Source organism: Neoarius graeffei, chromosome 21 (genome assembly GCF_027579695.1).
Source record: "Neoarius graeffei isolate fNeoGra1 chromosome 21, fNeoGra1.pri, whole genome shotgun sequence".
NCBI lineage: Eukaryota > Metazoa > Chordata > Actinopteri > Siluriformes > Ariidae > Neoarius > Neoarius graeffei.
The window spans coordinates 55,826,382-56,063,881 of record NC_083589.1 but is presented as its reverse complement, the minus strand read 5'-3'; the positions used below and the strand labels follow the sequence as shown (position 1 = coordinate 56,063,881).

Below are 237,500 nucleotides of genomic sequence, written 5' to 3'. Positions count from 1 at the left end.
AGCCCCGGGGCCGGCGAGGGCCTTTCTGTGCGGAGTTTGCATGTTCTCCCCGTGTCCGCGTGGGTTTCCTCCGGGTGCTCCGGTTTCCCCCACAGTCCAAAGACATGCAGGTTAGGTTAACTGGTGACTCTAAATTGAGCGTAGGTGTGAATGTGAGTGTGAATGGTTGTCTGTGTCTATGTGTCAGCCCTGTGATGACCTGGTGACTTGTCCAGGGTGTACCCCGCCTTTCGCCCGTAGTCAGCTGGGATAGGCTCCAGCTTGCCTGCGACCCTGTAGAAGGATAAAGCGGCTACAGATAATGAGATGAGATGAGTTGTGATTGGTTTCAAATTGCTGTGGTATAAGAGGAGTCAAACGCTTCGGGGTGTACCGCTATAGCAAAATAATCATCAGCTATATCCGAATGGATCCCCACACACCACCGTCACATCACTCGTCAAGTTTTGTATAATGGAGTTTGAGGTGTGGTGCCAAGCTGACTGCATTTCCTCAGGGGATTGATTCTTCTGTAAGTTTTTGCTGTACAGAAAGTGACAGAGTTTTTTTTAAATGACATGATTTCTTTGGAGTTTATATGTCTACACCAACTGAGCTTTTTTTTTTTCCTTCCACACGAGTCATGTGACTGGGTGTTTTGTTAAACTAAAAGGGTTTTTGTGTGTACATGTGTTTGCCAGTGCTGTGACCTGGGCTACCACTCCAGCCTGAGCCGTGCACTGCGCACATACCTGTCGGCCGAGTACAGTCTAGAGACATCTCGTCATGAGGGTCTGGACATCCTGGAGGGGGCAGTGGAGGGTCTGGACCCCCGAAGTGACCGCCAGCGCTTTATGGAGACTCACCCCACTGCATTCACACCACCTGCACGCTTCATCTTCCAGTCTCACATGGGGGACCAGGTCAGGCGCCACCTAGTGCTCATCAGATGTAACACACACACCACCTTTTTTTTTTTTTTTTTTTTTTTAACTGCAGCCTGGTCATTTATAGAGATAAATAAAACACCAGAATGAAAGTGTGCTTAGAATAGAGGATGTAGTGTATAGTGGATTACAGATAAACCAGTAACTCTCTGAGTGTGTGTGTGTGATGGCAGGTGAGTCAGATCACGGCAATGCCGCAGGTGCAGGCTGAACTACTTCTCCGCTATCAGCAGCTCCAGTCTCGTCTTTCCACACTAAAGATTGAGAATGAGGAGGTGAGAAACACACATTATATATGAACAAACACCTTAACAGCTGTACCTCCACCGAGAACGAAGAATTAAATGAGTTTTACTCACTCACACACACACTCACATTCTCTCTCTCTCTCTCTCACTCACACACGCACACACACACACGTGCGCGCATGCATGCACACACACACACACACACACACACACACACACACATATATATATATATATATATATATATATATATATATATATATATATATATATATATATATATATATATATAGAGAGAGAGAGAGAGAGAGAGAGTGTGTGTGTATACACACAAACAACAAACATGTTCAGGCTATAAAATTAAGGCAGTTTAGGCTGATATAAAATGCAAATAAAAATCTCTGCATCTTCTACTCCTCCCTACCAGCTGCCACCTCTCTCACTCGTGTTCTCTCTCTGCGTCTATGTATCTAACACACACACACACACACCCGCATGCCTTTCTCTTTTTCTCGCTGTTGGAGAGGAGGGTTGTTTATTACCGGTTGCTGGCAGACCAGCTGTTTCCTGCAGCCCTCGCCGTGTAAAAGGGCAGAGCCAAAGTGCTGATGGAGGCTTAATTCGTGCAATAAGGTTCTTCAGCAAATACTCTCTCTCTCTCTCTCTCTCTCTCTCTCTCTTCAAATACAGTCCCATCTGGAGTCCCCACACAATATAAATCAATTCTCAGGAACTCTGTAATTGTAATCATGATAGTTTATACGGTAACGTTCTCTAGATGTTACAGAGAATGGTGTGAAAAACAAAAAACATCCAGCGAGCAGCAGTTCTGTGGCTTTCCATGAACACCTCATCTCATCTCATCTCATTATCTCTAGCCGCTTTATCCTTCTACAGGGTCGCAGGCAAGCTGGAGCCTATCCCAGCTGACTACGGGCGAAAGGCGGGGTACACCCTGGACAAGTCGCCAGGTCATCACAGGGCTGACACATAGACACAGACAACCATTCACACTCACATTCACACCTACGGTCAATTTAGAGTCACCAGTTAACCTAACCTGCATGTCTTTGGACTGTGGGGGAAACCGGAGCACCCGGAGGAAACCCACGCGGACACGGGGAGAACATGCAAACTCCGCACAGAAAGGCCCTCGCCGGCCATGGGGCTCGAACCCAGGACCTTCTTGCTGTGAGGCGACAGCGCTAACCACTACACCACCGTGCCGCCCTCCATGAACACCATTTAATGAAAAAAACTTTGGAAGTTATTTATTTATTTTTAAGAAAAAATTCTGAGCTTGTGTCAGAAGTTATAATTCCTGTTTCATCGCATTTCATTTTCATCAGTGGGTTGCAGTCATACCACACTGAAATGTAATCAGTCTCCGGTTACATTCGGGGGCGTGGCTATAATTGTGGAAATGGAGAAGGTCCTGGAGATGTAATATTCCAGGAGGTTTTGGCATCCATATAAAGGAACACTCTTTCTAGTTCCTGATTTGGTTTCGACAGCTTTGATTATTGACTCGTTAATCATCAGCGTTTTTAAGAATTGCATGTCAATAAGGATAGAATACTTCCTTACAGCTCATGGTAAGGACCTAGGAATGATCAAATTCCTTCATGGGAAGATGTGATACTTATTTATTTACTTATTTACTTACCTACCCACCCCCTCCCCCAAATGTAGTATGGCATTTTATGGCATCAGGAATTTGTTACCTCTTATGAATTTCTTCATAACTTTGGATTGATTCCACGTGTCTCGTCCTGTACAGGTGAAGAAAACCTCAGAGGCCACCTTGAGCACCATCCAGGACATGCTGAACATGGAGGATTATGACGTGTCTGAGAGTTTCCAGCACAGCCGCTCCACCGAGTCAGTCAAGTCCAGCGTGTCCGACACCTACCTCAGCAAACCCAGCCTGGCCAAGAGACGAGCCAACCAGCAGGAGACGGAGCTCTTCTACTTCACTGTATGAGTTTCTGTCATCGTCCTCACACACGCACAGCTCAGACAATGGACTAAGATCTTCATTGTGTGTGTGTGTCTAAAATGACGTTTATTACTGACCGTGGCACTGAGATCATGACGCTTGGCTTCATGGTGTCCAGATAAAGCAGTAGATCACAAGTGCATCCAGTGTCGTGGTTTCTGCCCACTAGTAGTTTTATTTACTCAGTAATGGACTGGTGTGTGCTGACCTGGAGTAATTAGATCATTAATTATCAGCCTAATCACATTAAGATTGACTGTGTGTTACAGAAACTGCGGGAATATCTGGAAGGCAGTAACCTCATCTCCAAACTGCAGGCCAAGCACGATCTACTGAAGAGGAGCATCGCGGAGGGTGAATTCATCAGTATTCACCATCTTCCTTTATCCACATCCATGCATGCGTTTCATGGCCATTCCACATCCCACCCCCCATTTTAAATATCTGTCTATCCATCGGAGTGTAATACGAGTGATCTTGTGCAACCACACTGGTGGAAAATGTGAAAGAGAATGCACAAACTGCATTACTGTTCATTAGTGACTTGAAGAAAACGTTCTACACAGAAAAGCAAAAGCCCGATTGTATTGCTTTTCTGTCGCTTGGCTCTTTTAATGAAAAACAGTCAGCAGGAGTGTTTTTTAAATGAATTAAATGTGATTATTTCCAGAAAGGATACTTCATCTGCATAAAAAGGATGCCATTAAAACTGAACCAAAAAAAATAAATATCAAAAAAGGTAATACAGGAGTGTACACTACATCTAATAAAGTAGGATGCAAAATATTAAAAATGGAAAATGTTTTAGGGGGAGGAAAAAACAAAACGCAACAAAAAACCTTGAACTGCTTCAAGGCATCCGAGACGCATACAGTCAAATACAATTCTAAAAAAAAAAAAATATTGGCACCCACCATGAAATGGAGCATGGTTTACTTTTTACTCCAAGATCACTTCATATATTAGAAATTGTACTGAGTAGAAATACCACAAACACTTTGCTTCAAAATTTATTGGCACCCCCACAGTTAATCTGGTGTCTCCACTGCAGAGAATAAGAGTTCTGACTTTCTTCATTGCAAGGTCAAACAGCAGTGGAGACATTCGTAGAGGATTTTGGTCTGTTCGTCCATGCCAAATATTTCAAGCTGCTTTATATTCTACTGTTTGTTCACACATGTAGGTCCTTGTCAGTTTAGACCACGGGTTTTTATCAGATTTTAAATCCAGAGACTGATCCGGTTGCTGCTAAACTTTTTATTCCGTGTCCCTCCAGCATAATTACCTCACCCATGACGGAGTAAGCGGGGCGAGGTATTGTAATCAGTTTGTGCGTGTGTCTGTCTGTTAACAATCTAGCGTCTAGACGGTTGCACCGATTGACTTCAAATTTTCAGTGTAGGTGAGCAGTGGTCTGTAGATTACCTGACTTAAATTTTGGGGGTAATCAGGTCAAGGTGAAGGTCAAGGTCACCAGAAAGGTCAACCTTTCGGTCAAAACATCTTTTCCATTAAAACTCAAAAACGGTTGCCGATAGACAAATGTTTACTATTATGAGCATATAGGAACTCCCATATGGCCTTTCATTCGGCACCATGATCTTTGACCTTGAGTGGCCTTGAAAGGTCAAACTCAAGGTCACGGATTTTCAGAGAAAATTGTAACTTGAAAACAGTTCATGGTAGACAGATATTTATCAATTTATAGGAAGTGTCATGTGGGCTTTCATTTGGCACTATGACCTTGGACCTTGAAAGGTCATACTGAAGGTCATGGGTTTTCAAAGGGCTGTAACCTGACAGCTGATGATTTGAGAAATATTACCATTATCAACATGTATGTATAAAATAAGTGCTACCAGGTGAGGTTTGTTTTGCCTGGCAACACTTGTTTATACAACCCCGATTCCAAAAAAGTTGGGACAAAGTACAAATTGTAAATAAAAACAGAATGCAATAATTTACAAATCTCAAAAACTGATATTGTATTCACAATAGAACATAGACAACATATCAAATGTCGAAAGTGAGACATTTTGAAATTTCATGCCAAATATTGGCTCATTTGAAATTTCATGACAGCAACACATCTCAAAAAAGTTGGGACAGGGGCAATAAGAGGCTGGAAAAGTTAAAGGTACAAAAAAGGAACAGCTGGAGGACCAAATTGCAACTCATTAGGTCAATTGGCAATAGGTCATTAACATGACTGGGCATAAAAAGGGCATCTTGGAGTGGCAGCGGCTCTCAGAAGTAAAGATGGGAAGAGGATCACCAATCCCCCTAATTCTGCGCCGACAAATAGTGGAGCAATATCAGAAAGGAGTTCGACAGTGTAAAATTGCAAAGAGTTTGAACATATCATCATGTACAGTGCATAATATCATCAAAAGATTCAGAGAATCTGGAAGAATCTCTGTGCGTAAGGGTCAAGGCCGGAAAACCATACTGGGTGCCCGTGATCTTCGGTCCCTTAGACGGCACTGCATCACATACAGGCATGCTTCTGTATTGGAAATCACAAAATGGGCTCAGGAATATTTCCGGAGAACATTATCTGTGAACACAATTCACCGTGCCATCCGCCGTTGCCAGCTAAAACTCTATAGTTCAAAGAAGAAGCCGTATCTAAACATGATCCAGAAGCGCAGACGTCTTCTCTGGGCCAAGGCTCATTTAAAATGGACTGTGGCAAAGTGGAAAACTGTTCTGTGGTCAGACGAATCAAAATTTGAAGTTCTTTATGGAAATCAGGGACGCCGTGTCATTCGGACTAAAGAGGAGAAGGACGACCCAAGTTGTTATCAGCGCTCAGTTCAGAAGCCTGCATCTCTGATGGTATGGGGCTGCATTAGTGCGTGTGGCATGGGCAGCTTACACATCTGGAAAGACACCATCAATGCTGAAAGGTATATCCAGGTTCTAGAGCAACATGTGCTCCCATCCAGATGACGTCTCTTTCAGGGAAGACCTTGCATTTTCCAACATGACAATGCCAAACCACATACTGCATCAATTACAGCATCATGGCTGCGTAGAAGAAGGGTCCGGGTACTGAACTGGCCAGCCTGCAGTCCAGGTCTTTCACCCATAGAAAACATTTGGCGCATCATAAAACGGAAGATACGACAAAAAAGACCTAAGACAGTTGAGCAACTAGAATCCTACATTAGACAAGAATGGGTTAACATTCCTATCCCTAAACTTGAGCAACTTGTCTCCTCAGTCCCCAGACGTTTACAGACTGTTGTAAAGAGAAAAGGGGATGTCTCACAGTGGGAAACATGGCCTTGTCCCAACTTTTTTGAGATGTGTTGTTGTCATGAAATTTAAAATCACCTCATTTTTCTCTTTAAATGATACATTTTCTCAGTTTAAACATTTGATATGTCATCTATGTTCTATTCTGAATAAAATATGGAATTTTGAAGCTTCCACATCATTGCATTCCGTTTTTATTTACAATTTGTACTTTGTCCCAACTTTTTTGGAATCGGGGTTGTATTAATTTAAATGTATGTTTCGGGTCATTATTATCATTATTGTTCTTTTTAATCCAGCTACATCCAAGTATTAACCTCCTAACAGAGGCAACCTGGTCATTAACTTATTCATTAACCTCATATTTGGTCAACAAGTGAGTTTCTGAAAGACTTTTTTTTTTTTTCCCCCAGTTGTTTGCATTTATTTTACAATATTTTATATATATATATATATATATATATATATATATATATAATTTTTTTTTTTTTTTTTGCGAAGGTAGTATTATTTTAAAGTTCTTTTTCACAACACACCATTACTACACTACATCACTATAATTACAAGACATCACTGTGTGATTCATGACCGCCAAAATGGCTCCTTTAAGGAAATTAAGTCACATCTCTCCGCCCTCCCCTCCTTTTTTTTTTTTTTTTTAAGGTGGCATATTATTCCCCTTTTTCACAAGTTGACACTGTTCCCTGAGATCTTAATGAAACATCCGTGACCTGCTTTGGTCAAAATACTACAAGGATAAAACACCACAGTTCCTTCTCACCCTGTCTAAACAGCCCTGTTCAAAACGGCTCATTTGAGTCCCTGTACCTTTTAAATGTTAATGAGCCACTGCTCACACCGCCCCCTCTTCTGCCGCCCAATCAGGTAGCGCTTTTTTCTTCATGAATATTTATTTAGAAAGACGGTTCTCAAACCATGAGCGGAGAGACTCAGATGAGGGGCGGGATAATTCTAATGACGTAGAAAGTTGAGCCAAATCTGAACGGCTTGTTGAAGGACGCGTTTTCTGAAATAGGAGCCCAAAAGAAAAAAAATGACTCCGGTGTTTTATTTCAGTTTGTGGACTAGTAGGCACTCCAGATACACAAGTTTATGTACACAAGCACTGAAAAAGCGAGTTTTTCATAATATGTCCCCGTAAATGATGATTTAAAAAAAAAAAAAGACTGGAAATGAGGAACAGAGGAAGTTGGGGGTCACAGGTGATGGGCCTTGCACATTATGTCTGATACAACAATAATGTTTTATCCTTGATGAGCAGAAATTTTAATGCACATGCTTAGGATATTCTCAGAATACAACGCACACAAGATGTACATAATTTGGAGGTGTAAATATAGATATGCCGTATATAACAGTCTTTATTGTACATGTAGATAATACATAACGGTCTTTTCCCCTCACAGGCTACAGAGCCGACATCATGACCACCAGGTAAGAATTCGACCTCTTTCTCTCGTCCTGTCATTACACTGAGCTGAACACATGACACTACCGGGGTACGGGGTGTTTTTTTTAAACAGTAGATATTTCAGCTAAGTATTGCCAGTTGAGTTTTGATTTTAATTATTTTTTTAATATTGGAATTGTTTTCAAATATTTACATGGGACTTTGTCGAACTAATCTAAACCTGATGCATTCGTTTGTATCATTATTGGTTGGGTGATTTGTTTGCTTCACTATGTTTGACGTTCTCAGGAAAAATGTTTTTACAGAACATCTGATCTTCCATATATCCTGTAGTTTATGAAATTGTACAATGTCTATACAATTTCAATGAATTTCACACATGAGCATCTATTACATGTGTCTTGTCCTGTACATTTTGGGAAATTCCTCTGTAATATCCTTCTAATTATTATAGGAATGAACATGTAGACACCTTATATGTACATCATAATGGCATTTAAATTGACTAGAGATAGATATACAGCACCAGTCACAAGTTTGGACACACCTTCTAACTTGATGGTTTTTCCTTATTTTTATTAATTAAGTCACGTCATGTCTTAAAGTAATGGTGGATGTCGTTTCCCTTTACTTAGTTAGCGGTTCTTGACATAATATGGATTACTACAGTTGTGGACTAGAGCTATTTATTTATTTCGTACTTTTATTATTTACGGTTTGCTCTCAAAGGCATTAAGAAGGCAAGAAACTCGTCCACTAATTAATTTTTGACGAGGCACAGCTGTTAATTGAAAAGCGTTCCAGGTGACGACCTCATGAAGCTGGTTAAGATGATGCCAATAGTGTGTAAAGCGTCATCAAGGTAAACGCTGGATACGCTGAAGAATCTAAAATATTAAACATAGGTGGTTTTTTGAACACTTTTTGTTTATCACAATAATTCCATATATGTTCCATGTGGGGGCGGCACAGTGGTGTAGTGGTTAGCGCTGTTGCCTCACAGCAAGAAGGTCCTGGGTTCGAGCCCAGCGGCTGGCGAGGGCCTTTCTGTGTGGAGTTTGCATGTTCTCCCCGTGTCCGCGTGGGTTTCCTCCGGGTGCTCCGGTTTCCCCCACAGTCCAAAGACATGCAGGTTAGGTTAACTGGTGACTCTAAATTGAGCGTAGGTGTGAATGTGAGTGTGAATGGTTGTCTGTGTCTATGTGTCAGCCCTGTGATGACCTGGCAACTTGTCCAGGGTGTACCCTGCCTCTCACCCATAGTCAGCTGGGATAGGATCCATCTTGCCCACGACCCTGTAGAACAGGATAAGTGGCTACAGATAATGGATGGATGGATGTTCCATGTGTTATTTCATAGTTCTGATGTCTTCAGTATTGTTCTACAATGTAGAAAATGGTCAAAATACAGAAAAACCTATGTATGAGCAACTTTTGACGTGTGTGTACACATATACTGTGAGTTGGCCTAGTGGTCCGCCTCTCAACCAGGAGATCGCGAATTCTACTCGCAGTCGGGTCATACCAAAGACCATCATAAAAATGGTACATACTACCATCTGGCAAGGCACGCTGCAATACAGATGTGAATGGGGAGTCAAAATCTCGCGGTTACCAGAGGACTAGCCAACCCTCCACCACCACCCCCCATGTAACCCTAGCTGTATAGGCGAGAGGCTGAGGGCTATCGAAACTGAGATCGGTACCTCACCCATACGCCTTAGAGTTGGTTAGTACTGGGACAGGAAACTGCCTGGGAAGACCAGATTCTGGCGTGAGAGGGACTTTGACTTGAGATATAATATTTAAAAAAAAAAATTTATTCCATGAAATCGAGTTGTATACGAGCTGATAGCCGGCGAGGCACATAGCACTGAGTAGGCTCTGAGCCATGTACAGTATGACGAGATTGAGTAGAATAACTGTTTTATTCTATCCACATTCACTGGATTTTGAGAAAGAGAGCCTTTTTATTTCTTGAAAATTTGATAAATAAAAACTTTATCCAAAACGTCAGACAAAATAATTTCTGCTTAGAATGTAAACAAACCGGCGAAATGACAGGAGCAGTTTGTGAAAATGCAATAATGCAGGGATGCAAACGGCGCGCCTTTTGGCGGATGCCGCCTTTTTCACGGCTGAATCACGCAGATCCTTTTTTTTTTTTTTTTTTTAGGGGGGGGCGTTGGAGTGTCTGATTATAATTTCAAAGTAAATTCTGTATTAAAATTACTAAATAAGCAAATGCCGTTACAGTCCATGAAACATAGGAAGTATAAGTATGAAAAGAAAACAGTAAATCAGAAAGCTGCACAAACGTGCACAGCTTTCTGATTTACTGTTTTCTTCTCATACTTATACTTCCTATGTTTCATGGACTGTAACGGCATTTGCTTATATACAGAATTTACTTTGATGAAATTATAATCAGACACTCCAACCCCCCCCCCCCCCCCCCAAAAAAAAAAAAACCGGATCGGCGCGATTCAGCCGTGAAAAAGGCGGCATCCGCCAAAAGGCGCGCCGTTTGCATCCCTGATAATAATTCTAGAAAAAAAAATTTTTAAAAGATACCTTCTCACCATCAAATGCTTTTATTCCATATCTTGTTACTGCTTTTTTTTAATTTTTTTTTTATTTTTGGGGCTTTGTTTTCGAGTAGTTTTTACTTCATCCTCAGATGGTTCAGCAACATGCACTGCCATTTTGTTTTTCTTTACTCACGGTATATGAGCTGATACCCTAGTAGTAGAGTAGTCAGAGCACGTGATTGCTCATATCCAGTTAATGTGGATAGAATGGATGAATAAACTATATATATAGATGATGATGATATTATCCAAAAATCTGAAACTCGTTTCTCCCTGTAGTGTCTTGCCTTAAGTACTGCTGTTGTCTTGATTTTGCTGAACAGCATGGAAAAGAATGAAGGCCTTTTTTTGTGTGTGCTGATTTTATTCTCTCCCTCTCTCCCTTGTAGCCGTCGTCGAAACTCTCACAGCAGGCACCAGGTAGCGTCTCTGCCTCCATCTTTGTCTGAGTGTTGTGCTTTACTTCCCCTTCACCTATCACCTTCTGTTAACGCTGAATGTTGGATGTTTTGTTTGTGCTCAGGATTCTGCCAAGGCCATTCCACTGATTGTAGAGAGCTGCATCCGCTACATTAACCTCTACGGTGAAGTGTGGTTATGAATTAGTAACGCACAGCTGATGCATAATTGCATGTCCACACACACACACACACACACACACACACACACAGAGAGAGAGAGAGCCTGAAGTGTGTCCTTGTGATTTGCCTGTGTAGGTTTGCAGCACCAGGGTATTTTCAGAGTGTCTGGCTCTCAGGTGGAGGTCAATGACATCAAGAACTCATTTGAGAGAGGTTTGTAGACTTTCATGATTTGTACACACACTCTCTCTCACACTCGCATGCATCACATGCTGACAAAGCGCACTGTTTTTAGGCTCCATTTTATGAATCCAGAACAGAAGGTATACACGGCCAGCATCTGTTAAGCTTTTGTGGAATTGTTCACTCAAACAGGAAGTTCGCTCAAACCGCAGTGAGCTTTATTTCCTCGAACACACAGATCTGCTTTTCGACAGCATCCCGTCTTAATCTCCAATGCGTATAATTACAAATTCCCATCACCGCGCCTGTTTTTTTAGGAAACGACCCGCTGACGGATGAGGAGAACAACCACGACATCAACTCGGTGGCCGGCGTGTTGAAGATGTACTTCCGCAACCTGGACAACTCGCTCTTCCCCAAAGAGAAGTTCAATGACCTCATCGCTTGCGTTCGTACGTACATCTCCTCCTGTGTGTGTGTGTGTGTGTGTGTGTGTGTGTGTGTGTGTGTGTGTGTGTGCAGGAAGGAAAAGAGAGGTGTATGAGAGGCAGAGAAAAGAAGAAAAGAAAAGCAATCAGGATATGGCATGGTGATACATTCTTTCGTTTCCTAGGGAGTGATGACAGATGGTGTGTGTGTGTGTGTGTGTTGGATGATACACTCTCAGGGAAAAAAAAAAAAAAACTTTTCCTAAAGGCTTCTATGGATGGTTAGGGATTCTTAGTGTTCGAAGGAGGCTCAGTTAGTGGTAGCGTTTAACACAGAACTTTTCATTCTCAACAATTTCGAAAATTAATAGCTCTACAAAACAGAGTTGATTTTTCACAGCGTGCGTCCGTGGTATTTTGCACACACTTCCTGCAGGCGGAGTAATTTCCAGCTAGTTTAAGTGATTTATTGTTTCAGATCAACACTAATTAGTGGCAGAATTCCAGCGTTCTGAAAATGAAGTGTGTTAAATCGTGGATGTTGGAAGGCTCGTTACATTGGAGATGCTGGAATTTTGAGCAGCTTTACTTTACATATGGAGTGTGTCATGACGTCACAGCCAAATGACGGATTGTCAAATTAGTTTCCTTTTAACAGGAAATGCGTGTTGATTACATTGATGTACACCAGAGCACGGTTCAGTTCTTTAATCAGAAGGCGTTGATTAATTTTCCCTAACAGCATGGCTCTGACAGGACGGGCGTTCCGGCTTGAACATGAACGACAAGTTTATATTAATGTGCTCCTTCTAGTTGTAATACAGTATCACTTCTGTACTAACAGCTCCACATAATCTAAGCCTAATAATAAACTGATGAAAGGTTTTTTTTTGTTTTTTGTTTTTTAAACAAAGAAAAGCAAAGGAGTCTGGCGTGTCAGCGCGTCGTATAAAAGTCAGGAAGTTTCCAAATACAAGAGTTATTGATGACATTAAAGCAGCTAGAAGAGATAAAGAGATGGCACCCATCCAATCATCAACGGTGGATCAGATATCGGAGAAAAAAAAAAAGAACTATCCAGTTCATTTTGATTCAAAAAGGACTTTTATTTTAGAATTGGGAATGTTGACATAAAAAAAAAGACATGATAGTATTTTTAGAAGTGATGTTTTGTTTGTTTGTTTTTAATACAGTATTTCTGCTTTATACTTTTATGGATTCTACTTCCCATGTAAGTGATTTTTGTGTGAAAGAACTCAAACCTATGAGTTTTTTCAAGTTGCATTTTTAGCTGTGTACAACCCCAATTCCAAAAAAGTTGGGACAAAGAACAAATTGTAAATAAAAACGGAATGCAATAATTTACAAATCTCAAAAACTGATATTGTATTCACAATAGAACATAGACAACATATCAAATGTCGAAAGTGAGACATTTTGAAATTTCACGCCAAATATTGGCTCATTTTAGAATTTCATGACAGCAACACATCTCAAAAAAGTTGGGACAGGGCAATAAGAGGCTGGAAAAGTTAAAGGTACAAAAAAGGAACAGCTTGAGGACCAAATTGCAACTCATTAGGTCAATTGGCAATAGGTCATTAACATGACTGGGTATAAAAAGAGCATCTCGGAGTGGCAGTGGCTCTCAGAAGTAAAGATGGGAAGAGGATCACCAATCCCCCTAATTCTGCACCGACAAATAGTGGAGCAATATCACAAAGGAGTTCGACAGTGTAAAATTGCAAAGAGTTTGAACATATCATCATCTACAGTGCATAATATCATCAAAAGATTCAGAGAATCTGGAAGAATCTCTGTGCGTAAGGGTCAAGGCCGGAAAACCATACTGGGTGCCCGTGATCTTCGGGCCCTTAGACGGCACTGCATCACATACAGGCATGCTTCTGTATTGGAAATCACAAAATGGGCTCAGGAATATTTCCAGAGAACATTATCTGTGAACACAATTCACCGTGCCATCCGTCGTTGCCAGCTAAAACTCTATAGTTCAAAGAAGAAGCCGCATCTAAATATGATCCAGAAGCGCAGACGTCTTCTCTGGGCCAAGGCTCATTTAAAATGGACTGTGGCAAAGTGGGAAACTGTTCTGTGGTCAGACGAATCAAAATTTGAAGTTCTTTATGGAAATCAGGGACGCCGTGTCATTCGGACTAAAGAGGAGAAGGACGACCCAAGTTGTTATCAGCGCTCAGTTCAGAAGCCTGCATCTCTGATGGTATGGGGTTGCATTAGTGCGTGTGGCATGGGCAGCTTACACATCTGGAAAGACACCATCAATGCTGAAAGGTATATCCAGGTTCTAGAGCAACATATGCTCCCATCCAGACGACGTCTCTTTCAGGGAAGACCTTGCATTTTCCAACATGACAATGCCAAACCACATACTGCATCAATTACAGCATCATAGCTGCGTAGAAGAAGGGTCCGGGTACTGAACTGGCCAGCCTGCAGTCCAGATCTTTCACCCATAGAAAACATTTGGCGCATCATAAAACGGAAGATACGACAAAAAAGACCTAAGACAGTTGAGCAACTAGAATCCTACATTAGACAAGAATGGGTTAACATTCCTATCCCTAAACTTGAGCAACTTGTCTCCTCAGTCCCCAGACGTTTACAGACTGTTGTAAAGAGAAAAGGGGATGTCTCACAGTGGTAAACATGGCCTTGTCCCAACTTTTTTGAGATGTGTTGTTGTCATGAAATTTAAAATCACCTAATTTTTCTCTTTAAATGATACATTTTCTCAGTTTAAACATTTGATATGTCATCTATGTTCTATTCTGAATAAAATATGGAATTTTCAAACTTGCATATCATTGCATTCCATTTTTATTTACAATTTGTACTTTGTCCCAACTTTTTTGGAATTGGGGTTATATATTTTTTCCTTTTTTTTAATAAAGTGAAATTAAACTTTTTAAAGACTAATAGTATGTTTTGTTTTTTTAAAAATATTGGATAAGTATCGATATCAGCCGATAATCAGCATGTCAGGATCAGTATCGGAAAAGAAAAAAGCGGTGCCGTGCCATTTCTAGTAGCTTTATACAGTTCTCACACCAGAGACTCTGTTTTTTTTCTCTCTATTAAAATGAATGAGACAAAACAAAAGCAGATTGCCATTTTATCAAGAAATCAGAAGAATTAAGTATCGCAGATGTTCTGTAACATTTAAATGTAACTATAAACAGTTAAAAGAAAAAAACTTGATGTGTCATTCTCATCTCATTATCTCTAGCCGCTTTATCCTGTTCTACAGGGTCGCAGGCGAGCTGGAGCCTATCCCAGCTGACTACGGGCGAAAGGCGGGGTACACCCTGGACAAGTCGCCAGGTCATCACAGGGCTGACACATAGACACAGACAACCATTCACACTCACATTCACACCTACGCTCAATTTAGAGTCACCAGTTAACCTAACCTGCATGTCTTTGGACTGTGGGGGAAACCGGAGCACCCGGAGGAAACCCACGCGGACACGGGGAGAACATGCAAACTCCACACAGAAAGGCCCTCGCCGGCCCCGGGGCTCGAACCCGGACCTTCTTGCTGTGAGGCGACAGCGCTAACCACTACACCACCGTGCCACCAACTACTGATATATTATAATTTTTTTTTTTTTTAATTGCTTGTAGCTAAGGAATTCTGAAAGTTGATGGTTCTTTAGGACCTTAACACCCCCACTTCTGTGTCTTTCCAATAAAGTGGTCAAACCACAGATGTTTAACTCCAGATGTTTCATTTAAATTAAGTCCTGTATATAGTGAATAGGGATTTTATTCGAGCTAAATATTTTGTGTATAAATGTAAATGCAAAATATTATCGAGGTCAAATAAATTTTAAAAAATAAATAAAATCAAGATGTTTTATATGCCCATTTTTTGTGTTATGTTCACAAAGGTGTTTTGTTCAAATTCAATCTCCAGGCACGGAGAATCTGTACGAGCGAGCGCTGTCTATCCGAAAGCTCCTAATGACATCACCACGACCCACGCTTGTGATCATGAGATATCTTTTTGCATTCCTCAATCAGTGAGTACACACACGCACACACGTGTATATACCTTTTTATATATACTTCCAAAAATGTGCATACATGTTCACGGGCATCATCATTCCCATCCTCGTCACAATGGCTGGAGAAAACGTCTCCTGAGTGGAGAGCTGCAGCTAAACTAAGTGACTGCGTTTACACCGGAAATTAAATCCACTCTGCTCTGTGCCAAGAGAGACTAAAAGAAAAGGGGAGCGAGAAGAGCGGAGCAGTGTGAGAGAGATGGGGAGGAGGGGTGCGTGTGTGTGAAAGGATGGGAAGAGGTGAAAAGAGAAAAGGTGTGATGTGCCGTTCTGTGATTTCACCACCAGTCTGCCGTTCTGTCTTAGAAACAGCAGGTCTGGAGAAACGAAGCCAGTAATAAGCCAAACTAATGACACCACGGTTATGAATATTTTATGTGATATTGGAGACTTGGAAAGTTTTATTAAAAAGCAAAGAGCGCCACTTAATTACAGACTTCCAAGCATTCTCCCGGTTACTTCGTTATACTTTTTTAGTTTCTCTGTGATCAGATAAGTAAGCGCTTTCTTTTTCTCTTTCTGTCCTTCAGTCTCTCACAGTACAGTGACGAGAACATGATGGACCCCGGGAACCTGGCCATCTGCTTTGGGCCGACGCTGATGCCCACTCCGGATCTGCTGGACCAGGTCTCCTGCCAGGCACACGTCAACGAGATCATCAAGACCATCATCATCCACCACGAGGCCATCTTCCCCGACACCAAAGAGCTGGAAGGGCCTGTCTACGAGAAGTGCATGAGCAGCACAGAGTACTGGTGAGAATTTGAAAATAAATTTTTTTCAGTATTGCTGACTTACTTGAGTATTTACGCAGAGAAAGTTATTCTTGTTCAGATTTGGGTTATGCACTTGTTTAAAGGGGAACTGAAGTCATTTTTAAACTTGCTTTATATTTTAATTAACGTGTTATTCAATTACATTTTCAGTTTTAGTAACCTTATACCGTGACTCGTATTGGGAACTAATTGCAATTAAATATTATACTTATCGGCCTGTTCGGTTTATAGCCGTGTTGAATTTAGTTCGTTTGGTCCACGGCAGGCGTCGCTTATCCGCGCGATCTTCACGAGACTTGTGCGAGACTTCGAAACGTGAAGTGTCAGCCAGGTGTCAGTGCCGCCATTTTGAAAACTGTTTTCCAAACGAAGTATTGCACAAAAACGAGTTTAAATGACGATTACTGCCTTTCCTGATTGCTGTCAAAACAAACAAAACTTCTGGCTTGATTGCATCAGCATTCGAAAGAGCGCGTCTTTTGACAACGTTGGCAGATGTTGCCCTGTGTCTGAAATCGCTCCCTACTCACTATATAGGGCACTGTATAGCAGGGACGCCATTTTTTTAGTGCTGTCCGAAACCATAATGAGGATTATTTACACCCTATATATGTAGTGCACTCAAAGTATCCCACAATGCATCACAAAAAGTAGTGTACAACCGATGGTCACTGACCAAAGCAATATATCCCATCATGCATCGTGGTCGCACTGAAAGAAATCAAATTAAAAGGCAGCGGCAAAGAAGAAAGTACAGTAGACCCCCGCCTATTCGCGGTTCAGTATTCGCGGATTCACATATTCGCGGGATTTTATACAGAACATGTCTCCTATACATTCGCGGAAATCTCAGCGATTCGCGGTCATTTGCGGTGAACATATCGAACGTTTACGTACTCCGAACGTTTACGCACTGCTACATTCTCGGAGCCGAATGCTCGCTCGCTATTGGCTGAAGTTTGAATGGCGGGCTGCTGCTCATTGGCTGATACGAATGAGCGCATTGTACGGTACAGTCTCGCGGTTCCCGTAGTTCAGACTTGTTCACGTGTTGTGCGTTCTTGGTATTTTTGAATAATTTTTACACCCTACAACGGCTCCTAAACGCTCTGCATCTTCTAAGGCTCCTGCCAAGGAACCTAAGCGCCAGAAGAAGGTAATGACGCTGCAGGAGAAGGTAGGACTTCTCGATATGCTAAAGGAAGGGAAGAGTTAAGCATTTGTGAGCAGTTTTATGGGGGGTTTACAAGTATTCGCGATTTTGGCTTATTCGCGGCCATGTCCGGTCCCTAACCCCCGCGAATACTGAGGGCTTACTGTATTCAGCCTTGATTTTAAAAAAATTGAAAGATGCAGGTACTTTGTATTGATTAATGTGAGAAATGCGCTCAGTATAATATGGATTTATCACAAAAATACATGTGTGTATTTATTATTTTGAAAACCCACCAGCCAACTGATCTGGCATGTTTTAATTGTTCGACAGCAATGACGTAAATACCAGCGCGACGGGCTAGTGTCCGAAAGCGTTTTTTTTTATTTTACCAGTGAGCTCACTATGTAGTTCTCCATATAGTAATTCCCTATATAGGGAGTAGTGAACGAGTGAGTGATTTCAGACATGGTTGATCACTTTGATTTCCGCTGTACGTTTTACTTCCGTCCTACGATGTCTCGCACAGGTCTCAACGAATCTCATTTACGGCCATTGCTTTGACATATGGACTGATGTATTACAGAGCATATTTCAAACACTCAGAACTTGCTATAGACCCTTTTCAGTCACGTGACCTTCGTAAACGCGACCACCATTTTGGACATGTAGCGGACTTCGGCTCGAATTGGTTTGAATGCGAGGAAGGCGACAAACGGAGAACATACAAGAAAAAGGAGTGAGATGCAGAAAACACCTTCGCTATCCAGCGATGTAGGGCATTTACAGGGCGAGCAGAGGGAGAAATAACAACAGTAACGACACATTAGCAACGCCGTACAGAAATAACGGTTTATGGCACAGACCCTTTCGGTTCTCGCTCATCTAGCTGCTACAATGACTGCTTAGACTGCAACAATAATACCTAACACACATTTAAGTATCCGTCGTAAAGACGTGAAACTCATCGAGTGACGAGTGTGTTCATTGATAAGCTAACACAATCTAAAAGTAGACATACCATCACACTGCCCTGGCGCTGTGTACAGTTTCCCTTCTATGGTTTGTGCACTCGCTAGTTGCCATTACTTTCTCCAACCGTTATTACAGATTACAGGGAACGGCCTGGATTTAAGAGACAAATACATGCTCCTCTTGTTTTGAACACTTATTTATAGGCAGTGCTTAATTTGTAAAGTGGGAGGTCCCGGAGCGCAGAGGATGAGCGGCTCCGGTGCGGAAAAAAGGGGGCGGGGCGCTGCGCTTCGGGGCATGTTTTGTAATAACACTGCAAATTAAGTTCATCTGCAGATATTTTGTGGATGTCGTTTCATGAGAGAAATCACCAACAAGGCAGATATCAAAATCAGACATTAACACTAAATAAACTTGCATTTTTTTATTTAATTATTATTATTATTTTTTTTTGTTACATAGTCAAAAGAGGTGTCGGATCACCGGATCCAGTGTAAATAGCTGCCGGAGCCAACGCCCGAGGTTCCGGAGCGCGCTCCGGCTTGCTCCCCCTCAAATTAAGCGCTGTTTGTAGGACACTGCCTCTGATCTGTCCTACAGTCTACCAACAGCAAAGGAACACAACGCTAGCTAATGTCGTTAGCTAATAGCTACTACAGAAGAACAAAGAGGTTACAATGGGTTATTTTAACCTATTTGGTTACACACTCGCCGCCACAGAATGTTAACAGCAATGTAATGCCTTTTCTGGCTAATTTTATTCGTCTTACCTCCAACAAAGTGGTCACTACACAAGCGCTGGTATGCCGAGGGCTGCCAATCTGTTAATTTTTTTTAATGGCCGCTATCCATCTTCTCCGTCGGGATCCGATAAAATGATAACCCTTGCCTTGTTTGTTGATGGTTACTACATCCAGGTGCACAACAATATAGTGGCATGATGGAAGTCTTGCTGAAAATAAACACTTTTTTTGCTGCCGTTCCTCAATGCTGGCTGTGGTAAACTACTGGTAGTACATGTCCAAAATGGCGGCTGCGTTTGTCGTGACGTCACGTGAAAAGGGTCTATAGCAGTGACACAATAGCGATCAAAAATGCATTTCTATATTTAATAAAATGAGAAATAGAATTTTGATGATAAAATTTGCCTTCAGTTCTCATTTAAGCTGATCTGGTTGCACCATTCAGGTTATACAAATGACCTCCATATAGGTCACACTTCCGATGTTGGGAGATTTTTCTTTTGGAGAAACGTCAGAGATGGGATTTTTCAGGAGCGTCTGGACCACCGGGTTTAACCACAAGTCTTTGCCTTTAAGCCTGAAAAATCAGGGATAGAAATATGGCCTGAAAAGGGAAGTGTTTTCTTTCCTGTCAAATGGGAAGCCATAGCCTAATGGTTAGAGAAGCAGCTTTGGGACCGAAAGGTTGCTGGTTTGATTCCCTGGACCAGCAGGACTGGCTGAAGTACCCTTGAGTAAGGCACCTAATCCCCAACTGCTCCCCAGGCTGCTCTGAGTGTGTTGTACATCGCTCTGGATAAAAGCGTCTGCTAAATGCCAGTCATGTAAAATGTAATATGATGGAACTTAAAAGCAAGAGACATTTTAAATGACAAAGGAAGACATATAAAAAAGATGAATGGTATGCATTGGGTAGGGGTCAAGTATATTGCCGATGTAGTTTCCTAATTTTAATGATCACCTCACTAATCACTGCATATTTGATTTAATTTAACAGTAACCCGGCCACCTTCACATTCTATTAAATCAAGGCATAAGCCGTTTTACAATGCTTTTAATTCACTTGAAATAACTCCAGTGCTTTTATTGTGTTTTATTAACATCACTTTATTGCATTATATCTTTTGATTAAATAGTAGTGAGAATTGGGCGGCACAGTGGTGTAGTGGTTAGCGCTGTCGCCTCACAGCAAGAAGGTTCTGGGTTCGAGCCCAGCGGCCGACAGGGGCCTTTCTGTGCGGAGTTTGCATGTTCTCCCCGTGTCCGCGTGGGTTTCCTCCGGGTGCTCCGGTTTCCCCGACAGTCCAAAGACATGCAGGTTAGGCTACTTGGTGGCTCTAAATTGACCGTAGGTGTGAATGTGAGCGTGAATGGTTGTTTGTCTCTGTGTATCAGCCCTGCAATGATCTGGAGACTTGTCCAGGGTGTACCCCGCCTCTCGCCCATAGTCAGCTGGGATGGGCTCCAGCTTGCCCACGACCTTGCACAGGATAAGTGGTTACGGATAATGGATGGATGGATGGATGGATAGTGAGATATTCATGTATTTAAAGCATAAAACAGCATTCCATCATTTCTTTAGTGCGTTTCCAGCCCGAAATATAAATTTCAGCATGATAGCATGATGTGGTTGCATCAAACTGTCATAGTGGAATTGGACTTGGTGTCTATAGTGTTTTCACACTCAAAACCATATATGTAACTCTATACATAACGTCTATTAATACTGTATAACAGTACTACTTCTAACTACTGAAGATCGAGACAAGTGTACCATCTGTCATTTCAACTCGGGGAGGCATTAAAAAAAAAGGATTTAAAAATGAAGAAACTATCATGAGCACTAGGATTGAACATCATGTGAATTTTGCAAATTTGTGTTTTGAACAACAGACAACACTCAAGTCAAACATATTATACCACTTTTCCACAAGTCGACACAGTTCCCTGAGGTCTTAATGAAATGTCCGTGATGTGCTTTGGTCAAAATACTACAAGGATAAAACACCACAGCTCCCTTTTCACCCTGTCTAAACAGCCCCGTGCAAAACGGCCGATTTGAGTGCCTGTTCCTTTAAATGGGTCACTGCGCACCCCACCCCCTCTTTTGCCAGCCAATCATGTTAGTCCTGAGATCGAGATGCTGACCTCTTCTGCTCCTTGGGCCTGTCTGGTCCATCCTGGTGCCCTATGTCTGGTTGGAGTCTCATCATGTCGCTCCTGTGGAGGACGGCCCCATGTGGACAGTTGAGTCACACTTTGAGGACACGCTGGACACTTACAGTAATGCTTTAATGGCTGGGGACAGCAGTTGACTTGCTAACTTTAGGACTGCAGTTGTCATGGACAGTTTTGCACTCAAGTTTCCATCAATGAAGAGTTATCAACGAAACTGACTTCATGTTAAAACTGTTAATGTTATAATCATGTTGTCTGTTGTTGCCCGGATGGGTTCCCTTTTAGGTCTGGTTCCTCTCGAGGTTTCTTCCTCATGTTGTCTGGGGGAATTTTTCCTTGCCACCATTGCCACGGGCTTGCTCATTAGGGATAGATTAAGAATAAAATTAGCTCATGTCTTAAGTCATTCAAATTCTGTAAAGCTGCTTTGGGACAATGTCTATTGTTAAAAGCACTATACAAACAAACGTGACTTGACAATCAGGTAGCACTTTCTTTATGACTATTCCTTCACAAAGGCAGTTCTCAAGCCATGAGTGGAGATATTCAGATGAGGGGCGGGATAATTCTAATGAGCTCTGCTTGTGACATAGAAAGGGGAGCCAAATCTGGACGGCTTGTTGAAGCACATGTTTTCTGAAATAGGAGCCCAAAAGAAACTGGCTGGGTTGACTTATTTCAAAGTTTTTGGACTATAGGCACTCCAGATACACAAATGTATGTATACAAGCAGGGCCGTCGACAGGGGGGGACAACCGGGTATTTTGTCCCGGGCCCAGGCATGAGGGGGCCCAGAACTGGTCCCTCATGAAGATGCCATTAATCATTCTGTTTCATTTCAAAATGTGTTGATTTGGGGGAGAAAAATGTGCTATATTTGCATTCAATGAATGATTTCTGGTTCTTTTGCCTTTATTGTCTTCGAAAATAGATTCAAGAACCCACGTACCACCCCTAATGCAGAAATGGTTTGGTCTTTGATTAAGGCGCCAAATAACACGGCACTATAGAGATCTTGCAGTCACGTGACCGGAAAGTACACAACCGCCATCTTGTCGGTCAAAAACACCGCTGAATACTGCTGCACTCGTGTACAGAATGGATCAATTTCAACCGACGGACTACACGGCTCATTTTTCTAATGAACAGAGAACTAGATATATGTCTAAAATAAACAATCTACAGATTTGTGACCCTTATGGCTTTCCGGACGGAGTTTTCACGACCGGATTTTGAACTGCCAGCGGAATACCCGGACGTGTATAATTACCTCATCAACTTTCCCTCGCTGTTCAGTGGTGAAGCACTGCATGCTTATAAACCTCTGCACAGTTATCTTTACAGAAATTCAGGATTTGTCAGCGACTCAGATGTGGCATCTTGTAAACAAAATAATCCTCATTGGACGGGTAAGTCACTTAAGTATTGAGTATAGCACTGACCAGCCGATTATAGAATAGAATAAGGTAATTCCAAATCGTCCGTGTTGTTTACATGGATCTGGCGTTGGAGAGGTAGAGGCTTGGCAGTGGAGATTTGAGTGGCTGTTTGTATGTGTATATGTATGTGGCAATCATATCCAAATGTTTTAGGCACGCTTGCTGAGCTGCGCTGAGCTGGACTCCGGTTAGCTGAAAGCCCGTGGAACGCTGCCTCTTGTTAATTAAACCTTATTTTGTTGGAAATCATCCCGTGTAGATACGACGGCATGTGAAATTGCCAGCTAGATAGAGTTTAATGTAACGAATGGGCTATAAATGGGGTGTTTTGAGGTTAGTCTGTTGCAAAACATTAAACTTTCGCTTAGACTGGATACTCTTCAAACAATTCCCTTGCTCAAGTGAAAAATGATAGGCCTGTATGAAAGCGCAATTAATGAAAGTAGCCCAACAAGCCCTAAATGAATAAAACAACCTCTGTTTTATTGTTGTTGCTTACACGTTAAGATTTTGAAATCTTCTCGGTCCAGTTCTATATCCAGGGAACGTTGTAATCCTTTTGGTTTATCTGTAATAAACGTGTCCGCCCCCAGGTCAGATAGGCTAATGTTACATGGTTGGGAGGGTGTCAATTTTTTTTGTAACATTCTAAATCGAGTACGGAAAGGACGTTTATGAAAAACGACAAAAAATACACTGAAAAACTCACTGTACACATCACTAGTGGTGATGCTTCTATGTTCAGATTTTGGGAAAGCCATAACTCCGTTCTCATTGAGGCCCAGTTCCATCCCGTCATTTTGGTTTATCAACTACCTGCGCTCAAACATGTCACAGGAGAGGCTCAATGGGCTGGCTATGCTCTCTATAGAGCGCGAACTTGCAAAGAAGCTGGACTTCAATGACCTTATTGACGACTTTGCCACAGCAAAAGTCCGGCGCATTGCATTTCGCACCTGAATAGTTGCAGACTAAGGAAATGTTCAAACTGTAAATATGTTGAAATAAAATGGTTGACTGTTATAATGGGCTTGGAATACCTGTTATTAAAGGGTTGGAGTGAATGGAGACTGTGAAAAGAGGGGTTGGGTGTGGGTGGTTGCTGTGTGGCGATGTGCGCGCGTATGTGTGTGGGGGGGGCACTCAGATTATTTGGGGGGGGCCCACTCAGATTATTTTGTCCCGGGCCCAGCCAAAGCTGTCAACGGCCCTGTATACAAGCACTGGGAAAAGTCCCCTTGAACCCTCTGGGCTCGAGAGCTTTGCCGGCGAAGCTTGGCAGGTTTAGAATTGGCTTATGTATTTAGATAAATATCTTTGAGTTTTTATCATGCAAGCACGATAAGCATATTGACAAACTTTTATACCTTACACTTCCCTATATGCCCACTGCCAAATAATATATATATATATATATATATATATATATATATATATATATATATATATATAATTTTATTTATTTTTTTTTTTTTTAAACTACCTAAATTTAGATGAAAAATAAAACTTGTCATGTTACTTAATCACGCTGGAGTCGGAGTGCTGAGTGCCCACTTAGACATTGATGAAAGACTGTTCACATGGTAATGGCATGATCACTTTCACTCTTTTGGTTTCAATTAGTTTCTCTTTTGCGGTGGGTTTTCACTCTTCTCATTGAATGGAATGGCATTTTTTACCCTTTTTATTGAATACCCCTCCCACTGCCAACCCTTTACCCCAAAACAATAAGATAAACATACATTTTTGATGGCCAGTTAATTATCCAAATCAATGGAGCAGATTTAAGATTTTGTGCTTGATCCATTCCTAAGACTGAACAGAATCACATCAAGTGATCAGAACGGTTTGTCACAATGGGTAAGGTCATGTTTTTTTTCCACACATTCCGACACAGTTCTAAAACTGCTTTTTACAACATCACTAATCTGCTATTTTTTGAAAGTACAATCATGACACACGTACTACATAGATGTTATTGTAGCTGAACTTGTGCTGAATAGGAAAAAAGTTATATGACTTTTTGAAAATACTGCTTAGATTTGTTGAAATCATACATGTCAACCTTTGGTCAATCAAACCTGTATAACCAACCTCAAATCCGTATTTCCCTTATAAAATCCTTATAAGATGCAAATTAAAATAATTTACCTAAAATTTGAATGATAATTAACAATGATATATCCCAGTTACTTTTTATTCAATATTAATAACAATAAACCTTCAGAATGAATACAAAGCTCCAATGTTTGACAAAAACACAAAGTGTCACTCTAATGTTCTGAATTGTACTCCATGACAGCTTTTTTAGCAGTCCGCACCAATACCTCACTAGGCTGCATGTCACAGCAAGTGTCTGTGCTGATCTTGCCGGAGTGCCCGTTCAGAATCTTTTCAGTCGCTCAGGTGGAAATACGCTTTTCAAACAAAATGTTACTTCCCGGTTGGCGGGATTCTCGCAGTGCGGTGTGCGCATGATCAAAAGTGGAACGAAGTCTCGCTACCACAAGATAACGCGCGATTTCATAAGACTCTTTACTGGCTGTCTGTGCTTTCTGTGGTGTACAGTACGTTTGTAAATGTTATGCGCTCTTTTATCATCGTGGGAATTGATTATAGCTCTAAATAAATATTGAAGTTTTTTTAAAGGTCCCATGGCATGGTGGTTTGTTGATGCTTTAAACGGGCTCGTGGAGGTTTCCGGATGTTATATCCGCAGCCTTTCTCGAAATGAACCCTCGGCACGTAGATATAGCCTCCTGGGAGAAAGCCCCATTTCAGCCCTTTTCCCAGTGCGTCGTTTTGCTAATGAGAAGCATGGAGGCGGGGAAGGGTAGAGGGTGGGGGCGGGTCTTATCATTAATATTCATGACATGTAAACGTGTTACCTCTGATTGGCTAACAGCACTGTGACGCTACCTCCAGTGGGTCAGAACAAGCGGATGTGGGTGTCTTACTATGGCGAGAGAGAAGGAACAAACCGCGAAGGGAAAAATACCGCACGCTGATGTCATTAAGGTGCGACGCGAGGAAATAAAATAAATTCAACAAATGTTTGGGATTTTACTGAACAAACAAGCAAATAAAATGAATGAGTGACTTAAAAAAAAGAATGTGGGTGTCTTTGTAAAAACTGTTTTGATTGGCTATTATAACAGAGCATGCTGCATGCTTTTTGGTTTTGTAGCGCAGAGTACCTGGCTAACTGCAGGAAGCGGTTAGCTGCACAGCTAATGTAGCCATTGCAAGGCTAACGTGGCACCGATTTTAAAGCATGGCAAAACGACTTAACAGTTATACACTTACTTGTTCGGTGTTTGTTGCTGATGTGGCAGGGATGCTTGGTACGGACCCAGGCTTCAGTGACAGTTGATGTGCAAAACCTGCCCTGTACTGTCCCAAGTTGTGGAAACATTCCTCAGGAAAATGCTTCCAACAAACATACACCGTCTTAGGTAGACTCGACGGCGTATTATTGAAGTAAATAAAATTAAGCCACTGCGTCTTCAGGGGCTCTCCCGTCGGCAGTAAAAACAGACTCTTTTCTGTGTTGTCACATCCATGTACAGCGCAATTTCCATGTTTCGCTCGCTTAGGTGATGCCATGTTGTTGTGTCCTCTATGGTCTCCTCACTACAACTGAGCGGGCAATTCATACAGTGGGTGGGAATCCAGAGGGGGGGCGTGGGGATCATCTCCCTTGCTGACATAGTAAAGGGAAGAGTTTATCGACGCGCCATTCTCAAATGTTGGGCATAGTTTGGTTTACACATTATGAAATTTCTAGCCACTGGGGTGACTTAAGAAGGTCAGAGGAACTCATTTTAACATTAAAAAAACTCAGAAAGTGAAAATTTCATGCCATGGGACCTTTAAAGAATCCGTATAACTTTATTTGTACGCCCGTATACTACGTTTATTGAATCAAATCCGTATAAAATACGGACATTCCGTATAGGTTGACATGTATGTGAAATTGACGACGAAATCGGAGCATGCCAAAATTATTAGTACCAGAAAATACCCTCAGGGTTAAAGTTGTGGGAGGTTGTTACAATGCAGTTAGACAAGACAAGATTGTCGTAAATATTAACATTTTCCTAAGACGTCTTTGAAAAATTACTAAAAACTAATGCTGTAATCCATACTGTGCTGTTTGCTTGACAGGGTTAAATGAATTTCTGATTTCTGAGCTACCTTAACTTTCCTTGAATTTCGACACTAGCATGTGTTCACACTTAAATTTTTATATATATATGGGACATTCCACCGAATGGGTGCCATTTGCTTGTTGTACCACTCCCAAATTAAACTTAATTTGTTATATCTTTTCAACACTGATTATAATAACACACATATTTAACTATTCAAAATGTGTATTGGTCAACCTCAGGCTACGTTATTTTATTTTTTTTTTTTACAAGGTTTGGAAGTCAAAGATGGCTGCATACTCTATATGAGTAACAGAACTGAAAGTAACAGGACTGAGTTTTTAGCCTAGGATTAGCTAATACATGGAATTAAGCCACATGGCGTCATCGCTAATAGCATGACCACACTTAGCACATTCTAGTGATTTACCAAAAATCTGCATTTTTAAAATAAACAAATATCTAAGAAATAATTTAAGTAACAGGACAGTATGTTGACCTTGACCTCATCAGTCAAAGTTAAAAAAAAAATCATCAAAAATACAGAAAAGTAAATGAGAGAACTAACTTTTGGTCTTCCCATGGCCTTCGGAAGACACAACTGATGTAACTTCCTGTTGAGCATGTGATTTATGGAATGTTCCAAATTTGTCAGATGGTGTAATATATTTGGGTAACAGGACTGAGTGAAAACCCAGGGACACGACTAAAATGTGTATTTTAACTAAGATATTGTGGATTTCTTATGAAAAAATATTTAAACCATGGATAGGATATGGAGTCACACAGTGCAAAAGAAATACTGTTTCTGAAAGATTTTAATTATAATATTTCATCTCATTTCATTATCTCTAGCTGCTTTATCCTGTTCTACAGGGTTGCAGGCAAGCTGGAGCCTATCCCAGCTGACTACGGGCGAAAGGCGGGGTACGCCCTGGACAAGTCGCCAGCTCATCACAGGGCTGACACATAGACACAGACAACCATTCACACTCACATTCACACCTACGGTCAATTTAGAGTCACCAGTTAACCTAACCTGCATGTCTTTGGACTGTGGGGGAAACCGGAGCACCCGGAGGAAACCCACGCGGACACGGGGAGAACATGCAAACTCCACACAGAAAGGCCCCGGTCAGTCACTGGGCTCAAACCCAGAACCTTCTTGCTGTGAGGCGACAGTGCTAACCACTACACCACCGTGCTGCCCAATTCATTTAATAATATTTCATAGTTAAGTATAAAGTTAGAGTGCGGGGACAGGTAACACATGCTATTTTTCAGTGTTTTTAGGTAGTTTTTATTAATCCTTACAATTATATATCTTAAATTTGAAATCAGATCAATGTGCAGGACATTCTGCGTAATAAGGAAATGTATTTTAAAGTACATTTTTATGTGCATTTATACATATAATTTTCTAGGGACAGAAATGGCACCAATTCGGTGGAATGGCTCATATTTTATTTATTTTTTGATTGATATAAAGGCATCCCACATTTTCTGTCTGAAAATCCTGTCTGTATGTTTTTTCTTTTTTTCACCACCCAGGAGATATGAATATTTGCAAACGGGGCCAATTTATATTAATATTCATTAGTTGGCTCGCATTAGTTCACTCTGGTAAATTAGCGAGCTAATGATCTATTCAGCAAAGGGAACATATTTGAATTGAGTGTTTTGTAACATATTGCAGTAAAAGAAAATTGAAACGGAGTTCTACCAATTCATTATTTCATGTCCTGAAACCCTGAGATGAATCGAATCAAATCGTTGTGGTGAGCTGCATTTATCACACCGTCCTCAGAGAAAATTCCCTTCCAGCTTGATCACTGTTTAATTCCTAGTGTGAACTGCATGTGGTCCTTATAACCACGATACAAATATTACCTCCTTCATATCTGGTGCTAAAAGTCATGTCTGATTTTCTAGGTTTTGCTAGTTACGGCATGATGACGCTCTGATTCTTTGCCATAAATATAGTATAATAGTGTTGCGCGTACAGTGTTTATTGATTCAACATGACTATATTCACAACTTCAAAAGCCTTTTTTTTTTTTTTTTTCTTACAGCAGAGCATTTCCAAGTTACGACACAATGTTGGTGTTTTTCAGTATGGAAGAATCCATAGAATGTGCTAGCCCATATGGAAAAATACGGAAGCCAAGAGAGGCGAATCTTTTTTTATTCACCTTGTTATCCCGAGATAACGACATAATTAATTCAGGATGTCGAGAAAACAACACAACTAATTCGAGATCTCGAGAAAACAAAACAATTATTCAGTGATCTCGAGAAAACATGACAATTATTCCGTGATCTCGAAAAAACAAAACAATTATTTCATGATCTCGAGAAAACAGCTGAGATTTCTAGCAGAGCTGCGCCCCCTGTGGGTCAGACAACGAAGACTTAGAAATCAGCGGACATGTAACAGAGCAGAAATGGCTTTTTACGATGCCTTGAGAGAGAGGGGGGCCAGTCTTCTGCGGAGGTGCCGCGGACTAATTTTGAAATTATCCCTTATTAAAAGACTTAATGCAGTCTCTCCCTGTGTCAACCCCTGATCAAAATATTGCCTTATTAGGTGATCGATTATTCCAGACATTCTAATGACCAAAGTTGCGTCTATACAGAATGAGAAATAGCCCCAAAGTCAGCATATCACAAGTCTCTTGGCGCACCTGAATGAACCATTTCTCAGCTGTTTTCTCGAGATCACAGAATAATTGTTTTGTTTTCTCGAGATCTCAAATTAGTTGTGTTGTTTTCTCGAGATCCTGAATTAATTATGTCGTTATCTCGGAATAACGGTTTTGTTTTCTCGAGATCTCGAATGAGTTGTGTTGTTTTCTTGAGATCGTGAATTAATTATGTCGTTATCTCGGGATAACAAGGTGAATAAAAAAAAAAGGATTATATGAAGGGCCTCTCTCGGCTTCCATAGGAAAAGATGTAGATAAATCTTATAAAATGTGTATGTCCTTTGTCTGAAACTTGTATGTAAAGCATACAACAGTGAAACCAGATATAAGATCCTTAGTAAATTTGAACAAAATGAAACTTGTATGATTTGCGTATTTATCAGAACAATATATGACAGTAATGCAAAAGTGGCCACTTTCAGAAGTAAATCATATTCCTAATATGATGCACAATACATGAAACATAAACTGAAGGTGATGGAAAGTTTTATATATTTTTTTTAATAAGTTTCTTCTATTTCTTTTCCATATGGGAGTGTTGTTGGCATGCTTAGGTTTGTAAATGCTAAGCTAAGCATTTAATTTATACTGTATATATATTTTTTTACAAAGTCTGTTCTTTAAATAACCAACATATCTGAGGGAAATGTTAATATTCCTGACAATTCTGTCTAGTTTTTTATCGTCAGTGTGCCTTTACAATGTCTGTATTAATATACTTAGCCTGAGACATTTGCTAGTTGATGCTAAGTGTCCTGTTTGCTAACAGCCATTAGAGGTAGCGTGTTTCCATCATTTTAACTGGCTAAATGTTGAGCATGTCGTGTTCACAAGTTCTGTTTGGGTATTTATGGTAGTTGATATGACATTGTACATCACACACACACACACACACACACACACACACACACTCTCTGTTGGCATATGTTCTGCATGCAGTATGGGTTGTTATTGCAATTACTTTGTGTAACTTGGAGTAATTTTCATTAATAATACTGTATTTTGAAGTAATGTACAACCTGCAGTTTGTCCTTGTGTTTTATAGAAAAATTCGGTGAGTTGCAATCCTTTAAAAATTAAAATAAAATTAAAAAAACCTTTCCTTGCTCATAGACATTATCTGTGGATGTGTACTTAGGGTTCAGAATCTTAATGGAGTTTTAGTTTTCTGCCTAAATACTTTGTTATAACACAGTTACATCATACAACCATTTTGTTGAAAGTAAAACTATGGAGGTTTTTGGTTCTGCAGTTGGAGTTACAGTCCTGTGTAAAAGTCTTAGGCACCTGTAAAGAAATGCTGTAGACCAAAAATGGATTAAAAATGAAGTGAAATGAAATGTTTCAACATTAAAAAAAATACTACAAACAGTAATCGGTAAGCCATAATAAACTAGAAAAGCACTCGGAGAGTGCAGACCTCCGCCAAGAATCCTTTAAAAAAATCCGGGATCCAGAAGGTGATCTGGATCACCGCCAAAATTTAATGGATTGTTACTTGTGCCCAGTCACACCTCTGGAAAAAATTTCCAAGCAATCCGTTCATTACTTTTTCCGTAATGTTGCTAACAGACAAACCAACCAACAAACAAACAAACCAACGCTACCGAAAACATAACCTCCCTGGCGGAGGTAATAATAATAACTAGAATGCATTTCCGGAGAAAATGCGAAAGTGTGCTTGCTCAGGTGCACCGCCATGGCGACCCGGCAAGAGAGGCGACCACACGCCCACACGACAAGTTTTGTGTCAACACGCAAAAGTTTGGCCGAGACACGAGGCGGATTCTCATACGGAGATGACAGGCTGGCAAGGTTCTTTACAGGGACATCCCAGAGCATCACTAACATGAAAATGTAGATGTGACTCTAAATCCGTAAAGAGATATGACCCAAAACACGTGTTTGCTTATTGTGGCGCCCCCTAGTGGCCAAATGACGCCAAATTTGATGAGGGTGTATGAACTGGTGCCGAAAGTCATCTCAACAAATATGGTCTTGATACGTCAAAGCGTTTCTGAGATATGAGCCAAAATACGTTTTTGCTAATTGTGACGCCCTCGAGTGGCCAAATGACACCATATTTGATGAGGGTAGTTTGGATGGCGTCCAAAGTCATGCCACTAAATATGGTCTTGATATGTCAAAGCGTTTCCGTGATATGAGCTCACTTCCTGTTTGGTGGCTTCGCCATCAATTTTGATTGGCTGCCATGGGTGAACGCTTTGACATATGAGAGCGAAACGAACATCATTCATTAGGCATGGACTGGAAATCATGTGTGCCAAGTTTCGTAATGATCGGACAAAACATGCGGCCAGGGTCACTCTACTGTACCTTCACTTTGGACAAAATTCAAAATGGCGGAAAATCTAATTAAGCAGAGAATGACATCATGGGGTCCGTTGGAATCGTCTAGCTCCAAGGATTCCAACAGCACCAGACTTATGAAAATTGGACGTACGGATCAAAAGTTACGTGCATGAACGATCAGTTAGTGGCGATAGAGCGTGAGACCTACCAACAGGAAACTTGATAAAATCAATCAGGGTCCACTCCTCTATCAGTGTACCAAGTTGCATGACTTTAGACCTTACAGTTTGGCCTACAGAAGGAAAAGATCTGTTTTTTTGCGTCGCGCGTCCATTCATTTCAATGGGGAAAAAGTTAATCCTTTAAAAAAATCCGGGATCCAGAAGGTGATCCGGATCACCGCCAAAATTTAATGGATTGTTACTTGTGCCTGGTCACACCTCTGGAAAAATTTTCAGAGCAATCCGTTCATTACTTTTTCCGTAATGTTGCTAACAGACAAACCAACAAACAAACAAACCAACGCTACCGAAAACATAACCTCCTTGGCGGAGGTAATAAAACAAAGTCAGTATTTGGTGTGAGACGACCCCTTGCTTTAAAAAAATATATAAAATAAAATAAAAATAGTAGTCTGAGGTCCAGTGAGTGCAGTTTTATGAGGAAATGAGCTGTAGGTTTTACTGAGCATCTTCCAGAACCAGCCACAGTTCTTCTGGACACTTTGACTGTCACACTCGCTTCTTCATTTTGCACCAAAATCCAGTAGCCTTCATTATGCTTTCTTATTTTAATCTGGAAAGTGCTCTCTTGTGGAATATGCTGCTCAGATACAAATCTCCCCCCCCCCCAACATTTTAATTTTGTTCTGGAAAACGAACATTTGGAACTCTGAAATGTTTTTGTAATGTTTTGACTCGATAACATAGAAGCCATAAAATAGAAATCTATAACAAAGTTTGTATGAAAAAAACATAGGGTGCCTAAGGCCCTGTCCACACGGCAACGGATTCAGGTGACTCCGATACAATTGCTTATCGTTTAGGCCTGGCGTCCACACGGCGCCGGCGTTTTGGGTGCCCAAAACGCAATCTTTTTGAGAACGGGTTCCAGAGTGGAAAGATCTGGCAACGTTGCCGTTGTGAAGTCGTCTGGATGAGTAAAACGGATTTGTTTACGATGACGTCACAACCACATGACTGAATGCTTCACGCCGGGTAGAAGTGTAACGAATATCACCAGGATAAAGCCTTACAGAGCACTAGTGAGAGTGAAACACGAGCTTGGATATTTATTATTATTATTATTATTATTATTATTATTATTATGCTCAGTGTTAGTTCACAGTAGTAATGCAAGAAGCAGAATAGTGACAGTAATAGTGAAGCAAAAACATGCAATTGTACAAACACTGCAGCTCTACAGCAAAATATTCATTTATAAAATGGTCTGATTCTTAACACCAGTAGTGCCAATGATCTCATTGCGATGCGATGCGAGTTGTCAAGAAATCCTATAACTTGGTTCATGAAACGCGCTTACAAAATATTTTCACTGTGAATATTTATTGTGTAATGCCTGGTGCAAAGTGAGAGAGAGAGAGAATAGCCCTTAGGGCAGAGTCAATCCCGCCAGCAAAAATAAGGGGAAAAAAGGAGCGATCTCACCTCTTCAGATGATGGTTTAAGTCCTACAGTACATTCCTCAAAAAAGGGCGTAGAAAAGCAAATTAATCCATCAACGTGTATCATTCAATTTATTCCGGACAATTAAAGACGCCGCCTTCCGCGTACGTCATCCTCGTCGCCATTTTGGAAAGGTCAAAGCGGAGAATAAAGATTAGCTGCGTTTAACTGTACCAACAGGTTTACCGTCCAAAGGAGATCACATGGGATTACCTTTCACAGGTGAGAAACAGCAAATTAATCCATCAACGTGTAGTATTCAATTTATTCCGGACCATTAAAGACGCCGCCTTCCGCGTACGTCATCCTCGCCGCCATATTGGAAAGGTCAAAGCGGAGAATAAAGATTAGCTGCGTTTAACTGTACCAACAGGTTTACCGTCCAAACGAGATCACATGGGATTACCTTTCACAGGTGAGACTGGAAAAATACTTTTCATTGTATTTGGTCATTATAATGTAATTTTACGAACAGATTTTCCTGACTTTGTGGCTAATATGAAGTCTCGCGCATAATAGTTTATGCGCATGCGTCCTTACTTCTATTCCCATACGAAAAAGAACAGTAAAGAACTTATAAGAGTTTACCACTGTCTTAGTAGTAAATCCTTATAAATATAAGGATAAATCCTTATAAGGATTTATAAATAAATATATATGCCATGTATGATTTACTCCTGAAAGTGGCCCATTTTGCATTTTCCTCATACAAATTTTTTATGAAAATCTAGTATGTATGAAGTGAACATTGTGCATGGTTTTTACAGATAATGTGTATGATGAATTACACTGTCTTTGTATGCTTCATGTAATGTTTGTAGTTTTAAATTATATTTTACAGTTTAAAATGTACATGCCTTTTATATGTAAATCCACGTGTTGGATTTACATATAAAAGGCATGTACATTTTAAACTGTAAAATATAATTTAAAACTACAAACATTACATGAAGCATACAAAGACAGTGTAATTCATCATACACATTATCTGTAAAAACCATGCACAATGTTCACTTCATACATACTAGATTTTCATAAAAAATTTGTATGAGGAAAATGCAAAATGGGCCACTTTCAGGAGTAAATCATACATGGCATATATATTTATTTATATTTATAAGGATTTACTACTAAGACAGTGGTAAACTCTTAAGTTCTTTACTGTTCTTTTTCGTATGGGTTGTTCTGGTGTGTCCGAAGGGACCGTCTTACAGCGCCCCTAGAGGTGTGGCATGTGTATTGCATCGTTTTCAGCAAGCGTTGCGTTGCCATATGGACCTGATTTCTACTGATCGTTGCCCATTTGGAGGCGATATTTTTTTTAAATAACATCACGTTGCCGTTGTCGTGTGGATGTGGCCTAAGACTTGTGCACAGTACTGAATATTTTTTATAAATATTGTAGGTTGTGCTACAAACCTTGTGACTGTTTTAGCATCAGTGCTACCGGTTTTAAAATCGTAAACCACAGCTGTGAAATTTAAGTAAATGTTTTGCCTTCTGAAAAGTCTTTTGTCTATTTTTCTTTCTCTTCCAGTGAGAGTCCATACAGTGAGCCAGGAGTGTTTGAGGAAGGAGAACAAGATGGCGGCACTGAAACGCAGACCAGTGAAGAGGGTAAATCTCTCTGATAGTCCTATTAGTGTTGGAACAGAGGAGACGGGGGGTGTTTAGGTTCCCGCTATTATGTCCTATATCTGCGTTACAGTTGTGGAAGAAAAACTTCTATAAAATTCCAACCCAGAATACCTAAGCCTTTTTTTTTTTTTTTAAATGAAGCCCGGTGATTTGGTCTGATATTTGTGCCATGACGTGAAACGCTGTGTTGTAAACTGAGTTATATTTTCTTTTTGTTTTTTTCTAGATGGGGAAAACACACAATGTTTTTTATTGTTGCTATACTTCTACAACCTCGATTCCAAAAAAGTTGGGACAAAGTACAAATTGTAAATAAAAACGGAATGCAATGATGTGGAAGTTTCAAAATTCCATATTTTATTCAGAATAGAACATAGATGACATATCAAATGTTTAAACTGAGAAAATGTATCATTTAAAGAGAAAAATTAGATTTTAAATTTCATGACAACACACCTCAAAAAAGTTGGGACAAGGCCATGTTTCCCACTGTGAGACATCCCCTTTTCTCTTTACAACAGTCTGTAAACGTCTGGGGACTGAGGAGACAAGTTGCTCAAGTTTAGGGATAGGAATGTTAACCCATTCTTGTCTAATGTAGGATTCTAGTTGCTCAACTGTCTTAGGTCTTTTTTGTCATATCTTCCGTTTTATGATGCGCCAAATGTTTTCTATGGGTGAAAGATCCGGACTGCAGGCTGGCCAGTTCAGTACCCGGACCCTTCTTCTACGCAGCCATGATGCTGTAATTGATGCAGTATGTGGTTTGGTATTGTCATGTTGGAAAATGCAAGGTCTTCCCTGAAAGAGACGTCGTCTGGATGGGAGCATATGTTGCTCTAGAACCTGGATATACCTTTCAGCATTGGTGTCTTTCCAGATGTGTAAGCTGCCATGCCACACGCACTAATGCAACCCCATACCATCAGAGATGCAGGCTTCTGAACTGAGCACTGATAACTTGGGTCGTCCTTCTCCTCTTTAGTCCGAATGACACGGCGTCCCTGATTTCCATAAAGAACTTCAAATTTTGATTCATCTGACCACAGAACAGTTTTCCACTTTGCCACAGTCCATTTTAAATGAGCCTTGGCCCAGAGAAGACGTCTGCGCTTCTGGATCATGTTTAGATACGGCTTCTTCTTTGAACTAGAGTTTTAGCTGGCAACGGCGGATGGCACGGTGAATTGTGTTCACAGATAATGTTCTCTGGAAATATTCCTGAGCCCATTTTGTGATTTACAATACAGAAGCATGCCTGTATGTGATGCAGTGCTGTCTAAGGGCCCGAAGATCACGGGCACCCAGTATGGTTTTCCGGCCTTGACCCTTACGCACAGAGATTCTTCCAGATTCTCTGAATCTTTTGATGATATTATGCACTGTAGATGATGATATGTTCAAACTCTTTGCAGTTTTACACTGTCGAACTCCTTTCTGATATTGCTCCACTATTTGTCGGTGCAGAATTAGGGGGATTGGTGATCCTCTTCCCATCTTTACTTCTGAGAGCCGCTGCCACTCCAAGATGCTCTTTTTATACCCAGTCATGTTAATGACCTATTGCCAATTGACCTAATGAGTTGCAATTTGGTCCTCCAGCTGTTCCTTTTTTGTACCTTTAACTTTTCCAGCCTCTTATTGCCCCTGTCCCAACTTTTTTGAGATGTCTTGCTGTCATCAAATTTCAAATGAGCCAATATTTGGCATGAAATTTCAAAATGTCTCACTTTTGACATTTGATATGTTGTCTATGTTCTATTGTGAATACAATATCCGTTTTTGAGATTTGTAAATTATTGCATTCTGTTTTTATTAACAATTTGTACTTTGTGCCAACTTTTTTGGAATCGGGGTTGTATTGAAAAGTATCGAGCTGTCTCTTGGCAAACTTGCTCCATACTTTGTTGATAGGTTCTAAACTAAGTCTGTTTACTTTCTCTGTGCATCTTGCAGAGAGTGAGCCGGTGGAGGCCGTAGCGAAGTTTGACTATGTAGGGCGCTCAGGCCGTGAGCTGACCTTTAAGAAGGGAGCATCTCTGCTACTCTTCCAAAGGGCTTCTGAGGACTGGTGGGAGGGACGGTGTAACGGCACTGATGGACTCATACCACACCAGTATATCACACTGCAGGAGTGAGTGCAGAGCTGAACACGCACACATTACAGAAGGATTACACAACACATCTGCTGATGGTACTACGTATAGCAGGGTACAAAAGTCTGAGTCTAATATCTGTTTTGTTTTTTTCATTAGTTATGATGTCCTCGTAGTTCCCTGAGCAAGATTTCAATGTTATTTTTCAGTAGTGTCAACCATAATATCTGACAAATCAGTCATAAAAGACATGGAGTGTAAATCCCAGGTAATTCAGGATCATAAATAGGCATGCAACGATACAAATTTATGACTATTCAAATCCATGAAATAGAAAATGACTCGTGATTATTACCGGGCTGTGTAATCTTTGTTTTTCCTAGCTGCAGTTGCGTTGTTTAAACAGCAGAGGGTGCAATAATATATAATAGCAGGCATGCATGTGACTTCACTCTAGATGGAAGTAACACAGCTCTAATGCTGCCAAAACACACAAGTAGATCTATAATGGGAAAGAGCTGCTGTGTGATTGACTTTCCATGTAAATTTAACAAGAAATCAGAGCTCTTTGTACAGACTGCTGAAAACTAAAGAAAAGGGAAGCAGAAAGGAAAAATGAAGGTAGTAGAAATGTTCATAAATGTTTATTAAAAAAAGGCAGATGTCTTAACTTTTTTTCTTCATTTTTTAATAAAAGGAATGTTTTAGTTAACCTTTAGAAATGTAGGTAAAATAATTATTGTTGGTTATTAAGAAAATGAAAAATTTTTTATTTAACAAAATTAATAAGTTGATAAAAATAGGAAAATAAATGTTGTGCTTTTTCAGTAATATAATTTTCTTCATTTATTTATTTATTTTTTTAAATATTGTGCGAAAATCTAATCATGAAGCCAGTATCGTGAATCGAAATGAATAGTGAATTGGGTGGAGCGTTACATGCAGAGTCATAAACTACACCATTCTGATTGGGTCAGTATTCTATCCTGGGCTTAAGAGTTTTAATAGTGTGTTATAGCATGTGTGTATTGATTGGACTCATCAATCAATGTACTATTCACAAAACCAGTTTTATATAAAAATTTACACAAATACAGTAGCCATGTCTGAATTTAACCCCTACTTCCATATAGTGCATGTTTTGTAGTCTGAATTTCAATTAGATAAACATTTTTCTTGGGTAGCTGATGATGCATAGCTATTGCGTACCCACTCCTTAAAAAATTTCATCTAAAATTTGATTCGTACAGGATATTCTGATCATAAAATGTCCCAAGTTGAACCCTTCCAGGAATTATTCAACGAAACCTTGAGAGCTTTAAAGTGATACTGCACCATAAATCCAGTGGAGAACCAACGTGTGCGGCTTCCTGTACCACAGAGCACAGCGATTTCCTTTAGCTCGAAGTTTACTTGATAACACCTCCGAGGCCATCGTTGTAAACCAGATGTCAGTGGATTTATAGTTTTGGTTCATACACCAAGCATAAGAGAGTGAGTGAGAGAAAATATTTCACACAGTTGTTGATTTGTTTCAATCTACAGTGTTTGGTCGACTCGGATTATTAGACCCAGCTGTATAGTTACTGCAGTGCTCATCATTAATTATTGGTATTTAGTTTAAGTATGCAGGTGTTTGTAGAAAATCGCGCGTTGTTTGGTCGAGAGATTCGGACTATTTCTCGATAATCACCTCGAGTGACTCTGCAAAATGGTGGCCAATCGCTTAATCACTGGAAGTGAGGAAGAATTACAAATTATGAAAGAAAATGCTGTTTCTAAAAGCACTAAAGATGCTATGAAGTTTGGTTAAAGGTAAGGTGGAATTGTGATTTATTTTATCGATTTCAGAACAAAGTATTTTATGTGAGTCGGCATCGATAAATGACACAAGTCTGCGCCGCGCCTTTATTACATTTGCATGCCACTTTAAGTTTGAAATAAATTTTTTTTTAACATTAATTTTTTAAAATGATCACCTGTGCATTGATGATGAAACAGTTTATCCACCTCCGGCTCGGTGAATAATAACCTCGACTTCGTCTGGGGTATTATTTAAATAATATTGGCTGGCTTTTTTTTTCATGGTGTATCGGATATATTCCATTCAGTGAGCATGATATTGAACGAGTCGAAGACAAGTAGCTGAATGGAATATATCTGATGGACTACGAAAAAAAGCCAGCCAATATTATTATTATTATTATTATTATTATACATACACTCTTCATATCAGCATTCTTGAACGCCAACGCTAGCTTACCCACGAGTTGGCATTGTCAGTGCAGCAGTACAGTCACCTTCCAGCTGGTGTAGCGTTCGTCAGTAGTGTTAGCGCATGCTAATAAAGCAGTCAAGCCAGTGCTATCGAGAGCAAGTAGCACAGACTAACAACCAAGAAACTAAGATTTCTGTCTCCAGACTCTTCTTACATGCTGCACGCTCACCACAGTATTTTTCACTCAGACTTAAGTATTCATTTCTCTGTGTAATTTACCGAGTTACTTTTAAAATCAATATCGACAGCTACACACAGCGGCGCGACCTGACAGCCAAAATTCTCTCAAAATCTTCCATATTTAATGAAGCAAATCTGGTAGCCATGTTTGTTTTACAAATTGTCACAGTCGCTCACTAGCACGGAAGTTTTACATCTCCAATGCGTCTCTTTTCCAGTTTTTCGATGTCCGTTGGTATGTTTTTCCTCTTGTAAATATGCATGAAGAATACCTAATGAAGTTTTGGTAGCCTTTCGGGTGTTCAACACGTCTTTCTCTTTCCCGGTGAGCACAGAAATGATTGTCCACATGCGCAGCAGAAAACGTTCTCGTTGGATATTCACATCAGCTCCAACATGTGATGTCATGTTGTTTTGACAACCATGCAATATCGTAAACCATATTCAACGCTCATTCTCCATTGGGTAGAGTGACGTACAGTGGTGCTTGAAAGTTTGTGAACCCTTTAGAATTTTCTATATTTCTGCATAAATATGACCTAAAACATCATCAGATTTTCACACAAGTCCTAAAAGTAGGTAAAGAGAACCCAGTTAAACAAATAAGACAAATATATTATACTTGGTCATTTATTTATTGAGGAAAATGATCCAATATTACATATCTGTGAGTGGCAAAAGTATGTGAACCTCTAGGATCAGCAGTTAATTTGAAGGTGAAATTAGAGTCAGGTGATTTCAATCGATGGGATGACAATCAGGTGTGAGTGGGCACCCTGTTTTATTTAAAGAACAGGGATCTATCAAAGTCTGATCTTCACAACACATGTTTCTGGAAGTGTATAATAGTACGAACAAAGGAGATTTCTGAGGACCTCAGAAACAGCATTGTTGATGCTCATCAGGCTGGAAAAGGTTACAAAACAATCTCTAAAGAGTTTGGACTCCACCAATCCACAGTCAGACAGATTGTGTACAAATGCAGGAAATTTAAGACCATTGTTACCCTCCCCAGGAGTGGTCAACCAACAAAGATCACTCCAAGAGCAAGGCGTGTAATAGTCGGCGAGGTCACAAAGGACCTCAGGGTAACTTCTAAGCAACTGAAGGCCTCTCTCACGTTGGTTAATATTAATGTTCATGAGTCCACCATCAGGAGAACACTGAACAACAATGGTGTGCATGGCAGGCTTGCAAGGAGAAAGCCACTGCTCTCCAAAAAGAACATTGCTGCTCATCTGCAGTTTGCTAAATATCACGTGGACAAGCCAGACAGCTATTGGAAAAATGTTTTGTGAAGGATGAGACCAAAATAGAACATTTTGGTTGAAATGAGAAGCCTCATGTTTGGAGAAAGGAAAACACTGCATTCCAGCATAAGAACCTTATCCCATCTGTGAAACATGGTGGTGGTAGTATCATGGTTTGGGCCTGTTTTGTTGCATCTGGGCCAGGATGGCTTGCCATCATTGATGGAACAATGAATTCTGAATTATACCAGTGAATTCTAAAGGAAAATGTCAGGACATCTGTCCATGAACTGAATCTCAAGAGAAGGTGGGTCATGCAGCAAGACAACGACCCTAAGCACACAAGTCGTTCTACCAAAGAATGGTTAAAGAAGAATAAAGTTAATGTTTTGGAATGGCCAAGTCAAAGTCCTGACCTTAATCCAATCGAAATGTTGTGGAAGGACCTGAAGCGAGCAGTTCATGTGAGGAAACCCACCAACATCCCAGATTTGAAGCTGTTCTGTACGGAGGAACGGGCTAAAATTCCTCCAAGCCAGTGTGCAGGACTGATCAACAGTTACCGCAAACGTTTAGTTGCAGTTATTGCTGCACAAGGGGGTCACACCAGATACTGAAAGCAAAGGTTCACATACTTTTGCCACTCACAGATATGTAATATTGGATCATTTTCCTCAATAAATAAATGACCAAGTATAATATTTTTGTCTCATTTGTTTAACTGGCTTCTCTTTATCTACTTTTAGGACTTGTGTGAAAATCTGATGATGTTTTAGGTCATATTTATGCAGAAATATCGAAAATTCTAAAGGGTTCACAAACTTTCAAGCACCACTGTAATACATGTAGCATAAGCAATAGGCTAACAATATTGCATGCTATCAAACCAAATGAATGAAACCCGCTAGAAGGGAATAGAACACGTGTTTTTTATTTTTTTTTTTTTCATCGAAAATGTGTCCTGTATGTATAATAATTCCTGATATTCACTTCACCTTCAGCGAATAATTGTTAAATATGATTTTCTTTCGGTCCCACTGATTTTAGGGGTTATTTCAGGGCCGACTGTGTTAATGATGGATAAGCTAAGCTAACAGCATCGTTGTGGTTTCAGTGAGGAGGCCATGTCAGACACGCTGAGTCAGAAAGCAGACAGTGAACACAGCAGCACTCCGACAGATGAAGTAAACTCCAGGAGATCCCTGACCTCCCCAACTGAACCCAGAATTCCAGAAACCTTCATCAGCCGGTGAGCGCACACGCTTACTCATTTCTCAATTCACAACAGAAATGGAAGAGAAACCCTCATGTTCTTCAAAGACACATACTCACCCTCGGAGACTTTTTTTTTTTTTTATTTTCCTTCATCAGAGTGCAGCTGTGAGGAATATGAGGTCTTGTACTGAGGAAATTCCATTCCACTTGACTAGAACCGAGGCCTGAGTCACACGTTTCACACTGTTAGACACTTTGACAGCGAAACTTTCCCACAAAACCGAATTACTGACCCCCACAGAGCAAATTCGTCTCATTCTTTATTAACTCATTCATCACCCTTATTATTATCTCTACATCCAGTCACAGGAAGAGGACTGAGGCCCTCCTGCGCCGTGCCCCTGGTCATTGCCATGGCAACGGTCTGGAGCGCAGCTCGCCGCCGGTTACCGTGACCGTGACGGGCCACTTCAGCCCACGGGAGCTGCTGCGTGGACACAGCGGACACCAGGACAGCCCCGAAACGACGCGCCGCCGTGCAGGACACAACAGCAGCAACTCGTCCAACACCACCACCAACGGCACTCTGAGCTCCAGCATCAACCGTCACGAGTCTCTGCGTAGAGACAGGGAGCGGGAGAGTCCACCCATCCGCCAGTCCCCATCCGCACTGCACTGCAGTGTCCCTGAACAGCGTACACGCACACTCAACACACACACCATGGCACAGGTCAGTGATGCAGTGTTCAACCAAAATACACACAACACTATTCTGTATAATATTTATATTATAATCAAAGGCGGGTGGCACGGTGGTGTAGTGGTTAGCGCTGTCGCCTCACAGCAAGAAGGTCCGGGTTCGAGCCCCGTGGCCGGCGAGGGCCTTTCTGTGCGGAGTTTGCATGTTCTCCCCGTGTCCGCGTGGGTTTCCTCCGGGTGCTCCGGTTTCCCCCACAGTTTCCCCCAAAGACATGCAGGTTAGGTTAACTGGTGACTCTAAATTGAGCGTAGGTGTGAATGTGAGTGTGAATGGCTGTCTGTGTCTATGTGTCAGCCCTGTGATGACCTGGCGACTTGTCCAGGGTGTACCCCGCCTTTCGCCCGTAGTCAGCTGGGATAGGCTCCAGCTTGCCTGCGACCCTGAAGGACAGGATAAAACGGCTACAGATAATGAGATGAGACGAGATGAGATCTATTGCATTACATACTCTGATCATGCTCTGGGAGCGTGATCAGCTCTAAAGCTGATTGGATCTTCTCTAATCGCTGGCTCATACGCACGTCTGCTACGCACGTAATGAGCATGATGAGATGAACATGTTTCGGTGCAGAATGTTCTAAGTCGTTAGTCCTTGAAGAGGCGACACTCGGTGAAAAGGAAAATTACAAAACTGTATGACACTAAAATTTACTCTACAGTCTCTGATGCCACTTCCTGATATATGGGGGAGGACACGTAGCCTTATATGGTATCATCAGGGCATTAGTTATGCTAATTTCCAGCTATCATGACCACGTGCTGAATTACATACAGGTAACATCCATCATGTTTACGCACGGTTATCTCAAGTTAAGGGCGTTTCCTGAATCTGACATGGCACACTTGAATGAGCCCACTGTACAGAAAAGCTAAGAGGAATTTAAGATAAGAATCCAAAAAAAAAAGACTGTGTGAAAGTTTTATCCAGAGTGCTGTGGGGTGTTTTTAAAGCCTCGGTCACAACCGGCCGGCCATGCTCCTACGGCCGGTCTACGTGCAAAAAAACGCAAGAAACGCACGGAGGGCGCGCGTGTGACGTGCTGATTTTCGAGCCGTAGACTGGCTGCAGAGGTTCTTTGTCATGTCAAACTCTACGGGCGCTTACGTTTTTTTCAGGTTGCAAGACTAACTTGCGGCCAACGCGCGTCTTTCTCCACGAACAACAAAAAAAAAAAAACGCAGCGATTTGGGAAACGCCAAAAATCGCACGGCCAAAAAATCGTACGTCCGGTTGTGACCTAGGCTTAAGGGGGGGGAAAATACAAAATGTTCTTGTATGAGGCCCAATGAATCTAAAGTTTTACTGATATATATATATTTTTTTATTTTTCCCCCCGATATTCTCCAAACTTTACTCATGGCCAGTTCCCACCCACCACACAGCTCTCCCTGTCACATGACCGCTACTAACCAGGGAGGGCGAAGGTTATTGTGCATCTTTTCAAACTGCTGCTCATGCTGTTCAGCAGGGACGTAACACAACGCACCCGGAGGAAAGCGCGATCCACCGTCGAGCTCCTAGACGATCATGATTGGCTACCGTTGCTGTAATTGACAGGGCAGTGTGTGTATGCCACGTGTACCTACTAGAGCTGTAACGATACACCCAACTCACGATTCGATTCATATCGTGATTTTTGACCCACGATTCGATACGCCCACGATTTTTTTTAAAATGTTTTTTTAAAGTAGTAAATTTGACTTAACATTTACTTACTTACATTAACTATTTAATAACAAATAATTCAGACCACTGCAGAGAATGAGTAATATGTATGCAAAAATGAACAAATGTATATCCAAAGATTGTTTTATTTCTCAAAATAATACTGTTGAGCCGGAAGCTCTGTTTTTTTTCGGTTCTGAAAGTCATTTTTCCAAATCGTGTAAATCCGTTAAGATTTTTTTTGGGGGGGGGTGGCTCTCTCACTGTCTCACTCTCATAGGGCCAATGATTTTCTGTGATCGCGGAAAACAGATGGAAATTACGGAATTTTTATGGTGAAACGTTGCTCGCGTGTCAAAATGTAACTGCCGCAGAAGGCTTCCGCCCAAGCAGACATGCCTTCAGTGTTGCCAGATATTGCTAACGTTTTCCACCCCAAAATATGTTCAAAACCAGCCAAAAAGCACCTAAACCCGCCCAATCTGGCAACACTGCATGCCTTTCCGGTCAAGTGATTGTGATTGGCTCGTGGCACACCTAGCCAGCCAATGAGCTGCTTGTTTACAGATTCGCTCCCCGCGTCGCAACCAGAATGGCGACCGCTTAAAAGAAATGAATGCTCTGCCAGTGGCGAGTGTGGACGTTGCATGACTCGCAGAAGATTGTCGCAGGTCGGCGAAAAAACGACTTACTAATAGATATTTTAAAAAAATGTAATTTAAATAAAAAGTAAAGTATTCATAAATTGAAGTTTGGAAGCGCCTCTGTTTTTGGGCTGAGGAGAAGTTTGAAAGGGTGTACCGCGATTCTGCCTTCTTGTATCGCGATACGGATCGTAGCTCTGCGTATCGCGATTTCGATTTCGATACGCAGCCCTAGTACCTACGGTACCTGAGAGCACAGGCCAGTTTTGCTCTCTTGAGTTCCCGGTTCATTGGGATTCAACCTCATGATCTCTGGATGAGAAATTGCCTTCCTTTTTTTTTTGCTTCTTAAGAAAGTAAGAAATTCCAGCTTCCCTGGTTCATGTGGTATGAACACATCATGTAACATTTTCGCTAATGTTGCTCTGTCTGTCGCAGTGTTCATTTCCGACTAATGGATTCTTTTTAATAAATTAAAGTTAACTTGCGATTTTTAAAGCAACTTGGCAGATCTAATGTCCACAGATGGGTTTTCTTGCTTCCCAATGTTTCATAAATTCTATGATCATTCAAAAAAGTCCTGAATGTACCTTGCAAATTATAGACATTGACTATCATTAATATCAGTAGGTGATGTTACTCATCATTTCTGTTAAATGTAATAAAATCTTCTCTTTATAGCCACATCAATTCAAAGCATGAAGCTTTCTTGGGACATTTTTTTGGCACTTTTCATTTCAATTTGGCAAAAACGCTAACGGACGGAAACCTTCAGCGTGAATGTGCAGTTACTCTTGAAACAGATGAGAAGACGTTCATATAAACATTAAAGCTGTGATTTAAATTACAGTCAGCACGAGTGTCAGAGCTGCAGTGATAGAAAATTAATGACCAGTCTTTCTTCTGACCAGTCATTCTTGTAACTCAGCACTTCTCGTTTATATAGTTTTTTTTCTTTGAAAATGTGGAAAAATAGTAACCTAGACAGTAGTCTGTAATGAATGTGATGATGAAATCTTTGCTTTAAGCTCAAAATATCACTCAGTGCACCACTTGGGCATTTTATACAGTGGTGCTTGAAAGTTTGTGAACCCTTTAGAATTTTCTATATTTCTGAATAAATATGACTTAAAACATCATCAGATTTTCACCCAAGTCCTAAAAGTAGATAAAGAGAACCCAGTTAAACAAATGAGACAAAAATATTATACTTGGTCATTTATCTACTGCGGAAAATAATCCAATATTACATATCTCTGAGTGGCAAAAGTATGTGAACCTCTCGGATTAGCAGTTAATTTGAAGGTGAAATTAGAGTCAGGTGTTTTCAATCAATTGGGATGGCAATCAGGTGTGAGTGGGCACCCTGTTTTATTTAAAGAACAGGGATCTATCAAAGTCTGATCTTCACAACACACGTTTGTGGAAATGTATCATGGCACGAACAAAGGAGGTTTCTGAGGACCTCAGAAAAAGCGTTGTTGATGCTCATCAGGCTGGAAAAGGTTACAAAACCATCTCTAAAGTGTTTGGACTCCACCAATCCACAGTCAGACAGATTGTGTACAAATGGAGGAAATTCAGGACCATTGTTACCCTCCCCAGGAGTGGTCGACCAACAACAATCACTCCAAAAGCAAGGCGTGTAATAGTCGGCGAGGTCACAAAGGACCCCAGGGTAACTTCTAAGCAACTGAAGGCCTCTCTCACATTGGCTAATGTTAATGTTCATGAGTCCACCATCAGGAGAACACTGAACAACAGTGGTCTGCATGGCAGAGTTGCAAGGATAAAGCCACTGCTCTCCAAAAAGACCATTGCTGCTTGTCTGTAGTTTGCTAAAGATCATGTGGACAAGCCAGAAGGCTATTGGAAAAATGTTCTGTGGATGGATGAGACCAAAATAGAATTTTGGTTTAAATGAGAAGCGTTATGTTTGCAGAAAGGAAACCACTGCATTACAGCATAAGAACCTTATCCCAGCTGTGAAACATGGTGGTGGAAGTATCATGGTTTGGGCCTGTTTTGCTGCATCTGGGCCAGGACAGCTTGCCATCATTGATGGAACAATGAATTCTGAATTATACCAGTGAATTCTAAAGGAAAATGTCAGGACATCTGTCCATGAACTGAATCTCAAGAGAAGGTGGGTCATGCAGCAAGACAATGACCCTAAGCACACAAGTCATTCTACCAAAGAATGGTTAAAGAAGAATAAAGTTAATGTTTTGGAATGGCCAAGTCAAAGTCCTGACCTTAATCCAATCCAAATGTTGTGGAAGGACCTGAAGCGAGCAGTTCATGTGAGGAACCCCACCAACATCCCAGAGTTGAAGCTGTTCTGTATGGAGGAATGGGCTAAAATTCCTCCAAGCCGGTGTGCAGGACTGATCAACAGTTACCGCAAACGTTTAGTTGCAGTTATTGCTGCACAAGGGGCTCACACCAGATACTGAAAGCAAAGGTTCACATACTTTTGCCACTCACAGATATGTAATATTGGGTCATTTTCCTCAATAAATAAATGACCAAGTATAATATTTTTGTCTCATTTGTTTAACTGGGTTCTCTTTATCTACTTTTCAGACTTGTGTGAAAATCTGATGATATTTTAGGTCATATTTATGCAGAAATATAGAAAATTCTAAAGGGTTCACAAACTTTCAAGCACCACTGTACATTTAATGGTGCTGCTTTAGCCATGAAGGGTGCCAGAACTTTTGTGTTCTTTTACGTGCAGGATATTGAGGAGACCATGAGCCTGGCCTTGAATGAGCTGCGTGAGCTGGAGCGACAGAGCGGGAAGCCGGACCTGGTGCTTGACACTCTGGACCAGATGAAGAGCAGCCCCTCCATTCCGTCAGGCTCCACCCCCTCCACCTTGTCCAGCCCATCAGATTCACCAAGCCCACTGAGTCCCCACAATCCCCTGCCACCTTTACCTGGCCCTTCGTCTCGCCGCTGCCCCGAGCCACTTCCCTCACCCCGCATGGGCGTGACGCTCCGCCCCCCGGCCCTGCGCCCTAAACCTGCCATCCTGCCAAAAACCAGCGCTCAGCCCCCTCAACAGCCCCCGACTCCACCCCAGAACTTCCCTAATGACAAATCGGGCACCATGTGAGCCTAGAACGGGTCCAACCTGAGGAAAAACAGGGTCGGCAATAAGCCTGAGGACTGAATTACGCTTACGAAGGGTCAGACAGGGTGATTGTGTTAATATTGAATAGCTTCCACGCAAGAAGAGTCAACTAGAGTTAGTCTACAATATTATAATCATTTACCGTGTCGTCAGGGTGGTGTGCGTGCGTGAGTGCATATTCTCTTTAAAAAAAAAAAAATGACTAGGACGTAACCTGTGTCTGTGTGCGTAGATACTTTTATAAGGAACACATTCAGAGATGGCAGAGAGAGAGATGGAGAGCGAGATTGCAGATGTTTTTTGGGAGTCTGGCTTTGGGAAGCATCATGTTGTGTTTTTTTTTTTTTTTTTTTTTTTTTTTTTGAGTCAGTGCAATGCATTATCAGTGCTTTGATTTGCTACGCCTTATGAAGAGTAATTCCTGCCAAAAAGAGGCCATCCTTACAATTTGATGCTGCTTTCTTTGTTTATATTTAAGTTATTTACTTGAGTTGAAGGAAGTGACACAGGTGCATCATATGGGACAAGGATTATATCGCATGTAAGGTGTTGATCGTGAATGTAGCGCCTTGCTTTCAAAAGACGTCCAGGTGATTTAAAGAAGACTGAATGTATTAAAGGAGCAGTAAGCAAAATGTTCTGTTGAAATATATAATATATTATAATAAATAAAATATATTATGATATTTTGTTTGTAAATGTAAATATTGTCATGTCAATCAGAGGGACAGGAATCCGACAAGATGATGAACCGAAACCGAAGAGTTGCTTATTGCTCCTTTAACTGAATATTCCACTTTTTTTTTTTTCCTTCACTCTGATACCACATGAAGCCTTGATCACCACAAAACCTTCCTGTTCATCGTGGAAACACAACCCGATTGGATGCCGCGGGAGGGGCGGAGACCAGGCGTACTGAGGGCGCTTGTATCTTTTAATGAGCTTTAATAAGATTCTGTTGTGGAGTCGCTTGGGACTGGTGAAGGAAAGGATGAGGAAGGTGTTAAGAAGCCGGCGTGGTGCGCCTGAGCATGTCAGGCCACGCCCTGTCTTTGGTTGCCGTGGTAACACTTCCATTCTGGCACCGCTGCCGATAGACGCAGACCAACACTCTTGGGGGGGAAAAAATGGTTCTTTGCTTCTTAAAGGGGTTCTCTCTAGGAGGGGAACATGAAGGGTTCCACAGAGGGACAAAACCGAGAACTCTTAAGGGTTCGAGATTTAACCTTCTTTCCTAAGAGTGTAGTAATCACCATTCTGATTTTCAGCCTGTACTTCCAGGTGTGTGTGTGTGTGAGAGAGAGAGAGAGGTGTATAGGTATTGATCCAAATGTATAGATATGCTTAAAAATGAGGAGTTGCATCAGCAGAGAGGTCATGTGACTACCAAACAGCCATGTTTTCACTTTTTTATGCACAAATAATTATTCTGATAATTCTCACTTTTTCCTGATTGTTTTTTGATGTTTTTTCTTTTTCTACCTGCAATATTTTATACTTATTTATTGATTCTTTAAGTGGGTGGTTTTTTTATTTTTGTTGTTGTTGTATTTTTCTTTTTCTTAAAAAAAAAAAGAACCTTGTTTCTACTGGTGCTCTCTCGCGTGACGGCGTGTGTGCGTACAGAGACACACATTTTATGTCCCTCAAACCCACACACACATGCACGCCGTGTGTTCACGCGAAAGTGCCTTTCAGGACGTGTGTGTGTGTAGAGGAGGAGCCTGTTCTGCTACAGATGTCGTCGTGTGCCTGTCTTTCTCTGAAGCGTCGTTCCAAGAATGAAATGTTAAGAATAGAGCTCTTTCCAAACATGTAACCACTTTTGAATGAATCTTTAGTATGTACATTTAACCCATTGTGACGTTGCACTTTCATGTATAGGACTGTATTTGGCATGTAGCATTATATCATGTTGCAGTGCATTTTAACAAGGTGTCAAAAACTGAATGTCTTCGAAATAAAGTAAGTTCATACGCCTCATTCTAGTGTTTGGTATCTTTGTTCTGATGTAAATGTACACTACCGTTCAAAAGTTTGGGGTCACTTTGAAATGTCCTTATTTTTGAAAGAAAAGCACTGTTCTTTTCAATGAAGATCACTTTAAACTAATCAGAAATCCACTCTATACATTGCTAATGTGGTAAATGACTATTCTAGCTGCAAATGTCTGGTTTTTGGTGCAATATCTCCATAGGTGTATAGAGGCCCATTTCCAGCAACTCTCACTCCAGTGTTCTAATGGTACAATGTGTTTGCTCATTGCCTCAGAAGGCTAATGGATGATCAGAAAACCCTTGTACAATCATGTTAGCACAGCTGAAAACAGTTGAGCTCTTTAGGTGGGGTTTACATTAGACCGTATCAGCAGATTAACGTTTTTAAAACGATTCGCGTGCACACAGCAACGCCAATACACGGATACACTAATCACATGACTAAGACGGCACGCAAGTTGAAATGTGTAATGTGTAAATTTCTCCTCAGTGGCTCGGCTCCGCAGGCATCCTGCGCTCCAAATCACTCTGCCCTGAACAGCAAGTGCCCTCTGGAGGGTGCGCACTCCGGCCCTGCGCAACTCACAGAGCGCGCGAGTGAAGCGCACGAGCAGTGATTCGGGACTGAGCCGCTGTGTGTGAGATCCCAGTGCATATCGGGCATGCGCAAGTCACTCACCACTTGCAAGTGGAAGGAGGGCAAGCCTAAAGACAATCATAACTACACAATGGGCAGTATTTGCATCAGTATTTTCATACTTTTATACTCTTTTTAATGAAAGGTGATACAAGGCGGAAGTCCGCGCCGTTTTTCAGCAGTCGCATCACATGACCAACGCCAGCGAATCAGGAAGGTGGATGTCACAGTGACGTTGTCCAATGGCGACGTCGGCTAGAGCTCAGCACTGCGTATCCGCAATGTTTACGCAGCACCGGACCAGACACGAACTGGGTTGAATACGTGGGCCCTGGCGGATTCCCGTTTCCTGGCGTTTTAATGTGAACGGACAGTGCATCCGCGAAGAAAACGAGACAGATACGGTCTAATGTAAACTTGGCCATAGAGAAGCTATAAAACGGACCTTCCTTTGAGCAGATTGAGTTTCTGGAGCATCACATTTGTGGGGTCGATTAAATGCTCAAAATGGCCAGAAAAATGTCTTGACTATATTTTCTATTCATTTTACAACTTATGGTGGTAAATAAAAGTGTGACTTTTCATGGAAAACACAAAATTGTCTGGGTGACCCCAAACTTTTGAACGGTAGTGTACATGCATATATGCTTTAAGTCCTTTGAGCGCCTGCAATAGAGGAAAAAGTACAGAACAATTATACTGTTAAAGTATGACTTAAGAGTCGGACATAGCTGGTCAAAACTGTACTTGAATCACCGTGTCCACATTTAGATGTATGCCAGGATTTAAAAGTAAAAATTGTTTTGAACTGGAATTCAAAGTTGGCTCGTGGTATCATTTCCAACGTTGGCTCATGTTTGGGATATTCATAACTATTCATACAACTCGATTCGTCTGAAAAGATACGAGGTTAAAGCTCAAGTTTAATTTTGCTGAATGAACAGCAACTGAGGCCAATAGATAATAAAAATTATTGGTTGTTGTACGGATTGCATGGGCATACATCTGAATTTTTAATAATCGCAAATAGTCAATTAATAGAACCTGGTAGTTTGGAAAAGGAAAAAAAAAAATCTTGATTTGTAATGATTGCACTTGTCAGGTCAAAAAAAAGTAAGGAGGAATGGAGTAAGCATACAAGTTTTTGTCTGAAGTTATACTCGTAACGAATACAGTACAATTCCTTGCAATGGTACTTGAGTATAGAAACAATGTACTATTGCTTAAGTACTTTCCAAAGTAGCAAACTGACATTGAGATGTCCTCTTTTCAATTGATTAGCCCAATGTAATTTTGTCTGTTTAGCCACCAGGGCAGCCATCTTTAAATCCCCCTAGTGAACATTAGATCATGTGTCGTTTCACTGGGTCAATGTTGGCTGCCAATGTTGGACCACCAGTTCTAACGAACTATAAGCCTCCTTTTAAATCCACTTTGTCAACACTGGCAGGGTTGTTGGGGGGAAAAAAAAGTGACAATGTTGGCTGAACATTAGCATAATAGGAAGGGGCCAACATAACCACACAAAATAGACATTAGGTCAATGTCAGCTTGTTACTGTACCTGGCTTCCACGTGATGGATCAATCAGCATCAGACCAATACATTAGCTTACAGTGCTACATCTGTACTGGATTGGACTTTTCCATCTGTTGTGTTTCCGTATCCGTGCTCTGAACATGACCTCAAAAACTACGAGCAGTTACGCCCTATCAGTGCAGTGCAACTTTCTCTTTTAATTACATTACATTAATGGCATTTAGGGGCAGCATGGTGGTGTAGTGGTGAGCACTGCTGCCTCACAGCAAGAAGGCTCTAGGTTTGTGGCCAGTGGGGGCCTTTCTGTGTGGAGTTTGCAGCATGTTCTCCCCGTGTTGACTTGGGACGAAGAATGTCATTTAGTTGGGGGTCGCGCCTGGAGGACGCTCTGGACTCTTGCAATGGTGCATTTGTGGCTGGGGACTGCAGTTGTCATGGGCAGTTTTGCGCTCGGGTTTCCGTTGGTGGGGGGTTTATAGCATCAACGAAGCTGACTTTATGTTAGGACTGTTAATGTTATAGTCGTCATGTCTGTTGTTGCCCAAATGAGGATGGGTTCCCTTTGAGTCTGGTTCCTCTCGAGGTTTCTTCCTCATGTCATCTGAGGGAGTTTTTCCTTGCCCCTGTCGCCACAGGCTTGCTCACTGGGGATAGATTAGGGATAAAATTAGCTCATATTTTAAGTCGTTCAAATTCTGTAAAGCTGCTTTGCGACAATGTTTATTGTTAAAAGCGCTATAGAAATAAACTTGACTTGAATTTAGCAGATGCTCTTATCCAGAGCGACATACAACATACCCAGAGCAGCCTGGGGAGCAGTTGGGGGTTAGGTGCCTTGCTCAGCCATTCCTGCTGGTCCAGGGGAATCAAACCATTGACCTTTTGGTCTCAAACCAATAGGCCATGGCTTCCCCTCTCTCCTATCTGACCAAAGATGTTCTTGTGGTGTTTCCTGACTGCCTAAAAGCTTTTTTTTTTTTTTTCCTCTCTGAGTAAACCAAGATTTTTGTTTTTGTCTTGGCAAAGAGAAGCATGTCGAAGAGCTATATTAATCACACAGACAACACCAAACATAACAAAGGCAGGAAGATCTCATTTACTGTCAGGATCAGATCAGTAATTGGGATATACAGAGCTTTGAGATTGATGTTTAGCATAAATAGGCAGAAAGTGGATTGGAACATCAAAGCAAATACTTTATTATAAAGTCTATCAATTCGGCCGCCATTTTGACAATCCTGAGGCAGTTATTTTCAGTCAGACTCCTCGTCTTATCTGCTTGAACGAGGAGAAACGGCTCAACAGAATGCCGTTTAAAACTTATTTGAAATGACTATTAAATCTGGAAGAAAAAAAAATTAAACATTTTGTTTTTAAAAAGTATTTTTCAGGGTTTCCCTGCTACTGCGCGTTTCTTTCCAACAAACAGAACCTAGTGTGTTGGTCGGTGTGAGATTCTGATAGGCCAGTTGTTTTACACTAGCGTCTTTACGGACAAGATGATTGGTTCTTTTTATTAAGGAGGCGGGACTTGTTGAGTATTACACGTGGACAGAGTGTCTTGTTTGTTTGTCTCTCCACTTCCATCCTCCCTGATCACAGCCATCTGCTCCAACACACCTGTTTACACTTCTTACCTAATTGCCGAGTCCTCAGAGCATGCAAAACACAAATATTTTAAGTGGCAGAGGCACACTAATAATAATATCTCATGTTCTTATCTTTATTTTTAACTCGTGTATTAGGAGTCAGAGTCATTTTGAATGCAAATACAAAGCTCAGTTTCAATGTATTGGGTTGAATACAGTGGGGCAAAAAACAGTGGCGGTTCTAGACCAAAATTACTAGGGGGGCCTAGGTGGGGCCAGTGTTTTTTCAGGGGGGCACATATGGGCAAAACATGGCAATATTTAAGCATTCAAAATGTTTTGTTTATTTAAAACCAAAACAAAATACATTGAGCATAAATACAATGAGATAAACATTGTCTCAATAGCCTAAACATAAAATAAATTGTGCTCAATAAATCTTAAAACCATGTTTCTCTTTTTTGTAAAATAAGATTTCTATTTTTGCATACAATGAACCTTTTCTTCAGACGTGGCTGCACTGGAGTGTCGTCCAAGCACTTGCTGATATCTGGAGAAAGATGAATACAGTAAATATGAGCGTGCTACTGAGAACAACATTTATTTATCATTATTCATTTATTAATTTATTATTATATCTATTATTTTTATTTTATATTTATTAATTATTATTCAGACTTCACACTTTCAGGGTAGGCTATATGAATTGTAGGCCAACACTGCTCACACACACGCATTTGTTCATCACAAACCTGATGGTGCTGTACTTGATATGCATGGTGAATCTGGTTGTCCCAATGACTCGTTGGGTTGTCCCTCATTCTGTCCCTCAATCTGATCCTGAATGTCTTCATCCTCACTCTCAGATTGCCTTTCGGATGCCTCACTTTCCACCTCTCCAACCATCACCTCTGGCTCTCTCTCCACCTCTGGCTCTCTCTCCTCTTTCATAATCTTCATCTTCCTTACTCTATGTTGCTTTTTGCCAACAGGGGCAAAAAAGGACAATGTCCTTCTTGCTCCTTTTCATGATGACAGCCTACAGTAGGCCTATACTAAAAAGTAAACGGAGAGGAATGTAGCCTCTACATATCACAAGGCCATTTGAGTTTTACAAGAAGGTTAAACACTGTCGGTTATTTTACCCATTTCCCAAAAATATTAAGTTAGGCTACTTATTGCTGTGCAACGCACTTTTAAGAAAGCGCAATAAAACGGATTTATTATTGTAGTGAACAACAACAGTAAAACACGGATATGTGCAAACACTGACGTTACAAAGTTGAATAATTTTCCTTCCCTTTGCTTCTTTGCAGTAGCCTAGTCCTTGCAGGGCTGCAGCTGTTAACTCTCACGTCCGAAGTTTACAATTCGCACTGCTGCTGGTCTTTCTGCTGCAGGTAACAGTGTGCGTGTAGCGCTTTAAGGAGTCCGTGTAGAACACTCCGTCATGTCAGTTCCGATCTTCGAGCCAGCACACGTCGAAATTAATAAAGCTTATTATCTGTTCAGCACAGGGGCCACAACAGGGGCCAGGAGCAATTTTACAGGGGCACTGGCCCCCCCGGCCCCTGTTTAAAACCGCCTATGGCAAAAAAGTATTTAGTCAGTCACCAATTGTGCAAGTTCTCCCACTTAAAAAGATGAGAGAGGCCTGTAATTTTCATCATAGGTATACCTCAACTATGAGAAAAAAAAATGGGGGGAAAGAATCCAGGAAATCACATTGTAGGATTTTTAAAGAATTTATTTGCAAATTATGGTGGAAAATAAGTATTTGGTCAATAACAAAAGTTCATCTCAATACTTTGTTATATACCCTTTGTTGGCAATGACAGACGTCAAACGTTTTCTGTAAGTCTTCACAAGGTTTTCACACACTGTTGCTGGTATTTTGGCCCATTCCTCCATGCAGATCTCCTCTAGAGCAGTGATGTTTTGGGGCTGTCGCTGGGCAACACGGACTTTCAACTCCGTCCAAAGATTTTCTATGGGGTTGAGATCTGGAGACTGGCTAGGCCACTCCAGGACCTTGAAATGCTTCTTACGAAGCCACTCCTTTGTTGCCCGGGCGGTGTGTTTGGGATCATTGTCATGCTGAAAGACCCAGCCACGTTTCATCTTCAATGCCCTTGCTGATAGAAGGAGGTTTTCACTCAAATTCTCACGATACATGGCCCCATTCATTCTTTCCTTTACACGGATCAGTCGTCCTGGTCCCTTTGCAGAAAAACAGCCCCAAAGCATGATGTTTCCACCCCCATGCTTCACAGTAGGTATGGTGTTCTTTGGATGCAACTCAGCATTCTTTCTCCTCCAAACACGACAAGTTGAGTTTTTACCAAAAAGTTCTATTTTGGTTTCATCTGACCATATGACATTCTCCCAATCCTCTTCTGGATCATCCAAATGCTCTCTAGCAAACTTCAGACGGGCCTGGACATGTACTGGCTTAAGCAGGGGGGCACGTCTGGCACTGCAGGATTTGAGTCCCTGGCGGCGTAGTGTGTTACTGATGGTAGCCTTTGTTACTTTGGTCCCAGCTCTCTGCAGGTCATTCACTAGGTCCCCCCGTGTGGTTCTGGGATTTTTGCTCACCGTTCTTGTGATCATTTTGACCCCACACGGTGAGATCTTGCGTGGAGCCCCAGATCGAGGGAGATTATCAGTGGTCTTGTATGTCTTCCATTTTCTAATAATTGCTCCCACAGTTGATTTCTTCACACCAAGCTGCTTACCTATTGCAGATTCAGTCTTCCCAGCCTGGTGCAGGTCTACAATTTTGTTTCTGGTGTCCTTTGACAGCTCTTTGGTCTTGGCCATAGTGGAATTTGGAGTGTGACTGTTTGAGGTTGTGGACAGGTGTCTTTTATACTGATAACGAGTTCAAACAGGTGCCATTAATACAGGTAACGAGTGGAGGACAGAGGAGCCTCTTAAAGAAGTTGTTACAGGTCTGTGAGAGCCAGAAATCTTGCTTGTTTGTAGGTGACCAAATACTTATTTTACCGAGGAATTTACCAATTAATTCATTAAAAATCCTACAATGTGATTTCCTGGATTCTTTCCCCCCATTCTGTCTCTCATAGTTGAAGTGTACCTATGATGAAAATTACAGGCCTCTCTCATCTTTTAAAGTGGGAGAACTTGCACAATTGGTGGCTGACTAAATACTTTTTTGCCCCATTGTATGTATCATACTTGTACCTTCTGAAACTGAATCAAATCAATCATCAATTTCAGAATAAAAAAGAATTCAGTCTCACCGTGGGTTAGTGGTTAGCACTGTCGTCTCAAATAAAGGTTTCTTCTTCTTTAATTCACTTTTTGTTTTAAAATTCGCTTTCAATATAACATCCAGGTCACTTGCCTACAAAAGAAATTGCAGGCGCGCGCAACACAAAATCTCTCAACTCTCACCTCAGCCCCTCCCACGCACTGCAGCATATTCAGGTTCAGATTTTTTATTGCACTTTTGCAAACCATGAAGTTCAACTTCACTTCAAAATTCCATTTCAGATGGTATGATTTGAGAGCTGTAGTCCACAACTGTCAAACCCAAGACAAGTAGTCCAAAGCCAGGACTAGCTGAGCTCGAGTTAAGACCAAATCTTAAGATGGTTGAGGCCAAGTCAAGTCAACTTTATTGTCAAATATGCTATACATGCTCGACATACAGCACAGATGAAATATCAGTCCTCTCTGACCCACGGTGCAAACTGGCAATGCAATAAATAAAAACAGAATAATTGAAAAAAAAACAATATAAACAGTATAACACTCAAGCTTGAGTCAGATTAAATCAAGTCAAGATTGAGTCCAGATTAAATCAAGACTGAGTCAAGACCGTAAATGAAAACCATCAAATCTTTTTTTGAGGCCAGGACTTCAACGAGTTGGCTTCGATTTTTCATTGCGCAAGGCTGTTTTCTGGAGCAGGGAATTAACAGCACAAACATTATTTTAAAAACTCAAGTCCAAGGCTATATTTAGTGAGACCAATTCATGATTGAGACGAGTCCAAATCAATACGCAAAACAGCTCAAGACCAGACTCCATCGGATGCTTTAAGGGTTCATTCAGAACAAAATGAGATTGCACCTTTGATCCAGGCTCACTGGTTATTTTACCAGGTAAAAACACACCATACACTGTAATGCCACTTTTCCACTACCAACGCGGCTGAGTTCAGCTGAGTGGGGCTGTTGGAGTTGCATTTCGACTACAACCGCGCTGAACCGTGCTGGCTGGAAGTGGGTGGACACATTGGGTGGAGTTAGCGAAAGTGGGTGGACGTCAGGTGATGCCGTTCGGCGGCGCAAACAGTGACATCAGTGATCTTTTAAGCAGTAGTCTCACGACCCGGAGAGTAAACAATAAACATGGAGGACATGGAGTCGTTAGTGTTGCTGGTCTTGGTGCTGTGGCTTGTTGTCACCTACAACGCCAACAGATACTGGCAAGAGCGTATAGATGAGGCGAGGCGCATAAGGCTTCAGAAATTCTCGTAATTCGTAATTGTCCTTCTTCCGGTTTTACGGTGTTTACAGATCCCAGCGTGCTCGCGGGGCGTGTGTGGGCATGTGAGGACACTCCTCCTCACCAATCAGTGCACAGGGGAGTGTCTGCTCACGCCCCCAGCCTCACTCGGCTCGGTTTGGCTCGCTTCAGCCCCACTCCAAAACCGTGCGAGTTTTGGGGGCTGAGCAGGGCTGAAGCGAGCTGAGTCGTACTGTTCTTAGATAGTCGAAACGCGAGCCGTGTCGGACTGAAGTGAGCTGAAAAAGGGTAGTGGAAAAGGGCCATAAGTCACTTACAGTGCTGAACGTAAATGAGTGCACCCCCTTTGAAAAGTAACATTTTAAACAATCTCTCAATGAACACAATTTCCAAAATGTTGACAAGTTTAATATAACATCTATTTACCTTATAACGTGAAAGTAAGGTTAATAATAGAACTTAGATTACACATTTTTCAGTTTTACTCAAATTAGGGTGGTGCAAAAATGAGTGCACCCCACAACAAAAACTACTACATCTAGTACTTTGTATGGCCTCCATGATTTTTAATGACAGCACCAAGTCTTCTAGGCATGGAATGAACAAGTTGGCGACATTTTGCAACATCGATCTTTTTCCATTCTTCAACAATGACCTCTTTTAGTGACTGGATGCTGGATGGAGAGTGATGCTCAACTTGTCTCTTCAGAATTCCCCAAAGAAAATAATTTCTTTCCACCACAAAGGTGAAGGCTACAAGAAGATCAGCAAAGCTTTACTTATCAGTCAGAATACTGTAGCAAAAGTGGTACAAAAATTTAAGAAAGATGGAACTGCAACCATCTCACAGAGACGTCCAGGTCGTCTACGGAAGTTAACACCTCGACAGGAGCGTCTTCTGATGAGAAGGGTTGAAGAAAATCGGCATGCAAGTTCACTGCAGTTATCTAAAGAAGTAGAAAGCCAAACTGGGGTGACTATTTCCCGTGACACAATATGGCGTACACTGCAGAGGAATGGCATGCATGGATGTCGTCCACGAAAGAAGCCTCTCCTAAAGCCCAGGCACAAAAAAGCCCGCCTAGAGTTTGCCAGGGCCCATGGTGACAAAGATGAAGACTACTGGGACTCTATACTCTGGAGTGATGAGACCAAGATAAATGTTTTTGGAACTGATGGCTTCAAAACTGCATGGCGTCGCAAAGGTGAGGAATACAAAGAAAAATGCCTGGTGCCTACAGTGAAACATGGTGGTGGCAGTGTCCTTATGTGGGGCTGCATGAGTGCTGCTGGTGTCGGGGAGCTGCATTTCATTGATGGCATCATGAATTCACAGACGTATTGCTCGATACTGAAAGAGAAGATGCTAGCATCACTCCGTGCCCTTGGTCGTCGTGCACTTTTCCAACATGACTAAACACACATCTAAGGTCGCTGTTGGGTTTCTGAAGAAGAACAGGGTGAAAATGATTCAGTGGCCAAGTCCGTCTCCTGATCTGAACCCAATCGAACACCTATGGGGAATTCTGAAGAGACAAGTTGAGCATCACTCTCCATCCAGCATCCAGTCACTAAAAGAGGTCGTTGTTGAAGAATGGAAAAAGATTGATGTAAAATGTCGCCAACTTGTTCATTCCATGCCTAGAAGACTTGGTGCTGTCATTAAAAATCATGGAGGCCATACAAAGTACTAGATGTAGTAGTTTGTGTTGTGGGGTGTACTCATTTTTGCACCACCCTAATTTGAGTAAAACTGAAAAAATGTGTAATCTAAGTTATATTATTAACCTTACTTTCACGTTATAAGTTAAACAGATGTTATATTAAACTTTGTCTCGTCAACATTTTGGAAATTGTGTTCATTGAGAGATTGTTTAAAATGTTACTTTTCAAAGGGGGTGCACTCATTTACGCTCAGCACTGTGTATGTATAATTAGAGTGTAGCTGTTAAGAGCTCCTAGAGCTCATTGGACCAACCCAAGCCAAGAAGCCTTTGTCAATACATTTCTGAGTGGATAGTATCTCCATCCTTGACTCTTGTATGCTGCATAAATGGGAATAAAAAATAAAAAAAAAAATTTTTTTTGAGAGTTCAAATCGACCGCAAAATTGGCATTCGAGCTGCCCCAGTGAGCCAGCCAGCCCCGGGTGCGTGACGTCACAGCGGTAACCGGTTTTAAGGCCGAGGCCTTTGACAGTTATAGACTAAAGCCAGACTCAGCAGGCGAGAGTGGTTGCAATGGCCTCTTCATTCAGATTTATTGGAGATTCTTCAGATTCCTCAGACAGTAATACATCTGACTGTGATAGTCCTGAAATTAGTGTGTGTGTACATGCTACTGCTATACACATAGAACCGTATCAGTTCGAACCATCGGAAAGTGAATCTGATAGTAACACGTCAGCCACAGAGGCTCCCACCTTACGAAATAAAACCAGAGAACAAAGCCGTCTAGAGAACTGGATGGAACTGAACTGACAGTCTCATGTGACTCATTAAAACAGGATGGGTGTTATAACTTATGCAACATCCATGTACATGCATGCATTTTCACTGAAAAAACTTAAAAGGCTAATTAAATAATCAGATGAACTGAGACAATCACATTCTGAAGCAAATTAAATAATCTTATACCGCTAACTTAAACACAAGTTACGTGTATTCATCTAAATGCAGGTAAACGAGTGGTGTGATGTAACCAAATGAGAGTCGCATCTTACCTGTGTTCTCGCTTCTTGAAGGCCGATCTTGTAGCCGATTGTTTTGAAACAATCTGACTTTCAGTTCTCCGTTCATTTACTTCTTCCACGTAAGGGCGAGATATTGCTGCTGAGGCAAGCATATCCAGTGGAGAAATCAGACAGCTGGTCCACTCATTCTCCATTTTCTCCATACCGAGTACTCCGCCATTACTGCTCGGCTCACACTCCGGAAGAACTGGTGCAACTGAACTTACTTTCCTTTTCTTGTTTTCTTTTCCTTTAAATTGTTGGTGCTGCACCCTCTTTCAATATGGGCTTATAGCCAACGCTCCTCAACAGATCAGAGGTTTCGTCCGAGTCCTCAGTAAAACGTGCCCATGAATTTCTCGCAAAATGCGTCCAAATCTTTGCAGTTTGAGCATTCTTGGGCCGTGAATGCAACATAAATCCACCTTCCGTCGTGTTACTGCACCATCCAGCAACACATCTACATGGCATGGTGATAAATTAGCTCAAAATGGAGGATCGGAGTCGCAGTCAGCTGTGTGTTTTAGTATAGCGGAAATGGTGACGAGACTGATAGACTTCCTGCGCTGACATCACAGATGTCAAGGTCATTCACTCAGACCGCTACCTATATGAATCATTTTACTTGTAAAAATCACTATATTCTCATTATCTCTAGCCGCTTTATCCTGTTCTACAGGGTCGCAGGCAAGCTGGAGCCTATCCCAGCTGACTACGGGCGAAAGGCGGGGTACACCCTGGACAAGTCGCCAGGTCATCACAGGGCTGACACATAGACACAGACAACCATTCACACTCACATTTACACCTACGCTCAATTTAGAGTCACCAGTTAACCTAACCTGCATGTCTTTGGACTGTGGGGGAAACCGGAGCACCCGGAGGAAACCCACGCGGACACGGGGAGAACATGCAAACTCCACACAGAAAGGCCCTCGTCGGCCACGGGGCTCGAACCCGGACCTTCTTGCTGTGAGGCGACAGCGCTAACCACTACACCACCGTGCCGCCCCTAGATTTATTGTTAACACTTAAAACTATTCCTATACCATTCTTGAGATCTCAAGGCATTTATAAACAAAAAGTGAGGCAGGCCATGGTTCTGCAGATCTCCTTTAAGCACACAGTGAAATTTAACCTCTGCATTTAACCCATCTGAAGCAGAGAGCACACAGATATACCCAGAGCAGTGGGCAGCTGTGCTACAGCGCCCAGTTGTGGGTTAGGTGCCTTGTTCAAGGGCACTTCAGCCCAAGGCTGCCCCATGTAAACCTAACCACGTCTTTGGGGGAAACCGGAGCATCCAGAGGAAACCCACACAGACACAGAGAACATGCAAATTCCACACAAAGCCCCCCACCCCCCCATCAGTTGCTGGGTTCGAACCCAGAACCTTCTTGCTGTGAGGCGACAGTGCTAACCACTACACCACCGAGCTGACCATGATTGTAAACAAGAGGTTTAGTTTTCATTAGAAAAGGCTTTAGAAAGAGACAAATAACAGCAGGACAGTTTAACATTCCAGTTTATTCACACATCAAGTGTCGATTCATATACGGTAGATGAGAGGAGGAAAAAAAAAAAAGGCACAAGGAGTTCACAAGTTCTTTAATTCCTGTAAAATGTTATTTCACATTATTTAAAGCCACAAATCAAGAATAACAGCAACTTCAATTTGTTTTATGTTCCACAAAAAACAGCTGCTTACCCAAAACATTAAGGTGCAGTCAGAAATTAGCTAAAGCTGGGACGTTCTGAAGCTCAAACTTCAAACCAATAAAGCCAGTAATGCGTTTGTTCACTCCAAAGTCATTCTCTCAGCTCGAACAACTTCCTGAACTGACCAGTAGAAACTTTTCTTTGTGCCGACTGGTTGGATGGTGGTGGTCCACATCATTCCTCCCCCCACTTTCCAAAGAATAGCATTTTTGTTCCAAGCAGATTTTTTTTTTTTAATTTAAGCTGCAGGAATGTGAGGCGAACTTCACCAAAAAGACGTCCAAAAGTATTCAGACTTAATCGTTAACGGCGCCTTTAAAGCTATCGTTCATTTACGAGCACATGAACAGTGAAATCCTCCCAGTGCTTTATAAACTCGTAATGAATAAAAGTGATTGTAAATCAATGTCGCAAAGAGATTAAAGTTATCCAAATTTTATTTTTGTAAATGGTCAAAAAAAATTAAATTAACCAGCTCTTAAAAATGTTATTCATTGCATATTAAAAAAAAATAAGGTGAACTGTAATTGTTTCATAGCAGCAGGAGTGGAAAAAAAATAAATTACTAAAAATATATACATTAAAAAAAAAAAAACCTGTGGTCTGATTGGTCACAAGATCAAAAGAAAACTGGCTACTGGACCTCTGGTGTTTCTTCAAGATTAAAATGATAATACTAAAAGTTTCAGCAGCACAATGATTCATAGAAATTGTTTAATCAGATAGATGAGATGTTCTAACTTAAAGCCGTGGTTAATGAACGTTAGATATGAAGTAGGTCACATGATCACGTTCAGCCTTTGGAGCCTGGCTTGAGTGTGCTGAAGGGTTTGGAGTTCCTCAGCGAGCCAGAAATCTCGTGCAGAAAGCCCACGATGTGCGAATCCTTCTCTGCTTTCTTGCCATCGAAGATCACAACAAGCGTGAAGTGAGGCTCTGGTCTCGTCATGAAGTACGTACTCTGGACCTTGTCGTCGTAAAAGTACGTCACCTTGTCGAGTGTGTTGAGCTCGTTGGCACGGTCGCTCATGATCATGATGACGTTGGGCCAGTGGTTTAACGGCCGCTCGCCACCTGGAACCGAGACCACAGCAGGGAACTGGTCCACGCCTTTGGGAGCCTCTCGATACGAATGTGGATGGTGGTACCCGTGGCCCTGGAAGCTCTCCATGCCACGGTTATCAAACACCAGTGAAACGTTGGTGGCGTCATGCTTTCGCACGAAGGCTGAGATCTTTCCAAAGTAATCAGGCGAGGTGCGAGCGGTCAGCGCCTTCATCTCAGAGGGCGGGGCTTGCCGACTCAGCGCTTCATGAAAATAGAAGCTGAACTTGGACAAAAGCGCCCCCTGGAGACGCTGCAACCATGAATACAAGTGCGGCGGCTGCACGGCCTTCTGGGACTGGCCGCCGAACAGGTGCTTGCGGGTCTCGCGCTGGCGCTCAAACACATGAGCCCACGTCTGCAGTTTGGCGTGAGCTCCGTGCAAGTTGAGCAGCGAAGGCAGGAAGTGCCACTCTGAGATCTGAGCCTGGCAGCGCAGCAGCTGCGCCAAAACGTCCACCTCCACCTGGAACCCACTCTCCAGACGACTCAGGATGGGATGATGGAACCTGCAGCAAAGAGAAACAAAATGGTCGTCACGGAACACACAAAATGGATGGATGGATGGATAGAAAGCGTTGAGAACAGAATAACTGGAATCAGATGGAACAAATGCGAGACGCGTCAACGTGTGTGTACGTTCGAGACATTATACCAGTACGCTTCTCCAGGCTCATTAGTGTTCAAGACCAGAGTCGTGAATATGGCACCGCTGCTTTTAGCTCATTACATCACCTCTGTATTCAGAGCCAGCATGCGAATGCTTCACCCCTGACTGAACATTAATTACGCATCTTAGCAGGCAGCAAGAGCGTGAGAGAGAATGAAGGAGTGAGAGACAAAGTGAAGAGGAAAGCGAGAGAAACTAAAATAAATAAAATGGGGGTCGATAAAAGCAAGAGTATGCAGACAGACAGCGGAAGGGTTTCGAGTTTTTAATCAAATCAATCAGAGTCTGACTGATATCAGTTGGGTAATAAAATCAGAATTATAATTTGGATTTAAAAAAAAAAAAAAAGACATGCTGATAAAACACCAACAGCACCTGTGCACATGCTGCACGGCGGTCTGGAGGAGAAATTTCAGCGGTTTGAACCAACCACTTGGAACAACAAATATTTGGCTGCTCGTTGAGAAAGGAACGAGTTTTCACAGACCTTCATTTGCAGCTCTGGTCTGATCAGTGAAAGGATGTGAACACATGGCTTGCTACAAACGCTGAGGTGGACAGTAGCAGTTAAGTGTTCAACCAACCAGCACACGATATATAAAGATATTCTCATCCTGATACTCCAGTTTGTCAAGCAGCACTTCTTTATTACTGTAATGCATTTTTTTTCCTTTTAGTGGTAAACATTTCTCTGGACATGTATATTCAAATCCAACAGTCTGTGTGATCTGTTACTTAAGCCATTCGGTAGTCATTTTTAAGGAGATACATCTATACAGTATATACACACAGTACACCGGTCAGAAAAGTTTGTACACCCCTACTCGTTCATATGTTTTTCTGCATTTTGTATTTTCTACATTGTAGAACAATACCGAAGACATCAAAACTATAAAATAACATCTGGAACACACATACATGTTTTTACCTATTATTTTTACCATAATGTATGTATATTGATTCTTTTAATATGCATCTGGCCCATGGACAACAGACGTAAAATAGCCATTTTGGCCAATTCTGGCACATTTACATTTTATGTTTATTAATGTGTACTGTCCATGTCAAATAAACTTCATTTAAAAAAAAAAAAAAAAAAAAAAAAATTTACCAGCTGGGAGGTCCGTATGGTGAAATACCGTGACCGAGTTCTTGAAAGTACTGAGCGAGGCCCTCTGGGCCGAGGTCAGTATTCAAGGCCGAGGTCACGGTATTTCACCATACGGACCGACCTTAAGCTGGCAAATAATATATTTATTTTTTTCTTTACCAAATTCTAACAGAAAACGAGAGCGCCCGAAAGGGAAAACCGAGCCGAGCCACCATTTTGAATCCTCATTCATGGCTGTAATGCAAATGGCTTCCTCCTCGGTATACAAGTGCACTTCCATGGCAGGAAAAAAAAAAAAAAAAACTACATTTTGCCGCCTATGTAGTCCCCTATTTATACAAATAGGAGTCATTCAGGATTCAGCCATGTTTTTGCTCGGCGTTAGCAATAGTTAGAGGTTTTTAGCTTTCTCCTGAAATGTTTTATTTTATTTCTTCTTCCTCAGGGTAGTAAAACTTGCTTTCGCTGTGAACACTGTCGTTATCGCTATCCATGCTGTAAAATTAATGCTATTATACTGAGAAATGCTGGCAAAAATTTACAAGATTTTTGATACTTATAAATCTTATTTAAAAAAAAAAAAAAAGGTTGACAAAAAAAAAAAAATGCTACCAATGTTTTTTGTTGTGAACAAACGAGTCACCAGAGGTCCGTAACCGGGGTCTGTATTGTAGGATACAGACCCACTCGCCAGCCAATCAGAGCGCAGGATTTGATGGAAACTGAACCACGAAAAAAAATAAGCAATTATTGGATGAGGTTGAAGAAAGTATCGTGATGTGTTAGTGGCGGGGAAGCAATTAAATTATTTGCCGATACCGAAGGCAGAGACACTTAAATATATTTTAAAATAAACAAACAAACAAACAAACAAACAAAAACAAACCCATCCACCCCCACCATGATATGTTCCACAATACAGGGTGTTTCAAAAAAAAAAAAAAAGTATATCATTTCACAATCTAATAACTTTGCCAATTCTTGTTCAACTGACCTCAAATTTTAACAGCATGTGTGGAAACAGGTCAAAATTTTCATCTTTAAATATTTGTTTTTATCTTTTTAGGTATAGAAATGCCATTCACTGGAGAAGAAAAGGCGTTGTGTGTGTGTTAGAGTTAAGCTCCAACACAGTCGAACAAGACTGCAGCGTGCATTTCTGAGAGAGAGAATTCTCTAAACATGCACCAACTGCGATGCAGATTTGGACACGGCGCAGACAGTTCAGAGAGGAAGGCCGTCTCTCTCTGTGTGAGCGCGCGCGTCGTGTCTCAGGCAGCGCACATATTGAAAATTTGTGAAATCGTTCATGGAATCCACATACCTTTGAATTTCTCATTCAAATTTTGAGGAATAAATCTTATATTGCTCAACATTAAGCCTGTTCAGGTTCATTTGCCGAGACTCTAGTTTCTGGGATATTTACATCTCAAATAACATTACTTTTTTAAAAACACCCTGTTAATTAAATAAAGTGTTTATTTTTCAAGTTTTAAGTGTGATCAATGCTTAATGTTTAATGCTTTATAGCGTCTTTAAACTTGATAGATTTTTGCTATTTTTTTTCGTTTCCGGTTGAGAGTACGTCGTGCGCATTTTGGCTGCCGCTTCTCACCGGAGCTTTTTTTTTGTTTTATTTTATTTATTTATTTTTTCCTGTGTGTTTGAGTGTTTTGTCCGCCGGTGGTGGTGTAGCTCCAGACCCAGTTTTGGGCGTCGGTTCCCTCCAGGCCTTGGTTCGCTGTGGGTGATGCCTGTGCTCCCAGCTGTGGACTGCAGTGAGCTCGCTGAAACCCCTTTAAAGACCTGGATCTTAGTTAAACAAGACGGAGAAGTGATCACGGCGCATTGTAACTGTACGGCTGGGGAAGAATTTTGTCGAGACCTTCCTGCATATGGACTTTGTGAGGAGTAAACAAAGAAACAGCTGGGGACTTTAGCGCTTCGTGACTTTAAAAAAAAAAAGTACCATAAAATAGCAGCACATTGCAAGAAAAGTACTTTGAAAACACTAAGGACAGAGCTGAGAGGGGAATCTAAACCTTTCACCAAGTGATCACTGCAAAACTCGAGCATGCTTCGACTCGGCTCCCTTCGATTTCAGTGAGAGGTTCAAAAGCCACCTTTCTCGACGTCTTTTTGTGAAATCCTGTGTTCGTTCACCCTTTTTTATTAGTTCACGGGGAACCCTGAAGAAACTTTTATCAGTTTTACAATTTGATCGATTCGAACAACCTAAAACAACACAAGCGTAAGGCATTTTTCATGCGAGCAATGCAGCTTCTCCGTACAAACCAGGGGCGATTTCTCAGAGACAACAAGGGAAGCCGAGCTTCCCCTAAAATTCTCTCCCCAAACTGCGGCGTCTACGACGTTGAATTCTCATTAAAACAATAACTTGCATAACATAAATACAATCTTGGGCATATATTATGTTCATAACTATCCTGTAACTTATTTGAGTGATGTCTGACGAACTTGCAGTTCGCTACGAGAATCACCTTTGCTGCCAGGCTGTAACCTTTCTTATTTCAATGGGCTCTATGGACTGGCAGCAGCGTTGCCAGATTGGGCGGTTTTAAGTGCATTTTGGCAGGTTTTGAACATATTTTGGGATGGAAAACGTCAGCAGTATCTGGCAACACTGACTCGCAGCCGGGTATCCGTTGCAGTCTACGAGACGGCTCTGAACAGCCAATTTCGACTAGTTGTTATTGGTTAAAAAATCAACAAAATCGTCACTTCCAGGGAAGCCGGGCTTCTCTGGGACTAATGAGACAGTGGGAGGGACAAGAAGCCAGGCTGATAAAGGATTATTGGAAGTAGTGTTTGAAAGACATGAGGAGGGCGGTACTTCAGCGAGGAACACAGAAGTATGATCAGTCAGTCCCCAGCGGATGTCGAGAAAGTGTAGTCGTGTGCCAAAGTGCTGTCCGAATTTCTTTTCATATAAACGGTTCTTCTCATTGATGTCTCTGTACATTACTCTGTAAATAAATGTAAATATTACTCGTTGTGCTCCGTTAACTTTCATCCATTCTATCAGTTTGATCATTCGTGAATTCACTCGTTTATTTCATTTGTAGTTCAATCTGGTTGTAGGCTAGCTTGAGCCTTATTGGGATCTGCAGTGCTAGCTGCTAACAGAAATTGGTGAAGTCTCTGGAAAGCACAACCAGCTGGTATGACAGGGTCACAGACCATTTTCTGGAAAAGGAGCGGAGGGCAGAATTTGTGTATAAATAGTGTTCATGTTCATGAATCTGAAGTGTGTATTGTTCAGTAATGTTAAGAGAATGGTGGGCTCTGTGTTATAGGTTATACCTGGGTATAATCTTCAAGGTTCTGTGTGTTGCATAGCCTACCTGGTTATGAATTTCCAGACTGTGTTGCAGAAGATGTTCAAGGATGTGTTGCACAGCTGGGTGTTGTGTTAAAGACTCTGTGTTGCATATCAGGGTATGATGTTCAAGGCTCTTCATTGAATAGCCAGTGATTTTTGGATGTTTGATATTTTTGATTAAGGATATGAGGCACTAGCCTGGCAAGCCAGACTATAACATGAAATGTACAAGCAAAAATACTTTCTGCCACTAGGTAGGGTTGTCTAGTTCACTGTGCTAATGGGGCACACCTTTCTATGCTTTGATATCCGGCCTACAGGTTTTACGATGAATGCGTAAAATGGGCTTCCCCTGTTTTAAGAACCAGCAGCCGCCACTGGTACAAACGCTTTGTCAACTGAGCTTTAGTAGACCACCAGCTAAAGTTCTGAATAACGAATGAGGTTTTTTTTCAGCAGGGTCTTGACTATAAAATTTTTCACGTTCTATTCGCTAGTATTGATATGAATTAGCATGCGTACGTTCCGACTCAACGTGGAAGATATTTTTATAATCTGTCACTGGGACGTTTCTTTATTTCCTCTTTGCAGTGAGTAAGTAAGATGGTCCAGTCTCTCCATCCTTCAAGGTCAGGGTCATCTAACCAGGCTTTAATCTCATTCTGACCCAGACGCTGATGAGCACAGGGCCTGTCCAGGAGCACTCGCTGAATGATTAATTGATCAGATAACGGTGTAGAGATCCGCTCCCCCCTCCCTCTCTCTATTACTTACAACCTGGCATTGTTCCTCTCCATCTCTCTCCACAGCTGCATCTCTTTCCCAGAGTGCAGAGTTCACCTTGAGCAGAGATCTCATTGGCATCCTTCACACACACAGTTACTCCTTCCTCGTGAACAATCCTGTTAGGCTGATGGAATATTTGTGCATTTTTAGTCTTTGCATTTAAATTTAGGTTTTATAAATATTAAAAAAAGCAAGCAATCTGTCAAATTCTGGTCAAATAACAGACCAAATACTGGGGGGGATACAATTAACTAACATACAGTAGCTTTGTCTCCAAGTTTTCTAGACAGTACAAATTAATTCTAATCATTTAGATCTCATTAAAGAAGAACTGAAGTCATTTTTAAACTGGCTTTATTTCTTAATTAACGTGTGATTCAATTACGTTTTCGGTTTTAGTAACCTTATATCGTGACCCGTATTGGCAACTAATCGCAATTAAATATTATACTTATCGGTCTGTTCGGTTTTTAGCCGTGTTGAATTTAGTTCGTTTGGTCCACGGCGGGCGTCGCTTATCCGCGCGACCTTCATGCGACTTCGAAACATGAAGGGTCAGCGCCGCCATTTTGAAAACTGTTTTCCAAACAAAGTATTGCACAAAAACGAGTTTAAATGACGATTACTGCCGACTTTTTTCAAACTTCCCTGATTGCTATCAAACAAACAAAACTTCCGGCTTGATTACATCAGCATTCCAAAAGAGGGCGCGCGCGCGTCTTTTGACGACGTTGGCAGATGTCGGTCACTTTGATTTCCGCTGTACGTTTTACTTCCTTCCGACGATGTGTCGAACAGGTCTCAACGCATCTCGTTTACGGCCGTCGCTTTGACATATGGACTGATATTACAGAGCATATTTCAAACACTCAGAACTTGCTACAGCAGCGACAAAATAGCGATCAAAAATGCATTCCGATATTTAATAAAATGAGAAATAGAATTTTGATTTAAAAAATTTTTGCCTTCAGTTCTCCTTCAAGTCAGGAATAAATCATTCAGGGACGGTCTGTTATAGGAAAGTAATCAATCAATCAATGACATGGTGGTGTGATGCAGCCGGACATAAGCGGCATAACTTCCCATACTGAAGTTAATTTATTTTGCACCTCTGGTGACATTTCATTCGCCTTATACCACAGCGACTTACCAACCAACCCAATTGTTAATTTAACAAATTTTTTGCATTTTATTCAGTTTATAATTAGCTTTAAATGTTGTAGAACATCCACGAGTTTGCATGTTCTCCCCTGTGCCTGTGTGGGTTTCCTCTGGTTTCTTCCACAGTCGAAGGACATGCAGGTTAGGCTAACTGGTGGCTCTAAAAATTGTCCATAGGTGTGAATGGTTGAGAGGAGAAAATCTCTATAATAATCCAGTAGAAGGCAACGGGAAACCACGACTGTACAGGGAGTGCAGAATTATTAGGCAAGTTGTATTTTTGAGGATTAGTTTTATTATTGAAAAACAACTATGTTCTTGATGAACCCAAAAGACTCATAAATATCAAAACTGAGTATTTTTGGAAGTTGGAGTAGGGCTTTCTTAGTTTTAGCTATCTTAGGAGGATATCTGTGTGTGCAGGTGACTATAACTGTGCATAATTATTAGGCAACTTAACAAAAAACAAACATATACCCATTTCACTCATTTATTTTCACCAGGGAAACCAATATAACAACTCAACATTCACTAATATACATTGCTGGCATTCAAAAAAAAACCAAAAACAAATCAGTGACTAATATAGCCGCCTTTCTTTACAAGGACACTCAAAAGCCTGCCATCCATGGATTCGGTCAGTGTTTTGATCTGTTTGCGATCTACATTGCATGCAGCAGCAACCACAGCCTCCCAGACACTGTTCAGAGATGTGTACTGTTTCCCCTCCTTGTAGATCTCACATTTGATGAGGGACCACAGGTTTTCTATGGGGTTCAGATCAGGTGAACAAGGAGGCCACGTCATTAATCTTTCTTCCTTTAGACCCTTTCTGGCCAGCCATGCTGTGGAGTACTTGGATGCGTGTGATGGAGCATTGTCCTGCATGAAAATCATGTTTTTCTTGAAGGATGCTGACTTCTTCCTGTACCACTGCTTGAAGGTGTCTTCCAAAAACTGACAATAGGACTGGGAGTTGAGCTTGACGCCATCCTCAACCCGAAAAGGTCCCACAAGCTCATCTTTGATGATACCAGCCCATACCAGTACCCCACCTCCACCTTGCTGGCGTCTGAGTCGGACTGGAGCTCTCTGCCCTTTGCTGATCCAGCCACGAGCCCATCCATCTGGCCCATCAAGACTCACTCTCATTTCATCTGTCCATAAGACCTTAGAAAAATCAGTCTTGTGATACTTCTTGGCCCAGTCTTGACGTTTCATCTTGTGTGTCTTGTTCAGTGGTGGTCGTTTTTCAGCCTTTGTTACCTTGGCCGTGTCCCTGAGTATTGCACACCTTGTGCTTTTTGACACTCCAGTGATGTTGCAGCTCTGAAATATGACAAAACTGGTTGCGAGTGGCATCTTGGCAGCTTCATGCTTGACTTTCCTCAGTTCACGGGCAGTTAGTTTGCGCCTTTTTTTTTTTCAACGCGCTTCTTGCGACCCTGTTGACTATTTTGAATGAAGCGCTTGATTGTTCGATTGTTCGAATTTTAAGAGTGCTCCATCCCTTTGCAATACATGTCACTATTTTTGACTTTTCTGAGTCCGTCAAATCCCTCTTCTGACCCATTTTGCCAAAGGAAAGGAAGTTGCCTAATAATTTTGCACACCTGATATAGGGTGTTGATGTCATTAGACCACACCCCTTTTCATTACAGAGATGCACATCACCTGGTATGCTTAATTGGTAGGAGGCTTTCAAGCCTATGCAGCTTGGAGTAGGCCAACATGCATAGAGAGGGTAATGTGGTCAACATACTCATTTGCCTAATAATTCTGCACTCCCTGTAATGTTCCCTGGAGACTTTGATGGCTGAAGCGGTCAGAGCGGCCACGTCACTGTAGTGATGCGCCAAAAAGGATGGATGGATGGAGAATGTCCGTGAATCAAGTTAGTTCCAGTCATCTCTCCAAGTTCATCATTTCTCCCATGGCACGAAACTGTTGAAGTCGATACCGACACTGGAGACTCCTTCCATAAAAAGGTTACATCTCTCTCTCTCTCTCTCTCTCTCTCTCTCTCTCTCTAGCAATGATCTTTTTAACAAAGGAGAAAAGTATCACTTTTTAAAAAGCCATTTTGTATGATGTGACATCCGCTATACGAGAGTCTTTGTATGCTGTTGCTATGGAAACAACATATTAGAAGAAATGCACCAATATAAACCTGTGATATGAAAAATCAACCAATTTCAATACATGAGGAAATGAGGATAACGGAAGTTAAAGCCAAATGTGACATTTCTGTTAGAGGTCGACCGATATGGGTTTTTCTAAAGCCGATGCCGATATTTAGACGTCAGAGTCAGCCGATGGCCGATATGAGCTGCCGATTTTTTTGGGCCGATATGCTTTCGTATTGTCCTTAATTGGCATGCTAAAATATCATACTAGTAAGAGGACGCACAACACTTATAAACTTAACACGATTTATTGAAAATTTCAGAATTAACAAATTAATGACTTAAACATATTAAAATGAATAATCAATAGACTAACAGAGTGCAAGAAGACTTCCATGATGTGACAACTTCAGATAGTTACTTCAAAACGGCAAAATACATGTTCAAGTTATACAGTTTCACTGTGGAACTTCCACGCCTTGAACTTTCACACGTTTCCGTTTCAACAATATAAAACTCCGTCTCCCAGCATGCTGTGCAGGAAACCGGAAATAGGAACTGCAGAGGTCTAGCATCGGTCTCTGGTTCACAATCAAATCAAACATGTATACATCGCGAAAACGAATGGACATGGGATGGCAATGTTATAATACGTTCACAGGTTAGTTTTGTGTCCTCTTTTTGTTAACTTTTCACTTAGATTGTCCGTTACTACAGTTTAGATCGGAACATAGCGGTCACCAGCGTTAAGGGGGCTTACATAGTCGACGCATTCCCGACGCACTCGCGGCCACAAGGCTACGCATCGCAACGTTTCGTTTCGAGAGGAATTCTACAACTCCGATGCAGTTGAAATGCTATTCGTTTTTCCTTTTGCTAAATGAAGCAACACATCACAGATTACAACTATCATGAGAGCAAATATACGACTTTAGGACATTGAAATGTAAGAATTGAAGCCTTACCTGTAGGCTCTCTCTGCTGACTCCTGAAACGTTTGTTGGCTTGGGTCTTTTAGCATGCCGCGTTCTACGTAGCTGTCGTGCCTGACTTTAAATCGGTGCGACCAAATAAGAAAATCGGCCGATGCTGATTCATTAAAAAATGGCAAAAATCGGCTGATTAAATCGGCCGGCCGATAGATCGGTCGACCTCTAATTTCTGTATATTTAAAAAGTACAGATTTTTCATAATCAATAGCTAGCATCTGTACTACCATAACTAGCTAGATAAGCAAACCTCTAGACAGACGAAACACTGCGCACAGCAAGTTCCTGGGAGTGACCGCTTATGAAAACACTGCGGCTACACAGACATCGTGTCCTTTTAGTGCGAGTAATGAGGAATTCATCAGTGCACTATTAAACACGTGACTCGGATACTCGAACTGCGCTCAGTGTGTCGAACCACAGCGTCACACTCCCGCTTTCAGAAGAAACCATTCAAGACTAACTTATTAAGGACAGAATCCTGCTTCAGTCTGCGTAATGCCACGCCATGATGTTCGAGTTACTCAAAACCTCTGTCAAGCCATAACATTACCTGTACTTTTTTTTTTTTAAACAGAGGATTTGGCAAAATACCATTAGAGGATGGCCAAGCGTAACCTGCAGCAAAAAACTTTCCACAAATAAAACCTGCTGAGCGGAGACAGTCTCGGAGCGAGAGCCGTGTGCTTTAACAATCACACCATTTTAAACACAGTGCAGCTTTTTTGCTGCTTGTAGACTGACCGCACTTATGCCATTATTACATCAGGACCGTCTGGACACGGCTTTTTTTTCTGACGTTTGTTCCACCGTGTTAAAATCGTGACTGACTGTGGCAACTTCAGCTTGACATAACACTGGTTCATGTGCACGTACACACACCGCTTGAGTGGTGAATACGTATAAGGGTCCGTCTCAGAAACTGCTCTCCCATTTGGGACATTATGGTCAAAAAATAAATTTTCTAATTTTACTTTTTTTTTTTTGCATTTCCCTAACACTCAATGTTTCTTTTGTCATGTTTAATAAGAATAAAGATAGTATCTTGCTTTATCTGGCCTCCACTGTGGAAAATCTTTTTGATTACAATTCAAATGCTTTTGTAAAATTGATTTCCATATAAAATAACTACAGCATGAAGAATTAAAGCTCCTCCTTCACAGACGAGTGAAAATATTGAATAAATTTCCTCTTTTTGATTGCTTGGGTTAAAAATGCCAAGTTATGATGACTGAATTGATTATTCACTTAAATATGAATAATATGATACATTTTGGGTATTTGATATGGCGAAATAGGACACAATGGAAAAATCAAGAACACACCGGAAAGATGAGAATAACGGCGGTGGTAAAAGAACAGCGACTGTACCGGCTGAAGGTCGCGCGGGTCTCTGCTGCGGCATGCGAGCAACGGGACATCACTACCGCGCCGGACGGAGCGCGAGGCGGGGGCGGGGCAAAGTGACTGGCCGTAGATTCTATCAAAAGTTCGATCTAAATTGACCATGGCTGCAAAATATTGGCCAAAAATACGCAAACACTACGAAATATGAAAAAAAACATTCTATTGCCTTATACTGCAAGACTAAAACAAAATAAAAACTGTCAAAACTCACCTTTTCAGCGATAACGTCCGAACAGATCACCCGCGTAACAGAAAGACCGCAAATGGAAGCACGATCAACTTCTAACTGTTGGAGTGGAAAATTCCATTCTACACATGCAAATTGTTAATGTGTGTCCTTCCCCGCACACAAATAACACGCTACGGTAAAAAATAGACCACAACTCATTTTATAGCTCAGAAACTCATACAAGACCAGCTACCATTGTAACATTCTGTAAGAAACATATTCTATACCTAACGTTCAGCTTTCGTTTTAAAAAACAAAATTGCAGATTTATAACTACAACCCCGATTCCAAAAAAAGTTGGGACAAAGTACAAATTGTAAATAAAAACAGAATGCAATGATGTGGAAGTTTCAAAATTCCATATTTTATTCAGAATAGAACATAGATGACATATCAAATGTTTAAACTGAGAAAATTTATCATTTAAAGAGAAAAATTAGGTGATTTTAAATTTCAGGACAACAACACATCTCAAAAAAGTTGGGACAAGGCCATGTTTACCACTGTGAGACATCCCCTTTTCTCTTTACAACAGTCTGTAAACGTCTGGGGACTGAGGAGACAAGTTGCTCAAGTTTAGGGATAGGAATGTTAACCCATTCTTGTCTAATGTAGGATTCTAGTTGCTCAACTGTCTTAGGTCTTTTTTTGTCGTATCTTCCGTTTTATGATGCGCCAAATGTTTTCTATGGGTGAAAGATCTGGACTGCAGGCTGGCCAGTTCAGTACCCGGACCCTTCTTCTACGCAGCCATGATGCTGTAATTGATGCAGTATGTGGTTTGGCATTGTCGTGTTGGAAAATGCAAGGTCTTCCCTGAAAGAGACGTCGTCTGGATGGGAGCATATGTTGCTCTAGAACCTGGATAGACCTTTCAGCATTGATGGTGTCTTTCCAGATGTGTAAGCTGGCCATGCCACATGCACTAATGCAACCCTATACCATCAGAGATGCAGGCTTCTGAACTGAGCGCTGATAACTTGGGTCGTCCTTCTCCTCTTTAGTCTGAATGACACGGCGTCCCTGATTTCCATAAAGAACTTCAAATTTTGATTCGTCTGACCACAGAACAGTTTTCCACTTTGCCACAGTCCATTTTAAATGAGCCTTGGCCCAGAGAAGACGTCTGCGCTTCTGGATCATGTTTAGATACGGCTTCTTCTTTGAACTACAGAGTTTTAGCTGGCAACGGCGGATGGCACGGTGAATTGTGTTCACAGATAATGTTCTCTGGAAATATTCCTGAGCCCATTTTGTGATTTCCAATACAGAAGCATGCCTGTATGTGATGCAGTGCCGTCTAAGGGCCCGAAGATCACGGGCACCCAGTATGGTTTTCCGGCCTTGACCCTTACGCACAGAGCTTCTTCCAGATTCTCTGAATCTTTTGATGATATTATGCACTGTACATGATGATATGTTCAAACTCTTTGCAATTTTACACTGTCGAACTCCTTTCTGATATTGCTCCACTATTTGTCGGCGCAGAATTAGGGGGATTGGTGATCCTCTTCCCATCTTTACTTCTGAGAGCCGCTGCCACTCCAAGATGCTCTTTTTATACCCAGTCATGTTAATGACCTATTGCCAATTGACCTAATGAGTTGCAGTTTGGTCCTCCAGCTGTTCCTTTTTTGTATCTTTAACTTTTCCAGCCTCTTATTGCCCCTGTCCCAACTTTTTTGAGATGTGTTGCTGTCATGAAATTTCAAAATGTCTCACTTTTGACATTTGATATGTTGTCTATGTTCTATTGTGAATACAATATCAGTTTGAGATTTGCAAGTTATTGCATTCCGTTTTTATTTACAATTTGTACTTTGTCCCAACTTTTTTGGAATCGGGGTTGTAAATTTTTATATGGCGTAGTGATTTTAAGATCCTACTTTTGGTGAGGTAGTGACCGTGACCCTTGCCTGGGCCCGCCCATCCTAAGCGTGACGCAACACGAGGGCCTGTTCCGAGCTTAGTCTGGCCAGGCAGGCTATCTACAGCATTTCCAAGCTCCCGAAAAATCGGGAACCAATCAACTTTGAGCATCTCCAACGGCCCTGGGTAGAGGCGTGTTCAAGGCAGTGACGTAGTAGAACTGCGACCGGAAGCCATAGATTGTTTACAGAATCTATGCCGGAAACGCTTCATTCACATCACGAACATGGAGCAGCGGCAAGCCTTTAACACAGCGGTAGATGCTGTATTGAAAGCATTCAACGGGAAGTTCTCCTTGAAAACGGAGCAAAGAGCAGCCCTGGAGGTATTTATTGAAAGGAAGGACGTTTTCGCCTTGCTCCCGACCGGCTTGGGTAAGAGTTTAATCTACCAGTTAGCCCCGTCGCATCACATGTGTCAGAGGAAAGAGTGATGTGATTGGTTTAAGCTTCGTCACAGCCTTTTCTGGCTTCGACCAGTAGCAAACTGAGGCATTTCAGGGAGGCGGGTCAACCACGGGCTCTGGGAAACGGTTTGGCTTAATAGCTTGGCCAGACCAACTGCTCGGAGAGCTTTGAAGTCGCGTTAGCCAGGCTACCTTGACCCTGAGGCTCTCTGTTTAGATAAAAAAAAAAAAACGATCGTATTGGTTTTGGGTATGTGGAAAATGGAGTTACAACGGTGATCAAATATTTTGCATGACGTTTTATTCCGGTTATGATTATTCTGTGAGCGCACCAATCCTTAGGTGTATAAAGTTACAACTTAAAATACAATTAGTGATAACTGTAGACTTTTCAGTGGACTACAACCTTTTTAAGGGAATGCGACGTAGTCAACCATTTATCATGTCCCAGATCAAGCCGCCATTTTTCCACAAATTTGCAGAATTTTGGCCAAATTCTGAATAGAATATTCACAAAGATTGTTTTATCTGTATTATTTCTTTCATCATTTTATTTAAAATTAAAACCAACATCACCATTCAAAACCGTATAGTTTATTGACTGAGTATATTTAGTGGGGGACCCCCACAGCACCCAGTTTCTGAGACAGACCCATAATCAGTGAAGCTTCGTGGAGGAGTCCATGAAGTCCAGGTTTATTTCTCTACTTCACAAGTCGATCGTACAGCCGTAGGTAATGACGTTATTATCCTGCGTTCTTGGTGCCTTGAAAGTGGCAATTTGCAAGTAATGACGATTTCCCGTCTCGGGACACTCAACGTAGTTGTTGGTTGGGAATTAACAGGGAAGAAGTGGTGACTATACCACTGATAAAACTAATCACGGTTTTGAGGAGGTGATCATTAGTGTTCTCACTAACAGTCAGCTAGTTTGTTGCAAATAGGGAAACGCCGTTATTACAACTTGCGTATTAGCACTTCTGAGGCGCCACGAAAGCAGCATCCAGGAATGGAGCTACACTGCAGATACAAATTAAACTGAAGATGATTTTGTGCAGCCATTTTGGAGCTGAGGTTTGGAGGCTATTTATTTACTTTATCATATCGCTGTTTGTTATTTCCATTTTGGGCAAAACGTTGAAGCTTGATTTTAGACGTTACAGCCAATGATCAATCTTGCATGGGGGACCATTTTCATAGACTACGTAGTACAGTGATGTGGTTTGGGACTCGTATTACATTAGGGCAGAGTTTCCAGGGTTCCAAAATTGTTTACCTCTTCACGTCAAAAGAAGGAGAAAAGTTTTGCTTGTCTTGACATGGTGAATTATTAACATGAGGGAATACTTGTAATTCGCAACTAAAAAGACTGCAGCTACACTGGCAGCTTGAACAGGCTTTCTAGTGCGATTGTGTTGCGCAGAACGGTGTCAGTCCTGCGCGCCTTAGCACATGCACCTGAAGGTGCGCCTTGGGCGCGCGTGTGCGCCGTTAACAAAGAACACCCGTCTTTAAATCAGTGAACTATGTTTGGGCTATTTAAGGACTGCGCCCATGCAAGGACGATGCGAAGTATTACGCTGCGTCTAGGAACGTGAAAAATCCGAAAAATAAATTTCTCCATTTGGAAAACTGGAGATTTAAGAGTTTTGTCAAATATCCGGATTTCCGGGTAAATCCGGAAGACTTTCATCCCTGCACGTTCTAATATCTAATTAGAGCTTATTATTCGACTCTGAATTTATCAAAATCGGAGAAATGGCAATCAAATACCTCAAAATAAATAACGGTGGCGAATCATTTCATTTCATTCCAACATTTCACTATTTTTCTTTTGTATGGCTCACATTAACCATCACAAATGTGGTAAAATATTTTGGGGGAATTTTACGACAGTGTTGAAATCACTTACGGTTTGTTTTCATTCACAATGTGATTCCGCCCCCCCATCATATCCAACTTGTTTCCCTTCAGTTTCATTTCTTTAAATTAAATTTATACTTCAGGTTTTATTGGATGGATTAATCAAGATTTAACTTTATTTCCTGCAGAAGCTTTGAATTTGGTCGAGTCTAACTCTTAAAACTGCAGATCAGGTAATAGGTTAGAACACACACACACACACACACACACCAGGGCTTTGGATGGTTTCTCTTTACTGTTACAGCAGGGTTTCCCATACATAGACCACTGTGTGGCGCAGCGCCACACAATGGATTCCTAGTGCCACACAATCAGACTCATGATTTTGAAAAAAAAAATAATTCCGTTGTGTATCGTTCCATTCATTCATAGTGCTCTTTCTTCTCGTTCACACGCGTGCGCACCCAGAGAGAGAGAGGGGCGTGTCCACAGGCCTGCCGGTGCGCATATACCCGGACTGCAGGTAGGCCTGTTAGGCTAATTAAAAAATAACGCAGCCTTCCCGATTCGCCTTCCGACCCCTTATTTTAAAAGGTAGCCTACGTCGTGCTGGTGATGAGCTTTATCACAGCCTTCTTGGCTTACAGGAAACGGACATCCCTGAGTCAGGCTATAAACCAATTTTGATGCATACAGTAGCAGCTTGATGCGAGGAACCGGCCTTATTGCATTATCCCGTTTATCCCGCTTCAGCAATGACTTCCCTTACGATAGGGCACTGGAGTTTTTTTTTTTCAGGAAGCCACGCAGAATTAAATGTTCTGATAGGGCATGCAGGCTTTGCACCAATTAGGGTAATGCTTTTTCATTATTGTTAGTTGCCTTGGTGTTACCTTAAGTGGTTTCTTACATCTAATTATGATATATTTTATTATTATTTTGTTGTTACATTATATTATTTATTTCATTTTAGTATTGGTTGAGGTAAGTGTTGAGTTCAATATTTAAAATAAAAACCTCCAGCTTGTTTTTTGCAATTTATTCCTTGAATGTCAACTAAAGAATGATTGAAAGATTGCCACCAAAAAGGCAAAAAACTAAGGTAAAAACCAGAGATGCACCGATTGGCCGGCTGCCGATCGGAATCAGCCGATTTTCACATGATCGGCCATGACCGGCGACCAGCTGGTCAAAATTAAAATATGCTGATTTTCTGCCGATCAAAACTTGTGCATCACAGAGATGAAAGTGGAAATACTCATAATTCACAACTAAAAAGACTGCAGCTACACTGGCAGCTTGAACATGCTTTCTAGTGCGATTGTGTTGCGCAGAACAGTGTCACTCCTGCGCGCCTAACGAGCTCCGGCGCGCGCGCCGTTAACAAAAACATTCACTATTTGGCTATCCAATTATAGTGAATTTTTTTGTGCCAGATATTGGATGTGAAAAGAAGAAAATATGTTTGTGGTTGTGTGAATTTCCCATTACAGGAATTAATACGTTAGCTTATTACCAAACATCTAGTTAGATTTGTACAAAGAGAGAGAAAAATGTCTTTGTTTTACAACCTTGGATGCACTTGATTCCATTGGAAATTACTCTACAAATACACATTTGACAAAGATGATAGAATGGCTATGGTACAAGTATGACTGGAAATTATTTTTGTATTTTGATACTGAATGAAGAAATGGGTTGTTCTATAAGGCAGAAGTTTTCAGATCTAAATAGGCTTATGAAAGTGTGTTCCATAGCAGTAGGCAAATAATATATGGGGGGGGGGTTGTTTTTGTGCCAGATATTGGATGGGAAAAGAAAAAAATGTGTGTGTGAATTTCCTATTTCAGGAATTAATATGTTAATACCAAACGTGAAGAAAGATTTTACAAAGAACAATGTCTTTTTGTTTGTTTTCAACCTTTGAAGTGTTGAAAATTTATTACTGAAAATCTGGCAGAATGTTCTATTAAAGAAAAGATAAAAAGAAAATAGTCTTTGTGTGTGCTGTGAAGTGGTTTGAAAAAATGAAATTGGCCAAAATCGGTATCGGCAGGTCACACTCCATGGGAAATCGGAATCGGCCCAAAAAATTGCAATCGGTGCATCTCTAGTAAAAACTAAACTTTAACTTCAATTTTGGTGAGTAATTTTCATAAATTTAAAGACAGGTTTTCCACCAACATCAAGCCCAGCAAACTAACGGCCTGCCCTGTAATGTAAAGTTGGGTCGAGGAATGAAACCAGGAAGGATTCTGGTAAAAATTGTTTTAGCGGTCTTCTCTTAAAGAACTTTAAAGAATTTAGATTGAACTGAATAATTTCAAATGCTTCTTGTAGCTTTAAAATAGTCCCAGCAGGTGACTCTGAAGAAAAATACTGTGTGTTTGAACACCGCCCGCTGTAAACACTTTGCATACACCCCAATGACCGACTCCACCGACTGCCACCGCGCATGATTCCCTCATCGGCACAGTGGAGCACCACAAATTGCTACCTGGTCTGTGGGAAACGCTGGTTACAGTTTTACTGAAAAGTTATAAAATCATTAAAGCATGATGATCATAATCCCCTGCTTTTTGATCAACTTTGTTAAAAACACTTTCCTTTCATTGAAATAGTAAAAACATAGGAATAAAAAGGTTACGGTCAGGACGAGTGAAAAATCTTACTGGTGGATTAAAAAGTTAATGTCGAGCCCTGACTGCATTTTACTGAATCCTCCTAAGGCCACACCAATTTAATTAGTTGGTTCTCGGATTTTTTCAGGAAAAATATGAAGCGAGCGGGCGAAATAAAAAAAAAATTGCTCTGATGGTAAAATTAGTGGTGGAAATAGACCAAACAATACAGGCAAACCAGTAAACAGATTTTCAACACAGCTGTCAAAGATTTTACGCTTCTGTTCGCTGAATATCCTAACAATCACAAACACAGGCTTTGCAGGACTCCCCTCCACAGGCATGTTTCTTCCACAAGTCTTTATCGAAAGTGAAAAGGGGCGATTTGATTGGTTTTCGACGTCACGTGACCTCACGTCACCTTTTCTGTTGGCGGCAGTCTGATTTTTTTTTCTTTCATTTTGCGTTTTCTTAAAGCGGCGATTCCGAGAACCAACTAATTGAATTGGTGTGGCCTAAGAGAAAGTTTATTGAATGACTCCTGATTAATTTTATGAGGGTGTTCATATTGAGATAGAGTTAAACATAAATTACTGTGAGTGAGCCAAATTGCTCTTGGTGGCTAAAAGTGCCTTCATCTTGAAAACACCTTACAGATATGACGCAAGGAAGAGGATGAGCATCGAGTGTAAATTAAAACAAGCAGCTCCAAAAGTGAGAAACGTTCTTGAAGTGCAGCAAGGAATATTAAATATTTGGATTCATGTGCATGAGCAGTGACGGGGCCAAACCCCTTTCCTAAATGTGTTTAACGCAGCTTTCTAATGAAAGTATGATGCCAGCTTCATTAAGATACATGTTTTGGAAGCAAAACTTGAAAATCGTGATATACAAGAGTGCTCCGAGAGCACAATATCCCCTGCTGGCAACTCGGCCATAACTCTGGTAAAATGCAACTGAATTGAACAAAATTACAATATGCGTATTACCGACATACAACAAAGAATCCTGCCAAGTTTCGTGAAATTCCTCCAAAAATTCTGAGAGGAGTTAAATTTCAGAAGGTGAGTACCCTTCCCGGGACGGACATCGCCACGACATAATCCCGCTTCGGGCCTTTTGTCCCGCAGGAGAAAAAAAAAATTTTAAAAATGAGTGAAGTTGATTTCAGAAAGCAAGCACACCTTGATGAAATTGCCCAAGTTAACAAATCAAGGGCATAACTTGCCTAAATTAAACGAAATTTCAATCTGCGTATAACTGTCATATAACAAAGCCTTTCGCCAAGTTTGGTGAAATTCCTCCACAAATTGTGAGCGGAGTTGATTTCAGAAGAACGTTCACCCTCATGAAATTGTCAAAGTACAAGTTATTTAATGAAGGGTCAAAACTCGGGGAAAATTTTCACAAACGAAATTAAATCGCAATCTGCGTATTACCGTCATATAACAAGGCCTTTTGCCAAGCTTCGAGAAATTCGTCCAAAAATTGTGAGAGGAGTTGATGTCAGAAGGCGAGCACACCTTCATGAAATTGTCAAAGTACAAGACTGTTAATCAAGCGCTGTAACTCTGGTAAAACGTGACCCAATTGAACAAAATCTGCGTAGTACCAACATGTAACAAAGAATCCTGTCAAGTTTGGTGAAATTCCTCCAAAAATAGTGAGAGGAGTTGATTTCAGAAGGAAAACACTCATGAAATTGTCAAAGTATAATTTTGTTAATCAAGGGCTGTAACTCGGGTAAAATGTGACCCAATTTAACAAAATTACAATATGCGTATTACCGACATACAACAAAGAATCCTGCCAAGTTTCGTGAAATTCCTCCAAAAATTCTGAGAGGAGTTAATTTCAGAAGGTGAGTACCCTTCCCAGGACTAGGGTATTAGGCAGAAAAAGAAATTTACCAGTCAAAAATAATATTTTATATAATCCTGATAAGCGCCGCAGGTGCGAAGACGAGCGCCGCAGGCACGAAGTCCCTCTAGGGGGGTCTGGGGGCATGCCCCCCCAGAAAATTTTTGAAATTTAGACTTCATTTCCTGCATTCTAGGACATTTTCAGGGTGAAATGGCGTGTAATTTTTGATCAGAAATATTGCATATTTTTACTTTGTATTTTTTTCAGTTTCACTCCTGAATGTATCAGATGTATGTATGGTGTTTGATTTGGTAACAAAAGTGAAAAGAAAAACAACAATGAATTGTATATAATCTTTTGATCTAGTTACAGTATTTAATAAAAAAAAAAACCCAACAGTATTCTATTTTACCATACCCCAATGAAACCCCCTTGTTAATCAATGTATCACACATACCTTTTCTGTCTTTTTGTGGAAAAACGAATCAGTTTTTGTCACATTCAATTTGGGGCGTTTGTTGGGATTCATCTTGATCCAGAAGAGTGAGTCAGCAAAAAAAAATGCGGTTCTCCCGCCAAGAAAGAGGAAACTACAACGCAGGGTGTTTGGCAATTTTCGACCAATCAGAATTCGCGATTTATTCAGTCCGCATGTTACAAGATTCAGTGCGGGCCAAAATGGCGGAAACGATGAAATATTCTGATTTTTCATTTCAAGTTTTCAGTATTTTTCGTATTAAACTGTGTTTCTTACGATTTGTAAATGATGGCGGAACCACACACGGACTGGCCATCGGGAGTAGCGGGAGTTTTCCCAGTGGGCCGGTGGTTCAGTGTGGGCCAGCGGAGAAAAAAAAAAAAAAAAACAGTTGCGCGCTGGCCTTTAATATGATAAGCAATGTTAACAGTTTCTTTAACAAACTGTTAACATTGCTTATCATATTAAAGGCCAGCGCGCAACTGTAATAAGCAATGTTAACAGTTTGTTAAAGAAACTGTTAACATTGCTTATCATATTAAAGGCCAGCGCGCAACTGTTTTTTTTTTTTTTTTTTTTCTCCGCCGGCCCACACTGAACCACCAGCCCACCGGGAAAACTCCCGCTACTCCCGATGGCCAGTCCGTGTGTGGACGGAACATAACTGGATTTATCGGATGACATGTGGGAGTATTCATGTGCGAAAATTTTCGGCATTATCGTCCGTTTCAGTATCCGTCTGTGTGTATACTTGCCCGTTGAAATCGGCAATTGCCCGTCAAATTTACGGGTGGACGGGTCTCTGCCTAATACCTTACCCAGGACGGACATCGCCACGACATAATCCCGTTTGTGTCCTTTTGTCCAGCAGGAGAGAAAAATTGTGAGTGAAGTTGATTTCAGAAAGCAAGCACACCTTGATGAAATTGCCAAAGTTAACAATCGAGGGCATAACTCGCCCAAATTAAACGAATTTTCAATCTGCGTATAACTGTCATATAACAAAGCCTTTCGCCAAGTTTGGTGAAATTCCTCCACAAATTGTGAGCGGAGTTGATTTCAGAAGAACGTTCACCCTCATGAAATTGTCAAAGTACAAGTTATTTAATCAAGGGTCAAAACTCGGGGAAAATTTTCACAAACGAAATTAAATCGCAATCTGCGTATTACCATCATATAACGAGGCCTTTTGCCAAGCTTCGAGAAATTCGTCCAAAAATTGTGAGAGGAGTTGATGTCAGAAGGCGAGCGCACCTTCATGAAATTGTCAAAGTACAAGACTGTTAATCAAGCGCTGTAACTCTGGTAAAACGTGACCGAACTGAACAAAATCTGCGTAATACCAACATGTAACAAAGAATCCTGTCAAGTTTGGTGAAATTCCTCCAAAAATAGTGAGGAGTTGATTTCAGAAGGAAAACACACTCATGAAATTGTCAAAGTATAATTTTGTTAATCAAGGGCTGTAACTCGGGTAAAATGTGACCCAATTTAACAAAATCGCAATATGCGTATTACCGACATATAACAAAAGAATCCTGCCAAGTTTCGTGACATCCCTCCAAAAATTGTGAGAGGAGTTGATTTCAGAAGGTGAGCGCCCATCCCGGGACGGACAGATGGACATCGCAACGACGACATAATCCCCCTTCGGGCCTTTCAGCCAGCGGGGGATTAAAAACCAGAGAAGGAAAAGTTTGCGAAGATTAAAACAGTAGCAGGAGCTGTAAATGAGTAAAAACATTCAGCAAGCAAAAGAAAGACTCCCTTATCCTGCTGAGCATCTCTTAGTATAATTAAGGCACATAAGTGAAGTAGAAAGGGGTTCAGCTGAGACAAAAAGTTTGGAAATTCCTGGATCGTCATGTATGGAGGAATTAAATACATATTTTTTAAATTTAAATAAAAGATTTGGTTGGTTTTATTAGTGCAGCTGATGGACTGCACAAAAACACCAAGTGTAAATCAAAGCTGATCTGTTCAGAGGCCTAGCCATTAAAAGACATTTGTGGATTAAACAATTGGAACGATCAGGAAAGAGTTTGCGAGTCCCACCAGATACGGTACCCTGCGTCTGCACCTTTTCGCTCACCTGGAGCTGTATTTGTGCAGGATGCTCTCCAGCGTGCTCACCAGCTCCTCAGAGTTGACCGTTTTCTGGCTCCCGAGGCAGTGCATCTTCTCGTAGAGGTCCGCGAGCTCCATCCTGGCCTGCGTGAAGTGGCACAGCTGCTCGGATAAATGCGACAGCAGCTCCTCCAGGTATGGCGTGGAACCGGTCGGCGCCGGGCGTCCCATGGACACCACCTTCTTCAGCTCGTTCTGCAGGGACGTGTAAATGGTCCTGATGGAATCCTTCCTGCTGAAGAACGACTGACCTCCTGGAAAAAACACAACACAGTACAGTACACTGCAGGGGGCAGACACCACGTGTGCGTGTGTTCAAGACTCATCAATTCAACCAACGCCATCCAGGTCAAACCTACAGCAGCAATTTACTCGATAGGAGAACGGTTCTGCTCGGTGGCTCTCCGGCTCCATCTGCTGTACAAAACGGAAATAAGAACCTGAAGTGCTTTGAGGAGAACTGGACTGAACGCAGGGAGTTATGAGTTATAAGCTGTACAGAAGGGCTCGTCTAAATTTCCACTGAGCTCTATAGTAAGATTAAAGAAATCTAAAGCGACCTCGGTCAGATTTTATACGATTAGTCTGTGCGAATATTTTCCTGCCTCTAAACAGCCTCCTGTTATTTTTATTACGTCATGGTAGAATTGCAGACAGGACAACAAGCACAGGATAATAACCCCCCCCCCACTGCCTCCCCTCAGAGCTGCTTGACACATGCTTATTAGGGTGCATCAGTTGCCCCCTAAAAATGAAAAAGTTCCTCTGATCATGATGCATTTTTGTTTTTATTTTTCTTTTGGTAAGAAAACACACTGGGTGAAATATTTTGACAAAATTCAAAAGTTTAATGGTGGCACCAGGAGCTCAAAGTTAGGGAAAAAGCTGCTATTTTATGACTTTTATGACAAAATTTCGATCACTTTTCATGAAACATTATGGCACCTTAAAGAGTATACCAAAATATCTTAGATACTCAGTGCGTTTACATGCACATAGAGAAAATCGAATTTCTGCCGTAGCTCGACTGAAATCGAAGTTCTAAATGCCATGGAAACACCTTAGCTCGGCTGAAATCAAACCGAACTGGATTTCTCGTAATCGAGCTACGCGACCTAGATTATGCGATTGAAGCCGAGCTACTTAGTGCATGTAAACCCTATCGAGCTACGTAGTCGAGCTACTTACTTCAGCACTGACCCTTCCGGAAGTGACGAGACCACAAGCGGGAAACACGACAGCCTCGGTCGGCATGACAACAGTAGTAGAAACATGCACTTCTGGAGCAATGAGGAGATAGAGTTCATGCTCATTCAGCTTAAGGAGTTGAAAATTATTTATTTATATATATAAAAAAAAAAAATCTCCTTCTCACCCCCGGCGGGGGGGTGGTATCCATGTCATCCTCAAGCTCGGGTCCTCTACCAGAGGCCTGGGAGTTTGAGGGTTCTGCGCAGTATCTTCGATGTTCCTAGGACTGCGCTCTTCTGGACTGAGGCTTCAGATGTTGTTCCTGGGATTTGCTGGAGCCACTCTCCCAGTTTGGGGGTTACTGCCCCAAGTGCCCCCACTACCACGGGGACCACACAACCCTTGACCTTCCACATCCGTTCCAGCTGCTCTTTCAACCCTTGATACTTCTCAAGTTTCTCATGTTCCTTCTTCCTGATGTTGGCGTCAGCTGGGATCGCCACATCTATCACCATCGATTATCGATGGACGAGGACAGAAAAAAAAAAAATTTTTTATATATATATATATATATATATATATATATATATATATATATATATATATATATATATATATATATATAAAGCCACCTGTGGCTCGGGTGCACAATGTACCTCACACAACAGCTCGATTTCCTTGTGTGCATGTAGGATTGGATTTCTCTGGCACCCCTGCTGGGACCCTCAGCTCGATTACCGACAGCAGCTCGATTTGGATGTGCATGTAAACGCACTGACTGTAGACAGTACAACCCCAATTCCAAAAAAGTTGGGACAAAGTACAAATTGTAAATAAAAATGGAATGCAATAATTTACAAATCTCAAAAACTGATATTGTATTCACAATAGAACATAGACAACATATCAAATGTCGAAAGTGAGACATTTTGAAATTTCATGACTGTCACGACCCTGTCTCATTTAGGAGCCCCTTAGCTCCGCCCTGTTCCCTGTCTCCTTATTATGTGTTTAATCAGCAGGTGATTGGGGTGCAGGTGCGGAGAGTTGGCTTAACAAGGGGCCTGGCCTTTTAAAAAGATCAGCTGGCCAGGAGGAGAGTGGCTTCCTCCTTCCAGGCATTTTTGGGGTTTTGGTTTGTTGTTTGGACATATCCTTAGTACATTATATTTTTATTTTTTTCATACTACTGATTTTTATCTATTACTTAAATAAATTTCTATATCAAATTATATTACTACGTGTGGTCTCCCTTTATGTTGCACTTGTTTGAGCCAGCAGGTGTAACATATGGGGGCTCGTCCGGTTTTGGAACTGATTTTGGGTAAACTAGCGCATTAAATTGGTGGGTGACTCGCGTAGTATTTTTGTATATTTTGATACATTTTCGTTTGGGTTGTTGGTTAATTGTTTCTGTTTGTTGGGGGAGAAGGAAGTCTCATCGTTCTAGTACCAAGTATTTTGGTTGAGGCAATTGCCCCTTGATTGCTGAGGTAACGCAGGTGGATTAGATTCACCGGAGTAACGTGCAAACCTTGCGGTAGGAGTTGAGCGCCTAACGCTGTTTGTTTTTTTTGTTTGTTATTTTAGTTTTTTGTGTTTGGGAGTCGAACGCGGGGGGGGTTCTTCGGAACTCAATCGTATGGGGGCTCCTGAAGACTAGGTTAGTTTTAATTAGGGATTTCTGTTGAGTTAGGTGCGGGGCTACTCCTGTGCGTTTTAACTTTCAGCAATTGTGGGACATGCGCCTCAAGGAAATGGTTGATATGCATGTAAAGGGCATTTGGTAAATAGTATTGGGCAGCTACTTTTGGCCTAGTAATTTGGGCAGCTATTTTTGGTTTTGGCATTTGGTAAGTAGGCTAGTAATTTGGTTAGGTGCGTGGTAAGTAGTTTGGCATTTGGTAAATTTGGTCAGGACAGTTTGGCAACTTTTGGATCGGCTGTGAGTGTTATTTGGTCATTTTTGTATTGACATTTGGTAAGTTGTGTCATGGATAGTGTGAGCGCATTTGTGGATTCTCCGTCGGAGGAGGCATTAAATGGTTTGACGAAGGCTCAACTTTGGGAGGTAGCTGCACATTTTGAGTTTGTGACAGATTTACCCAAGACTTTAAGAAAGGATGACTTGAGACTGGCTGTAAAAGACAAATTGGTAAAATTGGAGATGTTAGATTTTTCCAAAATGATACCTTTTAGTGTACCAGTATTGGGTGCATCTGTAGTTCCATCTACAACACTTAACTTTTGAGCAGCAGAAGGAACTAATTAAGTTTCAATTAGAGAGAGATCGACTGGCTGCTGATGTCCGTGATAAAGACCGGCAGCTGGAATATGAAAAGTTATGTAGGGGTGTGGACGCGAATAGCGCTGGAAATACCGGCGATTCTAAGGAATGTAATGTAGCAAATATGGTTAAACTTCTGCCTAAATTCAACGATAGAGATCTTGAAACTTTTTTCGCATTGTTTGAAAATCTGGCTGTTGATCGAAGGTGGAGTGACTCGGAGCGCACTTTGTTGTTGCAAAGTGTGCTCACGGGAAAAGCCCAGGATGCTTTTGTTGCGTTGAGTGCTGATGAGAGAAAGAAGTATGCATCGGTTAAAGGGGCCGTATTGAAAGCTTACGAGCTGGTCCCCGAGGCCTATCGTCAGAAGTTTAGACATTGGAGAAAAGGTGACAGGCAGCTGTATACAGAGTTCGTTAGGGAGCTCACTACTTTTTTCAATCGTTGGTGTACAGCTGAAGGTGTCCATATATTCGAGACTCTGTGTGATTTAGTTTTGCTTGAGCAATTTAAAAACACCATTCCTGATCGTATTGTAACTTATATTATGGAGCGGAAAGTTAAAACTGCCGCTGAAGCTGCGGTGTTGGCAGACGAGTTTGTTTTGATCCACAAGGGTAAGTTTGTTAATGATAATGGTGTGTCTTTTGGTAGTCGTGGCCCTCGTTATCATCGTTTTTCTGTTTTTAGGCAGTCTGCATATCCCAGCGTTACTGGGGATGACCAGTGTCGTTATTGTAACGAGCGCGGTCATTGGAAGAAAGAATGTCCTCTTTTGCAGGGAAAGGGTAGGGGTAGAATTGCTCCAGCTAAATCTGTGGGTGCTGCATCCTCTAAACCTGTGTGCGCCGTTTCCTCCAGGGGCGTGGGGACGCCACTGGAGGATGCGAGCGTTAGTAAGCTTGAAGAGGTGTTGACTAGTTCTGTGTGCAGTGTGTCAGCTGATGTGAGCGTTGACAGGTTGGTGATGGAGACAGAGTATAATGGTGGCTATGAGCCATTTATTACAACTGGGTTTGTGTCTGTAGTGGGCAGCCAGCAGAAAGTGCCAGTAAAAATATTGCGTGACACTGGGGCTTCTGAGTCCTTTATAAAACAGGATGTGTTGCCAGTTAATGAACAGTCTGATACACACCGTTGCGTTCTGATTCGGGGGATAGGAATGCATACATTTTCTGTACCCTTACATAAATTTAATTTGGAATCTGATTTAATAAATGGGGAGGTTACGATGGCTGTTCGGCCCGAGTTACCGGTAGAAGCGGTGGATATTATACTGGGAAACAACCTGGCCGGTGGGCGGGTGTGGGCTGAGTCAGCGCTGCCACCTGTTGTAAGTGTAGCGCCATTGCCTGTGGTATCGGACGAATGTGGAGATCAGTTTCCTGATGTGTTCTGTGCCTGTGCTGTGACCCGTGCGCAGAGTCGCAGAAAAGATGTTAAGTTTAGTGCCATTTCTGTTCCAGTTTTGCCATCTTCTTTGTCCCGGGAGGATCTTGTTGCAGCGGAGCAAGGGGATGAAGAGTTGGCAGGGGTGTTGAGTGGGGCGTTGCCTGTAGAAGATGTGAATTCTTATACGAGTGGTTATTTTGTTATTGATGGGGTATTAGTGCCTAAATGGTCTGCTTATGGGGATGCTGACCCAGTATTGCAATTGGTGGTACCGGTGAAATTTCGGGAGTTGGTGTTACAGTCAGCTCATGGTGATGTCGCGGAACACTTTGGTGTGCGTAAGACGTACCAGAGATCGTTACAGCATTTTTATTGGCCGAAGATTAAAAAGAGTGTGGCTGAGTATGTTCGGACATGCCATGTTTGTCAATTGACAGGGAAGCCAAATCAGACAATTAAGTCTGCGCCGTTACATCCCATCCCTGTGGTGGGGCAACCATTTGAACATCTAATTGTTGATTGCGTAGGTCCATTGCCGCCATCGAAGTCTGGGTGCGCCTACTTGTTAACTGTTATGTGTCAGGCCACGCGGTACCCAGCGGCCTATCCGTTACGCACCATTACCACTCGTTCTGTGGTTAAAGCGCTGTCTCAATTCATGTCCATATTTGGTATACCAAAAATCGTGCAAAGTGACCGTGGTAGTAATTTCACCTCGGGTTTGTTCAAGGAAGTTTTGAATCAGCGCCACGTTAAACATAGGGTAAGTAGCGCATATCATGCGCAGAGTCAGGGCGCTTTAGAGCGTTTCCATTGTACGTTAAAATCTTTATTGTGCGCTTACTGTGTGGAGTTGAATAAAGATTGGGAGGAGGGTCTTCCTTGGCTCCTACTAGCTGCTCGTGATGTTACTCAGGACAGCATGGGATTCAGCCCAAATGATTTGGTGTTTGCGCACAAAGTTCGTGGACCTCTTTCTGTGTTAAAAGAGGGAGTGGAGCAGGTGGAGCCCCCTGTAAACCTAATTGATTATGTGCACGGTTTTAGAAGAAAGTTATTGCTTGCGTGGAAACTGTAAGGAAAATTTGTCCAAAGCACAGAAAAAAAATGAAGCGCCTGTATGACCGACGCGCTGTAGAGCGTGTATTTAACATTGGGGATCAGGTTCTGGCTTTGCTTCCGGTGTCGGGCTCGCCTTTCTGTGTTAAGTTTTCGGGTCCTTATGTAGTTGTGCGTCAGGTGACTGATTTAGATTATTTATTGTCCACTCCAGATCGTAGAAGGGCTAATCAGTTGTGTCATGTTAATCTTTTAAAGCCCTACTATGCTCCCGCTTTGAAGACAGACTTTGGTGGTGGGAGTACCAAGGCTGTCGGTTTGGCTGTGGTGAGCGAAGTGGAGGCGGAGTCTCAGGATGTGGCGGCTCCTGAGGATGTAAGTGCTTCGGGTACAGTGTGGCAACCGCGACTGAGAAATTCTGAAATGTTGTCGAATTTGGATTGTTTGTTTGGTCACTTGTCTTCTGAACAGCAAGGCCAATTGAAATCTGTGATTTGTGAATTCGATGCTTTGTTTTCTGATGTGCCTACCTGACATTGTGCCACATGACATTGTGGTTGAGAATAGTCAGCCCATTCTTCAACGTTTTTACCGGGTGCCGCCCGAGAAAGAGAGATACTTGGAAGCCGAGGTGCAATATTTGTTAGATCATGGCTTGGCCAAGCCTTCCTATTCCAGTTGGTCGTCACCATGTTTGTTAGTTGCTAAACCGGATAACACATTTCGGTTTTGCACTGACTATCGTAAGGTGAACAAGGTTACTAAGCCCGATTCCTTTCCGCTTCCAAGGATGGAAGACTGTATTGATAGGGTGGGCTCAGCTCACTTTGTCAGTAAGTTTGATCTCTTAAAGGGGTATTATCAGGTTCCATTGACGCCGCGAGCCCAAGAAATTTCTGCGTTTATAACGCCATCAGGGTTGTATTCGTATAATGTCATGAGCTTCGGATTATGCAGCGCACCTTCCACCTTTCAGCGGCTCATGAATCGAGTTGTTGCCGGGTTGGAGGGTTGTGCTGTTTATCTCGATGATGTGGTGACATATAGTGATACTTGGGAAGAACACCTGTCTTGTATTAGATCATTTTTTGAGCGCTTGCGTGCTGCAAAGCTTACTGTTAGCCTTGCTAAGTGCGAGTTTGCTCGTGCTACTGTAGTGTACCTGGGTAAGGTTGTGGGTCAGGGTAAAGTCTGCCCAGTCCGAGCCAAGGTACAGGCTATTGATGCGTTTCCCCCACCTACCTCGAAAAAAGAATTGATGAGATTTTTAGGTATGGTGGGTTATTATCGTAGTTTTTGTGCCAATTTTTCCACTGTTGTCGCTCCATTGACTGCTCTTTTGAAAAAAAAATGTTAAGTTTCTTTGGTCTCTAGATTGTCAGACTGCGTTTGAAAATGCGAAGTTGCTATTGAGCACCGCTCCTGTTCTGGCTGCTCCTAGGCTTAATGTGCCTTTTCAGTTACAGGTGGATGCAAGCCAAGTGGGTGCTGGAGCGGTTTTGTTGCAGTTAGATAAAGCAGACATTGCGCGTCCAGTAGGTTATTTTTCTAGAATGTTCAATAGACATCAATTGAATTATTCTGTTATTGAAAAGGAGGCGCTAGCGTTGGTTTGGGCTCTGCAACACTTTGATGTTTATGTGGGTGGAGGGGTTCGACCAGTGGTGGTCTATTCTGACCACAACCCGCTCACATTTCTCCATTCGTTGCAGAGCCCTAACCAGCGTCTTATGCGCTGGGCATTGGTTCTCCAGCCGTATAATTTAGAAATTCGTCATATTAGGGGGGTGGAAAATGTCATGGCTGATGCTTTGTCACGATCTCCTATGGATGACTAATTTCTTAATTGCATATCTGATCATGTCAGAAGCGAATGTGTCTGTCTCGTTTCTGCCTGCCTTAAATAGCTGCCTGGCGCCGAGGTTTGCCGGTGGGTGGGGAGAGTGTGACGCAGGAGGGTGCTGACTTTGTGATTGGATGTTGTGTATCATCTCGTTATGGCTGGAATGTGTGAGATTTTGAATTTGTTGTTTAATATTTGCTGTGCCCTTATTAGTGTTTGATTCGCATGTCGTTATGATGTATTGTGGTATTTAGGTATTTGGAATAATGTGTATTATTGTTGTATTGTCTAAGTGGTTATATTTACAGAAACCCACAGGGGTGTGTCTCTGTTTTAAGGAGGGGGGTGTCACGACCCTGTCTCATTTAGGAGCCCCTTAGCTCCGCCCTGTTCCCTGTCTCCTTATGTGTTTAATCAGCAGGTGATTGGGGTGCAGGTGCGGAGAGTTGGCTTAACAAGGGGCCTGGCCTTTTAAAAAGATCAGCTGGCCAGGAGGAGAGTGGCTTCCTCCTTCCAGGCATTTTTGGGGTTTTGGTTTGTTGTTTGGACATATCCTTAGTACATTATATTTTTATTTTTCATACTACTGATTATCTATTACTTAAATAAATTTCTATATCAAATTATATTACTACGTGTGGTCTCCCTTTATGTTGCACTTGTCTGAGCCAGCAGGTGTAACAATGACAGCAACACATCTCAAAAAAGTTGGGACAGGGGCAATAAGAGGCTGGAAAAGTTAAAGGTACAAAAAAGGAACAGCTGGAGGACCAAATTGCAACTCATTAGGTCAATTGGCAATAGGTCATTAACATGACTGGGTATAAAAAGAGCATCTTGGAGTGGCAGCGGCTCTCAGAAGTAAAGATGGGAAGAGGATCACCAATCCCCCTAATTCTGCACTGACAAATAGTGGAGCAATATCAGAAAGGAGTTCGACAGTGTAAAATTGCAAAGAGTTTGAACATATCATCATCTACAGTGCATAATATCATCAAAAGATTCAGAGAATCTGGAAGAATCTCTGTGCGTAAGGGTCAAAGCCGGAAAACCATACTGGGTGCCCGTGATCTTCGGGCCCTTAGACGGCACTGCATCACATACAGGCATGCTTCTGTATTGGAAATCACAAAATGGGCTCAGGAATATTTCCAGAGAACATTATCTGTGAACACAATTCACCGTGCCATCCGCCGTTGCCAGCTAAAACTCTATAGTTCAAAGAAGAAGCCGTATCTAAACACGATCCAGAAGCGCAGACGTCTTCTCTGGGCCAAGGCTCATTTAAAATGGACTGTGGCAAAGTGGAAAACTGTTCTGTGGTCAGACGAATCAAAATTTGAAGTTCTTTATGGAAATCAGGGACACCGTGTCATTCGGACTAAAGAGGAGAAGGACGACCCGAGTTGTTATCAGCGCTCAGTTCAGAAGCCTGCATCTCTGATGGTATGGGGTTGCATTAGTGCGTGTGGCATGGGCAGCTTACACATCTGGAAAGACACCATCAATGCTGAAAGGTATATCCAGGTTCTAGAGCAACATATGCTCCCATCCAGACGACGTCTCTTTCAGGGAAGACCTTGCATTTTCCAACACGACAATGCCAAACCACATACTGCATCAATTACAGCATCATGGCTGCGTAGAAGAAGGGTCCGGGTACTGAACTGGCCAGCCTGCAGTCCAGATCTTTCACCCATAGAAAACATTTGGCGCATCATAAAACGGAAGATACGACAAAAAAGACCTAAGACAGTTGAGCAACTAGAATCCTACATTAGACAAGAATGGGTTAACATTCCTATCCCTAAACTTGAGCAACTTGTCTCCTCAGTCCCCAGACGTTTACAGACTGTTGTAAAGAGAAAAGGGGATGTCTCACAGTGGGAAACATGGCCTTGTCCCAACTTTTTTGAGATGTGTTGTTGTCATGAAATTTAAAAATCACCTAATTTTTCTCTTTAAATGATACATTTTCTCAGTTTAAACATTTGATATGTCATCTATGTTCTATTCTGAATAAAATATGGAATTTTGAAACTTCCACATCATTGCATTCCATTTTTATTTACAATTTGTACTTTGTCCCAACTTTTTTGGAATCGGGGTTGTATGTCTAGAATGTCTAAAAATATTTGGAGGTTTATTTTAGGGTGTCACTAGCATTATCTATCAATGTTATAATCCTGGTTTTAAGCTTGCCGCCTATGCATATATGCTCGCCCCATTAAAGTTATAATGATGCTGGATTACCTGTTTAAAGGGGTACCAAATATAATATATACAGTTGCTGATGTGACAAAGTAATGTATTCTTAAGTATTCTATCAAATTTATATACTAGAAAACAACGAAATATCTTGGTAATTGTAAATATAATACTTTATACGCTAAACCGCACAAGAGTCGCCATTTTTAAAAGACCGTGACGTCAGCGCTACCCACTGCACTAGCGGAACTCTCCGAAATAGAGGAGATAAGCGTGTAATCATGGCGTCGGGCGCATCAAGTGAAAGCGACAGCTCTGTCGAATCATACGAAGAGATCCCGCAAGACACACTGCAAGCAGGCTATGGCTTAGAAGGGTACCAGTTTGAACCTAGGAGAGGTACTCTCGACTCCGGTGATGAAATAAGAGAAGAAAGCTCGGATGACGGCGAGGATGAGACTGATGCTGACCATGGGCATGGCGAGCGTGGGGCAGAGCGTCTGCGTGCAGGTGACACGGCGTGGTGCTCGTGCGGAAAATGTAATGTGGAGTTGCTCACGAGTCCAGCAGAATTTATTTGCTGCAATGAGATAGGCGCCACCCGTGGACTTGCGAAATCGTCGCAAGAGGCAGAAACGGGTATTTCACACGTGCTATTCCCAACCTCAATGAGCCAACACAACTGGGCACATATATACGTCATGAGTGTTACGCAGAGAAAATGAACGTGCATTCTGATTGGATAAAATTAATATCATGGCGGGCTGTTCAAACTGCGGAAATAGTTTGCTCGAGCTACTTTCAAAACACTATAACTTTCCAACCTTAGAACAAAAAACTTTTGTAAGTCTTGAATAAGGTTCGTTAATGTGTGTTTTATTGTTATATTTATATATTTATATATATATATTGCCCTCTGTTCCCCTTTAAGACAACTGAAGATACGAGTGAAATGTTAAGAAGCAAATTCTCAACGTCTAGCTGTTCATTGAATTATTGTTCAACTACTTTTAAACAATACAAATGTATTATGAAAATCACATTAATGCTTCTCAATCCCTTGCAAAGGTTCTTAACATGATCTCTGGGTCACAAGAAATCAATAAATGGAGTCCAATATTGTGATTCAAACCTTACGCGAAAACATAAAATAATGCTGCTTTTCCACTACAAACGCGGCTGAGCCGTGCCGTGCTGAGTTGGGCTGAGTCGAGCTGAGCGGGGCTGTTGGAGTTGCATTTCGACTACAACCGCGCTGAACCGTGCTGGCTGGAAGTGGGTGGACACATTGGGTGGAGTTAGCGAAAGTGGGTGGACGTCACGTGATGTCGTTAAGCAGCGCAAACAGTGACATCAGTGATCTTTTAAGCGGTAGTCTCACGACCCGGATAGTAAACAATAAACATGGAGGACATGGAGTCGTTAGTGTTGCTGGTCTTGGTGCTGTGGCTTGTTGTCACCGACAACGCCAACAGATACTGGCAAGAGCGTATAGATGAGGCGAGGCGCATAAGGCTTCAGAAATTCTCGTAATTCGTAATTCTTCTCCTTCCGGGTTTACGGTGTTTACAGATCCCAGCGCGCTCGCGGGGCGTGTGTGGGCGTGTGAGGACACTCCTCCTCACCAATCAGTGCACAGGGAAGTGTCTGCTCACGCCCCCAGCCTCACTTGGCTCGCTTTGGCTCGCTTCAGCCCCACTCCAAAACCGTGCGAGTTTTAGGGGCTAAAGCGAGCTGAGTCGTGCTGGTTTTTGGTAGTCGAAACGCGAGCCGTGTCGGGCTGAAGTGAGCTGAAGCGAGCTGAAAAAGGGTAGTGGAAAAGGGCCATAAGCGTTTTTTGGCAAAAAATGAACCTCATGGTGCCACCGTTAGACTTTTGAATATGGTCAAAAAATTCTACAGGATGTCTTTATTGGTGAAAAGGAACACCCGGACAAAAACGCATCAGATTTTATGAAAGTGACGGCAACTGATGCACCCGAATGCTTATGAGAGCGAGACCTCTGGATGTTTAGACTCAAATAAATATAACCTCACTGCTGCACTCCTGCAACAAGATGCGTCTTGTTCCTCCATTTCCACGAACAAAAATTTCACCCATCTGCGACTCATCAAAAGCCGGTGAAGCTGCGTGAGGCGAGTCATCTTCCACAACAGAACCAATCAAACCTGGGTCAAAGAAGCCCAAGTCCCGACCATGCAAGTTTCCATGATTTTCCTCAGGAAAATAAAAACATGACTTGTTACAGTCAGTCATGCATTATTATTATTTTTCTTTTACTACTACTATTATGCACCCTGACAGCTCCAGGGGTCCCAGGTTTGATCCTGAGCTCAGGTTACTGTCTGTGTGGTGGTTTTTTTTTTTTAATTTATCTATTATTACATGCTTCTATATAATGTATTAGTGTCTATAGGATCTTTGAGTACTCCAAGAAAGACATTTAAAAAACTCATCTCATTATCTCTAGCCGCTTTATCCTGTTCTACAGGGTTGCAGGCGAGCTGGAGCCTATCCCAGCTGACTACGGGTGAAAGGCGGGGTACACCCTGGACAAGTCACCAGGTCATCACAGGGCTGACACATAGGCCAAGCTTACATTAGACCGTATCTGTCTCGTTTTCTTCACGGATGCACTGTCCGTTTACATTAAACCGCCTGGAAACGCTGGGAAACGGGAATCCGCCAGGGTCCACGTATTCAATCCAGATCGTGTCTGGTCCGGTGCTGTGTAAACATTGAGAATACGCGGATACGCTGTGCTGAGCTCTAGCTGGCGTCGTCATTGGACAACGTCACTGTGACATCCACCTTCCTGATTCGCTGGCGTTGGTCATGTGACGCGACTGCTGAAAAACGGCGCGGACTTCCGCCTTGTATCACCTTTCATTAAAGAGTATAAAAGTATGAAAATACTGCAAATACTGATGCAAATACTGCCCATTGTGTAGTTATGATTGTCTTTAGGCTTGCCATCCTTCCACTTGCAAGTGATAAGTGACTTGCTCACAGCGGCTCAGTCCTGAATCACTGCTCGTGCGCTTCACTCGTGCGCTCTGTGAGCTGCGCAGGGCCGGAGTGCGCACCCTCCAGAGGGCACTCGCTGTTCAGGGCGGAGTGATTTGGAGCGCAGCCGCTGAGGAGGAAGCGATGAGCCGCACTGACATTTCTCAACTTGCGTGCCGAATTAGTCATGTGATTAGCGTATCCGTGTATTGCGTTGCTGTGTGCACGCGAATCGTGTATTGGCGTTGCTGTGCGCACGCGAATCGTTTTTAAAAACGTTAATCTGATGATCCGCTGATACGGTCTAATGTAAACCCCACCATAGACACAGACAACCATTCACACTCACATTCACACCTACGCTCAATTTAGAGTCACCAGTTAACCTAACCTGCATGTCTTTGGACTGTGGGGGAAACCGGAGCACCCGGAGGAAACCCACGCGGACACGGGGAGAACATGCAAACTCCGCACAGAAAGGCCCTCGTCGGCCACGGGGCTCGAACCCGGACCTTCTTGCTGTGAGGCGACAGCGCTAACCACTACACCACCGTGCCACCCACGTTTAAAAATAATTATATTATTCAACTCGTTTTGTAAAAGTAAAGAACAAATAACACTGTGGTTAAGGCTTCAGATCAGGGCTGAGTTCTGCCCAAAAGCATCACAAAGTTAAAGTGCATATCGCGGGTAAATTAAGCAGCAAGAGCAACGTAATTCTCTCTTATATTATATTCAACTTTGCTCAAATATCTGTAACATTTTGTGCAATACCAGAAAAATCCAGTTGAAATCAAGCCATTTGAGGCGAACTGGTCCGCCTCTGAAAAAACTCGGCATTTGGATTTCCCAGCAGACATTGATTTTCGTGACGTCGCATGCGGGACGCCTCCTTCTGAATCCTACGTCAGCACTGGTTTGTTTACGAGAAAACGACCTGGTGGTTTTCTGCAAATTTCTTCAACGTTATCGCGTAATTATTAAAATGGTTAACAGATGTATCGTAGGATGGTGTAGCAACACCAATCATGATGGGATTAGTACTCATCGTTTCCCAAAAGACCGGACAATGAGAGAGAAATGGGAGCGCTTGGTCTACACAGGCTGTGCACTGAAACCGTGCAAAGCTCTCGCAGCCTGCTGGCGCTTCCGCAGGTGACGTCACGAATCTGGCACCAGACTCCCTTGGGATTTTTCCAGACGCGTTTTGTTATTTTATTTTTTTCTGCTGTAGACAGATGGCCTTGTCAAAATTACCCTTCTGGATGAGTGTAAAGGGACATACTTTCATATTTAAAAAAAAAAAAAAATTGGTCTAGAATATGCACTTTAAGATGATCTTAACTGAAAAAGAGAGAGAGTTAGCTCAATGCTACAGTCGCTCCTCCACATAACCACAATCTTTGTGCCGAGATGCTTTTGTGAAACCTTTGACCACAGAGTTGCGAGTTCAAATCCCAGCATCACATCACCACTCGGTTCTTAAACGATTCCTTTCACACTCCGCCGCCTCAACTCCAACTTACTTTGAATAAAACATCAGCCACATGAGCAAATATAACCTCAAGCTCCCACCACTGATCCGGGAGAAACTCCCATCCTGGATATTTTAACACAGATACTGTAGCTGCCATCAGAGGCAGTTATGCAATTTAAGTTCATTTAATATCTTGAGATAATTAAAAGAATGATTAACATTACTGACGAATAAATAAATTCATAAATTAGTTAATAAATAATTGGGAACATAAAGCCTAGTAAATATATTTAAGGTATAAATATAGCAGCACTAATGTTCTTTGTCACTGTGAGGAAGGGGGGGTTTTGTTTGTCGCTGCGCCCTATGCATGCTCGTCAGAGCGTGCCTGGAACGTAAGGTTACCTGCTGTTTTAAAGGATATGGGACATGAAACATAAAAAGCACGCTATATCAGTTTCTTTCCATTAAAAATATGAATTAATTGCATCAACAAATACAAAATCATCTATTAAATTCAGCAAAATCGTTATACTCGTGATGATTATATGGCATTTCTGCTCGACTTCCGATATGCATATTTTACAACCGGAAGAGCCGCTGTCACGTGATCATACGTCACAAAAACTTTCGGGCACAGCACAAGCGGGTAGATGAATGGAGAAGTGGATGACAAGAAAATTGTTTTTATAGTCTTTAACGTACATTGGACATCATGGTGTATTGTGCTGCTTATGGTTGCAATAATTCCAATGGGAAATGCCCTGGAGTAAGTTTTTTTGCATTCCCCAAGGACCCGAAGCTGAGGAAAGTGTGGGCTCACTACTGCCGTAGAAAAAACTTTGCACCTACTGTTTCCCACAAACTGTGTTCGGACCATTTCACAGAGGATTCTTTCAACATTAATACTCAGGTACTGAACGAAATTAATCGCCAAGCCAAATTTAAGAGGCCGTATAGCCGGGTTCATGGAGGCAGTGATAGCGCCATAATATACAGGGCCTAACATTCCTACAACTGTAGAGACAGTCAAGAAATCCTGTAACATTAATGGACATTTAAATAGGAACAGTCCACCGTATTTCCATAATGAAATATGCTCTTATCTGAATTGAGACGAGCTGCTCCGTACCTCTCCGAGCTTTGCGTGACCTCCCAGTCAGTCAGACGCGCTGTCACTCCTGTTAGCAATGTAGCTAGGCTCAGTATGGCCAATGGTATTTTTTGGGGCTGTAGTTAGATGCGACCAAACTCTTCCGCGTTTTTCCTGTTTACATAGGTTTATATGACCAGTGACATGAAACAAGTTCAGTTACACAAATTGAAACGTAGTGATTTTCTATGCTATGGCAAGTCCGCACTATAATGACAGGCGTACTAACACCTTCTGCGCGCTTCGACAGCGCATTGATACCTTCACTTGGAGTTGTACCATTATTTTTTAGACAGGGCGGACGGACCAGGGCATTCGCCCGCCTGGCCGTGCCCGATGAGGAGCGCTCTCGGCCGGCTTGGGAGGCAGACGGCAGCCCCTCCTGGAAGTGTGGTTTTACCATGGGCCTCATGCGGAAAAATGCCGAGGTGCATTCGCTAAGCGACTGAAAGCCGAGGTATGGATTAGTATTATAATTTTGGGTGTATCAATTATTGATTATCATAATTCTGACTTGTTTCGCCATTTTGAATGTTTTCATCTCAGACTCTGGAAGCATTGTATCTCAATCAATCTCAAAAAATATCAGCCAAAAAAAAAAAAAAAAAAAACTAGCTTGCAACGGACTTTAGCTAGATCTATGATGAACTTTCAATGTATGATACAAAAATAATACTTCTTTCAACAGATTATTAGCCTTTGAGCAGAATTGTTTTTAACTTACCAGGAAGTGTTATCGAGCCGACCGCTTTCAGTTTCATGGGGATTGAATGAACTCTCACTCTCAGAATCATCTGACCCGTCAGAGTAAAGACAAGATCCATGTTCATGTGAATTTCCAGCTGTCGGTTCGAATTGATAGGGTCTAACTTCACATCTCTGTGAAACATCGGGAATGTCACTGTCGATGGTGTCCATTTCGGTAACCTGTTTACATTAGATACCCAAGCGCTGGCTCCGTGGAAAGGTTTTGTGACGTCACGGGTCACGTGACCACCTAGCTCATTAACGAATCCTTGTTTTACGCTGATGTATAAAAAAGTTGAATGTGATGATTTTCACATTTTTGACGCCCTGCAGTGATTTAGATGGCATTTCTTATGTCCTTTATACATAATTATACCCAGAAAATAATCCATGTCCCATATCCTTTAAGTTTATGAAGAGTTGGATTGTGAAGACTTGTCGAGCCTGAAGTTTCCTTTTACTCCCCTTGAGTTAACGCGGCCAATGAGGTATGCCGTTATTTGTGTTTAATTATGATAATTTGTTACGTGAACTTATTCTAAATCAGGGCGGCACGGTGGTGTAGTGGTTAGCGCTGTCGCCTCACAGCAAGAAGGTCTGGGTTCGAGCCCCGGGGCCGGCGAGGGCCTTTCTGTGCGGAGTTTGCATGTTCTCCCCGTGTCCGCGTGGGTTTCCTCCGGGTGCTCCGGTTTCCCCCACAGTCCAAAGACATGCAGGTTAGGTTAACTGGTGACTCTAAATTGACCGTAGGTGTGAATGTGAGTGTGAATGGTTGTCTGTGTCTATGTGTCAGCCCTGTGATGACCTGGCGACTTGTCCAGGGTGTACCCCGCCTTTCGCCCGTAGTCAGCTGGGATAGGCTCCAGCTTGCCTGCGACCCTGTAGAACAGGATAAAGCGGCTAGAGATAATGAGATGAGATGATTCTCCATGAGAATATTCTGGAAGGCTGTAGAGTCATTTATGTGTTTTTGTATTTTATCCAGTTCTCAAGGCGTTTTGACGGCATGTTGAAAGCATGGATGTGCAATAAAAGCCTGTAACTCCAAGAACACCTTGTGCTCGTGTTTTCAACTGGAGGGGAGCTACCGTATAGATACCGTATTCAGGTTAGGGATTGCTCTTCCTGTGCTGCTTGAAAGTTTGTGAACCCTTTCGAATTTTCTACAATTCTGCAGAAATATGATCTGAAATCATGTTAGAAAAGTTCCAGGAGGACCTGAAGCGAGTAGGTACCAACAGCGTATATGTGCAGCTAGCTAAATTAAAAACAAACAAATAAAAAAAAAAAAAAAAAAAGTTGCGCTTATTGTGCAGTTCTGGTTTCGATGGATCCCAATCGGATTATACAGGTTTTAAAGGGAACTATAGACCCTAATCTTAGACTAGCGGCTGAAAATGAGCTCAATCAGGTGTGTGTGCTTTTATAAATAACTTTTTTTTTTTTAATTTAATTTTTTTAGCCAGTGATGCCGAGTGGCCCGATTTTTGGTTTGTAACTGATGTAAACAGAGAAGCCTGGTCATTCTTATGGCTCGTGTTGTACAGGAGAACAGTTAATATATCTAATAAGTTTTTCGCCTTTATTTAATTACAACCCCGATTCCAAAAAAGTTGGGACAAAGTACAAATTGTAAATAAAAACAGAATACAATAATTTACAAATCTCAAAAACTGATATTGTATTCATAATAGAAGATAGACAACATATCAAATATCGGAAGAGAGACATTTTGAAATTTCATGCCAAATATTGGCTCATTTAGAATTTCATGACAGCAACACATCTCAAAAAAGTTGGGACAGGGCAATAAGAGGCTGGAAAAGTTAAAGGTACAACAAAGGAACAGCTGGAGGACCAAATTGCAACTCATTAGGTCAATTGGCAATAGGTCATTAACATAACTGGGTATAAAAAGAGCATCTTGGAGTGGCAGCGGCTCTCAGAAGTAAAGATGGGAAGAGGATCACCAATCCCCCTAATTCTGCGCCGACAAATAGTGGAGCAATATCAGAAAGGAGTTACAGTGTAAAATTGCAAAGAGTTTGAACATATCATCATCTACAGTGCATAATATCATCAAAAGATTCAGAGAATCTGGAAGAATCTCTGTGCGTAAGGGTCAAGGCTGGGAAACCCATACTGGGTGCCCGTGATCTTCGGGCCCTTAGACGGCACTGCATCACATACAGGCATGCTTCTGTATTGGAAACCACAAAATGGGCTCAGGAATATTTCCAGAGAACATTATCTGTGAACACAATTCACCGTGCCATCCGCCGTTGCCAGCTAAAACTCTATAGTTCAAAGAAGAAGCCGTATCTAAACATGATCCAGAAGCGCAGACGTCTTCTCTGGGCCAAGGCTCATTTAAAATGGACTGTGGCAAAGTGGAAAACTGTTCTGTGGTCAGACGAATCAAAATTTGAAGTTCTTTATGGAAATCAGGGACACCGTGTCATTCGGACTAAAGAGGAGAAGGACGACCCGAGTTGTTATCAGCGCACAGTTCAGAAGCCTGCATCTCTGATGGTATGGGGTTGCATTAGTGCATGTGGCATGGGCAGCTTACACATCTGGAAAGACACCATCAATGCTGAAAGGTATATCCAGGTTCTAGAGCAACATATGCTCCCATCCAGACGACGTCTCTTTCAGGGAAGACCTTGCATTTTCCAACATGACAATGCCAAACCACATACTGCATCAATTACAGCATCATGGCTGCGTAGAAGAAGGGTCCGGGTACTGAACTGGCCAGCCTGCAGTCCAGATCTTTCACCCATAGAAAACATTTGGCGCATCATAAAACGGAAGATATGACAAAAAAGACCTAAGACAGTTGAGCAACTAGAATCCTACATTAGACAAGAATGGGTTAACATTCCTATCCCTAAACTTGAGCAACTTGTCTCCTCAGTCCCCAGACGTTTACAGACTGTTGTAAAGAGAAAAGGGGATGTCTCACAGTGGGAAACATGGCCTTGTCCCAACTTTTTTGAGATGTGTTGTTGTCATGAAATTTAAAATCACCTAATTTTTCTCTTTAAATGATACATTTTCTCAGTTTAAACATTTGATATGTCATCTATGTTCTATTCTGAATAAAATATGGAATTTTGAAACTTCCACATCATTGCATTCCGTTTTTATTTACAATTTGTACTTTGTCCCAACTTTTTTGGAATCGGGGTTGTACTTCAGGGCTTCATTCTTGCACTGCATCTAATCTAATCCCTGTTTAATTAGGGCTCTTATCACTTAGCACGCTAGCATTAGCATTACTTGGTCATTAAGTGACATAATTGAGAAAGTAGTAACATGGCAGATCTCAATCAGAACCAGAATATCGTAATATCTCAAAAGTTTGTGCACCCCTGGTCAAAATTGCTGTTCCTGTGAACAGTTAAGCAAGTTGAAGATGAAATGATCTCCAAAAGGCATAAAGTTAAAGATGACTCATTCCCTTTATATTTTAAGCAAAAACAATTTTTTTATTTCCATCTTTTACATTTTCAAAATGACAAAAGGAAAAGGGCCCGAAGCAAAAGTTTGTACACCCTGCATGGTTAGTACCTAGTAACACCCCCTTTGGCAAGTATCACAGCTTGTAAACACTTTTTGTAGCCAGATAATTGTCTTAATAATAATAATTTAAAACGTTTGAGCTCCAGGAGAAGTAGCTGATTATTTGAAGTGTGTGAAAGAACGACGAAAACATTCGGATGTGCAGGACACCAGGAACAGGATTAGTTTAAAGGAATATTTAGCATTATGGTTGATAAACATCAGCCAGGACCCCATCCCGTGTTCTTACCTAGTTTTTGCCCGAGGAAGGTCATGTTGTGGTAGGCCTTCTCCGCGGCCGCCAGGTGCGCCAGAGCCGCGAGCAGAGAGCTCCAGATGGCCGCGGCGCTCCTGCTGCTCTGCTCCTTCTCTTTCTCCACGTAGTCTTTGGCTCGGTCAAACCAGAACATGCCGAGCTGAGTGAAGAAGCTCTCCAGCACGGCTCTCTCTCTGGGGACCGGCCGCAGCTCGTCTTCCCGCCCAGCCTCGCCCATGACGGCTGCAGGTTCAGGATTAACCTGCAAACCGAATCCACAGAAATCCTGACACTCAGGAGCTAATGTAGCTAAGCTAACATTTTACACTGCACCTCATGTGAAACACACTAATAACGAATAGAACTGGAAACATTTCAGCTGAATACACTTGGTATTTCTTAAAACGACCATTTCGATTAATGTCAGAAAAATATACATACATTTTTATACAAAAAATAAAATGCGAAAATAGACTAGAACGCCGCCATGACAGTTTTCAGTCACAACACTACGGCAAGGCAGAAGGGACAAAAAGTACAAAGAAAAATGCTACGTCACCAAACCTACCTCACCTTGACTTTTAACAATAAAACAATTTTTTTTAAAAATACTAACAAATGTTGACTTAAGGTTTTTTTTTTCTACATTTCATTTTTCACAATATATATATAAAAAAATATATATATATATCATTGGGCGGCACGGCGGTGTAGTGGTTAGCGCTGTCGCCTCACAGCAAGAAGGTCCTGGGTTCGAGCCCCGTGGCCGGCGAGGGCCCCTCTGTGCGGAGCTTGCATGTTCTCCCCGTGTCCGCGTGGATTTCCTCCGGGTGCTCCGGTTTCCCCCACAGTCATGCAGGTTAGGTTAACTGGTGACTCTAAATTGACCGTAGGTGTGAATGTGAGTGTGAATGGTTGTCTGTGTCTATGTGTCAGCCCTGTGATGACCTGGCGACTTGTCCAGGGTGTACCCCGCCTTTCGCCCGTAGTCAGCTGGGATAGGCTCCAGCTTGCCTGTGACCCTGTAGAAGGATAAAGCGGCTAGAGATAATGAGATGAGATGAGAAATAAAATCATTTCATTATCTCTAGCCGCTTTATCCTGTTCTACAGGGTCAGCTGACTACGGGCGAAAGGCGGGGTACACCCTGGACAAGTCGCCAGATCATCACAGGGCTGACACATAGACACAGACAACCATTCACACTCTCATTCACACCTAGGCTCAATTTAGAGTCACCAGTTAACCTAACCTGCATGTCTTTGGACTGTGGGGGAAACCGGAGCACCCGGAGGAAACCCATGCGGACACGGGGAGAACATGCAAACTCTGCACAGAAAGGCCCTCGCCAGCCACGGGGCTCGAACCCGGACCTTCTTGCTGTGAAGCGACAGCGCTAACCACCACACACACACACACACACACACACACGAGTGAGAGAGAATGAGATATGTCGCTTTCATTATTGCACAGCCTGCTGCTGTGGCCTCTACTTAGAACTACATGCGCTTTACATGATCCTGCCTATATGTATTTACCTTTTCTTATAATTTCTTATCAGCATGAAGCTGGACTCTCTGGTGACGGTGGCAGGGAAGAGAGGACTATGGACAAAATACTGATCATGGACGATGCGAGTCACCCTCTGCACACCGTCATCAGCAACCAGAGGAGCCTGTTCAGTGACAGAATGCTCCTTCCCAAGTGCAGGACTAATAGACTGAAAAACTCCTTTGTCCCTCACGCCATCAGACTGTACAACTCCTCTCTGGGGAGGGAGGAGGGGGAACAGGAGGACGGGAAGGGAAGGAGCAGTAGCCTAGCCTGACAATAAGCAATACTGGACAATGTGCAATATAATGTGCAACACCTCTTCTGTTGGACTTTTTTTTTCTCCCCCCTTCTTCTTTCCCATATCTTATTCTTTTTTATTTTTGTATATGCAAATACCTAATTTAACTAGAAGTTTTTCTCTATTTCTATTCTCTATTTATCCTATAATAATCCTTCTGGAATTTTCATTTCCCTGAGGGAACCCACCCAAAGGGAATAATAAAGGGAAAAATAAAGTTCGATCTAATCTATTTATAATTGTAACCATTTTTTTTTTAATCACCAGTCCTTGTCTTATCACTTGTGTGTGGGGTTTTTTTTTAAATCCCTTTTTAGTTGCTGCTAGGAGAGTGCCAAACTGAATTTCGTTGCGAATCACAATGACAATAAAAATCCTTGATGAAGAGAATAAATGTATATTATTTACCAGCTGGGAGGTCCGTATCGTGAAATACCATGACCGAGGTCTTGAAAATACTGACCGAGGCCTCTGGGCCGAGGTCAGTATTTTCAAGGCCGAGGTCACGGTATTTCACAGTACAGACCAACTTTAAGCTGGTAAATATTTTTTTCTTTACCAAATTCTAACAAAAAATGAGAGCGCCCGAAAGGAAAACCATACTTAGAACAAACCTGCTACAAGCTCATCAAAAACCTGTTTGACAAGCTATGTTAGCTCGGAATTTTCCAAAAATAAAACTCACTTTTGCTGTGAACACTGTCATTATCACCATCCATGCTGTAAAATTAATGCTATTATACTGAGAAATGCAAAAATAAATGTTGACAAAAAACTGCTACTATGTTTGTCGTTGTTGTGAACGAGCGAATTGCCAAAGGTCCGTAACCGGGGTCCGGATCGTAGGATTCCGGACCGCTCACAAGCCAATCAGAGCACACGATTTGATGGAAACCAGACCGCGAAAAAAATATCGATTCTCATTACAATAGTATTTATCAAGGGGTGAGATACATCAAGTAGCAAGTGAACAATCTAAAGAAGTGGTTAGTTAGCCACCAAACATGTCAACACTAAATAGCTTTACACCACTAGCACCTCTACTGATCAGTTGTATCTGGACGTTGCTTTATACCACCACTGCCATGTCAGCCATGTTCTGTCTTTCTTTTGCTTTGTTTTTTTAACCTTCTCTTTCTTCCCCTTATCTTTATTGTATATTTTATGTGGTGTCTTTTTACCCATTACTTTTACCATAAATGTATGTGTAGTTTATGTATATTGATTCTTTTAATATGCATCTGACCTTTTAACACCGGTCCATGAAAAACAGATGTAAAACAAAGACAACCGGTGACAAGGTCATGAACACCCAAGGCTCACTGATACACATGACTAGCAAAGGATCCTGCAGAAGAGCAGGATAATGAGCCCTGCCACACTGCAAAAATCATTCAGGAATTATTACCTCCGCCAAGGAGGTTATGTTTTCGGTAGTGTAGTGGCACTCCGTTAGCTCTTCCTTGGTTACTGTACCGTTTCTAGAGTCAGTCGAAAAAACACTTTTTCCACGCGAGCGACGAGACGTGACAACTTCCCTTGTCTTTCTAAAATGTTTACTTAAAAACAAGGTAAATCACAAAGTCTGGCGCACAGTCAAAAGACCGTGTTGCTTCCACCGTGTTCTGACTCATGTCACATCATAAGATTTAGAACATGGAACTCTTTTCTATGTTCTTTTTCTATGTTCTAAACTCTTTTCTATGTTCTTAAATCATTCATTTTTAACTGTTTTTAACTTAAATTATTATTGCTTAACTGGCCCTTACAGGTAGCGTTGGTTTGTTTGTTGGTTTGTCTGTTAGCAACATTACAGAAAAAGTTATGAACGGATTGCTCTGAAGTTTTTTCCAGAGGTGTGACTTACTTGTGCCCAATCCATTAAATGTTGGCGGTGATCCGGATCACCTTCTGGATCCCAGATTTTTTTTAAAGGATTCTTGGCGGAGGCCTGCGCTCTCCGAGTGCTTTTCTAGTTTGTTTGAGGAACATGACGAGGAGTTCAAGGTGTTGACTTGTCCTCCACATTCCCCAGATCTCAATCTGATCAAGCGTCTGTGGGATGTGCTGGACAAAGAAGTCCAATCCAATCCATGGAGGCTTAACTTAACTTTGCAATTTACAAATTGTGCAAAAACGTCTTTATGCCAGATACCACAGCACACTTTCAGAGGTCTTGTGGAGTCCATGTGCACAAGGAGGACCTATACAATATCATATTAGGCAGGTGGTTTTAATATGTATATGAAAATAATAGAGCTGTTGTCAAAAAAAAAAAAAAAAAAAAAAAAAAAAAAATCGATCCACGATTCGATATCGATTCACGCGAAAAAAACCACGATATCGATCCAACAACATGTGAATCGATTTCTTCCAGGTGCCTATAACACTTTTCTCCAACGCGCAAGGAGCACTATAAAAGCGGGTGCCGGCAAAACGAAACTTATAAAGAAAACAAGAAGATGGACGAAGCTGCCCGGTTAAAAACACCGCCGGGGATGAAGTCGGATGTGTGAAAACACTTCGGCTTCAAACGGTATGAGGACAGAGACGAACTGGACAAAACGAATGCAGTTTGCAAGTTGTGCCAAATAGAAGTAAAATATCTGGGCAATACCACCAATCTAAGAAACCATTTATCCAGGCACCACCCCGAGACAGCTAGTGCTAAACCTGACGCGAAGCAGACGGCACTTGAAAATGCATTTGGTGTGAAATTTCCCCCACAGCCTTAGCGTGCTATGAGCCTTCCAGAGGGAGTCGGGATCTTTATTTGTAAAGACCTCCGCCCCTACAGCGTAGTCGAAAATGCTGGGTTTAGGCTACTAGTAAAGAGGTTAGAGCCACGCTACGTCTTGCCCAGCTGAAAACATCTAAGCGAGACAGTAATTTCTTGACTGATGAGCTATTTTTTTTTGTGTGTTCAGAAACCCAGACCTGGGTATGTTATTTAACTACAAGAGGGCCACCAAATGTCATAGTTTGTTACACTCTGAGACTTATCAGTCAAACATAATTTCGTGACTGATGAGCTATTTTTTTTGTGGTCAGAAACCCAGACCTGGGTATGTTATTTAACTAAAAGAGGGCCACCAAATGTCATAATTTTGATTTAGACTTCAAATAAAACCTGGATATAGGTTTCATTCCAAAATAAATAAGCTTTCTTTCAAACTTGAACTCTTGTCTCTCTGTGTGTCCCTCTTACACATACACAGATACAAGCACAAACAGACATGGAGCTGTTTGTCAATAGGGTCAGTTTTTATTTAAAAGTTTTAAAGTGACAATACAGCAATATGTACATGAATCGATATCGAATCGGATCGTGACCTAATGAATCGAAACCGAATCGATCCAGGAAATCCGGATCGATTCCCAGCCCTAGAAAATAGCTGAAAAGAAAAAAAAAAATCACTAATAATAATAATAATAATAATAATGAAGCAGCAGCACATACATGGGGGGGGGGGGGGGGGTCCTACAAAAATGATATAGTTTACATTTCTATTGTAATGTTGATTCTGAATGACAATTTTGCCCCTTAGACCACACACACACTCTCCCTCTCTCTTTCACACACACACACACACACACACAAAAACAAACAAACAAACTCACACTCTCTCTCTCTCTCTCTCTCTCTCTCAAAATGCATTTCCCCTGTATACTTATACATAACAGTACTAGTTTTTTTTTTTAAATAAACAGTGTTCAAATACACCAAACAATACATATTTACTAAAGTTATTAATTCATAATGCATACTTTTCTGCAAGCAGCATCTCTCTCAAACACAACCAGGGCGAAAACATTCCCACTGACCAGCATACTTCCGGTTCAGCTCCTCCTTATGATCGAAAGCTGCCGCTCACACGCATATAATCGCCTCCATATTTACACGGCACTAATTAGCTGCCGTAAACCCACCCACATTCACGTTGTTTTACGACAATGACTCAACGCTTACCGGTAAAAGCGGAAGGACTGACGACTGGATATCAAACCGGATATCGTTCCCTATATTTGTGCACTACTTAGCGTATTAAATAATGGCTTTTACACCCTATCTAGTGCACTTTGGAATCTAAAAGGGAGGATTTTTATATTACGACTACAACAGCGTATATGTACAGCTAGCAAGCTAGCTAAATTAAAAACAAAATTTAAAAAAAAAGTTGCGCTTATTGTGCAGTTCTGGTTTCGATGGATCCCAATCGGATTATACAGGCTTTAAAGGGAACTATAGACCCTAATCTTAGACTAGCGGCTGAAAATGAGCTCAATCAGGTGTGTGTGCTTTTATAAATAACTTTTTTTCTTTCTTTTTCTTTTTTTTTTTTAGCCAGTGATGCCGAGTGGCCTGATTTTTGGTTTGTAACTGATGTAAACAGAGAAGCCTGGTCATTCTTATGGCTCGTGTTGTACAGGAGAACAGTTAATATAGCTAATAAAAGTTTTTCGCCTTTATTTAATTACATCAGGGCTTCATTCTTGCACTGCATCTAATCTAATCCCTGTTTAATTAGGGCTCTTATCACTTAGCACGCTAGCATTAGCATTACTTGGTCATTAAGTGACAGAATTGAGAAAGAAGTAACGTGGCAGATCTCAATCAGAACCAGGATCAGGTTTATTGGACAAGTTAGTTGTTGACACACACAAAGCATTTGGTTCCAGCAGTTGGTGTCTCTCGAGATACAGAAAGGGGGGGGACTACAGCTGTAACATCTCAAAAGTTTGTGCACCCCTGGTCAAAATTGCTGTTCCTGTGAACAGTTAAACAAGTTGAAGATGAAATGATCTCCAAAAGGCATAAAGTTAAAGATGACTCATTCCCTTTATATTTTAAGCAAAAACAATTTTTTGTTTTAATCTTTTACATTTTCAAAATGACAAAAAAGGAAAAGGGCCCGAAGCAAAAGTTTGGGCACCCTGCATGGTTAGTACCTAGTAACACCCCCTTTGGCAAGTATCACAGCTTGTAAACACTTTTTGTAGCCGGCTAATCATCTTTCAGTTCTTACCTGGGGGATTTTCACACATTCGTCCTTGCAAAACGCTTCCAGTTCTACAAGTTTCTTGGGCTGTCTTGCATGCGCTGCTCTTTTGAGATCTATCCACAGATTTTCAATGATGTTTAGGTCAGGGGACTGTGAGGTCCAGGGCAAAACCTTCAGCTTGGGCCTCTTGAGGTATTCCATTGTAGATTTTGAGGTGTGTTTTGGATCATCGTCTTATTGTAGGACCCATCCTCTTTTTAACTTCAACTTTTTTACAGATGGTGTGATGTTTGCTTCCAGAATTTGCTGGTATTTATTCGAATCCATGCTTCCCTCGACCAATGAAATGTGCCCTGTGCCACTGGCTGCAGCACGACCCCAAAGCATGATCGATCCACACCCATGCTTCAGAGTTGGAGAGGTGTTCTTTTCCTGGAATTTGGCCCCCTTTTTTCTCCAAACATACCTTTGCACATTGTGGCCAAAAAGTTCTATTTTGATTTCATCAGTCCACAGGACTTGTTTCCAAAATGCATCAGGCTTATTTAGATGTTCATTTGCAAACTTCAGATGCTGAATTTTGTGGCTTGGACGCAGGAACGGTTTTCTTCTGATGACTCTCCCATGAAGGTCATATTTGTTCAGGTGTCGCTGCATAGTAGAACAGTGCACCGCCACTCCAGGGTCTGCTAAATCTTTCTGAAGGTCTTTTGCAGTCAAACAGGGGTTTTTATTTGCCTTTCTAGCAATCCAACGAGCAGTTCTTTCAGAAAGTTTTCTTCATCTTCCAGACCTCACCTTGATCTCCACTGTTTCTGTTAACTGCCATTTCTTAATAACATTACAATCTGAGGAAACAGCTACCTGAAAACACTTTGCTACGTTCTTGTAGCCTTCTCCTGCTTTGAGAGCATCAATTGTTTTATTATTCAGAATGCGAGGGAGTTGCTTAGAGGAGCCCATGGCTGTTGATTTTAGGGACAAGTTTGAGGAGTCAGAGAATTTATACAGCTTTGAAATCTGCATCATCTGACCTTTCCTAACGAAGAATTTGAACAAGCCACAGCTCAATAAGCTGATTAAGGTCTGGGAGCTTGGTAAAAGTTACCTGAGAACTCAAATGTATTGGGGTGCCCAAACTTTCGCATGGTGTTCCTTTTCTTTTTTCACTCTCCAATTGTACAAAACAAAAATAATACACAAATCTTGCAGAAAACGCTGAAAAGAAATGTCTCGTCTTTACCTTTATGCCTTTTGGTGATCAGTTCATCTTCTGCTCACTTAACTATTCACAGTAACAGACATTTTCAGTAAGGGTGCCCAAACTTTTGCATGCCACTGTAAGTTATGTATATGTAATATAAGAAGAAAAAAAAACAATGTACAGTATGTACAACATAGACATTATACAATATAATAAATATTAGTGCTGTCAAGCGATTAAAATATTTAATCGCGATTAATGTCACGACAGTCATAGTTAACTCGCGATTAATCGCAATTTAATCACACATTTTTGTCACATAAAAAACCATTGTAATTCTCTTATCAGCATAAAAAAGTGAACGGGCTTGCCTTGTACCAATGGTTTTTTTTTTTTATTGCAAAGCATAACACGTCTTGACACAGCCACTGCAAAGTGAAACCTAAGCCGAGCACCGGCGCGGGGCTAGCAAGAGAACCATGAGTGAAATGATCTACTGCTTGAGTGTCTACAACTCTAATCAGAGAGATAGATTACACAGTGACGGTAGGCTTGACATGCTTGATTATAATATAAAGTACACTATTATATTAAGTTTAAGTTGTTCGTTGATAAATATTGCATTGAATCTGAGCTTTACTGTTTCAGCTCACTTAACACATTTTGTACTTTTACACTTTCTGCCTGTTGATGCGTCGCGCTGTCCAATCAGAGGCGGCCAAATTTGCATATTACAGGAAGGATTTCTGGGATAGTATTGAGTTTACAGTTCAGAGGGATCTGGCTTCTTTAGACGCTGTCTTCTTAAAACTGAATAAATATTTAAAAAGAGCCAAATGAGCCAGTCTTTTGAACGACTCTTTTCAAAGAACGGATCACAAAGATGCGGATCCCATCAAAGAGCCATAAATCCCATCTCTACTAGCGCGCCCTGCCCGCGCTGGTTCTTTGGGGGGGCGCAGAGGACTCTGGCTGTGCGGGGCGTGACATTACAGTCTAGCTGCTATCGGTTTTCTAAGCAAAGTCTCTGTTCCAAGTTCCTGGCAGTTTCCAAAGCTTATGAAAAACCTACATCATGTCACAGAGCGTTAATCTCGCGATAAAAAAATTATCGCCGTTAAAATTGAGTCAAGTTAACGCGTTAATAACGCGACATTTTTGACAGCACTAATAAATATACAATCTACTTCAAAAAGTTCTCGGCTTCACTCATACCCCTTTTCCACCAAATCAGTTCCAGGGCTGGTTCGAAGCCGGTGCTGGTTCACAACTCGTTCAACTTGTGAGCCAGCTGAGAACCAGCTTGCTTTTCCATCGCTCGCGGTGCTAAGAGAAGACACGTCATTACGTCGCTGTATACGTCAGTTACGTCGTTATATACGTCATTACGTCGCTGTATACGTCAGTTACGTCGTTATACACATCGTTACGTCGCTGTATACGTCAGTTACGTCGTTATACACATCGTTACGTCGCTGTATACGTCAGTTACGTCGTTATACACGTCATTACGTCGCTGTATACGTCAGTTACGTCGTTATACACGTCATTACGTCGCTGTATACGTCAGTTACATCGCTACGTTTGCATAAACCTTGGCACGAATATCGAAGCAAAAACAACGCGGAAGAAGCAGCAGCAACAACAATAATAATGGATGACTTCGCGTTTGTACAGCTGCTGCTTCTCGTCGCTTAAAAATGGCGACTTTTCGTGGTGTTATTATTGTTGTCGGTCTTAACAACTCCGCCCCCCCGCTGACATAAGCGGTTCTTTCCTCTGGCCCAGCAGAGAGTTGGTGCTAGCCTGGAACCGGTTTTTCTGGCCCCAGAGCCAGTTCTTTGTCAGTGGAAACAGAAAACCCGGTTCCAAACTAAGCACTGGCCCCGAACCAGCCCTGGAACTGCTTTGGTGGAAAAGGGGCATCAGAAACAAGGGGCGTTAGGGCCTCTGCATGCTCTTGCGACAAGGCTTTCGCAGATAGCTTTTTGCAGACAGTTGTAATTTATCGTTGAGCGGGGAGTAATAGGCGTGCGCGATGTTATTCACCGCCACAACGCAAGCGGGCGCGAAGTCGCGAAATCGCTAGGAGTAGTTGGTGGGTGTGGTTAGTGGAGTGTTTATCCTCCGGTTACTTATAATGACTAGAACTGGAGTCGTATAGATGTACGTACTTCCTCACTTCCTCGATCAACCACTCTTCGTGCTGCTCCATCTTCGCTCGTGTTTTTAAAAATGGTGGTCGTGAAAACAAACCAAACCGGGTAAGTAGGGAAGCGGAAGTGCGTGTACAGCGGATGTAGAGTGGACCAATCAGAGCCCTCTTGTCTGCGACGCTGTCTGCGAGGCTTCTGCGGTGGTCACAATTTTTGGGAGGTGCGCGCAGAGCGTCTGCGAAGGTGGGGGGGCTATGCAGATGCTGTCTGCGACGCCATCTGCGAGGACTGGGTTGTCAGCATAAATTGGCCTTAACTCCCATTTGGGGCATAACTGTATACTATAAAGCCTTACATGACTGACTGTCCACAAAAACTCAATAAAAGAAGGAATCAAAGAAAAAAGGAGAGGAAAGAACGATTCGAGCTGGCATGCTGTTGCTCCAGGACAATGCGCCCGTCCACACAGCACAGGTGGCAGGGGAAGCAGCAGCTCTGAGGCTTTGAACTGTTGCCCCGTGCACTTTACTCCCCCGACCTGGCACCGCCTGACTTCTATCTGTTTCCCAAACTGAAATCCAACTCGCGTGGTCACCATTTTCAGAGTAATGATGATGATGAAGTCGTCCATGCTGTTGAGGAGGATCTGGAGACTCAGGATGTGACCTCCTTCTTCTGCGAAGAGGTAGCTAAGCTTGAACATCGGTAGACCAAGTGCATTGAAGTTCAACGAGACTCTGTAGAAAAATAATGCAGGGACAATTAGTCTTGTAGTACTCGAGTCCAGGACTCGTGACTTGACTTGGACTCGTGCATTAACTGCATTCGGACTCGTAAATTGGAGACAAGGACTTGGATTTTTTCTTAATTTTTTGTAACATGCCACGATAATTTGGCATACGATATTTGCATTCATTTTTAGGCTACTTTTGTGCAAGAGATGCACATTCACCTGTTCATACGTCACGTTCAGGAACAAACTAACGTTAACGGCGCTAAAATGCCTGGAGAGACGCCGCTAGGATTGTCCACTTTGCTTCTACAGACTTCTCGTGCAGTGGGAAAAAATGCACTACTATGTGTTCCATATGTAGAAGAACTATCGAGGGGACGACCTCGAACTTCAATCGTCATTTGGCAAGACTCCACCCAGAGAAGGAAGTGGCACGCTATGTTGATTGCCCTGTTGATAGTGGGCGGGGCTTTTGTCGGGCTCAACTTGAAATTTTCTTTAATGACTCGGACTTGAACACTGGGGACTCGAGCCTGGACTCGGACTTGAGGTTTAGTGACTTGACTACAACACCGAGGACAATCTTTGTCCTGTGACGTTTTCTGGGTGAGGCCGAGAACTTTTTGACGTCCCCTCATAACTATAATATACAATACCTATATTATACACAATATGTCTAAAATATCTGTATTATACAATATCTATAATCTTCTGATCCCCTTAGGGGTCGCTACAGCGGTCATGATCCGCGTGTTTGATTTGGCATAGGTTTTATACCGGATGCCCTTCCTGACGCAACCCTCCCCAGTCTATCCAGGCTTGGGATTGGGACTAAATACGCGCTGGCTTGTACAACCCCAGTGGCTGGGTATTTTACCTAATTTGCATGTCTTTGAACCACAGGGGAAACTGGCACACACCTGGAGAGAACATGCAAACTCCACACAGAAAGGTCCCGTCGGCCATGAGATTCGAACCCGGAACCTTCTTGGCGTGAGGCGACAGTGCTAACCACTGCACCACTGTTTTGACCCATACAATAGCTCTAATATACATTATGAATATGTATATTATCAATAATATAAACAGTATATACAGTGGGGCAAAAAGTATTTAGTCAGTCACCAATTGTGCAAGTTCTCCCACTTAAAAAGATGAGAGAGGCCTGTAATTTTCATCATAGGTACACTTCAACTATGAGGGACAAAATGAGAAAAAAAAATCCAGAAAATCACATTGTCTGTCTGATTTTTAAAGAATTTATTTGCAAATTATGGTGGAAAATAAGTATTTGGTCAATAACAAAAGTTCATCTCAATACTTTGTTATATACCCTTTGTTGGCAATGACAGACATCAAACGTTTTCTGTAAGTCTTCACAAGGTTTTCACACACTGTTGCTGGTATTTTGGCCCATTCCTCCATGCAGATCTCCTCTAGAGCAGTGATGTTTTGGGGCTGTCGCTGGGCAACACGGACTTTCAACTCCCTCCAAAGATTTTCTATGGGGTTGAGATCTGGAGACTGGCTAGGCCACTCCAGGACCTTGAAATGCTTCTTACGAAGCCACTCCTTCGTTGCCCGGGTGGTGTGTTTGGGATCATTGTCATGCTGAAAGACCCAGCCACGTTTCATCTTCAATGCCCTTGCTGATGGAAGGAGGTTTTCACTCAAAATCTCACAATACATGGCCCCATTCATTCTTTCCTTTACACGGATCAGTCGTCCTGGTCCCTTTGCAGAAAAACAGCCCCAAAGCATGATGTTTCCACCCCCATGCTTCACAGTAGGTATGGTGTTCTTTGGATGCAACTCAGCATTCTTTTTCCTCCAAACACGACAAGTTGAGTTTTTACCAAAAAGTTCTATTTTGGTTTCATCTGACCATATGACATTCTCCCAGTCCTCTTCTGGATCATCCAAATGCTCTCTAGCAAACTTCAGACGGGCCTGGACATGTACTGGCTTAAGCAGGGGGACACGTCTGGCACTGCAGGATTTGAGTCCCTGGCGGCGTAGTGTGTTACTGATGGTAGCCTTTGTTACTTTGGTCCCAGCTCTCTGCAGGTCATTCACTAGGTCCCCCCGTGTGGTTCTGGGATTTTTGCTCACCGTTCTTGTGATCATTTTGACCCCACAGGGTGAGATCTTGCGTGGAGCCCCAGATCGAGGGAGATTATCAGTGGTCTTGTATGTCTTCCATTTTCTAATAATTGCTCCCACAGTTGATTTCTTCACACCAAGCTGCTTACCTATTGCAGATTCAGTCTTCCCAGCCTGGTGCAGGTCTACAATTTTGTTTCTGGTGTCCTTTGACAGCTCTTTGGTCTTGGCCATAGTGGAGTTTGGAGTGTGACTGTTTGAGGTTGTGGACAGGTGTCTTTTATACTGATAACGAGTTCAAACAGGTGCCATTAATACAGGTAACGAGTGGAGGACAGAGGAGCCTCTTAAAGAAGTTGTTACAGGTCTGTGAGAGCCAGAAATCTTGCTTGTTTGTAGGTGACCAAATACTTATTTTACCGAGGAATTTACCAATTAATTCATTAAAAATCCTACAATGTGATTTCCTGGATTCTTTCCCCCCATTCTGTCTCTCATAGTTGAAGTGTACCTATGATGAAAATTACAGGCCTCTCTCATCTTTTTAAGTGGGAGAACTTGCACAATTGGTGGCTGACTAAATACTTTTTTGCCCCACTGTACACCATATACAGACAATATGCAGGATATTTACAGACAAGACACAATATATTAAAATAAAAATATACACGACAGTCAGGATTTACAACAGGTACAAGTGGCACGTGGAAAGAAGCTGCTGTTATGTCTGGTGGTTCTGGTTCGCAGTGCTCTATAGCGCCTGCTGGAGGGGAGGAGTTGGAGAAGGTTGCGACCAGGATGACATGGTAACACGGTAGATGGCGCTTATACTGTGTTTCCAGGAGCATCTTTAGTCAAATACGAAACAGTTTGTAAGAATAATTTTTAAAAAATGGTGTGACGAGTGTGTTAGCTAATACGTTAGGGGAAAAAAAAAGTAATGAACTCTTCAGAGTCAGTTTTTAATTGTATCTGCACAGCAAAGCGTTCTAACAATATTTGTGCTGTTGCATCCAAGCCTGACAGAAACCCGGATGTAGAACAAGCGGCGAAGAAAAACTCTCTGAAACGACATGTAGAAGAAACGCAGACGAAAAAGGGAACCTGTTTATCATCTGAGTGACACTGGATAGTGGCAGTATACATTTTAGGCATAGAAGAGGAAAGACAAACAGTGTGACGAAAGAACGTTCAGTCTGTTCGTCGTAAGCCTTATTCGGACTGGGTTAGTTTTATACAGGGGGTGGAGTTATACCAGGATCAGCTCAGCCTAGACGATGTTTTTGTCTTTTCTCGATGGTTATTATGTCAGATTATGCGATCACAGTGCTATAAATTCTTACTTAGAGACAAGTTCGATCACAACCAATCATCACTCACTCATGTCATCAGGGAGGAGGGTCAGGAAGCTGTCAATCATTCGTCCTCAGTCCTACAGCTATTAAGGAATGACGTCGGAGTCGTCAAACTAGGCAAGAAAATCCAAAAGAAACCAGACGTGCTAGACTTTGCGTCCGGTGTCGTGGTTTGTCCCGGGTGCCACATCGGTGTTCGACGATGTGTTTTATCACACTATGCAAAACCCGTTCATCGTTCCTAACATTCATATTCCGTCCAGAGGCTTTAAATTTGTCCAATCATAAAGTAATTACACTATTACTGAAAAACCTCTGGGATTTCCTGTTATTTTCGATGCATGTGGAATAATCGTAGATAATATACACATCCAGGGGCGCAGATAGGATTTTTGAACTGGGGGGGACTGAGCTGTCAGCAAATGATTCCATTTTGTGTATATATGTATGTATGTGTGTGTGTGTGTGTGTATGTATATATATATATATATATATATATATATATATATATATATATATAGTGCTGTCAAGCGATTAAAATATTTAATTGCGATTAATGTCGCGACTGTCATAGTTAACTCGCGATTAATCGCAATTTAATCGCACATCTTTGTCACACAAAAAACCATTGTAATTCTCTTACCAGCATAAAAAAGTGAATGGGCTTGTTTTGTACCAATGTTTTTCTTATTGCAAAGCATAACACGTCTTGACACAGCCACTGCAAACTGAAACCTAAGCTGAGCACCGGGGCTCTTCGTCCCGAGACTAACAAGAGAACCATGAGTGAAGTGATCTACTGCTTGAGTTAGTCTATCAGAGAGACAGGTTACACAGTGACGGTAGGCTTGACATGCTTGATTATAATATAAAGTACACTATTATATTAACTTTAAGTTGTTCGTTGATAAATATTGCATTGAATCTGATCTTTACTGTTTCAGCTCACTTAACACATTTTGTACTTTTACACTTTCCGCCTGTTGATGCGTCGCGCTGTCCAATCAGAGGCGGCCAAATTTGCATATTACAGGAAGGATTTCTGGGATAGCATTGAGTTTACAGTTCAGAGGGATCTGGCTTCTTTAGACGCTGTCTTCTTAAAACTGAATAAATATTTAAAAAGAGCCAAATGAGCCAGTCTTTTGAACGACTCTTTTCAAAGAACGGATCACAAAGATGCGGATCCCATCAAAGAGCCATAAATCCCATCTCTACTAGCGCGCCCTGCCCGCGCTGGTTCTTTGAGGGAGGAGGGCAGAGGACTCTGGCTGCGCTGTGCTAGCTGCTATCGTTTTTCTAAGCAAAGTCTCTGTTCCAAGTTCCTGGCAGTTTCAAAAGCTTATGAAAAACCTACATCATGTCACAGAGCGTTAATCTCGCGATAAAAAAAATTATCGCCGTTAAAATTGAGTCAAGTTAACGCGTTAATAACGCGACATTTTTGACAGCACTAATATATATATACACTACTGTTCAAAAGTTTGGGGTCACTTTGAAATGTCCTTATTTTTGAAAGAAAAGCACTGTTCAATGAAGATCACTTTAAACTAATCAGAAATCCACTCTATACATTGCTAATGTGGTAAATGACTATTCTAGCTGCAAATGTCTGGTTTTTGGTGCAATATCTCCATAGGTGTATAGAGGCCCATTTCCAGCAACTCTCACTCCAGTGTTCTAATGGTACAATGTGTTTGCTCATTGCCTCAGAAGGCTAATGGATGATTAGAAAACCCTTGTACAATCATGTTAGCACAGCTGAAAACAGTTGAGCTCTTTAGAGAAGCTATAAAACTGACCTTCCTTTGAGCAGATTGAGTTTCTGGAGCATCACATTTGTGGGGTTGATTAAATGCTCAAAATGGCCAGAAAAATGTCTCGACTATATTTTCTATTCATTTTACAACTTATGGTGGTAAATAAAAGTGTGACTTTTCATGGAAAACACAAAATTGTCTGGGTGACCCCAAACTTTTGAACGGTAGTGTGTATACATGTTATTTCACCTCCCTCGCTGCCATCACCAGGAACTACCTGCAGGCCAGGACAATGATAGCATTTTAACATAGCCTATGGAAATCCAAAGTTTACACATTATCATCACGCACAGAAATTGCAAAACTGCAAAACTAGTTTTAAAACCGCTAAGTTCCAACTGTTAAACATAGCGAGAGGCTGGGCTACGTGTGTGTGTGTAAAGTGTAAACCAGTGCATCCTGACTTTCTAACTATGCCTGTGTGTTGCGTGAACGGCAGTCAGTCAACAACTCTTCGCAAAGTTTCCTTATGAAACAATATGCTCGCTGAAATTATGGCAGGGAACGCCAGATTAAACATTAAAACTGCCTTCTGAGCACTGTATCTACAGGCTGCCACAGAAAGAAGGAGGCTACCAGAAAGGCTTCTCTACTCCGTACGATTTTACTTTCACTACGACATTACTTTGAACAGACTATCAAAAAATTGCAAGGTGATATGATAAAGTAAGGCACAGTTTACTTACAGTCGTTTTTTTTTTTGAAAAAACGATGCAATCATTTTCTGCCTTTTGGCACCCTTCATCATGCCGTGTTGGGGTCCTGAACTAGGAGGAGCTGTCCCCGATATGCCTGTCAAACTTGTTGTAGGTAACCATAGCAACCAAGCTCGAGCTCGCAACCTGTGCAGTCTGCGCAGTTGCAACTATGTATGTACTGCTGTGCACCTCAATAAACCGAATGGTAATTAGTCTTTTGATTTTTCCGTGAGGTTTGCCTTATGCAAAGAAAGACAGCATAGACATTTTTTCCTCCCTGTAAGTGGGGGGGACCGAACGAGGTGAATTTAAATCTGGGTGGGACGAATCCCCCCGTCCCCCCCTCTATCTGCGCCCGTGTACACACCCTGTCTCCTGTCTGAAGTGACATGGTGGTATATATATATACATATATGCACACACACAACCCCGATTCCAAAAAAGTTGGGACAAAGTACAAATTGTAAATAAAAACGGAATGCAATGATGTGGAAGTTTCAAAATTCCATATTTTATTCAGAATAGAACATAGATGACATATCAAATGTTTAAACTGAGAAAATGTATCATTTAAAGAGAAAAATTAGGTGATTTTAAATTTCATGACAACAACACATCTCAAAGTTGGGACAAGGCCATGTTTACCACTGTGAGACATCCCCTTTTCTCTTTACAACAGTCTGTAAACGTCTGGGGACTGAGGAGACAAGTTGCTCAAGTTTAGGGATAGGAATGTTAACCCATTCTTGTCTAATGTAGGATTCTAGTTGCTCAACTGTCTTAGGTCTTTTTTTGTCGTATCTTCCGTTTTATGATGCGCCAAATGTTTTCTATGGGTGAAAGATCTGGACTGCAGGCTGGCCAGTTCAGTACCCGGACCCTTCTTCTACGCAGCCATGATGCTGTAATTGATGCAGTATGTGGTTTGGCATTGTCATGTTGGAAAATGCAAGGTCTTCCCTGAAAGACACGTCGTCTGGATGGGAGCATATGTTGCTCTAGAACCTGGATAGACCTTTCAGCTTGATGGTGTCTTTCCAGATGTGTAAGCTGCCCATGCCACACGCACTAATGCAACCCCATACCATCAGAGATGCAGGCTTCTGAACTGAGCGCTGATAACAACTTGGGTCGTCCTTCTCCTCTTTAGTCTGAATGACACGGCGTCCCTGATTTCCATAAAGAACTTCAAATTTTGATTCGTCTGACCACAGAACAGTTTTCCACTTTGCCACAGTCCATTTTAAATGAGCCTTGGCCCAGAGAAGACGTCTGCACTTCTGGATCATGTTTAGATACGGCTTCTTCTTTGAACTATAGAGTTTTAGCTGGCAACGGCAGATGGCACGGTGAATTGTGTTCACAGATAATGTTCTCTGGAAATATTCCTGAGCCCATTTTGTGATTTCCAATACAGAAGCATGCCTGTATGTGATGCAGTGCCGTCTAAGGGCCCGAAGATCACGGGCACCCAGTATGGTTTTCCGGCCTTGACCCTTACGCACAGAGATTCTTCCAGATTCTCTGAATCTTTTGATGATATTATGCACTGTAGATGATGATGATATGTTCAAACTCTTTGCAATTTTACACTGTCGAACTCCTTTCTGATATTGCTCCACTATTTGTCGGCGCAGAATTAGGGGGATTGGTGATCCTCTTCCCATCTTTACTTCTGAGAGCCGCTGCCACTCCAAGATGCTCTTTTTATACCCAGTCATGTTAATGACCTATTGCCAATTGACCTAATGAGTTGCAATTTGGTCCTCCAGCTGTTCCTTTTTTGTACCTTTAACTTTTCCAGCCTCTTATTGCCCCGTCCCAACTTTTTTGAGATGTGTTGCTGTCATGAAATTTCAAATGAGCCAATATTTGGCATGAAATTTCAAAATGTCTCACTTTCGAAATTTGATATGTTGTCTACGTTCTATTGTGAATACAATATCAGTTTTTGAGATTTGTAAATTATTGCATTCCGTTTTTATTTACAATTTGTACTTTGTCCCAACTTTTTTGGAATCGGGGTTGTGTGTATGGATATATATAAAAGGACTTGAATAGAAGTGATGCCTCTGAACAGCTGTGATGTTGATGATCACAGGGTGGTTTTATACTGAATATCGTAAGTCTTGTGTAGGTTTAATGTGATCTGAGATGATCTATAATTGATTTTTTTTTTCTTGCTGACTTAAAGACTGCAGTTAATCCATGAGGAGAGTCATTCTATGGGAAATACAGGACACGTAGAGCCCCAGAGAGAGAGAGAGAGAGAAATGTTTAACCACTGTGTTTTGTGACACAAGAAATATGGAGTCGTTTTTTATCCCCTGCTGGCCAAAAGGCCCGAAAAGGGATTATGTCGTAGCGATGTCCGTCCTTCTGTCCGTCCGTCCCAGGAAGGGTGCTCACTTTCTGAAATCAACTCCTCTCATAGTTTTTGGTGGAATTTCACAAAACTTGGCAGGATTCTTTGTTAAATGTCGGTAATACGCATATTGTAATTTAATTCAATTCAGTCACATTTTACCCGAGTTACAGCCCTTGATTAACAAAATTATACTTTGACAATTTCATGAGTGTGTTTTCCTTCTGAAATCAACTCCTCTCACTATTTTTAGAGGAATTTCACCAAACTTGACAGGATTCTTTGTTACGTGTTGGTACTACGCAGATTTTGTTCAATTTGGTCACGTTTTACCAGAGTTACAGCGCTTGATTAACAACCTCGTACTTTGACAATTTCATGAAGGTGCGCTCGCCTTCTGATATCAACTACTCTCTCAATTTTTGGACGAATTTCTCGAAGCTTGGTAAAAGGCCTCGTTATGTGACGGTAATGCGCAGATTGCGATTTAATTTCGTTTGTGAAAATTTTCCCCGAGTTTTGACCCTTCATTAAATAACCTGTACTTTGACAATTTCATGAGGGTGAACGTTCTTCTGAAATCAACTCCGCTCACAATTTGTGGAGGAATTTCACCAAACTTGGCAAAAGGCTTTGTTATATGACAGTTATACACATATTGAAATTTCGTTTAATTTGGGTAAATTTTACCAGAGTTATGCCCTCGATTATTAACAAACTCATACTTTGGCAATTTCATCAAGGTGTGCTTGCTTTCTGAAATCAACTTCACTCACAATTTTTATCTCCTGCTGGACAAAAGGCCCGAAGCGGAATGATGTCGTGGCGATCATCAGTCTGTCTGTCTGTCCCGGGAAGGGTGCTCACCTTCTGAAATCAACTCCTCTCACAATTTTTGGAGGAATTTTATGAAACTGTATGTTGGTAATACACATATTGTAATTTTGTTCAATTCAGCCGCATTTTACCAGAGTTATGGCCGAGTTGCCAGCGAGGGATTTTGTGCTCTCGGAGCACTCTTGTTTGTTTTTCCTTTTCTTTTTTTTTTAGTTTGGCCTAAATTATAGATTTTCTTGACCGCTCCTTTAGATTTGTCAAACTGATTTGAGCGATGGACAGGGTGCCAGCAACAGCTGTTTGTACTTTAAAAAAAAAAATGTATTGTTGTTTTCATTCCATTAGTGATGCAGAGGAGATCGAAACGCTTAGAAGTTAGTCTTCTATATTTAGGCCACTGAAATGAGTTCTGTTCAGCCGACTTGTCTGAGAAGTTCCATCCATACTTTATTTTTCTTCCCAGTCGTACAAGATCATCAACTTTGCTCCGACTCTGCTGCAGATCATCGTGTCGGAGCAGGTGGAGTTTCCTGTACGGCAGGCCGGTAAGGACACACACACACACACACACACACACACACACACACACACACACACACACACACACACTCCATTTGAGATTCAGCCACAAAGAAACCCTGTCAGTGATGAATGTATGCTGGAATTTATGATGTCAAAACTATATTTTTTAAATTAGGCATATTTTGTTTGATTAGAAATTTGATACGTAATTTAAAGGGCTGATGACACATTTTTGACATCTTTGGCAATGTTTTATAACATAAAAAGTAATTCCCGATGATCCATATATTAATTCACGAAGGCGCCTATTTTACAAGTTATGATAAAAAACGCGGCCATTTGGGCAAATTTGACGGGGCTGCAGCACCCAGGAGACGAAAGAGGAGGAGGAGCTATATGACGTCAGCGAAAGAACCTTCCTCCTAACTTACCAGTTTGTTGTTGATGCGACAGGTGTTCAGTTTATCATTATTAGTATTTTTATTAGACATTATTATAATATATTATAATATATATTATAATATAATATATTAGTTATTATGCCTTCGCGTTGTGCTGCCGGCTTTTGCTCCAAAACCCACAAGGATGGGGTAAGTTTATTCAAGTTTCCCAGAGATCCCGAGCTGCATGCAAAGTGGGTGAAGCAAGTCAGGCGCACTCGTGACAAGTGGGAGCCCTCACCAACATCCGTCCTGTGCTCTGAACACTTCGATTTGGATTGTTTTGACACCCTTCCCAGCTTAAAAGAATCTCTTGGGTGTTCAGTTCAGCACAAACGTGTGTTACTACCATCAGCAGTGCCTACAGTATTCCGGAGGGGGTCTACTAGTAGCTATGCCGGATCCAGCAGTCGCCTGGGACAAGCCGACCCCTCCAAAGACAGTCCTCCTGTCAGAACATGTGTTGAGAAACGACATAAGATAAAGGTACGTAGAGTTATAGAGTGCTCCGACATGATGCTAAAAATAGTAACACTGCGGTCTGCGTGGCCATCTTGGAAGCCACTCGCTCCAGAGCGCTCATAGAGTACACATTCATGATAATCATAAATGTAATCATAAAGTCGGCGTGATATCAGTCATGTATTTGCTTGTGAAAGCTTTCATGTAACTGCCGCCTAGCAACGAGAGGCAAAGGGTAAAGAGGGTAGGCTATCATAGATTCTATTCGGAAGAGATCAATACATGATTGCTTAAAAATTAGGTATTTTAACAATTTGCATCTGTTTTGTGATTATCGTGACACTTGTGTGTTATATAGAACTGTATGTCTTATCAGCACATCGAGGATCTTCCACCGGAGGCTTTAGCAAGTACTCGTAGCAACACTACACTTTACCCTTTGCCATGCGTTGTTAGGGAACGGTAGCAAGTACCCTGGTTTGTTGATGTGACAGATTTGTAGTAGCAGTTGTAGTATTTTGCCTTTGCATTGTGGTCTCTTAGGCTGCTGGGCCATAGAAGGTTCACGCTGCACGCTGCACGCTACACGCGTGTAAAGAAAAGTGGACAAACGTAGCATGACTTGCTCTGGGCCATAGAACGGCGTTCACGTTGCACGCTGCACGCTGCACACTTCACGCGTGAAGCATGAAATGAACATGCACACTTTTTTCTCGGCGTGAAGACGGAACTTCCAGTCAATGCATGCGGTCACCGCCGCGCCAGCCAATCAGAACGGGTCTAGGGAGATAACTCTATGCTTTCAGGGGAAAACTTCAGAAAAAATATAATTGAATGGTATAATTGAAAAATAGTTCTTCATCGGGATTGTCAAGCAGATTCTAGAATGTTCGGTGAAATTCACCACGGGTTTCTCTCAGAAGGAAGTGTTCTCGGCTCCAAATTCTGTTCCTTTTTCTCTTCCTCTGTCTCAGTAAAAGCAGAATGAGGCAATCGTCGTCATCCGAAGAGTCCATATTGTTGGTTACTCGGTCAAAGTAGAACAGACGCAACACGTGAACATCCAAGCATGAAGTTTAATGGCCCAGGGTCCGGTTCTTCACGTGAACGTGTAGCGTGCAGCGTGCAACATGCAGCGTGCAGCGTGAACCTTCTATGGCCCAGCAGCCTTATTGCCAAGTTGAAAGAATTTGTTTCTCAAAGCAAACACTGAGGGAAAGCTAACTTAGGCAGCTGGGCCATAGAAGGTTCACGCTGCACGCTGCATGCTGCACACTACACGCTACACGCGTGTAAAGAAAAGTGGACAAACGTAGCATGGCTTGCTCTGGGCCATAGAACGGCGTTCACGTTGCACGCTGCACACTTCACGCGTGAAGCATGAAATGAACATGCACACTTTTTTCTAGGCGTGAAGATGGAAATTCCAGTCAATGCATGCGGTCACCGCCGCGCCAGCCAATCAGAACGGGTCTAGGGAGATAACTCTATGCTTTCAGGGGAAAACTTCAGAAAAAATATAATTGAATGGTATAATTGAAAAATAGTTCTTCATCGGGATTGTCAAGCAGATTCTAGAATGTTCGGTGAAATTCACCACGGGTTTCTCTCAGAAGGAAGTGTTCTCGGCTCCAAATTCTGTTCCTTTTTCTCTTCCTCTGTCTCAGTAAAAGCAGAATGAGGCAATCGTCGTCATCCGAAGAGTCCATATTGTTGGTTACTCGGTCAAAGTAGAACAGACGCAACACGTGAACATCCAAGCATGAAGTTTAATGGCCCAGGGTCCGGTTCTTCACGTGAACGTGTAGCGTGCAGCATGCAGCGTGCAGCGTGAACCTTCTATGGCCCAGCAGCCTTAGCCAGACAAGTAGGCCACAGATTGTCATTTGCTTACGCTGATGTAGGTTATGGGTCAGTCCATGAAATGATGTTACTTTTCATTGGTCCGGGTTTACATAATCATTTCATCTTTAATTTCCATGATTTAAAGAAATATTTAGCAGATTATCCATAAATATTGTTTGAAGAAATAAAATAAATAAATAAATGAAGTTTTCTTTTGAAATAAAGAATTGCGAAACATTTTCTTCCCCTGTGACTGGACACGGATGACACGTTTTTTTTGTGACATGGAATATTTGCTGACTTTGAGCTTAAATAAACCTTCATTACTTTCTGAGAATTTCAATAAAATTAGTTTCATGGTACTTGCAATTTAGTTTTACACTCACATAATAAAGTTAAGAAGGTTCTATAAACTATTTAGCTTCGAATTCATCCACTAAAAATAGGTTGTGAACGTAACATTGTGGTGTCCTACCGTGTTACGTTAGAAACCAGGCTTATAAAAAACGATAAAACGAGTTGAAATCATGATTGATGTTTTTAATATAAAGACGAATATACTATAAAACGATGTAGGTAGAAAGAAATTTAAACAAACGGCAATAAAAGAAATTATCGATGTTTTTTCTCACATCCTAACTTAGCGTCCACTCACTTCCTGGTTCGTTCACAACCTGCGAGACCTATTTACTCAATCTAGGTCAGCTGAACTGACGCGAGAGAACTTCTCGCGGGATCTCACGCACCACAACACGTGCTCTCGTCGCTATCAATGGCATCATAGTGCAGATATAAGTGTGACTAAGTAAAGTAATGAATTCAATAATCTCATTTACCCCATATAGGATGAAACTGTTTCCTGTTAATGACTGTTGTTATTGTTCAAATCTTAAAGAGATTTTATGAAGTTTGTGAAATGCTGGTATTTCATATTTTCAGTGTTTATGATGTTGAACTAATATTTCTAATGAATTCTTATTCAGTGTTAATGTTTAAAGTAAGCAAATAAAAGCAAAAAGATTGATTTTATCAATATTTTTCCTTTATTTTTAAAAGCTTGTTCGTGTCCTTGTTACATTAGCAACCGGGTAAATATTTATGGATTTTATCATACATTGTAGAGCAGGAGTTCTCTTAACAACTATGTTATATTTTCTTATATGGTCAATGCTTCATGGAAATAAAAGTTGTTTTCAGTTGTAAATTGTTTTAAGTGACTCCCTCTATGTCACATTTTGGTAACCCCATTTCATGGACTGACCCTTATCAAATATTTTGCTTCATTCAAGGATAAAACTAAGAAGCCATAAACTAGAAGACGTGCCTGCCAATATTATCCTAAATGTATCACGGATCAGGCATAGTCGTAAGCTTATTATGTTAGCCGTTTGCATGCTCCATTAGGAACTATGTATTCAGTGTAGCATACGGCTTACGTGGTATAAGCAGTGTTTACACATGCAAGACAACAATATTAAAATATTGATTCCGTAACATTTTGAACAAATACGGGTTGACCTACCAATCCTTGTTATCCAACCTTGTGGTGTTCAATGCTGGGCTGTCTGCCTGTCCGCTGCCCATCTCGGGGTCGGAGTCGCTCTCAGATTGCACAGTAACAGGTTCAAACCTGTACGGTTGGATGCACCCATGTTCGTCATCACTTGATTCTTCCGATCTATCCCACTCACAACACAATTCTAGACTCCCAGAAGAGGAAGAGCTAGCACTAGAGAGTTCACCGGCGTTTTCATGCGCCATTTCCACTGAGTAGAACCAGAGTAGAACCGCAGCGTGTTCTCCCGCTGACGTCACAACATGGCCGCGAGCCACGGACCCAGTTTTCTTGCGCTGTGCAATTAAAAGTTGGATATTCGCGTAACAACAGCTTCTTTTCACATAATTATAACAGAAATCTAACATGTTTGCCATGTTGTATAGTTTATTTAAGAAATTGCATAGAGTCATGTTCGTGTCATCAGCCCTTTAAAAGAAGTATAAAGACATAAACATGGAAAGCCATGGCCTATTGGTTAGAGAAGCAGCTTTGGGACTGAAAGGTTGTTGGTTCGATTCCCTGGACCTGCAGGAATGGATGAAGTGCCCTTGAGTAAGACACCTAACCTCCAACTGCTCCCCAGGCTGCACTGGGTGTGTCGAACGTCACTCTGGATAAGAGCGTCTGCTAGATGCCTGTAATGTAATGTAAACAACATGCATTTATTATCCCCCACCCAAACGAAGTTTGGCGGCGGATATAGAAACGGGTTCCATCCGTCCGGTCACGTTTTCATTTCTGGGCCATACCTTTAAAGCTACTGAAGATATCTTCATGAAACTTTGTATACATATCAAGCAGCATGTGAACTGGTGCCTTTTACTATTTTGGATTTTTTTGAAAAAAAAAAGTATTTTTCAAATTTTTACATAAAAAATAGATTTTGACTTTGTTTCTAAGAGCTGTGTTGGTTTCTGGAGCATATATCCAAAACTATTCATGATACGGATTTGAAACTCGGTATACATGTTAACAAGGTGATGTAGATGTGCCTTTTCATACGAAGAAATTTGAGTAATTTTTCATGTTTCCATGGAAACAATTGACTTAGTCTCTCAGGTCAGTCTTAAGGCCTCTGCATGCTCTCGCGACAAGGCTTTCGCAGATAGCTTTTCGCAGACAGTTGTAATTTATCGTTGAGCGGGGAGTAATAGGCGTGCGCGATGTTATTCACCGGCACAACGCAAGGGGGCGCGAAGTCGCTAGGAGTAGTTGGTGGGTGTGGTTAGTGGAGTGTTTATCCTCCGGTTACTTATAATGACTAGAACTTTTTTTTTTTTTATAATGACTAGAACTGGAGTCGTATAGATGTCCGTACTTCCTCAATCAACCGCTCTTCGTGCTGCTCCATCTTCGCTCGTGTTTTTAAAAATGCCGGTCGTGAAAACAAAACAAACCGGGAAAGTAGGGAAGCGGAAGTGCGTGTTCAGCAGATGTAGAGTGGACCAATCAGAGCCCTCTTGTCTGCGAGGCTTCTGCGGTGGTCACAATTTTTGGGAGGTGCGCGCAGAGCATCTGCAAAGGTGGGGGGGCTACGCGGACACTGTCTGCGACACCGTCTGCGAGGACTGGGTTGTCAGCATAAATTGGCCTTTAGGGTCCGGTTTTGTTTCCGGAGCATAACTTGAAAACGATGAGTGGTACGGTCTTGAAAGTTGGTATATGTGTTGATTAAAGGAGAACTGAAGGCAAATTTTTTTATTATCAAAATTCTGTTTCTCATTTTATTAAATATAGGAATGCATTTTTGATCGCTATTTTGTCACTGCTGTAGCAAGTTATGAGTGTTTGAAATATGCTCTGTAAGATATCAGTCCATATGTCAAAGCAACGGCCGTAAACGAGATTCGTCGAGACCTGTGCGAGACATCGTAGGACGGAAGTAAAACGTACAGCGGAAATCAAAGCGACCGACATCTGCCAATGTTGTCAAAAGACGCGCGCGCCCTCTTTCGAATGCTGATGTAATCAAGCCGGAAGTTTTGTTTGTTTTGATAGCAATCAGGAAAGTTTGAAAAAAGTCGGCAGTAATCGTCATTTAAACTCGTTTTTGTGCAATACTTCGTTTGGAAAACAGTTTTCAAAATGGTGGCACTGACACCTGGAATACACGTCAAGTTTCGAAGTCTTGCACAAGTCTCGTGAAGATCGCGTGGATAAGCGACGCCTGCCGTGGACCAAACGAACTAAATTCAACATGGCTAAAAACCGAATAGGCCGATAAGTATAATATTTAATTGCGATTAGTTGCCAATACGAGTCACGATATAAGGTTACTAAAACCGAAAACGTAATTGAATAAGACGTTAATTAAGAAATAAAGCAAGTTTAAAAATGACTTCAGTTCTTCTTTAAGTAATGTATATGTGCCTTTTGATAGTAAGAAATGTGAGAAATGTTAATTTTTAGCTCCCCTGGACTAAAGGTCCGCTGGGTTTCTGCCATGGGCTGCTGAGGTCAGTGTAAAGAGGTCGGGTTGGTTTCCCACAGCAGAACTTGAAAAATGTGACAAATAATATCTTGAAATTTGGTATATAGTTGGTATACAGGGCGGGGGATATAGATGACTCTGACTTCTTGTTCAGAGTCTGTTTTGTTTTTGGAAATGAAGGATAAAAATGTGGTGGTGGTGGGTTTTTTTGGGTTTTTTTTTTCCTTCAAAAAACTTGAGGCAGTGAAAGTTGTTCTGGCAGTCCTGATTGGGGAAAAAAAAATTAGCCTGTAGGTTGTAAAGAAAGCAGAAAGGAAATATATTGTAATCACACCAAAGTGGAAAAAAAAATTATAAAAAAATGTTATTAGGAAGTTTTGAAACATTACTAATGCGTTATTAGTAGTAAATAAGTGATTTTGTTTATTAAAAAATCTTTTAAAACAATTTGCATTGCTGTACTTTGAATAAAATGGTATGCAGGCTTTCGTCTAAACGGGGGAACAGGGGCGCTGCGCCCTCTTACTCTCGGCGTGCGCCCCCTTACCGACTCCGTGAAAACATCCCAGCAACACTACGTGACAACGTGTCTGATCATTAAATACGTTATAATTGCTCCAAAAATATTCCAATCATAGTAGATACACCGCCAGACGGTGCAAAAACAATCCGAATTGGCGTTTTCCAGACTGAGGCGCCATGTTGGTTAGGTGTTTACTTGTTGCGGCTGCTCTCGCGAGATTTGACATGGGTTACATACAAGGTCAGCTGACTTATAGAGCGAGATTTCTCGAGACTGAATGACCTTTCACCCACCGGCGCGGGAGCTTTTGACAGAAGTAGTTCGCGAGTTGTTTTTGTTGACACTTGGGCATTTAAAGATGTCATCCCGCGGCACGAAACGGAAGAAAGCCAAAGACTGTCCGGGGCAGAAGAAGATTACTTCTTTCTTTTTCAATGTTGACAGACAATTTGTTACAATTTCCCTCTCAGATAGCCTCGGAATGTCCCATTGGAGCATTTTTCAAAGGCTTTGCACGGCGGGGGGGGGACAACCGGCACCATCTCCCCTCCCGCTTCGCTCCCTCGCCATGGTGAGCGCCCTCATACTAAATTTTTCTAGAAAAAACCCTGGTATGAGTAATAAAATAATGGAAGAAATATTAAAAAAAAAAAAAAAACAGTAACACGCACAACAGCCAAACCAGTTCCTCTTATTTATTTAATTAAATTTCACCTTTTTTTTTTTAAATGCTGGGTGACGATACATTCAGTCTGTGCCTGTTTGTGCATCACAGCTGCGATCTACCTGAAGAACATGGTGAGTCAGTACTGGCAGGACCGCGAGCCGTCTCTGGGCGAGGTCGTGTTCCCCTTCAACATCCACGAGAACGACCGCAGCCAGATCCGAGAGAACATGGTGGAGGCTATCATCCGGTGTCCGGAGTCCATACGGTCAGTTCCTCACTCTCCGTCTGGACTTATCTATTCATCCAAGCTCTCAGACATGACCTCGGGTGTCAAAACCTTCTTTTGCTGTTACCTTGGTGACAAACGAGCTTCATTCTCACTTGTTTTGTTTTTTTAATGCGCAGGGCCCAGCTTACAGTCTGCTTGCGTGCCATTATAAAGCACGATTTCCCCGGCCGCTGGACCGGCATCGTCGATAAGATCAACTTGTACCTGCAGTCTCAGAACAGTGGGAGCTGGTACGGGAGTCTGCTCGCGCTCTATCAACTCGTCAAAAGCTACGAGTGAGTGCTTCGGAGTTCGTTTCCCTTACAGGGAGCCCGACTTCCTGTCGGCCAGCCGAGCTGAGCGCTTCTTAGATCAAAAAGAGTTGGATGGAGATAAACGGAGTATTGTGGCTCAGTGTCGGTGTTTTCAGAGGCTGTAGTAGCGTGACGTGGTTGTTGTTGACAGGTTTAAGAAAGCGGAGGAGAGGGTGCCCCTGCTGGCTGCGATGCAGCTCTTCCTGCCCCGGATCCAGCAGCTCGTCACCCAGCTGCTGCCCGACGCCACGGTGTTCTCCGTCCTCATCCAGAAGCAGATCCTCAAGATATTCCATGCACTCATCCAGGTTAGCATGAAGCACATTATCGCTGGGGAAGTCTAACATCAGACTGCTTGATTGTTTGATTGATTGATTGATTGATTGATTGATTAGTTTTCTGTAACAGAGGCTCAGACCGTAGTTTATGTTCATGCACTCATTCTCAGAGACTTCTACAGAGGACGCTGTACATAAACGGATTAAAACCAGGAAGCTTGCTGTAAGGAGATGTGTATTTAGCATTTATGGAAGGAGTCTCCAGTTACAGGAAAGCTGTAACTTTTTGAATGGAGAAGTTTGAGCTTTACGGGTTCGATGTAATATGACAACAAAGAGAAAAAGAGAGGCGGGTGCTATAATTAACAGTTATTCCACGAAATCGAGTCGTACATGAGCTGATAGTCGGCTATAATCCATGTACGATGAGATTGAGTGGAATAACTGTTTTATTCTATCCACATTCACTGAATTTTGAGAAACGGAGCATTTTAATTAGTGTTGCACCGATACCGATACCAGTATCGGGCGGGGCCCCGATCTGGCACTAAAATGGTGGTATCGGTATTGGCGAGTAGCAAGAAATAGGGCGCCGATACCATTTACCGATGCTAGTATGACACTTGAACGCAGCCTTCTCTCTCCCGACACTCACTACACTCTGTGTTGTGTGATCACACGTGATCACTGTGCATGCCTGCCAAGCACGCCAAGCAGCTATTGCTATTGACCTGCTCCAGACCAATGAGAGCGGGCCAATAGCCGCTCTTAACCAATACGGGGGCAGCTTTTTCATGCGGAGGAAAAACAAACCACGAGAAGAAAATGTCGGCGGTCTGGATATATTTCAGCATAGAAACTCCGGCGAGTACAATGGCTACATGCAAGATTTGCGGCCTGAAAGTTTCGAGAGGTGGAGTTAAATCGGCCAGTTTCAATACCTCGAACCTGATAAAACATTTGAAGACGAAACATGTGAACGAACACAAAGAGTTTGAGGTTGCAGCAACTGCTAGCAAGAGAAAGTTTATTGAACTATTGTCAGTCATCCATACCAGGTAGGCAATAAAAAGTTCTACTGGATTCACTTTGTATTAGTCTTTTTCCTGTTTCACAAAGGTAAGCAGCAGCCTGACAAAGCCATGATAGCAATGATTTTACATCCAAGTATGCAGCTCTTCATATATATATATATATATATATATATATATATATATATATACACACACACACACACATTTCAAACGGAGTGGTATCGGTATGGTATCGGTATCGGCCGGTACTGCACAGCCAGGTATCGTTATCGGGGCCAAAAAAATGGTATCGGTGCAACACTAATTTTAATTTTTATTATTAGCAAATTCGATAAATAAAATCTTTATACAAAACATCCGACAAAATCATTTCTGCTTGGAATGTAAACAAACTGGCGAAATGACGGAAGCAATTTGTGAAAATTGCGATAATAATAATTCTCGAAAAATAAAAAAGGTTACGTTCTGACCATTCCATATTTTGTTGCTTTTTTTTTTTTTTGTGCGTGTGTGTATTTTTTGGGGTTTTGGTTTTGAGTCGAGTTTTTATTTCGTCCTCGGTTGCTTCAGCAACACGCTCTGCCATTTTGTTTTTCTCTACTCATGGTATATGAGCTGATATCCTAGTAGTAGAGTAGCCAATCAGAGCATGCGATTGCTCATATCCAGTGAATGTGGATAGAATCATGGCCGGGTCAGACAGCAGAAAGATGCATGGATTAAAGTTTTCCGTCGTGTGACGGATTTCCGTCAACTGAACTCTCCCAAGGCCAAATGTGAGGTCGGTGCTGATCCGAGGAGAATTAAAATGACGGGTGGTTGGGTAGAGATTGGGTTATAACACTGATGTGTTGCAACACCATCAACTATCAGCAGGGTTTATTTAACTTTTTTGTTTTTGAGCCGTGCTTTGTGTCGTTCATTTCCTATGTTTGATCATGTTTAAACGTTCGCTGTCTACGGTGCGGCATTTAAAAAACATGCGCTGTCAAAATTGGCAAAATACATTCCCATGTGCTTGGCGTGCTTGTGCCTGACCATTTCTGTTTTGTATTAAATTAAATCTTGCCAAAATGACTTAGTTCAAACCTGGACATATAGAAATAGAGCATGTTAAAAAAAAAAAAAAAACGGAAAAATAAAGCCCGGAAAGCCCGCTCCTCTGCTTCAGCCAGACTTGAAGACCCGACGGTGCAATGCTTGCAGGCTGTCAGAAGTAATTAGACCTAAATTTATAGCTAACAAATCAGCAGACGCCCCAACAATTATTATTTTCGTTAGGCCAGTGTGTAAGGTATGTTAGAACCGTGCCTTATAGCCTACGTTCTATCACAATTTAAAGGAGGTTTGAGGAGTTGGAGGCTGCGAGCGCAATGATGTTCCGACATGCGCTAAACTTTATTCCCTGAAAATCATACACCAGCGTTCAATGCCCCAAACAGTCAAAATGTCTAGAAGACTACGGCTAAATAATAATCATAGCCTACTAAGTTAAATTACGTCAAAACATCTGTTTCTGGCCTATGAAATGATGGAGGAAAATGAGAACGAACGCAAAGTAGATAGCAGCCAACTTCACGCGATCTTTTAGGTAACTTAGCACTCGTGTTGGCTACAATATTTCTCTTAATAAAATCTTGAATTGTTTTTGAAGTCGTATTCAACTAGCCTGGCTAACGCGACTTCAAAGCTCTCCGAGCATTTGGTCTGGCCAAGCTATTAAGCCCAACCGTTTCCCAGAGCGCGTGGTTGACCCGCCTCCCTGAAATGCCTCAGTTTGCTGCTGGTCGAAGCCAGAAAAGGCTGTGACGAAGCTTAAACCAATCACATCACGCTTTCCTCTGACGTATGTGACGCGACGGGGCTAACTGGTAGATTAAACTCTTACCGAAGCCGGTCGGGAGCAAGGCGAAAACGTCCTTCCTTTCAATAAATACCTCCAGGGCTGCTCTTTGCTCCGTTTTCAATGAGAACTTCCCGTTGAATGCTTTCAATACAGCATCTACCGCTGTGTCAAAGGCTTGCCGCTGCTCCATGTTCGTAATGTTTCTAGTGAATGAAGCGCTTCCGGCATAGATTCTGTAAACAATCTATGGCTTCCAGTCGCAGTTCTACTACGTCACTGCCTTGAACACGCCTCTACCCAGGGCCGTTGGAGATGCTCAAAGTTGATTGGTTCCCGATTTTTCGGGAGCTTGGAAATGCTGTAGATAGCCTGCCTGGCCAGACTAAGCTCGGAACAGGCCCTCGTGTTGCGTCACGCTTAGGATGGGCGGGCCCAGGCTAGTATTCAACACAAAGTAAGGTCAAATTATAGTTTTAATTTTAATTTAAGCGAAGATCCAAACTTTTTTCTATATTGACATCGAGCACAGAGGAGCATGTCGTTCTGCTTTCGGTTTCGGCAGCATGGATGCGCTTTACATGAAAGAAGGCACTGATGTGTCTGCCATCGATAAAGGTGTAAAAAAACAAGTGGAGGTGGGCTTGGCTGTACGAAATAGGTGAAAACGGAAAGCCATTTAGTTCATGGGGCAAAAAACTAAACGTTCCAGGCGCTTGCATTTGTGTGGTTTGCCACAAAAAATAATATACGGAAGCAATGGAAAGAAAATGCAATAAATTGAATATATTAATCCATTAATTAATTGATAATAAAGTTATCAGTTCTAAGTTAACCATTCTTAGAATTTCATCGAAATCCACCCATAACCCCTCCCCCCCGTAGAATTTCATCGAAATCCACCCATAAACCCCCAAGCAAAGGGGGAGTCCCATATACGATTCGTACATTGGGGGAGTGCCTGTTAGAGAGCGCACTTGTCCTGGGCCATCGGCATAGTGAGGTAGGGTGGCCAGTTCCTTTCCTCGCCGCCTTTAACTTCCCCAGTGTTTCCACCAGGTCCCCATTCACTGCTGGGTGGACAGGGAGCGAGCCCCAGATCCCCGTCGAGCCGAGGCTTGAACCAGGGACCGTTCGCTTAGCGGTCAAGCGCTCTAACCACTTGGCCACCTGCGCTCCCCATAACACCCCCCCCCCCACCCCACCCCACCCCCCGTAAATTTTCAGTCAAATAATTTTTTTTTGCTTTAATCCATGAAGATTCATGCTGTGACCTGCGATCGGTCGGGTGGCGGCGACTGATATGCAGGTGGACGCAGGCGTTTTGCATCAAATCCTTTATCGTGGTCAGATGTATTGCAAGACGCAGAGTTTTTAAGCTGTTACGACAGGACGCAACCAGTCAGAAGCAGACGCAGCTAGACGCAGGTTGACACAACGCACGGAAAACCTTTAAAAATATAAGGCCATAAGACTGCTCGCAGGTTGTTGTAAACTATTTTCAGGTGCAGGCTGCGTCTACCTGCGATGCATTGCAGCCATCTCTAAAGACTTGCCTTCCCCTGCGTCAGCCTGCGTCTAGCTGCCACTACCTGCTTCAACCTGCGATTGGTCGCTCAAGCGTTGCACGACCGCCTGCCTCTACATGTGTCATGAGGAAGCTGTGGCAGAGATGCCAATCACTACGATTCGTGCGTAGTCACTACGTTTTTGACAGCAGCACTACGAGGCTACGACCGTCTATTCAGTTTATATGGGATTCATACGATTTTAGCATGGATGCGGTTCGAAACGCGTGAATCTATAAGGGTTCACGATATTTTGCCGGTGTTCGGTACATTTGAGGCCAATTATCGCTTGATAATTCAATGTTTTGACTGTATTTATGGTCAAAGTTTGCTTCGATGGGCGCCGCCATCTTTGTTGACAAGCGTTCTGCGCATGCGCGAATTAATTATCGATGCCGCGATGGAATGTCGAGCAGCCCATGTCACTAGGTATTGAGGGGCTGTCGGGGTGTTGTAACCTCACAAACTATCGCTCAAAACATGAAATCAGGGTCGTCATCCACCCAAAACACCATGTTCCGAATATGCAATGAACATTTCACGATATATTCGCAAAAAGAAACGAAACACTGTTGGAACTGAAACGGTCATCTTCTGAAGTAAATCAATCAGAACTGAATAAGTAATCTGACTTGATATTGATGAGATTAAAAGTGAAAGGAAGTTGATAAAAATTAAAAGTAATCAAAGTGACTTGACATTAATCATGGGAATAAAAAGGAAATGGACATGTTCCAGTATAACTATTTGAGTATTTGCTAATTGAGTGTTCCAGTATGTTATCTATAAATATTGATGGTATGTAATCTGCATTTGTGGAGTAAAGTTAAGAAAATAATATTCACTGTTTGAAAGTTGATTGTATACAAATTACCAGAGAAGTCTTTACTTTGTGTGAATGTGGTGAGTTATGAGTATCACTCATGAGTAGGGATGGGAATTGATAAGGTTTTTACGATTCCGATTCCATTTTCGATTCTGCTTTACGATTCGGTTCTTTATCAATTCTCTTAACGATTCTCATTTGAATTAACCCTAACCCTAGACATGCTAGCGTGGCTGCTGCTGCTGGGTTGAGATTCACCAGTCCGAAGCGTGTCGAAAACGTGACATTCATTTAAAAGTATCGCATGCTGTGTGCGCAAATGTTTTTGCATATTACTCGTGTTCCCTCCCAACGATGTAATATCTACTTTGCAATGGCTGTAGGTCGCCCGGTTGTCATCTTTCCTTGAAAAATGCAGCCAAACTTTTGAGCGTTTAAACCGCTTGGTTGCCATGTTTACTGCTTACTGCATGTCGCTACGCACGTTGCGTAACTTGCGTAATATACATGACGTTAGTCGTACCCGCTGGAATCGATAAGGGAATCGTTAGCAAATCTGGCAAACGATTCCATGGAATTGAAACACTGGGAACCGGTTCTCAACAAGAACCAGTTTTCGATTCCCATTCCTACTCATGAGAAAATCATGAGTGATTGTGGTTTGGTTTTATTTTTCAGATAATTGAAAAAAAAAAAAAATCAACAATTTTCTCCCCCCAAAACCAACATGTCCCAGTTCATTTTAGTCACCTGTATCTATTCAGAATGGCCCTAAAAAAGCACCAATTTCCAAAATTGTTGGCATCTCTGCTGTGGCCTAAAGGTTAGAGAAGCAACTTTGGGACTAAAAGGTCTCCGGTTCAATTCCCTGGACCAGCAGGAATGGCTGAAGTGCCCTTTTAAGGCACCTAACCCCCACTTGCTCCCTGGGCACTGTAGTATAGCTGCCCCCTGCTCTGGGTATGTGTGTGTGCTTACATGTGCTTCAGATGGGTTAAATGCAGAGGAGGAGTTTCGCTGTGCTTGGGTGTACATGTGACAAAAATAAAGGCTTCTTCTTCAACCTGCTATTTGCACCGATTGGAAGTGAATCGCAGCTGAAATGCAAACAGATCGTGCATCAGCCTGCCTCTACTAAAGACTCTGCAACACTCCGGCATTATCTGCATCATCGTGCGTCGGCACAAGACCAGTCTTGCGTCTACCTGCGATTTTGTTATCGCAGGTCGATGCAAGTAGTCGAAAACTAGTTGCAGCCTGCTGTCTGACCCGGGCATAAGTCATACAGGGACTAACGGGTTTCACAGACCTTTCCGCAAGCTTAAACGTAACTTAAAATGGATAAAACGTACACTGTGATAGTTTATAGAGATAACTGGTAACTTATTTTCGGGTCATCGATTATTTTCCTTACATGTTGACATCCTGTTCATTCTTACTTCAAGTCCTTACTTACAGTGGTATGCGAAAGTTTGTGCACCCCTGGTCAAAATTGCTGTTCCTGTGAACAGTTAAACAAGTTGAAGATGAAATGATCTCCAAAAGGCATAAAGTTAAAGATGACTCATTCCCTTTATATTTTAAGCAAAAACAATTTTTTATTTTCATCTTTTACATTTTCAAAATGACAAAAAAGGAAAAAGGGCCTGAAGCAAAAGTTTGGGCACCCTGCATGGTTAGAACCTAGTAACACCCCCTTTGGCAAGTATCACAGCTTGTAAACACTTTTTGTAGCCGGCTAATAATCTTTCAGTTCTTACCTGGGGGATTTTCACACATTCGTGCTTGCAAAACGCTTCCAGTTCTACAAGTTTTTTGGGCTGTCTTGCATGCTCTGCTCTTTTGAGATCTATCCACAGATTTTCAGTGATGTTTAGGTCAGGGGACTGTGAGGGCCAGGCAAAACCTTCAGCTTGTGCCTCTTGAGGTATTCCATTGTAGATTTTGAGGTGTGTTTTGGATCATCGTCTTATTGTAGGACCCGTCCTCTTTTTAACTTCAACTTTTTTACAGATGGTGTGATGTTTGCTTCCAGAGTTTGCTGGTATTTATTCGAATCCATGCTTCCCTCGACCAATGAAATGTGCCCTGTGCCACTGGCTGCAGCACGACCCCAAAGCATGATGGATCCACACCCATGCTTCAGAGTTGGAGAGGTGTTCTTTTCCTGGAATTTGGCCCCCTTTTTTCTCCAAACATACCTTTGCACATTGTGGCCAAAAAGTTCTATTTTGATTTCATCAGTCCACAGGACTTGTTTCCAAAATGCATCAGGCTTATTTAGATGTTCATTTGCAAACTTCAGACGCTGAATTTTGTGGCTTGGACGCAGGAACGGTTTTCTTCTGATGACTCTCCCATGAAGGTCATATTTGTTCAGGTGTCGCTGCATAGTAGAACAGTGCACCGCCACTCCAGGGTCTGCTAAATCTTTCTGAAGGTCTTCTGCAGTAAAACAGGGGTTTTTATTTGCCTTTCTAGCAATCCAACGAGCAGTTCTTTCAGAAAGTTTTCTTCATCTTCCAGACCTCACCTTGATCTCCACTGTTTCTGTTAACTGCCATTTCTTAATAACATTACGATCTGAGGAAACAGCTACCTGAAAACACTTTGCTACGTTCTTGTAGCCTTCTCCTGCTTTGTGAGCATCAATTATTTTATTATTCAGAATGCGAGGGAGTTGCTTAGAGGAGCCCATGGCTGTTGATTTTAGGGACAAGTTTGAGGAGTCAGAGAATTTATACAGCTTTGAAATCTGCATCATCTGACCTTCCTTAATGAAGAATTTGAACAAGCCACAGCTCAATAAGCTAATTAAGGTCTGGAACCTTGGTAAAAGTTACCTGAGAACTCAAATGTATTGGGGTGCCCAAACTTTCGCATGGTGTTCCTTTTCTTTTTTCACTCTCCAATTGTACAAAACAAAAATAATACACAAATCTTGCAGAAAACGCTGAAAAGAAATGTCTCGTCTTTACCTTTATGCCTTTTGGTGATCAGTTCATCTTCTGCTCACTTAACTATTCACAGTAACAGACATTTTCAGTAAGGGTGCCCAAACTTTTGCATGCCACCGTAAATCCTTAAATGGATTGTGGCTTTGCAGTGGTTCTGTATGTTTTGGTTGTGTTTCCAGTGGTGTGTGTGTGTGTGTGTGTGTGTGTGTGTGTGTGTGTGTGTGTGTGTGTGTGTAGTATTCCTTGCCTCTCCAGCTGCTCAGTAACACAGTCATGACCCAGTGGATGGAGATCCTGAGAGCGGTTGTGGATCGGGACGTCCCTCCTGTAAGTCTTGTTTGTTTGTATTCCAAGATAAAAGGATAATTATGATTTGGATAATGAGGTGAAGTTCCTCATCCACCTCTGAAGAGCCTCACAGCAGGTCTACCTCTGATTCGTAGGAGACGCTGGAGGTGGACGAAGACGATCGGCCAGAGTTAGTGTGGTGGAAGTGTAAGAAATGGGCTCTACATATCATCACCAGGATGTTTGAGAGGTGACCTGACACCTGAAACACACCATATTCTCATCTAGAACGTCTCAGAGTCTGTGTGCACTTTTGTATCTTTTTTTCATCCTATTCGTAGGTACGGGAGCCCGGGCAATGTGACAAAGGAGTACTACGAGTTTGCAGATTTTTTCCTCAAGACATACGCTGTTGGGATTCAGCAGGTAAAACCTGAATGTTGTTTATTATCAGGAAATACACACTCGCCGTGCAAATTTCCATTCACCCAGACTTGACGTTATACAACCCCGATTCCAAAAAAGTTGGGACAAAGTACAAATCGTAAATAAAAATGGAATACAGTAATTTACAAATCTCAAAAACTGATATTGTATTCACAATAGAACATAGACAACATATCAAATGTCGAAAGTGAGACATTTTGAAATTTCATGCCAAATATTGGCTCATTTGAAATTTCATGACAGCAACACATCTCAAAAAAGTTGGGACGGGGCAATAAGAGGCTGGAAAAGTTAAAGGTACAAAAAAGGAACAGCTGGAGGACAAAATTGCAACTCGTTAGGTCAATTGGCAATAGGTCATTAACATGACTGGGTATAAAAAGAGCATCTTGGAGTGGCAGCGGCTCTCAGAAGTAAAGATGGGAAGAGGATCACCAATCCCCCTAATTCTGCGCCAACAAATAGTGGAGCAATATCAGAAAGGAGTTACAGTGTAAAATTGCAAAGAGTTTGAACATATCATCATCTACAGTGCATAATATCATCAAAAGATTCAGAGAATCTGGAAGAATCTCTGTGCGTAAGGGTCAAGGCTGGAAAACCATACTGGGTGCCCGTGATCTTCGGGCCCTTAGACGCCACTGCATCACATACAGGCATGCTTCTGTATTGGAAATCACAAAATGGGCTCAGGAATATTTCCAGAGAACATTATCTGTGAACACAATTCACCGTGCCATCCGCCGTCGCCAGCTAAAACTCTATAGTTCAAAGAAGAAGCCGTATCTAAACATGATCCAGAAGCGCAGACGTCTTCTCTGGGCCAAGGCTCATTTAAAATGGACTGTGGCAAAGTGGAAAACTGTTCTGTGGTCAGACGAATCAAAATTTGAAGTTCTTTATGGAAATCAGGGACGCCGTGTCATTCGGACTAAAGAGGAGAAGGACGACCCGAGTTGTTATCAGCGCTCAGTTCAGAAGCCTGCATCTCTGATGGTATGGGGTTGCATTAGTGCGTGTGGCATGGGCAGCTTACACATCTGGAAAGACACCATCAATGCTGAAAGGTACATCCAGGTTCTAGAGCAACATACGCTCCCATCCAGACGACGTCTCTTTCAGGGAAGACCTTGCATTTTCCAACATGACAATGCCAAACCACATACTGCATCAATTACAGCATCATGGCTGCGTAGAAGAAGGGTCCGGGTACTGAACTGGCCAGCCTGCAGTCCAGATCTTTCACCCATAGAAAACATTTGGCGCATCATAAAACGGAAGATACGACAAAAAAGACCTAAGACAGTTGAGCAACTAGAATCCTACATTAGACAAGAATGGGTTAACATTCCTATCCCTAAACTTGAGCAACTTGTCTCCTCAGTCCCCAGACGTTTACAGACTGTTGTAAAGAGAAAAGGGGATGTCTCACAGTGGGAAACATGGCCTTGTCCCAACTTTTTTGAGATGTGTTGTTGTCATGAAATTTAAAAATCACCTAATTTTTCTCTTTAAATGATACATTTTCTCAGTTTAAATATTTGATATGTCATCTGTGTTCTATTCTGAATAAAACATGGAATTTTGAAACTTCCACATCATTGCATTCCGTTTTTATTTACAATTTGTACTTTGTCCCAACTTTTTTGGAATCGGGGTTGTACTAACACAGTGAAATCCATCAAACGTCTTTATGTTTTATGTTTTACGTGCATTTACGTTGCTCTCCGTTGTCTATTAAAGAGACGATTCTTTTGATGAGACGGGTGGGATGTGGCTTCAGTCTCTCAGATCAGAGTTCAGGAAGAAGGAATAGACAGTATTTTAATAATATTGGCTGGCGTTGAGTGGTATGTCAGATGTATTCCATTCAGCTAGCATGATACTGAGCGAGTCGAAGACGAGTAGCTGAATGGAATATATCTGATATACCATGACAACAAACCATCCATTATTATTATTCATGGATGCAAATGGTGCGCCTTTTGGCGGATGCCGCCTTTTTCATGGCTGTCTGGGGGACTTGTGTGAATCGTGCAGATCCGATGAGTTTTTTTTTTTTTTTTTTTTTTGGGGGGGGGGGCGTTGTAGTGTCTGATTATAATTTCATCAAAGTAAATTCTGTATTAAAATTACTAAATAAGCAAATGCCATTACAGTCCATGAAACATAGGAAGCCTAAGTATGAGAAGAAAACAGTAAATCAGAAAGCTGCACACGTAAAGCCAATTACATAACTTACTGATGGAAATCCTTGCGCGGAAATCCTTCACTGAAGTGCAGCCAGCAGCAGATAATGGCGCGCAGCCAATTGGCTTTACGTGCGCAGCTTTCTGATTTACTGTTTTCTTCTTATACTTCCTATGTTTCATGGACTGCAACGACATTTGCTTATTTACTAATTTTAATACAGAATTTACTTTGATGAAATTATAATCAGCCCCCCCCCCCCCCCCCCCAAAAAAAAAAAAACAACTCATCGGCTCTGCATGATTCACACAAGTCCCCCAGACAGCTGTGAAAAAGGCGGCATCCGCCAAAAGGCGCGCCGTTTGCATCCATGATTATTATACATTCCTTTTGGGTGTTCGACGTGTCTTTCTCTTTCAAAATTCTCTCAAAATCTTCCGTATTTAACGAAGCAAACCTGGCGGCCATCTTTGTTTACAAATTGTCACCGGAAGTTTTACGGCTCCGACGTGTGACGTCATGTTGTCTTGACAACCATGCAATATCGTAAACCATATTCAACGTTAATTCTCCATTGGGTAGAGTGGCGTAATACACGTAGGATAAGCAATACGCTAACAATATTGCATGCTATCAAATACAGGTGTGACGATTAATCAATCCCCGATCTGTCGATCCATTTCAATCCGCGATTCAAAAATCGATTCAAATTTAATGAATGACGATTCACTAACGATACCTAATTTCTCATCTCATCTCATCTCATCTCATTATCTCTAGCCGCTTTATCCTTCTACAGGGTCGCAGGCAAGCTGGAGCCTATCCCAGCTGACTACGGGCGAAAGGCGGGGTACACCCTGGACAAGTCGCCAGGTCATCACAGGGCTGACACATAGACACAGACAACCATTCACACTCACATTCACACCTACGGTCAATTTAGAGTCACCAGTTAACCTAACCTGCATGTCTTTGGACTGTGGGGGAAACCGGAGCACCCGGAGGAAACCCACGCGGACACGGGGAGAACATGCAAACTCCACACAGAAAGGCCCTCGCCAGCCCTGGGGCTCGAACCCAGGACCTTCTTGCTGTGAGGCGACAGCGCTAACCACTACACCACCGTGCCGCCCGATACCTAATTTCATCCCGATAATCCTAGATGCAGAACAAATTTCGACAAACGGCATAATTTTGATATTAAAAATTCGATTCGGTGTCCGGAGCTGTACGCGAGTGCAGCCATGTTTGTGGTTGCTATAGCAATCTCACGAGATCACGCGTTGCTTTGTGAGCAACATGGCGGACGACTCGGAATTCCTGAAGCTTTTAAAAGCTCAGTTTGGCGGCATTTCTTTCAACCTCAGTGCCTTCTGTACTCTCCGGACAATGAATGTTGTGTCTCAAGAGGTGGGATTCACTTTAACACAAGTGACTGTATTTTCGTGTTTTAAAAGATTGAGACAAGTCATGAAGTTTTCGTTGCTTTTTTTTTCGTTTCTTAGTGTTTTGCGGTTTGAAAATTAAAATGTGCCAAAAAATGTCTGATCCGTTCAGAGTTACAGTCAGAGTCGGTGGAGTGACTGGAGTCTGAATAAAGATGACAAAGGCAACACGACTCGTTTGTTTTTTATTGCTGTACATTTCTAGGCTGACAGTTAACAGAATCTCGACAACGAGTTGCATCAGTTATAAAATGGAGGACGAAAAATGTGATTCGAATCGAATCGTGAAAAAACTGAATCGTCACACCTCTACTATCAAACCAAATGAATGAAACCCGCTAGAAGGGAACAGCACACGTTTTTATTCCATTGAAAAAGTGTCCTGTATGTACAGTGGCGCTTGAAAGTTTGTGAACCCTTTCGAATTTTCTATATTTCTGCATAAATATGACCTAAAACAACATCAGATTTTCACACAAGTCCTAAAAGTAGATCAAGAGAACCCAGTTAAACAAATGAGACAAAAATATTATACTTGGTAATTTATTTATTGAGGAAAATGATCCAATATTACATATCTGTGAGTGGCAAAAGTATGTGAACCTCTAGGATTAGCAGTTAATTTGAAGGTGAAATTAGAGTCAGGTGTTTTCAATCCATCAGGTGTGAGTGGGTACACTGTTTTATAGAACAGGGAGGGATCTGTCGAAGTCTGATCTTCATAACACGTTTGTCGAAAGAACTACTTTCTTCGATTTTGGAAAATCTAGCTTACTCTTGCTGGTTTCTCCAAAATTAACTACACTGCCGTTAATTAACATCAAGACTTATGTGATACGGCACTCAAAATCTGTAAAGAATAGGCCGTTTGCAGGAATTGGTCACGTGTCAATTTTCCCCATAGCAACAAGCCCGTGGTGGCCAAGCTAACGTGACATTCCTTGACAACCGTAAGAGTTTGACTGGCGATGCGAAGCGATCCATTTCTATAATAGCTGTTTTTACCTTTTCTACTGTTGTTTTTTTTTTTTTTGACCCGAATTTTCGTGTGTACTTGGAAAAGGTTTGTGGTTTTAACTTCTGTCATACAACCCCGATTCCAAAAAAATTGGGACAAAGTACAAATTGTAAATAAAAACGGAATGCAATGATGTGGAAGTTTCAAAATTCCATATTTTATTCAGAATAGAACATAGATGACATATCAAATGTTTAAACTGAGAAAATGTATCATTTAAAGAGAAAAATTAGGTGCTTTTTAAATTTCATGACAACAACACATCTCAAAAAAGTTGGGACAAGGCCATGTTTCCCACTGTGAGACATCCCCTTTTCTCTTTACAACAGTCTGTAAACGTCTGGGGACTGAGGAGACAAGTTGCTCAAGTTTAGGGATAGGAATGTTAACCCATTCTTGTCTAATGTAGGATTCTAGTTGCTCAACTGTCTTAGGTCTTTTTTGTCGTATCTTCCGTTTTATGATGCGCCAAATGTTTTCTGTGGGTGAAAGATCTGGACTGCAGGCTGGCCAGTTCAGTACCCGGACCCTTCTTCTACACAGCCATGATGCTGTAATTGATGCAGTATGTGGTTTGGCATTGTCATGTTGGAAAATGCAAGGTCTTCCCTGAAAGAGACGTCGTCTGGATGGGAGCATATGTTGCTCTAGAACCTGGATGTACCTTTCAGCATTGATGGTGTCTTTCCAGATGTGTAAGCTGCCCATGCCACACGCACTAATGCAACCCCATACCATCAGAGATGCAGGCTTCTGAACTGAGCGCTGATAACAACTCGGGTCGTCCTTCTCCTCTTTAGTCCGAATGACACGGCGTCCCTGATTTCCATAAAGAACTTCAAATTTTGATTCGTCTGACCACAGAACAGTTTTCCACTTTGCCACAGTCCATTTTAAATGAGCCTTGGCCCAGAGAAGACGTCTGCGCTTCTGGATCATGTTTAGATACGGCTTCTTCTTTGAACTATAGAGTTTTAGCTGGCAACGGCGGATGGCACGGTGAATTGTGTTCACAGATAATGTTCTCTGGAAATATTCCTGAGCCCATTTTGTGATTTCCAATACAGAAGCATGCCTGTATGTGATGCAGTGCCGTCTAAGGGCCCGAAGATCACGGGCACCCAGTATGGTTTTCCGGCCTTGACCCTTACGCACAGAGATTCTTCCGGATTCTCTGAATCTTTTGATGATATTATGCACTGTAGATGATGATATGTTCAAACTCTTTGCAATTTTACACTGTCGAACTCCTTTCTGATATTGCTCCGCTATTTGTCGGCGCAGAATTGGGGGGATTGGTGATCCCCCCAATTGATAAAGGTAGGAAAGGAGAAATCATAAGTTCTAAACATACCTGCGCTGTCTCAGAAGACTTCTGGGCATCACCTGGCAGGACCGTGTCACCAACACCGATGTCCTGGCCAAGGCAGGGATGCCCAGCATGTTTGCCATGCTGACCCAGAGACGCCTGCGCTGGCTAGGCCACGTCAGCCGCATGGACGACGGCCGCATCCCAAAGGACGTGCTGTATGGTGAGCTGGCCACAGGCTCCAGACCCACAGGATGACCCGCACTACGCTACAAGGACGTTGCAAGCGCGACCTGAGGGCAGGCGGCTTCAACCCCGCAGACCTGGAGACGGTGGCCTCAGACCGCGCCGGCTGGCGGTCCACCACCAAGGCCGTCGTTGGGGAAGCCGAGGAAAGGAGAGAGACCCGGTGGAGGGAGAGGAGGCTACGATGACAGCTGAGATTGCAGATGGCATCAACAGACACCCGACCAAGCAACTTCACCTGCAGCAGACCGTGCGGCTCACGCATCGGCCTATACAGTCATACTAGGCGCTGCAACTCGACAACTGATGGATGACCCCTGGCGCAGATCACCATGATCTTTCGAGATCGAAGGAGCCAACAAACATACCTGAGAAATCCGCCATTTCGCACGTGAATTTCCAATGATTCACTTTAACTTACGACAGAAGTTAAAACCACAGACTTTTTCCAAGTACACACGAAAATTCGGGTCAAAACAGACAGTAGAAAAGATAAAAACAGCTATTATAGAAATGGATCGCTTCGCATCGCGAGTCAAACTCTTATGGTTGTCAAGGAATGTCAAGTTACAGTGGTGGGCAAAAGTTTACCTACCCCAACAGAATGTTTCATTTCTTGCCTATTTCTAAGAGAAATTGAATAATAATACACAAAAACCTTTATTTCACTTGTGGTTAATGGTTGGCTGAAGCTATTTATTGCATTCATTACTGCGTTTACTCTTTGAAAACCATGAAAACAACAAAAACTACCTAAATAACCCTGATCAAAAGTTTACATACCCCTGTGAATTGGCCTGAAAACCTGTACACAATTTGACAAACAGGACTGAATGGCAATTAAAGGCAACTACCTTCACCTGTGATCTGTTTTCTTCTAATTAGTGGGTGAAAATAAAAGTCAGTAAATTGCTGGACTTTTGAGAGAACCTTTTATCCCTCATCCAGTGCTGCGCGTCATCTTTGAGATTGAGCCATGGGAAAATCAAAGGAATTGTCAAAGGACCTGCGTGAAAAGGTAGTTGAACTTTATAAATCAGGGAAGGGATATAAGAAAATATCAAAGCAATTAAAAATGTCAGTCAGCACTGTTCAAACAATAATCAAGAAGTGGAAAGTCAGGGGCTCTGTAGACACCAAAGCCCGTTCAGGTAGACCAAGAAAAATTTCACCCACCACTGCTAGAAGAATTGTGCGTGATGTAAAGAAGAAGCCCCAAATAACATCTGGTGAACTTCGAGATTCTCTGAAACAAGTTGATGTGGATGTTTCAAAGAGTACAATTAGGAGACTCCTGAGAAGAAATGGGCTGCATGGGAGAGTTGCCAGAAGAAAGCCCCTTCTACACAAATGCCACAAAGAAGCCCGTCTACGATATGCCAGACTGCACAGAGACACACCCCAAACCTTCTGGCAAAAAGTTGTGTGGAGTGATGAGACCAAAATTGAACTTTTTGGGCACAACACTAAACGCTACATCTGGCGAGGAATCAACAAGGCCTATGATGAAAAGTACACCATTCGCACAGTGAAACATGGTGGTGGATCTCTGATGTTTTGGGGATGTGTGAACTACAAAGGCACTGGAAATTTGGTAAGAGTTGATGGCAGGATGAATGCAGTCACTTATCAAAAAATACTCGAGGAAAATCTACACGCCTCAGCCCGGAAGCTGCGCATAGGACGAACTTGGACATTCCAGCACGACAATGATCCAAAACACAAGGCCAAATCAACTTGACAGTGGCTACAACAGCATAAAGTGAAGTCAGAATGGCCATCTCAGTCTCCTGACCTCAACATTATTGAGCCACTCTGGGGAGACCTCAAACGTGCAGTCCATGCAAGACAGCCCCAGACTTTACAGGAACTGGAGGCTTTTTGCCAAGAAGAATGGGCAGCTTTACCGTCTGAAAAGATAAAGAGACTCATTGACAACTATCACAAAAGACTTCAAGCTGTTATTGATGTTAAAGGGGGAAATACACAGTATTAAGAATTGGGGTATGTAAACTTTTGATCAGGGTCATTTGTGTAGTTTTTTTGGTTGTCATAATGGTTTAAAAAGAGTTAACGTTTTCTTGACAATAAATGGCTTCAGCCAACAATTAACCACAAGTGAAATAAAGGTTTTTGTCTATTATCATTCAATTTCTCTTAGAAATAGCCAAGAAACAAAACATTCTGTTGGGGTATGTAAACTTTTGCCCACCACTGTAGCTTGCCCACCATGGGCTTGTTGCTATGAGGAAAATTGACACGTGACCAATTCCTGCAAACGGCCTCTTGAGTCTCAGTGGATGTGCATTCGAGCTGGGGAAATACAACAACATCATTTTAGATCAGTTTAGATTTTCTTGACGATTATTTTTAGTGTTATTTTTGAAGATGTTAAATAAAAGTCAAAAAAAATAAAAACTCAACTAACAGTATTAGTAATTAGACACACCTCTACTATATCATGGTACATGTGTGTGACGTGGATGCGTTGTGTGTCATTCCAGGTCTTGTTAAAGGTGATCGATCAGCACAGGCAGAAGCAGTTCGTGAGTCCACGTGTATTACAGCAAGCTCTGAACTACCTGACACGGGGCGTCTCTCACTCCGTCACGTGGAAACAGATCAAGCCACATATGCAGGTCAGAATCAGGGACGCTGATCACAATGTGCTGTTCGTTAATAAAGGAAAAAAGAAATTGGAGATGGGGGGAATGGAAAAGCTACTGTATATTCGTATATAAGAGGAATAAAACACTTTAGAATGTGCTGTTATTGGAAACTTTGAGATGGTAATGGGTTTTATTCCCCACTGGCCGAAAGGCCCGAAGGGGGATTATGTCGTGGCGATGTCCGTCCGTCCGTCCCGGGATGGGTGCTCACCTTCTGAAATCAACTCCTCTCACAATATTTGGAGGAATTTCATGAAACTTTGCAGGATTCTTTGTTATGTCATTAATACGCATTAGAGCCCTGCACTCCCGCGGGACCCGACGCAAAGCAGTGCGGCGCGGGACAAATTTTGAAAGCTCATTGCGGGCGCGGGCGGGAGGGGGAGTGCACAATGCGGGAGCGGGCGGGAGAGGTGATAAGCTGCAGTCCCGCTAACTAAAAACGTGTTTAAAATACAATTTATAAATTATTAATTTATGTCTATCGTATATAATTTGTGCTGGATATTTTATTTGGCATTAATAAAAACATTTTAAGATGCCTAAATTTGCGGATGTGGTCTAATCTCGCGTACGTTTCCGATTCCTTTCCGCTCTTCCGTGTTTGAGATCTCCGATCATGGCAGAAGAGCAGAGCTCCTCTAGTGAAGCTCACAGTGCTTCAGAAGTAAGTGCTGCTTTAAAAAGAGGTACATTTACCGTTAAAGAGTCAAGAGTCCTGAAATCAGACATTTGGAAGTCGTTCTCGCTCGTGTACGACGCAGAGGGAAATCAGCTGCCCTTTGCTTGTTGTGATAAGTGCCAAAAGGTTCTGACATACAACGGCCATAAATCAGGTACATCAGGCCTGAATCGCCATGTATGTACTGTCTTAAAAGGACAACAATTCCCCAAGCCAATGACAAGAACTTTCGTGAGAAATAACGCGAACGTCTGCATCATGCGGGATTTGCGGGCGGGTGCGGGACAAAATATGGCAGGCGCGGGCAGGAGCGGGACTGAAAATCATAATTCTTTGCGGGAGCAGGCGGGAGCGGGACTGCACAATGCGGGAGCGGGACTGAAAATTCCTTGATTAATAAAATTAATCCCTTGAAAAGCCTTGAAAAGACCTTGATTAATAAAATTATACTTTGACAATTTCATGAGAGTATGTTTTCCTTCTGAAATCAACTCCTCTCACAATTTTTGGAGGAATTTCATGAAACTTGGCAGGATTCTTTGTTATATGTCATTAATAAGCATATTGTAATTTTGTTAAATTGGGTCACGTTTTCCCAGAGTTCCAGCCCTTGATTAACAACCTCGTACTTTGACAATTTCATGAAGGTGCGCTCGCCTTCTGACATCAACTCCTCTCACAATTTTTGGACGAATTTCTCGAAGCTTGGCAAAAGGCCTCGTTATATGACGGTAATACGCAGATTGCGATTTAATTTTGTTTGTGAAAATTTTCCCCGAGTTTTGACCCTTCATTAAATAACCTGTACTTTGACAATTTCATGAGGGTGAACGTTCTTCTGAAATCAACTACGCTCATAATTTGTGGAGGAATTTCACCAAACTTGGCGAAAGGCTTTGTTATATGACAGTCAGTGCGTTTACATGCACATCCAAATCGAGCTACTGTCGGTAATCGAGCTAAGGGTCCCAGCAGGGGTGCCAGAGAAATCCAGTCCTACATGCACACAAGGAAATCGAGCTATTGTGTGAGGTACATTGTGCACCCGAGCCACAGGTGGCGCTACACGCCCCATCGTGTTGGTACACTTCCGGTTGTCGTCATGAAGAAGAGCTATTCAAGAGTATAAACAAAGTTCTCCTTGTTCCTCCTGACCTCTTCTGCTGCTCGCTACTACTACTGTTGTCATGCCGACCGAGGCTGTTGTGTTTCCCGCTTGTGGTCTCGTCACTCGTCACTTCCGGAAGGGGCAGTGCTGAAGTAAGTAGCTCGATAGGGTTTACATGCACTAAGTAGCTCGGCTACAATCGCATAATCTAGGTCGCGTAGCTCGATTACGAGAAATCCAGTTCGGTTTGATTTCAGCCGAGCTAAGGTGTTTCCATGGTATTTAGAACTTCGATTTCAGTTGAGCTACGGCAGAAATTCGATTTTCTCTATGTGCATGTAAACGCACTGAGTTATACGCAGATTGAAATTTCGTTTAATTTGGGCAAATTTTACCAGAGTTATGCCCTCGATTATTAACAAACTCGTACTTTGGTAATTTCATCAAGGTGTGCTTGCTGTCTGAAATCAACTTCCCTCACGATTTTTTGAGGAATTTCACAAAACTTGGCAGGATTCTTTTTATATGTTCAATTCGTTCAATTCAGTCGCATTTTACCAGAGTTATGGCCGAGTTGCCAGCGGGGGATATTGTGCTCTCAGAGCACTCTTGTTATGGTGATGATACACGGGGCAACTTTTTGGGCAATGTTGCCGAGCAATGTTGCTGGGCAATTGCGTTTTGACTCTTTTCTATTGAGATTGGGCAACATTGTTTCTTTCTGAATGGTTTTGATAATCTCTGGCAACTTTTTGAGATAAGCCAATCAGAACGCGAGTATCGAGTCATGTGACCTCCGGTGAGGTTCGGATCAGAAATTTCAAACAAATACGGCGGCCACTCAGTGTCAGTGGAGTGAAGAGATGGAGAGACTCCTTATCTGTTTATACGCCGGTAATTTCTGAAATTTCTGATCCGAACCTCACCGGAGGTCACATGACTCGATACTCGCGTTCTGATTGGCTTATCTCAAAAAGTTGCCAGAGATTATCAAAACCATTCAGAAAGAAACAATGTTGCCCAATCTCAATAGAAAAGAGTCAAAACGCAATTGCCCAGCAACATTGCTCGGCAACATTGCCCAAAAAGTTGCCCCGTGTATCATCACCATTAGTTGTTATTTTAATATTCTATATGGAGGAATTTACTTCACCAAAGCTCTAAAAAACAACAGACAGCTTGATTAAATGGTCACAGCAAAAATTAAGACATCGATTTTTTTTTTTTTTTAGCTAACTGTAAACTGCCGTTGCTAACTGTTGTTGCCCATTGTTAGTTGCCCTGAAAAGTTGCCCTGTGTCTCACCTAGTTGCCCGTTGCCAGCAACATTGCTCGGCAACATTGCCCAAAAAGTTGCCCCGTGTATCATCACCTTTATTATGTTTGGGAGCATGTAATATCTTGAATTTTTCATGTTGCTGTAAAGTAAACCCCGCGTGAATGAGATTAGTATGATTTAAAGCAGGGGTGGGCAATTATTTTTTCCATGGGGCCACATGAGAAACAGAAAATTTTGTGGAGGGCCAGACCAAAACGCTGAACTAAATTCTGCATAATATTAATTGTATTTCTTTATACAAAGCAATAAATAACATTGTTTTTACAAGCTGCTAAGACTGGTAAGAATATGGAAAAAACGAGGTTGCCTTACAGAAATGTCATTTATTCAATCAAATTTCCCAAAACAATGGTTAACAAAATGTGAACGTTTGTACCATTTTTTTTTTTTTCAGTCACATTCACCCCAAAACACAATAAAGACATCACAATATTGTCTTTCTACTCCAAATATCAAGCAAGATACGTCATATTATAATAATGATGCCCACATTTGTAGTTTAATCACCTCATTTGGTGTTTTTCGCCGGAGATCGGCTCCGGCGCCTGCTGGTGACGTCACACGATGTGATTGGCTGGACCGTTTGAAGGATGACTTACAAGTTTGTGGTTGGTCTGGACAAATTACGGAAGTAGTTATCGCGGGATTAGGTTCCGTGGGATTTCATGTCATGTTCATGTCGCGCGTATTGCGTTTTTGTTGAACACAACTTCAAAATAAAAGCAATGCACATTCAGTCCATGCGTGAGGTAAAATTAGAAAATACGTTTATTCTGTAATTTCTCATTAACCTTACGCGGGCCGGTCAGAATGAACCAAAGGGCCGGATGCGGCCCGCGGGCCGTAAAATGCCCAGGTCTGATTTAAAGTCTCGAGTGATTGATTTTTTTTTTGTTTGTTTGTTTTTCTGCAGACTATAACTCAGGAGGTGGTGTTTCCTCTGATGTGTTATAAGGATGAAGATGAGAAGCTGTGGCAGGAAGATCCATACGAGTACATCCGCATGAAATTCAGTTAGTACTCTGACTGTCTTGAAGGTTTTTTTCCTTCTGTTATTGTCTCTTTCCATCTCTCTCCATCTGTCTCGCTGTCTTTGCTCCCTTTGCAACGTTCTCAGTGATCACTCTCTGTGTTGCCAAGTTCGCTGCCTTTTTTCGTTTTTGAGTTGCCATTTTTAGAAATAATTTGAACAGCGTAACGTGTTGACTGATCTTGTGTATGTAAGCGAACTTGCTGTTGCATTGCTGCTGTAGATATGTTCGATGACCACGTGTTTCCCGCCACCGCGGCTCAGACTCTGCTGTACAAAGCATCCAGAAAGAGGAAGGAGGTGGTTACTAGTTTCACATTCCTTTATATTTTAAGATTTGTTTCTGCTCGTTTATGTATCAGCGATGTGTGCGAGTATTTTTTTGCGTTAATCATGTCTTTGTCTGAACACTGGATCAGGTCCTTCCTAAGATGATGGAGTTCTGCCATCAGATTTTGATGAACCCCAGCGCTGACCCCCGCAGGACAGACGGGGCGCTGCATGTCATCGGCGCTTTAGCAGATCCGTTGTTAAAGGTGTGGAAAGTTTGAAGACTATTGAATCATATTTACTCCTTTAATGGTGTGACAACTCGCTCTGTTTTTCCTTTCTTTGTTTTGTAGAAGCAAATGTACAGAGAGCAGATGGAGCTCGTGTTACAGAACTACGTGTTTCCGCTACTCAACTCCAACCTGGGCTACCTGCGTGCCAGGGTGAGGGGTAACATGGGTGGGATGGATAGAGGATGGATGGATAGATAATTGAAGGAGTAGATGGATGGACAGACAATTGAATGAATTAATATATAAGTGGATGGATAATTGGATTGATGGATGGATGAATGGATGGAAAGTCAGATGTCTGGATGGATGGATCATTGAATCAATTGATGATTGCTGTATACTGGAATGGATGGATACATGAATAAATGGATAATTGGATGGATGAACAGAGGGATAATTAGATGGATAATTGGATAGATAATTGAATGAGTAGATGGATAGATGGACAATTGAATGAATGTACAAGTGGATGGAATGATGGATGGATGGATGGATGGATGGATGGATGGACTGAAAATCAGATGTATGGATAGATGAATAATTGAATGGATTGATAATTGGCTGTATACTGAAATGGATGGATAATTGGATAGATAATTGAAGGGATGGATGGACAATTGAATGAATGAATATATAAGTGGATGGAATGAGGGATGGGTGGATAATTAGACTGATGGATGGATAACTGGATGAGTGGATGGGAAGTCAGATGGATGGATGGATGGATGGATGGATACATGAATAGATGGATAATTGGATGGATAAACAGAGGGATAATTAGATGGATAATTGGATAGATAACTGATGGAATAAATGGATGGACGGACAATTGAATGAATGAATGTATAAGTGGATGGAATGATGGTTGGATGGATGGATAATTGGATTGATGGATGGATAACTGGATGAATGGACCGAAAATCAGATGGATGGATGAATGGATGGATGGATAATTGAATGGATTGATAATTGGCTGTATACTGGAATGGATGGATAATTGGATGGATAATTGAAGGGATGGTTGGACAATTGAATGAATGAATGAATGAATAAGTGGATGGAATGATGGTTGGATGGATGGATAATTGGATTGATAGATGGATAACTGGATGAATGGACCGAAAATCAGATGGATGGATGGATGGATGGATGGATGGATGGATAATTGAATGGATTGATAATTGGCTGTATACTGGAATGGATGGATAATTGGATGGATAATTGAAGGGATGGATGGACAATTGAATGAATGAATGAATAAGTGGATGGAATGATGGATGGATAATTGAATGGATTAATAATTGGTTGTATACTGGAATGGATGGACAATTGGATGGATAAACAGAGGGATAATTAGATGGATAACTGGATAGATAATTGAAGGAATAGATGGATGGACGGACAGTTGAATGAATGAATGAATATATGGATGGAATGATGGCTGGCTGGATGGATAATTGGATTGATGAATAAATGAATGTATAAGTGGATGGAATGATGGATGGGTGGATAATTGGATTAATGGATGAAAAGTCAGATGTCTGGATGAATGGATAATTGAATGGATTGATAATTGGCTGTATACTGGAATGGATGGATGCATGAATAGATGGATAATTGGATTGATGGATCATTGAATTAAAGGGATAGATGGATGAGTGGATGGAGAATTTGATGGATGAATGGATAATTGGATTAAAAGTCCAAATGGATGGCTAGTTAAATATTTGAATAAGTGGGTGGATAACTGCATGGATGGATGGTCGGATAATCGGATTAAAGGGATAGAGGGATGAGTGGATGGATAAAGATGGCAGTGTGGTTGCTCTGAGGATCATAGATATGAATTTGTGGTATGAATGCAGAGGCGTATTCACAGCGTGTGTGTGTGTTAACGTGGTGTGTTTGTGCTTTGTCCTGGGTGTAGTCCTGTTGGGTTCTGCACTGCTTCAGTCCACTGAAGTTCCACAATGAGCTGGTTCTGAGGAACGCTGTGGAACTCGTCAAACAGGACCTCATCAATGATCAGGAGATGCCTGTCAAAGTGGAGGCAGCCATTGCTCTGCAGACTCTCGTCAGCAACCAGGAGCAAGGTCCGTCTCTCTCTCTCGCTCACACATACACACACACACACACACACAGCATGTGTTTAATGATTCTGTGCAAATTTATATTCCAATTCGAGTGAGCGTATGATCCACATGCTCATTTCACTCTTATAAAAAATAATCAGAGCATGACAGTGGATGAGTGAAGACAGTTTCAAGAGAGATGGATTGTATTAATCTAATCATTCCAATACTGTAGTTTCTATAGTAACAACTCCTTCACTTGGACTTTATATAGCGGATGCTCCTTATCATCTAAGGCTAATAATAAACTTTTTATTATTTACCCAAGTGAAAGCATATAATTATCGATATAGTGAAGTTTTCTGTAAGGAGACATTTATTTATGATTTTTATCACAACCCCGATTCCAAAAAAGTTGGGACAAAGTACAAATTGTAAATAAAAACGGAATGCAATAATTTACAAATCTCAAAAACTGATATTGTATTCACAATAGAACATAGACAACATATCAAATGTCGAAAGTGAGACATTTTGAAATTTCATGCCAAATATTGGCTCATTTGAAATTTCCTGACAGCAACACATCTCAAAAAAGTTGGGACAGGGGCAATAAGAGGCTGGAAAAGTTAAAGGTACAAAAAAGGAACAGCTGGAGGACCAAATTGCAACTCATTAGGTCAATTGGCAATAGGTCATTAACATGACTGGGTATAAAAAGAGCATCTTGGAGTGGCAGCGGCTCTCAGAAGTAAAGATGGGAAGAGGATCACCAATCCCCCTAATTCTGCACCGACAAATAGTGGAGCAATATCAGAAAGGAGTACGACAGTGTAAAATTGCAAAGAGTTTGAACATATCATCATCTACAGTGCATAATATCATCAAAAGATTCAGAGAATCTGGAAGAATCTCTGTGCGTAAGGGTCAAGGCCAGAAAACCATACTGGGTGCCCGTGATCTTCGGGCCCTTAGACGGCACTGCATCACATACAGGCATGCTTCTGTATTGGAAATCACAAAATGGGCTCAGGAATATTTCCAGAGAACATTATCTGTGAACACAATTCACCGTGCCATCCGCCGTTGCCAGCTAAAACTCTATAGTTCAAAGAAGAAGCTGTATCTAAACATGATCCAGAAGCGCAGACGTCTTCTCTGGGCCAAGGCTCATTTAAAATGGACTGTGGCAAAGTGGAAAACTGTTCTGTGGTCAGACGAATCAAAATTTGAAGTTCTTTATGGAAATCAGGGACGCCGTGTCATTCGGACTAAAGAGGAGAAGGACGACCCGAGTTGTTATCAGCGCTCAGTTCAGAAGCCTGCATCTCTGATGGTATGGGGTTGCATTAGTGCGTGTGGCATGGGCAGCTTACACATCTGGAAAGACACCATCAATGCTGAAAGGTATATCCAGGTTCTACAGCAACATATGCTCCCATCCAGACGACGTCTCTTTCAGGGAAGACCTTGCATTTTCCAACATGACAATGCCAAACCACATACTGCATCAATTACAGCATCATGGCTGCGTAGAAGAAGGGTCCGGGTACTGAACTGGCCAGCCTGCAGTCCAGATCTTTCACCCATAGAAAACATTTGGCGCATCATAAAACGGAAGATACGACAAAAAAGACCTAAGACAGTTGAGCAACTAGAATCCTACATTAGACCAGAATGGGTTAACATTCCTATCCCTAAACTTGAGCAACTTGTCTCCTCAGTCCCCAGACGTTTACAGACTGTTGTAAAGAGAAAAGGGGATGTCTCACAGTGGGAAACATGGCCTTGTCCCAACTTTTTTCAGATGTGTTGTTGTCATGAAATTTAAAATCACCTAATTTTTCTCTTTAAATGATACATTTTCTCAGTTTAAACATTTGATATGTCATCTATGTTCTATTCTGAATAAAATATGGAATTTTGAAACTTCCACATCATTGCATTCCGTTTTTATTTTCAATTTGTACTTTGTCCCAACTTTTTTGGAATCGGGGTTGTAGAAGGAGTCTCCAGTGTCGGCGATTTGAAACAGTCAGAGGTAAAGCTGTAACTTTTTTTTTTTTGTAACTTTTTTAATGAAAGTATTGAAAGTATTTGATGGTAAGAACGTATCTTTTTTAAAATTTCTTAAGAATTATTATTGGGTTTTTTTTGTTTGTTTTTTTTAAATTCCCCACTGACCGAAAGGCCCGAAGGGGGGATTATGTCGTGGCGATGTCCGTCTGTCCATCTCGGGATGGGTGCTCACCTTCTGAAATCAACTCCTCTCACAATTTTTGGAAGAATTTCACAAAACTTGGCAGGATTCTTTGTTATATTTCGGTAATACGCATACTGTAATTTCGTTCAATTCAGTCGCATTTTACCAGAGCTATGGCCGAGTTGCCAGCAGGGGATATTGTGCTCTCAGCACTTTTATTCACAAATTGCTCCTGTCATTTCGCCTGTTTGTTTATTTTGTCAGACATTTTGTGTAAAGTTTTTATTGATCGAATTTGCAAAAAACAAAAAGGCTCCATTTCTCAGAATCCAGTGAATGTGGATAGAATAAAACAGTTATTCCACTCAATCTCGTCGTACATGGATTATAGCCGACTCGGTGCTATGCGCCTCGTCGGCTTTCAGCTCATGTACGACTCGATTTCGTGGAATAACTGTTAAATAGCTGATCTCAGTGATAACAGGCGCTCACTTGTTGAACTAACGAGCTTTAAAAATGGTGTGTGTGTGTAGCCAAGCTCTACATAAGGCCCTTCATCAGGCCCGTGATGCAGGAGCTGCTGCACGTCATCAAAGAGACAGAGAATGATGACCTCACAAGCGTCATCCAGAAGATGATCTGTGAATACAATCAGGAAGTAGCTGTGATCGCAGTGGATATGACCCAGAACCTGGTATCGTTCCTGTTTGTCACGCGCACACACACACACACGTATATTGCACGATCACAATTCCTGTATATGAATCTCACACACTGTCTGCTATATATGAACGCTAACCAGATCGATCAACAAAATGAAAGCTCCGGATTAGCCGAGAACTCACAGGCTCTCGTTTTGTGCAGGCGGAGATCTTCAGTAAGGTTCTGCAGAGTGAGGAGTACGAGGAGAGTGAAGATAAGACCGTGATGGCACTGGGCATCCTCAGCACCATCGATACCATCCTCACTGTCATGGAGGACCACAAAGAGGTTGGGACTCACACACACACACACACACACACACCCAGTCATGTTACCACTGATCCAACATACGGAAACTATCGCCACAGTCCGTGATTCCCAACGGTTTGGTTTCCATCATAGATCACTCAGCAGCTGGAGGGGATCTGCCTGCAGGTGATCGGCCTGGTGCTCCAGAAGCCCATCATAGGTATGGCAGGTGTGTGTGTGGGGTCAAATAAAAGGGCTCAGTGAAAGTTGTAATATTTGGCCACACAGTGGCGCTCTTGCACATGCTTTCTTTTTTATATTCTTTGATTTTTGCTATTGTATGTAAACTAGAGGATGGATGGATGGATGGATGGATGGATGGATTGAGCAATTAATGGGCAAATTGACAAATATATTCAGGTCAAAATTATAAAATATAGTATTGGATGTGAAGCGAGGATAGACTTTTATTCTGTCCAGATTCACTGGATATGAGCAATCGCATGCTCTGATTGGCTCCTCTACTACTAGGATATCAGCTCATATACCGTGAGTAGAGAAAAACAAAATGGCAGAGCGTGTTACTGAAGCAACCGAGGATGAAATAAAAACTCGACTCAAAAACAAAACCCCCCAAAAAAAGCAACAAAACACGGAATGAAAGTATTTGATACTAAGAACGTATCTTTTTTTTTTTTCAAGAATTAGTATTATTTTTATTATTATTGCATTTTTCACAAATTGCTCCTGTCGGTTTGTTTGCATTCTTCATCTTTAAGCATTAAAATTTGTTGAAATTTTTTTTAGACTGGTTCAAAAGCTCAAAGAAGTTTGAAAATTACAGATCCGAAACGCCCAAGGTAGAATTAAATAACTGTCTAAAGGTATTCTGTACTTCAACACGACAGTAAGACGGCACTTTTTACATAAAAAAACAAGACTAAAGTCAATTCGTGCAGCCATCGATAGGTTTTCAAGAAGTCCAACTAAGCGGAAATGATTCTGTCGGACGTTTTGCGTAAAGTTTTTATTTACTGAATTTGCAAAAAAAAAAAAAAAGCCAAGTTTCTCAAAATCCAGTGAATGTGGAATCTCGTCGTACATGGATTATAGCTATCAGCTCATGTACGACTCGATTTCATGGAGTAATTGTTAAATATTCTTCTGCATCAGCCGTGTGTGTGTGTGTGTGTGTGTTTGTGTCTCACAGAGTTCTATGAGGAGATTCTGTCCCTGGCGTTTGGGCTGACCTGCCAGACCATCTCCCCTCAGATGTGGCAGCTGCTGGGCGTGCTTTACGACGTCTTCCAGCACGACTGCTTCGACTACTTCACAGGTCTGTCCTGATGGAAACCAGTGGAACTGATGCTTTCTCTCTGAAAGTGTTGGTCTTCATGGCACTACATCAAATCAGTATACACTACCGTTCAAAAGTTTGGGGTCACTTTGAAATGTCCTTATTTATTTTTGAAAGAAAAGCACTGTTCTTTTCAATGAAGCTCACTTTAAACTAATCAGAAATCCACTATTGAGGTATTTCACTCACGTGACCAAGTCATGTGATGCTGCCATTTTGGATGTCACGGCTCGAATCGGTTTGAATGCGAGGAAGGCGACAAACGAAAAACATAAAAGAAAAAGGAGCGAGATGCAGAAAACACCTTCACTATCCAGCGACGTAGGGCATTTACAGGGCGAGCAGAGGGAGAGGTATTTGCAAAAATTGAGGTTAGCAGGATTAGAGAACGACGTTTACCTGCTTCCACCAGGATTGTTCACTGACAGCTAAGATTTGTTCAAATTTTCATTTACTTTCGGTCCTCAGGATAAACAAAATGTTATTAAATGTCATTGAAATAACTTCTTAGTCTGTTGAGACATGGCCCGTTATAAGTTTTTCCTTTACTGTATTTACTAGTTTACTGAGCGCGCTCCGGAGCTGGCTGGCGCTAGCTAGCTAGCGCTCCGGGGCTCGCTGGCCGGCTAGCTAGCGCTCCGGGGCTCGCTGGCCGGCTAGCTAGCGCTCCGGGGCTCGCTGGCCGGCTAGCTAGCGCTCCGGGGCTCGCTGGCCGGCTAGCTAGCGCTCCGGGGCTCGCTGGCTCAGTAAACTAGTAAATCCAGTAAAGGAAAAACTTGAGACTGAAAGGTTTTAACAGTCATCCAAATGACTGAACGTAAACATCGCTACAGTAACATACTAGCTACTGTTGTTGACATTAGCTAGCTTGCCGTCCAAAATGGCGGACACCGGGGCGTCACGTGACCCTGTGACGTCAGGTGAAATACCTCAATACATTGCTAATGTGGTAAATGACTATTCTAGCTGCAAATGTCTGGTTTTTGGTGCAATATCTCCATAGGTGTATAGAGGCCCATTTCCAGCAACTCTCACTCCAGTGTTCTAATGGTACAATGTGTTTGCTCATTGCCTCAGAAGGCTAATGGATGATTAGAAAACCCTTGTACAATCATGTTAGCACAGCTGAAAACAGTTGAGCTCTTTAGAGAAGCTATAAAACTGACCTTCCTTTGAGCAGATTGAGTTTCTGGAGCATCACATTTGTGGGGTCGATTAAATGCTCAAAATGGCCAGAAAAATGTCTTGACTATATTTTCTATTCATTTTACAACTTATGGTGGTAAATAAAAATGTGACTTTTCATGGAAAACACAAAATTGTCTGGGTGACCCCAAACTTTTGAACGGTAGTGTATGAGATTATCCACGTTAACTATTTAAGAGAGATGAGGAGGAGGAGGAGGAGGAGGATGGTGATGATGATTTTGGGATTCATTTGTTGTATCCTTGCAGATATGATGCCTCTCCTACACAATTATGTAACTGTTGACACGGATACACTCCTCTCCAATCCCAAGCACATGGAGGTCATTTACACCATGTGCAAAAAGGTGAGCTGACTGGCGACAGGAACTAAATAATTATCCCCCGCCCAAATGAAGTTTGGCGAGGGATATAGAAACGCGTTCTGTTCATCCGGTCACGTTTTCGTTTCCGGGCCACGTTTTTAAAGCTACTGAAGATCTTTTCATGAAACTTTGTATACATATCAAGCAACATGTGAACTGGTGCCTTTTGCTATTTTGGATTTATTTATTTATTAACCCCGCCGACAGTAGTCGGAGGGGTTATTATTTTCACCTGCGTCAGTCTGTGTGTGTGTGTATCTGTCTGTCTGTCTGTGTGTCTGCAAGATATCTCAAGAACCAATGGATCGATTTGGACCAAATTTTGTACATGTGTTGCCAATCACCCAGGAAGGAAACCATTAAATTTTGGAGGTCAAGGTCATGGCAGAACTTTGAAATTTTCGCCCAATGTATTTTAATAGGGAAAAGGCGGGGTTTGCACTCGTTAGAGTGTCCCTGTCTAGTTTATTTTTAAAAGTATTTTTCAAATTTTTACATAGAAAATAGATTTTGACTTCGTTTCTAAGAGCTGTGTTGGTTTCCGGAGCATATATCCAAAACTATTCATGATACGGGTTTGAAACTCGGTATACATGTTAACAAGGTGATGTAGATGTGCCTTTTCATACTAAGAAATTTGAGTAATTTTTCACGTTTCCATGGAAACAATTTCAGACTTGGGCCATGTACACACGTAGCCGGGTATTTTTAAAGCCGAACATTTTCCCCCCCTCCGTTTATAAAAATGTTTTATCCACACCACCTCGTCTTCGAAAAAAATCCCTTCCACACATAACCGAACATCTGCGTTTTCAATCACATTCATAAGCATTCCAAACCTGTAGATGGCATTATTTCCCCTAATCACATCAGAATAGCACCTGCACAATAATTAACGCTTTCAAGGCACTACTCCGATCCATTACTCTTTGTCCATGCTTAATCTGGCTTCTGCAGTAAACAAAGGTCGCACGTTTGACGTCAGGGCAGATTTGTTGTCATTTTTTTGGCGCAGTTTGTGACGTTCTAAAACGCAAAACTCCGTTTATCTCTGTCTACACGAAAAGGCATACACGGAGTTTTCAAAAATCTTCACTTTGCCCGGAGTTTTTTTAAATATTCGTTTTTGATGTGTTTTCATGTGGATGACAGGCCAAAACGTAGAAAAATATCTTCGATTTAGCAGATACCCGGCTACGTGTGGACGGGGTCTTAGTCTCTCAGGTCAGTCTTAGGGGTCGGTTTTGTTTCCAGAGCAGAACTTGAAAACGATGAGTGGTACGGTCTTGAAAGTTGGTATGTGTTGATTAAAGGAGAACTGAAGGCAATTTTTTTTTTATCATCAAAATTCTGTTTATCTCATTTTATTAAATATCGGAATGCATTTTTTGATCGCTATTGTGTCGCTGCTATAGCGAGTTCTGAGTGTTTGAAATATGCTCTGTAATATATCAGTCCATATGTCAAAGCGACAGCCATAAATGAGATTCGTTGAGACCTGTGCGAGACATCGTAGGATGGAAGTGAAACGTACAGCGGAAATCAAAGCGACCGACATCTGCCAACGTCGTCAAAAGACGCGCGCGCCCTCTTTCGAATGCTGATGTGATCAAGCCGGAAGTTTTGTTTTGTTTTGGTAGCAATCAGGAAAGTTTGAAAAAAGTAGGCAGTAATTGTCATTTAAACTCGTTTTTGTGCAATACTTCGTTTGGAAATCAGTTTTCAAAATGGTGGCACTGACACCTGGCTGACACTTCACGTTTCGAAGTCTCGCACAAGTCTCGTGAAGATCGCGCGGATAAGCGATGCCTGCCGTGGACCAAACGAACTAAATTCAACACGGCTAAAAACCGATTAGGCCAACAAGTATAATATTTAATTGCAATTAGTTGCCAATACGAGTCACGATATAAGGTTACTAAAACCGAAAACGTAATTGAATAACATGCTAATTAAGAAATAAAGCAAGTTTAAAAATGACTTCAGTTCTTCTTTAAGTAATGTTTATGTGCCTTTTGATCCTAAGAAATGTGAGAAATTTTCATTTTTAGCTCCCCTGGACTGAAGGTCCGGTGGGTTTCTGCCATGGGCTGCTGAGGTCAGTGTAAAGAGGTCGGGTTGGTTTCCCGTAGCAGAACTTGAAAAATGTGACACATAATAATATCTTGAAACTTGGTATATAGTTGGTATACAGGGCGGGGGATATAGATGACTCTGACTTCTTGTTACAGTGGTATTATTAGCTGATTTGGCCGTAAAGTCGACAAGCTGTTGCCATGGCGTGGCGTCCGTCGTTCGGTTAAATCGTATCTCCTCCGTCAGTTCTCCGTGGATTTCCGTTCCGATTGTTTTGTTTGAAAGAACTCCTCACAAAATTTGGTCGTTGTTTTGTCAAATAGTAATTCAGCCAAATGAACGAATTTTCCAGGCCTCTCGCTAGAATTGTATCTCCTCTCATTTCTCATCGGATTTCACTTCTGATCGATGTTTTGGGTCGATCTTCCCTCGAGGAACAAAACTGGGTCGTTTGGTTTTTGACTTTCCTGTTGTAAACAATTGGTTTACAACTTGATTTATTTTCAGTTAACTCGTGTCTCCTCCCTCCCTCAGTTCGCAGTGGATTTCAGTTCTGATTGTTTTGTTTGAAAGAACTCGACCTTCTGCACAACACTTGGTTGTTGTTTTGTCAGTTTTTTTGCTAACGAATTGCTAATTAGGTCAACTTAACAATTTCTCATTATTAGAATTGCATCTCCTCTCGCGGGCGGCACGGTGGTGTAGTGGTTAGCGCTGTCGCCTCACAGCAAGAAGGTCCGGGTTCGAGCCCCGTGGCCGGCGAGGGCCTTTCTGTGCGGAGTTTGCATGTTCTCCCCGTGTCCGCGTGGGTTTCCTCCGGGTGCTCCGGTTTCCCCCACAGTCCAAAGACATGCAGGTTAGGTTAACTGGTGACTCTAAATTGACCGTAGGTGTGAATGTGAGTGTGAATGGTTGTCTGTGTCTATGTGTCAGCCCTGTGATGACCTGGCGACTTGTCCAGGGTGTACCCCGCCTTTCACCCGTAGTCAGCTGGGATAGGATCCAGCTTGCCTGCGACCCTGTAGGACAGGATAAAGCGGCTAGAGATAATGAGATGAGATCTCCTCTCGCAGTTCTCACCCGCTTTCAGTTCTGATCGATGTTTTGGGTCGGTCTTCCCTCAAGGACCAAAACTTGGTCGTTGATTTTCTTGTTAACCCCGCCGACAGTAGTCGGAGGGGTTATTATTTTCACCTGCGTCAGTCTGTGTGTGTGTATCTGTCTGTCTGTCTGTCTGTCTGTCTGCAAGATATCTCAAGAACCAATGGATCGATTTGGACCAAATTTTGTACGTGTTGCCAATCACCCAGGAAGGAAACCATTAAATTTTGGAGGTCAAAGGTCAAGGTCATGGCAGAACTTCGAAATTTTCGCCCAATGTATTTTAATAGGGAAAAGGCGGGGTTTGCACTCGTTAGAGTGTCCCTGTCTAGTTGTAAACAATTTGTGTACAACTTGATTTATTTTCAGTTAACTCGTGTCTCCTCCCTCCCTCAGTTCTCAATGGATTTCAGTTCTGATTGTTTTGTTTGAAAGAACTCGACTTTCTGTACAACACTTGGTCATTGTACGTATTGTCGATTTTTTTTTTGCTAACAAATTGCTGATTAGGCCAACGTCACGAATTTTCTTCTGACTAGAATTGTATCTCCTCTCATTTATCATGCGAATTCAGTTCTGATCGATGTTTTGGGTCGATCTTCTGTCGGGGAACAAAATTTAGTCCTTTGTTGAGAACCGGCGAGTGGCCTAGTGGTTAGCGTGTCCGCTTCTCGATCGGGAGATCGCGAGTTCTACTCACGGTCGGGTCATACCAAAGACCATCGTAAAAATGGTACCTACTGCCATCTGGCAAGGCACGCTGCAATACGGATGCGAATGGGGTGTCAAGCTCTCGCAGTTACCAGAGGATCCGCCCCCCACTGTAACCCTAGCTATGTAATAGGTGAGAGGCTGAGGGCTATGGAAACAGAGATCGGCGCCGCCCTATGCGCCACATGGCGTGGGAAGGACTTTGATTTGATTGATTTATTATTATTATTATTATAATTATTATTATTATTATTATTACTACAATGCAGTGTGTATTGTAATGTTTCTAAAATTACACAGGGAATGTATGAAATTCACAGGGGCTTTTTCCAAACCTTCTGTCCAGATATTCTCTTGTTGAAAACTTTTTTAAAAATTTTTTTCCCTGAACATAAAACCTCTAAAATCTGAGAAAAATCCTAAATTCTGCTCCTGTGAAATTTTAATAATAACAGTCCCTTAGAAAAGCAATATTAAAGACTCTCAGTATTGCAGCGGATCTGAATGGATTCTTTATATTATACATTTCTGTGGCCCTGAAATAAGCCCCGCCTTCCCGGCCAGAACACAACTGCTCAGCTCTACTCTTTTCCTTTTGGAAGATAAATGTAGGCTCACGGAGGGAGCGTTTCATTAGGAAGATAAAAGCTGTTGATGATTTTACTTTTATCGCAGTCCACCTCACAGGCAGCAGAGGACTCTTCAAATTTACAAGTTGCTCCTTTAAACCATAAAAGGGTTGTTTTTTTTGTTTTGTTTTGTTTTGTTGTTTTGGGTTTTTTTTTTTCAGTGTGTTGGCATGAATGTGTTTTTGATCAGGTCCTAACGAGCGATGCAGGGGAGGATGCAGAGTGCCACGCTGCCAAGCTGCTCGAGGTCATCATCTTGCAGTGCCGGGGTCGGGGCATTGACCAGGTCAGCAGTGTGGTGGGTCGGATCAGGATGGAAATGATCATTACGAACTATAACTATACTACTGCTATATTATTACTACTAGTACTACTATTAATTACGGAAGCCGCGAGAGGCCCTTCATATAATCTTTTTTTATTCACCTTGTTATCCAGAGATAACGACATAATTAATTGAGGATCTCGAGAAAACAACACAACTAATTCGAGATCTCGAGAAAACAAAACAATTATTTCATGATCTCAGCTGGATCACTATATCTCCGTCGGTAGAGACGAAGCCGGGCCAGTCTTCTGCGGAGGTGCCGCGGACTAATTTTGAAATTATCCCTTATTAAAAGACTTAATGCAATCTCTCCCTGTGTCAACCCCTGATCAAAATATTGCCTTATTAGGTGATCGATTATTCCAGACATTCTAATGACCAAAGTTGCGTCTATACAGAATGAGAAATAGCCCCAAAGTCAGCATATCACAAGTCTCTTGGCGCACCTGAATGAACCATTTCTCAGCTGTTTACTCGAGATCATGAAATAATTGTTTTGTTTTCTCGAGATCACAGAATAATTGTTTTGTTTTCGTGAGATCATGAAATAACGGTTTTGTTTTCTCAAGATCTTGAATTAGTTGTGTTGTTTTCTCGAGATCCTGAATTAATTATGTCGTTATCTCGGAATAACGGTTTTGTTTTCTCAAGATCTCGAATTAGTTGTGTTGTTTTCTCGAGATCCTGAATTAATTATGTCGTTATCTCGGAATAACAGTTTTGTTTTCTCGAGATCTCGAATTAGTTGTGTTGTTTTCTCGAGATCCTGAATTAATTATGTCGTTATCTCGGAATAACGGTTTTGTTTTCTCAAGATCTCGAATTAGTTGTGTTGTTTTCTCGAGATCCTGAATTAATTATGTCGTTATCTCGGGATAACGGTTTTGTTTTCTTGAGATCTCGAATTAGTTGTGTTGTTTTCTCGAGATCCTGAATTAATTATGTCGTTATCTCGGAATAACGGTTTTGTTTTCTCGAGATCTCGAATTAGTTGTGTTGTTTTCTCGAGATCCTGAATTAATTATGTCGTTATCTCGGAATAACGGTTTTGTTTTCTCGAGATCTCGAATTAGTTGTGTTGTTTTCTCGAGATCCTGAATTAATTATGTCGTTATCTCGGAATAACAGTTTTGTTTTCTCGAGATCTCGAATTAGTTGTGTTGTTTTCTCGAGATCCTGAATTAATTATGTCGTTATCTCGGAATAACGGTTTTGTTTTCTCAAGATCTCGAAATAACGGTTTTGTTTTCTCAAGATCTCGAATTAGTTGTGTTGTTTTCTCGAGATCCTGAATTAATTATGTCGTTATCTCGGGATAACGGTTTTGTTTTCTTGAGATCTCGAATTAGTTGTGTTGTTTTCTCGAGATCCTGAATTAATTATGTCGTTATCTCGGAATAACGGTTTTGTTTTCTCGAGATCTCGAATTAGTTGTGTTGTTTTCTCGAGATCCTGAATTAATTATGTCGTTATCTCGGAATAACGGTTTTGTTTTCTCGAGATCTCGAATTAGTTGTGTTGTTTTCTCGAGATCCTGAATTAATTATGTCGTTATCTCGGAATAACAGTTTTGTTTTCTCGAGATCTCGAATTAGTTGTGTTGTTTTCTCGAGATCCTGAATTAATTATGTCGTTATCTCGGAATAACGGTTTTGTTTTCTCAAGATCTCGAAATAACGGTTTTGTTTTCTCAAGATCTCGAATTAGTTGTGTTGTTTTCTCGAGATCCTGAATTAATTATGTCGTTATCTCGGGATAACGGTTTTGTTTTCTTGAGGTCTCGAATTAGTTGTGTTGTTTTCTCGAGATCCTGAATTAATTATGTCGTTATCTCGGAATAACAGTTTTGTTTTCTCGAGATCTCGAATTAGTTGTGTTGTTTTCTCGAGATCCTGAATTAATTATGTCGTTATCTCGGAATAACAGTTTTGTTTTCTCGAGATCTCGAATTAGTTGTGTTGTTTTCTCGAGATCCTGAATTAATTATGTCGTTATCTCGGAATAACGGTTTTGTTTTCTCGAGATCTCGAATTAGTTGTGTTGTTTTCTCGAGATCCTGAATTAATTATGTCGTTATCTCGGGATAACGGTTTTGTTTTCTCGAGATCTCGAATTAGTTGTGTTGTTTTCTCGAGATCCTGAATTAATTATGTCGTTATCTCGGAATAACGGTTTTGTTTTCTCGAGATCTCGAATTAGTTGTGTTGTTTTCTCGAGATCCTGAATTAATTATGTCGTTATCTCGGAATAACGGTTTTGTTTTCTCAAGATCTCGAAATAACGGTTTTGTTTTCTCAAGATCTCGAATTAGTTGTGTTGTTTTCTCGAGATCCTGAATTAATTATGTCGTTATCTCGGAATAACGGTTTTGTTTTCTCGAGATCTCGAATTAGTTGTGTTGTTTTCTCGAGATCCTGAATTAATTATGTCGTTATCTCGGAATAACGGTTTTGTTTTCTCAAGATCTCGAAATAACGGTTTTGTTTTCTCGAGATCTCGAATTAGTTGTGTTGTTTTCTCGAGATCCTGAATTAATTATGTCGTTATCTCGGGATAACGGTTTTGTTTTCTCGAGATCTCGAATTAGTTGTGTTGTTTTCTCGAGATCCTGAATTAATTATGTCGTTATCTCGGAATAACGGTTTTGTTTTCTCGAGATCTCGAATTAGTTGTGTTGTTTTCTCGAGATCCTGAATTAATTATGTCGTTATCTCGGAATAACGGTTTTGTTTTCTCAAGATCTCGAAATAACGGTTTTGTTTTCTCGAGATCTCGAATTAGTTGTGTTGTTTTCTCGAGATCCTGAATTAATTATGTCGTTATCTCGGGATAACGGTTTTGTTTTCTCGAGATCTCGAATTAGTTGTGTTGTTTTCTCGAGATCCTGAATTAATTATGTCGTTATCTCGGAATAACGGTTTTGTTTTCTCGAGATCTCGAATTAGTTGTGTTGTTTTCTCGAGATCCTGAATTAATTATGTCGTTATCTCGGAATAACGGTTTTGTTTTCTCAAGATCTCGAAATAACGGTTTTGTTTTCTCAAGATCTCGAATTAGTTGTGTTGTTTTCTCGAGATCCTGAATTAATTATGTCGTTATCTCGGAATAACGGTTTTGTTTTCTCGAGATCTCGAATTAGTTGTGTTGTTTTCTCGAGATCCTGAATTAATTATGTCGTTATCTCGGAATAACGGTTTTGTTTTCTCAAGATCTCGAAATAACGGTTTTGTTTTCTCAAGATCTCGAATTAGTTGTGTTGTTTTCTCGAGATCCTGAATTAATTATGTCGTTATCTCAGGATAACGGTTTTGTTTTCTTGAGATCTCGAATTAGTTGTGTTGTTTTCTCGAGATCCTGAATTAATTATGTCGTTATCTCGGAATAACGGTTTTGTTTTCTCGAGATCTCGAATTAGTTGTGTTGTTTTCTCGAGATCCTGAATTAATTATGTCGTTATCTCGGAATAACAGTTTTGTTTTCTCGAGATCTCGAATTAGTTGTGTTGTTTTCTCGAGATCCTGAATTAATTATGTCGTTATCTCGGAATAACGGTTTTGTTTTCTCGAGATCTCGAATTAGTTGTGTTGTTTTCTCGAGATCCTGAATTAATTATGTCGTTATCTCGGAATAACGGTTTTGTTTTCTCGAGATCTCGAAATAACGGTTTTGTTTTCTCAAGATCTCGAATTAGTTGTGTTGTTTTCTCGAGATCCTGAATTAATTATGTCGTTATCTCGGAATAACGGTTTTGTTTTCTCGAGATCTCGAATTAGTTGTGTTGTTTTCTCGAGATCCTGAATTAATTATGTCGTTATCTCGGAATAACGGTTTTGTTTTCTCAAGATCTCGAAATAACGGTTTTGTTTTCTCAAGATCTCGAATTAGTTGTGTTGTTTTCTCGAGATCCTGAATTAATTATGTCGTTATCTCAGGATAACGGTTTTGTTTTCTTGAGATCTCGAATTAGTTGTGTTGTTTTCTCGAGATCCTGAATTAATTATGTCGTTATCTCGGAATAACAGTTTTGTTTTCTCGAGATCTCGAATTAGTTGTGTTGTTTTCTCGAGATCCTGAATTAATTATGTCGTTATCTCGGAATAACAGTTTTGTTTTCTCGAGATCTCGAATTAGTTGTGTTGTTTTCTCGAGATCCTGAATTAATTATGTCGTTATCTCGGAATAACGGTTTTGTTTTCTCGAGATCTCGAAATAACGGTTTTGTTTTCTCAAGATCTCGAATTAGTTGTGTTGTTTTCTCGAGATCCTGAATTAATTATGTCGTTATCTCGGGATAACGGTTTTGTTTTCTTGAGATCTCGAATTAGTTGTGTTGTTTTCTCGAGATCCTGAATTAATTATGTCGTTATCTCGGAATAACGGTTTTGTTTTCTCGAGATCTCGAATTAGTTGTGTTGTTTTCTCGAGATCCTGAATTAATTATGTCGTTATCTCAGAATAACGGTTTTGTTTTCTCAAGATCTCGAAATAACGGTTTTGTTTTCTCAAGATCTCGAATTAGTTGGGTTGTTTTCTCGAGATCCTGAATTAATTATGTCGTTATCTCGGGATAACGGTTTTGTTTTCTTGAGATCTCGAATTAGTTGTGTTGTTTTCTCGAGATCCTGAATTAATTATGTCGTTATCTCGGAATAACAGTTTTGTTTTCTCGAGATCTCAAATTAGTTGTGTTGTTTTCTCGAGATCCTGAATTAATTATGTCGTTATCTCGGAATAACGGTTTTGTTTTCTCAAGATCTCGAAATAACGGTTTTGTTTTCTCAAGATCTCGAATTAGTTGTGTTGTTTTCTCGAGATCCTGAATTAATTATGTCGTTATCTCGGGATAACGGTTTTGTTTTCTTGAGATCTCGAATTAGTTGTGTTGTTTTCTCGAGATCCTGAATTAGTTATGTCGTTATCTCGGAATAACGGTTTTGTTTTCTCAAGATCTCGAAATAACGGTTTTGTTTTCTCAAGATCTCGAATTAGTTGTGTTGTTTTCTCGAGATCCTGAATTAATTATGTCGTTATCTCGGAATAACGGTTTTGTTTTCTCGAGATCTCGAAATAACGGTTTTGTTTTCTCGAGATCTCGAATTAGTTGTGTTGTTTTCTCGAGATCCTGAATTAATTATGTCGTTATCTCGGAATAACGGTTTTGTTTTCTCGAGATCTCGAATTAGTTGTGTTGTTTTCTCGAGATCCTGAATTAATTATGTCGTTATCTCGGAATAACGGTTTTGTTTTCTCAAGATCTCGAAATAACGGTTTTGTTTTCTCAAGATCTCGAATTAGTTGTGTTGTTTTCTCGAGATCCTGAATTAATTATGTCGTTATCTCAGGATAACGGTTTTGTTTTCTTGAGATCTCGAATTAGTTGTGTTGTTTTCTCGAGATCCTGAATTAATTATGTCGTTATCTCGGAATAACAGTTTTGTTTTCTCGAGATCTCGAATTAGTTGTGTTGTTTTCTCGAGATCCTGAATTAATTATGTCGTTATCTCGGAATAACAGTTTTGTTTTCTCGAGATCTCGAATTAGTTGTGTTGTTTTCTCGAGATCCTGAATTAATTATGTCGTTATCTCGGAATAACGGTTTTGTTTTCTCGAGATCTCGAATTAGTTGTGTTGTTTTCTCGAGATCCTGAATTAATTATGTCGTTATCTCGGAATAACGGTTTTGTTTTCTCGAGATCTCGAAATAACGGTTTTGTTTTCTCAAGATCTCGAATTAGTTGTGTTGTTTTCTCGAGATCCTGAATTAATTATGTCGTTATCTCGGAATAACGGTTTTGTTTTCTCGAGATCTCGAATTAGTTGTGTTGTTTTCTCGAGATCCTGAATTAATTATGTCGTTATCTCGGAATAACGGTTTTGTTTTCTCAAGATCTCGAAATAACGGTTTTGTTTTCTCAAGATCTCGAATTAGTTGTGTTGTTTTCTCGAGATCCTGAATTAATTATGTCGTTATCTCGGGATAACGGTTTTGTTTTCTTGAGATCTCGAATTAGTTGTGTTGTTTTCTCGAGATCCTGAATTAGTTATGTCGTTATCTCGGAATAACGGTTTTGTTTTCTCAAGATCTCGAAATAACGGTTTTGTTTTCTCAAGATCTCGAATTAGTTGTGTTGTTTTCTCGAGATCCTGAATTAATTATGTCGTTATCTCGGAATAACGGTTTTGTTTTCTCGAGATCTGGAAATAACGGTTTTGTTTTCTCGAGATCTCGAATTAGTTGTGTTGTTTTCTCGAGATCCTGAATTAATTATGTCGTTATCTCGGGATAACAAGGTGAATAAAAAAAAGGATTATATGAAGGGCCTCTCTCGGCTTCCGTAATTAATAATAATAATAATAATAATAATAATAATAAGTACCCTGCTGTAAATCACATTGTAAACCATGGTAGATGATTAATTCTGTGCTTAGTCTCCAAGTAATATTCTTTCCAATGGAAACACATCCCACTATAAGCCATTTCCCACTCGTTCCTAATCCTCAGTGTATCCCGCTGTTTGTGGAAGCGGTGTTGGAGCGGCTGACGCGTGGCGTGAAGTCCACAGAGCTGCGCACCATGTGTCTACAGGTTGCTATCGCGGCTCTGTACTACAGTCCCTCACTGCTCATGCACACTCTGGAGAACATGCGCTTCGCCCACAGTGCCGAGCCGATCACCGCCCAGTTCATCAACCAGTGGATGAACGACACCGAGTTCTTCCTAGGGTACGCTCCTAATATCTCACTGAATCCACTAGACTCAAGTTTTTTTAATGAATCATATTGTGTGTGTGTGTGTGTGTGTAGTAGAAGAAATCCTCCGGCTGCCACCGTGTTCGTCTTTGTTCAGATCATTTGCTTTTTCTAGTTGGGTTTAGATGCGGACTTTTAGCCTTTTACACTACGTTCAGACTGCAACCTGAAACGACCCATATCCGATTTGTTGTGAAATCCGATTTTTTTGTTAGGCCGTTCACATTACCAATTATATGAGACTTGTATGCGATCTCCAATATGAACGGAAAACGACCCAAAAGTGTCCCGCATGCGCAAATTGACACGTAATAAGCACATCTACGTAATACGTAAACAAAAAAAAGCGCACTCTTCATGTTTAATGATTTCTTTTTGTTGTTTGTTTAATTATCTGGTTAGTGTTAAAGTGTGAGGTCTCGTGTGTGTTTTTGTTTCTGAACTGAAATGAAAACGTGTAGCCTGGTAACGAGGGTTGACTCCTAAATGTCTCTCTAATTTCTATATAAGTGCACTACATGTTACTAGGAAGTAATGGATTTTTAAACTCTATATAGTGCACTCGAGCTTCAGTAGGCAGTCATTTGGGATACGGTCGCTGTATTACCAAACTCTTAATTCAGGCTTAATAATTTGCACATATTTATTTCGTCATATTAATAAACTTTTTCTACATTTTTATAAATATTTATTTAGATTGTTTATAGCCAGCTGAATTCTGCAACTTCTCTCAGCGCTGGCTCAAGGTGCAGAAACACCAGTGCAGTTTGCTATGGAGATGAGGCGAGACCTGGCGATGTGGTTTTTGTGGCGGCGGCGGAACTCACACAATAATCTGATTAATGTGGGCAGCAGACTAATGAGACCGAAGGTGTCAAATTACTGGAAATTTCCAGAACAATCTTATAATCTTGTAATACAGGATGGTTTAAGTTATAAATCAGTTATAGAAACTCATCTCATCTCATTATCTTTAGCCGCTTTATCCTTCTACAGGGTCGCAGGCAAGCTGGAGCCTATCCCAGCTGACTACGGGCGAAAGGCGGGGTACACCCTGGACAAGTCACCAGGTCATCACAGGGCCGACACATAGACACAGACAGCCATTCACACTCACATTCACACCTACGCTCAATTTAGAGTCACCAGTTAACCTAACCTGCATGTCTTTGGACTGTGGGGGAAACCGGAGCACCCGGAGGAAACCCACGCGGACACGGGGAGAACATGCAAACTCCACACAGAAAGGCCCTCGCCGGCCACGGGGCTCGAACCCAGGACCTTCTTGCTGTGAGGCGACAGCGCTAACCACTACACCACCGTGCCGCCCAGTTATAGAAACTGTTTTATTTAATCAGGCTAACAGATCAACATCCAGGTCCCTACCAAATCCACCATTAGCTTGATCAGTTCTATAAAAGTCTATTTAAATTCTGAAAACTGTACAAATGTTGTTGTTTTCCACCAAAGAGGCGGGATTAGCCAACGCAGAATAGTGACGTTTGTCTCTTGTTGATGACGTGTAGGTCGCATGAATGCGACCTGTCCGGTCAGACTGCAGTCGCATGTGAAAATATCGGATACGCATCGGATTTAGGACCACATATCCAAGCGGCCTGGGTTGCATGTGAAAAAATCGGATCTGTGTCGTTCAGATTGTCAATAACAAATCGGATACAGGTCGCATATGGGCAAAAAAATCGGATATGGGTCGTTTCAGGGTGCAGTCTGAACGTAGTCTTAGTGTGCGGATAGATGATGATGATGATGTCATCACGCTGTGCAGGCTGCACGACCGTAAGATGTGCATCATCGGCCTGAGTCTGCTGATGGACTTGTCCAGCCGGCCGGCGGTTTTAGAAGGCGTGGCGAGTCAGATCATCCCCTCTATCCTGCTCCTGTTCCTGGGCCTCAAGCACATCTACGCCTCGCGAGTGCTCAACAAGCCTGAGCAGTTCTCCAGAACGCAGGGCACCGAGGAGGACGAGAACGGTAAGAGTCTCACGTCAGAATGTTATCTAATCCGTGTTTTCTGTCTTTAGGATGTCCCTTTGAAGGCCTTGCTCCTGTGTGACTAATAATCTCTGCTCCTACATAATCTCATTCAGCTCATGTAGCACGCTCCTTGTCGGCTATCAGCTCAAGCACGACTCGATTTCGTGGAATAACTGTTAATTAGTCGCCAAACATAATTCTGTTTAAATAAGCATTTCTGTTCTTCTTGTCGCTTGATGAAAATCGGTCTGAGCAAATGAAGAAAAACTGGTCATTTTAGGCACTAAACCTGTAGAATTTCCAACTTTTCCAAGAAATAGTGGCCCGTTTTTTAAAAAAAAAAAATGAATGCACAACCGTTTTTCAAACTATTCTCCAGTGACTACGGTATATCTTGATCCAAAGCTCTCATCATGACCGTGTTCAAGATTTCCAGTTGAATACTGAGGTAAACGCAGAGGACCAGTCAGATTACACCCTTCAGGACCCTGAAGCTTGTGTCCAGAAAAGTGGACAAAAAAATATCAGCGCTCTTCTGACAGACTTGCTGTTCAGATGGCTGTAGAGAACCAGCAGGGTCTGGATGTCAACGTCATGACGTTTTGAAAGCAAAGTCCACTCCGATATACAACGTGTAGAATGAAATGTAACATTTCTTATTCTGAAAACCAAAACCGCTCTGTATTTCCACGTGGAAGATTTTCGCCAGGATGGTTATTATTACTTCGCCCGGGACGGAGTCCACCAGGGGACGAAGTATTGTTTTCAGTCAGGGTTTTTTGTTAACGATATTACAGGAAAACAGCTGGATCAATCTCCATGAAACTTTCAGGATAGATGGGCACTGAGCTCAAATAGAACCTCCAACATTTTGAGGGTCATCCGGTCAAGGTCACCAAAAAGGTCAAAATCGTTTTTGTTGTGGCTACTGCCTCATATAGAGGCGCTAGCCACTACGTCATCGTGCTGTAAGAATGTAAGAGTGTAACAGTCGTGCACTGCTCATGCACATACACGTGTTCTGATTAAAATGGCCGGTGAGTGTATACAATTCGGTTCACTATTCGAAATAAATGGACTAGACTAAAGAATCACTTTCAGACGTGTTTATGCTTATTACAGAGGGAAAGTGCGTTCCACTGAGCTCTAGCGCCGGGCCATTTCCGGGAAATAAGAGTTTGGGTCATGGTGACAGCGTGTGTATGTCGGCCTCGGTTCAGAGGTTTCAGTTTTGAAAACTGTAAGAGGTAAGAGTAGAATAATATAAAGTACAGACACTTGGTACATTTTACTTCTGTGATTTTTAAATTGTTCATTTTTGGATTACGCTTCATTTTTGTGGCTACTGACTCATAGAGTAAAAAAAAAAAAAAATATATATATATATATATATATATATATATATATATATATATATATATATGAGGTCCGTATGGTGAAATACTGTGACCGAGGTCTTGAAGATACTGATCGAGGGCCTCTGGGCCGAGGTCACAGTATTTCACCATACGGACTGACCTTAAGCTGGTAAATAATATATTTATTTTTTTCTTTACCAAATTCTAACACAAAACGAGAGCGCCCGAAAGGGAAAACCGAGCCGAGCCGCCATTTTGAATCCTCATTCACAGCTGTAATGCAAATGGCTTCCTCCTCGGTATACAAGTGCACTTCCATGGCAGGAAAAAAACTACATTTTGCCACCTATGTAGTCCCCTATTTATACAAATAGGAGTCATTCAGGATTCAGACATATTTTTGCTCGATGTTAGCAACAGTTAGAGGATTTTAGCTTTCTCCTGAAATGTTTTCTTTTATTTCTTCTTCCTCAGGGTAGTAAAACTCGCTTTCGCTGTGAAGACTATCGTTATCGCTATCCATGCTGTAAAATTAATGCTATTCTCCTGAGAAATGCTGGTAAAAATGTATAAGATTTTTGATAATCTTATAAATAAATCTTATAAAAAAAGATAAATGTTGACAAAAAATGCTACTACGTTTGTTGTTGTTGTAAACGAGCAAGTTGCCAGAGGCCCGTAACTGGGGTCCGTATCGTAGGATACAGACCCGCTCGCCAGCCAATCAGAGCGCAGGATTTGATGGAAACCGGACTGTGAAAAAAATAAATATATATTATTTACCAGCTGGGAGGTCCGTATCGTGAAACACCGTGACCGAGGTCTTAAAAATACTGACCAAGTCCGAGGTCACAGTATTTCACGATACGGACTGACCTTAAGCTGGTAAATAATAGATTTATTTTTTTCTTGACCAAATTCTAACAGAAAACGAGAGCGCCCGAAAGGGAAAACCGAGCCGAGCCGCCATTTTGAATCCTCATTCATGGCTGTAATGCAAATGGCTTCCTCCTCGGTATACAAGTGCACTTCCATGGCAGGAAAAAAAATACCCTACATTTTGCCGCCTATGTAGTCCCCTATTTATACAAAATTGAGTCATTCAGGATTCAGCCATGTTTTTGCTCGGCGTTAGCAACAGTTAGAGGTTTTTAGCTTTCTCCTGAAATGTTTTATTTTATTTCGTCTTCCTCAGGGTAGTAAAACTCGCTTTCGCTGTGAACACTGTCGTTATCGCCATCCATGCTGTAAAATTAATGCTATTATACTGAGAAATGCGAAAATAAATGTTGACAAAAAATTGCTACTATGTTTGTTGTTGTTGTGAACGAGCGAGTCACCAGAGGTCCGTAACCGGGGTCTGGATTGTAGGATTCCAGACCGCTTGCGAACCAATCAGAGCGCACGATTTGATGGAAAAAAATAAATATGCTATATTTACTGTATGGACATGGGATCAGAAAACTATTTTATTTATAAGCAGTAGCCACATGGACCCATAGGGTATTTGTTTTTTTCGCGATAGTCGGCTGGGATAGGCTCCAGCTTGCCTCTGTAGAACAGGATAAAGCGGCTACAGATAATGAGATGAGATCTTCCTTCATATCATAAGTGCTATCGGGCGAGGTTTGTTTTGCCTTGCAACACATTGTTGTTATTTTTATTATTATTATTAATATTCTCTCCACATTCACTGGATATGAGCAATCGTGCGGTCTGATTGGCTACTCTACTACTAGGTGATCAGCTCATATACTGTGAATAGAGAAAAACAAAATGGCGGAGCACATCAAGTCAGATATATCACTTTATCAAGTATTTAAAAGAAACAGAAATAGCTAAAAAAAAAAAAAAATAATAATAATAATTTCAATTTAAATAGTGCCTTTCTCACACCCAATGTTGCTTTACAATTAGAGGAGAGGGGGAAAAAGTCCACCAAAAAGGGTCAGGATGTAATTCCAGTGGTGTAGCTGCCCACAGTCCCACCAAAAGGTGCACAAAGGCACGTCTCACACCGCCTGCACAGCCACCGTGGCAACGCCGCCGGGCAACATCACTCAGAACACCACACCAAGCACAGAAGCACCGCCACATAGAGCGCTGGACAAACCCGATGCTAAAAAGAGCAACGAGCTCACTGCAGTCCATAGCGAGGAGCACAGGCATCAGCCACAGCGAACCAAGGCCCAAAGGGAACCGACACCAAAACTGGGTCCGGAGCTACACCACAACTGACGGACAAAACATTCGACAAAGAACAAACATCAAATCATACAATCACGAAAATAAAAACAAAGGGGGAAAAACAACAAAATAAAAAGCTGTGATGAGAAGCGGCAGCCAAAACGCGGACAGCGTACTCTCAACCGGAAACTGAAACGGCAAAAAACGGAATATAATTTGCGTTCCCTCACCCAATATTGCCTGTTCTAAACTCCAGCCCAGTAGGTGGCAGTAATGCAGCTTTAAGTTGGTTTGCCAACCACCAAAAAACCCTGAAGAAGAAAATGGCAGAGCGTGTTGCTGAACCAACCGAAGACCAAATAAAAACTCTACTCAAAAACAAAACCCCCCCAAAAATAAAAAAGCAGCAAATTATTAAATGAAAGTACAACCCCGATTCCAAAAAAAGTTGGGACAAAGTACAAATTGTAAATAAAAACGGAATGCAATGATGTGGAAGTTTCAAAATTCCATATTTTATTCAGAATAGAACATAGATGACATATCAAATGTTTAAACCGAGAAAATGTATCATTTAAAGAGAAAAATTAGGTGATTTTAAATTTCATGACAACAACACATCTGAAAAAAGTTGGGACAAGGCCATGTTTCCCACTGTGAGACATCCCCTTTTCTCTTTACAACAGTCTGTAAACGTCTGGGGACTGAGGAGACAAGTTGCTCAAGTTTAGGGATAGGAATGTTAACCCATTCTTGTCTAATGTAGGATTCTAGTTGCTCAACTGTCTTAGGTCTTTTTTGTCGTATCTTCCGTTTTATGATGCGCCAAATGTTTTCTATGGGTGAAAGATCTGGACTGCAGGCTGGCCAGTTCAGTACCCGGACCCTTCTTCTACGCAGCCATGATGCTGTAATTGATGCAGTATGTGGTTTGGCATTGTCATGTTGGAAAATGCAAGGTCTTCCCTGAAAGAGACGTCGTCTGGATGGGAGCATATGTTGCTCTAGAACAGTGGTCACCAACCTTTTTATGCCCGAGATCCCTAACCTCTGCCTAGATGGCAAGCAAGATCTACCCCTTGAAGCACTGACAGAAAAAGAAATCCAGACTAGACTGTTTCAAGTTGAGGCTTTTTATTTAGCCTAATTTTAACTGAATAAGATTTAAGACCCTGGTCCAACTTTTGAATTTCTTGTGAGAGCTGACTAAATGACTTAGGCCCAATCCCAATTCTAATTTCTACCCCTACCCCTCCGCCTTCCCCTCCGCCTTCCCCTTGGCCCTTCCCCTTGAAACTGAGCTACAAGGGATAGGGCTTGAAATTCAACCCTTACGTATTGGGATAGCCCTTCAACGATCGCATACGTCATCGCGTACCTCCGTCAGCGTTTACGTTAGCAAAACGCGACCAAATGCGTCATTGGCTGCGACCAGCCGCTACAGTCAGAGCCAGAACAGAAATCTCTGCTGGCAGGGTGTGATTTGTTAACTAACACCACTGAATGGGATATCTTTGGCGCTTCGTGCACCACATCCGACAGAATGAGGTGTCAGAACACTCATGTAAACAATAAAAGCGAGAATAACAGAACAAAACATACGCAGTAAAGCAACCGAAAACAATACTCACTCCCAAAGCTTTTTAGCAGCAGCTTGGATTTCAGAAATCGCTGCTCATTCTCAGCTCGAAAGCGAATCAAGCGGCGTGTTTCCTCTGGATAACAACTTAAAACACGTAAATAATGGAGAAAATACATTTATGACAATCTTTCGCCGCGGGAACCGCCATCTTTCTGAAATCCGCATGAAATCTCGCTGAAATCCGCATGGCATTGTGGGAAGTCACTCAAACCCCTTCGTTCGGAGTCTGCTCCAGGAAAATCTCCGTTTGGAGGGGTACAGAAGCCCTACCCCTTCCCCTACCCCTCCGCGTTAACTGGGATTGGGATACCCCTACCCCTTCACGTGAACGCGCAAAATGGAGGGGAAGGGCTAAGGGGTTGGTCCAAGGGGTGAAATGGGATTCGGCCTTAATTTCAGTACAACATACAATGGAAATTAACTATACACAAAAAATATATAGGCCTATATCTGTAGTGAGCAGAATGAATGAACCACCAATGACTCAGATTGTTATTAATATCAACTAATAATATTGTAATGAGAAAGCTGAACTGTTAACATCAGTTGCACTGTCTTGTTTGTATTGTAACACTAAATTAATTAATTTCACAGCAACATAAAATGGAAATTGTCAACTGAAATTACAACACAACAGTGATGATATATCACAAATTGTAACTTAAGTGACAAAATGACAACTTCAATTCAACATGAACTGATTTTCTTTAACCATACACACACAATAAAGACAAATATGAACTTGTAGTGATGCTACTACCAATGACTGCTGTCATGCTACAGAGGTTACAGTTCATCACGCAACTCAAGTCAATGTGATGGCTGTGACTGAACACGGTCAGTGAGTGCCTTATAGTTACTGTAGGTTCATATCACGTATCATATTACGGCAGGAACAAGCAGTAGTAACATCCATGACCTTACACTTAAAGCTCGACAAAGGAAAAACTTGACAGCAAGCTAATTAGCATTTGTTACTGGCTACAGTCGGTACTCGGCACGTTAAAAGTGGGTCAGCATTGTAACGACATAACGTTACTGTACAAGCAATGCTTATTTAATGGTAACAAACTTGAGCCCTATATGCTGAAATTCCTATTTTATTCGTTCGTTAATTTATCACACAGTCTTACCTCAGTCAACTTCTTCCCTCCTTCTGTGAAAATTCAACGTCTCAGACGCGGACACGAGTGGGCGGGGGATGCGTTTGATTAAGTCTCCTGATTGGCTGGTGATAGATTGGTGTCATTATAGCGCGTCGGAGCGGTTCATGCCAGGCTCAAGTCCAATCCACCACTCCGCGGAAACACTTAAAGGGATAGTTCGGGATTTTTGACATGAATCTGTATGGCATCCCCATCAATAGTGTCGTGCAAACACACTGACTTACCCCTGACAGCATCCTGTGAGTCCAGTTCTTGTCCAGTTTTGGTCCAGACGAAAGTAGTCCGGCAAGTTTGTTGGGGTCACGAAAGTAAAACGTTTTTCGTCTCAAAACAGTATGTGTTCAAAAGAGTGATATATTTGCATCACAAAACCGTTGCCAAATAAAAAGTCAGACCTCGAAATCACTTGGCGCTATTTTCCTGCGCGCTGCTGGCTTCATCCAGCTGCGGCTCCAGCTTCAAGGATAAGCTGGAGCCGCATAAGTAGGAGTCCCGGCGGGTGGTTTGTATTCGATTCGTTTATATCCCGACCTTGTTAGCTGTCAGATTTATGTTCATGGACCCGGTAAGCTGGTAAATAATATATATATATTTTTTTTTCTTTACCAAATTCTAACAGAAAACGAGAGCGCCCGAAAGGGAAAGCTGAGCAGGAGCCGCCTCACGGCTATAATGCAAATTGCTTTCCTCCTCAGTATACAAGTGCGCTTCCATGGCAGGGAAAAAGAAACTACCACTGCTGCCTATGTAGTGCCCTATTTATATAAATAGGAGTCATTCAGGATTCAGCCATGACACGGAGCAAAAACATGGCTGAATCCTGAATGACTCCTATTTGTATAAATAGGGCACTACATAGGCAGCAGTGGTAGTTTCTTTTTCCCTGCCATGGAAGCGCACTTGTATACTGAGGAGGAAAGCAATTTGCATTACAGCCGTGAGGCAGCTCGGCTCGGTTTTCCCTTTCGGGCACTCTCGTTTTCTGTTAGAATTTGGTAAAGAAAAAAAAATAAATAAATATTATTTACCAGCTTACCGGGTCCATGAACATAAATCTGACAGCTGACAAGGTCGGGATATAAACGAATCGAATACAAACCACCCGCCGGGACTCCTACTTATGCGGCTCCAGCTTATCCTTGAAGCTGGAGCCGCAGCTGGATGAAGCCGGCAGCGCGCAGGAAAATAGTGCCAAGCGATTTCGAGGTCTGACTTTTTATTTGGCAACGGTTTTGTGATGCAAATATATCACTCTTTTGAACACATACTGTTTTGAGACGAAAAACGTTTTACTTTCGTGACCCCAACAAACTTGCCAGACTACTTTCGTCTGGACCAAAAGTGGACAAGAACTGGACTCACAGGATGCTGTCGGGGGTAAGTCAGTGTATTTGCACGACACTATTGATGGGGATGCCATACAGATTCATGTCAAAAATCCCGAACTATCCCTTTAAATAGAGCTGTGCAATATATCGTATTTTTATCATGATATCGATATTGGTGTCAAACGATATCAAAATTCATAATATCGATATGAAACGATTTTTTGTCATTTGTCGAAAGGGACGTGCGCAATATTTCTACAATGGCAATAAAACAACAATAACATTGACGTGACAGTAAGGTAAAACGAACCCTTCTGTCCCCTAAGGCACACCGTAGCCTTGCATACGTCATCCATTCTACTCCCGCGATATCTCCGCAACAGTAAAAAATCAGTTCTTCTGTTTTCATACGTGTCGGGTGATTTGATATATTGATTTCTTAATATGTTGTTTGATTTGCTTGCTAATAGTTATAATAATACAATTAACATATATTTACGTCATATTTTTGGATGTGGGACTGGGTAATGTAAAAATGGCATCTACGGAAGAAAACAAGCACAACAATATTAGCACATATCCAGCTTGCTAGCTGTGTTAGATGTGTTAAACCGTGTGGATTTAAGTGGAATAATTGCGAGTCGTCCTGTGGTCAAGGCAGCGTTTTAAGGTAAGGCAATTTGGTTATTAATGTTGCCCGCCGCGGCATGTTTACTTGGGTTCATTTGATTTTGACTTGTGCATCTGCAGCTAGCATCATGCTTTGAAGTAGGTTCTGCTAAGGACGGGTTTATTGCGCGATGTAGACGGACTCAGATGTAATTACATTGTTTTTAAAATTCCGTGCGCTTAAAACGGTGTCCCCCTGCTAATCATGTAGCCCTAATCATGTGTTGCTTTTACTTTTCTTAATGGCGAGTGAAATATCTCTGCAAATGGTATTTCACTGCTGACATGCCAAAAAGATAGCGGAGTCCACATTTGGAAGATGAAGGAAGAGAAGCCTATTTTCATGTATGTTAATTCTTAAGGACTTGTCTCTATATTGTGCGTGTTTAATGTTGGTGTCTTAACAACACACAAGCTTACGTTGTAGTGTGTGTGTGTGTGTGAGAGAGAGATTTTATCCTTGGCTGGCTACGAGCCAGTGTGGACGTTACACAGTAATCACTGGTAATACCAGCGCTGGCTCCATCCTCTGTGATCGGAAATGTTGAGTGAGGAGAACGTGAGCCTTGTGCAGGCGATAGGACCTATGCAAAGTACGCGCTTGCACAGTAAATAGTTTAAGTAAAAGGCGTTTCAGGGTACAACGGGAAGGGTTGACAGGTAGCCTATGAGGCCTGTACTATAAAAATGTGGCCCGGTGCCTCAGGTGTTGATGATCAGGGCTTTAAAAAAAGGTGTATAAATATCGTTTTAAAAATCGCGATATCGATATTTACTGAAAAAATCGTGATATTGATTTTTTCCAATATCGAGCAGCCCTACACTTAAAGAGCTACAGTAACACTGACCGCCAGGTTATATCCTCACGGTTTTATAGGCAATATCATGCTTCCTTTTGTAAAGGGGCGGCAGAAATTAAACGGGGGCGGGAATCACAGAAAGGGGGGTGGCCCGCACCTCTAAAACCCCTCGTGGAGAACCCTGAACTGTATTGCGAGGCTATCACCATGGTGACGATGCTCAGAGACGCAAGATGTAAGCAGCAGGAGTTAAAAAAAAGAACCCTGCGACACAGAGGGGGAAAGCTGTAGTGGGCCTATCGGAAGACATGTAATATGAACGCCAATCAGATATACTGCAGTGTATTTCTGTATAATCTTCCAATTTCTTTCCTCATCCCCCAAGATCGACTGGGAAAGCCTCCGAGATCGACCAGTCGATCACGATCGACAGGTTGGTGACCTCTGCTCTAGAACCTGGATATACCTTTCAGCATTGATGGTGTCTTTCCAGGTGTGTAAGCGGCCCATGCCACACGCACTAATGCAACCCCATACCATCAGAGATGCAGGCTTCTGAACTGAGCGCCGATAACAACTCGGGTCGTCCTTCTCCTCTTTAGTCCGAATGACACGGCGTCCCTGATTTCCATAAAGAACTTCAAATTTTGATTCGTCTGACCACAGAACAGTTTTCCACTTTGCCACAGTCCATTTTAAATGAGCCTTGGCCCAGAGAAGACGTCTGCGCTTCTGGATCATGTTTAGATACGGCTTCTTCTTTGAACTATAGAGTTTTAGCTGGCGACGGCGGATGGCACGGTGAATTGCGTTCACAGATAATGTTCTCTGGAAATATTCCTGAGCCCATTTTGTGATTTCCAATACAGAAGCATGCCTGTATGTGATGCAGTGCCGTCTAAGGGCCCGAAGATCACGGGCACCCAGTATGGTTTTCCGGCCTTGACCCTTACGCACAGAGATTCTTCCAGATTCTCTGAATCTTTTGATGATATTATGCACTGTAGATGATGATATGTTCAAACTCTTTGCAATTGTACACTGTCGAACTCCTTTCTGATATTGCTCCACTATTTGTCGGCGCAGAATTAGGGGGATTGGTGATCCTCTTCCCATCTTTACTTCTGAGAGCCGCTGCCACTCCAAGATGCTCTTTTTATACCCAGTCATGTTAATGACCTATTGCCAATTGACCTAATGAGTTGCAGTTTGGTCCTCCAGCTGTTCCTTTTTTGTACCTTTAACTTTTCCAGCCTCTTATTGCCCCTGTCCCAACTTTTTTGAGATGTGTTGCTGTCATGAAATTACAAATGAGCCAATATTTGGCATGAAATTTCAAAATGTCTCACTTTCGACATTTGATATGTTGTCTGTGTTCTATTGTGAATACAATATCAGTTTTTGAGATTTGTAAATTATTGCATTCCGTTTGTATTTACAATTTGTACTTTGTCCCAACTTTTTTGGAATCGGGGTTGTATACACCCCCCCCGGTGGAGATGAGCTGGGAAACTGACAACTGAAGGAACAGCTCCCTCTCTGATCCTGACTGTCTGACCTGTTCTGTCAAAATCCTTCATATTAGCCACAAAGTCAGAAAAATCTGTTCATAAAATTACGTTATGTGGGCGGCACGGTGGTGTAGTGGTTAGCGCTGTCGCTTCACAGCAAGAAGGTCCTGGGTTCGAGCCCCAGGGCCGGCGAGGGCCTTTCTGTGCGGAGTTTGCATGTTCTCCCCGTGTCCGCGTGGGTTTCCTCCGGGTGCTCCGGTTTCCCCCACAGTCCAAAGACATGCAGGTTAGGTTAACTGGTGACTCTAAATTGACCGTAGGTGTGAATGTGAGTGTGAATGGTTGTCTGTGTCTATGTGTCAGCCCTGTGATGACCTGGCGACTTGTCCAGGGTGTACCCCGCCTTTCGCCCGTAGTCAGCTGGGATAGGATCCAGCTTGCCTGCGACCCTGTAGAAGGATAAAGCGGCTAGAGATAATGAGATGAGATGAAATTACGTTATAATGACCAAATACAATGAAAAGTATTTTTCCAGTCTCACCTGTGAAAGGTAATCCCATGCGATCTCGTTTGGACGGTAAACCTGTTGGTACAGTTAAACGCAGCACATGAACGAGGCATCTTTATTCTCGGCTACTGTCTAGACGCTATGGATCCTTTTCACGTGACGTCACGACAAACGCGGCCGCCATTTTGGACATGTACTACCAGTAGTTTACCACAGCCAACATTGAGGAACGGCAGCAAAGAAAGTTTTTACTTTCAGCAAGACTTCCATCATGCCACTATATTGTTGTGCACCTGGATGTAGTAACCATCAACAAACAAGGCAAGGGTTATCGTTTTATCGGATCCCGGTAGATGCTGACTGACAGAGAAGATGGATAGCGGCATACCAACGCTTGTGTAGTGACCACTTTGTTGGAGGTAAGACGAATAAAATTAGCCAGAAAAGGCATTACATTGCTGTTAACATTCCATTCTAGTTTACTGTAATTATGATCTGGCAGCTATTTACACCGGATCCAGTGTAAATAGCTGCTGGAGCCAACGTCCGAGGTTCCGGAGCCAGCGCTGGCTCGGAGCCGCCGCGAGCTAGCCCTGGCTCCGGCCGGCCGCGAGCTAGCGCTGGCTCCGGAACCTCGGACGTTGGCTCCAGCAGCTATTTACACTGGATCCGGTGTAAATAGCTGCCAGATCATAATTACAGTAAACTAGTAAATACAGTTTTCTGCATCTCGCTCCTTTTTCTTTTATGTTTGTCGCCTTCCTCGCATTCAAACCGATTCGAGCCGAAGTCCACTACATGTCCAAAATGGCGGTCGCTGTTACGAAGGTCACGTGACTGAAAAGGGTCTATACCAGAGACGGTTGAAGAATCTCCACTTTGCCACATCCAATATGGTGGCGAGGATGACGTATGATTCTACGCAGAATGCGGCGTCTATGTTTATACGTCTATGGGGTTTTTTTGTTTTCCCCCCCCAAGAATTATCGCATTTTTCACAAATTGCTCCTGTCATTTCGCCGGTTTGTTTACATTCTAAGCGGAAATGATTTTGTCGAACGTTTTGTACAAAGTCTTTATTTATTGAATTTGCAAAAAATAAAAATAAACATGCTCCGTTTCTGAAAATCCAGTGAATTTGGATAGAATAAAACCGTTATTCTACTCAATCTCGTCGTACATGGATTATCACTATCGGCTCATGTACGACTCGATTTCGTAGAATAACTGTTTTGTTTTGTTTTTTTCCCAGAGGAGATTCCCAGTGATGAGGATGAAGCAGGAGAGAAGAGCTCCAGCATGCAGCCATCCAGCTCTCCCAGTGGCAACGGCAACAACGGAGAGGATGATGATGATGATGATGATGAAGATTACTGGGATGAGGACGGTCTGGAGGGAACAGCGCTGGAGGAATACAGCACGCCACTGGACTACGACAACGGCGAAGACGAGTATCAGTTCTTTTCCGCCTCTCTACTTCGTACGTAGCATTCCGTAATTTACACTAGTTTAGCAAATGCATGTGTGTTATTTGTACTGATTTGATATAAGATAAACTGCAGTGGAATCTTTGCAGATGTTGTATGCCACTGAGCGCTGTATAAAATCTGGAGCGCTCATAGCCCATTCCCCACTGTAGAGATGAGTGAAGCCATCTGGCCGCCATCTTACCACTCCCATCAGGCGTATTCAGCCTGTGTTTTAAACCGTCATATCCGATCAAACTCGCCCCAAGAAACGCATCTCCTGTTTTTTTTTTCTTCCCTCCTTTTCATTACCACCTCTTATTTTCTCAATTTTACCCACATTCCTTACATATCTTTTATAGCGCTCTCCTTCACTGTTTTTTATTTTTGTTTTTTCCCTTTTCCAGTTCAGTCTCTGATCATCTTTTTTTTTTGAACAGGGTGTCCGCGGATCCTTAAAAAGTCTGATATACAGTATATGGCGTTTAAGGCCTTAAATAGCCTTATATTTTGCTAATATTTCGAAGTGTGGCATTAATTTTCATATTGGTGGCATTAAATTTCATCGGGGCACAAAAATATATGTTTGTACTTTTTTTTTTTTCCGTGCTAACGTTGTTCAAACAGCGCACGTCAATGTGTAACAAGAAGATGGCAAAAAGACCGCTCTGTACCTAAAAGTACAGGCGTCACACAACACTTAAGGCCAATTTATGCTGACAACGCAGTCCTCGCAGATAGCGTCGCAGACGGCGTCTGCGTAGCCCCCTCACCTTCGCAGACGCTCTGCGTGCACCTCCCAAAAATTGTGACCACCGCAGAAGCCTCGCAGACAGCGCCACAGACAAGAGGGCTCTGATTGGTCCAATCTACATCCGCTGAACACGCACTTCCGCTTCCCTACTTTCCCGGTTTGTTTTGTTTTCACGACCGGCATTTTTAAAAACACGAGCGAAGATGGAGCAGCACGAAGAGCGGTTGATCGAGGAAGTGAGGAAGTACGGACATCTATACGACTCCAGTTCTAGTCATTATATAAAAAAAAAAGTTCTAGTAATTATAAGTAACCGGAGGATAAACACTCCACTAACCACACCCACCAACTACTCCTAGCGACTTCGCGCCCCCTTGCGTTGTGCCGGTGAATAACATCGCGCACGCCCATTACTCCCCGCTCAACGATAAATTACAACTGTCTGCGAAAAGCTATCTGCAAAAGCCTTGTCGCAAGAGCATGCAGAGGCCTTTAGGGGGCAGTGTTTTCCTTATAGTGTTGTGGGAAAAGATGAAGAAGTGGTTTCTTTAGCGTGGCAGACATGTAGGATGGGGAAGTGTAAGTTTAGGGACAAGTGGCTTGAGGACCAGAAATATAGCGGTTGGTTGTCAAAAGCAACGTCCGAAAATGAAGCTCGGTGTAAACTCTGCAAGAAAGACGTAAAGTTGGGAACAATGGGCTGTACTGCCCTTGACGCTCACATGAAAGGGGAAAAGCATAAACGCTTTGCCGCCAGTCAGGTAACAACAGTTCCCATGCAGATGTTTGCAGCACCCGTTGCAAACGTTAGCGCAAAGCCCACTTTCCCTTCGGTGCCTACTTCTCCCAGTACAAGTGCCTTCGGTGCTTTCGCCTCGACCGCTACACTTAAGGCTGAAATACTGTGGGTTCTGCAAACGATTGACCGACACCACTCCTACAATTCGAACGAAGACGTGGGCACCGTCTTCAGGGCAATGTTCCCTGATTCTGAATATGCAAAATCGTTTACTTGTGGGAAAGACAAGATTCTGTTCGTAAACTGGAGATGCACTGATTAAAATATAAATATGCTTTGACCATAATAGCCTAGAGTCTGATTTTTTTTTAATATTTTTTCCCCGTGGTAGTGGTCTTATTTTTTATTCTCACAGGTCTTAAAATGGCCTTAAAAAGTATTATTTTTGGTTATCAGAAATGTGCAGATACCCTGTTGAAACGGCTCTTTTTTACTACTATAATTATTTTTACGAAGATTATTTCAGTTTTTCTCTTATGTATCTTTTTTGTTCATATATTTCTTCTTCCTTATACATCTCACACACACACACTGATCTAGTCTGGGACGTTTCCATCAGAAATCTGACCCAGTCAGTGTGTTCATCCCCGATATCAATGTCAGATTTTCAACAAAAACAGACAAGACGATGAGACAGATGTGTGTGTATTTATTTATTTATTTATTTATTTTCTTCCTATAGGGGGTTCATGCAAATGCCACTGTGCACACACGTGTAAAAATGATCACACACTAGCTATCAATACTCGCAGGTAAAATGTCCGTCCAGAACCTTTGACCTGACGATTTGTACAGTTTACTGCTGCACATGCAGGCATTTTTCTGCCAAGTTTTTTTTTTTTTTTCTCACCAACTACATAAATAACTTGTCCAATTGCGTGTAGCTTCCAGTAGTCTCAATGAGGGTTCTGCTCCGTGATGGGAGTGGTAAGATGGCGACCAGCTGGCTTCTCTCTGACAAGCCTATGAGCTCTCCAGATTTTATATAGAACTCAGTGGTGTATGCACATTAAAGGAGAACTGAAGTCATTTTTAAACTTGCTTTATTTCTTAATTAACGTGTTATTCAATTATGTTTTCAGTTTTAGTAACCTTATATCGTGACTCGTATTGGCAACTAATCGCAATTAAATATTATACTTATCGGCCTGTTCGGTTTTTAGCCGTGTTGAATTTAGTTCGTTTGGTCCACGGCAGGCGTCGCTTATCCGCGCGATCTTCACGAGACTTTGAAACGTGACGTGTCAACCAGGTGTCAGCGCCGCCATTTTGAAAACTGTTTTCCAAGCGAAGTATTGCACAAAAACGAGTTTAAATGACGATTACTGCTGACTTTTTTCAAACTTTCCTGATTGCTATCAAAACAAACAAAACTTCTGGCTTGATTACATCAGCATTCGAAAGAGGGCGCGCGCGTCTTTTGACGACGTTGGCAGATCGCCCTGTATACCAACTATATACCAAGTTTCAAGATATTATTTGTCACATTTTTCAAGTTCTGCTGCGGGAAACCAACCCGACCTCTTTACACTGACCTCAGCAGCCCATGGCAGAAACCCACCGGACCTTCAGTCCAGGGGAGCTAAAAATTAACATTTCTCACATTTCTTAGGATCAAAAGGCACATAAACATTACTTAAAGAAGAACTGAAGTCATTTTTAAACTTGCTTTATTTCTTAATTAGCGTGTTATTCAATTACGTTTTCGGTTTTAGTAACGTTATATCGTGACTCGTATTGGCAACTAATCGCAATTAAATATTATACTTATCGGCCTAAGTCTCGACTTGTGCGAGACTTCAAAACGTGAAGTGTCAGCCAGGTGTCAGCGCCGCCATTTTGAAAACTGTTTTCCAAGCGAAGTATTGCACAAAAACGAGTTTAAATGACGATTACTGCTGACTTTTTTCAAACTCTCCTGATTGCTATCAAAACAAACAAAACTTCCGGCTTGATTACATCAGCATTCGAAAGAGGGCGCGCGCGTCTTTTGACGATGTTGGCAGATGTCGGTCACTTTGATTTGCGCTGTACGTTTTACTTCCGTCCTACGGTGTCTCGCACAGGTCTCAACGAATCTCGTTTACGGCCGTCGCTTTGACATATGGACTGATATATTACAGAGCGTATTTCAAACACTCAAAACTTGCTACAGCAGTGACAAAATAGCGATCAAAAATGCATTTCTATATTTAATAAAATGAGATAAATAGAATTTTGATAATAAAAAATCTGCCTTCAGATCTCCTTTAATGATTCAGACAAGTCCCAGAGCTGCTCCTGTAGTAACACCACACCACCACCTCCCCGTGTAAAACTAACCCACTCTGAATAGGGCGTATTTCTCTTTCTCCCGCCGATTGACTCACTAACAGTGTTGTGACTCCGTGGCGTTGCAGGAGTGCAGAGCTCAGACGCAGGCTGGTATCAGATGCTCACGCAGTCTCTGAGTGATGAACAGAAGAAGCAGCTGCAGGAGATCTACAGTCTGGCCCAGCAGAGGAGGAACGCAGCAGGAAAAGGCCTGTGGTGAGCATCTCCTGCCTCGAAAACCCTCTCTCAACAGGAACACTGCAAACATGGCGACAAGTCTGTAAAGATATTTGGATTTGAATTTTCAAAAAATCTCAAATTACGAAATGGTGTTATTGGGGAACATTGGGGTAGGAACAGTAATTCCACCTCGCATCGCACCATCCTGTTGCTGATTCGTGGAATTGTTTTATTCCTTTGCATACATCAGATAAAATTCAGGCTTTAATAACCGAGATTATTAATTTAATTTCAGGTCCATATCCAATTTCCAAACAGGAGCGAAATTCAGGTTTACAAAATTCAAATTATTGATTATTCTTTTTCCATCGTTAGCTTTTTTTTATTTTTATTTTTTCACGACCCATTTCCTTACAAGAAGCTCATCGTACATTCAGAGAGAACACGCAAAATTCTCGCTGGTCAAGCGTTCGTGAGAACATTGTTGCTAGGCAACTGGGAAGTACAGACAACGAACATCAACATATTTGTGTTTTCCGCACGAGAAAGAGAACAAAAGATGTATTCAGTGTCTGAGGGACTGAAGTCACTGTTGCTAGGTAACGGGGAAATACGGACGCCGGGCTTAAAGTGGCTAATGACTGAGACGATATTGGAAATTAGACAGGGAACAGCGATATTTATTTCCCTAAGATGGATTGAGAGATTATGAAAAAATGATGCAACATAGAGCAAGAATTACACTGAAGCTCTGAACGAACGTTGCAACAACCCCAACCTGAGAGAATTTTTTTTTTCCCCCCTTCTGGAGAGGTGAGGATCAGAACTGAACACACCGTTTGTGTGGAATCTTCTATCGACACAGAGTGAATAGTGTTTGAAAACAGAGGTGCAAAAGATTCAGCCGTAGCAATGATCATTTTTGACACTTTCTCCGGGAAACCTTTTTTTTTTTTTAAAGTTTGATATGAAGTATTAATCGTGTGAGCATAGCCACATGACATGGTGATGTAAGTGTGTATCCCGGTCGATATGTTTTATTATTACAGTAGACCCCCGCCTATTCACGGTTCAGTATTCACGAATTCACATATTCGCGGGATTTTATATAGAACATATCTCCTATAGACCCCTTTCACATGACGTCACCGCGCCGCGAGATTTTGTTAGGCGCCATATTGGAAGACCAAGTACATGCACTCACAATATAAAACAAAGTACGAGCGAGAGTAAAGTGACACGATGGCTGATAATTCTGGTTATGTGAGTACATTACCAGCTGCAGAAAGGGCACGGTATGTGGAGAAACTGGCTGTGATTGATGGGTTTGACCCATATGATAAGACTCGCGGCAAGGGAGAATGGAAACATAAGGAGGACCGGACACCAATTCTGCCATCTGTTTGCTACCCAGACATTGTAAACTATTTGTTGTTTACACCCAGTGCCTACACTCAGTGTTCGAACTATGCCGATATTTTCGGGGGGGGGTCCCTTTTTTTCCCTTGAGGGGGGCGGGGGTGCTGGCGCTTGTCTCGGAGCGCGGATCTCCAAACACATGAGAAGCCTATCTTACGCACATATCACGCGGACTCCACACACGCATCGCGTCTGAAGTCATAACTCATCAGGGGAAATCGTGTCCGCATTGGCATGTTCAAAAAACAACCTCGCGTCAGCAATGATACCACACGCAAGGAAAAAAAAACAAACAGGCTACTCAACAACCAACCTGGCAGCAGCGAGCAAGCCCCAAACCATCCTAAATTATTATTATTATTAAATTGTAGAAGTCTGGGAGCAGGGTTCCTACACAGTATGGAATTTGATTTTAGTATTTTCCAGGTCTGGAAAAGTATGGAAAATGGAAATTAGGGTATGGAGAAATATTTGTGTTTCCAGACCTTTGCCGCTACATAGTAAAATGAAGCTCAACATTCCGACATTCAGTTGAATTTTGCCAAAGAAATGTGTTGAAATGCGGAGGGAGGGAAACGGGTGTTCTGTTGTACTGGCATGCGCTCCGCCACACCTCCTGAACCTGCTTGCTTCTTGCAAGACTTTGGACAAGACGCAGGAAAACCCCCTGCTCCAAAACGCCTCTTGAACACGCGTGAACACACATCATAGCTCCAGTCAGTGTAAAAATGCTTATGGCTTATTTGGCAGTGTTGCCAGAATTTGCTAGAAAAATAAGGCACATGGACCCTGAAAACAAGCGACCCAAGACAAAAAAAACTGCCGACAAAAATATGAAGGCTGTGTACGCAAACATACATATAAACTGAACAATGCTGTTATTACATCATTATTATAATTACATTCCATTTAGTTGTCGCTTTTATCCAAAGCCACTTACAGTTATTACAGGGTACAACATGGTTACAACCTGGAGCAATGTGGGGTTAAATGCCTTGCTCAAGGGCACTGCAGCCATTACATACTGGTTAGGGTGGCCACGTCTGCCATCTCTTGGTATGTGGACAAAATGTGATCTACAGTGGAACTAACACACGGCCTTCATAAAACACAATAGTAAATACAAAAAATGCCATAATGACTGTTTTCAAATTATTAGCTTCGATAAACTTGTGTGTGTGCACAACATACAGTACAGGGTGTCCCGAAAAAATGTATACACACTTTGAATCATTGTGAAGTAGGTGTTTATTAAAATTCATTTCATTTTCAAGGTGTAATAGAATTTACAGACATCACTTTATTGTTTTATCACTGCCTCTAACTGATGTTTATAGTCTACGCTATGAGACCTGCAACAGTCACTGAAATGCCGCTTTTCCACTACAAACGCGGCTGAGTCGGGCTGAGTCGTGCCGTGCTGAGTCGGGCTGAGCGGGGCTGTTGGAGTTGCATTTCGACTACAACCGCGCTGAACCGTGCTGGCTGGAAGTGGGTGGACACATTGGGTGGAGTTAGCGAAAGTGGGTGGACGTCAGGTGATGTCGTTAAGCAGCGCAAACAGTGACATCAGTGAGCTTTTAAGCGGTAGTCTCACAACCCGAATAGTAAACAATAAACATGGAGGACATGGAGTCGTTAGTGTTGCTGGTCTTGGTTCTGTGGCTTGTTGTCACCGACAACGCCAACAGATACTGGCAAGAGCGTATAGATGAGGCGAGGCGCATAAGGCTTCAGAAATTCTCGTAATTCGTAATTCTTCTCCTTCCGGGTTTACGGTGTTTACAGATCCCAGCGTGCTCGCGGGGCGTGTGTGGGCATGTGAGGACACTCCTCCTCACCAATCAGTGCACAGGGGAGTGTCTGCTCACGCCCCCAGCCTCACTCAGCTCGCTTTGGCTCGCTTCAGCCCCACTCCAAAACGGTGTGAGTTTTAGGGGCTAAGCAGGGCTGAAGCGAGCTGAGTCGTGCTGGTTTTTGGTAGTCGAAACGCGAGCCGTGTCGGGCTGAAGTGAGCTGAAGTGAGCTGAAAAAGGGTAGTGGAAAAGGGCCAAAAGTGAATGTCCAAAAATACCAAGAGAATTGAATGTGATTTGCATTGTCAGCAGCGACTGGACCAGAATGGATGTCAGTTTGAGAACAGGCGGTGACTAAATAATAAAATGTCTGTAAATTCTATTACTCTTTGAAAATTACACGGATTTTAATAAACACATACAGTACGTTACAGTGATTAAAAGTGTGTATACATTTTTTTTCGGGACATCCTGTATGTGCTTGACATCTTCACACACCTGTGTTTTAATGTCTTGAAGTGTGCATCAGGTACGTGTGCGTCAGAGTGGCATCCTGTATTTTGTGTAATGTGTATATATATTTATGACAAAAACAGGGCACTGATACAAATTTTAGGCCAAGCTAAATATGGTATGCATTTTGGTGGTATGTCATAATGTGAGCACCTGTTTGATTTTCAAGTAATTCTTTTAAATATATGAGTAGTTGTTTGTTCGCTGAAGTCTCCAAACCTGAGAATTTGACAGAGGTGGACAAAGTACCCAACTTCATTACTTAAGTCAAAGTACAGATCCCACTGGTTAAATGTTACTCTGATACAAGTGAAAGTTGTCCAGTCAAATTTTTAATTAAGTTAAAGTACTGAAGTACTCGCTTTTAAAAATACTTAAGTATTAAAAGTACATTTTCTGTCAATGCATTGTTGTATTATTGCCACAACGATGACAAAACCTAATGCCGTTACCAAAGACAGAAATGTGAATTGACAAAATGAACGCATGCTGTGCCATCATGGTGGTTTAATGTTAAGCTAGCTAGTCAGTGAAGCGCCACCTGACATGCTAGCAAACTCTTTTCAAACTCAAAATCATTATTGGCTAGCTAATGCTACTAGAAAAGAAAGATTTCTACATTGATTATTTGGCAAGATTATGCTAAAACATATTTCTGAAAGGACTTCAGGTAAGTTAACGTTATTCATGTTGGCGTAACTCTGTTTTTACACGCTAACTAACAGCGTCCGAGTTAACTAGCATTAGCCATGGACAAAGGCTATGGCAACTTGGCGGGCAAATCCATAGAAAGTCGTTTTAGAAAAGAAAAGAAAAAAATCATCCACTTTCAAAGCTGCTTCATAGTAACGAGGACCTTGACAGAAATGTAGTGGAGTAAAAAGTCCGATATTTGTCTTTCAAATGTAGTGAAGTTAAAGTTGTAAGTTTCCAAAATAAATACTACTCAAGTAAAGTACAGATACTCAAAAAGTGTACTTAAGTACAGTACTCAAGTAAATGTACTTCGTTACTGTCCACCTCTGGAATTTGAGTATGGAAAAAGTCTGGAATTTTAAATTTGAAAATGTGTAGGAACCCTCTGGGAGGCTTGCTCCTCATCCAGTTATCAACTTGGGGCCAATTTAGCATGTTTTAAATCTGAATTTCTTGCGTTTGCTTACCTCAAAGTGTCCGCAGATCATGCACAGACTTATCCATTATATCCACAGTTTTTTGCCAAGTCTCACACAGGTTTCTTTCAAGTCTACTGTTGGGCCAATAAATCATAAATAAAACAGCTCAGATTTGTTTGTTTAAGTCGTTTGCGACTCCACTTTATTCTCGTGGGTTCACATACCGCTGCTGTTATTATCCCCTTATCACGAGTTTGTTGGTCTTCCAAAATGGCGCAGGGTCTGTTTACTTCCGGTTTCGGGTGACGTCAGTGAAAGGGGTCTATACATTCGCGGAAATCTCAGCGATTCGCGGTCATTTGCGGCGAACATATCGAACGTTTACGCACTGCGAACGTTTACGCACTGCTACATTCTCGGAGCCGAATGCTCGCTCGCTATTGGCTGAAGTTTGAATGGCGGGCTGCTGCTCATTGGCTGATACGAATGAGCGCATTGTACAGTACAGTCTCGCGGGTCCCGTAGTTCAGACTTGTTCACTTGTTGTGCGTTCTTGGTATTTTTGAATAATTTTTACGCCCTACAACGGCTCCTAAACGCTCTGCATCTTCTAAGGCTCCTGCCAAGGAACCTAAGCACCAGAAGAAGGCAATGACGCTGCAGGAGAAGGTAGGACTTCTCGATATGCTAAAGGAAGGGAAGAGTTTTGCGGCAGTGACTAGGGTGTCGTATACTCGTCTCGTCTCATCTTCTTCCGCTTATCCGGGACCGGGTCGCGGAGGCAGCAGTCTAAGCATGGAAGCCCAAACTTCCCTCTCCCCAGACACCTCGGCCAGCTCCTCGGGAAGAACACCGAGGCGTTCCCAGGCCAGCCGAGAGACATAGTCCCTCCAGCATGTCCTGGGTCTTCCCCGGGGCCTCCTCCCGGGGGGACATGCCTGGAACACCTCCCCAGGGAGGCGTCCAGGAGGCATCCGAAAAAGATGCCCGAGCCACCTCAGCTGGTTCCTCTCGATGTGGAGGAGCAGCGGCTCTACTCCAAGCTCCTCCCGAGTGACTGTGCTTCTCACCCTATCTCTAAGGGAGCGCCCAGCCACCCTGCGAAGGAAACTCATTTCAGCCGCTTGTATCCGCGATCTTGTTCTTTCTGTCATTACCCAAAGCTCATGACCATCGTATACTGTCATACGTATTTTCGAAAACTGTCTACAAATTGGTCAGAAGTGTATCTAAAGTGTTTGGGATCATAGCCTAGGGTATAGGGAGTGTTTTAGACATCAAAATAAGCATTTGTCAGACATTCTCAAAGGTATTTACAGTCAATCTTGCTCCCAATGCATTGACCGCCCTATTTGGGGTGCTACCACCTGAAATTTCCCTTTCAAAAAATTACTCTCAGGCGGTGGCCTTTGCGTCCCTGCTAGCAAGGTGCCTCATCCTCTTGAGGTGGAAACAAGAGTGTCCTCCCTCTCATGATCAGTGGTTAACGGAGTTGATGAAGTTTTTACATGTAGAAAAAATGAGGTGCATACTTGCTGGGTCGACTATAAAATTTGATAAAACATGGCAGCCATTTCTTAAATTTATGGATCAGTATAAATTGTCCATCAGTGCATGAATGAAAGAGGGCTGTTGCTGTCTACTACTGATAGTGTTGGTCTGCTGTCTTGTTTAATTTTAATTTATTTTATTTTTTTTTATTACTATCACTTAATTTAATTGTATAATAATTATTCATTTATTATTTGTCTTTTTGTTATAATTAATGTTTGTTATTTTTTAAAAAGGGTGAAAAATGGTCAGCCAAGAATGTATCGTGAACATTGCATTTTGTGTACAGTGCTGCCGCAAAATCATAAATAAAGTTGGGAAAAAAATAAATAAATAAGCATTTGTGAGCCGTTTTATGGGGGGGGGGTTTACAAGTATTCGCGATTTTGGCTTATTCGCGGCCATGTTCGGTCCCTAACCCCCTCGAATACTGAGGGCTTACTGTATACATACAGGACACTTTTCCATGGAATAAAAATGTGTTCTAGTCCCTTATACCGGGTTTCGTTCATTTGGTTTGATAGCATGCAATTTTGTTAGCATATCACTTATCCTACCTGTATTACATCACTCTAGACAATGGAGAATGAACGTTGAATACGGTTTACGATATTGCATGGTTGTCAAGACGACATGACGTCACACGTCGGAGCTGATGCGAATATCCAACGAGAGAGTTTTCTGTCGCGCACAAGCATTTCTGTGCTCACCAGGAAAGAGAGAGACACATTTAACACCTGAAAGGCTCCCAAAACTTCATTATGGCTTGTTTTACAATCAGGGTACAAAGTTTGTGTCACAGGGGTCCAAAATTCAAATTGATTCAAACTGGTTCTTGTACCAGTTTTTAAGTGAAGGACAAGTTAAAGAACAGATTTGAGGTAATTTTTTGATGTGTGTATGGTAGTTTTGTGTAATCTGCTATAAGATAAAGAAGATTAAGTGTAGCTTTAAGCAGGGCTGGGAGAAACAAATGAAGTGATTCTCAGAAAGGACGTTTTTTTTTTTTTTTTGACAATTCAGAATCCACTACTTCCATAGTGCTTTTAAATATCAGGCTGTAAGCTTTGTGTTAGTTGTCTCTAATATTTATGTCCCAATATCTTGACCACATTTTAGGATGAAAATAATCATTTTAGATATGTTATTTTATATTGAAAAATTAGCTGTCTCGGAGAGGACATTTTTTGACACAATTACATACTAATTTGATCAAAATAGTCTGAAAACTTACTGGCATTCAACATTGAAACTTAACTATGTTTCCAATGATATGGAACCAAATATTTGTCTCATCTCATCTCATCTCATTATCTCTAGCCGCTTTATCCTGTTCTACAGGGTCGCAGGCAAGCTGGAGCCTATCCCAGCTGACTACGGGCGAAAGGCGGGGTACACCCTGGACAAGTCGCCAGGTCATCACAGGGCTGACACATAGACACAGACAACCATTCACACTTAGCCTGGCTAACGCGACTTCAAAGCTCTGCGAGCATTTGGTCTGGCCAAGCTATTAAGCCCAACCGTTTCCCAGAGCCCGTGGTTGACCCGCCTCCCTGAAATGCCTCAGTTTGCTACTGGTCGAAGCCAGAAAAGGCTGTGACGAAGCTTAAACCAATCACATCACTCTTTCCTCTGACGTATGTGACGTGACGGGGCTAACTGGTAGATTAAACTCTTACCGAAGCCGGTCGGGAGCAAGGCGAAAACGTCCTTCCTTTCAATAAATACCTCCAGGGCTGCTCTTTGCTCCGTTTTCAATGAGAACTTCCCGTTGAATGCTTTCAATACGGCATCTACCGCTGTGTTAAAGGCTTGCCGCTGCTCCATGTTCGTGATGTGAATGAAGCGCTTCCGGCATAGATTCTGTAAACAATCTATGGCTTCCGGTCGCAGTTCTACTACGTCACTGCCTTGAACACGCCTCTACCCAGGGCCGTTGGAGATGCTCAAAGTTGATTGGTTCCCGATTTTTCGGGAGCTTGGAAATGCTGTAGATAGCCTGCCTGGCCAGACTAAGCTCGGAACAGGCCCTCGTGTTGCGTCACGCTTAGGATGGGCGGGCCCAGGCTAATTCACACACTCACCTACGGTCAATTTAGAGTCACCAGTTAACCTAACCTGCATGTCTTTGGACTGTGGGGGAAACCGGAGCACCCGGAGGAAACCCACGCGGACACGGGGAGAACATGCAAACTCCACACAGAAAGGCCCTCGCCGGCCACGGGGCTCGAACCCGGACCTTCTTGCTGTGAGGCGACAGCGCTAACCACTACACCACCGTGCCGCCCCAAATATTTGTTTTATGGTATAAAGAATGATTTAAGTGCATCCCTTTCGGAGCTACCTGTGGTCAAAAAAGCACTTTTTCTAAATGACACGAGTAATTTTGCTAAATATGACATATATTGCCATACATTCAACAAAAATAACGTTATCACCATTTTTTTTTTTTTGCATGGCAAATAGAGCTATCACAGGGCTACCATAAACAACCAAGTTTATTTAGTCAAGCCTTTTGATATTGAAGATAATAAGTGTTAAATGTGATTTTTAGCTTGCGTACCCTGGTTGTAAAACAACCCTTATATATTCTTCACACGTATTTACAAGCAGCGGTGAACCGTTACTATTAGAGCTGGGACTTGAGCGTGACCAAAACTTAGCCAGACACCAAAAAAGTGACAGGGTAAAGGATTTTGTAAGGGATTAGCATCAGGCTGCCAGGTCGCTTCGCTGTGTGTAGCTGTCGATGTTGATTTTAAACGCAACTATATAAATTACACAGGGAAATTAATACTTAAGTCTGAGTGAAAAATACTGTAGCGAGCGTGCAGCGTGGAAGAGTCTGGAGTCAGAAATCTTAGTTTCTCGGTCGTTAGCCTGTAGCTCTCGATAGATAGCACTGGCTTGACCGCTTTATTAGCATTCGCTAACACTACTGATGAACGCTACACTGGCTGGAAGGTGACTTCACTGCTGCGCTGACAGCGCCGACTCACGGTTAAGCTCACGTTGGCCTTCGAGAAGGCCGAGGGCGATAAATTTTTGGTCCCTCCTACTGCAAATCAAAATCTGATTGGTTAATTAAATCATCTGTCACTTCCTACATAAACATACACTGCCACGGCCTTCTGTCCCGGCAATGAAGTCCTAACCAGTGAGTGAGCAGCTCTAAACTCTTCTCAGCATAGACACAACAAACAAAAAACTCTCATTGGATAACTCGATTTTAATGTTTTCAGGACAGTAACGCTTTCATTTCTGAAGAAAGTTTGATAGAAAATTAGAAGAGAATTATAATGAAATTATGAAAGAAATTGGATATAACGTTGGAAATGCTGATATGTTTGGGCTTCTCTGAAGGACTAGAAGGCCCTGACAGTTCCCCTCTGTTTACAAGAGAAAAACATACCAATGGACATGAAAAACTGGAAGAGAGAGTGTGTACGTGTTATAATAATATTAATAATAGAGTTGAACCGGCTACTCGGCTGAAACGAGTATCCGGTACAGATAAAGCACTTTTGCCGAGTACGAGTATTATATGAGTAATATGAGTCAATATCTGTGCTCGGACTGAATAAAAATCCTCACACAGCGTCACAGCGCCCCTCCCCTACACACACCGCTCTGCTCACTCACACAGAGAACAGCTCTCTGTCTCTCCCTCAGCCACTCCGGTTCGTGGGTCTTTTCCGTTAACGTTTCAGGTTTCTTCAGCTTCAAGTTTGTTTTTATTTCAGTTTGTACTTATTTATAACCAGTAGAGTTCTGGTAAATGTGGGTTCGTTCAGACGTGGTGCTTGGTAGAAAGCGACTCGCGTCTCTGCCTGTCGGAAATTTTTTTTTTCTTTTTTTAACTGTCGGTTAAAAACAGGGTTTTTTTTACTTCACGCATTGAGTGTCTGACACTTTCTTGCTGTAATTCATGTAAAAATAAAGGTAGTAGTGGTATAAGTATTACAAATTAAGCTACACACTCTCTCTCTGCCGGTCATTGGAGTTTTTTTTTTTTTTAAACCGTCAGTTGGCTCTAACCAGTTTTATTTTACTTCATGCACTGAGTGTCTGACACTTTCTAGGTAGTAGTGGTATAAATAATATTACAAATTAAGCTACACACACACGCACACCTGGTGTGGAAAAAAAAAATCACACTGATCATAAAAAAAAAATTGAAAGTTAAAAAAAGAAAGTTATGTTGAGTATGAAAACTCTTGTTCATTACATTTCATTTCATAATTGCAACCGCATGTGTTATATTCATTGTTGCAAAACTTGTTCTGTAAACAGTTCGTTTGCTATCGTGATCAAAACCGTCGATCTGAAGCTCAATGCTGATGCTGTCCTGTAAATAGTTTTCTAATCAGCAATAAATATAACAATTTCTGATCAACCCATATCAATTGCATGCTTAAAATAACATACTGGTTAAAGCCCCGCCCGTTTCAAGACAACCAGACCCACTTCCGGGTTAAGCCCCGCCCACTCCGAGTACGGCTACGGCTACAGATAATTCATATGGTTAACAGATACAGATAATGCTGTACTCGCTCATCCCTAATTAATAATAATATTGGCTGGATTTTTTTCATAGTATATCAGATATATTCCATTCAGCTACTCGTTTTCGACTCGACTCGTTCAATATCACGCTCGCTGAATGGAATATATCTGATCTACCACTCAACGGCAGCCAATATTATTTAAAGATCATGCTTTTAATTTTTATTATTATTATTATTATTATTATTATTATTATTATTATTTTTGTCCTCTCTCTGTCTCAGAGGGATCTCTTGTGTGCGGGAGGTACCAGAGCGCTTGGATGAAGACACGATTGTGGGTTTTGGATCTGCAAACGGTTTTAACTCCAGAATCAGCGTCCTGACTTTATAAGGACACAATCGGAGCAACGCATTGGAGCGGAGCTTCGAGAGTCGTTTTCAGCCAGGGCTTAAAAAGTGGCTCCACAGATCCAGAATCCCAGCAGGATCACTGAGGCTCTTGGATAAGAGAGAGGCCTTGTCCTAGCACAGCCTGACTCACTAGTAGTGTGTGTGTGTGTGTGTGTGTGTGTGTGAGAGAGAGTGAGCAGTAAGTATGAGTGACAGTCGTGTGTATGAGCACCTAAACTCTATCTGTATTATCTGCTGGACTTCATCACTTCCCCTTTGTCAGCTGTGACACTCTGAGTGTGTGATATAGAGAGTGTTTTACTATAAGAACACTGCAAAAAATTGAAAACTGAATTTGAGGAGAAAATTACTTAATACTAGTGAAATTATCTTGCTGCATGGACAGATATTTTTACTTGGTAAGACATCTTGGAATAAGTTGGTTGCAATCTAGAACGAGGTTTAATAACATCAGAATCGGTGTCGTTTTCTTCTAATAGGAAATGCGAGATCGTTTAAACAATATTCGAGATATTTTCACTTCCTACGACATCATTTTTTGCAGTGAAGGCAAACTCTCTCACACACACTCATACACAGGTTGCGTGTGCCGTCAGTGTTTTGAAGGTATGTTCGTGTCCATGTTGTGATCTCCGTACTGGGAAGACTGTGCTTTATATTTGTTACATGTTCGTATGTCTGACTTTTTTTTTTTTTTGTATTAGTACGTTTTGAGAATTAACTTAAATCATAAAATTGACTCTGCCACTACATCACCTCCGTGTCGTTCTTCTGAATCTTTAAGATTTTCTTATCAAGGCACACTGTGAACCAGGTTGCTTAGCAACAGAAAGCTCAGTGCGATCTTTATTTTGTCGTCTGTTATTATCACATCTGTCACCCTGACAGTACACAGCAGCTGCTGTTCAAGATCACTGAAGACTGTGAAGTGCCTTCCTGGGAAAATTTTTTAATTTTCTTTTTTAAAAAATTTTTTTTATTTGATGTTTCCACCGTGCGGAACGAGCCTGAAAGACGAAGAATGCTCGAGTTTGAGACGCGCTTTGTACTTTATATTAACTTCAAACTGTACAAACACTAGTTAATAATAAACTCTGTAAACTTTCCCATTAACTCATGCCTCCTACTGAAGAAAATCAGAACAATATCAGGTTTTTTTTTTTTTATTATACCCCCACTCTGGGGGGTGGGGGTACTGGTTTACCTCTGTCCATCCGTATCTCTCTATCTCTGTCCGTCCGAAACACCCTTTTTCTCAGCAACCACAAATCATAGCCACTTGGTACCAAACTTCAGCTTGGGGTTCTGTACCATGTGTACCGTTTTCAGGTCTCTCGCACATCAACTTCCTGTTTACCGACTGAATGTATTTACGAAACATACAGTTAGGTCCATAAATATTTGGACAGAGACAACATTTTTCTAATCTTGGTTCTGTACATTACCACAATGAATTTTGAACAAAACAATTCAGATGCAGTTGAAGTTCAGACTTTCAGCTTTAATTCAGTGGGTTGAACAAAATGATTGCATAAAAATGTGAGGAACTAAAGCATTTTTTAAACACAATCCTTTCATTTCAGGGGCTCAAAAGTCATTGGACAAATTAAATAATTGTAAATAAAATGTTCATTTCTAATACTTGGTTGAAAACCCTTTGTTGGCAATGACTGCCTGAAGTCTTGAACTCATGGACATCACCAGATGCTGTGTTTCCTCCTTTTTAATGCTCTGCCAGGCCTTTACTGCAGCGGTTTTCAGTTGCTGTTTGTTTGTGGGCCTTTCTGTCTGAAGTTTAGTCTTTAACAAGTGAAATGCATGCTCAATCGGGTTGAGATCAGGTGACTGACTCGGCCATTCAAGAATATTCCACTTCTTTGCTTTAATAAACTCCTGGGTTGCTTTGGCTTTATGTTTTAGGTCATTGTCCATCTGTATTATGAAACGCCGACCAATCAGTTTGGCTGGATTTGAGCACACAGTATGTCTCTGAATACCTCAGAATTCATCCGGCTGCTTCTGTCCTGTGTCACATCATCAATAAACACTAGTGACCCAGTGCCACTGGCAGCCATGCATGCCCAAGCCATCACACTGCCTCCACCATGTTTTACAGATGATGTGGTATGCTTTGGATCATCAGCTGTACCACGCCTTCGCCATACTTTTTTCTTTCCATCATTCTGGTAGAGGTTGATCTTGGTTTCATCTGTCCAAAGAATGTTCTTCCAGAACTGCACTGACTTTTTTAGATGTTTTTAGGCAAAGTCCAATCTAGCCTTTTTATTCTTGAGGCTTATGAGTGGCTTGCACCGTGCAGTGAACCCTCTGTATTTACTTTCATGCAGTCTTCTCTTTATGGTAGATTTGGATATTGATACGCCTACTTCCTGGAGAGTGTTGTTCACTTGGTTGGCTGTTGTGAAGGGGTTTCTCTTCACCATGGAAATTATTCTGCGATCATCCACCACTGTTGTCTTCTATGGGCGTCCAGGTCTTTTTGCATTGATGAGTTCACCAGTGCTTTCTTTCTTTCTTTCTTTCTTTCTTTCTTTCTTTCTCAGGATGTACCAAACTGTAGATTTTGCCACTCCTAATATTGTAGCAATTTCTCGGATGTTTTTTTTCTGTTTTCGCAGCTTAAGGATGGCTTGTTTCACCTGCATGGAGAGCTCCTTTGACCGCATGTTTTCTTCACAGCAAAATCTTCCAAATGCAAGCACCACACCTCAGATCAACTCCAGGCCTTTTATCTGCTTAATTGAGAATGACATAACGAAGGAATTGCCCACACCTGCCCATGAAATAGCCTTTGAGTCAATTGTCCAATTACTTTTGGTCCCTTTAAAAACAGGGTGGCACATGTTAAGGAGCTGAAACTCCTCATCCAGTTTTAATGTGGATACCCTCAAATGAAAGCTGAAAGTCTGGATTTTATGTCCATGTCCATTATATAACTATAGCCTGAATATGTTTCAGTAAACAGGTAAAAAAACTAAATTTGTGTCAGTGTCCAAATATATATGGACCTAACTGTATAGCATGGATTTACAAAATTTTCATTACACTTTTCTCAACAACTACAAATCACACCTGCTTGATATTTGGTACCGAACTTCAGCTTTGGGTTCTATACCGTGTATACTGTTTTCAGGTCTGTCCCACATTGACTTCCTGTTTACAGACTGAATCTATTTACAAAACATATAGGGTGGATTTTGACGCTATTTCAAGAAGCAAAATGCTCTTTCAAAATGACAGTTTGAAACCCCTGGGGAGAGACACTGCTCTTTACTTACTCATTTCAGGGATCATTATTTCTTGACGTCAACGTTCATAATAAGTGTCCTATTCCTTCGATTGCTTGCATTCTGATATAAGCGAGAGCGGGGGATACGTAAGTGAGCAGTAGCTTACAGTCGATCTTGTTTTAAGAATGAATCATCAGGCTTTCATCATCAATATTTAGAATCTGTATTTTTGCCAGATGTTTTCTTTCTAATCGTTACACAAACCTGGAGATTGTGAGCAAGAAATCAGTTCAGTATGAAGTGTAAATATGATTAACATCCAATAACAGCACCTCCTGAAGTGTTTTATTCCTCTTATACAACAGCAATTTGCCAACAATTGCAGTTTTAATTGATTAATACACGACACATTGTCCTTTTTAGTATCCGTTTATAATTGCGTTTAATTTATGGAACATCTGAGAAATGGGTTACTTCCTATTATATCGGTCACTTTTATTATATAACGACTATTTAAAAAAAAATCGCTCCTTCACCAGACCCTTGTTTCGTTCTCTCTGATGAAGTTAATAACCGAATAACAGCTTGTCATGTTACCGAGAAACCGCAACATGACACTGGAGACTCCTTCCATAAACACTCAATACACATCTCCTTAAAGATGTCAAAACTTCGTCATATCATATACACTACCGTTCAAAAGTTTGGGGTCACCCAGACAATTTTGTGTTTTCCATGAAAAGTCACACTTTTATTTACCCTCATCTCATCTCTCATCTCATTATCTGTAGCTGCTTTATCCTGTTCTACAGGGTCGCAGGCGAGCTGGAGCCTATCCCAGCTGACTACGGGCGAAAGGCAGGGTACACCCTGGACAAGTCGCCAGGTCATCACAGGGCTGACACATAGACACAGACAACCATTCACACTCACATTCACACCTACGCTCAATTTAGAGTCACCAGTTAACCTAACCTGCATGTCTTTGGACTGTGGGGGAAACCGGAGCACCCGGAGGAAACCCACGCGGACACGGGGAGAACATGCAAACTCCGCACAGAAAGGCCCTCGCCGGCCCCGGGGCTCGAACCCAGGACCTTCTTGCTGTGAGGCGACAGTGCTAACCACTACACCACCGTGCCGCCTATTTCCCACCATAAGTTGTAAAATGAATAGAAAATATAGTCAAGACATTTTTCTGGCCATTTTGAGCATTTAATCGACCCCACAAATGTGATGCTCCAGAAACTCAATCTGCTCAAAGGAAGGTCAGTTTTATAGCTTCTCTAAAGAGCTCAACTGTTTTCAGCTGTGCTAACATGATTGTACAAGGGTTTTCTAATCATCCATTAGCCTTCTGAGGCAATGAGCAAACACATTGTACCATTAGAACACTGGAGTGAGAGTTGCTGGAAATGGGCCTCTATACACCTATGGAGATATTGCACCAAAAACCAGACATTTGCAGCTAGAATAGTCATTTACCACATTAGCAATGTATAGAGTGGATTTCTGATTAGTTTAAAGTGATCTTCATTGAAAAGAACAGTGCTTTTCTTTCAAAAATAAGGACATTTCAAAGTGACCCCAAACTTTTGACCGGTAGTGTATCAACAATTACACGCTTTTTTAATCCATTTGTAACACATCCTCTATACGTATTCCTGTGTAAGTAGTTACTATTGAAATGATAACTGTATTCGAATAAGTGCGAATTAAATATTTAAAGACATAATTGAATCAAATATTTCTAGAGGAATCTGGATACACATGAAGTGCTGGAACACTTTTGTGTTGAATGAAATCGAGATTATAGAGAAGACTGATGCACTTTTTTTGTGACACCTACTTGCTGTAAATAATGCAAAATAAATAAAAATGTCAGGTGACTTCTTCATATAAAGCTGGGACTTGCCTTGCAGCCAGCACTACTCTCAGTGCTGCTGTTCTAGGATAACGAGAGCGTCAATGACGGCGTAGCTCACTCCGGCCCCGTCTAGTCCAGAAGGAACGATCTAAAGTTGGCCAACTTACGCAATAAATATTACAAGCTATATACACTACCGTTCAAAAGTTTGGGGTCACTTTGAAATGTCCTTATTTTTGAAAGAAAAGCACTTTAAACTAATCAGAAATCCACTCTATACATTGCTAATGTGGTAAATGACTATTCTAGCTGCAAATGTCTGGTTTTTGGTGCAATATCTCCATAGGTGTATAGAGGCCCATTTCCAGCAACTCTCACTCCAGTGTTCTAATGGTACAATGTGTTTGCTCATTGCCTCAGAAGGCTAATGGATGATTAGAAAACCCTTGTACAATCATGTTAGCACAGCTGAAAACAGTTGAGCTCTTTAGAGAAGCTATAAAACTGACCTTCCTTTGAGCAGATTGAGTTTCTGGAGCATCACATTTGTGGGGTCGATTAAATGCTCAAAATGGCCAGAAAAATATGTCTTGACTATATTTTCTATTCATTTTACAACTTATGGTGGTAAATAAAAGTGTGACTTTTCATGGAAAACACAAAATTGTCTGGGTGACCCCAAACTTTTGAACGGTAGTGTATATTGAAGCAATATCCGCCCTAGGAATACCGACCTATCTGCCAGAAAGAATCCAAAACGGAGAGGAATTGACCGAGAAGAATTGACCGTTTTTTTGTTGAACTGCTCATAAAGGCTTAATTACTCAATAACTTCATTCATAATTGTAATTAAGCAAATCTGGGTAGAAATTATATGCACCCTAGGTCCCCCTACCTTCATGCCAGAAAGAATCAAAATCGGTGAAGACTTAAAGGAGAAGAAGCGATTTGTGTGGAAACTTCTCGTTAGGAATTGATTGATTACTCCATATCTTCATTATTAAATGCAATTATGCAAATTTGTGTAGAAGCTACATATATGCACCCCAGGCAGACCTACCTTCCTGCCAAAAAGAATAAAAATCGGTGAAGAATTGAGAGAGAAGAAGCGATTTTTGTGAAACGTGGACGACGGACAGCACATGATGGCATAAACTCATCTCCTGTCAGCTGGATGAGCTAATAATGCACCTAATAATGCCCTGAACAAAAAAACTTCACCATTTCAATGATTATAGGTTTTATTTTCTTATTTTTTTTTTAAAATCCTGTTTATTAGTAGGCATAGATCATTGGAAACACTCGCATACAAGTCCCTGTGTTGGAGCTGTTACTACAGAAACAATCATGTTTATTGTTTGAAAAATTCAAACAAGAGCACCGATATAAACCAATCATTCATGTTCCAGCCGGAACTACTTTCCAAGCTGTGCTGCGACAGAATAATGCACATCTTCAGACCAATCAGATTTGAGCATTCAACCGCATTGTGGTTTCAAGAAAAGAAACCAGAAATGAAACTCTAACAGCGCTGGTGTATAACTTGGACAAAAGTTTAATAAGTTGCTGAGAAAACAGAAATGCTTGTTTGTATTCGGATGCTCCTCTTGGCACTCACTAGGCTAGAACAGTAGGCTACGGGCCAACTAAGATCCTGGGGGTGGAGCTTTGTGAACATGGGCGGGGATCGTTCTAATATTGAACCCATGTTGGGTGGTGCAGTGGTTATCACTAGTTGACGGGGCATTTTTATGTAGTGTTTGCATGTTCTCGTCGTGGCCCTGTGGGTTTCCTCAGGGTGCTCCGGTTTCCTCCGACAATCCAAAGATTAGTTTAACTGGCTGCTCTAAATTGCTTGTGAATGCGTCTGTCTCTCTGTTACCTCTTTTCGACCAACAAGGAGCAGGTTCTTGAACCGGTTCCGTTCTTTAAACCTTGGTGCCAGCTAGCAAACCGGCCCACGTTTTTGGCAGTTTTGAGCAGAACCGTTGTTATTCAAGGATGCGTCGTGAACAATTGCGTTGCACAATTCACAATGGGAGTAAACAGTCATAGCAAGATGGCAGTGCATATCGTTTACTTCCGAGTTTTTGTTCTGTGATTGTAGATGTTTGTTTTTGTTCTATTTTTTTTCTGAAGAAATTTTTTTTCCCATTGTGTTCTCCGTGACTACACACGACTTCCTCTCCAAACTAATGACACGCCTACTGATGTTATCATGGTTCATGCTTAGAAAAACTTGCTATATTTTGGTTCCAGCCGGGAGCCAACTTTTCTGTTTCCAAACTAATTTACTTTGGGTCGAAATGCTTTGAACGGTTCAAAACAGACCTCTGATATGTTGAGGAGCGTTGGCTATAAGCCCCTATTGAAAGAGGGTGCAGTACCAACAATTAAAGGAAAACTACAAGAAAAGGAAAGTAAGTTCAGTTGTACCAGTTCTCCCGAAGTGTGAGCTGAGGGTTGTCGCTAAAACCTGGGACGGAACGGGACGAGACACATTATCGCTCGGGCAGTGACCTCCCCACGGTTGTTGCTAAAACCGGTGACATCCCGGTGGGTTTTAGTAATTGCCTGAGCCGAGCAGTAATGGCGGAGTACCCCATATGGACAAAATAGAGAATGAGTGGAGCAGCCGTCTTATTTCTAAACTGGATATTGCTGCCATCTCACCCTTACATGGAAGAAGTGAATGAGTGGAGAACTGAACAAACAACTGAAAGTCAGATTGTTTCAAAACAATCGGCCACAAGATCGGCCTTCAAAAAGCGGGAACGCAGACGGGTAAGCGCGCCGACTCTCATTTGGATATAAAACAACAAAAACAACACGTTGTTTATCTGCATTTAGATTAATACATGTAACTTGTATTGTGTGTTTAAGTTAGCGGTATAAGATTATTTAATTTGCTTCAGAATGTGATTGTCTCAGTTCATCTGATTATTTAATTAGCCTTTTACGTTTTATCAGTGAAAATGCATGCATGTACATGTCTGTTGCATAAGTTATAACACCCATCCAGTTTTAATGAGAAGTCAACCCACAATCAATGAAGTCAAATCAGTCTTAGTTGAGCAAATCGGTAACGGTATTTCTTACTTTCACCGTAAATTTTTATTTATATGACTTTGGTCTAGGGCAGCACAGCGGTGTAGTGGTTATCACTGTCGCCTCACAGCAAGAAGGTCCGGGTTCGAGCCCCGTGGCCGGCGAGGGCCTTTCTGTGCGGAGTTTGCATGTTCTCCCCGTGTCCGTGTGGGTTTCCTCCGGGTGCTCCGGTTTCCCCCACAGTCCAAAGACATGCAGGTTAGGCTAATTGGTGGCTCTAAATTGACCGTAGGTGTGAGTGTGAATGGTTGGTTGTCTCTGTGTGTCAGCCCTGCGATGACCTGGCGACTTGTCCAGGGTGTACCCCGCCTCTCGCCCATAATCATCTGGGACCCTGTTGGACAGGATAAGCAGCTACACATAATGGATGGATGGATGGATGGATGGATGGACTTTGGTCTATGGCTGTAAAAGGCCTCGGCCTTAAAACCGGTTTCTCCTGTGACGTCACGCACTCAGGGCTGGCTGGCTCAGCTTGAATCCCAACTTTGCGGTCGATTTTAACTCTCAAAAATATATATTTTTTATTCCTATTTATGCAGCGTACAAGAGTCAAGGATGGAGATACTATCCACTCAGAAATTTATTTAAAAATAAAGGTTCCGTGTATCTGCTTTAAAATAAGGGTACGAGAACCGGACTGGAGTGCTACTAGCCTGAATACTATCCTCTATTTTCTGTTATCATTTCTTGTCTCTCACACCTAAATGCTCGACTGTCTCACCTTCATGGTATAGAACAGGGCTTTTCAAAGTGTGGGGCGCGCCTCCCCTAGGGGGCGCCAGAGTTCTTCGGGGGGGGGGGGGGGGGGGTGCAACGTGAGGAAAAATAAACCAGAATAAGTTACTATTGCGGACATTTAGCAAACTTCAGCTAGCCTTTGCCAGAGACAAAATGGATCGATTTTTAGTAGCTACAGCTACAGTGAGTGAGGAGACAGAGTCTGGGCCAAGCAAAAAAAGAAGGAAGTATGACCACGATTATTTAAAGTTTGGATTTTCATGGACTGGATCTGAAGATGCTCCACTGCCACAGTGTGTTGTCTGCCAAGAGGTGCTAGCTAACGATGCTATGAGATGTTTTAAAAAAAGCACAGATGTTTAAAATGTGTAAAAAAAAAAAAGAGGTTTTAAAAAGCACATGTTTAAAATGTGTAAAAAAGATGCTTTAAAAAAGCACAGATGTTTAAGATGTGTAAAAAAAGAGGTTTTAAAAAGCACAGATGTTTAAAATGTGTTAAAAAAGAGGTTTTAAAAAGCACAGATGTTTAAAATGTGTAAAAAATATGTTTTTAAAAAGCACAGATGTTTAAAATGTGTAAAAAAGAGGTTTTAAAAAGCACGTTTAAAATGTGTAAAAAAAGATGTTTTAAAAAAGCACAGATGTTTAAAATGTGTAAAAAAGATGTTTTAAAAAAGCACAGATGTTTAAAATGTGTAAAAAAAGAGGTTTTAAAAAGCACAGATGTTTAAAATGTGTAAAAAAAAGATGTTTTAAAAAAGCACAGATGTTTAAAATGTGTAAAAAAGATGTTTTAAAAAAGCACAGATGTTTAAAATGTGTAAAAAAGATGTTTTAAAAAAGCACAGATGTTTAAAATGTGTAAGAAACATGGTTTTAAAAAGCACAGATGTTTAAAATGCGTAAAAAAGAGGTTTTAAAAAGCACAGATGTTTAAAATGTGTAAAAAAGATGTTTTAAAAAAGCACAGATGTTTAAAATGTGTAAAAAAGATGTTTTAAAAAAGCACAGATGTTTAAAATGTGTAAGAAACATGGTTTTAAAAAGCACAGATGTTTAAAATGCGTAAAAAAGAGGTTTTAAAAAGCACAGATGTTTAAAATGTGTAAAAAAGATGTTTTAAAAAAGCACAGATGTTTAAAATGTGTAAAAAAGATGTTTTAAAAAAGCACAGATGTTTAAAATGTGTAAGAAACATGGTTTTAAAAAGCACAGATGTTTAAAATGTGTAAAAAAGAGGTTTTAAAAAAGCACAGATGTTTAAAATGTGTAAAAAGGTTTTTAAAAAGCACAGATGTTTAAAATGTGTAAAAAAGATGCTTTAAAAAAGCACAGATGTTTAAAATGTGTAAAAAAAGAGGTTTTAAAAAGCACAGATGTTTAAAATGTGTAAAAAAAAGATGTTTTAAAAAAGCACAGATGTTTAAAATGTGTAAAAAAGATGTTTTAAAAAAGCACAGATGTTTAAAATGTGTAAAAAAGATGTTTTAAAAAAGCACAGATGTTTAAAATGTGTAAGAAACATGGTTTTAAAAAGCACAGATGTTTAAAATGCGTAAAAAAGAGGTTTTAAAAAGCACAGATGTTTAAAATGTGTAAAAAAGATGTTTTAAAAAAGCACAGATGTTTAAAATGTGTAAAAAAGATGTTTTAAAAAAGCACAGATGTTTAAAATGTGTAAGAAACATGGTTTTAAAAAGCACAGATGTTTAAAATGCGTAAAAAAGAGGTTTTAAAAAGCACAGATGTTTAAAATGTGTAAAAAAGATGTTTTAAAAAAGCACAGATGTTTAAAATGTGTAAAAAAGATGTTTTAAAAAAGCACAGATGTTTAAAATGTGTAAGAAACATGGTTTTAAAAAGCACAGATGTTTAAAATGTGTAAAAAAGAGGTTTTAAAAAAGCACAGATGTTTAAAATGTGTAAAAAGGTTTTTAAAAAGCACAGATGTTTAAAATGTGTAAAAAAGATGCTTTAAAAAAGCACAGATGTTTAAGATGTGTAAAAAAAGGTTTTTAAAAAAGCACAGATGTTTAAAATGTGTTAAAAAAAAAGAGGTTTTAAAAAGCACAGATGTTTAAAATGTGTTAAAAAAGAGGTTTTAAAAAAGCACAGATGTTTAAAATGTGTAAAAAGGTTTTTAAAAAGCACAGATGTTTAAAATGTGTAAAAAAGATGCTTTAAAAAAGCACAGATGTTTAAAATGTGTAAGAAACATGGTTTTAAAAAGCACAGATGTTTAAAATGTGTAAAAAAGAGGTTTTAAAAAAGCACAGATGTTTAAAATGTGTAAAAAGGTTTTTAAAAAGCACAGATGTTTAAAATGTGTAAAAAAGATGCTTTAAAAAAGCACAGATGTTTAAAATGTGTAAGAAACATGGTTTTAAAAAGCACAGATGTTTAAAATGTGTAAAAAAGAGGTTTTAAAAAAGCACAGATGTTTAAAATGTGTAAAAAGGTTTTTAAAAAGCACAGATGTTTAAAATGTGTAAAAAAGATGCTTTAAAAAAGCACAGATGTTTAAGATGTGTAAAAAAAGGTTTTTAAAAAAGCACAGATGTTTAAAATGTGTTAAAAAAAAGAGGTTTTAAAAAGCACAGATGTTTAAAATGTGTTAAAAAAAGAGGTTTTAAAAAGCACAGATGTTTAAAATGTGTTAAAAAAGATGTTTTAAAAAAGCACAGATGTTTAAAATGTGTAAAAAAAAAAAAAGAGGTTTTAAAAAGCACAAATGTTTAAAATGTGTAAAAAAAAAAGAGGTTTTAAAAAAGCTCATATGTTTAAAATGTGTAAAAGAAAAAAATAATGTACAACAACCATTTTTTAAAAATACGGATGGAACATTAAGTATAGCAACAACAAAAATTGTGTGTGGGGGGCGCTGTTGTTTATTTGCTCTCTGAGGGGGGCTGACTCTCCCACACTTTGAAAACCCCTGGAATAGAACAAACAACCCACAAAAAAAAAAAGTATCTTCCCTAAGGCACCTTTAAAGTGATGTCGGCTGCCCAAGCATGCGTGGTGAATCAGTGAATCGATACAATGAATCAATACAGTTCAGAAGAATCGAATCAGTACGAAGTGAGTCATCACTGCGCATGCGCAAGGAGGCGGATTTCTGGCTTTTTCTGGCGCGACGCGGCTCCGCTCTGCTCAGTGCAGCTCCGCATCCCGAGCGCGTGAGGAGAGAGATGGCACGAGCTGTGTGTTTCCGCTGTGAGTGTTCCGGTCGCTGCGCGCGGACAGGAGCGACATGACCGGAAACAGCAGCAGGAGCCGCGGGGCGGGGGGAGGAGGAGGAGGAGGTGGTGGGGGGCGGCCGCTGTTCCTCCGCGCGCTGTTCGTTCCTGTTTACGGCGCGCTGTTGGCCGCGTGCGCGCTCTGCTACGGGAACTCGCTGCGGGGGGAGTTCGTGCACGACGATGTGTGGGCCATCGTGAACAACCCGGACATGCGGCCCGCTTCCAGCCTGCGCAGCATCTTCACCAACGACTTCTGGGGCAAAAGGATGGCCGACAACACGAGCCACAAGTCCTACCGGCCGCTCTGCGCGCTCACCTTCAAGTGAGTCCCGTCCCGTCCCGTCCCGCTGCCGCGCGCGCACCACTTGTAGAGCAGATGTTTCGGCTTTGCACATCTGCATGAACGCAAAGACGAGGCGTTTCTGCAGCGTGTTGCTCTTAACCTGTTTTCTGCACTTCTTTTTTTTAATTTAATTTGTGTTCAGCAGGTCACTATTTTTCAAACTTTGCCACCAGTTGAAAGACACGCCCCCTTTTCCTTCTAAATAAATCATAACAGCTGTTTTATAAAATAAAAAAATCTAATCCAGTTGTACAAAGATTAAACACTGGTAAGCAAATATGCATGATGTTTGTTTGTTTGTTTATTTAAAAAAAAATTTTTTTTTTAATTTGTGTTCAGCAGGTCACTATTTTTCAAACTTTGCCACCAGTTGAAAGACACGCCCACTTTTCCTTCTAAATAAATCACAACAGCTGTTTTATAAAATAAAAAAAATCTAATCCAGTTGTACAAAGATTAAACACTGGTAAGCAAATATGCATGATGTTTGTTTGTTTGTTTGTTTATTTTAAAAAAAATTTTTTTTTAATTTGTGTTCAGCAGGTCACTATTTTTCAAACTTTGCCACCAGTTGAAAGACACGCCCACTTTTCCTTCTAAATAAATCACAACAGCTGTTTTATAAAATAAAAAAATCTAATCCAGTTGTACAAAGATTAAACACTGGTAAGCAAATATGCATGATGTTTGTTTGTTTGTTTGTTTATTTAAAAAAAAAATTTTTTTTTTAATTTGTGTTCAGCAGGTCACTATTTTTCAAACTTTGCCACCAGTTGAAAGACACGCCCACTTTTCCTTCTAAATAAATCACAACAGCTGTTTTATAAAATAAAAAAAATCAAATCAAGTTGTACAAAGATTAAACACTGGTAAGCAAATATGCATGATTGTTTGTTTATTTAAGAAAATATTTTTTTTATTTGTGTTCAGCAGGTCACTATTTTTCAAACTTTGCCACCAGTTGAAAGACACGCCCCCTTTTCCTTCTAAATAAATCATAACAGCTGTTTTATAAAATAAAAAAATCTAATCCAGTTGTACAAAGATTAAACACTGGTAAGCAAATATGCATGATGTTTGTTTGTTTGTTTGTTTGTTTGTTTGTTTATTTAAAAAAAAAATTTTTTTTAAATTTGTGTTCAGCAGGTCACTATTTTTCAAACTTTGCCACCAGTTGAAAGACACGCCCACTTTTCCTTCTAAATAAATCACAACAGCTGTTTTATAAAATAAAAAAAATCAAATCCAGTTGTACAAAGATTAAACACTGGTAAGCAAATATGCATGATTGTTTGTTTATTTAAGAAAATATTTTTTTTATTTGTGTTCAGCAGGTCACTATTTTTCAAACTTTGCCACCAGTTGAAAGACACGCCCACTTTTCCTTCTAAATAAATCATAACATCTCATCTCATTATCTGTAGCTGCTTTATCCTTCTACGGGGTCGCGGGCAAGCTGGAGCCTATCCCAGCTGACTACAGGCGAAAGGCGGGGTACACCCTGGACAAGTCGCCAGGTCATCACAGGGCTGACACATAGACACAGACAACCATTCACACTCACATTCACACCTACGCTCAATTTAGAGTCACCAGTTAACCTAACCTGCATGTCTTTGGGGGAAACTGTGGGGGAAACCGGAGCACCCGGAGGAAACCCACGCGGACACGGGGAGAACATGCAAACTCCGCACAGAAAGGAAAGGCCCTCATCAGCTGCTAGAACCCAGAACCTTCTTGCTATGAGGTGACGGTTTACATTAAACCGCCTGGAAACGGGAATCCGCCAGCGTCCACGTATTCAATCCAGATCGTGTCTGATCCGGTGCTGTGTAAACATTGAGAATACGTGGATACGCTGTGCTGAGCTCTAGCTGGCGTCGTCATTGGACAACGTCACTGTGACATCCACCTTCCTGATTCGCTGGCGTTGGTCATGTGACGCGACTGCTGACAAACGGCGCGGACTTCCGCCTTGTATCACCTTTCATTAAAGAGTATAAAAGTATGAAAATACTGCAAATACTGATGCAAATACTGCCCATTGTGTAGTTATGATTGTCTTTAGGCTTGCCATCCTTCCACTTGCAAGTGGTAAGTGATATGCGCTGAGATCACACACACAGCGGCTCAGTCCCGAATCACTGCTTGTGCACTTCACTCGCGCGCTCTGTGAGCTGCGCAGGGCCAGAGTGCGCACCCTCCAGAGGGCACTCGCTGTTCAGGGCGGAGTGATTTGGAGCGCAGGATGCCTGCGGAGCCGAGCGTATCCGTGTATTGGTGTTGCTGTGTGCACGCAAATCGTGTATTGGTGTTGTTGTGTGCACACTAATCGTTTTAAAAACGTTAATCTGATGATCCGCTGATACGGTCTAATGTAAACATGGGCTAAATTGACCGTAGGTGTGAATGTGAGTGTGAATGGTTGTCTGTGTCTATGTGTCAGCCCTGTGATGACCTGGCGACTTGTCCAGGGTGTACCCAGCCTTTCGCCCGTAGTCAGCTGGGATAGGCTCCAGCTTGCCTTCGACCCTGTACAGGATAAGCGGCTACGGATAATGGAGGGATGGATGGATGGCTGGAACTCTAGATCAACTTTCAAAACAAACAGTACTGTAATATTATTTTGTGGCTGTTTTTTTTTTTGGTACAGCTTTGTTCGTTCTGTACCGTACATATCGAACATGTTCTCTGCCTGCATTTTTCCTTCGGGTGTTTAATAAAGGTCGACATGCTGCTTGGTTCTGATATATTTATCTACAGTATATTTTGCTTTATTAGCCATGATAGATAACAAGATTACCCAGCCGTCTCTTGTGTTCCGCCTCGGCGCCTCAGTCTGTTTATATTACTTCACTTGCGTGTGTGTGTGTGTGGAGGGAGAGTGTGTTTATTGCTGGTTTGGCGTCATGGTATTTAGAGTTGTGTCTAGCATTAGAGCTTAATGTTGTCGTTTGAAAAAAAAGCTTGATATGCCAGTGTTTCATCAGGTGTAACATGTGAAGTGCTTCTGAAGGATGTAGGTTTTGTGCCGCATGTTGGAGGTTTTGGCTGTGTGTTTGGGATCTTGTTTAGATGGCCATCACCTCCTCAGATGAAGTGTCTTGGCTGATGAAATGGAATTCCCCTGTGATGGGTATCTTTGAGGACATCGCTCATGTGTAACACCCCAGAAGCAGCTCCATACCGCCGTGATGCTCCCACCAAGGTGCTTCACTGATGGGTAGGATGGTGTTCTTGGGATTTTGTTGCAAACGTTTTTCGAAAATGCTTTTAGACGTGCTTCTTTTTTTAGCAGAGGGATTTTGCATTGAGGTGTAAGAACAGAAGAAGAAGAAATCTTTATTCATCACATGCACACTTCAAGCACAGTGAAATTCATCCTCTGCATTTAACCCATCTGAAGTAGTGAACACACGCACACACCCGGAGCAGTGGGCAGCCCAGAGTGCCCGGGGAGCAGTCAGGGGTTCGGTACCTTGCTCAAGGGCACCTCAGCCCAAGGCCGCCCCACGTCAACCTAACTGCATGTCTTTGGACTGTGGGGGAAAACCCACACAGACACGGGGAGAACATGCAAACTCCACACAGAAAGACCCTTGCCGGCCGCTGGGTTCGAACCCGGAACCTTCTTGCTGTGAGGCGACCGTGCTAACCACTACACCACCGTGCCGCCCACAGAGATTATCATATGACCTGTACGGACCCCCACATGTGCGCGCTTTGTAAAACCTTTGGGAAAAGTCAGGAGATCATCTATGTCGGTGGCAGAGTCCTTTTTTTCTTTCTCTTGGGTTATTCGCATCGTCTTCGTGGTTCTCCATGTGTATTTATTTATTTATCAATAAATTCTTCCAACTGCTCCAGACTTAAATAATTGTATTTTTGCAGTTTCAATACATGGGAGGAGAAAAAAAACTGAGTCTATCGAATCCACACTCGTTGTCATTGTTATAATTCCCGGTGTCGAGCAACAGAACGCTGCCATGTTCAATCTCACCTCCTGTTGTCTCACAACGTCACTCTGTGGCCATCCCCCCTCTAACCAGAGGCCACCAACCACTGGGAAAAGTCACGTGAATGGGCAGATACGGATTTTTGAATCCGGTCTGGAAAAAGTCGTATGCGGCCCACCGTTTTCATTTTACTCTGAATTGTTACTTTGAAAAACGAGCAACACGACTGAGCACAGTGAAAGTGCATTTTATTATCCAGATGATTTCAGACACGGCGGCACCGTGGTGTAGTGGTTAGCGCTGTCGCCTCACAGCAAGAAGGTCCGGGTTCGAGCCCCGTGGCCGGCGAGGGCCTTTCTGTGTGGAGTTTGCATGTTCTCCCCGTGTCCGCATGGGTTTCCTCCGGGTGCTCCGGTTTCCCCCACAGTCCAAAGACATGCAGGTTAGGTTAACTGGTGACTCTAAATTGAGCGTAGGTGTGAATGTGAGTGTGAATGGTTGTCTGTGTCTATGTGTCAGCCCTGTGATGACCTGGCGACTTGTCCAGGGTGTACCCCGCCTTTCGCCCGTAGTCAGCTGGGATAGGCTCCAGCTCGCCTGCGACCCTGTAGAACAGGATAAAGCGGCTAGAGATAATGAGATGAGATGAGATTTCAGACATGGACGTCATGGAACAAGCTGAAATTGTCGAAGGGGAAAAAAGGGTACTTTCGAGCAAAGAAATTCACTTGTTTATACAAGTACACCTCCGTTATTCCGAAAAAGAAGACGTTTTGTTATCGAGTCGTCGTCATCATCATCAGATGATGAAGGTTGAACTGACTCGACTGCCGACTCGACTCTATTTTGTTTTCAAATCAAACGTCTTTTGTGTAGATTTAATCGGCTTGTATTGATGATGTCTCCATGAGCTGACCCGAGTTTGAACCGACGTTTACTAACGATGTTATTTTAAAATCGTTTTCATGTCCAGAGAACAGTAGTCAGTTGTATTTTATAGAATTCAGACTCGTGCAAAAGTGATTCAGCGTATAAACAGTTTGCTGTCAATCAAATAAAAATTGATTGGTTCGTTTTTCACACACCGTTGTTCATTATTTTCCACGGTGTATGTTAATTTAAAAAGGTCACATGATAAAATGCTTACTGACTGAGTTAGGTCGGGCCGGATGGGAAAATATTTGGCTCTTGGTCATTTGTACGGATCTCGGTGTGACCTCGAGCCAAATATTTTCCCGTCCGGCCCTCGCACTCGGTCAGTAAGTACATATTATTACGGTGCAGTTCATTGCTTATACAGTCGTTTTGTTTGTAGCTGTTCTTCCTGCTGCTTTCAGGTCATCCTGCAACTCTTTTCAAGGGGCTGATGGCTTCTGGTTGGTGTGTGGCGATTGGCCAAGTTGGGGAGAAAACGGGGCAAAGTGGTGGCATCGTCAAATCCGTATTATAAGAGGAATAAAGCACTACAGGAAATGAATCTCGCTAACTTTGTAGGGTGACACAGTATTGCTTTGTTGATTATTTTCCTTTAACAGCACAACTCCGTATGTTTTATTCCCTACTTATCGCCCTCCACTACAGTACATGGACTGAGCCCATGTTTACATTAGACCGTATCAGCGGATCATCAGATTAACGTTTTTAAAACGATTAGCGTGCACACAGCAACACCAATACACGATTTTCGTGCACATAGCAACGCCAATACACGGATACGCTCGGCTCCGCAGGCATCCTGCGCTCCAAATCACTCCGCCCTGAACAGCGAGTGCCCTCTGGAGGGTGCGCACTCCGGCCCTGCGCAGCTCACACAGCGCGCGAGTGAAGGGCACGAGCAGTGATTCGGGACTGAGCCGCTGTGTGTGTGATCCCAGCGCATATCACTTACCACTTGCAAGTGGAAGGATGGCAAGCCTAAAGACAATCATAACTACACAATGGGGAGTATTTGCATCAGTATTTGCAGTATTTTCATACTTTTATACTCTTTAATGAAAGGTGATACAAGGCGGAAGTCCGCGCCGTTTTTTAGCAGTCGCGTCACATGACCAACGCCAGCGAATCAGGAAGGTGGATGTCACAGTGACGTTGTCCAATGAGACGCCAGCTAGAGCTCAGCACAGCGTATCCGCGTATTCTCAATGTTTACACAGCACCGGAGCTGACACGATCTGGATTGAATACGTGGACGCTGGCGGATTCCCGTTTCCCGGCGTTTCCAGGCGGTTTAATGTAAACTTACAGTGCATCCGCGAAGAAAACGAGACAGATACGGTCTAATGTAAACTTGGCCTAATATAATCTATACTCAGTGTTTTACTCAATTTTATACATCTATAAAAACTCATAAAAAGCAGTTGGGTGTCCAGGAGGTCATCAGTTCCTCATATTTCTCTACATCTGCCCGTTCACCTTTCTTCAGCACATCAGTTAATGAGCCGTGTTTGTTAGTGAGAGAACGAAAATAATGGCCCCTGGAACGGCAGTGGGTTTGTGTGCCGGTGGGTTTGTGTGCCGGTGTGTTTGTGCACACGGGTTTCCTCAAAGTTCCTATCAAAGCTTATTTAAAATTTGAATTTTAATTCCTATAAAGATTTATTTGGATACAGTTGAAATACTGTTCACTTGATTTAATTGAAGAAAATGATAATGAATTTGTTAATTAGGATCCAGCAGATTTATCCTTTTACTATTTCGAAAGGCAGACAGTCTTTCAGTATCACGTTTTATTTGGAGAACCGAGAGAATGTTCTGGAACAGATAATAAGGAAGAAGTGTGGGAAACGGTCATGGGGGATAAAACATGTAGATTACAGGAATCGCACACGGAGATGGTTAAAGAATTTACTTTTGATTGTTTTGTGGCATCAGAACTGAATGGGAAGTGAAGAATATAGAAATTTCCACCGTGAGTTTTTATCTTCCTTTAAAGCCTGTCTCGCTTTTAAAGGTGGATTTGTCAATATAAATGTTGTGAATATTTGAATAGAATTTGATCAGTAAACCTGTTTCAGCTGTGTGTGTGTGTGTGTGTGTGTGTGTGTGTGTGTGTGTGTGTGTGTGATTTTGTATCTGTCTGTCTGTTTGTTTGTGTCTGTCTCTCTCTGCCTGTGTGCGCTAGTTGTTCGAGTTAATCTAACCCATCTCTGTGTGTTGTGCTCAGCGTTGCGTGTGTGTGTGTTGTGCGTTGTGCTCAGCATTGCGTGTGTGTATGTGTTGTGCTCAGCGTTGTGTGTGTGTGTTGTGCTCAGCGTTGCGTGTGTGTGTTGTGCTCAGCGTTGCGTGTGTGTTGTGCTCAGCGTTGCGTGTGTGTGTTGTGCTCAGCGTTGCGTGTGTGTGTTGTGCTCAGCGTTGCGTGTGTGTGTTGTGCTCAGCGTTGCGTGTGTGTGTTGTGCTCAGTGTTGCGTGTGTGTGTTGTGCTCAGCGTTGCGTGTGTGTTGTGCTCAGCGTTGCGTGTGTGTGTTGTGCTCAGCGTTGCGTGTGTGTTGTGCTCAGCGTTGCGTGTGTGTGTTGTGCTCAGTGTTGTGTGTGTGTGTTGTGCTCAGCGTTGCGTGTGTGTTGTGCTCAGTGTTGCGTGTGTGTTGTGCTCAGCGTTGCGTGTGTGTGTTGTGCTCAGCGTTGCGTGTGTGTTGTGCTCAGCGTTGCGTGTGTGTGTGTTGTGCGTTGTGCTCAGCATTGCGTGTGTGTATGTGTTGTGCTCAGCGTTGTGTGTGTGTGTTGTGCTCAGCGTTGCGTGTGTGTGTTGTGCTCAGCGTTGCGTGTGTGTTGTGCTCAGCGTTGCGTGTGTGTGTTGTGCTCAGCGTTGCGTGTGTGTGTTGTGCTCAGCGTTGCGTGTGTGTGTTGTGCTCAGCGTTGCGTGTGTGTGTTGTGCTCAGTGTTGCGTGTGTGTGTTGTGCTCAGCGTTGCGTGTGTGTTGTGCTCAGCGTTGCGTGTGTGTGTTGTGCTCAGCGTTGCGTGTGTGTTGTGCTCAGCGTTGCGTGTGTGTGTTGTGCTCAGTGTTGTGTGTGTGTGTTGTGCTCAGCGTTGCGTGTGTGTTGTGCTCAGTGTTGCGTGTGTGTTGTGCTCAGCGTTGCGTGTGTGTGTTGTGCTCAGCGTTGCGTGTGTGTTGTGCTCAGCGTTGCGTGTGTGTTGTGCTCAGCGTTGCGTGTGTGTGTGTGTTGTGCTCAGCGTTGCGTGTGTGTGTGTGTTGTGCTCAGCGTTGCGTGTGTGTGTGTTGTGCTCAGCGTTGCGTGTGTGTGTTGTGCTCAGCGTTGCGTGTGTGTGTTGTGCTCAGCATTGCGTGTGTGTGTGTTGTGCTCAGCGTTGCGTGTGTGTGTTGTGCTCAGCGTTGCGTGTGTGTGTTGTGCTCAGCGTTGCGTGTGTGTGTGTTGTGCTCAGCGTTGCGTGTGTGTGTTGTGCTCAGCGTTGCGTGTGTGTGTTGTGCTCAGCGTTGCGTGTGTGTGTTGTGCTCAGCGTTGCGTGTGTGTGTGTTGTGCTCAGCGTTGCGTGTGTGTGTGTTGTGCTCAGCGTTGAGTGTGTGTGTTGTGCTCAGCGTTGCGTGTGTGTGTTGTGCTCAGCGTTGCGTGTGTGTGTTGTGCTCAGCGTTGCGTGTGTGTGTGTTGTGCTCAGCGTTGCGTGTGTGTGTTGTGCTCAGCGTTGCGTGTGTGTGTTGTGCTCAGCGTTGCGTGTGTGTGTTGTGCTCAGCGTTGCGTGTGTGTGTGTTGTGCTCAGCGTTGCGTGTGTGTGTTGTGCTCAGCGTTGCGTGTGTGTGTGTTGTGCTCAGCGTTGCGTGTGTGTGTTGTGCTCAGCGTTGCGTGTGTGTGTGTGTTGTGCTCAGCGTTGCGTGTGTGTGTGTGTTGTGCTCAGCGTTGCGTGTGTGTGTGTGTTGTGCTCAGCGTTGCGTGTGTGTGTGTGTTGTGCTCAGCGTTGCGTGTGTGTGTTGTGCTCAGCGTTGCGTGTGTGTGTGTTGTGCTCAGCGTTGCGTGTGTGTTGTGCTCAGCGTTGCGTGTGTGTGTTGTGCTCAGCATTGCGTGTGTGTGTGTTGTGCTCAGAGTTGCGTGTGTGTGTTGTGCTCAGTGTTGCGTGTGTGTGTGTTGTGCTCAGCGTTGCGTGTGTGTTGTGCTCAGCGTTGCGTGTGTGTGTTGTGCTCAGCATTGCGTGTGTGTGTGTTGTGCTCAGCGTTGCGTGTGTGTGTTGTGCTCAGCGTTGCGTGTGTGTGTTGTGCTCAGCGTTGCGTGTGTGTGTTGTGCTCAGCGTTGTGTGTGTGTTGTGCTCAGCGTTGCGTGTGTGTGTGTTGTGCGTTGTGCTCAGCATTGCGTGTGTGTATGTGTTGTGCTCAGCGTTGTGTGTGTGTGTTGTGCTCAGCGTTGCGTGTGTGTGTTGTGCTCAGCGTTGCGTGTGTGTGTTGTGCTCAGCGTTGCGTGTGTGTGTTGTGCTCAGCGTTGCGTGTGTGTGTTGTGCTCAGCGTTGCGTGTGTGTGTTGTGCTCAGCGTTGCGTGTGTGTGTTGTGCTCAGCGTTGCGTGTGTGTGTTGTGCTCAGCGTTGCGTGTGTGTGTTGTGCTCAGTGTTGCGTGTGTGTGTTGTGCTCAGCGTTGCGTGTGTTGTGCTCAGCGTTGCGTGTGTGTGTTGTGCTCAGCGTTGCGTGTGTGTGTTGTGCTCAGTGTTGCGTGTGTGTTGTGCTCAGCGTTGCGTGTGTGTTGTGCTCAGCGTTGCGTGTGTGTGTTGTGCTCAGTGTTGTGTGTGTGTGTTGTGCTCAGCGTTGCGTGTGTGTTGTGCTCAGCGTTGCGTGTGTGTTGTGCTCAGCGTTGCGTGTGTGTTGTGCTCAGCGTTGCGTGTGTGTTGTGCTCAGCGTTGCGTGTGTGTGTGTGTTGTGCTCAGCGTTGCGTGTGTGTGTGTGTTGTGCTCAGTGTTGTGTGTGTGTGTGTGTGTTGTGCTCAGCGTTGCGTGTGTGTGTGTTGTGCTCAGCGTTGCGTGTGTGTTGTGCTCAGCGTTGCGTGTGTGTGTTGTGCTCAGCATTGCGTGTGTGTGTGTTGTGCTCAGCGTTGCGTGTGTGTGTGTGTGTTGTGCTCAGCGTTGCGTGTGTGTGTTGTGCTCAGCGTTGCGTGTGTGTGTTGTGCTCAGCGTTGCGTGTGTGTGTTGTGCTCAGCGTTGCGTGTGTGTGTGTTGTGCTCAGCGTTGCGTGTGTGTGTGTGTGTGTTGTGCTCAGCGTTGCGTGTGTGTGTTGTGCTCAGCATTGCGTGTGTGTGTTGTGCTCAGCGTTGCGTGTGTGTGTTGTGCTCAGCGTTGCGTGTGTGTGTTGTGCTCAGCGTTGCGTGTGTGTGTGTTGTGCTCAGCGTTGCGTGTGTGTGTTGTGCTCAGCGTTGCGTGTGTGTGTTGTGCTCAGCGTTGCGTGTGTGTGTGTTGTGCTCAGCGTTGCGTGTGTGTGTTGTGCTCAGCGTTGCGTGTGTGTGTTGTGCTCAGCGTTGCGTGTGTGTGTGTTGTGCTCAGCGTTGCGTGTGTGTGTTGTGCTCAGCGTTGCGTGTGTGTGTTGTGCTCAGCGTTGCGTGTGTGTGTTGTGCTCAGCGTTGCGTGTGTGTGTGTTGTGCTCAGCGTTGCGTGTGTGTGTGTGTTGTGCTCAGCGTTGCGTGTGTGTGTTGTGCTCAGCGTTGCGTGTGTGTGTGTGTTGTGCTCAGCGTTGCGTGTGTGTGTTGTGCTCAGCGTTGCGTGTGTGTGTGTGTTGTGCTCAGCGTTGCGTGTGTGTGTTGTGCTCAGCGTTGCGTGTGTGTGTGTTGTGCTCAGCGTTGCGTGTGTGTGTGTGTTGTGCTCAGCGTTGCGTGTGTGTGTTGTGCTCAGCATTGCGTGTGTGTGTGTTGTGCTCAGCGTTGCGTGTGTGTGTTGTGCTCAGTGTTGCGTGTGTGTGTGTTGTGCTCAGCGTTGCGTGTGTGTTGTGCTCAGCGTTGCGTGTGTGTGTTGTGCTCAGCGTTGCGTGTGTGTGTGTTGTGCTCAGCGTTGCGTGTGTGTGTTGTGCTCAGCGTTGCGTGTGTGTGTTGTGCTCAGCGTTGCGTGTGTGTGTGTGTTGTGCTCAGCGTTGCGTGTGTGTGTTGTGCTCAGCGTTGCGTGTGTGTGTGTGTTGTGCTCAGCGTTGCGTGTGTGTTGTGCTCAGCGTTGTGTGTGTGTTGTGCTCAGCGTTGCGTGTGTGTGTGTTGTGCTCAGCGTTGTGTGTGTGTGTTGTGCTCAGCGTTGTGTGTGTGTGTTGTGCTCAGCGTTGCGTGTGTTGTGCTCAGCGTTGCGTGTGTGTGTTGTGCTCAGCGTTGCGTGTGTGTGTTGTGCTCAGCGTTGCGTGTGTTGTGCTCAGCGTTGCGTGTGTGTTGTGCTCAGTGTTGCGTGTGTGTGTTGTGCTCAGCGTTGCGTGTGTTGTGCTCAGTGTTGCGTGTGTGTTGTGCTCAGTGTTGCGTGTGTGTGTTGTGCTCAGCGTTGCGTGTGTGTGTTGTGCTCAGCGTTGCGCGTGTGTGTTGTGCTCAGCGTTGCGTGTGTGTGTGTTGTGCTCAGCGTTGCGTGTGTGTGTGTTGTGCTCAGCGTTGTGTGTGTGTGTGTTGTGCTCAGCGTTGCGTGTGTGTTGTGCTCAGCGTTGTGTGTGTGTGTGTTGTGCTCAGTGTTGCGTGTGTGTTGTGCTCAGCGTTGCGTGTGTGTTGTGCTCAGCGTTGCGTGTGTGTGTTGTGCTCAGTGTTGCGTGTGTGTGTTGTGCTCAGCGTTGCGTGTGTGTGTGTTGTGCTCAGCGTTGCGTGTGTGTTGTGCTCAGCGTTGTGTGTGTGTGTGTTGTGCTCAGCGTTGTGTGTGTGTGTGTTGTGCTCAGCGTTGCGTGTGTGTTGTGCTCAGCGTTGCGTGTGTGTTGTGCTCAGCGTTGCGTGTATGTTGTGCTCAGCGTTGCGTGTGTGTGTTGTGCTCAGCGTTGCGTGTGTGTTGTGCTCAGCGTTGCGTGTGTGTTGTGCTCAGCGTTGCGTGTGTGTGTTGTGCTCAGCGTTGCGTGTGTGTGTTGTGCTCAGCGTTGTGTGTGTGTGTGTTGTGCTCAGTGTTGCGTGTGTGTGTTGTGCTCAGCGTTGCGTGTGTGTGTGTGTTGTGCTCAGCGTTGCGTGTGTGTGTTGTGCTCAGCGTTGTGTGTGTGTGTGTTGTGCTCAGCGTTGTGTGTGTGTGTGTTGTGCTCAGCGTTGTGTGTGTGTGTTGTGCTCAGCGTTGTGTGTGTGTGTGTTGTGCTCAGCGTTGCGTGTGTGTTGTGCTCAGCGTTGCGTGTGTGTTGTGCTCAGCGTTGCGTGTGTGTTGTGCTCAGCGTTGCGTGTGTGTGTTGTGCTCAGCGTTGCGTGTGTGTGTTGTGCTCAGCGTTGCGTGTGTGTGTGTTGTGCTCAGCGTTGCGTGTGTGTGTGTTGTGCTCAGCGTTGCGTGTGTGTGTTGTGCTCAGCGTTGCGTGTGTGTGTTGTGCTCAGCGTTGCGTGTGTGTGTGTGTTGTGCTCAGCGTTGCGTGTGTGTGTTGTGCTCAGCGTTGCGTGTGTGTGTTGTGCTCAGCGTTGTGTGTGTGTGTGTTGTGCTCAGCGTTGTGTGTGTGTGTGTTGTGCTCAGCGTTGCGTGTGTGTGTTGTGCTCAGCGTTGCGTGTGTGTGTTGTGCTCAGCGTTGTGTGTGTGTGTGTTGTGCTCAGCGTTGTGCGTGTGTGTGTTGTGCTCAGCGTTGCGTGTGTGTGTTGTGCTCAGCGTTGCGTGTGTGTGTGTGTTGTGCTCAGCGTTGCGTGTGTGTGTTGTGCTCAGCGTTGCGTGTGTGTGTTGTGCTCAGCGTTGCGTGTGTGTGTGTTGTGCTCAGCGTTGCGTGTGTGTGTGTTGTGCTCAGCGTTGCGTGTGTGTGTTGTGCTCAGCGTTGCGTGTGTGTGTTGTGCTCAGCGTTGCGTGTGTGTTGTGCTCAGCGTTGCGTGTGTGTGTTGTGCTCAGCGTTGTGTGTGTGTGTTGTGCTCAGCGTTGCGTGTGTTGTGCTCAGCGTTGCGTGTGTGTGTTGTGCTCAGCGTTGCGTGTGTTGTGCTCAGCGTTGCGTGTGTTGTGCTCAGCGTTGCGTGTGTGTGTTGTGCTCAGTGTTGCGTGTGTGTGTTGTGCTCAGCGTTGCGTGTGTGTGTTGTGCTCAGCGTTGCGCGTGTGTGTTGTGCTCAGCGTTTTGTGTGTGTGTGTGTTGTGCTCAGCGTTGCGTGCGTGTGTTGTGCTCAGCGTTGCGTGTGTGTGTTGTGCTCAGCGTTGCGTGTGTTGTGCTCAGCGTTGCGTGTGTGTGTGTGTTGTGCTCAGCGTTGCGTGTGTGTGTTGTGCTCAGCGTTGCGTGTGTTGTGCTCAGTGTTGCGTGTGTGTGTTGTGCTCAGCGTTGCGTGTGTGTGTTGTGCTCAGCGTTGCGCGTGTGTGTTGTGCTCAGCGTTTTGTGTGTGTGTTGTGCTCAGCGTTGCGTGTGTGTGTTGTGCTCAGCGTTGCGTGTGTGTGTTGTGCTCAGCGTTGCGTGTGTGTGTTGTGCTCAGCGTTGCGTGTGTGTTGTGCTCAGCGTTGCGTGTGTGTGTGTTGTGCTCAGCGTTGTGTGTGTGTGTTGTGCTCAGCGTTGCGTGTGTTGTGCTCAGCGTTGCGTGCGTGTGTTGTGCTCAGCGTTGCGTGCGTGTGTTGTGCTCAGCGTTGCGTGCGTGTGTTGTGCTCAGCGTTGCGTGTGTGTGTTGTGCTCAGCGTTGCGTGTGTGTGTTGTGCTCAGCGTTGCGTGTGTGTGTTGTGCTCAGTGTTGCGTGTGTGTGTTGTGCTCAGCGTTGCGTGTGTGTGTTGTGCTCAGCGTTGCGTGTGTGTGTTGTGCTCAGCGTTGCGTGTGTGTGTTGTGCTCAGTGTTGCGTGTGTGTGTTGTGCTCAGCGTTGCGTGTGTGTGTGTTGTGCTCAGCGTTGCGTGTGTGTTGTGCTCAGCGTTGCGCGTGTGTGTTGTGCTCAGCGTTTTGTGTGTGTGTGTGTGTTGTGCTCAGCGTTGCGTGTGTGTGTTGTGCTCAGCGTTGCGTGTGTGTGTTGTGCTCAACGTTGCGTGTGTGTGTGTTGTGCTCAGCGTTGCGTGTGTGTGTGTTGTGCTCAGCGTTGCGTGTGTGTGTTGTGCTCAGCGTTGCGTGTGTGTGTTGTGCTCAGCGTTGCGTGTGTGTGTTGTGCTCAGCGTTGCGTGTGTGTGTGTTGTGCTCAGCGTTGTGTGTGTGTGTTGTGCTCAGCGTTGCGTGTGTTGTGCTCAGCGTTGCGTGTGTGTGTTGTGCTCAGCGTTGCGTGTGTGTGTTGTGCTCAGCGTTGCGTGTGTGTGTTGTGCTCAGCGTTGCGTGTGTTGTGCTCAGCGTTGCGTGTGTGTGTTGTGCTCAGCGTTGCGTGTGTTGTGCTCAGTGTTGCGTGTGTGTGTTGTGCTCAGTGTTGCGTGTGTGTGTTGTGCTCAGCGTTGCGTGTGTGTGTTGTGCTCAGCGTTGCGCGTGTGTGTGTGTGTTGTGCTCAGCGTTTTGTGTGTGTGTGTGTGTGTTGTGCTCAGCGTTGCGTGTGTGTGTTGTGCTCAGCGTTGCGTGTGTGTGTTGTGCTCAGCGTTGCGTGTGTTGTGCTCAGCGTTGCGTGTGTGTGTTGTGCTCAGTGTTGTGTGTGTGTGTGTGTTGTGCTCAGCGTTGCGTGTGTGTTGTGCTCAGCGTTGCGTGTGTGTGTTGTGCTCAGCGTTGCGTGTGTGTTGTGCTCAGCGTTGCGTGTGTGTGTTGTGCTCAGCGTTGCGTGTGTGTGTTGTGCTCAGCGTTGCGTGTGTGTGTTGTGCTCAGCGTTGCGTGTGTGTTGTGCTCAGCGTTGCGTGTGTGTGTTGTGCTCAGTGTTGTGTGTGTGTGTGTTGTGCTCAGCGTTGCGTGTGTGTGTGTTGTGCTCAGCGTTGCGTGTGTGTGTTGTGCTCAGCGTTGCGTGTGTGTGTTGTGCTCAGCGTTGCGTGTGTGTGTTGTGCTCAGCGTTGCGTGTGTGTTGTGCTTAGCGTTGCGTGTGTGTGTGTGTGTTGTGCTCAGCATTGCGTGTGTGTGTGTTGTGCTCAGCGTTGCGTGTGTGTGTTGTGCTCAGCGTTGCGTGTGTGTGTTGTGCTCAGCGTTGCGTGTGTGTGTGTTGTGCTCAGCGTTGCGTGTGTGTGTTGTGCTCAGCTTTGCGTGTGTGTGTGTTGTGCTCAGCGTTGCGTGTGTGTGTGTGTTGTGCTCAGCGTTGCGTGTGTGTGTGTGTTGTGCTCAGCGTTGCGTGTGTGTGTGTGTTGTGCTCAGCGTTGCGTGTGTGTGTTGTGCTCAGCGTTGCGTGTGTGTGTGTTGTGCTCAGCGTTGCGTGTGTGTGTGTTGTGCTCAGCGTTGCGTGTGTGTGTTGTGCTCAGCGTTGCGTGTGTGTGTGTGTTGTGCTCAGCGTTGCGTGTGTGTGTTGTGCTCAGCGT

At 42.1% G+C, this 237,500-nt stretch overlaps 4 protein-coding genes across 12 annotated transcripts in view; 3 read left to right on the top strand and 1 right to left on the bottom strand.

Moving 5' to 3' along the window:
- The window catches only part of srgap1b (SLIT-ROBO Rho GTPase activating protein 1b), a 126,737-nt gene extending 76,028 nt beyond the window's left edge, over positions 1-50,709 (top strand). For 3 of the 4 annotated variants that reach the window (XM_060903394.1, XM_060903392.1, XM_060903393.1), the window contains 16 exons: positions 681-902; positions 1,100-1,201; positions 2,955-3,152; positions 3,443-3,527; positions 7,862-7,889; positions 10,846-10,876; positions 10,980-11,040; positions 11,173-11,250; positions 11,538-11,672; positions 15,604-15,709; positions 16,285-16,509; positions 35,410-35,489; positions 37,467-37,644; positions 42,429-42,563; positions 42,893-43,259; positions 48,340-50,709. In XM_060903394.1, the coding sequence (XP_060759377.1) occupies positions 681-902; positions 1,100-1,201; positions 2,955-3,152; positions 3,443-3,527; positions 7,862-7,889; positions 10,846-10,876; positions 10,980-11,040; positions 11,173-11,250; positions 11,538-11,672; positions 15,604-15,709; positions 16,285-16,509; positions 35,410-35,489; positions 37,467-37,644; positions 42,429-42,563; positions 42,893-43,259; positions 48,340-48,720 (2,412 nt within the window). In that variant the 3' untranslated portion in view covers positions 48,721-50,709. Of the gene's footprint in view, positions 1-680; positions 903-1,099; positions 1,202-2,954; positions 3,153-3,442; positions 3,528-7,861; positions 7,890-10,845; positions 10,877-10,979; positions 11,041-11,172; positions 11,251-11,537; positions 11,810-15,603; positions 15,710-16,284; positions 16,510-35,409; positions 35,490-37,466; positions 37,645-42,428; positions 42,564-42,892; positions 43,260-48,339 lie in introns of those variants that run through there. The other variant, XM_060903395.1, reaches the window with a different exon arrangement.
- A 12,529-nt stretch (positions 50,710-63,238) lies between these two features.
- Positions 63,239-113,608, bottom strand: kics2 (KICSTOR subunit 2). Of its 3 annotated transcripts, none has more exons than XM_060903703.1 (4): positions 113,527-113,608; positions 107,844-108,111; positions 87,628-87,916; positions 63,239-65,062 (listed from the first exon to the last, which is right to left on the bottom strand). In XM_060903703.1, exons 1-4 carry the CDS (start codon positions 113,530-113,532, stop codon positions 64,243-64,245), a joined length of 1,383 nt encoding a protein of 460 aa, XP_060759686.1. In that variant the 5' UTR covers positions 113,533-113,608; the 3' UTR covers positions 63,239-64,242. The 3 variants fall into 3 exon arrangements, with proteins under 3 accessions (XP_060759686.1, XP_060759685.1, XP_060759688.1); XM_060903702.1 differs by having other exon boundaries at positions 113,470-113,548; XM_060903705.1 differs by lacking the exon at positions 113,527-113,608 and adding an exon at positions 108,291-108,364.
- Positions 113,609-113,818: 210 nt separating this feature from the next.
- On the top strand, positions 113,819-210,335 carry ipo8 (importin 8). Of its 2 annotated transcripts, none has more exons than XM_060903391.1 (25): positions 113,819-113,991; positions 128,439-128,520; positions 136,532-136,688; positions 136,829-136,987; positions 137,157-137,313; positions 145,749-145,838; positions 145,955-146,049; positions 146,141-146,225; positions 154,959-155,093; positions 159,166-159,265; positions 159,506-159,582; positions 159,702-159,818; positions 159,906-159,995; positions 161,773-161,938; positions 164,654-164,814; positions 164,985-165,110; positions 165,225-165,291; positions 166,282-166,407; positions 167,883-167,980; positions 172,706-172,801; positions 179,346-179,566; positions 181,380-181,585; positions 194,010-194,237; positions 198,176-198,305; positions 209,457-210,335. In XM_060903391.1, coding segments are annotated over exons 1-25 (3,054 nt in total). In that variant the 5' UTR covers positions 113,819-113,907; the 3' UTR covers positions 209,458-210,335. The 2 variants fall into 2 exon arrangements, with proteins under 2 accessions (XP_060759374.1, XP_060759373.1); XM_060903390.1 differs by having other exon boundaries at positions 165,225-165,300.
- Positions 210,336-221,690: 11,355 nt separating this feature from the next.
- The window catches only part of tmtc1 (transmembrane O-mannosyltransferase targeting cadherins 1), a 163,527-nt gene continuing 147,717 nt past the window's right edge, over positions 221,691-237,500 (top strand). For 2 of the 3 annotated variants that reach the window (XM_060903388.1, XM_060903387.1), the window contains exon 1: positions 221,691-222,116. In XM_060903388.1, the coding sequence (XP_060759371.1) occupies positions 221,806-222,116 (311 nt within the window). In that variant the 5' untranslated portion in view covers positions 221,691-221,805. Of the gene's footprint in view, positions 222,117-225,257; positions 225,361-237,500 lie in introns of those variants that run through there. The other variant, XM_060903389.1, reaches the window with a different exon arrangement.

Coding starts and splice junctions, on each gene's coding strand:
- kics2 (XM_060903702.1), bottom strand. CDS start 113,532: ATGCTGGTCAGTGGGAATGTTTTCGCCCTGGTTGTGTTTGAGAGAGAT. Junction 108,112..113,469: donor GAGATGCTGCTTGCAGAAAA/GTATGCATTATG, acceptor TTCGGTTTGCAG/GTTAATCCTGAACCTGCAGC. Junction 87,917..107,843: donor CTTCCTCGGGCAAAAACTAG/GTAAGAACACGG, acceptor TGTTTTTTCCAG/GAGGTCAGTCGTTCTTCAGC.
- ipo8 (XM_060903390.1), top strand. CDS start 113,908: ATGGATCCCAATCGGATTATACAGGCTTTAAAGGGAACTATAGACCCT. Junction 159,266..159,505: donor GTACATCCGCATGAAATTCA/GTTAGTACTCTG, acceptor TTGCTGCTGTAG/ATATGTTCGATGACCACGTG. Junction 181,586..194,009: donor CACCGAGGAGGACGAGAACG/GTAAGAGTCTCA, acceptor TTTTTTTCCCAG/AGGAGATTCCCAGTGATGAG.